Source organism: Anastrepha ludens, chromosome 3 (genome assembly GCF_028408465.1).
Source record: "Anastrepha ludens isolate Willacy chromosome 3, idAnaLude1.1, whole genome shotgun sequence".
Lineage (NCBI taxonomy): Eukaryota > Metazoa > Arthropoda > Insecta > Diptera > Tephritidae > Anastrepha > Anastrepha ludens.
Window position 1 is genome coordinate 2,673,143 of NC_071499.1, and position 250,204 is coordinate 2,923,346.

The 250,204-nt window shown below is 36.4% G+C and overlaps 8 protein-coding genes and 2 long non-coding RNA genes across 27 annotated transcripts; 6 read left to right on the forward strand and 4 right to left on the reverse strand.

Moving 5' to 3' along the window:
- Window positions 1-7,995: 7,995 nt before the first annotated feature.
- LOC128856824 (uncharacterized) lies at window positions 7,996-85,626 on the reverse strand. The gene is made up of 3 exons (XR_008453867.1): window positions 85,537-85,626; window positions 85,322-85,466; window positions 7,996-8,070 (listed from the first exon to the last, which is right to left on the reverse strand). It is a non-coding gene; the product is annotated as an uncharacterized LOC128856824 (long non-coding RNA).
- LOC128856822 (uncharacterized) lies at window positions 33,761-85,998 on the forward strand. Of its 5 annotated transcripts, none has more exons than XM_054092183.1 (5): window positions 37,693-37,906; window positions 39,352-39,721; window positions 77,230-77,324; window positions 77,437-81,370; window positions 85,957-85,998. In XM_054092183.1, exons 4-5 carry the CDS (start codon window positions 77,593-77,595, stop codon window positions 85,959-85,961), a joined length of 3,783 nt encoding a protein of 1,260 aa, XP_053948158.1. In that variant the 5' UTR covers window positions 37,693-37,906; window positions 39,352-39,721; window positions 77,230-77,324; window positions 77,437-77,592; the 3' UTR covers window positions 85,962-85,998. The 5 variants fall into 5 exon arrangements, with proteins under 5 accessions (XP_053948161.1, XP_053948158.1, XP_053948157.1 ...); XM_054092182.1 differs by having other exon boundaries at window positions 37,693-37,837; XM_054092184.1 differs by having other exon boundaries at window positions 37,693-37,837; window positions 39,380-39,721.
- On the forward strand, window positions 85,977-87,702 carry LOC128856382 (uncharacterized). Its single transcript, XM_054091679.1, has 2 exons — window positions 85,977-86,227; window positions 86,292-87,702. Exons 1-2 carry the CDS (start codon window positions 85,977-85,979, stop codon window positions 87,700-87,702), a joined length of 1,662 nt encoding a protein of 553 aa, XP_053947654.1.
- LOC128856823 (zinc finger protein 271) lies at window positions 87,541-90,326 on the reverse strand. Its single transcript, XM_054092187.1, has 3 exons — window positions 89,238-90,326; window positions 88,518-89,161; window positions 87,541-88,449 (listed from the first exon to the last, which is right to left on the reverse strand). The coding sequence occupies exons 1-2, from the start codon at window positions 90,144-90,146 to the stop codon at window positions 88,535-88,537; spliced, it is 1,536 nt and encodes a 511-aa protein (XP_053948162.1). The 5' UTR covers window positions 90,147-90,326; the 3' UTR covers window positions 87,541-88,449; window positions 88,518-88,534.
- Window positions 90,327-92,135: 1,809 nt separating this feature from the next.
- On the forward strand, window positions 92,136-93,868 carry LOC128856828 (mitochondrial import inner membrane translocase subunit TIM50-C). Its single transcript, XM_054092191.1, has 5 exons — window positions 92,136-92,481; window positions 92,536-92,680; window positions 92,768-93,296; window positions 93,385-93,508; window positions 93,570-93,868. The coding sequence occupies exons 1-5, from the start codon at window positions 92,271-92,273 to the stop codon at window positions 93,761-93,763; spliced, it is 1,203 nt and encodes a 400-aa protein (XP_053948166.1). The 5' UTR covers window positions 92,136-92,270; the 3' UTR covers window positions 93,764-93,868.
- A 3,926-nt stretch (window positions 93,869-97,794) lies between these two features.
- Window positions 97,795-148,188, reverse strand: LOC128856825 (tyrosine-protein phosphatase non-receptor type 9). 2 transcript variants are annotated; one of them, XM_054092189.1, is made up of 8 exons: window positions 147,917-148,188; window positions 132,642-132,872; window positions 132,336-132,566; window positions 101,399-102,342; window positions 101,177-101,328; window positions 99,872-100,101; window positions 98,589-98,796; window positions 97,795-98,515 (listed from the first exon to the last, which is right to left on the reverse strand). In XM_054092189.1, exons 1-8 carry the CDS (start codon window positions 147,938-147,940, stop codon window positions 98,289-98,291), a joined length of 2,247 nt encoding a protein of 748 aa, XP_053948164.1. In that variant the 5' UTR covers window positions 147,941-148,188; the 3' UTR covers window positions 97,795-98,288. The 2 variants fall into 2 exon arrangements, with proteins under 2 accessions (XP_053948164.1, XP_053948163.1); XM_054092188.1 differs by lacking the exon at window positions 147,917-148,188 and adding an exon at window positions 133,921-134,052.
- On the forward strand, window positions 134,341-137,224 carry LOC128856829 (uncharacterized). Its single transcript, XR_008453868.1, has 4 exons — window positions 134,341-134,508; window positions 134,572-134,724; window positions 136,431-136,582; window positions 136,642-137,224. It is a non-coding gene; the product is annotated as an uncharacterized LOC128856829 (long non-coding RNA).
- A 383-nt stretch (window positions 148,189-148,571) lies between the features above and the next one.
- LOC128856827 (sorting nexin-27) lies at window positions 148,572-159,244 on the forward strand. The gene is made up of 8 exons (XM_054092190.1): window positions 148,572-149,009; window positions 149,176-149,332; window positions 155,481-155,583; window positions 155,660-155,742; window positions 155,804-156,449; window positions 156,506-156,695; window positions 158,031-158,209; window positions 158,270-159,244. Exons 1-8 carry the CDS (start codon window positions 148,931-148,933, stop codon window positions 158,336-158,338), a joined length of 1,506 nt encoding a protein of 501 aa, XP_053948165.1. The 5' UTR covers window positions 148,572-148,930; the 3' UTR covers window positions 158,339-159,244.
- A 5,818-nt stretch (window positions 159,245-165,062) lies between these two features.
- Window positions 165,063-209,233, forward strand: LOC128856831 (myogenesis-regulating glycosidase). 11 transcript variants are annotated; one of them, XM_054092196.1, is made up of 7 exons: window positions 165,063-165,472; window positions 170,995-171,674; window positions 195,251-195,372; window positions 205,366-205,534; window positions 205,617-205,712; window positions 206,869-208,723; window positions 208,789-209,233. In XM_054092196.1, exons 2-7 carry the CDS (start codon window positions 171,132-171,134, stop codon window positions 208,923-208,925), a joined length of 2,922 nt encoding a protein of 973 aa, XP_053948171.1. In that variant the 5' UTR covers window positions 165,063-165,472; window positions 170,995-171,131; the 3' UTR covers window positions 208,926-209,233. The 11 variants fall into 11 exon arrangements, with proteins under 11 accessions (XP_053948171.1, XP_053948172.1, XP_053948173.1 ...); XM_054092197.1 differs by having other exon boundaries at window positions 171,001-171,674; XM_054092198.1 differs by having other exon boundaries at window positions 171,032-171,674.
- Window positions 209,234-211,366: 2,133 nt separating this feature from the next.
- On the reverse strand, window positions 211,367-241,667 carry LOC128856830 (A disintegrin and metalloproteinase with thrombospondin motifs 12). 3 transcript variants are annotated; one of them, XM_054092193.1, is made up of 18 exons: window positions 241,355-241,667; window positions 227,072-227,401; window positions 226,709-226,919; window positions 226,441-226,600; window positions 224,908-225,027; window positions 224,557-224,697; window positions 222,305-222,900; window positions 219,474-219,572; window positions 219,293-219,406; window positions 214,411-214,557; window positions 214,088-214,343; window positions 213,826-214,010; window positions 213,639-213,766; window positions 213,437-213,564; window positions 213,279-213,371; window positions 212,936-213,214; window positions 212,188-212,368; window positions 211,367-212,126 (listed from the first exon to the last, which is right to left on the reverse strand). In XM_054092193.1, exons 2-18 carry the CDS (start codon window positions 227,151-227,153, stop codon window positions 211,798-211,800), a joined length of 3,249 nt encoding a protein of 1,082 aa, XP_053948168.1. In that variant the 5' UTR covers window positions 227,154-227,401; window positions 241,355-241,667; the 3' UTR covers window positions 211,367-211,797. The 3 variants fall into 3 exon arrangements, with proteins under 3 accessions (XP_053948168.1, XP_053948169.1, XP_053948170.1); XM_054092194.1 differs by having other exon boundaries at window positions 241,284-241,667; XM_054092195.1 differs by lacking the exon at window positions 241,355-241,667 and adding an exon at window positions 240,584-241,242.
- Window positions 241,668-250,204: the final 8,537 nt, after the last annotated feature.

The window sequence follows — 250,204 nt, forward strand, 5'->3', positions numbered from 1 at the left end:
TACGGCACCCAATGGCCTACCTTTCGGATCATTCCCATGGCTTTTAAACGTTTGGAAATGGTTGATTGATCAACTCCCAAAGTTTTTGCAACCTCTTCTTGCGTTTGAGCCGGATCTTGATCGAGCAATTCCTCCAATTCGGTATCCATGAACTTTGGCGGCGCACCCTCGCGTTCTTCGTCTTCCAAGCCAAAATCACCACTTTTAAAGCGTGCAAACCACTTCTGGCACGTTCGCTCAGATAGAGCATGCTCACCATAAACTTCCACCAAGATACGATGACTTTCGGCTGCTTTTTTCTTCATATTAAAATAATGAAGAAGAATTCCCCGCAAAAACACATTATTTGGCACGAAATTCGACATTTTCAAGTGTGGTAAAAATATTGTTGTTTACGCTTCAAATAAAAAACTTATACTGACGTTTGTGCCTTACGACAGTAGCTCTCCAATGAATGTTTGGAAATGTGGATCGATGGAATAATAATCAAGTTACGCCATCTGTTGTAAAACTGCACGAACTTATTCATAGTCCTATTACATATATAATTATCGCGTACATCCTTTGGTGGGAGTTTCGCCGAGCTCCTTCTAAAATTTGCCGGGGGCGTCTAGAAGTTGTTCCACAAATGGAGGAACCTTCGGTTTATGCGTGGGACGACCCTATCGAAAAGCTGCTTTTCTATCTTTTCGCGTTTCAAACACACAGTGTGCTTCGAACCCAGGCCCTACTGAATGGTAATCCCGCACAAACCTTTCGGCTACAGCTACAGACATATTCGCATATATGCAATATATCGGGTGTTTTTAGCTGCATGAAAACTATCGATATCGATAACTATGGTTTGGCAGCTGAGAACGGGAAACTGTGTTGACATTTCTGTTCAGCAAGATTTGGCAAGTTATCATGAATCGTTCAACGCTTCCAATTTATGATACTTTGTGGAATTTACTCTGAATAAAATAAATCTGTTCGCGAAGTTCATAGACCGAAGTGTTGAAGAAGACGCCGTAATGTCGATTCATTGTCGTTCTCAACTTGTTGGCCTTTGTAAGCATCTTGGCTTGCATGCCTATAAAATACAGCTCGGGCAGTAATTGAAGCCAAATGATCAATTGAGTGGCATTTTTGCTGATTGGGCTCATTTATATTTATTATGCAGATTTATTGAAAAAAGTAGTCAAAAATTGGACACTGCTCGAAAGGACCGTGTAAGTCGTAGCCGGTGCGAACATATGCCAGATATTATATATATATATATATATAATTGGCGCGTACATTCTTTTTGGGTGTTTGGCCGAACTCCTCCTCCTATTTGTGGTGTGCGTCTTGATTTTGTTCAACAAATGGAGGGACCAGTTTCAAGCCGACTCCGAACGGCAGATATTTTTATGAGGAGCTTTTTCATGGCAGAAATACAATCGGAGGTTTGCCATTGCCTGCCGAGGAGCGACCGCTATTAGAAAAAATGTTTTTCTTAATTTTGGTGTTTCACCGAGATTCGAACCATTGACCATTTTTGTATGCCAGTCTTAGAAACACTCCTGAAATACTAACAAGGGAGAAATCCTGAAAAGCGAATTTTCCTTCAGAATTGAAGGATCAAATGACTTTAAAGGTACACCTGTCTTATCAAGGCTTCATAATAACTAACAGAGTATTCAGCACCAACACCGTCATTCACTTTTTGTAAATTTATATTATTTTTAAACCAATCATAAGGCAATAGTTGCCTGATTTGTCCGATCTTTCACGTGAAGAGGTCCAGAAAGCTCCCTCGGCATTATCTGAATATTTCAGACAGGAATTTTTGACAGCGGAAATGTTTTGTTCTATACTCTTCCTCCAAATATGATGTACACAGTGATGGTACCTATATAGGTATGTATCCTAAGGTCCCAAATTGGAACAAAGGGTCAGAACAAAATTTCTCTATTCGGGTCGGTTGTACGCCAAAGCTTTATTGTCAACTGTTGAGACATTTCACAATTTCGTGCGTTTCGAAATTTATATCTTAAATGTCTGTTCTGAATTTTGTTAGACATTAAATAAATAAATAAATAAATAAATTGGTTGAAGCGAACCGACCGTCCATGATGCTTTTTTGATGCGATTTTTGATGTCTTCACTTGAACCGCCTGATGCCTATGGTGACAACATACCATCCCCATTGATTGTGCCCGCATTTGTGTCCTACCAAGGTTCACAGGTCATTCCTCCTCTGTTTACGAACGAAGGAACCACCACCATTTTAGGCCTTTAAGAAAAGACTGGGTTTTTTGCACCAATGATTCTCATCAGTTTCTTGATATGCCTGACTGTTCCCGCTATGCTTGACCATAAAATTCGTTCTTCGTGCTTCGTTCAATTGGACGTTCCAAAGAACTGCAGTTCGTCAGCCAGTTCGTTGCCTTGGCCACCAAAGTTTTCCAGCAGCCACATAAATTTAAACTCATTCAACTTAGCAACGGATTTTAACCTCAACGTATATTCCGGGACTAATTTATAGAGGTACGGGCGAGTTCTAAAGCCTTTCGTCCCTATTAATCCGCAACGAAATTATTGTAATTTTTAAGCTCAAAAGAAAACTGTGATCAGAAATCTTTTATTTGATGGTTAAAATGACAGAATTTGCATACAAACACACATATATACTCTCCACATGCACACATGAGTGCTTACTCGAGTGCAAGATTTGATTTACATACTTCATCAACTCCAACTCTGCAATAAAAAATCAATTTTCAATTTTTTTAGTTGTTACTTTCTCTCTCTTTAACAATTAGTGCCCAAGCATTTCTCCCATAATAGGGCGTACTTATGTACTTATGTTTATATGCGTACATACACATCCTTCGAAATTTCATTCATGCCACATGTGAGTAAGTGCAGCTTCAGACATTTCATTCAATTTGGCTTCGGTATTTTTGTACCTGTTAACGCTGTTGATATTATTACTTACGATATGAATTTCTTTTTTTGTTCATGCAGTTACTTCCTTAGTACGATTTGCCCCGCGCATTTGAAACATAATCCGGCAGCGTTTCAGCACAAGACACAAAGCGAACCCCTGTGGCGCTGTAGACATTGGCGCCTGCAGCAACAATCCGATCACCGACCAACCGATGGTCCACTATAAGCACATGGCGTCTACAAACATTGCAAAAGCCCGCGACCCAGCAGGATTATGTCCACCCATTGCGTTTACCCCCGCGCTGCTTGTTGTCATATTCATAACTGGCAGCCGCGGTCGCTTGGTTGTTGTCCACTGTTTGGAACACCGACAGTTACGTTCTTACAGTTTAAATGAACCTGACGACAGGATGCAAATGATCAATGCACCGCTGCAAACTCCACCACGTACGGGCCCAATGCATTGACGATGCACATGTATCCAGCACGAATTAATGGGGCAGGGGCAGGGGTAGGGTGACGGGGAGGACAGGTTTACATGAGGTGCTTCGCCACATTTGTTTATTGCGAGTCAATTATAAATTAAGAGTACAAACAGGAGACACAAATGTGCGAATGTATTCGCGTGTGTGTTTGTATTTTATTGGCCAACGCGCCGACGATGCCTGGTGCATGGAGACAAAATGTTGGGCCCGAAAGGTGCAATTGTGCGCAGCTCAATTGCAACTACTCAGGCCCACATTGGTATTTGCGAAGGCGCTTAACCGCAATGACAACATCACATGGAGCGTCTTCACGCATATAAAAAGGGCCTGTATGTAAAGGGTGATCAGATTGGAGGTACTTTTTCCAATAGGGACATTTTATCATGGAAATACTTACGCCTGAACAACGCCTACAAATCATACTTACCATACCTACTACTTACCATACTATACATACCAACTTATGGTGGCTTAATGGCTACATCAACAAGCGAAATTACCGCATTTGAGCTGAAGAGCAACCCGAAGCCATTCAAGAACAGCCATTGCATCCATTTGGTGCGGCCTATGGGCTGGAGGAATCATCGGCCCACATTTCTTCAAAGACGAGGCCGGCGCCAATGCAACAGTGAATGGCGAACACTAACGCGCCGTGATAAACGACTTTTAATAACGAAAATTCAGGTTCGTAATCCCCACAACATTTGGTTCCAACAAGACGGCGGACGACGCTACTTGCCACAAAGCCCGTGAAGCAATGGATTTACTGCGTTGTCGTTTCGGTGATCAATTTATCTCTCGCCTCGGACCAGCGGATTGTCCACCAAGATCGTGTGATATTACACCTTTGGACTTTTATGTAAAGTCGAAATGTTTTGGGGATTAACCAGCTTCGACTGAGGCATTGGAAGCCAACATTACTAAAGTCCTTCACGAGATACCGACCGAAGTACTCCAGATAGTCATTCTAAATTGTTGTTTACGGATGGCCGAGTTACGGCCAACATTTGAAAGGAATTATCTATAAAAAATAAATGTCATGAATGATTCTACATAAAAATAATAAAGATTTCCCAATAATTTAGAATTTTACTGATTTTATTTCAATTTAAAATCCGGTACCTCTAAATTAATCACCCTTTATTATACACATACAAAAGTATATACATATATTCATGTGCACACAAACTGAGGGTGCACGAAAACATGGAGTGAGCTTCTAGAATCGCTTAAAATTATTACGTGTGTTCTTTGTGGCCACAAACGAAGAATTGGCTTCCTGTAGCTTTTAATTATTAGTTGACATCCCGAAAGGACTTACCTTCTTCTGCTTTCGACTATTTAAATATTTTCCAAATTTAACGATATCAACCAGTTCAAATTGGTATCATAAATATGTATACATTTACGAATTCCCACAGTAAATTTACTGTGTATGAGAGGATTTTTTTGTTTTAATAGAAAAATTAAAAAGTGTTGAACTTTTCTGGTTGCTTTCATTTAATTTTTGCGATTTAATAATTTGTGGTTGTATTAAGAATTGAATCGATGCAATTTAGTAAATAACAACTATAAGTGGGATGTCCATGGCGTCAGCATCGATCACATGGCATGCAAAGACTTGCCCTGGCGCTTGCGTTGCGCACGAGCACATGAAGTTGACGGAAACGCCATCAGGGGTAATAAATTTGCGATAATAATTTACGTCGTCGGGCTTCGCATGTCATGAACTTTTAGGACACACCACAAGCCAAACACACATACATTTACATACGTACCTTGTGGAAGTTCCGCTGTGGAACACCTTCATATGGTACATAAAATTTGCTGGAAATGACATGAATGAAAGCTCTAAAGTGGGTGTCCTTTACCTTCTCATCGCCGCCAATTGCTCAGCAGGGTTGGTCAAACGAAGCATGCAATTTAAAAAAAAAAATTTAATGTATTGAGTGTATGTGTACATGTACAAGTATTGGTGATTTCTATATCGGCTTCCAGTTGCATGACGCGACCACCGCTGCAATCGTATCGTATCGTCGCTCTCCTCCTAGCCTTTGCTAAGTGCAATGTGGCAGGGTTTGATGTTCGTGTGATATGGTCGTTTCAAGTTTGTATTGACGTGATTGACAAATTTGAGATCGAAGCCACACATTCGTAAGCGAACAGCATTCGACTCTCTTTTTACGAACTACCGTCGTTCATACATTTTTTATATAAAAGTATTTCAATACAAAAAATTAAGGAAACATATTTTGAGGTAAATTGCTCCAGAGTTCGGAAGATTCTAGAGCTTGATATGAACCTGCGGGCAGTGCAAATAATAGACCGGGCAATACAAATAACACATCGAATTTTCGTCCGAAGGTATTTTGACTGCGAATACTCAAACCTTCTTGCAGACGTAAGACAAAATCAATACGCAAACCTCAAATTGGAGTGTAAGATGATCCTAAAAATACCGTAAGATTCTATTCGCCACGCTTTAAACGTTCCAGCAGAGAATTGGTTCTGGGAAAGTAACTTAGTTAATAAATTCCCTCTTAGAGCCAAGAAGGCAAGAATTCGGATGCAATGTCTTTACAGAACTTTCTTAGTTTTTTTAGATAGTTTTTTGATATTATCAGCTACAGCTTTGGTAAATGCCCCATTGTTAAGCAGCGAACAAAGTCGTTGCTAAGATGCAACGACGAGGTTAAAGAGTTACGTTAAAATGGTGCCCGCTTGCGTTGCTTCACGAATCTCACTCCCGCGAATCTCGGATTTACTTATCATAACACAGCTTTAGATAAATTGTACGTCAAAAGAACCATGGCACACGTACAAAGAATGGCCAGTCTGTGCATCAGAACCACACCCACAGATGCACTAAATATTATTCTTAACATTTTACCAATAGAGCAGTACGGTAAGCAAACAGCTGCCAAAGCAACTCTCAGACTAAGAGAAATCGGCCTACTCAGAACGTACCAAAGAGGGCACTCCTCAATTTTAGAACAATTCCCCTGCATTCCCAGCACAACGGATTTCTGTAGGACCAAGGACATCAATTTCGATAAATCCTTTGTCACAGTATTTCCTTCCAAAGAGGAATGGGATAACGGGCTCATTGTCAAGATACATGACTTAAACATCTACACAGATGGCTCAAAACTAGACAACCAAGTAGGCGGAGGGGTCTACTCCGACAAACTCGGAGTATTCCAATCATTTCGCTTGCCTGATCATTGCAGTGTATTTCAGGCGGAAGTCACTGCCATAAAAGAGGGACTTAAAGAGATAAAAACGAGAGTATTATCCGCAAATGAAGTCTTCATTTACTCGGACAGTCAAGCAGCAATAAAAGCGCTGGAATCAAAAACACACTCGTCAAAAACAGTTCTAGAATGTTTTAAACTACTAGATGACGTATCTAAGTGCTACAAGGTGCACCTTATCTGGGTACCAGGCCACAGAAACATTGCAGGAAATTGTAAGGCGGATGAACTTGCAAGAACCGGTACAACGCTCGGTCTCGAACCGGATAAGGCGCTGATACCCATGCCCATAGCCACTTGTAAATTACTTATAGACAGGGAAACCATCAAAAAGGTAAATACAATCTGGCAAAACCTCACAACATGCGAACTAAGCAGACAGACATGGCCGAACTGGAACAGCGGTCGATCGAAGATCTTGCTACGATTCAACAGAGAATCTATAAGAAAAATGATAGGTGTTTTAACTGGTCATTGCTTAATAGGCAGCCACGCTAGAAGGTTAGGACTCCCTTACTTCGATTTCTGTAGAAGCTGTCTTAATACAGAAGAAGAGGAAACAGTCAGACACCTTTTATGTGAGTGTGAAAGCCTAGCTATGAGAAGGCTGCGCACTCTCGATACAGCATTTCTAACCGATGTAGCGGACATAGCCCATCTAAAACTAACGAAGCTCTGCTCGTTTATTAAAGCAACCGGATGGTTTGAAAAGGAACACGTAGAGTAAGGATAAGCTCCAGTGGTATCACAATGGACCTGCTGAAGGTCTAAGTGTATCTTGCGACAACCACCCTACCTACCTACCTACCTATCATAACACAGTTCAGTAGTGTTGTTGGCCATAGGTATATGCTTGTAGGTGCATTCTCAGAAGGCTTGCAATAGATAGGCTTGAAAGTTATATTATATGTATTAAGAGCATTTACTCGATTTTGTGAAAATCTAATGCCGATTATAAGAATTTCATGTTACGAAACTACTGAACATAATGAAGTATACTTAAAGTTAAACCAGTTGAAAACTTAAAGGTCCGTCTACATATAGCTTTCGTGTGGCATACATTGGCAGCTGACTATGAATACTTATATTTATATGAAGACGTTCACATAGCCAAAGTTGAGCAACTCTAATTTCTAGCCAACGGCTGAGCATAGATTTGAAGGCTGATTTTGGTTGAAACTGAAATCGAACCGAAGCAAAATCATTTATTTTGAAGGGCTCAATCAATCAAATTTATTGTCAGAAATTTTTTTTACAATAAAAATATTAAAAACGATATTTAAATTTTTTAGGCCATTTATTTAACTTCTTTTACATACAAAAATGAAAAAAAAAAAAATTTTAATTTTAGTAATTTTAAAATTGGCGCTGAAGTTGACCCTACCGGAAAATTTTGTCCATTTGGTTCATCTGTTTATCTGAAACACAAAAACCAAAAAAAATTATTAATCAGTATGACTGTAGCTATGTGCCGTACCAGAATAAAAAAATTTGAAAAAATGGCGCGGTTTAGAATTTGAGACTCTAAAAATCGGGGTTTTTTTCAGTTTTCAAAAAAAAAAAATGAAATAATTGAAATAAATACGAAATAATTGAAATAGTAATATGATACCAGTACGGGCGATAGCCATTGATGTTGTGAACAACATCTTAAAATTTCACACGATTCGGTTACATATTTTTTTTTGACAACACCTGGCCGAAAAAAGTCGTTTCGAGATAAATGAGTTTAAAGTTTGAGGTACAAGAGCGCGCGGACCGCTCTCTATCTAGTTAGTGGGCTGTAGAAGCTATATTATTCGGAATTTCCGCATAAAATATCACAGTATATTCTTAAGATTCTATATTTCTAAACGAAAAATCGATTTTTTGAAATTTCTATACCACCGGGTCCCCGTAAAGAAATGTTCAGCGAAAGCTCGACTTTTTTGCCGAAACCGAACTAAGCTTTTGTGGCCCAACATTACTGAAACCGAAGTTCGGGAGTTCTCTACTTATTTCCCGCAAGTTCATATTCAGCCCAATTCTGAACAAAAACGCTCCTTGAGAATTTTCCTTTTCCTCTTATCCCATTACTACTCTACTAACAAAAGTCAACTAGAGTTCCTACATAATTCAGGGAAATAACGGGAGGTTAACAACTAAAAAATGTGCTCAATACTTTGTACATACGTACACATGCACTTGTATACATACGTAATATTAGTAATAAGAACATGAATTTTTTAGTAAGAATATTTATATACATATGTATATTTTTTCATGAAAGAGTTGTATTGTTTTTATCATCTGGGTTGGGTTACTACTTTGCAGCTAATTCTACAGGAAGCTTCTTACTCTGTTTCTTAGCACTAAAGATGCTGGCCCAGGAATCAAAAGAGTTTTTTTCAAAAATGATTTAATTTTATTATATTTATTATTGTCTTACATTTTATTTTTATTTTTTATTTTTGTTTAGAATCTGCGTATACACATTCTAGCATATTGTACAACCGCTAACTCCGCAAACCAAAACTTAAAATATTTAAATTTTCATGCAACCGTTGGACCAACATGGAAGTCGATTGTACAACCATACTATAGTTAATACAACTTTTTCTCCCACATGCCCATGTTGATATAACGGTTGGAGCGAGAATACTTTGCAGAACAATCAGTTGATTCGTAAAAGGAAAACTGAAACAGAGATTTTGGCCATATTCAATAATACACAAAACATTTTTAAATGAAGATATTAAATAGAAGCTGTGAAAACATATTGCGAAATTTTCTTATAATAGTAAAATTGTGCAAGATACAACATGAAACCACAGACAGACAACATAAGTCTATTGTAAATTTTTACTGTTATGGTTACGCTCGGAGCGTTTTTGAACCTTTTTCCATTTGTATAAATTCGGGGCAGGTGACAACTGCACAATTACCTCATTACTTGTAACAACCAATCATAGCTTTAGGGTTTTCCAGCGTCGCCAGCCTGTATTTTCAATGTTCAATCCTTTGTTGTTTTCGCATTATCACTCGCCTACCTGCTAAAATTCGTACCCAAGAATAACTTCGCAAGTAGCGCACCGGCGATTCCAAGTCCATCACTTTGAACGAGCTCGAGGTCGAGATCCAAGAAGCTATCGCCGAAATAACACCGTACATAGTGGACCGAGCCGTCACAAATCGGACGAAACGTTTGAAGCACTACCAGCGAAGCCGAGGTGGCGCTTAAAATGGAGTGATATTGCCATGAATCCAACTTAAAAATAAAACCATAACCAATTCGTATTCCTTTCTTCCAGGCCATACCGTAGATGTGGAGTATTATGTTAGGTATGTGATAAAGCGCTGGTGATAGAGTGCTCTTCGCAAAAGCTTTCCAGTCAGGTGTGAATTTGTACAGCATCTCAGTGTTAGACCATCCAGCTTTTTTGCCGAACTTTGCTGGCCTTTATCTGTTGCCCTAGGTACAATCTGCAGTAAAAGAAGATAAACTGATTTCCCTGAAGCTGTAAAACACAAATTCCTGAAGGAGCTGACAGAAGAAGACTTTCAACACTCTTACGAAAAATGGAAGATTCGCATAGAAGGTTGTAGTCATAAGAGGAAGGATGTATAGCGAAGGTGATAATAAGCAAACTTGAATGAAGTTATAAGATAATAATAATAAGAGCCTGTCTTGTAGCTCGTTTGTGTATACCTTACCATGGGCAGCTAGCATATGAAGAATTCTGACAAAAGAAATAAAAACCTACGTCGTTATTTTTCAACCTTGTTTCTAGTCACCTATTTATTTATTGTGCACAAACAAGCAAAGCAAAAACAAAATCAAAGTTACGTAGGATGCTAAAAGTACACACCTCCCATTTCCAACCAGGCGCGACAGCTTTGCCAAAAGGGTGTACGAACTCTTTCTAAAATCACCTCGTATTGGTAAAACAGCTCGACTAAGACTCCAGTTGCCCACACTACCCATCCAAATGTTTAAAGAAAAACGTGATTTATATCCAGATTCCAATAGAGCTTGGCCCAAATATGCGTGTTGTCAATCAAGCTAATTTAAGGGCTGCACTCATTGTACATGACATGGATAGAGCAACCGCCCATGGAGGATTTTCCAAATAAGAGGAGCACTAATTCCCACCTCGGATAATTTCCTCGGAAAGCACCTATCGTATGGTGAGTAAAATAATTTAAGAACGCTTAAAACTCTTGTTGGAAGTTGGTACGTCTACTACTCTCGATGGTCTGTAAACTCTCTTGAGAGGTGATGAGAAGCTGTTGACAACGGATAGGTTTCTTCGAGTTCTACAAAAAAGGATTTCACAAAACATCGATCAACTTGATAAGACTATCCAATTAGCAAGGAGCCAAAAACGAATAATTTACCCTATCTTCAAAACCGTTCATTTACGGGCCAATTTTAATTAAGATTTTTTGGTGTTTTTTGCCCATGCTGTTACCTCATCACAATAAACCAATTCCCATTCGAAGTAGGTCCCTTTATTTGTGGGCAACATCGAAACACACACCACAAATAGGAAGAGCTGCTTTAATATTAAGCGTTCTTTTTTCAACACCCTGTACATTTCTTAATTGAGTTTCAGAGTCTATCTACTTATCTATCAGTGTGAAAATCTTTGACTAACAAAGTTACTAATAATTCCGTATTTCTAAGCAATAAATTTTGAAATGATTTAGAAATATAGTATATTAATTTTTGAGATTGAAATATATGCACCATGTGTGCGTGTATAAATACACATACATATACTGTGAATATATGAACCAAATTGCATGGTTTTCGCAAAATTCTGAAATCGGCGTTCACCACACATGGCAGTTTCTTTTAATTAAATGCAAATGGGGACCTCGATTGAAGCCAAAAACACAATCTGAAACAAAATTTTCCCACCACTTTAAGGCAGCATAAGTTTTAGTTACGTGCATACACGAATAAACATCCAAACGTACCTGTGTAAAAACGGTGCAGTGCCTGAGAATCATTCCTTTCAATTTCATTTTTTTCCTTAATTCCGTAATAAACCCCCAAACACTAAGCCAGAACGAACACGCCCCACTCAGCGAGCTATTCTTGCCGCATATTACAGAAGCCACAACTGTAATTGACCGCAAGTCAGGCCAAAACAGCCAATCAATCCGTAAAAGAACACAAAAAACACCAGCGTAACTTGCGCATTACAGCAACAACTCTTATCATTAACGGTCAAGCTGAGCACCAAACCCGGATTTGAGCACACACCCACCGCATCCCCAAGCAGCCCACATGTTCTTCTGCACTCACATACACACACACAAATGCATCACTTGACGTATTCCACGCAAGATTTTGTTATGGTGTGATAAATCCGATTCGGTTGATTCGCTTGTTTGATTCCATCTGAAGCCCAAGAATTTGCATTTCAGCAATAACAAAATAATCGATCGATACACCAGAGTATCGATCGAATATTCCGCTTCGGATCACAAATGAGGCACCGGCATTACAACTCAATTGTGTGGCAAGAACAATCACCAACACAGGTGGACTTTCGCCTGGCACTCACACATAACCGCATTCGCCTCAATAGATATGAGACAGCATTTACCTTGAAAAAGGTGGAGCTTTAAGTCCTCAAACCAGTGGTCAAATACACCCGATCGCTGGCACCGGCAATTGCAACAAACTTTCACACACACACACATAACTTTACGGTCCATTGCCAAATGGCGTAACTCCCTTTTTTATTGATTGTAATTATAAAACGAACAGCTTCTGGTCTTTATGCATTTGCGTATGTTGCAAGTTGTACACCCAGCGCCGATGCTTTTTTAAGACTGCGTTCATTGTGAATACGACTGCGACTGCGACTGCTGCACATCCCATAATCACTCAACATCGATTTTGGTTCAAAGGGGGCTCAAGTTGCAAGGTGGGACGCAGGCAATCAACTTTCTCAGGCTTTGCTTATGGGTGTACAAGCCGTAAATCCACACACACGCATGGTATCACATGTGTGTAAGTATTTGTGGTTGCTTACGGCTCCCGGTTCTGACGGCGATCTGCCAGAGCTGTGGTTGAATTGATTGTGATGACGTTGTTATGGCTATCGGAGTGTTATTAGGCAACTTACGCATTCGCTAGCAGGAACTGCATATTCACATTCGTTGGTGTTCGGTACTCATCATCTGCGCATCTGAACCCCGCTCAACGATGGTGTTTTCAAATGCCACTTTGCATGCCCTAAACTGGGCCTATAATGGCAAGAGACGATGAATATTGGTCGGAGAATTGGCAATGACCGATCGCCTTACCTGATCGACAGGCGTGCTACTGGTTCGCATGGGCTGCGCTCACCTACACGTGTGAATACACGGCTATCCTTTTTTGCTTCTGCGTAATTTGAATACAAATTACAGCTTTGACCACAAATTCGGTAGAAAAATCGTATGAACTGAATTTAAGTGAATTTGGAGTGTATGTGTAAACATGGGTAAGTATGTGTGAAAATATAGAGAATTTAACAACATCTACAAGCAAACATCAAAAATAAAAGTAATTTCTTTCATGCCTTGAAGAAACTTAATAGGTGTAGAACTGTGCCGTCCGTCGAATTTATTTAAATTTAGGTCGTTCTTTTAAAAAAGTTATTACGTATTTACGCTTCGTCCAGCGTATTTGCCATCGAGCGAAACAACTGGTGATCGAAAATAGCAACGTCTGGAGAGTGCGGCGAGTAAACTAAGTTTCTAAACATTTATTCACCCCTTTTGCGACATGGGGTCGAAGGTTATCATGCTGAATGATAACTCTATTGTTTCTCTATCTAAATACTGTGGCTATTCAGTGCTGAACTCAAATGCATTAATTGCGTCCAGTCAGGTCTCATCTGCTTTTGAGTGAGAGAGTAATTTGTTACCTAATTCATGCATTTTCACCACTGGGATTGAGGACTTGTGCACCGATGCATGGCCCTGGTGGAAGACATCTTTTTCTTAGTCAAATGCATTTATTTTCGCTTCAAAGCGGCGTCTAATCGTGTTTGATCGAATATGTAAAATATATGTAAGTATGAATGTATGTTGATGATTGTTTTATCCCTTTTATGTTAATCGATGTGAATTACTGTCATCATAATTGACTAGCCTCGACTTCGATTCACCACGATAACTCGACTGTCTCGACTATTTCTGGGTATCTGCTGATTTGGGATGAGTTTATGTGTGTTTCTTTCACTGTTGTGAAAAATTTGTAATATTCCGCTGTCAAATGGTTGCGTTTGTTGTCGATTGTCGAAGCGCATGAAACGAGGTGAAGAGTCCTTATCATATTTTTTAAGCTTTAGTTTGATCAGTGTGTTAGTTTTTCAATTTCACAAAAATTCGTAAAATTGTTAACTAGCATATGAGATAGTGTTTACATTATTCCATTTACTCGTATGTTTCACACGACATCCAAAGCACCACTATTTGGCAGCTCGTTAGAGTGCGTACTTTTGAAAGTTGACAAGCAAACTGTACGTTAGCTTAGGTTAAGTTACACTGGCTGGCCGGAACCACATAGTCTGAATTGGCCGTGGCATTCCCAATAATCGAGCTATGCGTGGAGGTTCTAGAGGTGAGCTTATCGGTTGTTTGTAGCCTCATAGCTGAGTTTGCAGTCCGCTTTTCCGCATGCAGACTAAAACAAACTGTAAGTAGAAGGAACTTTTTAAACCATCGTCGAAGAATAGGAGCATCATCATTCGAATCAGCAATTTTCTCAAATCTTTTAATTTGTCGGTTGAAGTTTTGCAAACAAACGTATGGTACTCAGTTGCCATCCCTCCGCCGTCGAAAGAGGTTTATGAGATAGAGGACCATGAGTACTCTTAAGCAAACCTTAGTCGTTCTAGTTGCTTTAGTCATATCACTTCAATATTTTTATTCAGTACAATGCAGTTACCGGTCGTCTTCGTCTAGCTCATTTAACGGTAGGTCCAGAAAACTTGCTGTTTCGACAGTAGTGTTTTGGCATATCTGGAGCTTTGTCCACTACGAATCACTAGATCCAGGCGACCATACAGCCGCCGCGTAATTAGAGCCGGCCGGCCAATTGTTTTAAATGTCCCCAGCAACATTTATTTATCCTTGTCCCAAGTACTGCCGTCTAGCGATTTGAGGGCCTTGTTGTGGTTTTGAAATTTAGTAGCAATTGCGGTTTTGTGGGCAGAAAATAAGAGCAAACTATCAAAGGTAACTTCCAACGCTTTGGGGTTGTTTCCTATCGGTTTCACCGACTTTAGCCTTGAGCTGTAGTTTGACCTCCTCTGTCCATCTGTAAACTAGTTTCCTTCTAAAAAAACAAAAAAAACGTACGTTAGTCGACAAATTTCAGGTTCATTATGCATTGCATCCAAGAATGATAGAAACGAGATTGCGCCCATAAGAGAGTGCGTGACGTCACATTACCTGAATTGTGCAATGTTGCCAACCATTTGCTCTTCACCATAAATTTAGTGCTTTTTTATACCCAAAATGCGAAAATTTTTAAGTTAGGTGTTTGTTTCTTTTTTTTTTTAATTTAAACTACCGAAACTGTAAGTGAAAAAAATAACTGTATTATTAAACAAAAGAAGGTTAAAAAAGGGCAATTGGACAAGATTTTAGTGCTAATGAAACTTTATTGATTCTTATAAAATTTGATATTTTGAAAAAGTAAATTTAATTTTTTACTCCGTTTAAGGTTATGCAAGAATATTAAATCTTCTTCGCTCAACTCTTCTGAACATTGAAAACCTTTTTACACATTATAAAAATTTACTGAATTCGAATTAAAACCATAGAGGTGTCATAGTATAAAAAAACAGACCAGATAATACTGAAGAAACCATAACGACCTTTTTGCAAAAGGGGTACCTTATCTTGTTGCATAACCTCAAATATAGCAAAAAAGTGTGCCAGAGAAAGATTTGACTACTCGAAGGAAAAGATGCAGGAGAACAAACTTGAAGAAAAATAACACACGAATAATAACAAACATCAACAATAATCGCAAGCGCCGACAATGTGACCAGATGATAAATAAAAAGTAAAGTTAATTAGAACTGAGTGAATTATTGAACTAATTTTTAAAAAATGTTTATTTAAAATCAATACTTAAAAAACTATCAATGACATGAGTTTCGGCTGAAGAATTTACGTTAGAAGCCATAAAAACAGCCGAGTTTCTAAGTGGGGACCAATTTAAGCAACATAAATGAAAATTGCCAAAGATACTGATGACTGCCACCAGCGATGATTGATGCTAATGACACCATCAAAGGGTGCAAAATATAAACAATCAGCACTAGTCGGCGGTATGTAGGATGCACACACAAACGGTTCCAGATGAGCTATAAACAGGTACACAAAACTGATCGATGAGTGTGTCAGAATTGACAATGTTACCAATGATGCCCGAAATTTTCTCCAAACAGCAATGAGAACACTACCTCCACCGGGATACCCAGATTTGACAGGGTCGCGGTCTTTACGGAAAACATCATACAAATTAAGGTCAAAAATTTCACAGTAGAAAAAGTTTTCATACAGCCAAGATTCAACGAATACAAAATTATCAAAGAAAGCACTTTTCAAATAAAACGGTTCATTCTTACTATGCCACCTAAATTATTGATTGAAAAACAATGAACGAGTTTGCAAAGCATTGAATACCTGGCTTCATGCATTTAATTGTTTAGACTACGAATGGTGGAGACCACTTCACGGTTGGTATCAAAAGTCTTTTATTAATTGAGTATTCAATTACATGAGCGTTATTAAGAAATGAGAAATGACAGAAAAATTATCAAACTGCGTTCATGCTAAAATGCACTCGTTCAATGCCAATTTTCACTTAAAATCGCAGTACACCAAAAATATTTCAAAAGATCAAAAGTCAGCGGAGGGCTCAGTGTTGTCATGCAACATTCAGTAGGTATAGCATAAAGTCACAACAACTCAATGTGTGGCAAACGGTCTTACGGATGCTTACTGCGACTTAGCCAGTGAATCAATGAGAGTAGAACTAAACGTGTCGATAATCCAATCCACATGTTTGCTCAACAGACAATTTGGGAATTTCCCTATTTCTATCCGATGTTTTCAACTGTTTACCATTCTAGACTGTCTAGACCTTAATACCCAATGGCGCCACTTTACCGATTTAAATTGCACCTGGTGTCTGGTGATGTCAATCCTGTACACATTTTGTTCTGGTTTTTACGGTAGTAAATGGAATTGTGGAGGTATGACCCGGATGTTAATCGTAGTGCTAATAACATCCATATGGGCAAAGATAGTGACATAGACGTGGGCATTATGTTTTTATGTATTGTGAGCTACTCATCTATGAAGGTGAAATTTCGAATTCAAGAAGTCCTAAGCTTCGATTTTTAAATTTTAGTCTGATTAAAATCTTAAAATTGTACATACAGTAACTCACATAAGTATTTTGCATGTGAAGATGATGAAATAAATGTTTAGCTTTTGTATTTTTTAATAGTCAATTTATTATTTTACACAAATTTTTAGTCAAAATGAACGAATTTGAAGTCCGTTTTTTATTAGAATCTTATTTTAGCTTGTGCAAGCCTTTTAGCATTTACGTTCAAATTTTTCAAATGAATATTTTTTCTTGTATTGGATATTAATTCTTTATGTATTGTTTATTTTTGTTTGTGGTACTTAAAAAAAAACTTTTTGTACCTCAATCGCGTGAATGAATCTTACATTTTATACAAACTGCCTGGGTTTCAGACGTAACGAACATCATTTGTTGGAAAATAGGTTCTCTCCGACATCGATCGCTGTAATACAGGAGATGTCGAATGTGATGATGGACGTCCACGACCACGGGACTGGAGAGAACCAAAGAAGCACATGGATTCAATGACTTCACTACGAAAGTCAGGCGGTTGAAAGCGTCTGTCTCCTTTATGTAGGCGGTGATATAAAATATACGCATTTCCCATTGCCATATCCAATATATGGTAAAATGTGCGATTTGTTTCCCTTCTGCTCCCCATACGGCCGTCCATCAAATCCACGCTGACCAGTTAGCGATTATGTTCTTTTATCTATCTGTGTTTCGAGACAAGAATTGTTGAATACCAACGGAAGGAGATACCAAACGCGCTGTTCTTTTATCGCGCCACAGAATATTAGAGATGTCAACACCGAAAGCTGCCACGCAAAGCATTTTTTGTAGCAAGTGCAGCATCAGAAGACACCTTGTAGTTTGGCACACGATTAACTCGCACAGTCCGCAAGCTGCAAAACTATAAACTGTAGTGTAAGAATTATCAAAATAGATATATGATTGACGTTGCCCAGAACATTTTGTGACAGTCTTACAACGACATTTGATGCAGTGCCAAGGATAGAAGTATTTATGACGTTATGCCCAGCGCCAGTATGGCGGAGAGGTCGAAGGAGACCAAACAAACGCTGGGTTGATGAGGTCCTAGTCGACTTGCGGAAAATGGGAATCAAAAACTGGAAAGGCGTAGCAGATGATCGATCATAGTGAAGAACTGTAGTTGTGGAGCCAATGGTCTGCACAAGACTTAGTCAATTTCAAACGCATATGAGAATCCGATCGAATTGCATATAAAGGAAAGTTTAAAATATTTCATTAAAGTGCATGATTCTGATTCTGACATAATTATTAAAGGTTGGCTCACTAGCGACATTCGATTTTGACACTCCCTTATAAAAGTTTGTAAGAAGGTGAAACGTGTCTTGATGTTGTTCCACAAATGGAAGGACCTACAGTTTTAAGCCGATTCTGGCAGATGGTTTTTTATGAGGAGCTTTTTCATGCTGGTACTGTGCTTTGTTAAGCCTCCTCTGGACACTTCATCCTTCCATGGTAAGGTGGGCTCATTGGAAACAAGTTCCGTCAATCCCAACTTTTTTATAATGAAGTATGCAATGTTGTCGGTCGCGTCGGGACTATTCAATTATTCTCCTTGTCGTTACTCTTTGGGAAATGCTACCTCTTTGCAAAACATGAAATCCTTCTAAATCCACACATCACAAAAAATAAAGCTTTGTAAATTCTCCACTCATCGATCTTGGATTATTTGACATAATCTATCTTATCCTGACTTAGGAGGTATGTATTCATACTACCATGGTCCGGTACGCGATTCAGCTCCATCTGTTACGAACCGCGTTTCAACATATTTTTGACGAGCATATAAATTCATTTGTCATTTGCCTCATTCAAACAAGTGAGGAATTACTAAACCCGTACATTTAGAAACTCATCTGTCCAGAACTATTTGAAACAATCAAAAAGCGTCCTCAATACTTTGAATTCTGCTGGCATTTCCTTGTGGCCTTGGAACATGAGCTCTTTCGCATGTAGACGCAAATGCTTGTTAATTCATTTGAATTACCAACAAAACCACCACTCGTTAGAACAGCAGGTTCGCCATCCTCAAATCCAAGATCGTTTCTTCTGGTTCTCAATCCTTAGTGGGACATAGAGCATCAAGAGGTGTATTCATAGTAAAAATACATAGTAAAAATACAGAAAATACTGAAAAAACAATAACGACATTTTTACAAAAAAAGAGGTTGTCTGTAAAGTCGGTTTACTGACGATAGTTTAACGTGACAACGTCATAAGAAAATATTGATGGAATGGTTGCAATTTTCAAAACAAAATTTTAATTTTATTTGTTTGATAGATATTTTGTATGGATATGGAGGAGGAGGTAAATGGAATTGCAATGGAATAGGTCAAGTTACATTTACGCAAACGAGAAAAATGACGAAACACTTATCAAATTCATGAAAGATATGTTCAATTTCGATTGTGCATCAGACGTTAATAAGTCAACAACACTAAAAGGCAACATCATCGATTTGCCTTTTTCAAGACACATTACACTCGAAACACCCCCTTTCATTTCCTACTTTTCCTATCATCGTCCTATTCTCAACAGAGAAATGGTTCATTACCATGCACACAGGAAGAAGGCATATGCAAATACAAATATGTGAATTTATATATGCACATATGCGCATATACATACATACATATGCTCACTCAAGTAGGAGAGAGCCAGATGTCGAACGTTGCCGAACGCGGGGGCCGATTGTGCTCTTTGTCGTTCGTTCCGCGCTCTCGCTTGCAGTTCAAGCACATTACCTTACATTTGCTTGCGTACGGAATAGATTCGTATATTTGATATGTCCATATGACTTGTATGCATCTTTACATATAGATTTGTTCTTTTTGAAAATTGCGCGAAATTGTATATGTATATGCATGTTTATATACATATATTAGTATACAACATATCTTATAAGGTATATGGTAAATATTACCATACATTTTTTCCTTCATATATAATAAAAAAATTAATAATAAAAGAGGTGGTCTGTAAAGTCGGTTTACTGACGATAGTTTAACGTGATAACGTCATAAGAAAATACTGATTGAATGGTTGCATTTTTCAAAAGAAAATTTTAATTTTATTTGTTTGATAGATATTTTGTATGGATATAGAGAATGAGTTAACATTAACATAACATAACATAACATAACATAACATAACATAACATAACAAATTACCACGTATTAAAGCACTTATCAACAGCTTTCATTTGATACCCATATTGTGCATACACAACCAAAGGTTACCCGGGTCCACGTTTTGATTTATATCTCGAGACCCCAGTCACGGAGCGGCATGAAAAATACTCTGTACTAAAGCATTCACCAACAGCTTTCATTTGATACCCATATTGTACATACACATCCGAAGGTTACCCGGGTCAACGTTTTGACCTATATCTCAAGACCCTATCCACCAATAGGTATTCAAACTATACGGAAATCATCTTCAATACCTACTTAACAATGTGTGTAAGTTTAATTCGGTTCAAAGACACGGCGGGTCCACGTTTTGGCATATATTTCGAGACCCTAGTCATCAATAGGTATGAAAATTACCCCGTATTAAAGCACTTATCAACCGCTTTCATTTGATATCCATATTGTATAAACACATTCTAGGGTCCACGTTTTGGTCTCTATCTCGAGACCCTAGTCACGGAGCGGATGGAAATACTCTGAACTAAAGAATTCACCAACAGCTTCCATTTAATACCCATATTGTACATACACATCCGAAGGTTACCCGGGTCCACGTTTTGACCTATATCTCGAGACCCTGTCTACCAATAGGTATCCAAACTATACGGAAACCATCTTCAATACCTCCTTAAAAATGTGTGGAAGTTTGGTTTAATTCGGTTCAAAGACACGGCGGGTCCACGTTTTGGCATATATTTCCAGACCCTAGTCATCAATAGGTATGAAAATTACCCCCTATTAAAGCACTTATCAACAGCTTTCATTTGATATCCATATTGTACAAACACATTCTAGGGTCCACGTTTTGGTCTCTATCTCGAGATCCTAGTCACGGAGCGGATGGAAAAACTCTGAACTAAATCATTCACCAACAGCTTCCATTTGATACCCATATCGTACATACACATCCGAAGGTTACCCGGGTCAACGTTTTGACCTATATCTCGAGACCCTATCCACCAATAGGTATTCAAACTATACGGAAATCATCTTCAATACCTACTTAACAATGTGTGTAAGTTTGGTTTAATTCGGTTCAAAGACCCGGCGGGTCCACGTTTTGGCATATATTTCGAGACCCTAGTCATCAATAGGTATGAAAATTACCCCGTATTAAAGCACTTATCAACAGCTTTCATTTGATATCCATATTGTACAAACACATTCTAGGGTCCACGTTTTGGTCTCTATCTCGAGACCCTAGTCACGGAGCGGATGGAAATACTCTGAACTAAAGCATTCACCAACAGCTTTCATTTGATACCCATATTGTACATACACGTCCGAAGGTTACCCGGGTCCACGTTTTGACCTATATCTCGAGACCCCAGTCACGGAGCGGCATGAAAAATACTCTGTACTAAAGCATTCACCAACAGCTTTCATTTGATACCCATATTGTACATACACGTCCGAAGGTTACCCGGGTCCACGTTTTGACCTATATCTTGAGACCCTATATACCAATAGGTATTCAAACTATACGGAAATACCTACTTAACAATGTGTGTAAGTTTGGTTTAATTCGGTTCAAAGACACGGCGGGTCCACGTTTTGGCATATATTTCGAGACCCTAGTCATCAATAGGTATGAAAATTACCCCGTATTAAAGCACTTATCAACAGCTTTCATTTGATATCCATATTGTATAAACACATTCTAGGGTCCACGTTTTGGTCTCTATCTCGAGACCCTAGTCACGGAACGGATGGAAATACTCTGAACTAAAGCATTCACCAACAGCTTCCATTTGATACCCATATTGTACATACACATCCGAAGGTTACCCGGGTCCACGTTTTGACCTATATCTCGAGACCATATCTACCAATAGGTACCCAAACTATACGGAAACCATCTTCAATACCTCCTTAACAATGTGTGGAAGTTTGGTTTAATTCGGTGCAAAGACACGGCGGGTCCACGTTTTGGCATATATTTCCAGACCCTAGTCATCAATAGGTATGAAAATTACCCCGTATTAAAGCACTTATCAACAGCTTTCATTTGATACCCATATTGTACATACACATCCGAAGGTTACCCGGGTCCACGTTTTGACCTATATCTCGAGCCCTATTTCCAAAATAAAATATAATCCATGTTACTCGTGATGTAGCTTTCGAATGGTGAAAGAATTTTTAAAATCGGTCCAGTAGTTTTTGAGCCTATTCATTACAACCAAACAAACAAAGTTTTCCTCTTTATAATATTAGTATAGATATGGTAAATATTACCATAAATTTTTTCCTTCATATATAATAAAAAAATAATAATAATATATTAACATTAAAACAACAGGTATTATTAACAAACTTGGTTTTATTTTAAATTCTTCAAGTGAATCAAATTAATAATAATCAATAAGAAGGCATATGCAAATACAAATACGTGAATTTATATATGTACATATGCGCATATACATACATACATATATACGCTCACTTAAGTAGGAGAGAGCAAGATGTCGAACGTTGCCGTTCGTTTGCTTTGTTCGTTCCGCGCTTTCGCTTGCAGTTCATTCAAGGTAACGACAAATGAGCAAGGTAACACTAATGAGCAAGGTAACTACAAATGAGCAAGGTAACACTAATAAGCAAGGTAACGACACATTTTTTCATGCGTGCAGCCGGCTAATTGGAATTATAAGACGTTATCACGTCAAAAAGTATCTTAACTTGTTACATAACCTCAAATATAGCAAAAAAGTCGTTCTCTTAACAAAAAACTCATAAATTAAATTGTACATAACCATAACACAAGTATTTAAAAACAAAAACCCATATTTAAACACAATTTGTCACGCATACTAAGTTCTTTTTGTGACCTCGATAGTCTAGCGTAAATGCACTAGTTGCCATCCCAGAGGTTGTAGGTTCAAATCCCACGTAAGCACGGTCCTCGCACTTTTCCAAATTTACCTACTTTGCCTCCTTCTAAGAAAAAAAACTCTCATTCCTCAACCCCAAAAACTTATCCTTCCCATCCTTACTCCCGCACAATGGTCAGCGCATTATGAGCATTTTGGCTGCTAAAAGAAGCAAAAACAAAGAAAAGCACACAGTTACACATTGCATCTGTGGCGCCAGCAAGAGGAAGCGGGCAATTGCGATAATAGAGCAAACACACCAAATTTAGCGAAGTCCTCAACCATCAGTGGGACCCTTCTGCCCGAAAAATGTGAAACACAGATGGCGCTCCAAGCAGTAAGAAGGCGTTCCCCCTACTTAGGACTGGTAGCGGCAGGCTAATCACCTACCCTGTCAGAAAGCAATAGATTAACGAGACCAACGCAAGACTGAGTCTTGTCGAGGCCCTATGCTCCCGAGAGAAGTAAACAAGGAAAAAAAAAACAAAAACTAAGTTCTTTAAGTAATTCAACAAAACTTTTGTATTTTATTTTCTTTAAATGGGCATTTTAGTGGATTTTTATATCCAAAGCTTGGCAACCATGCACTGAGATTTGACTGCTGGAAGAAGAAGAATGTGACCAGATATTAAAAAAAGTAAAGCTAAATAAAATTGAGTGAATTATTGAACATATTTGTAGCTTAATCTAAGCAACTTTTGTATCATAGTCTGTAAGGATTGTAATTCATAGACTTAAATAAATAAATAAATAAATAAATAATTTAAACAAAAAATGTATATTTTACAAAATTATAAACATTAAATTTTAAATATGTAGATCAGGTTAGAAAAATGTCATGAAGAAAGAACTAAAACTAAATACCAAAAAAAATGCTAAATCACGTTACGAAAATGGTAATCAAATTCGCTGAGAGCAAAGTAACGGTACCACGATAGGCGCCACCTCTTTATTCTTTCCATCATGGAATGAATCTAATTATGTAGTTTTATTGATGGAACTTATGGGCATTAATGAAATATGCACTTTTGAAAAAATGCATACATATTTTTGTTTGAATGACATCAATATCTTTTATTCACATAAAAAATAGTATTCCATTAATTAAAAAATTAAAAAGTTTTGAAATAAAAAAAGTTTACTGAAGGTGGGTGCCCGCCAAAGGGCACTGTTAACATATTGTACATACATATGTACATATGGATGCAGACTTAAAATTGCAATGTAACAAGGGGGTAACAGCAGGATCAGTTCTAGGCCCACTACTATGGAACCTATGTACGACGGTGTACTAAGACTAGATATGCCTCCAAGAACGAAAGTCATTGGATTCGCGGATGATATAGCGGTAGTAATAGTGGCAAAACACAACCAAGAAGTTTAGTGGAACGTCAGCGCATCAGTAAGTAGGAACAAGGCTTGGTTGACATCCATGAACCTGGATTTAGCTGACTACAAAACTGATGTGGTTCTAATGAGCAGCAGGAAGGTAGTAGAGTCCATGAAGGTAAAAGTTGGGACTGCAACTATCAATTCCAAACCTGCCATTAAGTACCCAGGGCTGATGATTGATAGTCATCTTAAACGCACCTAGAATACGCTGTGAAAAAGGCATCGAGTGTGCAGTCCAAAGCGACGCAAAAAAACTAATAGCCGTCTATCGGCTAAGCGCTTTGAGGACTATGTGCGGCCTCCGCACAATTTCTGGTGACGCATTGTTCGTCATTGCAGGACTAATTCCAGTTGATATTCTGGCTGAAGAAATGCAGAGATTATTTATGAGGCTATCTGAACTCGACCATAGAGTAAAGCGTAAAGAAATCGCTAAAGAAAGGCGTCGCTATATTGCCCACTGGAAGGACCGATGGAAGAGGTCGCCCAAGGGTAGATGGACGCATGAGCTAATACCCATCCCTGCAACGTGGTTAGAAAAGAACAACGGGGGAACAAACTACCACTTCAATTCCTTTCAGGGCACGGCATATTATCTACATAGATTTCGCCATGACAGTTCACTAAACTGCCAAATCTGCACGGAGAGGGAAGAAGATGTTGAACACGTCTTGTTTCAATGCCCACGCTATGCTTCCGAAACCTCGAAAATAAGGGAAAAATATAGCTGAAATCAGCTAATAACTGGAAGAGAATCTGCGCGCATGAAACGTCAATAATAATTAGGAACCTAGAGCTAACCAGCTCCCTTAGGTAATACCTTTTTAGCAGTTCCGCGGGGAGAGTGATAGATAGTGGCGAGGTGTTAAATACATAGGTGTACCCGTGAGGCTACAAGTCGCGCATACTGCTAGACCGGTATTGTAGTACTCCTGGGAGTTTCCTCTTTACGGGTGCCATCCTAGAAAAAAACTCAAACTTGAAATACGGTACTAAATATGTACACCGATTAGAGGGTCCTGCGCAAAACAGATGTGAATTAGTTGCTGTAATATTCAACTAAACCAATTTGCCCGTCACATTCATAAGGATGCCGTCTGCGGAGTCAAAACAGAACAGAATGTACATACCTATACATACACACACACAGGTGCATACGAAAATTACACACATGCAGTTAACAGTCAGTCTGCAACCACAAAATTAAACGCAATGAAAAAACACTTTGCTCTGAACTCAAAATTAGAAAACCTGCGCAAAAACAGCGATCGTGCACAATTTGGCATAAATTTCACAAATGAGCGGATATTTAGCTTGACACGCAAATGAGACAAGATCGAGGAGCAAAATGTGCATCTGTACAAACATACATACATATGTATGTCTCCATATACGCAGGTCCGTGCCCACTTCCACGCGGTAAACCCAGATTTTTTATTCGCCCATTAGTATTAGTGCACACGCATACATCCGTCTAGACGCAAAAGAAACTAATTAGCATTTATTCCAAAAAAGCACACACATACACACACACACGCAGAATATTAGGCAAGGCTGATATTGCTGACTTGCGTGATTATGTCCCGAAAACAACTCGTGTTTTTTTAATAATGGATGCTAAAACAGTACCAAATTCGGAATGCACATATGAATGTACCATATGTATGTATGTACAAATATAATATGAATGTAGATTCAGTAACTCTTCTACCCTAATATAATTAGTTTTTAAAAGTCACATACTTCATGAAATTTCAATTCAAATTCTGTTATTCGATTAAATAGACTTTGCTTTCGAGTGATTTCGCGAACAATTATTTATAAGCGATAATCTATATTTTTAAGAGACACCGCCCAGGTGAATGACTCCATCTACATTTAAATTCGTTTAATCTTCATTGCGTGCATCCTTAAAGTTTGAGGTAGTCTTATTGAATGAAATATTTATTTTGCAGACAGCTCTAATTGGTCACTTTGCAACTGGTATAATTCTACTGACTGATTTCGTCCATTAAATACCAGTTCATGAATTAGACGGCTTGCTAAGATGTTTGACTTTTCACTTGAGCGTATGGGTGTATACATGATATTTATTCAAGATACAAACCATACAAATAAAATTAGGACTGATTTGAAAATTATGACAAAAGTATAAAATTGATGTAAAGATGGGACACTAAACTTGTGGCAACAGCGCCTCTCCGGGTTACGTCCGAAAACGGTTCATTATAAAGAGGAAATGAGCAAAAAACATGTGAGGTGAATATTCATCTAAGAGACACTGGAGCCATCTATGCAATTGGCACAAAAACTGAAAGTTCCCACTAATTGGGAATACATAGTTCAGACAAGCACCGTTGTAAAATGTGCTAATTCTCTACTGCTAATGTCGCTCTCGCATTTAAAACTTCAATACAGTCCACACCTTAATATGTTTGTGCGTCGCTGTGTTTATTTAGATGTAAGCCGAAATTTATTTAGCAAAGACACAATCCGCTTGTATGCGTCCATTAGATATCCGCAGCGTCAACTTAGTTACTGTTTGGGACAGCGCGATTTTGAACCATTTATTTTTAGGCGGCAAAGTGGGAAATTTTTCAAAACGGCAAAATTCCCAGTCGATAAATAATTAAAGATGAGTAAGTAACCTGTTCTCGTAGACGATAAATTTTTCGATTAAAATTAACGAGTTGTTGTGTGCTGTAAAACAATTAGCCGAATTTACCGAACTGACGTTTAAAGCTCCATTTTAGCTCGAATAATGGATTTAAAGAGTTTTTGTAACCAAATGACATGATTAATCACTATTTTCACTTGGCCTTGAGGTGGTGACAACACACATTTCTTTTATTTTATTTGTTCTAATTTTTTTGATACCTTCAAGTCCAAATTATTAGTATTGAGTATTGAGTGCTGCCAACCCTTTGCTCTTCGCAATAAATTTAGTGCTTTTTTTTACCTAACATGCAAACATTTTTGAGTTTGGTGTTAGTTTTTTTTTAAATTGAAAACTACCAAAATTGTAAGTTAAAGAAAATTTGTGTAATTAAAAAAAGATCACTCTTACATTTAAAGCTTATGGTGAGAGGATTAAGTGCTATTGAAAATTTGTTAATTCTTATAAAATTTCATGCTTTGTAAGTGCAAATTTAGTTTTTTTGCTCCTTTTGAGGTTATGCACGAATATTGGATCCTCTTCGTTCAACTGCGTTAAACACTTAAAACCTTTTTATAAATTTTTAAAAGCCTTTGAATTTACTAAATACGAATTAAAGCCATAGAGGTGTATTCATAGTATAAAAAAACAGACCAGATAATACTGAAGAAACCATAACGACTGTTTTGCAAAAGGGGGACCTTATCTTGTTACATAACCTCAAATATAACAAAACAGTATTTTTCGGTCCTTTTTAAGAAATTCTCATAACATAAGTTTTAAATACAATACAATAATGGATTTTCAAAACTGTGTTTTTTACATATACAGCCGCATTGTACACAACCATAACATTTATTTAAAAAAACTCACACAGTAAAGAGAATTTGTCACGCATACAAAGTTCTCTAAGCAATTTAATAAAAATTTGGTGTATTCTTTTCTTTCAATTTCTGGGCACTTTAGCAAGACTGCAGTTGCGTGAGAAAGACGTGACTGCTCGAAGGAGAAGATGAAGAAGAACAAACTTGGAGAAAAATAACACACGAATAATAACCAACACCAACAATAATCGCAAGCGCCGACAATGTGACCAGATGATAAATAAAAAGTAAAGCTAATTAGAACTGAGTGAATTATTGAGCTACTTAAGGTGACGAATAACTGCAAACGACCATATTTTCCCTGGTTTTCATTAAAATTATTTAAAATGAAGAAGTCAATATATTTTTTTCAAAATTGGCATACAGTTTATTTATACATAAAAATAATATAATTTTTTTTTTAATCATTCAAAATGCGGATGTACATTCTGTAGCATCGGCGTCAGTGACCTGAATACAAAAAACCAAAATTTTTTTGTTTATTAATGTCATAATTTCGATATGAATTAAACAAAAATGGAAAAAAAATTGCGGAATAAAATGCTTCAAAAACACAAGAGAATTTTGGGGCGAATTATCCTACTATTTTTGCTTCGAAAAAGTTATTTTTTTGAAATATTTTCGAACTGTAAATTCACATAGAAAGTAATATCATAAAAAAGATGTGTGCAAAATTTCAGAGAGATCGGTTAATAACTTTTCGAGTTATCGTGTACGCCAATTCGAAAAATATAGTTTTGAGAAAAACGCGTCTAAAGTCGGCAACGTAACTATACCTCTCGCAGCGCTCGTTCTAAATTTTTTTTTAGCATATTCTTAAAGGATTATATTAACATTTTATTAACATTAACATTTTTTTTTTTCGAAATTTTACAGGTATCTGTCCCCTTAAAAAAAAGTATATTTCACATAATTTTGAAAAAAAGAACTAAAACCCCGAGGCTAGAGAACAAACAAATGCCACATCTAGTTAGAAAAATTGAAATCTGGTCACACTGACCGCCAATTGCACTACAGCAACGTCACGAAAATCAGCTGATATTTCATATTCGCTGAGAGCAAAGTAACGGTACCACGATAGACGCCATCTCATTATACTTTCCATCATGGACGCATATAACATTTGTATGTATAAGTGAATATTTTATAATAAAAGTTCTCAAAATGTTTTGTAATCCATGGAGCTATTGACTGTTGTCATCAATAAAAATCGTGAAAATATGTACAATAATTAATTACAGAAGTGGCTTAAAAAACCATTCGCCACATCTCTTCTTTCTTTACTTTCTTATTATTTATTTTATTTTATTATTTATTTTATTTATTATTATTTATTTATATTTTCTTATTATTTATTTTATTTATTATTATTTATGGAAGAAGACCAAAACATGTTAAACTGCCTTTTCATGTCTGATGAGGCCCATTTCGATTTAAACGGCAATGTGAACAAACAAAATTGTCGAATATGGAGTACTTCTAACCCACAGATACTCCACGAGACGGAATTGCATCCTCTTCGCGTGACAGTGTGGTGTGCGGTTTCTTCACGCTGTATTGTCGGGCCTTATTTTTTTGAAGAAAATGGTCACACCGTTACGGTTACTGGAGACCGTTATTTGAAAATGCTGAAAGAATTTTTCTATCCAGAACTACGCCGAAAGAGAATTCCTTTCAACTCTGTGTGGTTTCAACAAGATGGGGCAACGTCTCACATAGCCCAGACTGTTATGACAGAGTTGCGACGAAAATTTCCCAATAAACTGATTTCAAGAAACTCCGAATTTCGTTGGCCCCCCAGGTCGCCTGACCTTACTGCACCTGACTTTTTCTTGTGGGGTTTATGTAAACAAGAAGTTTAAAAAACAAAGCCAACAAATTTGGATGAACTAAAACAATCCATTCGGGCAACAATTGCGGCTATTCCTGGCGCAACTCTCAAAGCAGCAATGAACAACTTTTTACTAAGATGCCGCACTTATGTCAACGAGCATGGGGGGCATTTAAATTCAATTATTTTTAAAACTAGTTAAGCTACATTTAATAAAATTTAATGACCTTCAACTTGAAAAAAAATAAATGAATTCCATACACTAAAAAAAAAGTTATTTGAGTTTCTTAATGTAGCAAAATTCATCAGCCACCCTGTATTAATGTTCATTTTCTGTATGTTGCCACAAAGAATTGTTGATCAGATTTCACACCTTCCTTGTCCGTTGGCATTCCATTTCTCTCACTTCCTTCCTCTTATCATCTTCTTCCATACATACATAGTTGCCAACTTGGTGCTTAAGATTGGTGAAAAGGTTTTTAGAGGCGTGGTCAAGATCAGACGGTCAACTGGCTCTCAGTGAATTTGAAGGAATCAGCTGATTGGCTAACGTAACCGGGGTCATGACAGTGGTTTGTTCAGGAAAAACCTGAGATTGTGTCAGCGTCTCAGCTTATACTGCTTCGTTACCGCCTGAAGAACAACTGATTGAACGAGTGTGTGAATACTTACGAAATGAGCGGACAGAATTCTGCTGGCGAGTCCCCGATGATGTGATGGCCGAAGTACTAGCACAATTTTGTTTTTCACCATAGCCGATGGCCAAACCTGGTAATCTATCATCCCTGTGCTTTAAGCACTAGATTCAGTGCTTTTCGAAAATTAGTAATATTAGTGCCTTTTTCTGAACTCGAATGCAATCTCCATGCATTTCTCATAAATAGTTAAAAACATGAAATAATTTGAAATATTTAAAGCTGTACCAGCAGTGAATTCGCAAGAATCTACAAATTGAAATGCACTAAAATGGGTTCAAGTTAAGATGCATAAAGGCTTAGCATTTGAAAATGTGGCAAATCCAACTTTTACGCTCTTGTTATTGCCATACTCAAATGCAGAAGTAGATCGAGTTTTCAATGCAATGAATACTTTTAAAAGCAAGATTTGTAAACGTTTGCCCCTTCTTTCAGCAAATACCTTTTTGCTATACTTTATGCCTACAGGAACACTTAAGTCGCAGGCCCAATGTAGGCGGGCCTTGTTTGCTTGGCTTCGATAATTGTCAAAAATTAATAGAGCAACACTGAAATATATGGAATGAGACCACATGGCAGCTGTGCTTGGAGCGCTTGAAGTTCGGAGAAGTTTCAAATAGCTCAATGCTCTATCAGCAGCGCTTTTGACATCAGAAGTTGAACACCCCTGTCGTTCATTTATTTTGATTTGGTTTAGCTTCATTTCTGAATTTTAAGCGGAATAGAGAAATTGTTTTTTACATTTGCTTTTCAAAAAAGTTTGATGAAAATTTAATAAATGCTATTGAAAAACGTCATCTATGCTGTATGTACATATGTATCATTCTTGAATTGTTCCTCGTCTCTTGCAAGCTTGCGCAAAGCTGAAAGTGACCATCTGCCGATCTATGTAAATTTAACTCGAGCATCCAAAACTTTCGTCGTTGGCGGGGTTGGCGTATTATCTTATACAATATATTCTTAAAATTAGCAAAATGTTTGCAAAGCTTCTAGTTAACACAATGACTCAACACTTTTTCTCTGTTACCTTTTTCTTTTTATGAATCATCTAATTGTTATGACGGCGTTCAAAGCGCCCAAGTTTTCAAAGCCAGCATAAGAAGTACATCAAGCAAAGCCATCCTGAGTTGGTCCAGCACCTTTATTTTTGATCAGTCGAGCAATAGATGTGGCGTCATTATGATCGGGGAAATATTCAACAACAATGTTAACTCTATTTTAAGAGCTTCTTTCCTGAACTAAGTTTAAACGCTCAATTTTGCAAAATTAAACTCAGTTTGAAAATTCACTACAGTTAAACCAGCACGGGAAAGTTAAACAGCATGCAACCCTGTAATTACACTGTGCAACAAATTCAGGTTAGCAAAAATTAGGTCCATTCTGAGAGGGGGGGGTGAAAATAGAGGCGAAATTAGAAGACCCGTATCGCGCCGTTTTTTTATGTTAGTTCGAATTTTTTTTTAATCGGCCTTCGAAGTTCGAAATCGGAGCCGATTTTCGGTATATTGTTTCATAAGTACCACAAAAATTTTCGAAATCAATTTTTTCAAAAATTGTAATTATTGCACAGGTCTCTAGCAAGAATTTGGCTTTTACAGATTGAAAAAATATCAATTAGTCGACGAGTTATTGCCAAAAAACCATATAAACAATTTTGCTCCGATTTCGAACTTCGAAGGCCGATTAAAAAAAAATTCGAACTAACATAAAAAAACGGCGCGATACGGGTCTTCTAATTTCGCCTCTATTTTCACCCGCCACTCTCAGAATGGACCTAATTTTTGCTAACCAGAATTTGTTCCACAGTGTTATTATATTATACTACGCTTTTATGTTTTTATTAACCTATTTTGAACGAGCACAAAAATATATTAAAATATAAGTATGCATATATATTTTGGCTTTTTAGATTTATAATTAAGAAATATTTCTGAAAGCATTGCAATTACCCAATACCAAAATTATTTCAGCCCATAGGACAACTAGCATAAATAAAAGAATTTTGACTTTCCTTTGGTCTAAAAAACCATTGCAGTTGTGCCTTTTAAGATTCTTACCATAGGAGACACCTTTTTTCATGTAAATATTCACAACATTTGAACTTTGACCAATCTATTTGGCAATTTCGAAACATGGCTTCAAGAGTCCCTCTGAAGTCACAATATCGATTTGTCCTTTTTCGCGATCTGTCAATCCTTTCCGCTTTTCCATTTTATTAGAATTACGAAGTTTAAAAAAATCCCTTTTCACAGCTTTAATGTGTAAATTAAGTAGGTTAACTGAGCGCCTTTATTCAAGTGAACCAAAAAATCAAGCAACTGTTTATTTTCGAGAAAAGTAGACTCTTCACTTGAATTACCAGAAAACCTTGGATTACTAGATCAAATCCGGTTGCTTTAATAACCATTTTCTTCCGTAAAAATGATTGCCTCTAATCAGGTGAACCTGTACGTACTAAGTACGTAATCGTGCAAACATATCGCACCCTAAATACAAAAGGGTCACAACTCAAAATGTATCTTCTGCTCAAATATGAACGAGACGTTATCAAAAAAACGGTCCGCGGGTGACATATGGCAAAAATAAATTTTTTGTTTTTTGGTAGGACTGTTATAAGCTTACATGGCAAATTTCAGCGTGATATGTCACATAGTTTGTTTTCTGTGCTACTGTAAACAAGTCAAGCTCGAGTGTGGAAAATTTTGAGTTGTGACCCTTTTGTATTTAGGGTGCGATATGTGTGGCACGTTTGCTGTAAGAACGTCTTAATTTAAAAAACCAAAATGTCGAGAGAACCGGGTGCAAAATTGTATATTTATGATCACTCCCTAAGTAAGAATGAACTCATATTTTCAAGAAATTCTCTATTGTTAATTGACATCGCCATGAAACTTTTACGCAGCATAAAAGACGAGCTTCGGTCGTATCTGCATACTTTTCTAAAATAAATTTTGTTTTTATATTATGACACTCTTGTAGCAAATGAGTGCAAATATGTGGATGTATATGTAGAGTGCACTAGGTAGTCTGGCGCTTATTTCCTGCCTAATTCCAACTTTACATTCAACTCCCATTCGAAGCTAATATTACTTCTCCGATATAACTTCAGTGTACAGGTAAGATACGACCAACAATCTCGCGCATTCCATTCTAGACGCTCAACGCGACATGTTGGCTCTTTCGCTGTAGCTTAGCGCTTCAAGTTTGTGTCTCTCTGTTTGTGTTTGTTTATCACTCGGTTCATTCGTTATGATCGTCTCTTTTTTTTGACTTTGTTATCTTGTCAGTAGACCTGTGTGAGTTACGATGAATTCAAGTGAAGTTCGAGTATTGTACTTATGTATGAACGTACACCTATGTACACGAGTATATGAACATGTAGCGCGGCATCACCGATTTTAATTGCGAATTACTAAAAAGTACCGACAAAAAAATTATAAGTTTATTGTGAGCGCGATTGTTGTTGCTAACGTTGCTAAGCTGCTTTAAAAAGTGAATTACGGAAGCACTGCAATAGTACATAAATGTACATAGTGTGGATACTTATACGTACACACGTATGTATGTACGTCCATTTTTATGTGTGCAAGTATTACAATACATGTGTTTAATGACAAAGAAAATAAAGCGTTGTGAAGAATATAGAAAAAACGCGAGCACGACGAGATCCAATAAACCGGTTTCCTTTGGATTTCGGCTTGTTTTATGGTTTGTGTGGGAATTTGACCGCAAGCAAAGCTTTACAACTCCATCATCAAACATACAAAAACACCAGCGAACGACAAAATGAGAAAGCAGTGGGAAAGAAATGACCAAAAAGAATAAACTTCGACCGGGATAATAAAAACAAAAGTAGATCCAGAACTGTACAAACACACCTACTCGTTCATATGTACTTAAAGGTATCTAAGTAACGATCACAAAAGTGCGCTCTCACCAAACTTACCAATTGTGTGTTTTGGCCCGTATTGCCGCAATTTCGGTGCAAGTCACTTTGCCGCCAACACGTTAAGTCGGTGCCGCTGCCAATGTTTGTCGGCAAATATTCATTATAACAGCGCCATTCAGCATGTATGAGAACCAAAGCACTTTCAAGTTGTTTGTGTGAATGTTAGTGAATAAAGGTAATTAAACAATATGCATGACGTTTACTTCCTGTGATGATTTTGAAAATAGTGAAGTGTTACAAGCTCTTCTGATCAGCGAAAGTTGATGCAAATGGAGCGCATGCGGAGAATCAACTCAAAGCCACTCAAAGGTAAGTAAATTAACTTTTTTTTTATATACACATACATATTTATGTATTGTATGTATGTATGCGTGTACATATGCATGGTAGAAATGCATGAATGCGCGTAATCCAAACTTCCAAAAATTTCTTTGTAACATCTTGAGCGGCGATTATTGTCGATAAATTTTTACTTGAAGGCAAATAAAAAAAGTTGAAGGCCTGTTTTGATGTAATAATAATAATGTGTTGAAATGAACAAATTCAAAATCAGAGTTGTTCAAACCCACTTACATGTACATAGGTATGTCAGTTCGCTGAAAAAGTTCGTTTCAAAATGTTTACAAAGCTCCAGAAATCTCTCAATAAAATACAAGCAAATTAAATTACGAACAAACTTTTACTATCGCTATTCAAAATATCCTCCCTCTAACTTTCCACAACTATTCCAACGATGTTTCCATAGTTGGACGCTTCCCTGATATTCCTCCGAAGTTAACCCATTCTCCGCAACGCTTTCAGTTTTGTTGATCTCAAGTACGCCACCATGATGAGTTCCTTTGTGGTGTAACTTTATATTGGAATAAGAAAAAATTGCAAGGAGCAATTTTGAGGCATGGGGTAGATGGAGCAACGAAGAATTGTTTCTTTTTTTTTGCTGGAAACTCTGACACAATCGATGGGAGAGGGGCCGACACGTTGTCATGGTGCGATATCTACCCATTCTGGTGGGTTCGTGCAACACACAGAAAATGCATCACAGTAGCCGTTGAAAGCAGACTTAAATAAAGGCACTACCAAACTAGTCCACGCAGAAAATTCACCAGTTGAAAACTTAAAATTTCCTTCAGAAATTTGTTTGGGTCTTCCCTGTAGGGACAATTTTTGTGCGCATCCGTCCGTGGACATACGAAGGAAAATTTAAAAACCTAGAGACTCGTTGGGTGTAGGTGTATGCAACTGATTCAAAGGACCACAAAGACCCATGGCATTGCACAGGCTAACCAAGTACTACAATTTTTCGTGGTATAGTAAAGATTACCGCGCCGAAATCATTTTAATCAATTCAGGTATAACTGAAGTTATCAGATGTAAATGGTTTACAAATTCGACGATGCATTTCACATTTATTTGCATAACCGTCAACTTACGACTGGGATAGAAAATTTCCCCTTCCAGAATCGTTTCGAAACCATTCATCATTCGACCCACGATGGCTTCTTACTTTTCATTAAACTCAAAAGATGAAGAGATCAATATTAATCGAACACGATTTAACAACTGTTTTGTAAATGTGGAAAAACGGGCGGAAAAAATGTGGAGGAATGATTGCAAAATTTATAAACAAATTCACCTTTCAATTTGATTGCAGTACTTAATAAATCGAAATGGTAAAGTATTTGGGCAAAACTATGTACCCAGGATGTCGAAGACGCGATTATTATTATACTTATATATATATGGAAATCTGAGCACGATTCTTCAAACAGAAGTAGTTTATCATATATGTCTGGAGTTGATTTCTTTTATATGTAGGCGCATATCTGTCCATCTTAATCCATCAAAATATTAACATTTTTCGCAAAATCAAAAATCTTCTTAGAGCATCGGTCATTCCCATTTTTGTGCCAAATAAATGACACATGCTTCACTATTACCTTTTGAAAAAAAAGCAAATGAAGCAGTGCAATTGAGGAGGGCGAATTTGTGCTTTTGAAAACTTCGTCAAAAGATTCGTTTAAACCATTCAAAATCGGTGACCAGAAATATTTGATGACTCTGAACAGCAGGCATTAACGGACGAATATGATTTCCAAACTCAAAAACACTTTGCAGAGGCGTTTTATTACACCCGGAACTTTAGTTGTGCACCTATTACTTTCTGCCTCCTCGATTGATTGTTATCTTGCGCGATAAGTAGGCTTAGTAAGTGTAATGATCTTGAGAGCCATGTCGCCGGCGGCGTAGCTACTGGTAGGACCACGCAGTCGGTAAAATCGATGGTGAGGCAGCTCCAACGGGCACCCACCTTGCATTAAGTGGATCGCGATATAAACGTGTAATTAGGGGATTTATATTAGGCTGGCAATTACAATCCAATTAAAGCTACCAAACCTAAGCTCCTCCCAGAGTGAAAAGATATTATATATTATTTTCTTGAATTTATATTATTAATCATTCATATTTTACTCAAATTCGAGTGTAACATCCAACTTATATGTATTTATTGAATCCCAAAAGGCGACATCAACTCGAATACTCGACAAGAAGCCCCAGTCAACACACAACAAAAAAAAAATAAATTATTTTATGCATTGCAATTGCGAATGAAATGCGATTCACAGTTGGCTAAGTTTTAGTTTGAGTTGGACTAGCTCAGTTTTTCCCGGCAGGGTGCCTACTTCCATTCATATGCATGTATGCAAGTATCAATAAATGCAGACATCACAAGTTGCATGGCAGTCATAGCAAAGCTTAGAAAGTTCCAAGTTTTCTGGTCATAGTTCGTTAGTTAGCTCGTTTGCGCAAACGCTCGCGTCTTGCTTTTTCCCTTATCGAACACATTGCCGCTCCAACATTACCAAAGATTGGTAGTTCGTTCGCTGGAAGTTAGTGATTCATTCTATTGTACTTACAATCGGCTGTTGTTAATACCGCCACGCGCTCTCCACCGACCAGTACGAACAGTTCAGTTTAGTTACTTCCAATTGGGAACAGGCGTACGGCAGCTAGCCGCGCCGAACATTGGTGGTGGGTTCATTTCCAAAATGAACACACTTCGAACAAGCAAACATTAAACACATGCTCGACTCGAACGACTGATTGGCAGTTTCAGCAGTTTGAGCAGTTTCTGCAGTTGAATCAGTTTCAGTTGTTAATGAGACAGAACCTCAAACGGTTATAATTCACGTGCGAGCAGTTCCAAGATTTGGGCAAAGTAGTAGAGAACAGTGTATGGTGAAGGGCATATGAGGCAATATCCCATAAGAGCGCGTTGATTACTAACGGTAACGGCGCAATTACGTGTGCAACAAAACACAGATACGACACTCATACACACACACACACACACACATGTAGGTTTGAATTCATATATAAAAGTATTCGGTTCGGTTGCATACTCCTTTGTGAACAAAACCGGCAGATGTGCGTATGAATGAAAATATAGTAAAAGCAAAAGCTAAACAAAAAACAAAAACAAAAGGGTAAAAAGCAACAAATCAAGCAACGGCATACGCAAGAACGTGATGAGTAACAGTTCGTGAGCTCGTGAGCTACACGGTAAATGCAATTTGAACAAAAACAAAAAAGCTGCATACAAACTAACAAACAACATTAGTAGTGGCAGCAATCGCAGATTTTGTGGTATTGTGCAACCCAGCTGCCATTGAAGCGTTTAAGCGATTCGCTGGAAAAGCATAGACTGCGCTTAGTGACGCGCGTGTTTGAGTTTCTGACTTGATGTGGCGTCACCGCCTTCCCTCCGTGCCGCGCGATAAGTGAGCAAAAATACCGGTGAATTATTTTATTTTTATATATTGTAACTGCGAATGAAATGCATTACATGATAGGAAAAGTGCAAAACATGGAAAAAATACAATAGAAAACAGGCGAACACGACTTGAATTTTATTGAAAGCAAAAAAGAAATCGGAATTTGTTGGTGTGCACGCCATTGAGCTATGCAAATGTTAAATTTCTAAGCGTTTGTAAAGGCATATGGACTTATGAGCATACATACAAACATACATTCACACACGTGTGCATATGCACATATAAATGCACAGTGCCTCCTCGATAAACGCGACTTTCGATTACTGCGAAAACCCGATTTTGCGACACTTACAATTAACCTCTTTTAGCCTCTATAAATGCAACTTTCTAATTTGTTTAATCTTGAAAAAAAACACCCGCGGTTATGACGACATATCGGTTCTGGCCTCTATTGAGCGTGATTATCTAGAAGGCACTGTATGTACTTGTGTATGTAGGTATGAGTTCAGGTTACATAAACAATCTGATTTGTGTGCAATCTGTTGCGCATTGCAGTAGTTTGCATTTGCCACATCGTTAGTTTTGCAATAAGAACAAACACCAAGTGCCAGCCTATACAACAAATACACAAATAATCTAAGTGTGCGCGTAATATTGTTTTAATCGAAGCTGTCGGTTTTTTTCTGCGGTTAAAATTGATTTGTGAATTTTGCAAAACAAAAACAAACATCAACAACATATTTATGCATGCAAATATACATACATATAGACATATATATGTATGTATGCGTTATTGAAACGTATTAGATATGTATTTGCATATATTTTCATGCATAAAGGTTCAGATGTATACAGTGTAACCTCTCCCAAAGCGGACGAACATTTTTGCCTTTACCAAGTCTTCGGTAACGGAACAAATTACCCACTCCAAACGGATACCTCTCTTGGGCGGCCAAAGTTAACTGACAGTGAATGTCCCCCCAAGGAAGGTTCCTCTGTATATACAAATGTGTTAATTATTCACCTAGAGCTACATACATTCCAATTGCCAATAAGTGATAAAGGGAAAGGCAACAGACACAACCTCGATTGATAAAGACAAAGAACATTGCCCACAAATTAATTTCAAGTGCATTCATATTTGTACACTAGAAGTGAAATACACACATACATACTTGCCCATAGCTCACCTGAGTAAACGACTCTTTCGTTGAGCATCAAGCGCTAACTTTAGTAAAACACGTCACACGAACCATCAGTACAAACATTTGCGCTTATCAGACTCGTATCAGTGATTGTCCGCCAGCCCGCCTGCTCCCCTGCTCGTCTACTCGCCTGCTTCATTTGTGCTCCAGCAAAAACATACAATTCAATATCGTCAAGATCGTTATCGCCAAGGTAAATACGTATACATAGATACACACACTTACGTACGTACATATGTGCATGCGTGCATATGTATATAAAAACCTTTCCTATCACAGACAACTAATAAATTAAATGCAGCACACATTCAGCGCACTCATTTAGTATTTATCGGTGTGCGAATGCACTTATACTGTGTACATATGTACGCGGTTATATGATATATAATATATAATAATAAAAAATAAATAAAAATAAAATAATTATATACAAAGTATGTTTTAACTATTATATATACATATATATAATTGGCGCTTACGCTCTTTTTTGGGTATTTGGCTGAGTTCTTCTTCCTATTTGTGGCGTGCGTATTGATGTTGTTCCATAAATGGAGGGACATACAGTTTCAAGCCGACTACGAAAGGCAGATATTTTTAGTGATGAGCTTTTTCCTGGCAGAAATACTCTCGGAGGATTGCCATTGCCTGCCGAGGGGCGACCGCTATTAGAAAAAAACTTTTTCTTCATTTTGGTGTTTCACCGAGATTCGACAATACATTCTCTCTGAATTCCGAATGGTAGTCATGCACCAACCATTCGGCTACGGCAGCCGCAGTTTTTTTTTATAAATATTGGTTTGGGGGAAAAGAGCACTCATTATTTCTGCAAAAATAATTGCGTTATTGATTTAAAATTATTTTATGGTCGCTCTTTAGTTCCTGAGCGATGCTCCGACTACTAACACGGTCAATTTCACGGGCATTTTCGACATTGATCGGAATCGCCGAAACCAAAATTGCACATAATTAATTTCACAATTTCAGCGGCCTGACTAGCATTTTCGCCTTTATCAAAGAAGACTTGTAAAATGTACCGCATTTTATCTTTGTTGACTTCCATTGTTAACACCCTGTAACTCACAGCTGAATGGAACAAACAGCAAAAAATCGTTTAATCGATACTTTACGAGATATCGATCACCTCAGCCATCTACCGAGAAAATAATTGATTTCTTTTTCCCCAAACTAATATAAATGCATTATTGTAAGGCATTTACAGATTCTCGAACATAAAAAAACTCAAAGTTATCATTATTACTTATCGAAATAATAATAATAAAAAATTAAAAAATAATATAAATAAAAAATAATGAAAATAAAAAATGGTGTTACTGAGTAACCAAATAGAAATCTGCAGATAACTATTTTTGTTTGCATTAAGAAATAAAGATGTTTTTTCCACATACTCGTATAATGGTTGCCATTCCTGCGAGAACTACCTATGTAAAGGGTTTTCCAATAATAGGTGTTATCTATCGCTATCGAGAGATGGTTAACAATTTTTAATGGTCGGAATTGGATGGTATTGATCTGGACAACGTTTATTTTCAACAAGACGGCGCTACGCGCCACACAAGCAACGAAACCATTGATCTTTTACGGGAAACGTTTGCGGACCGTGTTATCTCTCGAAGAGGTGATCACAATTAGCCACCGAGATCTTGTGATTTACCACCTTGTGACTTTTTTTTGGGGCCACGTGAAAGAGAAGGGCTACGCCAACAGCCCAGGGTCGATTCAAACCTCAAAGATGGAATTCGTGAGGCTATCGAGGACATAGGGCAGCCACTTTGCAATTCGGTTATGGAAAATTTCATGAAAAGAATATTGTCCTGCAAGCGTGGTCGTGGTGGTCATTTGCCTGACGTTATTTTCCACTATTAACGGCATACCTTCCTCTTTATAATGAAATAAACATCCGATCATTTATATTCAAAAATAGCACTTGTCTTTGAATATCAAAATAACACCTCTTTTTGGAAAACCCTTTATATGGACATAATATTTAACGTTAAATTACATGTACAGCCATAGTCAAAAGTATTTACCCAAAGCTGAAATTTCACATAAGCGCTTGAATTGTTTTAATGGAAATATCCCGTTGTTGTCTTTGAATTGGCACAAGTTATCTTTACATACTCTAAATATTTCAACAACAACACCGTTTTGCAATACAGTTGTTTAACAACAACAAGCAAAAGCTTTCTAGTAAACATTGAGAATACTTTTTGTGTAAATACTTTTAACTATGGGTACATAATAAGCCACTAAATGCTATTTCTCATTTAAATTGATATTTTTTTCACACCAGCGTTAAATAAGCTAAATTCTTTAAAAATTTGAAAAACAAAAAAAATATTTTATTTTTTTCTGTATTTAAACGAAAAATTGGACGAGTGTGTGAATACATGTGAAATGATCGTGCAGAATTCGGCTGCCGAGTCCCATATAACGTGATAGCCAAAGTTGCTCTAACAACCTGGTAATCTGCCACCCTTGTAAACATGTCGGTCAGGTGCAGAATTTCCAGGTAACGTTCACGGAAACAATCTCAACAAATAAACAACGGTGTAGTCTCCTATAAATTGCGTTTAGTAGCGTTCAAATATTTCACATATCATGACAATTCATTCAATTTGACTGAAGATTAAGTTTGACTCATCTAATGTCTTATTTAATTATTATTACTGTGAAACCTTGTTTACGAATTTTCGATAAACCTAAACTTAATTAAATCTCAACTTTCTAAGCGTACCATGTGTTGTTCTATGCGACAAATGTGATTATTTAGGGAAACTTTACTTTTCATCCACTTCATATCGTTTTCAAATCCTCCGAATTTCCGTTTAGTAGGAATAACGACCGTGGTCAGGACCGAAATCTTAGGGTGCTGCACATATTTTTGGGATTAGACTATTTTTTTTTTAAAGAAAATCGCGAAAATGTCTTGAGTACTTTCTGTTACAAGCTTGGTACCTGATTTTCTTTTCTATTCTCTGTTCTCCCTCGTGCTAACAGACGTCTGTTAAGCGTATCAAGTGAAGCCAAGCTCTTCTCCACCTGAAGTTTCCAATATGTATATACGTGGTAGCCTCCTCTTCCCCGTCACCGCCAAGAGCTGCCACTTCGCATATTTTCAGAGCTGCAGTATATGTATCCATTCGCAAGACTTTGCCTAGCCATTGGAACCGCTGCATCTTTATTCGGCGCACTACGCCTATATCCCGTATGGTGCTCATCGTTGCTCATTTATGATATTTACCGTCCCCAAAGTGTAAAGGTCCGTAATTCTTCTTGAAGCATACAGTTTTGTGCAGAAATCTTAAATCACTTGTCAACACTCATCTTGAAAATAACAAATCCAATGGCACTTGTTTATGTACCCCTCCCTCCCTTTATAAGACTTCAGATACACTTTCAGTTCATTCTCGTTTATAACTTTACCAAATCGCCTTTTGGCACACTGACTTTCTCCGCTGCAGGCGATTCGAACCTTTTCTTGTTTATAGACATCTGTCAAAAGTAGAAAGTAATAGCTTAATAATACCGTTACTTAGACGAATAATTATTTTCGTGTACATACAGGCCCATTATTTCATCTGCAGAGTTTCAAGTTTTACATTCGTACATAGAAATACATGTGTGTGTGTGTGTGTGTACCTCTTCTCCACAGACCGAAATCTCCATTAGGGACGAAGACCGAAAAACTACACATCCACATCATTTAACTTTGCGGTTTGGCTAAGACAAAGTAGCCAACTTTAATGACTTCAAAATTATTAACATTTCTTCGAGTATTTGTGTATGAATGTATGTATGTGGCTAAGTATTGTACAAACCAAACATCGAGGTTGTGTTTTAATGCTAGTTAGTGTGTGCATGCGCACATTCGTTGACATAAGTATGCGCTACACATGTGTTTGTTTATCAGGTGAAACTGAAGCCGTATTTAATTTCATCCGCACAAATATATTTTCATTTGCATATACATACATATGTATGCATGTATGTAATTCCATGTACTCGCATTGCCAAAATTTCAACACAAAAATGTGCTTTGACGTTTTCGTTAATATATAAAAAAATAAATCGGTATAATTGATTGTCTTATTAACTGAAACTGAGTCAAGAGAAATCCATAAAAATCCGAACCTTACCTCAAAAAAAGTGTATATATTTACAGAGAACGCAAGCACGCAATACTTCGGACAGCAATAAAAACAAGCTGCTCAAATTCGGTATAAAAAACGGAAATGCCTTTCTTTGAAATATACGAAAAAGATACATGGCCCCGTCCCCTTTTGAGTAAATACATATATAAGTGTATGTATGTGTATTTTTAAAGCCACTTCACCAAACTTGAAATCTGACAGCATCCACCCCCACCTCCTATGTAGAGCAAATTTTGCTTACTGCTCGTATGCCTCTCAGTGCAATGAATAACCTTTGTAAATTTTCAGAATTCTTTTACAAACAAATTTTTGTATTTCACAAACCAATAATGAAAAAGTGCTCAAACTTGATATTGGAGAAAGTAATTATTACGAATTTTTTGCTTTTAAAAACACATTTCGAATCGATTAGAAAAAAATAATAAATAATACTTGTATGTATGTATGTATGAGTATAAGAATCCATAGCGAGCACTGTTGCTTGTTCAATCGTTGATCAATAAATAAGTACACATGCACATACTCGGCTCTACTCATATATGCAAAGGCGTGCTCAAAATTTCGATTAGAGGAGGCTAAAGTTCCCCAATGTAGTTGAATGTCATGAAATGCAACGAAGAATCTCTCTTTCCAACAAATGCTTTTTGGACTAAGTAGGCAATTGAGTAGTAAAGTCCTCTCTCGACGAACAACACTAACACTCTACAAGGTTCTCATCATGCCCGTCCTATCGTCTGGCGCAGAAGCTTTGACGAGGACAATATCCCTTGGAGTGGAGCGAGGCGTCCCTTGGAGTGTTTGAGAGAAAAATTCTGGGGAAGATTTTTGGACCTGTTCTCGTTCTGTACGAAGACATACACATAACGCAGCGAATAAAGATCAAGCGGCTTCGTTGACTGGGTCATGTCATCCTAATGGATACAATGCAGGGACATTTTGAGTATTTGGTCCTCTTCCTATTTGTGGTGTGCGTCTTGATGTTGTTCCACAAATGGAGGGACCTACTGTTTTAAGCTGGCATTATTCATTCAAAAAGTTGTTTTATGTATTTGCTTAAATTATCGGTTTGTAGTTTCAAGAGGTTATGAGAATGCATTTGTCAGAAAATAGTATTGCACTCGTGTATGATTAATGAAGGAATTCCCGAATATCTGTCTGCTTTTTGCTTTCAGCAATTGACTTTTGAACCGCTTTTTCGCTTTTTTTAGCAAACTTCTTAAAGCTGGTACGCCACTTAATCAATAGTGTTAGCTTCAGCCCATGCGAAAGCTTTATCAGCAATTGCAATAGCTTCACTTGCTTTTAAAGGTCAATAAAATTACCTCCGGGATAACAATTTGAAAAAAACTTTATGTATGATGGGCTTCTCTATATTTTTTCTGTTATATTTTTTTGGAAGTCAACACAAAGGAATGCCATCGTCTTCATTCCCTCTATTGCATTGAAGCATTTTAATAAAGGCTTCCACTGTCACATTTGCCAATAGCTGATTTCAGGCAAGCATTAAAGTGAAACAGCTTCTTTTAAAGTTAAAGATTCTAAAACCTGAGCAATGTCATCCTTCCCTGTAGCCACTAACAATAGATCTTCTTTGTAGTACAACTTAGTTATGCAAATCACTTTTTGATGCATAGGCTGAAACAAGGGTGTTACGTTTGGGGCATATACATAAATGACGCATATAGAGTCATCAACAGATTTAAGCTCATTTTTTGGCGATGGACTAGGCGCGTAGCCAATAGGATAGCTTTGGTTGGTAAGCCAAAAACTTGAGGACTTAATGACAATTCAAAGCGAAAAAATGCTCTACAAAATTGTAATTAATTGTAAATTCATTATAAGTTGCACCTATAAGAAACCCATTCGTGGAAGATGAGTTTCGGTAATCTGCTTGGATGTCATACGCCTTAAAAGAGCGTGGATTTTTGCACCACCAATTATGAATGGTTTGGCTTTGTGCTGTCCAGTCGCATTAAACACCCTTTTTTATTTCTGAACTACTTTTTTATTAAATAATAAAAAGGATTTTCAAAGATAGAAATCTTTTTTTTATCTTTACGCGTTCCATTGCTTGCTGCTGCCGTTTTCTAAATTCCCCTATAAGCAGTTCCCCACCCAAAATACGGGGAAACCAGATACCGGGTCATTCCGGTAGTATAGAACGGACTGTCGAGGGAACGCTCCATATCATCTCTGTTTGTATACTGCAGCTGTTTAGTTCACAAGTATCAAATATTATTGACGTACGACACCATTTGCGAAAATTATACATCTTCCGATAGGGGTGATTAATTTTGTGCCACCTTGTAGATGCAGGAAAATATATATTGACTTTTTTTGGCTGTCTTTCCAGAACCGCTTTTAGAGATTGGTTTACATGCGATCCTACAGGAAGCTTTTTCCGAAACAAACCGGTCTCGTCTGTACTATAAATTTGGTCCCTGCAAGGCATTAACTCATAAATAATATTCCTGAGCTTATTTTAAATGGTTCAATCGCTTGGATAATCGATGATAGCTTTTCGCCGGACAATCATTTGTTTCCTTAATACCAATGTACATTTTTATTGCCTTTGCGCCGCCGACTGGACAGTCTATGAAGCAGTTGTATAGGGCCTTCTCCATTGGTTAATAGTAACCTTTTATAAGAGTTTTGTCTTAGATGCTCCAATCGTCTGCCGAGATAAAATGTTTCTTCTGTTTTTATTTATTCCGGGAATTGCTCATTTAGCGATCAAATCAAACGTTAACCTCAAATAGCTTTTCTAGCAATCAACAGTAAAATTTCAATTAAGGGAAAAATACTCCTATTTCTAATAATTTTGTGTATTTTTTGTTGCTTTTAAGGGTTTGTTCGCAATTTAAAGGTTTTCGAGTAGTCCTTGTAAAAACGTCGGTTTGCATTCTATCAAAGTGTTTACTATAAAGGGAGTTCACTATGTTTAGACATGACCTTATTATATATTACTCAACGGCGCATCGTTGTTTCGAATACAGAAAAGTTAATTAAAATATGTAACAAGCAGCAAAAGCAATAAAATAATAATCAATAAGCTTCCAAACTCAAATCCATTTGCCCACGTACAATATGTGGCACAGATATTTACATACATATACATGTTTGTATATATAAAGGGTCTTTCAAAAGACGCGCCTATAGGTAGTTTTGAAACGAAACCTGTAAAAATTTGAATTATTTCAGGTTTCACTATTTCTATACAAAATATGGCTCTTAACAATTACATGTGAAAAATGGCATCATTTAAATGTCCACCATTAACATGTCTACACGCCAATCCGCCAACCAGTCGATTCATGAATGCCTAATTGTTGAGAGCTTCGAGATATCGATGTTGAAGGTTGTTCAGCAACACTTAGCGCTACAGCAGCAATATTCTCAGCAGAACGTGCCGTTTTTGATTTGTCAATCCTTTTTCCATCCTTAACAGAACCAGTTTCTCGAAATTTTTTCACAAACCTTTGCATTGTCGACTCACTCAGACGATTATTCCCAAAAGGTCTGTCTAGGAATTATTCACTACTAACATCTAGGCGTCACTTTTGAAAGACCCTAATATGTTATGTAAGTAGAAAGGTATGTTTGTATGCACACAAGTGATAAGTGCCTGTATATACTGTCTGTATGTATTACAAACATATGTTTGTCTGATATGACTTCCCATTTGCTCTAGCAAGCGATGAGCATTTAATAAAAATTTACTTTGGAAAAAGTATTACGGTGACCAGCTAAGCTACGGGCAAAGAGCCGACGGGTATGTGGCAGTTCAGAACGTTCGAAAACAATGTCAAGTTGCAATTATCAAAGTAACACATCGGCAAGTTAGAAATAATTAAAATACTCGCATATGCTCATACATTCCCACATACACATATTCGCACACATGCATACTGTCGAGGTGCACTTGTACACGCTCGGCCGTGTTTTCTTATTGGTGCATTTCTAGATCATTTGCAACCTACGCTGGGTCAATTGCGCCGTGCTACAGCTTTTCCAATAGTTCCACATAAACTGGAGCTTAATTCAGACTAGGGGTAATTTTACATTCGATAGTATCGTGCAAGCCAGATCCCCCCTTATTTTGTTATGCAGGAAGAAATTATGAACGACATTCACCAAGGTTATTTGAATAAGTTAGTAAAAATAAAAATTTGTTTAATTATTTGCATTATTGTATACATTTTTCCACCCGAATACTTTGTGTCCTAGGCTTAGTTTGCATACTTAGTACGCATTTGCGTATTTGCGTGCGTTGTGTGCTAGATATGTATGTGTGTATGTGCATGTTTCACAGTTTCACATCAATGCTTCGTATAATTCGATATGTGCCCCCTTACCGATGGCAGTGGGTGGAAGGTGCTAATGTGAGGCATGTATTACATATTCATATATGCATACATACAGACACACATATGTTAGTATATGTCTGCTTGTTAGACTTGCAAATGTTTTGACTAAAGTGATTGCAATATGGATACCCGTACTTACTTGCATACCCTGCAGGGAAAACACGAACTAGTGAAACAAAATTCTACTTCACAACTAATATAGTTTCATTTGGGCAAATGCCGGGCAATTGTGTGACTTTTTACATTTTTCGTCAAAAAAGATTTATTTATTATATATTATTCAATTCGAATTGAATTGTGTAAAAATTATGGTAAATAATAATTAATTAATTTCTTAAAATCACATTTTCTGTATTTGCGGCGATTTTCGAGAAAGTTAGCGCTTTAAAGCTGTGAAAAGAGATCGTTTTTAAGCATTCATTGCGTTTGGTGGAAAACTTCTTAATTCTAAAATAGGAAAGCAGAAAGGTTTAAGAGAACGTGAAAGAGGACAAATCGATATTTTGACCTCAAAAGGACTTTCAAATCGCCAAATTGCCAAAAAGATTCAACGCAGTCCAAATGTTGTGGATCTCTACGTGCAAAAACGTTCCTCCTATGATAAGAACTACAAAGGCAGAACTGCGATGGCTTTGAAACCGAAGAAAATCCGCAAAATCCTTAGGATATCATCAAATCCACCCCTTCCTGCAGAAAAAATTAAAGAAATGGCAAATGTTGCAGGCAGCAAATCTACTGTTCGAAGGACTATTCTCAAATCGTCACAACGGAAGCATAAAAAATTACAAAAAAACCAACTTTGAATAAATTTCGCCAAGAACGCCGCCTCGAATTTGCAAGGAACTACATAGTTTCGAGTTCTGATACAAATACTGATCCTAGTGAACGGAAAAAAGTAGTCTCTAGTGACGAAAAGGAGTTCAATCTAAATGAACCGCATGCATACAATTACTATTTTCTTGGCTTTGGAAAGGAGGAAAGGTACTTGAGTCGGCATCACAGCCGTGAAGCTGGTATTATGGTATGGGGAGTATAAAATGATAAAGCTCTGTTGAAATCATCTATTCTCGAGATTCGTGAAACGTCGTGATTAGAGATGTACACCAGAAGCTGACCTAAGCGCGCGATGAACACTTTTTACAGAGCGTCAATTTTCTTAAAGCAATTGTGCATTAAAAACATATATACCCTATGTTAAAGGTAAATTTCACCAACAGGGCACGTTTTATTCCAAATTAAAAACACTAAATCTTATTGTGTGATACATCGTAAGCAGCGCAGTAAGCATAAATAACTTGCAAAACTTATTAAAAACTATTATATAATGACTAATTCTATGAGAGATCTCTACTGTGTGTTCAAAAAAAAGGTGAATTTTCAAATTTCACGGACTACGTACATTCGACTTTCGATCATTATTTTTTTTTATATTAGTACACTCGTCTCTAAGATATGTTCACGATTTTAGCAATATAACGCGTTTAGTTTGTTTGTGAAGGGATAAATAAAGCAATCGAAAAAAATGGATCAAAGAAGTTGCATAAAATGTTGTATAAAAAATGGAATTAAGTGCCCAAAAACTCTTGAAATGTTGACAGTGGCATACGGTGAGAGTACTCAGAGTCAAAAACTTGTTTATACGTTTACAATTTTTTCACAAAAGGTCGAGAAGATGTAAAGGTCGACGCTCGCTCTTTACGCCCCAGCACATCAAGAACCGATGAAAATGTTGAGAATGTGAAGAAAATTGTTATGGAGAATCGTCGAATCAAAATTACAGAAGTTTGTGGGGAACGAAAAAAACGCCCGGAAAAAATTCATGGCTTTTGCATCATGATAATGCGCCTGCTCACTCACCTTTGCTTGTGAGAGATTATTTGGCCAAAAACAACACCCCCTGCCACTTTTTTCTGTTCCCAAGTTAGAAGAGACCCATGAAAGGATGGTGTTTTGCGACGATTGAGGAGATAAAAACCGAATCGCTGACAGAGCTCAAAGACATACCAAAACGTGAATATCAGAACTGCTTCGAGGATTGGAAAAAACGCAGGCACAAGTGTATTACATCTGAGGGGGACTACTTTGAAGGAGATAAAATGGGATTTGATGAATAAATAAATATTTTTTGAGAAAAATGAAAATTTACCTTATTTTTTGCACACACCTCGTACATGTACGTATGTATTGAAATATATGTCGGTATACTTAAGTGTTCACCGATGTATATAAGTCCCATAGTACACAAATATGTACATATGTATGTATGCATACGTTGGAAGATGTTGGTTGCATAACTGCAAAGCAGCTAGGCCACAACTGCCGCAGTGATGGGTTTTTTAGCTGTCCAGCCGTTGCGCTTGGCGCCGCTATTGTGCTAAATTTCTGTGCAGAAATTGATTTTCTGGCAGCAATGGCGAAGCTTCGACTCACTGGTGCACAAATGGGCAACTTGCCCGCTTCAGCATACATACATATTCATATGTGTGAGCATATGTAAGCAGGGGCTGGGCCAGCTGTGATTGTGATTTTGCGACTGCATTTGGCAGTGTTGGGGTCAGCGGCTTTTTGGCTGCACTGTCAACGCTCGTCTGAGAACGACTCTGAGTGTTCTGGCTTGTGACACAAATATACAACGATTCATTACGACTGTAAGCATAATTTCTGCACATTAGACAAATAAAGTGAGGCGCCGCCGATTCGGCTTAAGCTGCTCAATCAAATTATATGTGCGTATGTTTGTAGAGTGCATAAATATTTAACTATATTTACTTATATATACAGCCTAGTGTGTTTCTGCTGCTAAGGTGCACCATAAAAGCGTAAACATGTTTGTGCCATTATTGGGCATTTCCACTTATCAGATGAACTTTTTTCATCCGAGAGTCGGGAGCTCCGCGCCCGCATTGTCTTCTACCCCACGGAAGTTTGCTAAATTACATTCATTTGTATATGCATAAATCTATTTATGTGCACATACACACATACATACATACAGACATATGTAGTTGTCTGCATACATATGTGCATATGTGCGCGTGCACTATTGACTTGTTTTTAGCGAAAACAATGAGGTCATAATCGGCGTGAATTTAATTTGTGTGCCCCTGCAATGTCGTCGAGGTGGACACGATGAGGGCGAGTGAAATATAAAGGCAAAATAATTCGAGCTAGCAAGTAAATGGGTTGATTGACAATTACTTCATTTTCTGCCAAGTATGCAAATTAAGCAAACAAAAGACCCGTGAAAAAGTGCAAAAACTGTAATATTGACAAAAGACTCTAATTCATATTGCCCGACGCGCTTTGCCCAGTTCAGTTGCACTCCATTACACCACACACACGGCTACGTATGTGTTGTATTTGTGTACAAAAATACGTATGCACATACATGCACACACAAATAGTGCATTTGCCATAAGACTCGTCGCAGTCGACCGTTGGTAAGACGTTTCGGCATACCAGTGACAAATGAACAGACAGTCAGAAAGACGGACAGATGGTTCCCGTTTGCTTTGCAACCCCGTTTTCATTGATATCTCTTGTTTGCGCTTTACTCATATTACATTAATTTGCGTTACACTTAAAATTTTCGCAATAAGAATGGCAAGAAAATTAACAAACATCTTGAGTAAGAGCCACACACGTTCTTCTGTAAATATCCATATACATATGTCACGTGTATGTATGTACATATTGATATTCAGACTTTGACAAACATACATACATAATGCACACGTATGTATGTCAATACATATCTGCATATGTACGGATCCGCATCGACGTATGCATACCCATATATGAAGTTTTGCATTACAGCTCACCTTCAAACTCCATTACTTGGGTATATTTGAATGTAAGGATGGAGCAAATTTTCCTCGATTGTTGCTCGTATTGAACTCAAAAATCACTGTGCATAAAAGTTGCAAATTAATATCAGCAAAAAGCTGAATGGATTGTGAACTACGCAGGGTGTGTGTGCGCACATATACATACATAGATAAAAAAAAGACATGCGCGCATAAGAATATTGAAAAAAAAAATAACAAATTCACGAACCAGTTCAAATTACATAGTACTCGTATATCAGATCGAAAAGTTCTTAAACCTAATAGCAAAATCTATTGGATCCGAATCTATCGGCCGCCGTAGCCGAATGAGTTGGTGCGTGACTATCATTCGGGAGTGCGCGGGCTCGAATGGTTCAAATTTTGCATGAAGCAGCAGTTTTTTCTAATACCTGTCACCCTTCGGCAGTCAATGGCAAACTACCGAGTGTATTTCTGCCCTAAGAAGGCTCCTCATAAAATACTATTTGACATTCATGGTCGATTTAAAATTACTGGCCCTTCCATTTGTGAAATAACATCAAAGGCGCACGCCACAAATAGGAGGAGGTGCTCGGCCATAAGCGCGTATAAGCGCCAATTGTATATATATATAACACATGGGCTGACAAGTCCCATTCATTCATCAACGAAATTTCAATCAAGAACAACGCAATCATATCAGCGCCGCTCTAACATTTCAATACAACTTTTGTAGAACGATTTATCTGTTGCCTCAAAATATGTAGGTCTCATTATAGTCAGCGATAACCTGTTCATTCGAGCGAAATTTTTTTCTTCTTAACGGCGAGCATTTTTTTACTTCTGCGAACAGACAGTAGTCGCTGGAAGCCAAACTTGGCGAATACGGTGGATGTCGAGCAATTCGAAATTCAATTCAAGTAGTTTTGCCATTATTTTGATTGACTTGTGACACAGTGCGTTGTGCGACACCAACATTTAACAGAGCTTTCTCATAGTTAAATGCTCATGCAATATAAAGCCAACGTGTTCTTGTCTTACTTATATCTTTACAATGTCAGCTAACTCACGCAACTTCACTTTTCAGTAATTTAAAAGGGTTTTGCGATTTTTTGATGTTTTCTGGTGTTGTGCATAATCGGTGTCTCAACGACTACGTTTGAAGTCAGCAAACCTTCATTTTATTGTTGTTTCTGATGGAGAAGAGTCCCCATAACATTTTTCTAGCCATTTCTTCGCTTAAACGATATTGTGCCCCACCAGGAAATTCAAAAGTAGCGTCACTCCTAGCGCAATAACTCACGAACTAATAAAAAGAATACCATAAAATTTTAGCAGCTGTGTTTTTGACGTTAGTACTAACTGGAAAAGACGTGAATACAATAAAACTGGTGGCATCTTTTCAACTCGTGTGTTATATATAAAGCTGTTGCCGGTGGTGTGACTTCTCTTTGAAAAATTAAATCTAGCTTTAGACCCAACACCAAACGTATTCATTCTGAAGATATTAAATATTGTAATTGATATAAAAAATAATGAAAACTTATGAAAAAATATTTCTTAAGTGACCGAAGACTCGTATGACCCCAGATGGTCACTTGGTAAGTTCCCCAATGATGATATCAATAAGGTTATTAAATTTGAGGCGCACTTCAGGATCGAACTGTACGATAAATTAAACTGGAGTGTACTTGCATTTGAAAGGAAACTCCAAGAGTGTAACCTGCACTGATATGCATATGGCTTGAAATCACCACAGGGCATAGGCCCTGGAATATATGGCCTCAAAGCGGTCTGTGTCGATGGGTAGTGGCGGAATGTATGCCATCTGTTTTTGTGCAGAGATCAACTTAGACAGAAACTTCCGGAATGAGCAAATTGCCGTTCTGAGCGACAATCAGACGGCACTCAAGGTGTTGTCATCCTTTGAGGTTAGGTCAATTTATGACCACCATCTTCAGCAGAATATATAAGGTAGTTTTGAAAAGCTCGGAAGTAAAAGAGAATTATTTTTAAAACTTTAGAGTAGGCTTAAATTTTGAAATAATTTATTACAATTGTATAGCTATCGCTGCATAAAAAATGTATTCAAGGCTAATTGTAGCTTAAAATGAATAACAATTCCTCAGTTTCATCGGTAGTAGTTCTATTTACTTCATAGTTACGTTCATAGGGGCGTGACTATCATTCGGTAGTGCCCGAGCTCGAAATCCCGGTGCTCCGACCATAGAATTACAGATGAATTACAGATGCATAGAATTACAGATAAAATAGAAAAAATGTTGGAAGAAAAAAAAATATGCTCAGCACTCTTCCTGGTTGTTGTTTTCGTCGTCATTCGACAAGGTTTGGCATGAAGGCCTTATCAACAAATTCAACTCACTTCCACTTCAATACGGTGCCTTTATGAAAGTTTATATAACTGAACGCTATTTTCGCGTAAAACAAGGCAATGAGTATTCCTAATTAGAAAAAATAAATGCTTGCCTGCTGCATGGGAACATCCGTGGCCCCTTCTTTACCTTCTGTAAACGAACGATATATTATACCATTACCAACACCTTTGCTGACGACGCAGCAATCCTCGCAGCAGAAAAACCCACCGAAGAAGCGGCTGCTAAACTTCAAACCGCTAAGACGCAGTAGAAAAATGGACGAAAACTTGGTGAATAAAATCAAACAGTAACAAATCATTTCATTGAACTTTACTAATATAAAAGCAATAATGATACTACACGTTCCAATTCCATACGCAAACACAGCCAAATATCTTGGTATAGCCCTCGATGAAGGAGCATATAAAAATGAAACAAAACGAACTTAATTTGAAAATAATAAAAATGAACTGGCTAATTGGACGAAATTCAAAACTCTCCATGTATGACAAAATAATGATACACAATCAAATATCAAACCAGTATGGTCTTATGGCGCACAGATTTGAAGCTCTGCTAGTCAGAATAATATCAACATATTCCAACGACTTCAAAATAAAATTCTCAAAAATATTTTCAACACACCTTGGTAGGTTCGCAATACAGATATTCATGGTGGCCTCAACATTCCTACGGTGGCTGATGTTATTTAAAAACAAGCAGAAGTCCACTCTATGAGGCTCCAGAGGCACGTTAACGAGGAAGCCAGCAAACTTCTCAATACTGCAGTCTTAATCCGACGACTCCAGCGAAAAACCCATACGATCATATTGGTTGTTAATATAAAGAAGAGATTTTAAAATTCTCTTCATAAAAACCCCTCGAAATTGTTAAAATCGGTTTTCTTTAAACTAGTTGTGCAAACATTGTATACATTGTAAAAAAATTAATTAAAAAAAATGTTTGCTCAAGTCATCTAAACCTACCTATCAACCCTGAAACGTCAAATGACACCTCTCAACTTCCCTTACACCAATCGACGATGATTTTATCCAATAACGGCCCCTCATTTGCCCGATGTATAAGTCCCCAAAACCTCATGAAAACCCAACTATTTAAAAATGACAATACGCTTCAAAAAAAAAATTCTTTAATAGTTTTGTGTTTGATGAAGTCAGTTGTGTTCCAAAATTCAATACATTTCTCAGTACCCCTACGACCAAGGCCGGAAAAGTCGTAGCTCGTGGTCTAACAATTTTTTTGTCTATGAACCCAATGTATGGAATACAATAGCAAAGCATTGATTTCAACCATTCCGGAGGCCAATCGTCGAAAATGTTGATGAAACCATGAAAATCGAGAGGGTCGAACCACCATATGTGCACTAATTCCATTACCCAGGAATTAAAGGTTAGTCAGAAAACTTTTTGGAACCATTTGCAGAAGGATAATTATAATTATGTCATTTTGATTATCGAAATAAAGCGAAACGTTGAGAACTTTTTATTAGCCGAATATTTACATTTTATTGCACGTACTTTGTCCGCGACCATGAATGAAAAATGACAATACGCTTCAAAAAAAAAATTCTTTAATAGTTTTGTGTTTGATGAAGTCAGTTGTGTTCCAAAATTCAATACATTTCTCAGTACCCCTACGACCAAGGCCGGAAAAGTCGTAGCTCGTGGTCTAACAATTTTTTTGTCTATGAACCCAATGTATGGAATACAATAGCAAAGCATTGATTTCAACCATTCCGGAGGCCAATCGTCGAAAATGTTGATGAAACCATGAAAATCGAGAGGGTCGAACCACCATATGTGCACTAATTCCATTACCCAGGAATTAAAGGTTAGTCAGAAAACTTTTTGGAACCATTTGCAGAAGGATAATTATAATTATGTCATTTTGATTATCGAAATAAAGCGAAACGTTGAGAACTTTTTATTAGCCGAATATTTACATTTTATTGCACGTACTTTGTCCGCGACCATTTACAGACATATGTATGTGTAGCTGTGTGTTATGAATGTATATGTTTGAACAAGCATTCGCTTAAAAGGCCAATATCTTTGCTATTCAGCTGCATGAAACCTAAAAGTTTTGCTGAAAACCGCATCCATGTAAATTTTCAGTGGACCCAAACTTTATTTACGGACTAAGCGATACTTTTTTGAGCAGCAGTTTACCGTTGAGTGTTTGCACTCAAGGGTTCATTCACACTTTATGGACACGTTTATCTGCGGAATAATGGCGATAAAAGATTTGCAATCTGCGACATAAAACCACAGCACACATCACACACTCACATGTAATATAGGAGCATATAAAATATGCATGGAAAGCTTACATACATATGTATACATACGTGTATAAGTATGTATATATGGCACAACAATAAAAAGTCGCTTACGGCATGGAACCACAAAGCTTTCGTTTCCATTGGCGTTGTAAATTCTGAACCGGATGATACTTGGCTGCTACATTTTGGTCTTTCATTTCATTTGATCTTTTTTCCTTATGTTAAGCCAAATTGTACTCATTTTTTACCTTCATCTGTTTTGATTGTTGTATTTCCATTTGTTGAAATCCAAAAGTAAACAGAAAATAAAATTCGACAAAAGTGACTGTTAAATATTTGCAGGCGCTAATGAAAAAGTTAAATACCCTTAAATAGGCGTTTTTCTTGAATGCATCTCGTACTCGTAGTAAAAATTTGAATATCAGACTTCAAAATGGTACCAATCTAAAGAAGAGTGAGACAGTTATGATCCGGTCACTGGGATAGCAGCGCCTCCGTGGTGATTAAGATGCACAACCCAAACAATCGTATTTCCTTCCATCAAACCAGTGCAGTGATGCCATCTTCCTGCCAGTTAAAGACGGCTTGACGTGTAAGTGATAAGCAAACACAATGTTCCAACTGGACCTATTCACAATCGGTTGCGTTGCTACTTCGATTGCTGTGCTGAACGAAAAGCGCTCAATAAAAATTCACGAATCGAGCAGGAGTCAGCTTAAGTCAGTTCAAGAGTTCAAAAGCTGAGCAAATCTTCACGTAAAAACAGGCAGTCACAAGCCGCCCTGGATAACAGTTTGCTTTACAGCGCCTTATACATATTTACATACCTTTCTAAATCGAGAATCTACAAGATATTGTAGAAGTAAAGAATGGAAAAACGTCTAAATCATTCAAGTCTGGAAACAACGAGCCATCCAAAAGCTGCTAAGGTCAAGGTGGTGCTCAAGAATAGTACAATAGTTAAGCAGCATCACACGAGCGCATACTTACACACATCTGCATGTGTGTGTACGATCACTTCAGTTGGAGTTGAGCGCGTTGATGACGGTGAATATTTTTTGTAACATTTAACCAGGAAACGAACTCGCAGATGGAAACATTCACGGTCTGTGCTCATTTTTGCGTCTTAGTTTCTTTTTAATTAACAAAATGTGTAATGTATCTACTGTGTACATATATGTATGTATGGCTACTATATATGTATGTGTGTCTGTTGATATTTAAATCATTTTGGTAGGTACTTGACTGCAGGCATGGAGTTGACTGGAAACTTGACTTTTGTGCGTGTTGTTCGAAGTATCTTAATTTTTAGTTCATTGTAAAGAAATTACGATCTGCCTCTACATTTTTTTTTAATTTTATTTTACGCTTTTTGAATTCGTTTTGATGTTTGAATTGACCATCAGTCCACGTGAAATGTAAACTGAGGCAATTTTGAAGTGCCTTTTGTTTTACAAATAAGTTTGCATATAGATACCTACAAATTCCTATACATACAAATAGAGGAATCCGCACACTTACTTTGTACAGTTGCCGCCAAAATGTAAAGGCGAATAATTCCCAGACGGAACCTTGTTTATGTCATCTCTCTCGGCTGCCACGTCACGGGGGATTCGCCGACCAAATTCTGACCGATAATTTCACATGCATTCACACACTAGTCCCGAGAGTCGTTGTTCAGATAGCAATGAAGCAACATGAGCGAAGACTGCGTTGATTTTTGTTTTGTATATCACTAACACAATCTTAGTTTTTTCGTAAACAAACCGCTTCGTGGCGCCAGTTACGTCAGCCTCTCAGCTGATTCTATCAAATTCGCTGAGAGTCGATTTTTTATATCCTTGTTCACCCCGCTCGGGAGCATAAGACATCAACAAAACTCTTACATCGTACACGGTTCTGAGCTGTTGTTTTTTCTCCGTCCCATGTTAGGTCGGCATATGCTGGCTCGCGCAACTTCGAACGCCTTCTATAAATAATCTTTGACCGATCGCATCATCTGCTCCCTTGCGGGTTCCAGTCCAGTACCATTCTCGTGATGCTATCTAGTGAATTTCTAAAAACGTGATCTATCCATTGCCACTTTCTGCGTTTGGTTTGCCATAGGATGAGCTCCTCATTCGTTGATCTCCACAGCGCACTGTTGCTGATGGTGTTCGGCCAGAATATTCTACAGATCATGCGGAGGCATTTGTTGACGAAAGATTGTAGCCTTTGTGTGATGGTATTGGAGACCTGCCATGTTTCACTTCCGTACAACAATACTGACTTCACACATGAGCTGCATATTCGCAGTTTAGTGCGCCTGGAGATTTGCAAACTCGCCCATACTGTGTGCATTCGCCTGAACGCCGCCCTTGCTTAGTTTAGCCTGCAGTTGACATCTCCATATGCCCCGCCGTCTGTCGTGATGGTTCAGCCGAGGTAGCGGAAGAGCCACTCAACTGATTGATCTACTATGATGCAAAGAGTGTTGTCTTGGTCAACACAGCTTTGGTGGGGCGAAATCCAGCTTGTTCGTCCCTTAAAGAGCGATTCGAATAACGGTATGTTATTGGGCACACCTTCTCAATTCTTTTCACTACCTGTAATGCAGAGGTGCACGCGAATAGGATACTCACTCGTAAGGTAAACGTATGAACGCAAAGTAAAGCGATTCAGTTAAATTAAATAAAGCACGTTGTGTTACCATTGTTGTGACTTTTATTTAGCACTCCAGTGATCATGTTTTTCATTTATTTGGATAAAAACGTAACAATTTCGTATATATATAATATTTTTGCCATGCCGTAACAATTCTTACATGTACATACACATACTTATATACGTATAATCTGCGTACTGGTTTTCCGCTTATTGTTAATAATCTTCTACACAAAATGTGGCTTTAATGAATACTTGAAAGTATTGATGCAGACAAAGTACATTTGTACGGATTTCTGTGTAGGAAATCTAAGAGAATACTCGCATACTGTATATATGTACATGCCTGCTGTGCCCCCTTTACATTTGCGTAGATTTTATAAAAGAATTCAAAATTGCCGTGGCACTTAAGATTTTGATACTGATCGTTTTTAGCTCAATATATTTCACTGATGAAAGTAACAACACCATTTACGCAGTTTTTAGTTAAAAAGCATCCATTAAATTTCACAAATTACCTACATATATTTTATAGTGTATGTATATGTATTCGTAGTATTAATATGCTTTGTTTTTTATGTATGTCCATATGTATAAGAACATATGGGCATTTCTAGCCAAAGGATTTTCAAACAGTTGGTGGTATGGATCGAAGAGTTCTTTGCCTTTTTTATTCATATGATTTTGCAGCTTGTCTAAGATATATTCCTTTTCTACAGACCTCGAGATCTAATAACAGTTTTCCACTCATATGAGCACAATTTTGCACACAAATGAGCCATCGACTCACCATATGCATAGCAGTGTTATGTTGATATGCACGGAAATACAAATATTCATAGACGACCTGCTGAGCAACCTTGGATGAAGGAGGCAAATTTCTGGTTGGTGAAAGCAAACTAGACTGCAAGTGAACAGATTTACTTATACATCGCATGAAGAGACCAACATGGCATTAAATTAAAACAAAAAAATCCATAGTAATGGACATGTAAGTTAATGTTCCTTTGAAGTTCTTAACGCTTACCAATCGTAAATCGAGGTAAATCCAAAACTGAAGAAATTGGCAACAAAAACATAAGAACACCAAACTTTATGCAGCGAAGGCTAACCGATTTTTCTGCTTTCACTGTCAAACCATTTGGATAGTGGTGAATAATCCGAGTAACCAATGGTTACCACGTGACATTTCGAGACCAATTGTTGTCCTATGGCGTGTCTACTATGGTACATACATACCACCAACATACGTATGTCATATTGAATACACTTCCTTAATGAAATATTTATGCCAATGCGAATATTCCTGTTGCAATGATTTTACATTCTGATAATTTCCACAAATAAAAATTGAGCTGTTCATTTTAGTCTGTTCTCTATAGCTTATTTATGTGTACGTACATGTGAATTTACATATATTTATATTTATTGATGGACGTGATGTGAAAAAGCTTTTATTTCCCCCTAAAAAGTAATACATTTGGTCATTGCGTTAGGTCGCAACCTCCTCTCCATCTATTAGCCTGAAACGTTTGTTGACTTCGGGTAAACGCACTGGTATTGGCACCCATTACATGCTTTTTGGTTTCGATGCGTACTGCTTCTGTCATTCATCACTTCACCAAACTTTGTTTTACGTCTTACCACACATTTGGTAAACGGTGCAATGTTGCAGCATCCACGTTGGCCAACAAGGGCCAAATGATGCTAAAATTAAAGGTGTTTATTTTCTTTAACGTAAACAGCGACGAATAAAGAAAGCAAAAAAAAATAAACAAAGCAATATAACGCAAAGAGCCAATTAAGGGTGAATGGAAGCAAATGAAAAATTCTTTAATCATTTTACAATCAAACTACACATACATACATACATAAATGTATCCGAATTTCAGCTCACTTTATTCCACATATAAATGCACACAAGCATGCGATGAGATAAATTTGAAACAAAGCCTAATTATGCCGATTTCCAGACCTGTCTTCAAGCAACAAAGTGTGAAACTTTACAGACTAAACTAAATCGAGTGAGGCAGGTGTTTCGTGGTGGTAGAAACTCAGTTAATATTGTATAAAAGTACGTTCACATATGCAGTGATTAGCAATTCATCCACAAAAATTAGTCTACCTACAAAATTGACAATCAGCTGTCAAGACTGTTTTGAAATGTTTTAGGTTAGGTTGAAGCGGTTGTCCTAGGGGGCACACTCAGGCATAGCCCATTGTGATGCCGCGTGGGGAGCTTTCCCTATTTCTCGTAAAACCAGTGGGTGCTTTTCAAAAATTTTAGAATACCTCCTATTTCTGCAGAACTGAGATCTTCCAATTCGTTACAAAATTGTCTGCCTAGAATAGCAAATCTCCGTCTGAATAGAGCAGGACAATGGCACAGAAGGTGTAAGATTGTCTCTTCCTCTTCCTCATCAAGACAACTTCTACAGAAGTCATGTGCTTGCACACCCATCCTTTGGGCGTGCCTACCTATTAGACAATGTCCCGTTATAACTAAAATCAGTGTGCTAAGAATGTGCTTACTTTAGCTTAGCAAAGATTCTGTGCGTTTAGCAATGAGAGTCGGCCACAGTTGATGGGCGATTTTGCAGGTGGCTTCTTTACCCCATCTTTCGTTTGCTTTCCTTACGATTTCTTCAAGGATAAGTAGCTTACATGTTTGTAAGGGTGTGCCTATGTCATTGTCTATGTACTCATCGGTCAACTTGGTGCCGAGTCTCGCTAGTTCATCGGCTCTGTAGTTACCCTCAATGTCGCGATGGCCAGGAACCCATATTATCCTTAAGCGAAATGACATCACACTGTACCAGTGTCGCGGCTTTCATTATTGCCATCAGTTCAGCCGAAAACTGAAGGAGATCCCCAGATGCTCGGGCTTTGAGTCATCTGTGTATACATGGATAGACTCGCCCTGTCTTACATCGTCCCGTTCCCACTCTTCCCTTGAGGGTAGGAGGGTCGTGAACGTTGTAATGGCAAGTGTGGGCGGGAGTACATAGTCCACTAATCCGGGAATCTCCGAAGTGCCAGCCAGGATTTTGCCGTGACCGTAGCTCTTATTTGGCCACTTACTCAAGTTTATTGATGTTCACCCCTTTCTCAAGAGCATTCCACCATATTACAATACCATAGTAGAGAATAGGCCTAACCACTGCTGTGTACAGCCAGTGTATCATTCTGGGTTCCAATTCCCATTTCTTTCCAATTAGCCTTCCGCAGGAGTACAACGCCATCATAGATTTGCGTGCTCTGTCTGCGACTGTGAGCCCCCAATTTAGCCCCCAATTGAAGTGTTTTACTTCATAAGAATTGGTTTGTTCGAGTATTTTAGTGTTTTTGGTTTGTTTAATTATTATTAATGATATGAAGAAGAGGCAAAGAGAAGCAATAGTTAATTTAATTGCGCAATTTGCAGCTAGTAAAAATGCAGTCAGAGGAAGTCCGTAAACGACGTCTACTGAGGTTGCAAAAAGTTATGGCATGCGAAATTCGATATTACATTTTATAATAAGCAATAATAGGCCAAAGCGTCTATGAACACGCGCTGTTTTCTTTAATATGAAAGCATAAGTATATCTAACAAAAATTATATTAGAATTATGCCTACAAACATTTTTTCTTTGCTGCCGTGCATTTTATTCTTTGACGTCTCTCCTTACATTCGTATACCCTTACCACCTTGAGTGCAAACCATAAAGTTATCTTAAACTAGGTCCCGGGATATCGGAACATTGGAGGAAATGAAAAAGCGGGCGAACTAGCATTCTTGCAGAATCGGTATTCACACCACTGTGTGGAATGAAGAATGCGATTGCCTTCAAATATCTACAAATCGCGGAATGCGAATGGAGAGACCAGAGATCATGCAAAGTTAACAGAACGTTATGGCCCACCTACAACCACAATTAAACGACAATACTGACGAATAAAAAACGAAGGGATGCCTCACGGCGGTGATAACTGCCTTCTGGTCTATCGGGGAACAAGCAGCCAGAATGGGCATCCCTCACAACGCAAACTGTCACAGTTGTAGACAACCAGAGAAAAAGAAAACGATTTACCATTTCCTCTGTGAATGCCCTACCTTATGGACGGAGAGAATGTCAGCCCTTGGCAAATCACTGTTTGGACAAGTTGGTAGCGAGGATGTTGCAACGAAATGGTTCGGAAGCGCTTTTTGGATTCTGGACGAATCACCACTTTAAACAATTAGCCAACGTTGCATTCGTTACACAGAAAATACAGGGTTGTACGGAAAAAATTATCTACTTATATATAATCTAATATTATTTTATAATTTCGGAGTGCGGGAGAGAAATTTTGAATGAGTAATCTCGCTGGGCGGCCGCCGTAGCCGAATGGATTGGTGCGTGATTACCATTCGGAGTTCACAGAGAGGTCGTTGGTTCGAATCTCGGTGAAAGCAAAAGTAATAAAAACATTTTTCTTATAGCGGTCGCCCCTCGGCAGGCAATTGCAAACCTCCGAGTGTATTTCTGCCATGAAAAAGCTCCTCATAAAAATATCTGCCGTTCGGAGTCGGCTTGAAACTGTAGGTCCCTCCATTTGTGGAACAACACCAAGACGCACACACAAATAGGAGGAGGAGCTCGGCCTAACACCTAACAGAAGTGTACGCGCCAATTATTTATTATTTTTTTTATTCTCGCTTTTTAACTACGGAGTAGGAGTTAAGCTCGGAAAAGTAGGTAATCTAGTAATATGCGAAGCTATTATAATGAGGCCTTGAAGATGATTAGCCTCACGAATAATGTTCCGTTGTTTCGTAGAAGCTCAAAGTGAGTCGAAAGCTCATATCAAATACAAGTAATTTCTTAAGTACCAATTTTGCTTCACAGGAAACTTTAATCTTTTCATTTAATTGTTGTTGAAGAAGATAATGTGAATGATTACATACTTATTTAAATATTAAAATCCAGTAGTATGTATTACTGCCTCCGTAGCCGAATGGGTTGGTACGTGAATACAAATTCGAAATGCGGATTTGCTTTCTGACCTCTCGTAATTCTTCGTGACGTAATTTCAATGCTCAAAAAGGGTGTTCTCAATTGGACACCCTTTACAATATTACAATATTGTATGGTAAACCATTCAAACAATCACTATAAACTTTCATTCACATCAAAAAAAATCTCCCCAGTTCAACACAGTGAACGAGAACTCCAAGGGGTCACCTATAGTTTCAGGTCACAAATTTGTTTTCAAATTTTATGATTTTAGCTGGCTGATAAGCACAGAATTTGAATGCTGGGGAAAATAAGCGAAGCGAAGAGGAAATCATATTTTTCATACATAAATTTATACTCAGTGCATTAGTGAGGAGTGACTACTACTAAGCAAATTTATTCAAGGCATTCGAGTGATTAGACGGATACCACAAATTCTAAGAGAATTTCGACAAACTCCTATTAAAGGTGATGTTATCGGTAAAATATTTTCGGTATAGCCAGCAGAGCGGTCTTTGATTTCCCATTACTTCCTTTCGGTTGTTAAAACGCCAAAGTGATTCCGTATAATCCATAGGCATAGCTCAAGTCCCCTGCCGGCTCTCTGATACTTTATTCGATGGTTATTGATCAACTTTTCTTTTACTTTATTGACGCTTTCATCCGTTTTCGATGTCGTCGGCCTGCCACTACGTTCGTCATCCTCGATGGACGTACGATCTCTTCTGAAGCATTCATGCCACTCGTAAACGGCTGTTTTATTTAAAGTATCATTACCGAAACAGTTTTTCAACATTTCTAAGGTTTTTGCAACATTGAATGTATTTTTAACGCAAAATTTAATACAAACTCGTTGTAAACTCAAATCCGTTTCTAAAACTGCAAAAAATGAAAAACACGTGCAGAAGTAGATTTACTCAAGACGACGTAACTTTTACAATTGTCATGCAATGTCGATAACGGCGATTTTTGTATGAATATTCATCACAGATGTGGCAGCCTAACAAAAAAACAGATTAAAATCAGTTGACTTAGAGCGTCACCTGGCGGTTGTTCCGGGAATTTTTGAGCAGGGTGGTATTTAGTAGAAATGTATGTATGTATCAAGACGATTTAACCACAGACCAGCTGTGGCATGAAAAAATCGTGATCCAAAAATCTGTATCTAGCTTTGAAAACGGAATCTTTTAAAAAGCGAAAAAGAGAGTAAAAAATGAATTCGTCTCTTGAAAGATAAATCGAGAAAAATATTAGAAAAATTATTTTAATTCCCACACTCGAACATTTAACATAACATAAAATTGCATACATACATACACATATAAATATACACAGAATAATCGGTGAAATTATTTTTTATGCACTACTGAATTATACTTTTCCTCACATATAAATCGACCTGCCCTAGGGTGCATGCCACATTCACAAACAAGACTGCAAATGTATTAACGAAAATAAAATTTTTTTAATATTTTTGTAAATTTTGGTTTAATAGGTCATAGTGATTACATTGTGGCTATCGATTTATATGTATGTATGTATACTTGAGAGCTCCCATGCGTACATATGTGCACCAAATACTTTCATGAAACGACCAAAAACTAACGATCATTAATTAAATTCCATTTGAAGATCTCTGTGATTTTTGATGTGCATATGTACGTAGAAATATTCATATTTTTTTTGTGCTTGTGAGCATAGTATATACTATTTTGAATAATACATATGTATGTACATATATAATCGCATTTTTAGGCATGAAAACATACAAATGTACAATAACTAATGGGCGTTATTCATATCCGTCTATTGTGTGTAAAAACTTGCGTACGGATGTATGTAAGCACATGATTGTCTTCCCGGTATGAATGATCATTTTAATGACCGAAACGTAAGCTCCTATGTACAATAGGCAATCAGGTTAATATGCTGGCGCACTCTCAACTTATTTACACATATTGAAAAAAAAACCAGAACCCAAGGCATTTTGTGTGTCGTTGGCAATTTAAATTATTTATAAATTTTATAGTATAGATATATGTATATATGTATATATATATATGTATGTACTAACATATATGTATGTATTTGTCAAGCAGGAGATTTACTCTCAAAGCGCTTAGCAGATTTTCTTGTACATATAAACTGAGGGTTACTTTTAAGCTGACGGCTGATTCGTTAACAAGGAGAAAACAATTTAGAATTCATGCACATACACATATCCATATATATGTAAGTATATATGTATATAAATAGCGTATCTGATGGAAAGTGTGAAAGTAAGTAGCGTGCATGTATGTACATATGTATGTGTATCTCTCCAAACCTTTGATAAATTTTTGATTCTCAAATGAATATCTAAAATCGTTGTCGGATTGATCCTAGCCCTTGAAAATTCAGCGAAGCAAGATATAATTATTAATAATACTTAACAGTCACAAATAAAAAAAATACCATTAATTAACTTTCAAAATAAAGTATTATGTTATTAAACGCAGGCAAAATCAGAACACACAAAATTAATTTGATTTTTATGGTTATAGGTATACTAGGTTGTTCAATAAGTTTTGCTGTTCGATAAGCTATTAAGCTGCTACTAGCCTAATTTTTTTACTACGTTGGTACATGAAAGTATGTGAAGTTTCATCTCAATCTGTTATTTCATTAATTGTTTACAAGCCATCGATCGACGTGGAATGGAAAAAATCAAGAATCGTCCAGTGATTGAGTTTTTCATTTTGGAAGGCTTAAAAGCAAAGGAAATTTATGAACGAATATTGAAAGTGTATAAGGACTTTTCGAACTTAAACGTGGTCGTACAAGCCTTGAAGGCGATTAACGTTAAGGACGCCCAAAAATAGCAACTATACCAGAAATCGTAGAAAAAATACAGGATATCGTATCGGAAAATCGTCGAGTGACTGAAAGAAATTTAGTAGAAGCCCTAGGCATCTCATTGGACAGTGTACGCACGTATTGGGTTTCAGAAAGCAGTGTGCACAATGGGTGCCGCATTCGCTAGCACAAACACAATCGAAGCGCCTTTCTCAGCAATATTTAGAGCGTTTTCGAAAGGATAAAGTGGATTTTGTTAATCGATTCATCACTGCGGATGAGACTTGGGTCTATTACCACGATCCTAAATCAAAACAGGAGGCTAAAGAGTAGTATGAACCTGGTACGAGTTCGTATTCAGAAATTAGTCAAGAAGATGTTAACATTCTTTTTTCGGGATGCGGAAGAAATTTTGTTTGTGGATTACTTGGAAGCTGGTAAAACGATAAATTCTTAATATTATTGTAACCTTATATCTTTAGCTGAAGAAAAAGATTCGTGAAAAAAGACCCAGTTTGCAAAAGAAGAACATTCTTTTCCATCAGGACAATGGACCGTGTCACAAGAGCATTTTGACAATGGTTAAAATCCATCATATTTGGCCCCTATCCATCTGTTTCCAGACCTAAAAATATGCATGAGTGAAAAGCGTTTGGCATCAAATATTTTGCAGCCCTTCCACATTCTCACTATAGCGATGGAATTCATGAACTCGAATCTCGTTGGAGAGAGAGAGAACGTATGTTCCAATCTCGGTGAAACACCTAAACCGATAGAAAACAAGGGTTTTCTAATAGCGGTCGCCTCTCGACTGGCAATGGCAAACCTCCGACTGTATTTCTGCCATGAAAAAGCCCCTCATAAAAAATATCTGCCGTTCGGAGTCGACTTGAAACTGTACACCTCCATTTGTGGAACAACATCAAGACGCACGCCACAAATAGGAGGAGGATCTCGGCCAAACACCAAAACACTAAAAGGGTGTACGCGCCAAATATTATATCTTTATATGTACATATGTATATACTGAATGATAAAGAGTAACCACAAAATTGTGTTTTTCATATTGAACCGCAATACTTATTGAACACCCTAGTACATAGCACTCTTGGTCAGGCATGAAACCAATAACAGTTGAGTTCAGATCAGCTTAATTTTACTGCATCAGTGGAGAAACAGTATTGGGGATGTGAGTTACACCTTAGTTTTCAATTAATGTAAAAACATCTGAAATACAGCAATATTTTCTTTTGCAGCTGTCTGTCGTCATAACTGCGATCAAACCTGCATTGATGCAGTCATATCGTAAGTCGATGTGTTGACTTCTAGACCCGATCAGCCATAGCATACTAAATAATTCTCTCGAATTGCTTGTCTACTTTCCGCAACCCACGTCCCGCGAACAACACGAGCAACGCGTGTTTTTGCTCTTATAAATTGTGCTTTTAATTTTTATTTACCAAAACAAATTTGTAAATAACTGTCAATATTTTTACGTTCCAAAGCCAAGGAAAATTATTGTTCCTTAATTCCAAGTTTGTTTGGAGACTTAGAAATTACTTGATCTATTATTGTAAATAACAGCGCGTCTGTGTGTACATATGTAAGTATAATCTGTTATAAATATATTTGAGTTGAAACTTCGAACAGTGCCTTTACGCCAAATTATGCTTTCATTGCTGGAAAATTTCTACATCGAAATGCGTAAATGCAGCTGGGAAAACCCACCCCCAAATAATGAAGAAATATTCAAATGTACGTAGGTAGATATGTATACGTACATAAATGTATATGTATGCATATACGTACAATAAATATACTACATATTCGTACATGAGGGGAAATCTCCCCCAAAAACTGAACCGCGGCGTTTAATCCATGACTTACGAGTACTGGTCTATTCAGCATAGGAAGTAACGGCGTGGGTAGGCGTATACCCAGTAGTTAAAAAGACGGCCTCTATACTATGTCTGCTATATATGGTTGTTATTGTTCTAGCAGATGCTTACCGATACCTACTTAGAGCTGTAAAACTATCAGTCATCGTCGTGAATCGCACCTAACGGTAGGCCTAGAATGCGGGCTGTTTAGGCAAGATGCGAGCAAAAGTAAGGCGTGTTAGATGAGTAGGTTTAGTGGGAAGAGCTGGTTGGTGCAGAGAACCTTTGCACGTCGGGCATATGTTGTGTCTGAAAACAATTCTGGATGAGCAAAAGTTCAGCCTGCTACATTAGAACGTAATTTTGCCAAATTAAAACGTGTCCCAGCTGCATCTCTTCGTATGCGATGGAAGGTGATTGGGCACCAATAACGGCATTCAGGGCAAGAGGCGAGAGCTCGCAAAAGTGTAATGATGGACTACCAGGTTCGGCCATAAGCAATGATGAAAAATTTGTGAGAGTAACTTCGTCTGTTACGTGACCGGGCAAGGAGATTTACAAGGTTTCCGCTTTAACTATGGTGAAAAAAAATTGCGGTGGCAAAAAGTGTAGAGAAGTCAACGGGATAGGCGAGGAGTTTTTTGACACCTCGATTCTATCGTATTTTTATTCAAATGCACTTAGGGTTCGCGCTCAACAAATGAAAAATCAAAGAAAATTATTCACGTCAATGTCGAAAACACGCAATGAATGCCGCATACAAAAAGTTATCGTGTAAATGCACGAGGATTTTCGAAGACTTCTTTGAAAGAAAATGTACAAAAAACTCAGGGTGAAAGTCATCGAGTAAATTGATTCTAACTTCGGCTGCCACGTGACTAGGGGAGACTCACAAACAGAATTCTGCCCGCTCATTTCGCACTTCACACACTCGTCCAATCAGTTGTTGTTCAGATGGCAACGAAGCGACATGAGCGAAAACTGGGTTGTTTTTCATATAACACCAACACAACCTCAGTTTTTTTCATAAACAAACCGCTGTCATGACCCAGGTGACGTTAGCCTACCAACTGATTCTTTTAAATTGGCTGAGATCCGGTTAACGGTGTGATCTTGACCACACCTCTAAAAATATTTTCACCATGGCTTAATGCCTTCCTAGATATATTTCTTTTAAGTTGTAGTAGTCACCGTTTAAACCACAACAAATGCTTCAAATAACTACATTTGTCAACATACGAGTATGTGGCGAAGTCAATTGTTGTAGTCATAAGTAGGTGCTCAGGTTTCCATCAGCTTCTATTCATTAATCAAATTCGCAAATTAGCTACAGAATGGGCACAATAGTCCAATAGCATTAATAACCGATTTGCCAATAAGAACAGAATTTTTCAACTAAAACATTTTGAATCACTTTAGTGGCTAGATTTAGTTGATGTCGTATTGAAAAACTAGTCCTTTCTGCCATGCGATGTAACTAGTTATTCCATCGTACCTACCGAAGGGTGCAATGTGGGATGTTTGGTGAAATGAAATTCTATTTTCTATTGCCCTCGCATCAACCGATAGTGGGCGATAACGGTGCAAGGTTAAAGTTAATACTTATTTCTGTCTTAATGGCCAAGCAGTTGTCGACTGTCACCCTTGTCGCTGGCAAAGCGGCTTGCAATAACCACATTTCCGTTTGTGACGTTCAGTGCAGAGAACTCCGTCTGCATGTGTGCAAGTGTATGCAAGAGGGGTGTACACGAGCGCAACAATTTATTAGACAAACCGCTGTCGGCATTTACAACGCAATAAAGAAAATTCAGTCGAAATCAACAAAAGTAGACAATGCTATGGTGAAAGTTTATTGTCCTTTGTGGTCCAAATCTCAAATGCTCTAACTTGCAAATCCATTCAGTGGGGGTAGGAACTGCACAGACATGAGAAAGGTCTGCGTGGTTGAAGGTCGGTCGTATTATCAGCGCAAGCGCCACACAGTAGTCCAGAAAGAAACTTTTTCGAAAAAAAGATATAATTTTGTTTAATTTCTCGGTTGTACTTTGAAAGCAGATACCCAGATCTAAAATCGAGACGGCAGTAATAAAACAGATTTATTTAATTTTGGGTAGCAAAAACAAGTTCTAGCAAACAATAAATTTCTTACGAATACATTTAAAAAGCTACGCTAAACTAAACTAACTGAAAACACCAAGGATTTTCCCCACCGATTGACCACCGCATGTCTATCTGAAAGTGAGTGTGCCTTGCGGTACTTTACTTGGAATTGCAAACTAGGTACACATCCGAAGGCATTGGCAGTTCAATTGCGACAAACGTTGTCACCGCTCAACTGGACTGAAGCCTCCATTCACCCTAATGAGATATCTACCCTTAACTGAAACTTTCAATGGGGACTCGTACCTCCATAACCAAATTATTTTTTATTGTACTCGACATTCAATGCATTCGCAATAGGATATACCGCTGCATTAATAATATATATGTGTTTGTATGTGCATACATATGTAGTGACAAGGCAATAAAAGCTTCGTTTTTTTTTTATATTTGCAGTATTATACATTCCCATAAATCAAGCCAGAAAAAAATATCTTTGAAATAAAAACAAAGAATTCAGTCCACAGAGGCCCTAAATTTGTCTGGAGGTTTGTTATTTTATTTCCCCTTGTTGCAAAAATCTGAAATTCTTTCACACTTTTGGAAAAATTATTCAGCAGTACGTTTTCCATACCAATGAATTTTTTTAGAAGTATTACTCTTCTAAATGCTAATAAATGATTCCTAAAATTCTGACAGCATGTTTCTTTTTTACTGAAGATGAAAAAAATCGACTGTTTCGTGTAACTTATGTATTTCTACCATGAGTTTTTTTTTTCTTAAAAAACAACATTGGAGTGTAAGGTCTTCCATTTGAAGAAAAATTACTGAAGGAACTCACCGTAAACGCCGTTTAAAAATGTATGCCGCTATAAGTAGAACTGCTACATTTATTGAAATGCATTCGGAGTAAAGCTCAAATTTTAGAATTTATTATTTAATGTATTACAGATTAAAAAAAATTTCATGAAACCAAATGTGTTCAGGAGAATGTAAATACAGTTGTTGTAAACCATTTTCATCAAGCAAACTTGAATTTTACAAAAGTTAAAGAGTAGTCTGCAGACTTTAGTAACGAGTGGAGGTATGTAAATGTGTCTTAAGTACAATATTTCCCTCAAACCATTACAATTTGACTATTATTTGCTGTGCATTGTACTCCCATTGCTTTCGAAAGTCATAACAACATGTGCACACATTTATCAACACGTGGTATATACACACATACACACATATGTTGGTACATTTCGCCCATATGTCGAATTTTTATTATTATTAATGTCCCTAAATATGTAAATAACTGCATACGAGTCTATATGTATGAATGCATGGACACAAGTATGTACACAATTATGAATTGTTGGCTTTGTTGTTATTCGAAGTTATTGTAAAATTTTGGCAATTAATGAAATAATATATTTTTTTAATTTCAAACGATTTTTTGTTGCTGTCACTGAGCTTAATTGTAATAAAAGATATGTTTAAAGATATTCACTTAGGTACAATTTTTGTTTATGTAAGTATTATTAGGCGACCGCCGCAGCCGAATTAGTTGGTGCGTGACTACCTTTCGGGAGTAGGTAGGTTCAAATCCTCGCGTATGAAACACCAAAATGATAGAGCGTTTCTTTTCTAATAAATGGCAATGTCAAACCTCCACGTGTATGTCTGCCATGAAAAAGCTCTTCATAAAAATATCTGTCGTTCGGAGTCGGCTTAAGCAATTTTTTTTCTATAGTAAGATTCTTCAGCTAGTATTGGAAACCCATTATAAAAAATAGAAATAAAAATTGATTGCGAGGAATTCAATAATTTAATTCAAAACAGATGTGACCATAAAAGAGGTTTTGCAAAACCTAAACAACTTTTGATAATATTCCACATTCTCTTGTTTAATTACAAAAATTCGCTATCAAAAAGATTTCAACCCATTGCTTTCATTTCATTTCTTTTATTTAGTCTAAAACATAATAGTAGTGTTTCCACTTAGGCCACTTAGAGCTTTAGTTACTTCCTGTTCATCTTGATTGGCGCGATAACCGCTTACGCGATTTTGATTTTGGCCGCTTGAATTACTACAGATAGTTAAATAAATAAATAAAAAAGAGTTGAGAAATTCATAAAAGTCAATGTTTGACACCGAGAAGTTGGAGATCTCATTAAATTCTCTCAGTGCGCGGGCAATAGGAGCATTACACACACCATTCGTGTTAAGCAATTCAAGATGAAATGGGTAAGTGTTGCGTGGAGATCTAGTAGAGATATGAAAGTGCTCTGTAATAGGTATAAACAATACATTTCTCCTTTAATTACACAAAAAACACAAGACAGTGAGCGTATGCACCTTCTACTCTTTAAGATAATTAAAATCAAACGGAAATTATAGAAGGAGGTAGGATTTGGGAATTTTAACGAGCTGAGAGCATATTTAAAAAACCCCTTCTGTTCCACGTTCAATTCTCTAAATTTCAAATTGGTTAAATGTCATAACTTAACGTAAGTGGTTGTTCTACATAAAATTAATTGTTATGGCGGTCAATTCAAGTTTTACTTTTCTTAATACTGGTTTGCTTTTATTTAAATATTAATATGACTGTTTTTATGAATGCTCGCTAAAGGAAAGAAATAACGCACGAGGGCAGAAAACGTAAAATGGTTAGCGGAACATTTCTTTGAAGGGAAATTACGAAAACAAAGGAGTAGATTTCCGGTGAATAGCGAACAAATTAAACTCGCACAAAAGCAGCTAATACAATAACCACCAAATCTTGGGGATGATTACCTACACTGCCTCTGTCACCCAACTCGCAAGAATATACGACTTTTAATGACGTAGCCACTATGTTGCTTCAGAATTTACCTCATAAAAAGTAAGAAAAAAAGCTTGCATATTTTTCAACAGTGGCAAATCATAAACGAATTCTGTCAACTGGTTTGACAAGTCACTAGCAGTCACCAGCTATTTACACAAATGGCGAGGTATACAGTGTTACGCCGCCTCCACTTTTTCACTGCTATTAGCAAAAACTGATTCTATCAATTGATATTCCTTACCCGAGGTAAATAAGCAGCCCTTTTAATCACTCGAGTCCAAACTACGGCTTAGCGTATAATATTTTTTACTTTTTTCGAACTACTTGGCTTTTAACGTCTGTTCCTAGAAACAGATCGCGTAATCTTGAATATTTCTTCGAAAGATATATGCAATGTTACACACTTTGTAAACAAAATTGTTGATGCTCTTCTATTTTAATATTCGCAACCGTACTTTTGTGTTGCCTGTGCTATGTTTTCTCTTTGTATATGTAGTTTATTTGCTATGGCAAGCCATAAACAAAGTCAAACATCGCGAGCCATCGAAGCGAACAAACAAACCACGAACGTTACGACCTTTCACTTAGTCTTCTTTTGCCTTTTAATCGATTCCAATCTTCTCTGCCTCAGTATGTTTACTTTCTACCACAGTAAGTACAATAAGTGCGTCGTTTTTAGTTTAACGGTGTTTATTTGATTCAGATTGGCTGAAGTGTACCAGACCACAAAAACCAAAAGTTCCCCATAACCATCCACCGACCGAATTCCGTCTCTCTACTCACAAATGCATCCAAGCCCACATAACCACACATGAAATTACCGCTCGCAATCAGGTATAAGTTTTCCTTCTCCGTTTCTTTGTGTCTTCATAAAATCTTTAACCCCCTAGCTTTTGTATACATATGTATATGTATGTACGTATGTGCATACGTACGCTTTTCTAAACCTCAAGCACGGTTCATATGCATTTAAATAAATTTTTACTTCGACAAGGACTATTAAAATCTGTAACACCGCATTCAACAATAAAAACAGCGAGTCACACACACTCATACATATGGCTTGCCCATAGGTATGCTGCGCACTTGGCTAGATCAACCACAGCAGCCGCTAACGATATTACTCGTGTGTATGTACATACTTACATAAGTATATTTGTTCATAAATATTAATTTTTCATGTTCCAAAATAATTGTTTTGCTATGATAAAAAGATCTACGTTTATACAAATAAATTTATAAGCATATATGTACGTGTATACGAGTGTAATGATTTAATAGTAGCGTTCATAGCTTTTTGAAATCACTTACTTACTTCTACATGCTTTTGTTACGTCGCAAATCGGAATAAGAAAAGTAGTATATCACCCAGGTTGAGGGGTGAATTCTTTACTTTGTTTCTCAATGGCATGATCCAATATGTGCTTTTTTCATAGGCCTTCTCACCAGATATGGAGATAGAGGAGATCAAAGAGAATGCGACAAAGCAACTGAAGTCCATCCCTTCGTCGGCCTACCAGGGGTGCATGGAGGACTGGGTTAAACGTTGGCACATGTGTGTTGCTTCAGACGGGTCACATTTCGAAGGAGATAAAATAAATTTGCCTGAAATTTAATTCTGTTTTGTTTTATTTAAACATTCCCGGTACTTTCAGATCATAGAGTATATATACATATATAATTGGCGCGTACACCCTCATTGGGTGTTTGGCCGAGCTCCTCCTCCTATTTGTGGCGTGCGTCTTGATGTTGTTCCACAAATGGAGGGGCCTACGAAAAAAAATTAATGGTACTTGATTTTTTTTTTTAATTCTGATTAAAAATGTTGAAACTTTAATAAAAATTTGTAGAATTTTTTTGGGGTACTTGGTCTTTGTTATAGAATTATTTAAACAAAAAAACAAAAATAAGTAGATAATGGTGATAAAGTAATTTGTAAATAATTTTTTTCGAAATATCTCGAAGCTAGCGACAACTGTGATTAAACTTTTTTCAGAGTTTCTACCACATCTAAAACTTTTTTTAATCGATAGCTATAGATGCACCGTACAAACGAGACTGAAAGCGAATAGGTAAAAACTTTTAAAGAGGATAAATACGAATTTGAAAACCCATGACTCAATAAAAAAGACGCAAGAATTTCTAAGAGTTATGTCAGACTGTGCCTCTCTGTAACCTTTCTCTTCACTGACAGCTCCAAGATGGAATCGGGAGTCAAGGCAGGAGTTTTCTGTAAATCCGCCAATGTATCTATCTCCTTAAAATTTACGAATACTGGTGTTTTTCAGGCAGAAGTATCTGCATACATGCAAAATGCTTGGGGAACGAGGGAGCAAGAATGATATTCACATTTTCTCCGACAATCAAGCCGCGATCATCGCTCTGACTCTTGTAAGGAGGAGATCAAATCTTTTTGGTACACAGTTCACATTTCTATGAGCTGGGTTCCAGGACATAGGAACATAGAGGTAAATTAAATTGCTGATGAGCTTGCCAGAAAAGGGACTGAATTGGTCTTAGGGACCTCCTGTCCGGCAATCGGCATCCGCCCCGACTATTGTTAGAGAGGAATGGTACAACTTATTTCTAAGGAAAGCGCAGAAAAGATGGAGCTCCATTTCTTCATGTGATATTTCGAAAACCCAGTACAATAGATGGAGGACTCAGAAAGACGTGGGGACTCCACGCCATTCAATTTCCAAACTCGTAGCTGTGTTTACCGGTCATTAGTCGATCGGCATACACGCGGAAGAGTTAGGTTTACCATCTAACCCACATTGCAGAAGCTGTGGAGACCTTTCAGAAAAGGAGACTGTTGAGCACTTTCTCTGTAAATGTCCAGGTTTGGCAGCTAGGCGATTAAGGTCACTGGGTGCTCCTTATTGTGACAGCCTGGGGCTGTACGCCAACCTGAATCCCATTAATCTTCTTCATTACATCAACAGCTCTAACTGGCCGAGGATATCTGCCTGTTGAAGGTATCATAATGGTATCAAAACGGCGCTTTAGTGCTGTTATAAAATATTATAATATTTGAAGTACTAATTGCACCAACTCTGTGGAGGATCACCCTATTAAATTTTCAAGCCTTCGACCTTTTAGAGCTAAAAGTTAGACAACAGTAGCTACCAATTGTGAGTGTAAAATCTTTGTGCGATTTAGCGGCTTGTATCCATTGGCAAGAAACCCAAATATTTTTGTAGAAACTTCAGATCTGGCCAACAAAAACAAATCTGAAATCTGTTATTTCCTCTACAATATATTACTAAGTATTTTGTTTTAATTTTTTACACTTGATACTCGTACATACATACATATTCGTAAAACCAATAAATAAATTCCTTTTGTTCCAGATTTATTTTATTAAGTTACTTCAACCTCACAAAGAATTTACTGACTCTCTGTCGAATGCTTCTTCAAATTTCTTTCTAGCAAAAATTAGCAATCGAACAGTTTTTATAATGCCAGCATAAATACGGGCGAAAATGGATTGTGTACATTGGTAATTCGAACGGGGAGGAAAAAAGGTACTATTCAGTTCATCATCAAAACAAATATGTATGCATGTATAAAATATCCCTTAAAAGCCTATTCGTTTCTAAAACATGGAATTATTTACCTTTTCTTAATCATCTCCAGATTCATCAGACGAAATCAGCAGTGGATCTTATCAGAGCAAGCGGGACTCAATGCAAGTCAACATTTTAAATGGTGTAAACTACTTTCCACTACCCTATCTCCTATTCTCCTTAATCTTTGAGAATTATTTGTATTTTGCTGCTTCCTTACGAAAAAATGTCAGAAATAGTTAGAAATGATGTCAGCACCGAATCACTTTGCACCGTAATAGAAAATTTCCGCGAAAACAGTAGCACCAACCCTAAACACAACCTCAGTAGTAGCCTCATCCAAAGTTCTGATGATCAAAATAATGATTCAGAAAACCCATATGTTCCTTCCAAAGAAAATAGTATTAATTTAGCCAACAGTCTTGAAGTGAAAAAATCAAGTAAATACGACTGTGACCTGTCGGACAAATCTCTATATGATACTTGTGATACTTCCCAAGATGAATCGAATGTTTCAAGATCAGAATTGGTTAAGCCAATCACAAAACTAAAAAAATCAGTTTCTTTCGATCCACAAGACGAAAAAGTACGCAAATTCATTGCCGGCGAACCCATTGTTGATCAGAAGAATCCATTTAAACAACATTATTCCACTTGGGTGAACTCTGCTAAAAAGAAGAAAACACCGCCTCCGGTTCCAACCAAACGATCGACATTAAGTGTACGAAAAACTGTTACACAACAACTACGGGAAAGAGAGCGCGAAAAAGAAAAAGAAAGAGAACGACTAAAAAACGAAACGAATAATCGAAAGTCAAGCGCTGGCGTCAATCCAGCCTTGCCATCTCCCGACGAATTTGTCACTACTGAAGAAGTCCTCAACCAATCTAAATATGTCAAAACATACATAAAAAATCCCGATCCATATTTCGTTTATGATCCTACAATACTTGCTCGCCTTAAATTCGAGGAGTTACGTGACCTTGCGGACAAGAAACCCCCCAAAAAACTACGTTTGGCGAATCAAACCAGGGATCGAATCAAAGATTTAAAAAACAAGCCGTCAGCAGAAACATCACTTTCATATTCAAAACTTCCATTTAAGAAATGTTCAAAGCCAAATTATCCGGATCTCTCTGAAATCAAGATAAAAGTCGGCACCGACTTAGATGGTAATTTCTTTAACCCAGCCGAAGTTTCTAAAAACGCAAAAAAATTTGATGACAGAGTGAAAAAACTCCATATAAGCTCTGACGATGATTTGGATGAGATAGATTGTCCCTTAACTAAAAGCGAATCAAGTGACGAAGTGACCCCCAACTTAGTTAATAAAGAAATAAGTAGTAAAGCCGGAGGCAAAGAGGCCAACGCTAAAATTATGAATAATGAAAATAAATTTGAGCAGCCAGTTGAAGGCACATTTACCAATACAATTAAATCAAAAGAATTCCAGGACTACCTTGAGAAAAAAGGTCTTACTTTGATACCTAAAAAAATTCCAAATGGCGCACGATCCGTGTACGCAAATGGCATAGAAGTAGCTAAATCAAATCCTCGTATATCTTTTAAAAGTCCCGAAAGTGTACAGATCTCAGTAGATACTACAGATTCTGCGCGGAATATTAAAAAACCCTCAGTATTTCAACGCCTACTCTCGAATAGCATATTTGCTACCAGGCGTAAAACAACTCCCAAAGATATCGTTCCTGCCCCCAGGTCACTATACAACTATAATATGCATGTCAAAGAAAATAATGATAATTTGCATTCGTCCATGAAGCGAGTGGTTCTAGAGAGACAAAGCTTTCACGGACGACCGCATGCGAATAATTTGTTAAGTTCTGCAGAAACCGATTATCTGAAGCACCAAGACGAACGTTCACGGAAGAGTTTCGCAAGCGGTGATAACCTTTCACTCTCATTATCTAGTGTCTTGACCAACGCTGAACTCGCAAATTCCGCTGAACGAATCTTAAAGCCCACAAGACGAACACATTCCCGCGAGAAACTGGGCAATCCTCAACAAGCGAAACAATCACAGCAAAATAACATCATATTAAAACCAAAAGCACAGCGAATCCAGGCATCAAATAGTGCAACACATCTCACAGCAAAGGAGGTTGATGTTGAATCAGATGGAACGCTTAAACGAAGTGCTGCTGAACGCCAGAGTCTCATACCGAAACGAACAACCCACACATTGGACCGAAGACAGGTCTTCGGTCGCTCCACTTCTATGGACCGTAACGAAATATTAAAAAAGAAGCTCCTGCGAGAGCTTCAAAACCGCTCAAAAAGTGACAACGAAGCGTCGAAAATGTCAACACCCCTAACATCCAAGGAAAATATACGTGAACAATTTTCTACCTTAAATGGACCCAAGTTGACTTCAACTCCTATCAGAAATGCAAATAGTGATCCTGAAAATAAAACTTTTGTTCAAAACGTGAAGCCCTCAAATAAAGTATATGTCGACCAACAAGAATGGGAACGATTGAAGGCAATGAAGGAGCGCATGGATAAAGAGTTATACTTCCGAATGTTGCAAGAACAAAAACAACAGCGGGAGGCAGAAAATATTTACGAACGTCTCCAACCAACCCAACAAATATTTATGGCCCAATCCTCTAATGTATCACCACAACCAAGACCATTAGAGAATAATTTCATACGAGGTTCACCTCAAAGAAACACCTTTTCGGGTTTAACAAAGAATCGTCAAGCTAAGATTATTGATGGTAGAGCATTGATTCCTGCCGAATATCCTTTAACAATGCAGTCCATTTCCAACATTAACCATGCACATTTCGAATCAGCTCCTCGTAGTCAAAGTGTCTTGGACAATATGACTTTAGCATCCAGGCACAGTAAGAGTAACAGACGAGACTACGAAAGTGATGTTGGTACGCCAGTGGTTCTCCGACGAAAAGATAATAATCCATCCGAACAGTTTGAACATACAGAACAGCGCCGCATCGGGGGCATACTAACTCGAGACGAGATATTGCAAAAAGTCAAAGAATTCTGCAGGAAATCACTAAATAAAACGCCAACTATTCAACAACCACAAATACAAGAGATAAACAAGAAGCACATAGGTCCATCCGACTTGTCTCCGGTTTCTTATGCTTCCGTCGAAACAAATCAGCGTCCTGCATCGCGGATGTATGCAGCTCCACAAGTTCCACAACGCCTGCAGAGCTTACCTCAACAATTCATTCCCATAAATGCCACCCAAATAATAAGTGAAATAAATCCGAACACATCGTCGCCAATATACGCACATGTGGTGAAAAGAAGCAGTTTACTTTCGAATCACTCTGAAATTTACGATAGTCCACAAAAAACGAACTTAGTGCGACGAGACGCAGAAGCTCCAGCAATGTACGTTACCCGCGGAAGTTTGCCGGCTCCCCAATATGTGCTTGTTGAGGGTGATAAATTGGTCCCTGCAACGCAAGTGATTAGCTATTACCCGGGGCAGAATGACATCTATACACAGCCACACTATGTGCGACCATACAAGTTGCAACCAGTTCCGGGTGCTTATGGCTATATAAGCGTCCGTGAACCTCAACCGAGACAACAGTTGCTGCCTAGGCTGCACGATGGGCGAAGTACTCCTTTGATACTTGATCATTCAAGTCAACAGACGAGTCAAATATATTGGGCGCAACATAATCAACGGTTGCTACAACATGACGGGCTCCTGCCGGTTGAAATCAGCAGTCCCCGCTATACGCTCAAGCAATTACATCCTGTGCCCGCACCTAGAATGGAAATATCGAATCGTGCCAATATGAAAACGGTGCTCAACACGACTAACATTCAAAATCAAAAGTCAGCAACAATTGAACGTGGCTGCACACCGACCAATAGGCAGCATCAGATGCTGATTTCATCCGCCGAATCGGGTGGTTTTAACAATCAACATCCTTACGAATGGGAGAGTGGCTCGGAAGCGGGCGAGGTCCAACGCATATTGGAAAATCCAAGAAATAGTGGTGAGTTCAAAGCAAGTAATTTTTTGAGGAACCTCAAAAAGAAATTATCTCGTTTACTTTTTTGAAATTCGACCTAAGATATTCGTATGTATTATTTGCTGTATTTATAATTATTTAAAATTTTTTTTAAGGATTTTACATACGTAAGTTTTAAGCATTCTGTTCCCATATTTTTAAGTATGTCTGCATGTATTTACATATGTATATATGTATATAAAATAATGGTGCTTCGTCCGTTATTTGCCTTCGATTTAGTTTTATAGTCTATATGTGGATGTATGTGTACGTGTACAATTACTTTTGGCGGTTTATACGATGTTTTAGGTATTGACGCTTATTGTACCCTTTACGAAGTATTATGTGATTGTAAATAGGGCCATTATTATTAATATTTGTGTATGTATTTAACTATGTAAATAAAGTCGAATTTATAATTTTATATTCGATGCGTTTATTTCTTGGAAGTTCAAAAAAACAGTTACGAAGTTTTGCAATATGAATAGTAGTTTCAGCCAGCAAAACAAGACCAAAGGACATGCACAAACAAAAAGATCACTTCATTGGATTGGAGTACTATTGCATTTGGGCTTTAGAATACGAAATCAGGAGCTTTGCTGAAAGTTCGCCTAGAATGAATAGTTTTATAGATGCCTTTTACAGCAGTAACTCTCCCATCCGGAGTCAAACTAGTTGTCTGCCTGATACAAACATTGAGGGAAGGTTGCGTAACGCGTTTGTGTTGGAATTCGAACTACCTTCTTTCAATTCCTTTTTTGTTGTTGGTAAATGGAATCTTTTGATTCCATGGCGGAATCGTTGCGGAAGTCAAACGCCTTATTTAGATTTTCCCCAAACCATTATTCTCGTATTCAATACTTTCTACTAAATACTCCTACTAAAGTTAGAAGAAGAATTACAGACCAAACACAGACATTTACCAAATTTCTAACAAATCTCAATAATATCTGTGGGTACTACATTTAACTGTAGGCTGTGAAACAATCGAAATAACGACAAACCTGGAAACCATTCGAGAATTCTTACTGTAACCGGGCATACCATTCAGTTTTCCAAGCCGAAATGTCACCACCCCTTTAGATAAAAAAATCCATTTCAACAAAGTCTTTATTGTACAATGCATTACGCTTCAGTTTGGCATATGTACTTGGAGGAACACAAATACTATAGTTGTGTTCGTTAATAAAATTAGCCCCCACCAAACAGCAATCCATGAAAGCGAAAATTTTCTTCCAAAGAGAAGAAGCCAAAAGTTAACGAACGGAAATTTGCTATCACCTGCTAAAACCTGTAGAAAAACACATAGCAGCTGAGTTTTTTTACAAATCTTTGTGTTGTCCCAAAGGGATTACCATAAATAAACTTTATTAACTCACGTTTTTTCCTCATAAATTTTATATTCCATCCAATAGACCAACAAACTGTATTTTTTTATTTTTTTGAATTAATTGTACTGAATAAAGAAAATTGTGCTGAAGAAGAAGCTATTAAAACGGGGAAACACTCAGTATTTCTTCCCATTTATTTTTATTTTCTAAGTAGAAACTTCTTATCTGCTATTTATTTAAGGAAGATTCCTTACCTCTCAAAAATTATGGAATACAAGATTGCGCGGAGATGAAAATTCAGTTATATGATTTATGTTATATGATCTCTCTCACAAAATTGAATGGAAGATGTAAAAACAACGCAATTTTGTAAACAAAGCCGAAAATTTAATAAGGTTAATGTAAATAAAGGAAAGTATTGAAAAATGTGAGAGAGGGGGGCTATGCCGCCCTGATGAGCCCCGAAGAACCTTGGCGGTTCCAGTTGATTTACGGGAAGTAAAACTCGTGGAGACAAATTGTGCTTGACAATGCTTTATAAACTTTTACAACACAACAATAATCGCAGCTCACGGTATACAAGAAGTAGAAGGTGGCGCCTTCCGAAAACCGCTATCTTGTTTTTCGCGATTTTGACAACCGATGTCATCAATACTTCGAATAAACAAACAAATGGAATAGATGCTACTTGTTTATGAATATCAGTGAGTGGGTTGGTAATATAGTGATTTTCAAATTTAAAACAGGAATGGAAATGGCATCGTGGCAAAAAGTTTGTGTATGTGTGTGTGCATAATTTTTTGTTCTTGACGGCTTCTATTGCTTACTCTTCCTTTTCACAAACAAGTAATTTCTCTACCTTTTGTCAGTTTATTCGCAGCACTAACGTCATGGCAAAGTCGGAAGGCGTTGTCTTGTATTCTATCATTCTTGACTACGATTTAATATGAGCAATATCAAAGCAAATAGTTATTTATACGTGGACATTTTCTGATATATATCCGTATGTATGTCATGGAACAGACAAGACAAGAACAAATAAGCTCTCCTCCTTTTGTTTGTTTGTTTTGTATTGGAATGGGAACTGACGTCAAATTTGTCAGAATCGCGAAAATTCGCCACTTATTTAAATTTAAAAATCCCAATACAGTGGCAACTCTTGACTGTGAATGTTTTTTGACGCATTCGCTTTTATCCACATTCGTCAAGCTGTTGTAAGAATTTCGTATTTACGTGTTTTGTTTCTTGGTCTCATATCAGAAAATAATAAACGTTATTTGTATTTGTCAGTATTCTTTGCTTTTATCGTGATAGACTATAGAAGTGAATAACAAAACTCTTGTGAATCCTGGTAATTTTAGTGCTACAATTTGTGCCAAAATGCAAGGTCGGGCTGGAGGCCATATATCGTGTTTACATATACTACATAACTGTTGAAATTTGTGTGTGCTCCTATGCATGGATTCTACTCGCTTTGTCGTGCACGCATATGTAAACTTTTAGCTATAGCCTCGGAACATTCTCATAATTGGTCATTTAGCTGAAAAAGGTGGAAGAGTTGCGTATATTAATAAAAGGCTATCTATACTTCTCATTACTACTTTAATGAATTGTTGTGGAGCGGAGGAGGAGGGTTTGTGTCACCGCTCACCAACCCCATCGGCATGAGGAAAGACACAACATTCTAATTATTGAAGTCATAACCTCTTAGATTCCTTAGGGAACCCCTAGGAAAATAGCAATAAATTACGTTTTTTCATAACTGTATTTGTTTATTGTGGTGAAAGAAATGTATAACGCAATTGTTAACCCAGCAAACATTTAACTAAGGTTTTATATATCACAGTTTTATGAAAATATTACTTGATTAAAACATTTACATATATACATATGATAATATGTAAAAACAACACCAGGCGAAAATTTTGAATAAAAAATAGCCCGATTTATGAAAATGTAAAATTGAAATGAAGACTCATATTGAAAGGATTGAATGTATATACAAATCCTTTCTTTAATATTTTCTAAAATAGTGTTATAAAATTTTTCCATTTTAGTTAACTAGTATATTTCTTGTATTACTATAATACTCCTATATACGTAAAATACTCCTATTAATTCTTAATGACCATTTATAAATCGCAAGACTTATATATTAACTACATTTGTGGGCAAAAATTATTAAACCAGGTCCACGCACTTAGATATTATAGGCAAAACTTTCGTGATGGTAATGGAAGTCCAACCCCTATAAAATAATGTACGTCTATCTACACGTTCTATATATTATATTGTTTGTAATTGTTTGACCATTTGTTAATGACTTGATCTTTTCAAAATTACTTGATCAATAATGCGAGTATAATGCGTATCATAAGAAGTCAGGGCCTTGCAGTGAAAATTATTAATTGTGTAAAGTTTAGGAAAAAAGTAATATGCATGCATAAGAATATTAGGCAGGTCTATACCCCGAACTGAAAACGAATCTGGTATAAGTCAAAAATACCCGCAGTTCTACGCAGACACATGTTTTGAAAAAGTAATTGTATAAAAATTTAATTTTCTTTAAAACTTGCACAAAGTCTATTAAAGGTATTTTACTTACCTTTTTATTAAAGTTCTTAGTTTTATAAACGATTTAGTAGTAACGCATAATCAGCATAAAAAGTTATACCGAGCCTTATTTTTATTGTAGCGAAACGGTGCATATTCTTTACTTGTCCCGAAAGTTTTAGAAAGGCATTTAATTCCTTTAAATAAAAATATAGTGAATGCTTTGTGGGTAGTAAACGATAAACATTTACAACCATGCCATTTTACCTAAGAGAATATTTGTGTTTCTTTCCGGATTTCTCTGCGTTTAAGTTTAAATGCTTTGTCTTCGAAAATAGAAAATCACACACATCAATTTTTACTGCATTGAAATATTTACAATAAAAACATTGGTGCCTATGTTAACTTACACATGTGTGCGTATAAAATTACATACATATGCAGCACATGCAACTGCCCAAAGAGACAAAGGAATGCATGTTTTCTTATACAGCTTGAGCTGTTTTGGCCATTTCTTGAAATAGTTTCAAAAGAAAGAGCTTATTGCGGAGTAACAATATAAAGCTCACGTGCAGAGTAAGAGAATCGGTACTATTGTAAACACAGCAGGTCTAGATAATTTAAGAAATATTAACAACTAGCAAAGTGCAAAAACAATTCTAAGTAATAACTTATTTCTTTTTGCAGACTGAAATAATTTCGACAACATGAATAAATCAGCAGAGGGCATCTCACAAAAGGCCACGTCAGCACCACACACTGACGACGAGTCAATAACAACCAGTACTGAATCGGATTCATTAGAAACATGGACACTAGTAAACGATAAAAATAAGAATAGAGCAAATACATCGCAGATTGAAGATAACCATTCAGCTACAAATAATAGAGTTGAAATATTAACTAACTTGAACGACCTTTTAACAAATGACAACAAGGAGAAACATGAGAGTGCTGAGTACGTAACCGTGTTTGTAATACGTACATATATCGCTTTTTTTTACTCAATTATTTAATTACAGTTCCCGAACTGATGACGACTCCATCGTTGATGACGGTTCGGAAGGTATCTCAATTATTAGTGAGAGCGAAAGTGCCGGGCGTGCTTCACCTCTTGCAATGGCGGAAAATTTTAATAGCGTAGACTTCAACATTTGCTCCAATCCGGAAGAGGTTTATCCTGCCTCAATGCTTCGATTGCCTATCCACATACCGCAACCTCAATATGCACTGCCCTCCACCATCCACCATGCTGATGAAAATGCAGTTAGACAGCGACGTATCCGACGTTCTAGTTCAAGTGCAACTTCAGAACGAAAAGTTGTAAAGTCGATAAATGGTGACACTGTGGAAGCAAAACGAGTATATCCATTGGTACGCCGAAGTTTAAAAGGGGTTTTTTACATTTGCATTACCCTGGCCATATTAGCTTTCATTGGAAAATTGCGCAATCCTGATTGGCAATCATTTTTCGATAAAAAGAATTTGTCTGTATTAGAGCAAAAGTTGACAGATTTGGAATTACAAAATAATTTAATGCGTGCCGAAATTGACATTTTATCCAAGCAGGTGAACTATTTGAGTAGTTTGAATCAAAATGGTGGTCGGATGAATAGGGAAAATGTTGTGAGAGGACCAAAGTCTCAGCAGCGATTTTTCAAACAAACCGGTGAATGGATAATGAAACAAAAAGGAATAGATCTCGTGGACAAACCAGAGGATGACCTAAAGAAATCATTTAAATGTCCAGATGGAAAATTTGTAGAGATTGCAAGCATGTGTGAAGAAAACGAAGGGCAAAACATAAAAAATATGGATGATATTTTAAAAGTGGTCGACGAAATTATGGAAGAACAAATAGTCGAAGATTTGTCATCATCAAAGGAAGAAATTGGCGCTGAACGCAAAGGACATGGAGCTGATTATAAAAATAAACACAAATATGTGAACATAGGAAGTAAAAATTCGAAGGAAAGTGGGCATCACAGTTCCGAGAACAAATATGAGACACAAAAACACTGGAAACGGCACAATCATCTACATCGTGATAGCGATGATGACTTTAGTGAGGAAGATGAGGATTTCGATGACTCTCTGGAAGATTTTGGCAAAAAGAAATTTACTTCCAAAGAGAGTTACAACAAACACGAACATATACGCTCCAACGGCGATAAGTACAAAGGTGTTCATCCAAATGACAATTTCAAAGATCGTCACTCTAATGACCGATCCAAGGAGCGACGCTTTAATGGGAATTCCAAAGAGAATCTCTACGTTGCCTCCGACGAGCAATCGCGTAAAAGTGGTGAATGGCATGGAAAATTAATGCAACAACGAGAAAACGCCAGACGCCAGAATGAGTATCAGCAACGTAATAAAAACTGGTTCATCGAGCGTGGCGACAACCGCGAAAAAATGCGTCACAGAAGATGAGTGCACCACAACAGAGTTTGATATTTAACCACGGATTTACGCCGCATATTAATCACTATTCTTAAATCTACAATTTTCAATTGCTTCATTATTATCGATTTTCTTATTAATTCAAATATGCTTTGGTTTATAATCCGTTATGTATCCATGTTAACATCAGTGAAATGAAATGTGGTCAAAAATTGTTTTGTGATAAATTGTATTACTTTGTTTTTAAATTGTAATAATGTATCCTCACACACTCCCTATTTTTACCCTAGATTAATTAATGTATTATTTATGTGTTATGTAATATATATATAAATATAAACGACATGTAGAGTGTTATATATCCTCGAACTTATGTAAATTAAGAAGTTATGTTATTACTGCGATGAGTTTACTTTAACAAAACCTTGTATAAAAATAAAATATTCACTTATAAGCATAGAGATGTATTTCTTTTTCCACCCAAGTTGGAAGCATGACGGAGAGAATAATAACATCCTTGAGAATAATATCTTGAGTTGGAAGGAAGTGTCGGCAGATGATGCAGTTCTCATAATAAATCGGAATAAACTTTAATTCGCCATTTCATATGCATGCCCAGCGTACTTGAAACACGGATTCGAAGAATTTTACGATCGCCCACGCGTCCAAACTACCAGAACGATAAGAATTTATTTTCAACATTTTCATTTCAACCGAAAATCGTGTGGTCAGGTCCGTTGAACTGGTTGCATATAACCGAAGTTGAGTTCGGATATTCTGCATTGATTTCAAAGAAAAATTAATTTATACTCTCAAATAGTTGCTTATTAAGAAATATATATTACTTTTAACATTAAACATTTCAATACAATTCCACGACATTTGATTTACACACTTTATGATCGACAATTAGCTCTGGTTCAGAATCATGTGTATGTCGATGGGATATCAATGATGAGCGTCGCTTGAAACACTTGCTGCAGATTTCACACTGAAAGGGCCGCTCGCCTGTATGCACCATCGTATGCCTTTTCATTTGTTCAGATGTTGGAAAGCCACGTTTGCAATGTGGACATTCGTACGGTCGCTCACCCGAGTGACACCGTTTATGCGCAATCAGGTTGCTCGAATATCGAAATTCACGACCACATACATCGCAAGCGTGCGGTTTCTCACCAGTGTGGACCAACATGTGCTTTTTATAGCCGGATTTTTGTGTCATGGATTTTCCGCAGATATCGCACTGGAATGGTCGCTCTCCCGTATGTGACAACATGTGTGTCCGTAAAGAGGATGACTGACGGTATGACTTACCGCATAGTTCACATGTATTGGGGTTGTTTGGGTCGTGAATAACTATGTGCCCTTCGTAGGCGTTCCGTGTCTTAAAACCTTCGCCACAAAGACTGCATAAATAAGGTGTTGCATCGGAATGCAATTGCATATGGTATTTGAATGAGTTTTGATTACTCAATTGTTTTCCACAAACCTAAAAGAATAAAAAAAAAATTTGTATATATTTCGTGTACTTACATATATGTATGATTTAAATGTTTCCATTTTACCTTGCATTGCAAATCTGGGTTCGGCGGCTTTGGCTGACTGTTCTTTTTTCGAATTTTTGTTGGTTGTTTTAATTTCAAATCGCCAGTACCGTCCCAATCACCATCCTGATCATCACTTTTGACAGTGACCATTCGGGGCCTTTTCAAATTTGTATTCATTTCTTGGTCTTCCGCAATGTCGGATAGTGTGAATTCGCCTTGTGTAATTTCTTCTAATTTTACTTCGTACATCTCATCGTATTCTTTATCTCTACCTTCCTCCTCCACATCCGTTTGGTATACATCTTCCGATTCTGTAACTTCATGCACCACCACTTCTTCCTCTTCACAATTTTGCTCATCGTGATTTATTGTGTTTTGCGAATGTGCCTCTGAGATTGTTGCTTCGTCCCCATCCACGAAACTTTCTAACACAGTTAAAGCAACATATTCCATGCTATCCACTGATCGTTTGAATTGTGCAGCTGCTGCTAACTCATGCAATTGATCTACATCATCAACTTCGGTCCCTTCGTCAGCATCGAGGTGGTGTTCTTCAACAACTGAGTCTGCAGATTCTGTCTCAATATCCTCAATAACACTTTCACCGCCACCACCACTGCCACTCAGACCAACATCGTATACAAGTTCTGTGAACTGTCTTCGCAGCACTTCATCTGTCTCCAATACCATTTTTTTAAACGCGAAAGTTTTGGCAACATTTTGCACGCAACGTGTGCAGATATTTGTCGGATAACCTTCTACCTCTTCATTCGAAAACTCCATATTTGTGATGAAGCCCAACATAGACGCTAATGTTCGTACCTCACCCATAAAAATTCCCTGCTTGTGCAACGATTTGTGCTCTACACATTCGCTAAGGCAGGCGCGACAAATCACCACTTCTTCTTCGGGAGTATCAGAAACCATATTGAAAATCGTAACAACGTAAAATAGTTCTTATTCCGAAAGGAATATAAATTTATGTAAACAAATCCAGGAATATTTTTTCTGAAATAGTACAAAACGCTTTTTCCACGCTTTGACGTTTTACGGTGCGTTCAGTGGCGCAAACAATATTTATACCTCGCGTATATTTGGTCTGTCACAATGGAACTGCTGCGGCAATGAATTTCACTGTGCGTGATGTTGCCACAACGAAAGTATTGTCGCAAATAAACAAAAGAAAGCCAGTTTCTTATCATGGAAGCAAATATTATATTTCGTTTTATATAAAATATTTTTTTTTGGTGGTTGGTGAGAATTTGGATTTTGAACACAAATTTTGAATTTACTTCGGAACAAAAAAAAATTTCAATTTTCACCTATCCTTTTTCTATATTCCTTCGAGCTTTTGTCGAGAAACTCATGTGCGTTTGAATTGAATAAATTCCATTTATTTTTTGGATTTTGCATCATTCACTATCAAAGATTCAGATTCTGTACAATTTAGAAACATTGCAACTGTTTATATTTATTATATATATATTACTGGTGCTGCCATAATGCAACACTGGCGTTTTATTTATTTAAAAATTTATTACGTAAAGTCACGATAATTTAACAACACTCTCAGCTGGTCTTCAAAAATCGCCCACAACTGTGATCATGTGATTCCAATAGGCTCTTTTCTGTAACATGGTTGCATAAAACTGATAAAATTTCATAAAAAATTGTAGCAAAACGTTTAAAAAATGTCCTACAAATTAAGATATTTCGCTATAAAACACATTATTATTGCTAAGAAATCTATTTAAAATATTTACATATTAATGTAAATTTTCCAACTCAAAGAAATTATTATGTCTTATTTTTTTTGTCGATATTCTATTGCTTTTAATGCTATCTTAGGTGCCTTCATATAGGTGCCTGTCAAAAATAATGATTTATTCCACAGCAAAGAAGGTATTTATATATACTAAAGTATGATTATTATCTAGAATTATTAGAAATTTTATATGGGAGTTGTAATACCTTCACATATAAGTAGATGATCTACTTTTTCGCGCTTAACTCAAAATCCGTAATTAAAAAGCGCGATTTCCCATACAAAATTTCTCTCTCAAAATCTGATATTATAAAATAATCCTAGATAATAACGATACTTATTGACATACAACCCTGTGTTTTCTGTGTTATCGATAATTATTATTACGAATGTAAGGAGAAACATCACAATAAAAACTAAATGAAATGGATGCCGGCAAAGCAAACAGGTCTGTAAACATAATTCTAATACTTTTATTGATAAATATTATTAATTAAGGATTCATTTTACAGAAAAAACGTCTATCCATAAACGTTTTGTCCTCTTATTACTTACTATAAAATGTAATATCGAATTTCGAATGCGTATTACTGCCACAATTTTTTGCAACCTCAGTAAACGTTACATACGGATTTCCTCCAACGATTTATTATTAGCAGCCAATTGCGCAATTATATACGCTATTCCTTTTCTTTGACTCTTCTTTATATCGTTAATAATAATTAAACAAACCAAAAACACCGAAATATTCCACCAAAATAGTTTCTATGAAGAAAAACCTCTCAAAGCAATATTGACAGCTGATTGTAGATTTTGCAGGTAATCTGCCATATGTGAACGGGTAGATTAATTTTGTGGATTTATTGGTAATCAATGCATACCTGAACGTACTATAAATATTCATATTAATTGTTAATAAGTAATTATAAAAAAACATTATAAGCAAAAGCTTCGTGAAGAATGCAAAGCCAACCCGTCAGTTGTATTCGATCAGCACCCTTCAAAAGTAAGGGGCAGTTTAATCATTTATAATTGATAGTTGTCAGAAATTATCAGTTACGCGAACATAATTATTTCGAAACTCATTTTGTAACGAACCGTGAACACCTCAAATGCAAACTAATATAACTGTGGCAACTCACCTTTATTTGTCAGCTGTCGGAAAATTTCAAATAGGCTACACGAGATTCAAGGCTTCAATTTATGTTCTTTAGCCGGTGTGATGAAATAAAAAGTGTGTCTGAAGCGAAATTAATCAATAAAAACAGTGAGAGCAAGTGGAAGGCATGGCAATGGCGCAGAGAGGAGTCCTTGGAGTAATTAAAAAAATAGGGTCCAACCCAAGAGTTTTACTCCAGTGTGTTGGAGTACAAAATCGACGCGCGTTGAGTAACCACCTATGGAGTGGAAGACGACACTTTTCCGCCGCAATTACAGTGTTTAGACAAAAGTCTGTATGTCAACAATGCGAACGCTTCTATACCACTGAAAGCACAAGTTAGTTCAGTGTGTAATAACAATATTATTACTTAATTAATTTGAGTGTTTTAGAAAAGGCAGCAAATCCGGAGATTTTGTCAAAGCTGTTTCCCCAAACAGCACTCAATGTTGACGAGGAAACTGAACGCGAACGAAAACGCAAAGAAGAGGAGGAGGCGAAAGAAAATGAGAAGGCATGGAAGCGAATGAAAATCGGGTGTGTGTCCCAACCACTTGCGTAACATATTGCATGCCATTTACATTCTATAGTCACTGTACAATTGTACCAATATCAATTTTGTAGCTTTGGAGTTTTTGCTGGAAGCGGCATTGCGTTTGCCATATGGGCGGTGTATGAGTTTGGCAAGCCGGAGGTAGATGCAGAAGGCCAAGATATTGAAGATGAGTTTAGCAAAAATCCCGTTGTGCAACAGTACATACAGCGCATGTGGAAGTCAATGAACTACTATCAAAAAATGATTCAAGAACCATCACGCGATAAACTTTTGCCAGATCCATTAAAACCACCGTACATACAACCTCCATATACATTGGTGCTGGAAATGAAAGATGTTCTGGTCCATCCTGATTGGACCTATCAAACTGGTTGGCGGTTTAAGAAACGTCCTGGGGTTGATCTTTTCCTACAGGAATGTGCTAAGCATTTTGAAATCGTAGTTTTTACCGCAGAACAGGGGATGACTGTGTTTCCGATCTTGGATGCGCTTGACCCAAATGGATATATTATGTATCGTCTTGTGCGTGATGCAACGCATTTCGTTGATGGGCATCATGTCAAAAATTTGGATAATTTGAACAGAGATTTAAAAAAGGTATTACTAATGCTAAGTATTTACAAACACAATTACATACATAGACTCCGAAGAAATGTGATTAAAATATGTATATCTCAATGCATAGGTCATTGTTGTGGATTGGGATCAAAATGCAACTAAGATGCATCCTGATAATACATTCAATATTACACGATGGTTGGGCAATGATGACGATACACAACTGCTGGATTTGATTTCATTTTTGAAAAGTAAGTTACATTTTTCTTTACTAAGCTCCAATATTCAGCTTATTTTTGATTTTATTTTTAGCGTTGGCAGCTGCTGAAGTCGAGGATGTGCGCGATGTACTGCATCACTATCGCCAATTTGATGACCCTATCGTTAAATTTAGAGAAAACCAACGGCTTTTGTTAGAGCAAATGCAAGAAAGAGAACGTGAAGAACTAGCCAAGTCAAAGCCAATGGTGAAAAAATGGACCCCAAGCTTCCTTGGACGGTCATAATAAGCGGCATATGGTTGTACTATAATACAATCCCTCCTACCACATGCTTTGTAATAACTACTTATTTGCATAGTTTTTATTCATTAAAATGAAAAGTTTTCTTTATTTTACGGTGTTTCCATTCCTCATTTCCAATAAAGATACAAACGTTTGCCATAAATTTTGTTTTACTTCAATCAATAAAAATATCTAATTTTGTATCAAGGAGTGCACTGATAGCTAAGTTCCATTTACCGCTTACTCCTATGTTAGCTTAAAATCTGAGGCTTTGCGAAATTAACGACTAAAAACTGCTTTCAAATTATTTATTCTTTTTCTTTTCACTAAAGTACATTCATTGACTTTGTCCAATATTTGTCTCCAGTTGTCGAAGGCTGCTACTTTGAAATAATATTTTGCAGCGAGGGAAATCAAAATCAAATCTCAGTTCGGCACGCGAAAGTACCGCGCGCGACACTAACCACCTATGTATGCACGTCTCCCCTTAAACTTATACAACTTACAACTCCCTTTGGGACCACGCCACCGAAACAGCACGTTTCTTTCTTTTCTTCGTTCCCACGACAGTCGGTTCTACGTTACCGGAACGACCCGGATTTATATCCGACCAAGGGCTGTCACTTCAGCACATTTCCCCATATACAGTGGCTCAATAAAGAACTCGGACAAACCTTAGTTAAAACTTTGTATAAAAAACACTGCTAAAATAAAGGCAATTTGAAACAATATTTTTCGATTTCTAAATGCTTTATTTATATAATTTAAGAAATAACAAAAACATAAGATAAGTCGTGTGCACTTCTTTTACAATAACAAAAAACTTTCAAAATGAGGAGAATTCACGCCAAAAAAGAACTCGGACATGGAAATTAATTTTACTTTAAAAGCCAATAAAAATAAAAATTAATATTTTGTGGAAAACCCATTGGATTTAATAGCAGCATTTAGTCGTTTCGGCATTGACTCCACCAAATTTCTGCAAACGGAAGGATCAATTTTAGCCCATTCGTCCTTAAGAGCAGCTTCGAGGTCCTTTTTGTTTGAAATTTTGTGATTTTTGAGTTTATTCTCCAAATGCGCCTATAAATGCTCAATGACGTTTATATCAGGGGACTGTGGTGGAGTTTCGAGCACTTTCGGGCAGTTATACATCAACCACAAGCGAACATCAAGCGCCTTATGCTTGGGGTCATTGTCTTGGTAAAAATAAAATTGTTCCTTCATACCCAATTTTTCAGCACTTTGAATTAAATTTCTTTTTAAAATTGAAAAATATTGCTTGTGATCCATTATGTCATCAACAAAACAAAGATTTCCGGGTCCGGAGGCGAACATACATCCCCAAACCATCACTGAACCGCCACCGTGTTTAACAGTGGCACGCAGGTTTTTCTCTTTCAGCTCCTCATTTGGCTTCCTCCATACATACGACTGCCCATCTGATCTGAATATGTTGTATTTGCTTTCGTCGCAAAATATCACATCTTTCCAGAATTCAATGTCCTTATTTTTATAGGTTTTTGCGAAATTAATTCGTTTGTTTTTATTTTCCTTACTAATGTAGGGTTTTTTTCTTGCGACTCTGCCATTGAGGTTGTTTTTTCTTAGAACTAATCGCAAAGTTTCTGGATTGCAGTCAATTTCAAGATGTTCTTTAACTTGTGTTGTAAGTTTTGGAGCACTTAAATGAGGATTTGCTCTGACTTGGTTTACTATCCACCGCTCGTTAGCGTCCGTAAAAAGCTTTGGCCGTCCTGATTTCACTTTGTTTTCTACAGATTTTGTTTCTTTAAAGCGTTTTATGGTGTCACATACAGTTGTTCGCGGTCGAACAAAAGAAGTGCACACGACTTATCTTATGTTTTTGTTATTTCTTAAATTATATAAATAAAGCATTTAGAAATCGAAATATATTGTTTCAAATTGCCTTTATTTTAGCAGTGTTTTTTATACAAAGTTTTAACTAAGGTTTGTCCGAGTTCTTTATTGAGCCACTGTATGTATATATGGAGAATTTTCATGCTGGTACAACAACAACGGCACGTTTCTTGGGCTACCGTTAGATAAGATTGACGGTGACGACCGGTGATTTCAGGGTGCGCGGCAGGGCTTGACAAACTGATACAAAAAAAAACAAATTCCAAAAAAAATTAAGTTCCACGAATTGAGACGAGATGTATTCAGTATATTTAGGCGTATTCATGTATTTTCTGGTTCGTACGAATTCTGTCGTAGTTATATAATGTGAAAATTCGATGTTTATAAAATGATGTGCGTTCCGCAAGCCAGCTGTTAGTCCAAAGAACTCTGTTTCAAACTCTACTTCATGATTGCAACATTAAAATCGCAAACCACTGCCCATTTTGCTACCTCTAAGTAGTATTTCCTGAAAGCCATATATTGGTCGTAAGTAGCGTAAACTGCAGGACTCTGTATTTGTAAGGAAAAATCAAGTCTTACACTACAAAGTGATTGGTGCCGGCCTGAAACCTTTATCTCATCATCACCCTTTATTAAGTGCTTGGCTGTGCTTCTCCTCCAATTTGTGGTGCGCATCTTGGGGTTATTCTACAAATGGAGGGACCCCTACTGTTTTACGCCGACTCCAAACGGCATGACTTTCAGCGATTTTTTCGTCGAAGGAATACATTCAGAGTTTTGTCATAGTCTGCCGTAGCGCGACCGTTTCGTGTAATTTGACGTTTATGAACAGTTTGCCGTGAACCACTCGACTATTATAACCACAAATCGTAAAATTACACCCCAAAATCGAAATGAAAAATTGCGTATTTACATATTTTCGATAATTTTGTTTCTGCATGTATTTGTCGGTTTAAAATATGTTAAATAAATTGTCTATGATAATTATGCACCACCGTAAAAAGTTCAACATATGAATATATTTATGCAGCTTCCTTCTGTGGGAATGTGACTGACATCGCGTAAATGTTTGTGGGTCAAAATCCATAAATACATGCATATGTATGTACGTGTGTATGTACACATACAGTGCATAAGAGATTTTATGTTTATTCGTACATGAGGATAATTTGATGCTATTTTATTTAGTAGTGTATGAGTTATATAATTTCTAGATCAACTAAACTAAATACAATATCATTAGAATGTACATCTATTGGTTAACTCCACTTTTTCTGCTCTCTTGTGAAACATGTCAAAGCGTATGGAAAACGCCGGCACAGTAAGATGAGCGTTTGCACTTATATTTTCTTATGGATTTCGAAGCAAATTAAATGCCTAGAAATATTTAATGTTTTCATACATACATATTCTACATATACTATATTGAGTGCGTCGAGTCACAGATGAAATCGCAAGCTTTAACAAACCGTTAAAAAAAGAAATAGATTCGAAAGTTTTTTATATTAGTCGCTAGTTGGTTTTTGAATGTGTGTTTAACTAAATGTTTTTAAGCATGAATAAATTTTGATTAATGGGACCATTTTTTAATACATTTTTTGTGAGTTGGCATTGAAATCTGTTGGTAGGAAAAATTTTGTTCCATTTGCTTTTTGTTTTTTTGTTAGTTTTTGGGCTCTTTGGGACGGTTTACCAAGTATCATTGTCGCTTTCAATTTTATTATCATTGCATTATTTATTGTATACTTTTTAAATTACTCAACAGCCTCCTCATATTTTTGGTTAGACGATAAAGCTTATTTCGCCTTTTTCTCTTCTTCAGCTGTTTAGCTGTTGTTCTGTTTTAGTTTTTTGCCGTTTCGTTGTACTTTGCAACATCACCAAATTGTTTAAATGAGCCAGATGTACTCATAGTATACAAATTACAAAAGAAAATGTTTTCAATTTCTTCTCCCCTTTGTTCGAATTCTTTTTGTAGTACCAATTTCAGTTAGTGCTTATTAAGCGAGCTTTTACGCACCTCGCTAATTTTTTTTAATCGACGAACTAATTTTAGTAGCAAAGATGTAAAAAGACCAGATACATGTTGAAGAGAGGTTTAGTATACACAGACCAATCATGGAGTAGAACTCTAAAAGACTATGTAAATGTAGGTTTTTACGGATTTTTAAAATTTATTATTTAAAATTAATTTATACATCTAAGCCAATTATATTTATGTTTTCCGTATAACCTTGCCACATTTTACTATTGTTTAATTCATATATATATATTGTATTTTATGCATTATTAAATTTAAACACTAATTATCGCATGTTTCTGTGAAACTAAAGTAAAAATTTAAATAAAGGTTTTATCTGCGTACATTAATGATTTCACTTCTCTAAGATGAAACGAAATGAAACAACAAAACATCTAATAAAGTGAATACATTTACTTTAAAATAATAGCGCTACATTCCTTAGAAAGCTTCGCCTTCTGCAACAGTTTCGATTTCTGTCTCGGTTTTTGTTTCGGATCCGCTTTCAGCTTTGACGTCAGCTACATTACTATTTCCTACAATGCGTCTCTGCCATTCACAATGAAGAAACGCGTTCAAACATATATTCTCCTTGCTGTGATAGCTCAACTATCTACTTGGATTTTACTCTGAATCCTCGTCCCGATCGTCGAACCCCGTTAAATCTACTGATTTCAACATTCCTCGCGACACTGCGTACTCAATTAGGGCCAGGTGGCAAAACACATATTGATCGGGCATTTGTATAGAGTAGGCACGCTGTGAACGAATTTTTTCCACAGTCCCACGAATGTCGGCAGTACCAACATCTTCCAAGCGCGATATGCATATATCCAATGTTATAAAAGTACCTGAGGAGTTGGTAAAATACATTTATAGTTTACAGAATTCCTTAGATGAGTGTCGAGTGAGTTTCGGTTTTACCTGTTCGACCAATGCCCGCACTACAGTGTACCACAATTGGTGGTCCTCGTGGGTGCCCAGCCCAAGTGTCGCCCAACGCTTTCACCATGGCCACCTGCTTTTCTCGCACTTTTTGAAGAAAATTCAACATGGCCATCGCAGAACTGGGCACACCATAATCGGGCCAACTTGTGAATTGCCAATGTGAAACGTTTCTAATTTCGTCAGTCTGAAATGAATAGAAAAATTGGCTTTAGGTTCAAATATGTCAAAAAGCACCAACGGAGTTGTTTAGAGTGAATTTGATTATTATGCAGAGCTTTTATCAAAGAAAGAAATGTTCAAACAAATGTTCTTCGTGAAGCTTTTGACTCTCGTATATGCATTTTAGCCTAGACAGACGGTGGCATTATTCGGTATTAACGACTTAATTCGGAATTATTAGAAGAATTATTACATGCGATGAAAGGTCCCGGGCCTAACACATAGATGTATTAGTTTTATTGCATTCACCTCTTTTTCAGTTAGTACTAACCTTATAAATACGGCTGTTAAAATTTCGTGATATTCTATTCATTAGTTCGTGAGTTATTGTGCTAAGAGTGACGCTATTTTTCAAAATAATGGATCAAAAAGAATTTCGTGTTTTAATTTTAATCTGATTCTTGATGGTAAAAATACCGTTCAGGTGAAGCAATGGCTTGAAAAGTGTTATGGGGACCCGCTTCATCAGAAACAAAAATAATCGACTCTATATTACATAAACATTTGACTATGAGAAAGTTCGATTCAAAGTGGGTGCCGCGTTTGCTCACTGTTTTGTTTCATTGTCACAAGTTAATCAAAACAATGGAAAAACGACATGAATTGAACTCAAAAGGAGCTTTCAAAATTCCGCATCTTAGCGAGAATAGTCTCAGAAAAAAATAAACAATGATTGACTAGATAAATGTAAGCTAAAAATGCCAAAATTTTATTTCATAATAAATATTTCATAGAGCGCTGCTGCACTGAAAATTGAGCAAAACATGTTAGAGGCAGCCAATCCTCTCGAAATGAAAATTATATCGCATCGGGGTAGGAAATAATTTAAATAGTTTTAGCAGACTCGTCGGAGAAATATTTGTGAAAGGCTAAAATTAAGCATTACGAGAAGGTTCGCAGATGTCACTCTACGGATTTGAAGTTTACGTTCGCGTCGTTTTTTAGTAATGAAACTTTCGTAGGGTTTCAAAAATAGTTTATGGAAAGAATAATGGATGGAGTTGTTTGGTTATATAATAGTTAATTTGCCTTCCACTTACCTTAAGATTTTTCAATTCTAATGATGCTACAGTATATTCTTCATTTATTTCTATACTAAGTGTTCGCACATGGAAGCTTCCAAATTCTAAGGAACTATTCTCAGTCGGTTCCCAGTATTGGCCACATTTGACGCGTCCACGCTCCATAACACGTGTTGTCATCACAACAACTAAACAATGTTGTTCCCAGATCATACGCCAAAAATCTTGGGACGTTTTTGGTAAGGGACCTGTAAACAAAAAAAAAAAACGAAAAAAATATTTAAATTAGCAAAGAAAACATTGGAACTCCCTCGCGGTTAAAGCCTTACTTAAATCTAGTAAAACCGAAAAAACTCTTTCCCCTCAAATACTACAGTAATAAATTTCATATGCAAACTAAGCACAATAAACCGATGGAGAGGCAGATCTATATATATGTGTCTGCAGCGACAGCCAAGCTGCGCTCATGACCTTAGACAGCCCCCCAACCACATCAAGGGTAGTCGAGTCTTTTAAATCCAGGCTGAATTATGTCGGTAGACACTGTGCGTCTGCCCCGCCTTCGCTCGAATCAGGTTTGAGGTCTTTGGCACTGATGTGTTAAGAAGCGACCATCTTGGCTCCTTGGCACCACAAGATCTACTCAGATTTCTTCGGAGACCGGGTAAATTTAAAGAAAATTAAAAGGGAATCTGAGTGTAGTACAATGGACTTAATTAGCACAATAAAATATTTTGCAGAAAATTTTAACTACTTTCATATTAACAATATTTTGCTTTGGTTCAGCATATCGCCCAATAACGGCATACATTTCATTTGCAGTTTTATGGCTTCAGCATACAAAGAAAAAAATCAATAAAATTTGCATTGCAGCGAAGAATGCATGAAGAAGAAAAACGCAAACGTTCTTATTCGAATTACTATAATATATTTGAAATTTCGGAAGTGTTAATTCATCCAATTTGCATTTCATTATGCGATATATAATTTACTATTGAGATACTACTAACGGCTATCACAACATCACCGAAAAGAAACTCTTATGTTTCCAATAAGAGTTATGTATTAAATTCGGGTTTTGTGTTAGAACCCAGGGAATACTCCTCGAGCAATGCTCAAATATACAAATTGTCGTCATGCCATTGATACCGTTTCGAGTCATCCGAATATATCGGAAGAATTTAAATGTATTTGCAAAACTGAAGCTCAATTATTTTATGGTTAAATTGGCATTATTTTCTTATTTTTCGCAACGAGCCCTTCCCAAGGTTCATTCAGAACTGTCAGGTTTCAATATTCATTTATTTGTCTTTACCCACTTACCTTGTGTAGAAATATAGGCATTTTTTTGTTTGTATCCATCGACGAAATTCGCGTTTATGTAGTCGTCACCGTCATCCCTGGACAACACCACTCTACTGTGATCGTAACAAAGAACATCTGTATAGCGATTTTTAGTCAAGTTATTCCGTAATCTGCAATTGATTTAAAAATATGGTTTTATTGGTATCCCAGCACATTTTTCATTTAAAATATTTAACTAGCCTTGCATGCACGAAGGTCCCTTCGGGCGCTCGATTTCGTATTTCTGCATATTCCTTCACCAGGCCTCTCCGGCCCTGCTCTTTTACCATTTGAACAATTTGTTCAATTGTTTTTGGGTCTCCCTCCTGCCCAGCCAGGCTGTCGTCATCACTAAACCCCGAAGAAGCACTACTTGGCGGGTTTTCCGACCACAACTCACTTAGGCCGGATGAGCCGTTCGAGCTGGCGTTGCTGGAGACTGCTGCCGAAACAATCACACCGTTCACCAAAGCCGTGGTTCCTTGGGCTCCACTTGCATCTAAGCCGTTCAGCACTGGAACACCAACTGTTGCCGCCGCCGTCGCTACCACCACTGACTCTGAACCACTTTTGTTACACGCTGGCAACGATGACGTTGAATTACAGTTACCCTGTTTTAAGCCGGATGCCGGTGAAGCAATAACACCACACAGACCGTTTATTGTGATGTTCTCGTTGGGCTCCTCGCTACCCAATAACCGACGGCTGTAATCGTCGCTCGTTAACGTGGCTGTCGTCGTATTTGTGTTGCTGTTGCTGTTACTGTTACTGTTGATGTGGATGTTGCTATTGTCACCACCAATAGCGACCGAATTGCTCACAATGTTGCTAATATTAGTTGTGTTGATGTTGTTGCTTCGATTAAATGCCGCTTGCTCAATATTGGCGAGCAGTTCGTCTTCACGATTCGTCATCGATTTGCGGCACTGTAGCAACCATGTGGCGTGATCGATTTCCAACGCTCCGCCAAGGTGCAGGGGCAATGCTTTCAGCGGCACGTGAAGTCCCAACGTTGGCACAGACACAGTGAAGACACGTTCACGCAATTTCTCGCGCACGAACAAGCGTAGAATCTTGAACGGCGCCTTGAACCATAAAGGTGCCGTAACAATTAGTACTTTTTTTAACCGCGCCGGATAGCCACCCTGTAAAGAAGAAGAATAAAAACAAAAATACAGTTAAACATAAATAATCATAAATCGAAAGTTTGTATGGGCATATCTAATGAGATTCAATAAAGCCTTGTATAGTCTTTAATAGGTATTTGGCCGAGCTCCTCCTCCAATTTCAGGTGTGCGTCTTGATGTTGTTCCACAAATGAAGGGACCTACAGCTTTATGCTACCTCCGAACGGCAGGTGGTTTTTTATAAGGAGATTTTTCATGAGAAAGACAAGCAGGAAAGAAAGTAAATAAGGATTGCCATTGCCTGCCGAGGCGACCGCTGTGAGAAAAAAAGCATTTTCCACCAAATCCTTGGGCATAGCTTAAAAACGAAGCATCTAAAAACTCAGAACTATCCATACACGTCAAATATAAATATTTTAGTGATTGGCTTGAGTAAATTAGAACAAATCAGATGTTGTTGACTGCACCCCAGCGACTTTAAATTAAAGACAATTAGTTCTATTAAAATCCTATCTATAAAAACTAAGATTTTTCATCGCTGGGCTGTTTTCTTATAGTTCCACTGAAATATGTGATGCCTATGAGCTATCTGAAAAATTGCTGAACTTGTGATTCGCGATGTTCAAAAAATGCTGAAAATATGATAAAAGTAAGGGCACTACGCATACATACGAGTACAATATGCGTATTGCAGTGCTCAATGTAGTTATCACAACCCATAATTAGGTGTTGGAATTAGATTATATCGCATATATGTAAAAACCATAATGGTAAGTTCCCATACTCGTATATGCCCATCACATGCGTAGTTATACTTTTTTATACGAGGTGTGTTCAAAAAATAAGGTGACGGTTTCAAATTTCGCGGGCTAAATACATTCGATTTTCGATTATTATTTTTTTTATGTTAGCACACTCACCTCGAAGACATGTTCACGGTTTTAGCAATTTAGCATATTTAGTTTGTTTGTGAGAGGCATAAATAAGGCAAGAGTTTTGCGTGCTCCGTTATTTTCTGCTATCTCCTTATTTTTTGAACACACCTCGTACTTTCGATGTGCTACATACAAACATATGTTAACTCCACACTACATATATCTGCATGTATATGGGTTTAATTAATTCTCTCCTATTTGTTTTCGTTTCATAACTCATTTTGATGTGGCATTTCATGTTTAGAAGTAATGTTGAGAATTTTGTTTATGTCGATTAAGAATCGTATGAAGACCAACCCGTCGACCAAATTTCCAAGTCGTCAAACGCAGTCCAAATGAGTCAGGCCGATTATCTGAGCTGATTCCCCCGGCAAAAGTTATCAACGTTGGTTCTCATCCATAAATGTGTCTCTCATAATGCGAATCATGTCAAAGCAATGGGGTCTCGAGAGCTTCGTGGGGATTACGATAAATCAAAAATCCGGAAATGCTCCTGAGTCTAACAAGTGTGCAGTTTTCAAAAATTTTAGAAGATCCATTGATTTGCACAGAACTAAGGTCTTTCAATCCATTAAAGAATTGTATTCCTAAAATGCAAATATACGTCTGGATACAGCAGAACAATGGCACAAAAGGTCTCTTCCTTATCTAGACAACTTCTGCAGAAGCCATGTGTTTGTTCGCTCATCTTCAGGGTGTCCCTGCCGATTAGGCAATACCCCGTTATAACCTAAATTCAGTGTGCTAAGACTATGCTTATCTGGGCTTAGCAGAGATTCTGTGCGTTTAGCTTGAGGGTCGGTCACAATTTTCGTGCCATTCTGCATATGGTTTCATTACGCCATCTTTGATTCGCTGTTCTTACAACTCCTTCAAGCTTACATGTTTGTAAAGATATGCCTATGTCATTGTCTATGTACTCATCGGTCAATTTAATGCCGAGTTTCGCTAGTTCATCGGCTCTGCAGTTATCCTTAATGTCACAACGGCCTGGAACTCATGTTACGGGCTTAATGTGGGTTTATTTATAAATTTATAAATTTTCTCACTCATTTTCCCCCCTGACTGGGTATAATGACTTCAACAAATGATTTTTACTAGCAGAAATTTTCGCGATCATACCGTTCTCATTTTCTTGGTAAGTATTGCAACATCCTACTATAAGTTTTTATAAAACGTTAAGTAAGGGATCATTAGTAGCATTGCTTAAAAGAACCATAAGACCGTTCAACTCCAACATTTGCCAACTATTTACATACGTGAGTATGCCGACCCGAATATAAAAAAATAAGAAAACATTTGTGTGCCCTTTTTGTGGCATATTGTTGCTGTTGTTGTAACATCATAAATATCGCCCATATCGCCGGAGTATGCTGCTGGAGTGACAATCCCTTGCCGGATTTGAAATCCGGATCGTTCCGGTAACGTAGACCGACTGTCGTGGAAACGACCAAGAGCTTAATCATCATCATTAAGAGTTTAATTATCAATCGATGGCTTAAATCTGGTGGCTCCTTGCGTGAACCGATTTATTTTTTTAAAATATGATAAACAGAAATTATAGTATATTCTAAGGCGCAAGTATTGCACGAGTACAACCATTTAAAATAAACTATCTTTGCTTCTTTGCAAGCTCTAGAACTACTAAAGTTAACAGCGGCAGGTTTCTGAACGGGACAGCCCAACGGCTAAATATTCATTTAATTTTATTATTTTTTATTACACCATAGGTATACATATTTAGAGGCGAATTCCATGGCAGAGAATTTAGCCAGTAATGATACCATAATAAAGAAGGTAAATTTTGGGGTTGTTGGTAACAAATTCTAAACTTCGAAATTTAAGACAAAATCCGAAAGCCACTAAACCTTTTTCGATTGAGGTATGTTTGTGGTTTCAAGAACATTTTATTCTAGCTACAGCTTACCTTTTTCCATTTCCTATTCCAAATGCAGAAAGTAAAAAAAAAAAATGTTTTCACGACTTTTGATCAGTTTCTGGAACTTTGAACCATCCTAGGCCATAGTTAGTAAGAAGACTGCACACTTTTAGAAAAGAAGGCCGCTTCAGAGGATTCTATGTAGATTCCATTCATCATCACACTGCATTGTATTACGAAAAATTAGTAAATTTTCTAAATCTTTTTATTTATTTTCGATAAGAGAACAATCAGCTAACATGGCTTTGCGTAGATTTCAATGGATATGGGCTATGGGTCGCGATTGCGGACAGTCTGCGTTGATGTATTTTCATTTAAATGATAACTTTGCTGACTGCCCATCATGTCTAAGCGGCTTTGTCATTTAACGGGGTACTTTAATCGATTATGTCGATTTAAAAATCGTGGGAAAATTCACCAGTGGTGCCCTGCCTTGAGGTTTATAAATAGATACTCGGAGGTTTTAGAACCATTACCTTTCTTTCGCTCCTTAGTACTGGCCAAATTTTCCCTGCTGAATCAATCCAATACAAAACACCTCAAGGAAAATACTCTCCTTTTTTATTCTCCCAATTTTCTGCATACTTTAAATATTTTATGAATATGTACATACATACACGTATTTTACACGTACGTTCGAGAAACGAAACACAAAAGGAAATCCGGAAAACACTTACGAATAGATTTATAAACTGTTAAGGCAGGAAAGCCAAACTTTGTGAGAATATTTCATGTTGATGACGGGCAAATAATAATCAACTAATAAGTGGTAATATTCGATGACTGCTTCAAACAGAAAATGCCATTGCTCAATGGTGCATATGTATTTACCTACTCGAATATCTATACACACATACCCATGCATACATGTATTAGTGGTACGTGTTTTTTAAAAATTGCATGACTACTACGTCATTTCGGTAAGAAAAAATTTTCAAAGAACCTTGGGGCGAAAGAAATTTAAAGCTTGAAGACGAACTAGGCTAAAACAAAATTTTATTAGAGAATAACACCGCTACAGCACGTATGCACATGCATATGTATGTATCTAAGTAGATCTGGGCACCTGATTAATTCAAAAACAAATTCACGACAAAAGTTCTGAACATCAGATTTGTGAAAAGTTGTCCACGGCTGTGATTTCTACGTGTTTTCCAGCAAATCTCTAATGGAAAATTTGTATGTACAAATGAAGGTATTTACGCGCATTCGAGCTGATTTTGTTGATAATTTTAAAAACAAAATTTGGAAGAGTGACTAAAGTGTTTGCTAAAAAACAGTCATGCGCGTAACGGGTGACCAAATTTCTTTCAATGGAATGTTTCGGCAACTGTCGAGATACACCTAATATACATATACAATATATATAGAGTAGAATGGGGTAAGATAGGTCATTTTTTTTTTGAAGAGCTCTTGCTACGGTGTTTTTGCATTGATTTTGAAAAATAAGCAAGATTTTGAAAGGTTATTTATCTGCTAACATTTTGGTTATACTGACTTATGTTTGGCTAAATATTTTGGAAGCTGCATTCAATAAGACAAAGGGTATTTTTTTCGATATTTTCAAAATCGGGGGGCACGATAGGTCACTATATGTGAGGGGAAAAGAACAATGTACATGGCTTGGAAATTAACGTTTTAACCTTTATTTATAGAGTACGAACACTGCACATGTTATAAAAGTTAGGAATTTTTCTTTAATTCATCACGCAAGCACGTAATGTTTCGAACGGAATTTTAAATTGTTTAGAGGCTGATCGAACACTAGCGCGATCTCGGACTGCCGCGACTGCGTTTTTTACGTCCTCTTCACTTCGTTTCGGCGTTTTTCGCACATAATTACGCACCATTTTGCTGCAAAAACAATTAAAATTTATTTTATTCCATTAAAAGTAGTGACCTACAATGCCCCCAGACGGCTGACCTATAGTGCCCCCAAGCACATGTTTTATGTTAGTGTCGATATTTTTTTAAAAAACAAAAATATCAAAAAACTGACACATTATTCGTGTTCAGCATTATTTTCTACGTAAAATAAAACTCACCTGACAAATATTTACATACATTAAATGCACTGCACCGTAGAATAAAAAAAATGCTATGTCGGAGAAAAGCTCACAAAAAACTAAACGACGCCAGAACTAGGATAACTAATCAATGGTGACGGCCGAAATGACAGTCGCGAACGTTGTTCCCCACCACGTATTCAATTCACATAAGACGAGTGATCTCTGCAAAAACAGTGCGACGAAAACCCCATCTACCTATTGTGCCCCCATACCTATCTTACCCCATTCTACTCTAAATGATCCAGTTACTCAAATAGAAAAATATCAAAAAAAAAGTACATGAACGCAAAACCAGTAACAATTTGCAAGCTTTACGAACAGCTGATTAAACTGTTGGCGGGAAAAATCACAAAAATTAAGCAAATAAAATGCAAAATTACGAGCTTAGCATCAAGTGATTTAATTTTGTCCACAGTAATTTGTTCCATTTCATCGTCGTTGTCAGATGACGAACATTAACAATTCAATTGTTGCGGCAATCACAGCTTTCTTCCCATATTCCTTGCTTCCTTCCATACTCTATTGAATTAGTTAATAACCAAGAAGTACAGACATAAAACACAAATAATACCTTCAAGGCTTTCGATTTGTATTTAGGCTGTGGTTCAGAAGTGCGCAGCTTTACATCATTGACCGATTCCTATTTAGTATATGACTTCAAATAAACTTCATAAATTTTGTCTAAATTATAATTACTTACACTCCCCATGTTAATCAATTTTTTTATTTAAATTTAGAACTTTGGCTCGATTCGCAAATTTTAATTCGTGTTTATTTTTATTTTGCGGCCAGCTGTTTTTCTCACTTGCAAATTCTTACAAATAAAAATTTATTCACTAAAAACTTGCAACTTCCCCTCAAAATGAAATGTGATTTTGCTCTCTCACTTTCCCTACTTTGCAAGCTTTTCCGATCCATGAACACTAAAACTTGATCATTTGTAAGAATTGCTACAAATTATTTGCTTCATGAACAGACCTAGGTATTTATGATATCCAACCGTCAGAAAATTCAGTATTCATTGTTTGCCATTTCATCTTGCTTTCCGGGTATTTGGAATAAATTATATAATTTGAATAACGCTGCGATCGATTTACTGAAGAAGAAACTTATCAATTGGTCATCGGGATCATGCGGATTAGATAACACCTATCGATAATTTTCTACGAAGGTGAGGGTGAGGTTGAGTGCACTAGGCAGGGCTAGTTACTGGGGCGGCAACTCTTGCTCGAGGAAACCCAAGTCATTTCGGTTCGTAGAACCAGCTGCCACGGCAAGGTAAAAACAAGAATTATCTTGATATCCCAAGTCGTTGCTGCATTATTCTTATTTGGTCACCCTTCATAAAGAAAAACACATATTTGCAGAGTTTGTCTATACCAAACAATGGATATCAATAAACACGTGTATATTGGTTCAGATGGTCTCAAGTTTACAAAGCCACAAACGCCACGCAGCTCCAAGGCAATCTTTTTTTAGTATTTGGCGTTTTGGAGGAAGGAAGTTTGAGAAAAACAGAACGATTCATGTCCCAACATGGCGTATACACAACAAAACAAATGTATGTAAAGTGTGTATGCATTTCGTGCCAAGCGCTGTTACGACGCAATGAAACCACTTGTTTCGAAATTTCATATTGATTTGATTTTCTTCTGACGCCCACTTGTACACATAACCATCTTAAACAATTCATTCACTCCAACAAAACAACTGGCTTATACATATGCATATGTACATGTACGTATGTATGTATACATTTATGTTAAGATTGACCGAAAGTCGAAGTCAAAGAGAGATGAGAAAGAGGGTGAATACGAGACAATTTTGCTTTAATACGGCTGTAAAAGGCAAAGAATTAACCGCAAGTAAGATCTGTATTCTTGCCTTTCTAATTTAAAACAGTTTCAATGTTCTATATCTGACAGCAGTATTTGTGAATGAATATGCAGAGCTGCATTTGATATTTATTTAAATAATTACGAATGCGATATTAATGGCAAATGCCAAGAATAATAATTCGAATTGCAAAGGATTCGCACATATAAATACATAAATTACAACAGTGGCAACAATGATGGCAATGGCAGCTGTCATTTGTCAACTGTGGAGACTTTGAGCATAAAGACAAATTTTGTCTTGAGAATTTACGTATAAAATTACCAAAATCTACTATTATTTTGAGTCAATTAATTTCATATGGAGGTTATGAGAAAATCTTTGAATTGCAATTTTGCTTACACAACTACTAACATTTTATTTCGCACTAACAGGTTAATTAATCACGGATTGAATATCAAATATGACCATCTCCTAATGCTTGTTTTGTCATCACTCTGCCCGATTACTGCATTAAATCTGGAATAGACGCATTTGTGTACGTAAAATACATACATACGCATAGATTTTTCCACCGTCAGTCCGCTTCTCTCATCCAAATTTCAATGGAAATGCTGGCTGCGTCGTATTTTCTTATTGGCTTTATCTATTGTGTACATATGCATGTACGTTTGTGTAGGACAATTGTTCTCATTATATTTGAATAGCAATAGTAAATTAGTTAATTATTTTCAATTCAACTTAAATACACTTTTCTTGGCTATATTGTCGAATAGCTGCGCAGGCATATATGTACATATACTTAGTCGATTTTTCGCCAGCCAATAGTTAAAAATATCTCACTTTGCACAATTCAATTATCACATACCTACGTATGCATGTGTATTTATCATAAACACAATTTTACAATACAGTATACTATAAACATTTTATTGGGAAAAGTTCGCAACTATTTCGATTAATTTCACAGAATTTAATTTTCAGAAGAAACTGTTATCCAAGAAGAAGTACGTCTGTTTCGAAATTTTGCATTATTCCTTTTAGTACCTGTTTTGTCTGATTTTTCACAATAATCCACTACCATACACATACTAAGCAAACACAACCCCAAAAACGTTAACATTTCTCTCAGCATACGAGTACATCGATACATTGCGCGAGCGCCTAAAAGAGGCCAACTTCGAAAAATTCGTACACGTACAAATAGATGGCATCTGAGGGTTAAAACTGAAGCGTCAGTAACCGTGGATGCATTTTGGGGGTTGTTAGGTCATTTTGCTTCGTTGCGCTGCTTGCGCATTCTTCGCGCTGCAGATACAGTTGCCTCAGTTGCAATGTTTTCAGTTTTGCTTTGTCGCAAAGTCACAGGCGAAATTGGATTACTCGGTGGTTTTCGCTTTTTTTCAGCGAAACGAAAGTGAGCAAAAATATGCATTCGGTCACTCGATTTGCAGGATGGCTATGTATTTTTTTGTAACCACTATTGATATAATGCAAACAAATAATAATTGCACGAATAGGATGAAGGAAGTCAGAATTATAAAGAGCTTTCTGCCTTAATATGAAATACACAAGCAGATACATAAATATGCATGTTTGTATGTATTTGTATTGCATTTCAATGGAGGGTGGTCGTGGTTTCTTAAACAAATATGGTTTTTACTTCTTCCGGTTACTTTTTAATTTGTTAAAATTCGTCATAGGCAATCTCTATGTATGTAAATGCCACTTGGCGGAAACCAAGAGTTTTAGTGGTTCTCAACAACCAAGTGCGTGCATGTGTACACATTAGGATTGTAAGGCACGCTTTAATGAATTTGTTTGACTGTTATTGCAATAAAACCCAAATACTATTCGAAAACTTACCAGAAGAGGGATATGAAGTTCAACGCGTATGCAGTTAGATATATATTTTTGTATTCTTTTCTTTTATAACACGGTTCGGTCAGTAAGATATATAACAGTAGCTTCAGCCTTGACCCTACAATATTTAATTTATCGGTGTAGCAAACTTTTATACTGCTGGGTTTTTATTGTTATTGCTATTGCACTTATTATGACACCAAAATGTATATGCAAATACAATTTTCATATCTTCAGATCTAACACAGATTTAATTTAAAACCGATAACTTGAAACATTTTTCACGTAAATTTAAAATCCAAATACAGAAACGTAAAATTCTACGTCTCAACAAAATGACAACTACAAGTAGGTTTGTTTGTACATTTTTTTTTTCTGCTTGGTTGATTTTAAGTATTTTTACTTTGTCATCGACATTTTCTTGTTCAGTGTCATCCGACTGAGTTTTGCGAAATTATGTAAAGCAACTCACAAATGTTAATCTTACAGATGCGTTAAGCACAAACCGAACATTCACACAATTTATTTATTTATTGTATATATATGTATATGCACTATATGTACATCAATTTTTGTACCCGGGTAATCTGTGTTAAACGAAGTTAAGCGAACGACTAGAACAAGTACACTAAATAGCGAATTACTTAATAAACTAAGAGATAGTCCGAAAGTATCGAGGTGAACGCTTGTACATTCATATGTATGTGTATGTATGTAAATTATAATGAGAAAGCAACCGAAATGACAATAACAACTACACTTTTAGACAGCTTTGGCGGCAGAAGCAACAAATGAAAAGTGAATTTAATATGACGCACGCGCACACGTAATCTGCTTGTTGTTGTTATTATTATCATCGAAATCGCCCTCCACACGCACACACACAAATATGTATAATCACCCACCGTTCGAAACTTTGCATATTTGAGCAATAACATATAAACTAATGCATTACTACATATGTATGTGTATACAGTGGAGAGCAAAATTGTGTAGATGTTTGTAATCCGGACACTTCTAAGGGCTGTTTTCTTAAAGTCTGAATAAACGTTTAATCAAAACATAATCGGTGGATGACTAAAAAAAGTAATTCCTCGACAACTGGTTTCCAACATCTCTCAGTGAACTTCTCATACATTTTATATTATATTTACATTGAAAATGTAGTTTTCTAAATATGTAGACTTTATGATTGTCAAGTCGAAGGTATGTTCGACTTTGTAGCAAGGAATTCAAAGGAATTTTCTTTGGGATCCACGCTATATGGGTTCATATTTAAGAATTGAGAGAACGCGGAAACGTTTCACAAGATTTGTCATTCATTCCCTTCGTTAGCCTCGTAGTTTAGTGTTTGGCCGAGCTCCTAATCCTATTTGTGGTGCGTTTTTATGTTTTTCCACAAATGGAGGGGCCTACAGTTTTAAGCCGACTCACTCCGAACGACAGATATTTTTTATGAGGATCTTCCTTATGCCATTGCTCCCTAGGGGGCACCGCTTTAAGAAAAAACTTTTCTATCATTTGGTATTGCATACATGGAAATGCGAACCTACGTACTTCCGAATGGTAGTCACGCACTAATTCATTCGGCTACAGCGATCGCCTTGTAGTTTGCCTACATATAAAAGTAGTTGTCTTTCGTTAGCATTGCCAATATTAGAAATGCGAAGAAAAATTTAATATGTAATGTTTATAAGAGACATAGCCACGAATCATACCATATACCACTTCTCACTTCAGCAATATTTTCCATGTATCTTATTACGATTTCAATTTTAGAGGTGATGAACCGCTTACACCCTGCATAAGACAGTCTAAACAATTTTGTAAAAGGACATATTCTCTAACTCACGAGAGACTTGTAAGTCAAAACTTAATCTGGCCGTTCAATTTTTGAATTGTCACTAATGTATCTTACGGTATTGTTTACCATATATTATATTAAAGGATTAGCTTTAGTAACCATTTTGAGTTATATTTTAATTGGTAAACCAACAAATAAATAAATAAATAAGATAATAAAATTTATTTTGCATTCATTTTACAAGTTTATAAGTGAATATTGTTTTTAGGAGTTAGAAAGATTTTTATTTTATTTACTTTGTTCATTTCAGTGGAATATTTAAGGTCACTGCTATTGCAGGACTTTCTACAGATTTCATTAAAATGTCTATTCGCTTTCCTTTCGCCTCCTTTCGGGAAACTGCGTCGCTCCTCTTCTTTTGATAAATAATATCGTTTAATCAGTGCTATCGAAAATTTTTTTAATCCGCGGTCAAGAAATTTTTATGCCGATTTCGCTTTCCATATTTCATTGAAATTAAATTAAGATATAATATGAGGAAAAACAAAACAAAAAAAAAAAGGCAAATGCACATCTGAAAACACAAACCGGCACGATAAATTGCAAACAATAATTGTTTGTAAATTGCAATTGAATTTGAGACAATAATAATTTTCTAAAATATTCACAACGTCAACTAATCAGACCGTTAACAATGAAATTGCCATTCAAGACATCATACGGTTAAGTAAACACTGTTAAGGGCAATATAAATCAAACGTTGAATCTGTAAAGTTGTTTTTTCCCCTTGTGGCTTGTTAAATTTTAAACAAAACGGTTTATAATGCAAAACGGTACATGACAAATTCTATGAAAAAATTAATAAAACAAAAAGAAAAATTGTATATTCAGTTTTCCACTACGCCACATTGCGTAAGCTTTTTTGACTTTCATTTTCTATACACATTTTCACGATTTTATAGATCGGAGCGCCTATCTTGAAGAATAAGTCATATTTAAACACGTACTTTAAATCGCAAAAGAGTGCTGACGAGTTGAACCTTACTTCAATCCGTTTGGGAATTTATTGTCAATCTTCTTACATTGACAGTTCTTATACATTTATAAGTGCACGCATACATATATTATATCTACTTCGTTTTGCTCGCCACTGTACTTATATGATATCTATCTACTTTTATGATACATACAGGTATGAAAGCGCGCATACACACACATGCGTAAGTGCTGTGATCACCAAAAAAGCTTGGGAGAGATTACCTTTACAAGTCTATCATTTTAATAAGACTGGAGTGTAACCGACCAATGTTGATGAGCACGTCTTCGCTCACGACTCGTCAACTGCTTTAGCAACCTATACAAATTGACTCTTTTACAACCTAAACTAAATATTGTACGAGTATAATGCGTAATTTTGTCTGTGGGTGTAAATATGTATATGAATACGTGCACGCATTTCATACAGGGTAGCCCAATAAGATTGCACGCAGACATTTAAAACGGCACCTTAAGGTGTTCTTACGAGTGCTTTGTGAATGGTTGATTAATGATAAAAAGTAAAAATATTGAAACTGAAAGACTGTGGATTAGTAATAGGAAGAACTAATAAAAACTGCAAGTAAAAGCTCAATTTATTCGAGCACCGGAAAATGTGCCCTGTGTTTTCAATTACAATGTTCGAGACATTGAGTAAACTGCATTGAACATTCCAAGTTGGATCAAATGTTCAATAAAAGATAAAACGGCTCTTTTATGCATTGCTTTTAAACTTTTAAATACATAAAGCTCAGATGCAGAACTTACGTTTTAGTTTTTGTTTATATTTATAATTTATAAATGTATAAAAACAAAATTTATTGTGGTACACTTGTTAGACAGTTAACAAAGGCAGGGCTCCACTTATGTAAATTCGTCGTATTTATATGCACACAACTCTGTCGGATATAATAGTGAGATACATATACACAAAAAAACAATATAGCTTTTCAACATTTTTACTTAATTTACATTTTTTTAATTTAAATAACTTTTTTGTAAAAGTATAGTTCATTCTATAATGAGACCACACTTTTCACAAGATTTAGAAAAATGCGACGATTTTTTTATAAAAATTTCAAAATGTTGAATCAGACGGTCGATTCTACCTTATCGGGACACACGAATTTTGTTACAACAACAACACAAAGTAATTTTATAGCTCATCAAGCTTGCACTAAAATTATACATGTATGTATGTCGTGCCTTCCATTTTTGATATGCAGCGCTTCGCTAGTGCTATACTATTCTGCACTTCACTTCGTTTTTTTTCCATAGCCACTCCTTTTCAGCTTTTCATTAGCTTCTTTGACATATCTCTAAGATGTCCATCCATATTTTCCAATTTTTGGTTGTTTTTTTAAAAAACAAGTACATTAAAAAAAGGAAAATAGTCGAAACTGGTAAAAATCTTGAGGTGCTATAGATTTTTCGCCAGCTCTAATAAGAAAGCTTTAAGCAATTAATACAAAACGTAGTGCGCAATAGAATAATGGTAACTCGATAAGAAACAATTACTAAATATTTTTTGACATGCATACATACATTCATAGTGCATATATATTTTGTGGAATTCAAAAATTTTAATACAGTTGTTTTTAAAATTAAGAAAATCCATTTTTGTTCTTGCACTGGTACAACCATGACTGCCAGTTTGCGATTGAGCCAGTCGCTGGTTGATGTGCAACAATTTAACCAACTATTCTTGCAAGACTTACTTCTCTAATAAAGTCTGCGTTCACCTATGCAAATATTCTTTGGATTAGAAAAAGTTCAAAACAATAAATATTTCACAAATTTTTTTTAATGAGTTTTATTTAGTTCACTTAAACGTAACTATCACACATATTTCGCTACCAATAACAAAATCAAATTTAAAATGAGATCACATAAAATTAAAAAGGCCATTCAAACCAAACGGAAAAAGTTTGCGTTCACTTCAATAATCTATATATATAAAAAGAAGTTACATTTCCTTGGTAATCTTATAACTCAAGAACGGGCTCACCTATCCAAACCAAATTTTTAGGCTTTGTTTGGACTATTCCGTAGATGGTTTTTGTTTTAAAATTTTAAGAATCGGATACCAGGGTCGCGAGAAATAGGCCAAAACGTGAACCCAGGTAACCCTAGGATGTGTTTGTACAATATGGGTAGCAAATGGAAGCTGTTGATGATTCTATAGTATAGAGTATTTTTGATGCCGCTCCGTGACTAGGGTCTCGAGATATCGCCCAAAATGTGGACCCCGATAACTTAAGGATGTGTTCGTACAATATGGGTAGCAAATGGGAGCTGTTGATGATTGCTATAGTATAGAGTATTTTTAATGCCCCTCCGTAACTAGGGTCTCGAGATATAGACCAAAACGTGGACCTGGATAACCCTAGGATGTGTTTGTACAATATGGGTAGCAAATGGAAGCTGCTGATGATTCTATAGTATAGAGTATTTTTGATGCCGCTCCGTGACTAGGGTCTCGAGATATCTCCCAAAATGTGGACACCGATAACTTAAGGATGTGTTCGTACAATATGGGTAGCAAATGGGAGCTGTTGATGATTGCTATAGTATAGAGTATTTTTCATACCGTTCCGTGACTAGGGTCTCGAGATATAATCCAAAACATGGACCCAGGTAACCCTAGGATGTGTTTGTACAATATGGGTAGCAAACGGAAGCTGCTGATGATTCTATAGTATAGAGTATTTTTGATGCCGCTCCGTGACTAGGGTCTCGAGATATCTCCCAAAATGTGGACACCGATTACTTAAGGATGTGTTCGTACAATATGGGTAGCAAATGGGAGCTGTTGATGATTTCTATAGTATAGAGTATTTTTCATACCGTTCCGTGACTAGGGTCTCGAGATATAATCCATAACGTGGAACCGGGTAACCCTAGGATGTGTTTGTACAATATGGGTAGCAAATGGAAGCTGCTGATGATTCTATAGTATAGAGTATTTTTGATGCCGCTCCGTGGCTAGGGTCTAGAGATATCGCCCAAAATGTGGACCTCGATAACTTAAGGATGTGTTCGTACAATATGGGTAGTAAATGGAAGCTGTTGATGATTTCTATAGTATAGAGTATTTTTCATACCGTTCCGTGACTAGGGTCTCGGGATATAATCCAAAACGTGGACCTGGGTAACCCTAGGATGTGTTTGTACAATATGGGTAGCAAATGGAAGCTGCTGATGATTCTATAGTATAGAGTATTTTTGATGCCGCTCCGTGGCTAGGGTCTCGAGATATCTCCCAAAATGTGGACCCCGATAACTTAAGGATGTGTTCGTACAATATGGGTAGCAAATGGAAGCTGTTGATGATTTCTATGGTATAGAGTATTTTTCATACCGTTCCGTGACTAGGGTCTCGAGATATAATCCAAAACGTGGACCCGGGTAACCCGAGGATGTGTTTGTACAATATGGGTAGCAAATGCAAGCTGCTGATGATTCTATAGTATAGAGTATTTTTAATGCCCCTCTGTAACTAGGGTCTCGAGATATAGACCAAAACGTGGACCTGGATAACCCTAGGATGTGTTTGAACCACATGAGTATCCATTTCAGCAAAAATGTAAAGCACTTATGGATTTAATTGTGAAATTATATGTATTTGTGCAGGTGCGTTGCCATATGTACTCCATCGAATGGCAGAAAAGGGGATTGCCGCACGCACATATGTATACTAATTTGGCTGGTACATAAAATAACTCCGGATCAAATCGATAGCCTTATACCAGCTGAAATTCCTAACAACACTGCTGATCCTGGGTTATTTCAAGTTGTCGTTGTATATTACATTTCCTTGGTAATCTTATAACTCAAGAACCGCCGAACCGATTGACACAAAAAATTTTAGAGTTCTTTTCTATCTATGAGGAGGTGGTTTGTGTGAAGTTTGATTGAAATCGGTGCAGCCGTTCCTGAGTTATGATATTTTATGTGAGTAATGGTTTCCTCTCATACGAAATGCCTGTATGGGAAAAACAATAACAAATACACAGCCGCTTATGAGCGTTTCTGTTGTACTGTTGTGGTTGTAAGTGTATTATGTTAATATTAATTTTGGGCGAAAATATAATTAAAACTGGAGCATTCAAGGAACTGGAAAAACCTTTTTAACTTTATTTATTTTAGCATAATTTATTTAGCCTAAAAAATTGAAATGGAAATTAAAGAATCAAAGTTTAATTACAAGTTTTTATCGGCTCTTTCACCTTACCTGTATATAGGTGACCACCACAATCAAATTTTAAAAAAGTACAGAAAAGGCTATTGTGACATCTTTAGAAAGTATGTTGAATGAAAAAAATCAACTAATTCAACTGTTTAAACATTTTACGAGTTCTATAAAGAAAACTTAATATGAAAAATTTCTTGCGATATAAAAAAAACATTTTATGTATGGTGGTGCGAAGCCCACTGGGTGATGCTAGTAATAAAATAAAAGGCTTAAGATCATAGAAATGTTTTAAAATTAATAGCTAGTTGGATATCCACCCCTTTTTATGACTTCTAGAAGGCGTATTTTCATTGATCCAACTAGTTTGGCTGTTATTTCTGGACTTATGGCTTCCCATTCCTCTTTAAGCGCGTTCTTGAGCATTTCCTTGCTAGTTATTGTACGCTCTCGTATTTTTTTTTCTAAAACGTCCCATAAGTGCTCAATGGGGTTAACGTCAGGTGATTGTGGGGGTGTGCAAAGTTGTTTTGGAACATTATACAACAACCACAACCTAACAATCTCTGCTGTGTGTTTCGGGTCGTTGTCCTGTTGGAAAACAAATCTTTCACCGAGTCCCAGTTTGATTGCACTTTCTCTCAAATTCGTTTTTAAAATATCGAGATAATCATGTCTGTTCATTATCGACTCAATAAACTGTATATTTCCAACGCCCGAACTAGCCATACACCCCCATATCATGGCACCTCCTCCCCCATGCTTTACCGTAGGTACCAGATTTTGCTTTCCAAGTGCCGTTCCGTTTTTCCTCCAAATAATTTTACGACCTTTTATCCCGAAAATGCAAAACTTGCTCTCATCTGAAAAAATCACACTATTCCAAAACTCAGGTGGCTTGTTTACGTATTCTTTGGCGAAAGCCATCCGCTTAAGTCGATTTACTCGCGATATGAAGGGTTTTTTTCGGGCCACTCTGCCGTGAAATCCGATTCTTTTTAGAATTTTTCTTACTGTATCTGGATGTACTTTCTTTTGGTATTTTACTTCTATGTCTTTTGAAATTTGGCTTGCTGTTAGTCGTGGATTAGACTTCACAAGAATAGTTATGTTGCGTTCTTCTCTTTCCGTCAGTTTTTTTGGACGCCCAGAACGAGGCTTAGACTCCAAACAATTTGTTTGCTTGAAGTTGTTTATCACTCTTTGGACCGAGGAGTATTGCCTCCTAACAATTTTCGCGATTTGCCGATAGCTCTTACTATTTTGCCACAAACTTACAATGATTTTCCTTTCACCGATATCTATTTCTTTTCGCCTTTGGTCCATAGTAACAAAAAATGTATTTCTAATATCAATTTTTCCCTCTTTAGATTTGTTCTTAACCGCGTCAACTACATGAATGATTTAAAATTAAATTTAGCGTAATTGCCATGCAAATAATCGTCACTATTCGAAATGAACGCACACTTTTTCTGCTCAGCCTATTTAAGTAACTGTACTACAATCCCGTTATCTGAACACGACGCAGCTCAAACTCCAAAAAATTTTGTTCATACCCTCTACGAATAATTTTCTTTGAAATAAGTGAAAAGAAATAACTGAGAGTTTTAAGATAAACACGTTAAATTATTTTAATACTTTATAACAGTGTGTGAACGCAGACTTTTTCTACCATGTGTATATCCTTAAAATGAACGGAGAGCATTTATTTTAAAACATTTGGACGATCTTGCCAATACAGATATAGAAAGGTACATGCGTACATACTATATGTTTTCGCTTAACCAACACTGTTGCATATTAACTAAATTAAATGATCATGAAAAGTTTCAGATTTGTAAGTAATGTAACGAAATTATTGCAAATCGACCCATTTGAAACATAAAAGGGACCAGACGAATTCGCAAGTGGGTGCTTTAAGTATTTGTTCGCGCAGTGAAAAACATTATTGGCATTTCACAAGGTGCCTTATTTGTCGTGTAATCATATCGTTTAACGACAGTTATGAAAATTTAGTTGTTTCGTGGAGAAAACAATTCTGAAACATATTTTATTCCGTGTTAATTTATTTTCCCATTTTGTTCATACTCGGCTCCCCGTATTTGCTCACTGATTGTAAAAATTAGGAAATAACCAGCTACGTTTCTGTGAAGCAGCCAGTCCTAACGACTAATTATGACAAAATTACTATTTTTGGTGTCAATCTTTTCGTCTTAATTTTTCTAGCACTCTTGTGAAGTAGATAATAGCAAGCCAGTGATTCCGCAGGAATAGGTTGTGAAGGGAGGGATAAAAGCTTCGCACCCAGAAGTTCAATGGTTACCCGTTACAAAAATTAAAACAATAAAAACACATAAACATATCGTCAGCCATATAAATATGAAGTTGTTTGTCAGAATGAGGAACAGTCATTAAAGTCACCGATATTTATTATTTATAAATTTGGAAAGTTCGCAATTGGGCACATACTCGTACACTACGATATGCCACTTGTTTATTTTCTTAAAAAGTAATTTGTTTACATACACACATACGTTTGCGGTATTTACATAAATACAAGACCGTATATAATTATGTCTAATGATAAAAAATATTTATTTTTTGCAACGAGCGAGCAGAGAGAGAGAGAGAGAGAGATGGAGAGCGCAAACTCCACTTTATGTAGCATTGTTGTTGAAATTCTCTAGTTTTTTGAACTTGGCAGCAGTATATCTCTATGACGCACATCTACCTGTTGTTCCCCACTCCCCTCGCAACACTCCGATCGCTATATAAAAGATTTGGAATTTTCGTTCAGGTATGTACGTATGTGTATGTGAATGCGATTGTAAGGGGATAAACAAAAGTTCGCTACATCATTTTGAATGAAATATTTTTGCATCAAGCACTTTTTAGAAAAATTATTTATAGCCTTCAATCCTAAGTTTATTGCATTAATATTACTACTATTTTCATGACTACATATGATAAATATGTGTGGAGCCGATTGGTGGTGGTAATATGTGCATATGTACTTTCATTGTCATTACAAAGAGCCCAAAACACGTATTCAACTATTAAACGAATACATTCCCCTATTTATAACAACCTCATAATCAACAATTGTATAAGAACCTCTACCTCTACCAGTCTGCCTATCGAGTTTAATTTGTTCAACGGCATCTCGAATGTACTCAATCACAAGCTCTAAAGCTGGCGGAAACGACTATGTGGGTATGTAAAAATGTATAATAAAAAAGAACTATTTCGCCTTATTGAGAAAAGCTAGGAAATGAGCTATTCAAAAAGTTTTACCGACAACGGTTGTGCACCCATGTGTATGCGCATACATATGTGGACATACATACTCGTTGATGTGTTTATGTGGCAACGCCTTCACTACCAGTAGGTTTCTTGGCTACTTAAGGTATGTGCAAAGAAATTTCGCGCTTAAATAAAATCACACCTGAATGAACTACGTACAAAGTGCTCACATTCAAGCATGTAAAGGCGTATATAGTACATATGTATGTATGAATGTGAATAGGTATATGTACGGTACACATAATATTTTTTATTTATTTTTACTACTAGATATTATTGGGATGTGTATGATGTATGTCGCATATGTACGTATGTACGCATTTACTTAAGCACATTAAGAGGGAAAATAAGATTAAAACTTTCTTAAGTTTTTGTAAGATTTTTTCCCCCTGGCCCCAAGGGGAAGGCTTGATCCATTGGTAATATCATTGGCGTTTGGAAACGGATGACATGAGGGATAAAGAGAACAAATACATGAATAATATTTAAATTCTTCTTGGCAACAAATACAAGGTGTGACAATTAAGTTCAATTTGGTTACAACCCAGAAACCGGCTACACTCTTTTCGAAAGAGAAGAACTTCTCTAACTCCAGTCGTAGTTTAATATCGTTAGCACGTTTGGTTTTTACTTTATGCATGTTTTCTGAAAATTGATCTGCAAAAATTTGATGTCCCGCATTCAGAGCGACGACAGAAGAGATTTGGTGAGTTGAGCAGTTAACTGAGATTAGGATATTTGGGTGATTCGCACTCACCTATAACGACTGGAAGCTGTAACCGCTGTTAACTTCGGAAAATGCCTAAAGGTGATTTCAATAGTGAGAGCAAACGTGGAATCGCCTTGGAGCGTTAAGTGGAGATTATAAAATTTCATTCGTAACTTAATTTGCTTATGCTTTATTGAATCTTCCCAAACGTTCAAATATATTTGTAGTCCAGTTGCCCGAATATAGTGTTAATATATGTGTGCATTCAGAAAACAACGAACATTGCCCATGAAGTTCAACAAAGTTTTCCTGGCATTGGAAGCCTACAACCGAGTCGTTTTCTGAGAGTGATTGTCAAATTATTCATGATATTCAATATTGAATGTAGTGGAACGAAAACCAATTTTGGACGACTTTCGCAAAATTCGACCCATAGCAAAGTACGACCATCATTGTATTTGAAAAGCCAGCGAAATACGTAGGCACGAGATGGCGCTTCATTACCAAAAGTCTAAGCGAGTTTTTTTTTAATATGATGAATGTGTCAACAGTACAAATATCACACGTATGTATGATAAAAGTTTCTCAATATAAAACAGGCCATAAAACACAAAAAACAATAACACTTATGTAATGGTTTCGATCATACCTTTCTCAACATCAGGACTGTAGGGCTCAGTTTATCAGTCAGTCAGTCTATTACAAGCTATTACCATTTTTTACATCAAAAATGTTTGCGACTTCGGGGTTCCGAACATGCAACTACACAACAAAAGATATTCAACTATTTTGTTTTTATATTAGGCCCATATTGCTTGGCGTAAAGGGTTTCCTACAAGGATGCCTTTGCGATTTTTCCACCATACAAACGATCCGTCCTATTGTACGTATGTACGTATATGGTATTGTATTCATAAGTGGATTCATCTGAAGGCACACGTTTTCTATTTCTGAATTGTTGTTATGCGTAGGCAGCTTTTCATTTTTAACATAACTATAAGCGTAAACACATGTTAAACAGGGAACATACGCTTGTATTCATGCATGTACCTGGAGGTCCAAATAAAGCTATTTTGTGCGTTTTTGAATCATATGTTAATGTGGTACTTGATTGACAGTAAATATCGTACCCAGCCGGAATGAAATGAGTCACTTTACGCTTGACAAATTTTGAGAAATTCGGAAACCTATTTCCATATTGAGTGCTGTGGTGAGCCGCATAAGTTGGTTACGATTGTGAAAATTTCTGTTCATAATGCCATTTTCACTTTCTATGGATGTGAGTCAAATAGTCGATATTTTGCACATTAAGTTTGGTAACCGTGCCATCCACCGACTTGTCAATATCAATTAGCCATCTCGGTGAATAGCGGTTTACTTGAATGACCGTTCTTTTAAGATGTTGCTTAAGACTGACGTTATGTTCATAATCCAAAAGCGATCAAAATCATTAAAGTGAATATCCTACGTGCTGGTCTGCAGATTGAACCACAACAAGAGTTTGAAATTTCTTTCGATAGGATGCGCTACTGCGGATCAAGCGGAGACAATCCCATCAATTAAATCATATTTCATAAACAATATGCCTAATTAAGCTAAAGGGTGATCAATTTCGAGGTATCGGAGTTTACATTGAAATTAAACAACCAACATTCAAATTGATTGGGCAATCTTTATTATTTTTTGCAGAGCCATTCATGACAATTATATTTTTAACCCTCAACCGCATATAACGCCAAATATGGCTTTTACCTTTGATTGTGTTGTATTTTTATAAAAACGGGACTTAATCAAAAGAGAATAATAATTATCACATTCTATGCTTTGTTTTCTTCTCATACGCAAAACTAAATATTGTCAACAAGTGTTTTAGCTATTGTACCTTTTCCGTTATCTTTTTTTGAGTGCTTCAAGTGTGAGAACAAAAGCAAATTTTGAAGTGATTTATGTGCACTATTGCATAAAAAATAAAAGCAAGACTACAGCAAAAAATATATATTTGTATAGAAAGTGAAGTTATTTTTTGAATAAAAATATAATTTATATGAAAAGTAAGTATCTTGTGTTTGATTTTTTGTAAAAACTGACGAAGCCATATATGGCGTTTCATGCACTAAGGTAAATAATGAACTAACATATGTGTATACATATTTCTGTTTTGTTTTTTGATAAATCGCAATGGAATTTCCTAGAAATGAATGTACGATCATTTTATGGTAACTTAAAGTATGTTTATGAAGTTAATAGAGGTGATCAAAGTGATGATGACTACATATCTGATACCGACGAAGAAGACTTTATAAATAAACCGCCAGAACAGGAGCATATTTATGTACCAGAGACTGATGATACCGATGACTCAGATGACTATAACAAGCCTTCTACATCAAATGCAAAATCTGCTAAAAAGCCTAGAGCTCCAATTTGGAAAGAAATTTGTTTGCCTCCTTATTCCAGTGAAAATTTTCCATTTCAAGGAGATTCAAACCTTCCTGACTTTATTGAGGAACTGGAGACACCAGCAGATATGTTTAATTTTATTTTCAATGACGATTTGATTAACTTTATTGTAGAACAATCGAATTTAATTGCATTACAAATGGATATAAATAAGCCTGCCAATATTACTCGGAACGAGATTGATCAGTTTATAGGTGAGTTCAAGTAAAAAAGTTAAAAAAATTACTTATAAAAATTATTTCAGGCATAACAATATACATGTCTTTGATAAAACTACCATCATCCAGACATTATTGGAACACATTCATTGGCCAAGAATTTGTACGTAACGCAATGACATGTAACAGATGGGAAAACATCAAACGATTTTTACACTTCAATAATAATGAAAATATAAGATCACCTGGTGAACTCGGGTTTGATAAGCTCTTTAAGATTCGACCATTGTTAGACAAAATTCGTGCTCGATTGTTGCTTGTACCCAAAGAAGAACATTTAGTGGTTGATGAACAAATAATTTCCACAAAGTGCCGCCATCACCTCAAACAGTACCATCCAGCTAAACCCCACAAATGGGGATTCAAAAATTTTGTCTTGAGCGGAGTTTCAGGTTTCAGTTACGATTTTTATATATTTGCCGGAGCTCAAAGCGATATATTCCCGGAAGGAGCACCAAATATAGGAGTAAGTGGAAATGTTGTAACGAGACTAGCAGCTACAATACCAAAAGGAAAAAACTATCAACTATTTTTTGATAATTGGTTTAACAGTCCGAAGCTTCAGGTGTATCTAATGAAAAATGGTATATTACCTTTAGGCACAGTAAGGTTAAATCGTGTAACAAATTGTAAGAAGCCAACCGAAAAAGAAATGAAAAAGTTAGGCCGTGGAAGTATGGTTGAAAAAGTAGCAGATATTGATGGAGTTGAACTTGGTCTCGTCACTTGGTTTGACAACAAAGTGGTAAATATTCTTTCAACCTATGTCGGATGTCACCCTATGTCAACGAAAAAACGGTACTGTAAAAGAGAGAAGAAGTATATTGAAATCAATTCTCCTAGGGCAGTTGGTGTATATAATTATTATATGGGTGGCGTTGATTTACTGGATTCTTTACTAGGCCTTATAGAATACAACTGAGGACAAAAAAATGGTATAAAAAGATTTTTTTTTCATATGATTGATATGCGCGTTGTCAATGCTTGGATTTTGTGGCGTCGAAAGTCAAAAGAATATATGCCATTGTTTGACTTCAAGCTTGCAATAGCTGAACATCTTTGCAAAGTTGGTAAATTGAAAAAACGAGGACGACCTATATCCACACCCTCAAACTCTCCATCGGCAAGTAGAGAAAATATACCTACCAGCAGTAAAAGAAGAAAGCGACAGGATTTCCCCTTGAGTTCTGTGCGGACGGACGGAATAGGCCATTTCCCGAAATGGATGAAAAACCGACAACTTTGTCAAAATGATTGCTCTTTTCGCTCATACACTTTTTGCGAAAAGTGCAACGTGTTCTTGTGCTACAACGACAAAAGGAACTGTTTTACAAGTTTCCACACCCAATAAATTTTTTTCCCAAAAATAACCCTAAACGCATATAAGGCCATATATGGCTTCATTTTTTCTTCCAAACCGCCAAGTGAATTTTTTAATTTTTGTTAAATACGCAATAAATTACCCTCAATCAACATAAATTTACGGTGTTTTATTTATTTTCATTATTTTAAACATGCCCACGCAGTAGAGGGTTAAAGATAACCATTTCAAATGTTAGCCGCAACTGCGCCGTTATTCGGCCATCCGTAAACACTAATTTTGAATGACTCGCTAGAGGACTTCGGTATGTATCTAGTGAATAATTGAAGCTGGGTTATCCACAAAGCTTTAAAGAAATATGGGCCTCCAGCCCATAGCCTGCACCAAACGATTGTGTTCAATGGATGTAATGATTGTTCTTAAATGGCTTCGGGTTGCTCTTCAGCCCAAATACGGTAATTTCACTTATTGATCTAGCTATTAAGCCGAAAATGGGACTCATCCTGCACACCATAAGTTGGCCTGAGCGCGCGATGAATACTTTTCACTTTGTTCATTTTATTTCATTTTAAAACTATCAGTATTGTTGGACCACCCTTTAACTGATGTAATTGCAATAAATTCAAATACTCATATGCGACTTTTCACAACAAATTTTTATCTGCTTTCAAAAGCGATATGGGGCGACATTAGGTATTGCAATTTTGTTATCTGGTGCGAGGTTATAAAATCAGGGAAAACTGTTACAGGTCAACCTTGTCGACACGAATTAATTGAAAATATATGTACATCCCAGATTGTCAAAAGAGGTCAGGCAATCCAAAGGGTTTATCCTAATGCTAATTGCACAATCATATCAGGCAAAGCCTGCTTAGTAAATGGTAGAGGCGCTTAGCTAGAAAGACTGCCCGATGAGGTTTACTCTCATTTCAGCAACGTGACATGTAATTGCAGTGTACGATTTCACATCTTACAATAAAGTGAAACAATTATTCTATGACGTGTTGCACTTTTAAGGTGAACAATTGGCCTGGCGAAACGATTGCAAATATGCACCTAGCAATGGTCAGTACTTTAAATGAAATATTTTTTTTTTCATTAAAAAAATTAGCATCATAGGCACATTTGAATGTACACCAGTTCGATTCAGAAACTATGCACTTGTTGTTGTAGCAGCTTAGAACATTAACCCGAACTTTTTGGAAATGATGATTTCGGTCTGCTTCTAAAAGGCTTGAAACGGCAACACCATTCGACAACCTAGTTCTATTTATCGATTGGCTGTGAATCTTATCAAGAAAAACAAAGTAAAATAAAAGCCACAACGCACAAAAACATGAATGAATTCCATGATTCAATTATTAAAGGTTTGCTCACTAGTGACATTCGAATTTTGACACTCCCTTACAAAAGGTTGTATTTAAGAAGGTGCATAAAAAGGAAAAAATTAAATCCTTTTTGGTAAAAATGGTAGCAAAATAGTATTTTGTTACTTAAATGGAAACAAACTGCGAACGGTTTAAAAAATAAATTTTAATTAATATTTGAATGTAAATAATGGTATAGATAGAAGTGATTAGCGGAAATTGCCAAGTCTAATATTAAAACAAGAAATTATTTCACATAATCCAAGATTTTATTTTGTGAATTAATTTTTAAATTTAAAACCAATCGCAACGTTTCGCCAATATGAAACTATTTTGTTAAAAATAAATAAATAATTGGCACGTACAATTCTGTTAGGTGTTTCGCCGAGATCCTCCTCCTATTTGTAGCGCGCGTTCCACAATTGGAAGCCGATTCCGGTAGATGCTTTTTATGAGAAGCTCTTTCATACTGGTACTGTGCTTTTCTAAACCTCCTCTGGACACTTCATCCATCCATAGGAAGGTGGGCTCATTGGAAACAAGTTCTGCCAACATTTTTATAATGAGATCTGCAATGTAATCGATTGCGTCGAGACTATCCAATTATTCTCACTGTCTTAACTCTTTGGGAAATGCTAGCTCTTTGCAAAACATGAATTCCTTCTAAATCAACACATCACAAGAAATAAAGCTTTGTAAATTCTCCACTCATCGATCTTGGATTACGTCGAATACTCTATCATGTCCTGACTAAAGCGATATGTATTCCATGTCATACTACCATAGTCCTGAACATACCGATGAAAACTCTTGAGCGAGTTGTTGCTCGTAAGGAGTCCATTTTGAAAAAGAAATGTTTTTTCTACAAATTTTACTTTTCCTCCACTTTTAGTCAAAATTTCTAGAGCTAGCAACCCAGTGTCTTGCTAAGGGAGCCGATTTGTCAAGAGGGAATGAGAAAGCTGCTTACTGAGCAAACCTTTTATTATTGAATCATGAATGAATTCATAGAAATATTTACGTACATATATAAGTATTTCCTTTGAATTTGCCTTCATTAAGAAAGTACTCGATTTTTTTTTATTATGCGCGTACGAGCAAAAAATAGATATACATAATATATAAATATATACAGCCTTGGCCAAAAGTATTGGACACCCCTCAAAAATACAACCAATTTTATATGGCTACCAAAGGGACCACCACAATGTATGACTAATCTTTAGCACAAAATTATCAAGCGGATATAAATAATTTCTTTTTATCGAAATGCCTAAAAAAGTGAACTTTGTTACGACAAAAGAGTGAGAATCCAAGTTTTAAGTGGGTAAGGGAAGTTTCAGGTTGAAATTGCCAATTTGGTGGGATGTTCGCCGTGCGCAGTCCAATGTGCTATTAAGCGATTCGCAGAGACAAAATCCCACCATAATAAATCGTTGTAGTCAAATGGGTTGGGGTTGATACGTGATTACCATTCGAAATCCAGAATTTCGTAGGTTCGAATCTCGGTAAAAGACCAAAATGATGGAAAAGTCTTTTCTAATAGTGGCCGCCCCTCGGCAGGCAAATACGGGAAGACCGAAAACTTATTGTATGAGCAAGTCTCACAAGGCTCTTTCAAAAATCCTCTTCTACTCTTGCAGCAGCCTTGTTCGAAGAAATATGAAAATCCGTTAGTTACCGAACAGCTAGAAGAGGGTTTTTAGAAGCAGGTTTAAAAGAATGCAAAAGTCGAAAGAAGCCGTGCCTTTCAGAAAAAAATCGGGAAACGAGTTTAGAATGGGATCGAAGGAAGATTGGTCGAATGTTCTGTGGTCTGATGAATCGAGCTTCGAGGGGGTTTAGTTTACATCATTAAAAAATATTAATAACCATAGCTGCTTACACAAATCTTATAAAACGATTTTTTCCTTACCCATGTACAGGTATTTGGAACACCTGGTGTGACGTTCGTGAGGTGACGGGTTCCCGAGGAATACCATCTATATTGTGTGGGGCTGAACCTGTATAGCTGCTGATGGTGTCGGCGAAATGTTCATTTGCGGGAGTCGCATGGCCAGTCAAAAGTACATAAAGGTACTAGAAACTGTACTTTAGCCTTCGTTAACGCGCATTTTCGGCGACACTAATTTGGTTGGAGTTCAATTCCAACAAGTCAGAGAGGTCCCAATCAGCGACTACGATGCATTTGTTTTGAGACAAAAACATTGTTTTGTTAGATTGGCCAGCACAGTCTCCAAATTTAAACGCCACAGAGCTGCGGGTCCATGTGGGCTATTTTAAAACGACGCGTAACAGCATAACATCGCAAACAGCCCTGAAAAAATGGTTTAATTCACGAGTGGAGCGCGATAAGCGAAATGTGCAAAGATTCTACGCAGCATGCCCCAGAGGATTGTTTATGTTATCAAATCAAAGGGTGGGCCTACGAAATATTAAAACTAATTCCTTTTATTTGTACGGATTTATTAATAAAAAATCATTACTTCACTTTTTAAAACGAAAAATTCAGTGAATAATGAGATTTTGACCAAGGCTGTATATAAATTTTCTCCCCGCGAGGGAGCAAAGGGGGCAGGAGAGCAAAAATACATATAATACAATAAAAAAATTTAAAATCGTTAAATCGTTTTTTTTTTTCTTTCTTATTAAGTTATTTGAAATGTGTTTTTTTTTTAACAACATAGATCGATTAAAAAACTGGCAACAGCGGCGAATAACTGGTATAAGCTAGTTTAAATCATTATTATGATTATTGAATTTCAAATATTATTCCTTTTGTGTGTGGGCTTTCCATTACTACCACGAAAAGTTTGCTTATAATGTTTAAGTCAGTCCGTTATAGGTATGAAATTATAATACTTTTTTTGATGAAGTAAGCTTTTCATTAATCATGTAAATTTAAAAAATATGGCGTATGGCGCAGAAACGTGGACTATGACAACATCCGATGAAGCGACGCTTGGGGTGTTTGAGAGAAAGACTCTGCGCAAGATTTTTGGACCTTTGCACGTTGGCAACGGGGAATATCGCAGGCGTTCCATCGCCTGAGCTGTATAAGCTTTACGACGACATAGACATAGCGCAGCGATTCAAGATCCCGCGGCTACGCTAGCTGGTTCATGTCGTCCGAATGGATACAAACGCTCCGGCTCTGAAAGTATTCGATGCGGTTGTTGTTGTTGTAGCAGTATCTTCGCCCTGTCAGTGTAGTGTAATTACCGGTCGTCTTCGTCTAGCTCATCTAACGGTAGGCCCAGGAAACTGGCTGTTTCGACGGGTTGGGTCCAGAGGGAGAGAGGTGTTAGATGAGTGGGTTTGATGGGGCATGTGAAAAGGTGGTTAGTGTCGTGCGGGGTGCCTTCACATGTTTTTTTTTATATTCGATGCGGTACCAGCTGGTGGTAGTAGAGGAATAGGAAGGCCTCCTCTGCGTTGGAAAGATCAGGTGGAGAAGGACTTGGCTTCACTTGGTATGTCCAATTGGCGCCGGTTAGCACGAGAAAGAAACTACTGGCACGCTTTTTTAAACTCGGCCAAAATCGCGTAAGCGGTTATCGCGCCAATTAAGAAGAAGAAGAAATATAAAAAAAAAAACTTTTCTATTTTCATTCGAAGTTGTCACTATTTGCTTCAAACGATTAAGCCTATTCAGCTTTTGCAGCACGCACGGTTTCCATGGATATTGTCGTCGCTGCTCGAAACAACGATTGTTTGAGACTCTCCGAATTCTGTGAGGCCTTCGACAGGCCATGTTCTCCAATTCTGACCACAAACTGTAGTCCAGTGGATTCAGATCTGGACTTCCAGACGGTCAATCTTCCACGGAACATTGTTTTTTAGCCACTGCTGGGTGATTTTTGCCTTATGAGCTGGAGCGGAATCTTGCTGAAAAATCCATCGCTCTCCGTTGAAGAGAGTTCTGCTCAACTACAGCACCACGCCTTCAAAGATATCCTCCCGGTACACTTTTGCCCCGGTCTTAACCCCCTTTTAGCAAAAATAAGATGTAATGCCTTTACAAGACACTCCCCACCAAACCATTACGGAGCCTGGGTGGAGGCCACGCTGAACCCTTGGAACAACAATTTTTGCGTGTAGAAGTTTTAGCATAGATTTTGAGTTTCGCTTATTAAAAACTTCGTCAATAGTGAAAATTTTCTCATCAGTGAAAAGAACATTTTCATGGCCGTTGACCGCGAGACACCGAAGAAACGGCTTGTATCTTTCATCATTATCAAGTGCGTTTTCTAAAAAATTGTTACAAATAGTTACAATTTCGCATGAAAAATTGCGCGATTTCGATTTTTTTACACTTATCAATTTTACGATAAAACAACATTTTCATAAATATTATGAATTACATAACCTTAGTTAATTATTTGCTGGGTTAATAAATAATTGCGTTATACATTTTTCTTCGACGATATTTCAGTACAATAAGCAAATATGGCCGTGAAAAAAAAACGTAATTTTATGCTTTGCCGAGGGTTCTATAGGAGCGCTAAGAAGTTGGGACTTTCATATTTAAAATGGTGGGTCCCTTGCTATTTCTAATGGGTTTGATTTGCGGTGCCACATCCCTTACTACTCACCCACCATTGAAATACACTGTGGTAGTAATGGAAAGTTGAGTCCTTTTTTTAATAACTGGTTGCCATTGTAAATGGTAATAAGTGACAGTCTTGCAAAATTTGGGATATGCTCGCAAGTTATCCTAGTTAGGAACTTAAATATATTTTATTGTTGGACTTTTATCACTGTAATTCCAAGTTCATATTCACCAAGGCACCTAAAGCATAGAGGTCGAGACGTTGCCTTCAGTGTAACATAATTAATTTAATTGAGGTCACAGTACGGAGTTTTAAATTATGTTTGAATACAGCGACTAAGTTAAATAAATAATTAATTTAAAGGTTTAATTTCATTTTTTTTTTTGTATTTATCATTCGACTCTTACCTTGAGCAATGTTAATATTTTTTGTGACAGGTCATAGTCAAAATTTGAGTATTTGGACCCACTCATATCGTATATGAAGATGAGACCCGCCTTTTGCGTTTCTGTATCCTGCAGCGCAGAGTCAAGTTGATATACAATTCCCTGTAACGTTATGGTGTGAGTAACACTTAGGGGGCTGTGTTTGCTCGCGGTGAAAAGGGCAATAGCAGCACCAGTAGTATCACGTGTAGGCTGCAATTACAAGCGATTTCAATTAGTTGTTATTGAAAAAAACGTTCGTTATAATTTATAAAAATTACTACTAACCAATATTGTGAACTTCCCAGTCTGTAGCTCTGAATACAATGGCTCCACATCAGGATTTATGTTGTAAAGACCTTCTCGAATCCGGATCTGCTCATGTTGTTCGTAAAGAGATACAGCTCTGTGCACATCGAATTTACGAGCATACAGAAACTTTACCGCTGTGGTGAGCGATATATTACGTCTAACACTCGATGACGACCCATTGCAGAGATCAATGAATTGTTTAACAGCCTGAAAATAAAAACATATTGCAAATGACTTTACTTTAGTAAATTGCGAACTAGTTCTCCATTTTCATCAGCTTTTATATTATTTTACAGTTTTTTTCTTATATTATATTTTTGGGCAAGAATTAAATAGATTCTTTTAGATGGTTACAATGAAATTCCGAATCTCTAAAAAATGTCACCTTTTAATTAATTATGACTTCACAAAAAAGCAAAGATGGCAGAAATCAAAAGAGTTTGTACCAAAAGTAGACGAATGGTAATTGAAACTTTATTTCTAAAAGTTTTGTAGGTTGTTTGTAGGTATGCATGTATGTGCATACATGAATATGCGCATAGATGTGTTACGACACACAAAAGCAACACTTGTGCTATGTGTGCATGTTTATGACTACATGAAAGAGCTCGAGGTGCTTAAGAAAGAATTCAAAGAAATCTTAAAAAGCAGAATAAACTGAAAAGAGGTAACAAAATCTTATTTATCAAATTCAAAAGAGCTTTGCAATAACTCTGAAACATATGTACATCATTGTATATGTAGTCATTTCCACACAATGGCCACGTCTTCAAAACTACATCACACAGGGCTAGCCAAACACAATTTCATGCACTTCTACCGCAACAAAAAACATTCAATTCCGTTCGAAGACGGCCTCAAAATACACAATTTTAAGGTACACGATTTAACAAACTTTCGAGAAATTAAATATACGAAATTGTAAAATGTTGATTTGAGAAGTTGTTTGCAAAACATTTTATTATTTTTCAGCGTTATTTTTTTGCATTATGTGTGAACAAAATTACATACTTTACGATATCTCTGTTTTCTAACTTCAAAAGCATCCGGTGCATTATCAACATAAAATGGTCACGTTCCTTGAATGTCTTCCAAATGTAGACCGACGAAAATGAAAGTTAAGTATAGCTTTTTCTTGAAGAGGATTTCTTAATGAGTTCAATTAGATGATCAGGGTCGTCACTACAAATTCACTTTTAAATTAATACTAAGAACACAAAATACCAGTCGAATTAAATATGCTAATGTGGTATACCTGTAGACTCTGCTCATGACTGATGTTATTTATAATCAAATACACCATTTTTGTTAATCTTTCGTCCACCAGAATTCAACTATCAGACCACTTTACCCATTTGGATGGAAATTTGTATAGTTTATCAGAAACCGGCAGCTTCATGACTGAAGCCGAATGCCACAACAACTTGTGGTTAAGCTCATTGACAGTCGCTCATGTAAAAAGCTATAAACAAATTCACATGCATACATATGGCGTATTCCGAGAAGATAAACACACAACAGCCATTTCCAGTGTATTGGCTTGATAAAATCTGAGTGTTGCTGGCAAGGCGGTGGCGACGCCCGAAGTTGATATTATTGTACTCTTCGATTGTTGCTGTAAATAGCTTCCCATTGAGTCACAATTCGCAGTAGCCACGTAACGGCATCATGCCAGAGCTTTTCCCGCAAAAAGGTGAAATAGCTAAATGTTTCTTGAAATATTGTTGTATGCACATAGTAGTTACGCCAGCGAAAGCAACAGGATGAATATATTTCTACTACACTCTAAAATCCTGCGATAATTTTAATCAATTGCCTTTGAATTTCATAATGAGCGATACATGTATGTATGTATAGCACACAAGTGACAATTTTAATAAAACAAGTTTTTATAATTTGTTTACAGAAACATTTTACAATGAAAATATAAACAGAGCAACTGAAACAGTTCAAAATACCATCTCTCTTAACTTTAACGGGTCCCCGTAAATGCTGTAGAAATAGGCAAGAACACAGCCCAACAAAGGGGGGAAGAGGTTCACTCAACAGTTTTAAGAAAGTAAGTATTCAAAGCAAAAGTAACATGCAATAAACAAAATATGTCTTAATAAATTTATATTATTTAAAAAAATTTCTTGTGGATGAGTTGAAGAATCAAGCAAAAAGTAGTCGCCCGCGGTAGTCGAATTGCTTTGAGCGTAATTTCCACTCGCAAACATAAATATATAAAAAAGAAGGGGATAAGGCAGGCAAACCGAGTGCAGTTCTGGCGTGTTCCGGAGGAGGCATAAAATTACAACCCTGAGTCTAAAGTATTTTTACAAAATAATTGTCTTGGAGTAGGGGTCGCCTTTTTACATTTTTCGCCACATCCTGAGCATTTACACACGGACCGTATAGAGTATGATGTATAGATGTTTTGTATCGAGGAGAACACTTTTTTGTTTCAAAGTTCAGTGACCTCAAACCCATTCACCTAACACCCCTCTCCCTCTGGATCCAACCCGTCGAAAAAACACGTTTCGTGGACCTATCGTTAGATGAGTTAGACAATGGCAACCGGTGTCTAAACCGCACTGGCACTTCCTAGTGAACTAGACTCCCCTTGGTTGGTCGGTATATAATAGGTATGCTTTTCTATGAATAGCAGTCCTTTTCCCTGCGCTCTTAGAAAACATTCTCTACATCCTGTAAAAATTAATTTACCTTTTCGGTAGCAAGGCCAATTATCTACAGGCAAAGACAGACACTAACGGAAGAAGTTTAAAGAATCACTCAAGTAATTGCGCTTAGGTATGGGCAAGTCTTTCCGATGCCATATAGAATCACTACTGGTCAGGCCAATCTTCATAGAAAAGCATGTACGGAAGTTTACATTGCAAAGCATTTAGTAACTGAGCAAGACTTCAGTAATTAAAAAAAATCTAAACATGAATGAAAGAGAAAAAGTTGATGTGTAGTTACAAATTACTTTTACCGCTAAGCCTTTATCACTTTTTGCCAGGTAGAGAGGTATAAATACACATATATACATAGATACATAAGTATTAGAAAAAGACAAGCACATTGATACTGTTCGAGTCGTGTTTGTGTGTATATTACATTTTGCTACTTTTAACTCACACCCGTTAAGTCAAGAGTTAGCTTCTTATGCGCAACTGGTCAACTGTTATTTTCTGCAGTCGGTCAACAGTCAAAACTGTGTTCAGATCAAAAACGTTGAGGTAATACTCCGATAGCTAAACAAACTTAATATAAGAAACCATACTTAACGTGTGCACATATGGATGTATGTACCTATGAGTGTATGTATGGATGCAGGTACGTATGTAAATACATATACCTAGGCATTTTTTTGCAATAACCGAAAATTAATTCATCATTCGCCCCGGTGATCAGGTGTTGCTCGTTTTTAGTGTAAATGCACTATGTGCATTATTGGCGGCCGCCGTAGCGGTGTGGGTTCCTGCGTGACTACCATTCGGTAGCGCCAGGGTTCGAAACCTCGGTCATGAAACACCGAATGATAGAAAAAGTTGTTCTAATAGCGGTCGCCCGTCAGTTTGCAATGAAAAACCTCCGAGAGCCTTTCAACCATGAAAAAGCTCCCCATAAAAACCATCTATCTTTCGAAGGCGGCATAAAACTGTAGGTCCCTCCAGACACCAATCACAATTTGGAATAGGTTGTAAGCACCGCTTATACATATATACTATATAAATATGTGTAATATTAATTTTTATTTAATACAATTAATACAAACAGTTGCTGACTTAGGGAGCAGTAACACTTAAAAGCAACTCACTAATGAAAGAAGTTATGCCTCACAAAAATATACAACACCTGTAACTCTTGCTGCTTTAATAGCTCCATGAGATCGTCAGAAATCAGAGCTAGAATGCGGACGTCACAGAAGGGTTTGCTTAAAATTATTGGAATTTTAAAACATCCCAAATTAATTGAAATGCAATTTTAGTTGTAGACGAACCTTTACTATATAAAAGAATACCTTGCGATGGCAATTGCTGCTTCTTGTACTCGTATCTTCGATCATTATTAACTTTGAAGGCAAGCAGCATAACTCGTGCGATAGTTAATTTCTGCAGATATACACTTTTTTCAACTGACCACAATAATCAAATGTCATATCATTTCACTACCGATCTATTTTCTAAAATACGTACTTAAGTATTTAGACAAAACGAAATGCTCAACTGTCTGCAGAAGCGGAAGATACTGTCGTTGCGAAACACGGACCATGAGCCTATCACAAACAAGATCGCTTACTATGAACGAGAACAACAAACCAGCTACTGAAATGATAGGGAAATGTGTGTTGCCAATACTTACATCGCTAACCATGGACAGATTATGTGCATGGTTGTATTCAGTTGCAGAAACTACAAGTGGTCCGGAGCGTGACATGAGTGCTTTTGTGATGGCATTGGAGGCTCTTAACTCTCTTCTTGAACAATTATTAACAAGTAGCATGGCTGTGCACGAGGTTACCAGATGAGCAGTTTCCATTCACTAAAATTGTAATTTATTGCTCGGAAATACTTTCCATGTTTTTTTGTTTTTTTTTTTTAATTTCCCGAATACCTAAAAAATGAATACGAAGTTACCGAGATGGTAAGCCTGATAAATTTGCAGAACAACAAATTGGAAAATGGAGCTAAATCTTGAAGTTAAAATTCTGTTTGTTTTGGCATTTTGTTGTTTTTTTTCGCTCTAAAAAGTAAATCAGAAAGTTTGCCGAATGCCGAATTGCAATTTTACCGAAACGGCCCGAAAACCCCATAATCATTTTACTAAGCAAGTAAAGAGGAGATGTTTCTGAGTTACAATCTACACTATAACTATAATTTTCATTTTATTGTTATTTTTTTTATATAGGATTTATTATGTAAGAATAGCTCAATCCTTGTAAAAATGGTCTATGGTTGTATGTTTGCCTTAAATAAATAAATGTAAATAAAATTTGTTTAATAAATATGACCACCTAGAATGAAATTGAAAATGCTTTACTGTTTTATTCAATTTCCAGTATTGCCGAGATTTTGCAACGAATTGGCACCGCTGACACAGAGAAAGCGAAGAGTACTCGTGAGATTTTATCATCTATGCACATCTCAGGCATATACATGCATACATATATACATAAAAATAATATTAGGCGACTGAAGCTTAATTGAATGCGAAGCTATGAGAGAAAGTATACCCGAGTTTTTGATTGTAGCCTCCCTGTAGGCAAAACGAAGCGATGAACTTCTACAAGTGCATACATAGGTAAGATGAAAGAAAAAGAAGAAAAGAAATACAAAGAAAACACTTTTTTGTTCAAAATTAGCTTTATTCATCAACGCAATTTTCAACAAGAAAAACGCAATTTTCAACTAGAAAAACGCAAACATTCCAACGCTGCTCTAAAATTTCAGTACCACTTTTGTAGAACGATTTATCTTTTGTATCAAAATAGGTCTATTTCAGCGATCCCCACAAGCATTTTTTAGGTCTGCGAACAGCCAGTAGTCGCTGGGAGCCACATCTGAGGAATACGGTGGATTTGGTAGTAATTCAAAGTTCAACTCTTTTAGTTTTGCCATTGTTTTGAATCATCAACACGTCTTACTTTTGGGCAACAGTGAACAAAAGCGGCACCCACTTTGAACAGAGCTTCCCCTGTTGCTGTCGACTTTCAAAGCAATAGGCCGACCGGTTCTGAACTATGCCTGTCTGGTCGCCCGGAACCAGTGATACGCAGTGGACGAAGCTTCAGACCTGCCAGAATACTGCCATTAGGACCGCGACAGGATGTCTCCTGATGTCCCCTATCCAACATTTACATGACGAAGCGCACATGCTCCCGGTTAAGGAGCACAACAAAATGCTCGGCAAGCAGTTTCTGCTTGGGTGTCACCGTAGGCCTCACCCATGCAGACACCTGCTCGAGCCTGAGCCACCTCCCAGGCACATCAGGAGACACTTCCTCAACTACGTGGACGAGATCCAGGACAAAACGGGCAGACCACTCCAGGATCAGACAGTATACAGACAGGCAATTAACGACATTCATCGGGAGACCCTTACCACCTTCTTAAGCTCCCGACCCCCGAATGCCGTTATCGGAGTCCAACCACCACCTATCGCAGACGAAGACCTCCAGCTTCCTCGAGAGTCCCGCGTAATCTTGGCACAATTACGTTCTGGATATTGTAGCAGGTTAAACTCCTACCTATCCAGAATCGACCCCGACATACTAAACATATGTCCAGCATGTGAAGGTACCCCGCACGACACTAACCACCTCTTCACATGCCCCATCAAACCTACTCATCTAACACCCCTCTCCCTCTGGACCCAACCCGTCGAAACTGCCAGTTTCCTGGGCCTACCGTTAGATGAGCTAGACGAAGACGACCGGTAATTACACTACACTGACAGGGCGAAGATACTGCTACAACAACAACAACAACAACAACAGAGCTTCCCCATAGTCAAATACTCATGAAATATAAAGCCAACGCGTTCTTTTGATGTCTTTACGATGTCAGCTAACTCGCGCAACTTTCGATTATTTAAAACGATTTGGTGGATTTATTTTATATTTTCTGGTGTTACCGCCTCTTTTGGACGTCCACGGCGTTATGCATTATCGGTGTCTCTACGACTACGTTTGAAATCAGAAAACCATAGTTTTATTTATTTTTTTTTTTTGATAGAGCGGAGTCCCATAACACTTTTCGAGCTATTGCTTCACTTGAACGATATTTTTTCCATCCGGAAGCAGTGGAAAATTAATCCACAAAATTATTTTTGTTCCATTGTTTTGAAAATAACAAAAGTAGCGTCACTCTTAGCACAATAACTCAAGAACTAATGCCATCTATGTCTTAGGCCCGGGACTTTTCAGTAATTGTGTTACGTCAATCATATTTAACAATTATGAACTAAACATCTGCAGTAGTGCGTAATGGTCAAATTAAAAAGATTTCCCTCACTCCATATCATTTTTTTATTCAGTAAAAAATGACTAATTTTGGGTTCCTTGTATACATTAACACCATCACACTTTGTTTACTTTTACCTCTAGATCGAGTATTTATTTGAATTAAAAAAAAAATTTTTTTTAATATAAATAGATGCGCAACTAAGTTCTCGCCGTTTTTTTGTTTTTTTGATGAAAATACAACTTTATTCTGAAAAAATGGTTAGAAGTGGTTTTTTTTTTCGAATAAAAGAAAAATCAACACTTCCCGCAAATGACGATTATTCGGCACAAAATTAGACATTTTCACAAAACCAAAAGTATCATATATGATACAAAAAAAAATCACAAATTGGTTTATGACGTTTGGGTTATGTTACAATCGACTAGCACACACTGCTGGCGGCATCTATTGACAAACAGTGGGAATTTAGTTGCGCACCCAATTAAAAAAAAAAACCTCGGAGAAGAATTCGTTGTACCGAGAACCTTAATATGATTTTCGTGAAAATATTTTTCAAGTACTTATCTTAATTAAGCAATGAGTAGTATGTTAGGACTCAATTATGGACATCTTACTTATTTGACACCTAAAGCCAACAAATTTGACTTTGTAGCATAGTGTTACACAATTATTTTACTACATCTATTCTGTATGACATGGACTTGAGTTTTTACAAAGCGTGGACAATACGATCTACAATACAATCCAAATGGACTACAGCATCTTATGGCTAAATATGCCCTCAGGCATTATTATACAATTATATTTCTGAACATTCATTTTGTAAAGCCAGTTTGATAAACGAAAGAAGAAACATTCTTATTTGAATAAAAGTCGCATAACAATGCATTTATACAAAACCTAGAGGCATAAAGTTAACGCCCTCATGTCAAGTATACAACACTGGTATTCAGTACTTAAATAACAACATTTATGCAGACACCACAAGAAATTCACTTACAAAAAATAAAAATAAAATACTATACTAAAGTTAATAATAATAAAAATAATTTAAATAATAATATTTAGTACCATAGACAACTAAATAAAACTGAGTTGATAGTAAATAAATCAACAAAATTGGATTGGAAATAACAGCTTTCTCCTATTATATAAGTTTTAAATATTATATATTTAAGTTTTCTGTTAACCCAGATCTATCTTAAAGATGGTTTATGTCACTTCACCAAAAACAATGGAAGCTTTAAATTATAATTAAATGGTGTGTTGTCCAATAGCCAGGAAAAGTTTAGTTCTTATTGGTTTCGAGGCCACAGCCTCTCTAGTCAATGCATTCGTTAGCTCGAATATGAATATGATTGCGCGTCCCTAATAAGTTGAACCTTTCAATACATTCCAAGACTATTGAGGACTAAAACTCAAAGAGAGAAAGGCTCTGAATGCAGACTAATAGCAGCTCAAAATGGTCATCCGCTATTTCGGAGGTTTATTTTCAGATTATTCTTTGCACATAAACAGACATAGGCAGGCATACTGATCCGCCTGAAAGATGCTTGGGATCTGCACTGACAGATTCTTTAGGTCAAATGTCCCAGTGCATGTGCCTTCGATGTTGTTGTTGTGGACTAGTACAGAGCACAATCTGGGATATTCTTCTCAAAAGTAGATATGTTCCAGTTTGCTGTTGTTGTTGTTGTTTTTAACAGCATAGGTAGCCCTGTCAGTGTAAGTATATCCTCGGTCGTCTTCGTCTAGCTCATCTAAGGGTAGGCCCAGGAAACATGCTGTTTCGACAGGTTGGGTCCAGAGGGAGAGAGGGGTTAGATGAGTCGGTTTGAGGGGGCATGTGAAGAGGTGGTTAGTGTCGTGCGGGGTACCTTCACATGCCGGACATGTGTTTGGTATGTCGGGGTCGACTCTGGATATGTAGGAGTTTAACCTGCTACAATATCCAGAACGTAATTGTGCCAATGTTACACGAGTCTCACGGGGAAGCTGGAGCTCTTCATTTGCGATAGGTGGTGGTTGGACTCCAATTACGGCATCCACAGGACGGGAGTTCATGAAGGTGGTAACGGTCTCCCGGTGAATGTCGTTTATTGACTGTCTAAATACTGTCCGGTCCAGTAGGTTTCGGTCAGTTTTGTTCTGGAGTTCGTCAGCGTAGTCTAGGAGGGGTCTCCTGACGTGCCTGGGAGGCGGCTCAGGCTCAAGCAGGTGTCTGCAGGGGTGAAACCTGCGGTAACATCCCAGCATGAACTGCTTGCTGAGCAGTTTGTTGTGCTCCGCTACAGGGAGCATTTGTGCCTCGTTGTGAAGATGTTGGATGGGTGACATCAGGAGGCACCCGGTCGCTGTCCGAATGGCGGTATTTTGACATGTCTGTAGCTTTGTCCACTGCGAATCACTAGTTCCAGGCGACCAGACAGGCGCAGCATAGTTTAGAACCGGCCGGCCAATTGCCTTAAATGTCGAAAGTAACAGTTCTTTGTCTTTGCCCCAAGTGATGCCGGCCAGCGATTTGAGGACCTTGTTGCGATTTTGGACTTTTGTGGCAATTGCGGTTGTATGCGCAGAGAAGGAGAGCAAGCTGTCAAAGGTTACACCCAAAATTTTGGGGTTATTTACAGTCGGAATTGGTGTGTCGTCGACTTTTACCTTAAGGGACAGCTTGACCTCCTTTGTCCAGGTGGTGAAAAGGGTCGCCATGGACTTGGTGGGAGAAAGTTGGAGATTCCTCGCAGTGAAAAAGCGAGAAAGTTTGCCTTATTGTCCGGTTCAATTCTAAACCTATTTTTCAAAATTCCAAACCTTTCATTCTCCATTTTACCTCTGGCTATAATTACATCATATGTATATCCTTGACAGCGGATTAGAAATCAGCAGATGTAGTCAATCATCAACGACTACTGCAGGCACCCTTTTTCGTGTTTAATTGTACTCGTATTATGCTCTCCACCGCTGCGATCTCAACTACCCGGTATCGTGCGATAGACACACTGCCTTATGTGAAGCGATGTCAATAGTACATCGCCAAATAATTAGACAAAAACAGTGCTATATAACCTCTATGAACCCAACAGGGTCGCTAACAGCTAAAAATCGAGAACATCATTCCCTCATCACAGTGAAACTTGGGAAGCTTAGTGTAATAGTAAGGGGTTGCAATTGCAGCAAAATGTTGGTGAAATAATATAAAAATAATTGAAAGAAATCTATTTAGGCATTTTACGTAACCATTTGAAACGAAGTGTGGAAAAACTTGGACTTACTTATTCAGAAAATCTAAAAAAAATTTTATTCAAATTACACCAAGCTAATAATCCCAAGCACAGGTCTTACATATGCAGGCCTTGGTTGATATATAATTGCTCTAAAGTGATAGATAATCCTGCTCAATGCCCAGATATCAACTCCATTATCAAATATCAAACTTTATGTCCGCAATTGAAAAATAAAGTAACAAAAATATTCCCTACATTCAAAAACAACTTGATAAATGCAACAAAGAGGCAAGAAAAGATTCTACAGGAATATGACCTAAAAAACTAATTTGATCAATGCGCAGGAGGTTACAATCGGCAATGAATGTTGCAGGTGGTGACACGAAATCTATACTAATATTATAAAGAGGAAAACTTTGTTTGTTTGTAATGAATAGGCTCAAAAACTACTAGACCGATTTTAAAAATTCTTTCACCATTCGAAAGCTACATCATCCACGAGTAACATGGATTATATTTTATTTTGGAAATAGGGCTCGAGATATAGGTCAAAACGTGGACCCGGGTAACCTTCGGATGTGTATGTACAATATGGGTATCAAATGGAAGCTGTTGCTGAATGCTTTAGTCCAGAGTATTTTTCACGCCGCTCCGTGACTAGGGTCTCGAGATAGAGACCAAAACGTGGACCCTAGAATGTGTTTGTACAATATGGATATCAAATTGAAGCTGTTGGTGAATGCTTTAGTACAGAGTATTTTTCATGCCGCTCCGTGACTGGGGTCTCGAGATATAGGTCAAAACGTGGGCCCGGGTAACCTTCGGACGTGTATGTACAATATGGGTATCAAATGAAAGCTGTTGATAAGTGCTTTAATACGGGGTAATTTTCATACCTATTGATGACTAGGGTCTGGAAATATATGCCAAAACGTGGACCCGCCGTGTCTTTGCACCGAATTAAACCAAACTTACGCACATTGTTAAGTAAGTATTGAAAATGGGTTTCGTAAAGTTTGGTTGTAATTCGGAGCACTGGCAACGGGTACAGCGTTCTTTTGAACCAGCCATAATGTCGCTTACTTTTTTAACGCTTGGGGCGGAACTGAACTGTCAAATTGACAGTGTGAGTTACAATGTGTCAATATTTCTTTCTGATTTGGATGCCATAAGGAAAAAACGTAAGTGCAACATGTAAAAATTGTTTGTGAATTTTTTTGGAGTGGATTTTGGAACAGTGAATAATTTCTTACGAAATTTGAGAATTTAATGTGAAATCCGAATGAAATTATGTGTTCGTGGAAAAAAATTTTTTTTTCGTTTTTTTTTTTTTTTGAAAAATATAAATGGATAATGGTTAAAAAAGCTCCAATGCTTAATAAAACATATAAATTGAAACGAAAAATTCATGGATGATCAGGAAAAAAGACGATTGTTTATTCATATGCGTTGATTTGGAATTTAAAAACAATCTTCTCTTTTCCTGATTTTCAATATATATTTTATAGTTACTCAAAAACAAATAGAAAAACAAAAAATATTGTTTATGCCAAAGCGCTTGAATAAAGAATAAAGAAATAAATAATATAAAAATCATATATTTTCTGTTCTAAACCATATCTATTCTATTTTAGTGTGCCCAGCGAAGGGGGCCGGGTTTGCTAGTATTAACATAAAAATAGTCATGTACATTTATTTAATGTTGTTGTTGTTGTAGCAGTATCTTCGCCCTGTCAGTGTAGTGTAATTACCGGTCGTCTTCGTCTAGCTCATCTAACGGTAGGCCCAGGAAACTGGCAGTTTCGACGGGTTGGGTCCAGAGAGAGAGGGGTGTTAGATGGGTGGGTTTGATGGGTCATGTGAAAAGGTGGTTAGTGTCGTACGGGGTGCCTTCACATGCTGGACATATGTTTAGTATGTCGGGGTCGATTCTGGATAGGTAGGAGTTTAACCTGCTACAGTATCCAGAACGTAATTGTGCCAAGGTTACACGAGTCTCACGGGGAAGCTGGAGCTCTTCGTCTGCGATAGGTGGTGGTTGGACTCCGATAACGGCATTCGGGGGTCGGGAGCTTAAGAAGGTGGTAAGGGTCTCCCGATGGATGTCGTTAATGGCCTGTCTGTATACTGTCTGATCCTGGAGTGGTCTGCCCGTTTTGTCCTGGATCTCGTCCACGTAGTTGAGGAAGTGTCTCCTGATGTGCCTGGGAGGTGGCTCAGGCTCGAGCAGGTGTCTGCATGGGTGAGGCCTACGGTGACACCCTATCAGAAACTGCTTGCCGAGCATTTTGTTGTGCTCCTTAACAGGGAGCATGTTAGCCTCGTCGTGTAAGTGTTGAATTGGGTACATCAGGAGACATCCTGTCGCGGTCCTAATGGCAGTATTTTGGCAGGTCTGGAGCTTCGTCCACTGCGTATCACTGGTTCCAGGCAACCAGACAGGCGCGGCATAGTTGAGAACCGGCCGGCCTATTGCTTGGAAAGTCGACAGCAACATTTCTTTGTCTTTGCCCCAAGTGCTGCCGGCGAGCGACTTGAGTACCTTGTTGCGATTCTGTACTCTCGCTGAAATAGCGGTTGTGTGCGCTGAGAAGGAGAGCAAGCTGTCGAAGGTGACTCCCAGAATTCTGGGGTTATTAACCGTCGGTATTGGGGTATCATCGACGTACACCTGAAGTGGCAGCTTGACCTCCTTTGTCCAGGTGGTAAAAAGCGTCGCCGTGGATTTAGTGGGAGAAAGTTTTAAGTTTCTCGCAGTGAAGAAGCGAGAAAGCGGGCGAAGTAGTCGTTTACTTTAGAGCAAAGGCCATCAATGTCATTGCCCGACGCCATTATCGTGCAGTCGTCGGCGTATGAGACCAGTGAGACTCCCTCTGGTGGCTGGGGGAGTTTCGATATATAGATATTAAAAAGCAAGGGTGAAAGGACACCACCCTGCGGTAATCCTTGCTTTATTTTTCTCTGTTTGGAAGCTTGGTCTCGAAATATCACCGATGAGTGACGACCACTCAGGTAGTTCGCGGTCCACCTCTTCAGCCCTGGCGGGAGTGTCGTCTGTAAAATGTCATCTAGTAGCGTGGCGTGGCTGACTGTATCGAAAGCCTTTTGTAGGTCCAACGCTACTAGGACAGTTCTCTCGCAGGGGCGGTTTTGGTTTAGTCCGCGGTTTACCTGGGTGTTTATGACGGTGAGTGCCGTGGTGGTGCTGTGCACTCTACGGAAACCATGCTCGTGTGGGGCTGGAGTCAGGTGTTCTGTGAGGAGTGGGAGTAGAAGGGCTTCAAATGTCTTCACTACTGGGGAAAGGAGAGTTATCGGACGATAAGACTCCCCTTGGTTGGCGGTACAGTATACTAGCCGTGTCTAGTGTACCGTATTTTACATTTATTTAATCTTTTATTTTGTTTATATGTGAAAGAAATTTTAAGACAGCGCCGAATATAACATCTTTTTTTTTAAAATCATTTTAAATAAATAATTAATTATCTTGTTTTTTCATATATGGCGGAAAAATAGGATAAGTTGGTTTTGTTATTCTATAAAAATAAATAAAGAAATTCGGGCATTACTTTCGTAATCCATTTGAAAAAATTTTCATTGTCAAATATTTTCATATGAAAAAAACTATGTAAATATCAGCGGTTTATAGTTATGGCACCATTAAGGTAAGACAACAAGTACCGTTGTGCCTAAGGCCACGGTTATGGTTATGACGTTGTGGGTTGACACCTCTAATTTAACCTTTAAAATTACAGAAAATGTTAAGTCTGGTTCGGTTTAATATAATGCAAACATCGACAATTTTAGGCAAATTATAATGATTTATTTAATCAAGCTTGGTGGAGATGTTAGGGAGTGATTCAGGAACAACATTTATAACTCAATATTCTGGAAATAATAGTTTTCCAAATATTTGCCTTATATAAAAGCTATTATATTATTTTAACTTGTATTCGAAATATTTCTATGAAAATTAAAAGCAAATGCATTTAGCAATATCATCACTTTCCAATTTTAAACGAGAATAGCAATTCATTGGAAGCGATAACAGCATTGTGATGCCGGATGCCTGCAAGCTAAAATAAAAATATGAACAGAAATGGAGTACATATTTCAGTTCAGTATTGATGATGGGGATGGGGGTTATTGTGCCTCCTTACTACACACACACACACACATGACGTTTAAATGTTTGGTTTAATGGTTTTAACGTGGAAAGTACTTATACGCAAAAATCTAAAATCGGTAATTATCTAGTATACAGCCGGAGGGCCAAAATTTATCAAAATGTTTCGATGTGGGTACCAAAAACCGCGATTAAGTTAAGTCAATTTAAGTTGTTTTACCAAACCACCAAAGATATGTATGAATCTTAGCATCCATATGTATGTCATATATACATATGTTTTTCAAGCAGAACTTTATAAACACTTCAGCTGTTTTATTTGCAGAAAAAACTTGCGAACGTAAATCAGAGCACGCAGAGAACGTTTTCAGAGTATACGTTAAGTATACCTCAACCAGCCTCAACGTTCTCTGCTCTGCGTTTACTGAAATAAACAAAAATGAAAACAAAATATAGAGGAAGTGGAACACAAAAATTTAGCAAACATGCACACACAAACATGAGTACATATGTAAACATACAATGTATATACACGTGCATTGCAACAATAATGCATAATTCAATTGATGAACTACGAGAATAACTCATAACTTGTAGAATGAAAGGTGCGGAAGTAATTGAACCCTAATTCCCTTACATGTTTTCTATTACAGTGTATAATGCAATGAATTGCAATATTAGCTCCCGTCAACGATTTATCTTAAAATAGCAACTAAACCACTGTGTCGTTCAATGTTATGTGCTGGAATTTCGAACTTCGTAACTCGGCATTTTAATCAGATAGAACACTTTAATATCATATTTTGTACAGATTAAGCACTTCAAAAAATTCCCTGAATCATCATATGACGTGATTACTTTAAAGTGTAACACAATTCACTTCTTTGAATATATCTTAATATCTGCATTCACGTATTCAAATGCAATTCGACCATAGATTTTACTTACAAACTCTTGATCATCCGACGCCATTTTGAACTAGTGTAATTCTGACGTGACTCCAGTTCTTTCAATTCTCGCTTTGCCGTCCAAACAGGGTTGCTCACAGAAGAATTCCGGAAACTTGTACTAATACTTATACTACTAGTCATTAAATTGGCTACTCAATTACAATATTATTTTCTGAGATGCACATCTTAAAAATATATGAGCATAGCTCTGCGCGTTTGTACAAAACAATCCGCACTTTACACAAAACTATTCGGACGAGAAAGCTTGTAAAAGAAATGTCAGAGAACGTACGTTCTCTGGATACAATCATAAAGAATTAGCAAAGAAAGCGAAAATGAACAAAAACATTGAATTGTCTTAATCTATTACATTATGGTAGTGGTGCCACTGCGTAAAATATCCTCAGTTAATTCAAAAATTTTAACATAGTGAGCAGAATATTGTGAGTTTATGTAGATTCTTCATATGTATTTTAATATCAATAAAATGTTTGTATGTTTACTTAAAAAAGCTCACCTAAATTTCCTGTATTGCAAAATGAGATACAAAACGCTGCTGCAACAACAAAACTTGAACGATAAGCATCCTTATATTTTGTATTTCTCACAAAAGTCCGGCATGGACGGCTCTATCGGCTTAGGTGGCATCCACTTAAGGAATTACTCGGTTTTATTTTATCTAATATTTTCGTTCGGATCTGAAAGTAAAGTGAAAAACATTTTTTCAGTAATTAATACTTGTGAGAAGTGCTTATACTAATGTAAATCGTGTAAAAAATTCTTTAAGAAAATGATTTACACAGAATAATATCTAAAGTTGTCAAAGTTTGTGTTATACTTAATTTCACACAGCAAATAAGGACGTGGCTAACAAGAAGATATAAAAACGAAACTACACAAATTAAAGGAACTTTCTCAAATAAGAGGAACACCAAAGACACGTCAAGAGTTTTTTCATAAATAAACGCAAATAAAAAAGTAAAAATTGTATCGGTGTCTTTAAGGATTTAATATGAGCGGCGCTGGAGTTGGTGGTGACTCTGCAGAGCAAAGTGGTCCGCGAGTGGTACATATATATAAAACGGAAACAGGTAATTGGGGGGCTGAAATACTCGGATTATAACTATATATAATTCTTTGATGCTACAACTATTCAGTTTTAATTGTGGAAAAGAAATTTAGCCTTAACATTCTTTCAAACGTATACTGACCAGAAAAGCACCTGAAAGTAATTATCGATTTTTTTTTCAATTTCAGGCTTTGGTTTCAATGTGCGTGGACAAGTTTCTGAGGGTGGGCAACTTCGTTCAATAAACGGGGAATTATATGCTCCTCTACAACATGTGAGTGCCGTTCTCGAAAATGGCGCTGCAGAAAAGGCAGGAATAAAAAAAGGAGATCGCATTCTAGAGGTGTAAGTAGGAATGCACATATATTTTTATGTATGTATGTCCAGACATGTTTTCAACCATCACTGTATGTATATAACACATACATTCGGTCTTACTATGAATATCTAACCATAAATGTTTACCGTTGACCTATGGCCAATTATAACCTTAGCAATAGATGGGTGTAAATTATATGCAAACCCAGCAACCTGTTTTAATACGCCCCTTCGCTTATTGGGATTTGATCGCTTATTAATCCGCTCGAATGTTAGCACAGGGTTGTATTGTGTTTTAGGCAAAAAACAACGAAACAGCTGTAGAATATGTGGAAGAATTGATAAATAAGAACGGGGATTAGATGAGCTAATCTAATAAAAAAGTGTATATGCAGTGCATTTATACGCCTAAATAGTAACTACTTAAATTGCAATACAGCTTATACGTAAAATTACACAAATAATTTGCATTTGATGCGTAAAATACATACAAAAACTCGCAGCCAGTAATGAAGGCATAAATTTGAACAGTAATTAAAATATTAGATCATTCATTGCATTTTTTAGGGTGTCTCCTATTGCTACATTAAGAAGCCATAGGGAACAAGCAGTATAGAAAATGATTTAAAAACATCCATGTTAAGTTTATATATAATTAAATTATCTCGTGGCTGGTTGCCATACATACATACATATAATGTACGTATGTTCTATATGTACATGTGTTCATATATTATATATATGTATATATGTATGCATACATGCATATATGTATGTATGTAGGTACATAAATGAATGAATGTATGAATATAAGTTATCAGGCTTGTGCATTAAGTAAAATGTACATTTGTAAATATGTAACTGTCCAGTTGTAAGTTTCATGTCTATCTTCTCTCTATTTACATACATATATATGTACATATATGCATGCGGTATATAATGCTATTACACATTTTTTTGTACCTATTGACATGTTTTCCTTACGATGCCAGCATAGCATATTTCAAAGTAAAACACTTCTTAAAATAAATATTAAATCAATACATTTCTACGTCGTACATACCATCTTGACAAAGAGTTGAGCTTGTTTTTCTAACGTTATGAGCATTAGTTTTCTTGCTAATTTTTTGATTTGTATCGCTATATCTTGTTTAAAATTAGGTAATCGTTATCGATGGTCATCTGGCAATAATGGAGCATTGGACTCAAAATGCAAAAATGTGCAATTCTTAATATTTGTATATATGTACAGCCTTAACTACAAATATACAGTATCACACGCCTGGTCGTATATACTCACTGTTCAAAGTTGAAATAGAATTTTGAACAGAACTGCGATTTAATTAATTTTCGAAGAAAACATATTTATCGATTACGCAGAGACCACTCTATTTATTCTCATTAATAAATTATATTTATGTATATTCAACATTTTTATTCTAGGGAACGAAAATAAACAAAATCATAGAATTCATGTCCAGAGGAATGATTGCCCAACATAGAATGTTCCTAAAATATAGAAAACTCCCTGAACAGTTTTAGTGGCTATCCCTTAGCCTTTATTATAGCATTTAAAAGTCCTGGCGTAGATTCTACCGTTCTACAGTTTAGGGCAGTTGTAGATGAACCACATCTTGGCAATCATGCAGGTGTGCTTTGAGACATTGTCCTGATAGAAAGCAAAATTGTGAAATGTACCCAACCGCTCGGCACTTTGCCTAACATTAGCTTTAAGGGATGCTTGATATAGTAAATTTTACAATCATTCTATTGGCAACTACCTATGTACAGAGGGTTATGAAAGTGAAGCAAAATGCATCCCACGCTTTTAACTCTAATTTGAATTACTCTATTTGTATCTTAATTTTTGTTATAATTCTGTTCTGAGGTAGTTAATTATGACTGATCGTTCGATTTGCTATTACTTCATTATAGGTCTCTTTGTCATTAAAATTTATTTTCTACTTTTTAGTTCGATTAGCAATAAAAGCGTGTTTTTTAGTTTTTTTAAACTATTTTTTATTTTCTACTTTTTAGTTCGATTAGCAAAAAAGCGTGTTTTTTAGTTTCTTTAAACTATTTTTTGTTTATTATGAATGGAAATTATTGTTATCATTGCAGTCAGTGAATAAATGATTCGATATATTCGTGTTATATTTAATTCCTTTCTTATCGACTGTGAGTCTAAAGCCATGCAGTTATCGGCCGTGATAAAGAAGTAATCGGGATGAAGAACTTATTTCGTGGAGGGAGCCTGAGTAACTGATTTACAAGAATAAAAAAAGATTTTTTCATTTTACAACCAAATTCACCTTACTTTTTGCCCACAGGTAAAAAAAGAAAATATTAATCCTGGCAATCCTAATAAGGATAATGGAAAACTTTTATCAAATTATTGCATTGTCATCGGTCCTTGATAGGTGTGCAAAATTTCAAGTCGATCAGATGTTTAGAAGCCAGTGAAAATTAAGCTCAAAGATTCCGTTACATACATACATACATACATACATACATACATACAACCCGACCTAATAAAAGTGTGTTAATAATCAAAACATTTCTATAATGAAATGTTTAATGGCATGTTTACAAATACAAAATATACTCATGTATGTGAAAATGTATATGCATATATGTACATACATTTAAGAATGCATCTAGATCAATCAAATATATTATATGCACGTTTGTATGTATATATCAAAAAAATCCCTGTAGAAAATAGAGCTTTGCATTTTGGGTTTTTATTTATTTGATTTATTTATTTGAAGAAGTCAAGAAAACATAATTTCAGACTGACTACTAAAACTAAAGAATAATGAAAATATATGCAAATTCAAAGACAAACTGGTATCTAATTTAAATATACAGGCTTACCTCTGACTAACTAAAGATAGAGTTCATTAGTACGGAAAATTCTTTCTTAGCAAATGAGAAATCTAGCACGTTAGAATTGGAGATCTCATTAAAATCACCAAGGCGCGTTCAATAGGAGCACTGCGAGCATCATTCGCATTGAACTTATTTAAATAGAAGGGAAGAGCGTTACAAAGAATTCTGGGAGGTGTAAGAAAATGTTTACGTTGAACAGAAAGGGGCAGTCAATCTCGCCTTTAATAACATTGAGAATTAAGGAGAGAGAAAGATCGATCTTTTACTTTCTAAGGACTTCAGATCGATCAAAAACAAACGTGATATGTAACATGGGATCACAAAAGAGATAGGATCAGAAAATTTTACTGATCTGAGTATATATTCCTTTCGATTAAAAATGTATGGTATGCCCTCCAAATAAAGGAGAGCTTATTGCCTAAATGACGTTTCGTGAAAAAAAAAATTTAATCGAGGAAATATATCCACTCAGCAAACTATTTTACGAATTTATGTTGTAATGTCGTAACATTATCATAATATAGGTATGCACCTATTTGCTGCTAAAGCGATGGTGCTTGCCCGTATTTAAATCCGGGTCCTTCTAATATCGCAAAGAGCCGACTGTCGGGGGGAATGGACACATGGCGTCATGTTCATTTTCCAATGAGTTATTTTTTATAATGTCCTTTTTTCTTTAAACTGTGCCTTAAACTTCATTATTTACTAAAATAGTTTTAAATTCCGTGGTATGAGAGGTGGGTCGAGAAAAACGTGTATTAATTATTGAAATACATACTTTGGAAGAATATTGTGAGCAAGTCTTTTATTTTTGAAGTCAAAATTTATCTAGCGTATTTTCTACGAGTTATTTATATTAACCCTCTAATGGCTGAAGTGATCGTCAGAGAAAATATAATTCTTAGAAATTAGAATTAGAATTCTACACGCTTGAAATTACATACATTCAGACGATTACTTCCACCAAAAAAATTATTCTTAAAGATCGGCCATCGAAAAAAAATGTTAACTATGATGCAAGTAGAAAGTTGTTTATTATTATTTTATTGGAAATATTGTATTCTTTTATATTTAAATCAATTCTATAACCAGAAACAACATTTTTTTATTAAAAGATAGAAATTCAGGTTTAACATTAAAACAGCTGCGGCCAAATAAGTAACGCATTCTGACCAAGTTTATAAAAAAAATCAAAGAAAAAATTCATTGACAAAGATGTAACTAATATTTATTTCCCAAATTTTTAATTAGGGTATCTCAACGGCGAGGTATTGAGTCCACTAATTGCTCACATCGCTGCTTCGGAATCTTCATAAATCCCCCCACCGATTTTCTTATAAGATTGAGGTCGGGGGACTGAGCTCGTCATTCCATAACCTCAATTTTACTTGTGCGAAACCAATCTTTAGCTTTCCGACTCGTGTGTAAAGGCTCATTATCCTGCTGATAGACCCATTTTATTGGGCCTGCATTCTTTCGACATAAATATTGTTGCCCATTATGCCATAAATTTTGTGTATGAGGCCTACGCTACAATATGAGAAACATTCCCCATACCATTATTTTTCAGACCCTATATTTAATGGTTTGTGTATTGTGGCTGATTTTCGGTGCCAGGTTGACGTCTAACACATTGCCGTGAACCCGTGCTGCCATTCAAACCTATTTTAGACTCGTCAGTCCATAAAATTTCACGCCACATGTCAGCTGTCCAGCTAGTAATTTCCTAACCTTTTACCTTATGTTTTTGTTTCTGGAGGAGTTTTTTTCGTGGGTGCGAGCTGCTTATCCAGCTTTCCGTAGTCTCCTACGTACTGTCATGTCAGAAACATTTAAGTTCACCTTTTTTTTAATTTGTATGGCTGGATAGGGAAGTTTCTCGTTTTCCTCCTTTTTCCGGCTTTCCCACAAATTTGATTACATTTGAAATAATTATTGCTCAACATGGAAGAATATTTTGTATTTCTGTGTAAGATCTTCTATCTGCTCTCAATTTCAGAATCTGCTTTCGTTGTTCTGTGGTGCAGTGTTTGGCTCGTCCCACCATTTGACACTCACCAAAATAAAAAAAACGTAAATAAATGTAAAAAACGTCATTTCGTCTAAATCTGTGCAAAATTCTATTAATATTCCTCCTTGTATAACCTTAAAATACTGAAGGCACTGCTATGTTAATGTTATAGCTCCTGGTGACGCTCAAGCATGCATGTTCTGCAGCTTATATGTGTGCGTGTCGGGTGCTTGACGCTAATATCTAAAATTTTTGATTTTCATCATGCAAAAGCCGACAACAAGTATGTGTGACACAAAGCAAGTACGAGTGTCACCCGACACGCACACATATAAGCCTGCTTGACATGCATGCTTGAGCGTCACCAGGGGCTATTAGACTTAAAACCGTAACGACGCCAATAAAGAACCGTTATTTACGTAGTTGCCAGATTTATTTAGATAACCTCTACAATCAGTATTCCCTTAACCCTTCGTAGATATTTGTCATGGGAATTTTCTTTTGCATGATTTATGGGGAAAAGTGAGTGACTTGAAAATACTTTTTAAAAGGAACTGCTATTTTCATGTTAACAGCTGTACATTGTATATTATATAATATACATAAATATATCTTGCAAGTACTTTCGGTGTCTTAGAATTTGTACTTAACTTTAACCCAATTAATTTTCATATTTGAAGTGGCTATACTTTTCGAGGATGTGCAGATAACGACCTCTTTTAAGTGGAACTCAAACATAAAATTCATTCCACACATTAATACAAAATAATAAATGTTTCTAGTCTTCGAGTGTTGCATTTTTTTTTTTTTAAGAATATAATATGTTGCAACGGTGTATGTGCTTTTTATAAATTACCATTTAGATTTCGAGTGAGTGCTATTCGTGCATTTAATGCGTTAATAGCGTTGATCCTTCCTTCCGAATTTTTTCATTATAATTTTTTTTTTAATTATGTTGCCTTTTAATTATGCGCAATTTAGTGGATCTGCTTGGAGGAGATCAACAAGGGGTATAGAGCATAGGTTTGTAGAAGGAAAAAAAAAACATGGAAGGATGACAGTATAAAGTAAGAAATTAATATGAAATGATTGGAAATAAGTTTTTGAATGTTTAAAAGTAATTTCGAAGGACTCATAAGTTATGCATATAAAATTAAAATTTTTCGCCTTAATGAGTATAGAGAGTTAAGGATTTTAAATTTTAAACATAATATTGCTTTTATTGGTAAGCTAATCTTTGTAAATAATATTGTCTTCATATCTTAATTTCAGGAATGGTGTTAGCGTAGAAGGAGCTACTCACAAGCAAGTCGTAGACTTGATCAAGTCGGGTGGAGATTGTCTAACGCTAACTGTAATTTCAGTAACACAGCAAGTAAGTAAGAGTCGATCGGTACATATGAACACACGCTATTAATTATATTTTATTGTCAATTATTTTGAACCAAAAGGAGGCGGAAAGGCTTGAACCTCAGGAAGATCAGACCGGTTATTCATATATTGACTATTCGGATAAACGATCGTTGCCTATTAGGTAACGTAATGTTCATATATTCTCATAGCTTTATGTCTTTGACCGATTTACGCATCTTCAGTATACCAGACTACAGCATTGTGAACCGCAATGGAGAGCGTTACATCGTGTTTAATATCCATATGGCTGGGCGTCAACTGTGTTCTCGTCGTTATCGCGAATTTTCCAATCTTCATTCAATATTAAGAAAGGAATTTTCTGGATTTAATTTTCCTAAACTGCCTGGAAAGTGGCCATTTCAATTGAGCGAGCAGCAGTTAGATACACGCCGGCGTGGTCTTGAACAGTACTTGGAGAAAGTTTGCGCCGTGCGCGTCATCGCCGAAAGCGACGCGGTGCAAGATTTTCTCACTGACTCAGAGGACGATATATCCGCTTCTCCAGTGGATATAAAAGTAATGCTGCCCGATCATGAAGTATCGACGGTCTCGGCCAGAAAATCTGCCACCGCGCAGGTGGTGTGGGAACTTTTGGTTCAGCGCGCCAATCTTACTTCGTACACACAGCAATATTTTTATCTCTTTGAGATTGTCGAATATAACTTCGAGAGAAAGTTGCAGCCACACGAGATTCCACACCAACTGTATGTTCAAAACTACAGTACCGCCTCCAGCACTTGCTTGTGTGTGCGCCGGTGGCTATTCTCAGTGAGTAGGGAACTTGGCTTACCCGATGGCGAACAAGCAGCAAAGTTTATTTTCTACCAGGTATCTAAATCTAAAACTGCTGCAAGTTAATTAATGCTAACTTAGAGTTTTTGCAGGCGGTCGATGAAGTCAATCGCGGATATATTCGTGCTGAAGGTCGACTTTACGAATTGAAAGCCTTACAGGATGCAAAGAAAGCATCAGAATATTTGGCATTGGCGCGCACGCTCCCCGGATATGGCGATGTCGTATTTCCGCATTGTTCCTGTGATAGTCGTAAGGAAGGACATGTAGTACCAGCTGTAGGTAAGTAAATAATACATTTTCTATATGAATTAATGTAATAATGCATTATAAAATATGTTTCAACTAAAACAAATTAAAAATAATTATCGTATTATTAACAATATTTAGAAATATGCCCAAGCAATTTTGTGATCTCGTAGAAACAGTAAGCTAATAACGAAAAAATAATAACTTATGCTGTATCCATCGTATTTCGTATCGACACTGGGTAGTATTTATTATCTTGGGCTCATCATTTGTGCTAAATTTGAGTAATTTTGCTTCATTTATAACTAAGTTACAAGCTTTCTTCTTGACTAAACCGATTTTTCTAGTTCCCATTTTAGTATATGTATATATACATATATACGAGGTGTGTTTTAAAAGTATCACGATTTTTTTTTTTTTTTTTTTTTTTCAAAAATGATTTGTTCATTCATTAATGTCTATTTTGTTCCCTTCAAAGTAATCCCCATGAGATACGCACTAGAGCCAACGTTTTTTCCAATCCTCGAAGCACTTAAAAAAATCATTTTTTTTATCTTGTTCAGCTCCTCCTTCGATGCCGTCTTTATCTCGTCAATCGTAGCGTAGCGTCGTCCTTTCATAGGCCTCTTCAGTTTCGGGAACAAGAAAATGTCACAGGGGGCCCGATCTGGGGAATACGGTGGCTGTGGCATCATTAGTGTGTTGTTTTTGGCCAAAAAGTCGCGCACAAGCAACGATGTGTGAGCAGGGGCGTTACCATGATGCAAAAGCCAATTTTTTTTCTTCCACAAATCCACGATACTTTTTGAACACACCTTGTATATACGTATATGTCAATGTCTATCTCTATTCCTTTATGCTGTTACATACAACCGTTACATGAATTAAATTATAATATTTTATGCATAAGTGCGTGGACATAGTAAACTTAGATAATAACTTACCGCTTAAACAGAATTGCAGCAGACAGCAGGTAAAGGATTGACGAAAACCCGCTGTCAAAATTAGAACACATTTAAGGTTTTTTGCCATCTGTTATTTTTACGGCGGCAAAATAATTAGATTCATTTCTATTTTCTCCAACGGGTTGAAGACTCAGGGTTGGTTTTCTGATTACTTGACAATTTAGTTTCTACAGGCGGACTTCGATTTGCATAGAAACATTGCAAATTATCAAATTAAAAAAAATAGTTCTTTTGTTGCAATAAGCGTCAACGAGTTGCTGCATAAATATTGCAAACTGCTTATTTGTGAGGATACGAAGCATTGATTTAGGTATTGCGGAGGATTTCTCTATTTTATTTTCGAAGAATTGTGTATTATTATAGAGCAGAGTACTTACTTCAAATTTAATTTGTTTTTCAACAGGTATAACAAGTTTTCGTTTGCATGCTTGTCGGGAAGATGGTTCGCTTGAGGCGCAAGTAGTCGAGCTAACCTGGGAAAGTATAACTCGCTGGGAAAGTGACGAAGAGTCAATGTCATTCTGCTTTCAATACAATCGTCCGGATAAGCCGGCGCGTTGGGTGAAAGTATACACGCCATATGTAAGTAAAGATTTAACTATTTTTTATTGATAATAGTCAAACAAAAATCCAATATTTCAGCATTCATTTTTAGCCGATTGTTTTGAACGAATAATTGAAGAACGCAAGTGGGAAGATACCGGCGATTAACAAAAGAACGTCCATAACGCTTGAGCGTGGGCTTCACTTTATTATAGTTTTAAAATATTTTAAGGGCTTCACATAACTCATCAAATAATTATCAACTTCATTCCCCTACATTTTTATATACTACTCATTATTATATCTTTCCAGAACTATCTGAACGCTGTAGCATTATTTTCTACCCTTATCATTTTTCTCTTCTCACCCACTCTAAGTGAAATATTGCTTGTACTTAGGTATAGAGAGTCCTGAAACGTCACTGTAACTCGTTGTTGAAATTGAAGGGATATCTATAAATTCCAACATATTATATATTATATATAAACATTTTTAAATTTTGTTGTACACTCTCAAGTACTATACAAATCGATCAACTCAACACACCATAATATAATATTTATAATTCTAAAATATTGAACAAATTATCAGAAGTGTTGAATCACAAAAAGTTAACGAACATTACACGCATGAATTAATACTTACCTACGTGCATATATCATTTTATAAATCAGAAACAGTGGTTTTTGTAATTAAGTAAAAACAACTGCATACAAGCATACATATAACTGATTAAAAATATTCATACAATGCACCATAAACACAGTGAAAATTGACATCTGCGCACCAAGAACAAATTCAATTGCTTATAGCGTCACTACATTAAACTAATCTAAGATGTTTAAAGAAATTAATGTTAAAATTGTTGTCAATTTCTAAGAATCAAGCTTAGGTACTGCGTAGTAATTAAAAAAAAATAACTCATTAGTAGCGCAAGTAGGGGATATCTAAGTGAAGCCAGAATGATGATCGATTGAGTGAAAAATCAAATAACAGCAAATTCTATTCTTAAGATTGCCTATTAAACTGTTTATAAATAAAAAAGTCTCTAAAACGCGTTAAAAATAGTTATAATCAAGTGTCACAAAGAGATAGGAAAGCCAGAAACAAATGCCGTAGAATTATAGTTTGGCGTTGCTGACAAGCAGAGTAATAAATCAATAATTGTAGCAACTCAAGTGAAATCTATTTGTAGAGAACTTTAAACTTCAAATAAATTAACTTTAAATCGTAAAACGAACAAACATAAACACATACAGATATTTAATTAATATGTTTTGCAATCTTTTTTGTTTGTTAAGAATTTCGCAATTTGGTTTAGTGATTTTTCTTAAATTTAGAATGTTTGTATAATGTTCTTTACGAAGTGGAATTGTGGCCATTACATTGTTAATTATTATTTTATAGTAACATGCTCGTTCCAACACTGACATTCCTTAAGAATTAAAGTTATTTTTTGACGTCAGTCAAGTGCATATGAAAATAAGCGAACTAATTCTGCATTTACTGAATAAGCTATTTATTAAATAGTAATAATAACAATCGGGTAATAAATATCTGATGATTAAATACAACATTATTTTTCCTATTCATTTTCGACGATGCAGTGCAGCTGATGCTTCTAAACTCAAATACACAACACGGATTAATTTGATTTAAGTAAAAAAAATACCTGTGCTATTTTAATTATTACCACACTTCCATTAATCTTAAATGGAGAGCATATTTATAGGCAAACAGTTTCTCGGAATAATTTATGAAAATTACATATTCGATACTGACACTCTTCAAAATTCAGGTTCCAATGTAAACATGTTAAATATCACATAATAACATCCTGAAAGTAGTTCATTTACTTTCATTTTCATCCAAGTTATTGAACTTTACTTTTGAATAATCAAAATTGTTACTTAAATCTAAGGGAACTTAATCATTTTCAGGGAATTTGCGAATTTCATCTCCAAAGAAGTGTTCATCTTTTTTGAATTAACAAAAAATTATCGAGCCAAATGTTGATGCTTTTAAGTATACAGAAATTTAAGGGTAATATGTTTTTCCGCCTCAAACGTATTAGTTGCCGTCATTAGCTATGCACAGCCATCGTCTCTTATTGCGCACCTAACTTTTTTGTTCGAATAAATTTACAGGCTAGTAAATTCATGCTCGTAGTAAATTCAGTGTCCTCTGGCACCCTGCTATGGTATATAATAGATTTGGATAGATTTAATTTATCAAATGGCTATCGAATATCTACCTATATGCAAGTATCAAAAAAAAAATCGAATTTGATTTGATCTACCTTCAGCTCAAATATGAACGAGCAACTTTGGCGTGGTTTTTTGGGTTGATGTACGGCCCTCTTTGAACGATTTGTACCACTGGAAAACACGTGCACGCGATAGAGCAGAGTCCCCATAGGTTGTCTGCAACATTTTTTAAGGCGTCTGAAGCCGAAATTTTGTTGGAATAACAAAATTTCAAACAAATTCTTTGTTCAACTTGAATTTCCATCGTTAAATTCGAAGAACACAACTCGAGCTTGACTTGTTTACAGTAGCACAGAAAACAAACTATGTGACATATCACGCTGAAATTTGCCATGTAAGCTTATAACAGTCCTACAAAAAAACAAAAAATTTATTTTTGCCATATGTCATCCGCGGACCGTTTTATTGATAACGTCTCGTTCATATTTGAGCAGAAGGTATTTTTGAAATCCATTTCCATAAAAATTTAAATGTATTGCAAAAAAAAGTAATGGCTTTGTCTTTTTGTTTGTAAATTTGTTAGTGTCAAGGCTTAGATCTCTTTCGTAAATAAAAAATGAAATTTAGTATAACGCTTTTTTATTGAGTTGAATTCAGAACATATGCACGTACATTTTGCTCCACTATCAGCTTGCAGCTGCTGTCGCATAGATGCATTCCCATTTTATTATTTTATGCATTTGTAAATTATCATTATAAACATTTAGCAACCATTATAATGTGATTATTTAAAATAATTTTATTATATGTTAAAATAATAGCAAACGCTTCAACCCAATGAATTTCATCTATTTAAATTTATATTGTATTAGATTTAAAAACATAAATAAATTAAATATTGCAAAAATAACAAGTTTCGATTTAATACTTTTTTTAATAACTAATGAAAAGTAATAGTGCGATAAAAGTATTAGAAGAAAGTAAGGAATAGAATGATTATGGAAAAATAAAAATAAAAAACGCTTTGAAAAAATAGCCTTAACTGGATTTCGGTACAGTACTCGGTCAATTCAATGATTTGTTTCCTTAAAAATGCATAAAAAATGTCTTAGGCAAACTGAGGTTTACACGGTGGTTTTTTTCTAAAAGTAATCTCGGTGAAACACCAAAATGTAGACAATTTTTTTTAATAGCGGTCACCCCTCGGTAGGTAATGGCAAACATCCGAGTGTATTTCTGTCATGAAAAAGCACCTCATAAAAAATATCTGCCATTCGGAGTCGGCTTAAAACTATAGGTCCTTCCATTTATGGAACAACATCAAGACACAGGCCACAAATAGGAGGAGGAGCTCGGCCAAACACCTAACAGAAATGGTTATAGGTTAATAGGTTCGACATAACCTTATACAAGTATGTAATATTAAGAACACTGGCGCGGACTCATAATAGCCATGAATGAACTAACTCCAGACAATTTAATCTTAAAATGTTTTCGCAGGTGTATTGCATTTACTGGATAATTTTTGAAGTGAGAGATTCGAAATGCTTGCCTATTTGGCAGTGATTGATTGAGATAAAAAGACGATGTATGTGGCACATATATGTATATGTATGTACATAAAAATCATACTTTAATTGCCCCTTGCGTGGTATCACTCACCGGACACTCACCGTCAGCCAGCTTTTGCCCGTACAAGAGAGGTGTCCATTCAAAAGAAGGTAACTTCTTCCGATACATAAGATTTGATGTAGAAAAAAATGTCGGCTCAAGGGAGGTGTGCCGCTAATAGAGGTGTCCGTTATGAAAGGTTACATGAATTTATGGTGATGAAGTATATTTGGAAATCCATTGCAACAGATTTCCACGCAAACTAACACAAGGCATCTTAAATAAAAATGGTTTGGCTTGAGTATTTGAATGACATGGAATGAAGTTCGGATTGAAGTTTGAAGAAAACATCACCGCTACAGGCTGGTAAGATCGCTGTGTCGCTTCTTAGCAAAATGAAAGGTCTGAACATGGCAAAGCAAAAATCGCAGTCAAGCGCGACGCAAATTTACAAACACTTTGACTACTCAAAAGCTAGCTGATATTACAACAATTTTCAAAGCAAGATGTGGTTTACTAAAGCTAAATGCTCTGAAAATTTGGACCCTTCGCAATTTAAATGAAGAAGAAGACATGCACCACTTCTTAAGAAGATGTTCGGTACTGAAGGAAATCAAAACAAGATACCTAAACGCAGGGAAGCTATATGGATTAGAAATAAAAGATACACTTAACGGCCACAATTGGAAAAGACTAATTTATATAATATACTCAGCATTACGCTATCGAGAATTTCTTATTGCAGAGTTTAATTATTAATTAATCTGTGAATCTTGCGCGTTTCCAATATCAAAATGAAGCTAATTCCGTAGTCATTTTCACAGATACTTGAGGTCTGCTCACAATTTTTTCATATTTTTCTTAATTATCGTGTGAAAATCTTTCAATTTGCAATTAATGCCATCAGGGCCTCTTATGCAGCTATACCGATTTATTACCTAAGCTTAAGCAAATAACGTGAAGAGGTGTTGATAATTAAAGTGATAAGAGCCAATTCGCTGTTGAACAAATAATATTTTAAGTCAAATACAAATTAGCACATCGTTTAAGCTTCTCTTATTAAAGTTAATTAGTAAAATCAATAATACCTCAAAGCGTTTCTGCCGCCTTACACTGTATTTGTGCATGTGTGTGTGTGTGTGTGTGTTTGTGTGTGTATACTTTAGCCCGACGATGATAAAGATTAGTAGTCCAATAAAAATGAAAAACAAACATTCATAAGCATGTGTATCTGTTCATATTCACGCATAATTAACACGTTGACTGCCGAGCGAAATTTGCTGGTTATCACACAGCGCCGCAAGTGTGCATCACATATTTATATTTGAATTGTCATACATTATATATATATATCCTGTTATATGTTTTCAATTTTAAAATCAAACGACAGAAAATATAATTGACGCAATATTACACCAAAAACAATGCGCCGGCACCCATTGCCCGGCGCGGCGCCAATGAATAGCCATGCGCCGGGCAATGGGTGCCGGCGCGGCAGTCAACGTGTTAAGCAGAATACACGATATTGAAATCCATAGAGAAAAAATCGGCGCAGTCTGATACAAAGGCCAGCTGTACCGTACCCTTTAGTGACTACTTCTAAACTAGTTCAAAAAGGATACAGAGTTGATAGTTTTGATTGGATTTTAAAATAACGTTGTTTCTACTGTGCAGTAACGAATGTTGATGTGAATGTTTATTTAGTGCGATTCTGCCTTTTCCAAATTGGATAAAGAAACAAAGCGAATGGGTCTGGTGGTGAACGAGGGCAAATTGAAGTACCTCCTGTCATCAAACAAACAGTCGGCGCACTCGCGTATTGGTCACGTCACTGTAGTCAGTTATGATTTCGAGATTGTAAGAAATTTCGTTTATTTAGGAACACCAATAACAATGTCAGCTCTGAAGTCCTCTCTCAACGAACAAAACTAACACTCTACAAGGCTCTCATCATGACCGTCCTATCGTATGGCGTAGGAGCTCGGACGATGACAATAAACGATGAGGCGTCGCTTGTAGTGATTAAGAGAAAGATTCTGTGGAAGGTTTTCGGACCTTTGCACGTTGGTGATGGCGCGTATCATTGGCGATGGAACAATGAGCTTTACGGCGACATAGGCATTGTGCCGGAAATAAAGATCCCGTGGTTTGGCTTGCTGGTACCAGCTGGTGGTAACAGAGGAATTGGAGGGTCTCCTCTAACTTGGAAAGAACAGATAGAGATGGACATGGTTTCACTTGGTGTTTCCAACTGGCGCGCTTTGCTAAGAAGAATAATGGATCAAAGCTAGCGCAAAACAGGTCTAAGATATAGGAAAGATACAGTTAAAGTGTGATTCTGCTTTCAAAAAGTTATCGAACACTTGTCTTGAAACGGTGCCTCATTTACTGCTGGTGGAGACGCAGGTTGGGTTTACCTGTCGTACGCGTAATGTTACCTCAGATACTTTCAAACGCCTGCGTAACGCCGAGACTCCTAGGCAAGTTCCTCGGATGAGATATCGTTTCTGCACTAAAATATCACAACGTGTTTTACTGGCGGAGCCCAAATAATGATTACGAATGAAGTCATGTGTCATACTAAAAATATTAGAGTGATAAGAGGGGTGCATAAGGTAAGGAATAGCAAATATTATCTCAAACAGATCTTAACTATGCCAATTATCAACGACCCATGAAATTTGTATTTGCCTTAGTACGAAGGTTTGTATGTATGTACGCATCCACATATGCCATAAGTCTGGCTGTCCGCCCGCTGATAATTAGCGAATAGCGAATGAATTGCCAAACATTTGGGGCTAATAAGTGAGTTGTGAAGACGAGAGGAGGATACTCCTTCGCCTACCAATGTTAATTACACTTTGAATTCTCACCACAGGTCGAATACACACGCACGAATGTGTAGTTGCTATTACCGGTAGTTATGCGCGGGTTATAAGAGACTTTATCGCAGTTTTCGTGTTGAGCTCAAGTGTTTATTTACGTTTGCACTTGTGTGTTGGTGAGCCGGGGCGTCAAGAATACGCTCGCGATCGCTCTGCTGTTAGGTCTGCGCTTTTGGCGTTGATTCAAACAACTACAGTGTTTTCGAATTTTACACCGAGCGCACACATAACACGAATAGCGCAGCGCGGAAATAATAACATCCTAGTTTTTCGGTGAAATATTTAGTGTTAGCGTTGAATTAAGTAATATTTACTATGTATGAGAAGCATAATAAATCAAATATCTGGTGTTTATAAAAAAATATATTTTTAAATAATGGACAACAAAAAAATATTTAAGTATTACTAATAAATGTGCGACATAAAAAATGAATATACTCAGTGGTATTTACATAATTCCTCAACCCCAAGTGTAAAAAATTATTGGACGGCGATTAGTGTACATAAAAAATTATAAAAATTTCTAAACATTCGCACCAAATTCAAATCAGATAAAGAAACATATAATTTCCAACTAGCCAGTGCCATAAAATCTACTCGTACGGCAAGAAGAATTCGATCAGTCAATTTACTATGAACATATGGGCATTTTCACGGTAACGGACGCGACATTTGTACGCTTTTAAGTGCGTCCAAAACAATGAAGACAAAGTAAAAGTTTATATATATTGATAATGTTTTAAAGGGCTGAGGGAGTGCTAGATTTTAATATATACGGGAAAGATCTTTTACAAATAAGTACGTAGTTATAAGCAATTATAAAGTGATACGGACGCGACAAAAAATAGAAGTTTTTTTGAGGCGCATTCAGAAATATACAAAATTCAGCAAATTAAGGATTTTTTTATATATACAATATATATGTTAATAAATGCGAACAGATGACTGTTATTCGTAGGTTTATGAAATATGATAATTTTCTCTTCGTTTTTTTTAATTGAGTATAGAAGAAATACGGACGCGACAAAATTTTCCATGAGCTAGGAAATAGAATTTTTTTCATTATAACACTTCAATTTTATTGAAAATAAAAACTCAAGTAATATTACAGTAAAAACGACTTAAAAAATTTAAAAGAAGAAAGTTATTAGTTTTTAGGATGGTCTATTTTAATTATTTTCTTTAATGAATAGGCCGTCCGAGCAACTTTAATACATTTACTGTCGAAATATGAAAACCAATGCATACTTTTAACTCCTTTGATATTTGGAACATTTTGCCATAACTCTGACAGTTGATTAGAAAAACTATCAATTTGTGTTCCAGAGATATACAAAATTTTAACTCCATCAGTGTTGTTCTTAGCACATTCATAGAAGCATAAGGCATCACCGAGAATGATATTCTTGCTTTAACGATTTGCCAGAATTTTCGTTTAACTACGGCACCTATTCCGTCTACAGCACCTTTGCCATGTGAAGTGAAAAAATTCCAATCTAAGATTCTTCTTTCATTTTCTCTCTATATTTCGTTGTTATTGCTTTACTTGTTTCTTTTGCCGTTTTTGCCATCTATAAAATTTTTAACTTGTGCAATCTCTACGGCTTTATTTAAAATTTAAGGTTCGCGGTAACGGACGCGACAAATTTCAAACACCAATAAATTTTATTAATCGTTTTTGTCGAGAGTCAATGGCTACTTTTCTTAAGTGCAATAAGTTATTTGCTTAAAGTCTGAAAGCAATTTATATTTCAACACTTTTTGCACTAATGAGAACAATAAATGCTATTTTTCGGTAACGGACGCGACATACGAATATAAGCAGAAGTAATAAAAAAAAACTACCGTTTTTCGATCTCCACTAAGTCTCTTTGCTTGTTAAACATTATGTTACTATCAGTAGAAGATTTTTAAATTATAAAAACATCATAGTATTGCTTTGAATAAGGGAATATTACAAGGAAAAAAGTTGGTATATTTGGTCAAAAGAGCTAGATTTTTGTAAATTTTGTATATTCGTTGTATATTTCGGCTCAAAATTAAAAGAAAAGAAAAATTCTTTTATATTTATAAAGTAAACACATTTGAGATTTATTATTCATCAACAAAAAGTTTTCAGGAAAAGTTTGAGTTTTGCACTCGTGGTTGACCTTTTTGTGAAAATGCCCATATGTATGTATGTATGCACATACACCCTTCGTTTTAACAACGATTTTTATTAAGATTTGGACTAAGCTTGAGATATGTCAAAACCGTTTATATATGTGCGTTTCCCATACAAGCGATAACTCGAGTTGAAATTGGGATTGTCCCCGAAATAAATGACCAATTGGGTGAAATCATCCAATGACTTCGTCTACTACTCACCACATAATGAACATTGAAGTAATCGCACACTTTTGTTTATATAATAATATAGGAATGATGGTGATATCTACAAACCGTGTCTCATTAGATGAAAATGGAAGACATTTTTTTGCTTTGGAGGCACATTAGACGCCCTATTCTCCACAAGAAATTAAAGGAAAACATATATATATATATATGTACATACATATAGGCACATTAAATATAAAACTTTGAAGCAGTTTATCTCGAATTTTTGATTTTTTGAGTTATGCCAAAACGTTCGTTTGAACGATATGTATTAAAATATTTTGGAAACTGAACGATGGATCAGCGAAATGAAACACAGAATTCAGCGGGAAATCATCTGGAACCTTCACATCGATATATTTTTCAATGGGACCCTGCTTATGCTGTTTTTGGCCCCTTTCTCATATAACCAACCCAATACACACATGCATATGCATTATAGTGCAAGAATATGCAAATACTTTGACAAGCAAAAAAATAATGTAATAAGGGGTATTTCAAAAGCCACATTTACAAATATAACAGTAAAAATTTAGATTCTTTCAGGGATTCATTATTTTTATTTAAAATATGGCTCCTAATAATTATATGTGAAAAATTATATCATTTAAAATCCACCACGAGTCGTCTACAGGTGAAATCTGCCAAACAATCGTTACACGAATGTCTAATTGTTGAGAATTGTCGGCAACACCTTGAGCTACAGCAGCAATATTCTCAACAGAGCGTCCAGTTTTTAGTCTGCAACTCTGTTTTCTATACTCGACAGAACCAGTTTCTTGAATTTTTTCACCAAAAAGAGTCAGGAATTTTACGATATGTTTTGCTTAAATATCGATCATTTTCGTAATAAGTTTCGAAATATTTTCACCCGTTATTCTATCGTATAAAATTTGACATCTGTCTACTTGTCACACGTCAAAGATAACATAAAAAATCTACTGTCTAGGAGTTACTCACTACTGACGTCTAGGCGTCGCTTTTGCAAGACTCTTTATTTACAATGCCCACTCTAGCTTTTTCAGTTGTAGTTTGGTTCCGATAGTTTTTCTTTTTAGGTGCTGTTTCGTGGCACTAATAGTCTCGAAAGATTTATCTTTCATATTCACATCAATTTGAACCCAATAAGGCAACATATCCTAAATTTTTATCTCTAACTACGCTACGCTGGCCCTAATTAAAAAAATAGCTCTGAAAACTTATTCATATTTTTCATTAATGAAAATGTTACAGAAACCCATCGAAGCATAAAATTTCATGTTTCATAATTCATTTCATAATTCACCTGTCCATTCTGTGGCGCAACTTCCGCAAATGCAAAGTATCGTACTTTGAAAATATTTTATTTGAATTTATTCCACGGAACAGTTCAAATAAAAATACATTTTAAAAAGCTAAAACACCCACCTGACTGTAATTACTAGCGGCGTCGCATAGGTATTATCTGCTTTCAAAAAGACACAATAATGGGCCATAAGGGGAAAAACTGCATGCATATTACATTCATATGTATGTATGTATGTATGTATGTACCTGCTATTTATATACATGCAATTCATGGAGTTAATTTGCATTGATGCGCCTCTAACGACTCTTTTTATAGAATTCAAAGCTGAGTTCGGGAGCTAATTTTACATTAATAATGTAAAGCTGTTTCACAATTAGAAATTACACTGATACACAGTCAAAATAATCTAAGAACCGCAATTAGTTTGCTGCGGGTGATTTTATCGCCTTTTAGACTTAAACAAAAATCAAAAAACACAAAAGAAAGATTTTAAATTATGAACTGACTGTATAATCATTAAGTGCTTAATATCTTAGCTAATCCATACAAAATACAAATAGTTTTGGACATACAACAGAGTGAATTCTCATAAAGGGTGTGCGTTTAGCGTAGTTTTATCGAACTGTGACTTATTTCGGTTTTTATATTTTACCGAGAAATCAGGTAATGCAGCAATGTCAATGCAATGGCTAAAGCCAGAAGTATGCAGCAGTGCATGTGAAGAGTGCTGACGACTTTGTCGCTCTCCAGTACAGTTTGTTATATTTTTGTACTCTATCGACTTTGCCGACGGAGCAAATTTGATTGCGCCGTCGGCCTTGTGACGCAACAGTGCTTAAATTCCTCTTGCTTTTAATTTTTTTATGATGCTTTTAAATGCAAGCTTCTGGCAGGACCTATGTATGTACACATGCATATGCAAGCAGATCAACATTCCCATTAACGCAAGCAGATATCGAATGCATACCGAGGAGTTTTGGGTGGTATGGCATTAAGGCTCAGAATGCCAAACTCCATCATATCTTAAAGTTGATTAAAGTATACCCTGTTTAAATCGCAGTGACCATCTACTCTATACATATTTATGTATGTACTATCACATACTATCCACATCCCTCTACATATATGTAGATGCACGTATATGTGTATGTACTTACCCTGCAGGGAAAAATATTAGATGCCAGTTTACATTTCAGCCCAACCAGCTCGTTTTTCATCTTTTTTTCATGTCCTATGAAATTTCAATTGTCCGACCAAACATCAGAAAAATACCAGTTAAAACACCAACTCATACTAACCAAAAAATTCTAGTCCACTATGTTTCTAAAATAACCAGTGTTAGGCCAGTCAAATATAAAAAAACATCCATTCCCACGTTGGAAAATAATTTAATTTATATTAAAAGTGTGCACAGAATTTATTTGTTCTTGAAATGACAGGAAACTTCTTCAGGTACAGTAATTGGTTAAATAATGAGAAATTGGTTCAAACTTACACCGCTTCCCTAGAATGAGTACGTCGAACATATATCCCTCACTCTCAGTTTTGAGGACGGAACTAGACGAGGAACTAACTCTGGAAGCACAGTCTATAGGGGAAGTGTCGATCTCCCACAGGATTGTCAAAATAATGCTGCGAACTTGCAACACGAAAATAACCAACTTTATTTTATTACTCCCAAGGAAGGAATGTAAAATATTGGTTGGGGTACTGACGGGACATTGTTTCACTCTCTATCACGCATCTACAATGGCCAGAACGCCGCGTGTAACTTATGCCTGAGATCGGTATATTTTAATTTCCGAAGGATATTGCTGACAAATGTTTAAACTGTTTATTAAAACTCGCCAAGACATGTATCACGAAATATGTTTAACACGACTCCAACAACACTGTTAACACTACGGACCCTTGTGGTCTATGCGAGATCTATTCAGTTCAGTAAAAAAAAATGAAACAAACTCATTAAAAGAACTATTAGAGTATTCACTTTAGAGACATAAACAAAATTAATGCCAGTAAAATTTTGGACTCATATTTTGTGTCCGGTTGTTGCGAGGATTTGTCTGCGAAATACTTTTTAGAAAACCGTTTTTTTATGAATTTAATTGCATAGAAATTTGTATGCTCCTTGAGGCTCTTCCTTCCGTGGGCTCCGTCTACGTTGTAAAAATAAAAAGTAACCTCAAATGATGTTCGTAAGCTTTCTTATCTAAAAAGAAATCAACTTAATGACAGACAAAGTAGACAAGGTGATCATTTTACTACTGGTATTATTTTCTAGTCAATGACGAACTAGTTGATTTCATCCACTCAGTCCTACTATTTGAAGTAGAATGTCTCCATACTAGTTTGTCTATTCCTGGAGGGTGCATACATGCGTACATATGTACATACACGTGTAATTCTTATAAAATATACAATTTTGTGTTATTGAATTTGTAATGGAAATGGAAGCAACAGTGATACACATACATGCACACGTACCATATAGATATGTACATAGTTGTATGTAAAGGTAATTCGTGAATTCAAAGCATGAAATCGAATTAATTAGCATACCAATTAACTAAATAAACCGAGTTGCTTTTAAAATGAGTGATAAAGTAAGAAAACAAGATGAACAAAGTCAAACAAACGAGGAACAACGAGAGCCACTGTTAACAAACGACCCGCGTCCACGGTCATCGAGCACTGAAAGTGAAAGCAGTATTCCATATACGGATAGACTCAATGATACCAATACCAGCTCCACTATCAGTAGAGCTTCCAGCACCAATGGCAATGCTAGTAGAGAGCAACTGCCCGAGGGCAACACCAAACATGTGCCTTTGGTTGTACACCGCCTTGATGTCCAGGTACCGATTGTCATAGAGGTGCACGAAAAGGACAACCGACATGAGACTGACCGCACGGAACCGACGCAGTTTCAAAGCAGCGAGCGTTCGGCGAGTGGCGCAGAATCGCCTGAAATTTTAGCCAACGTTGAGCCGGCTGGTAGAAATTTGCGACGTAACTCAATATCATTACCGATGGGCATCGATGCTGTCGATCTGGAGGCTTTGCGCCTAAAGTATCAAATGCAGGATCAGGATGCACTCAGCGAGGAGGAAAAAAGCGACAGCCATGGCGAAAGTGTGAGTACATATATTACATATTTACATAATCATGTACATAAAGTCAGTAATATAATCGACTAAATGTGGATATGAAAAAAACTCAGAACTTTTGCCACGAAAAAAGTCAAACTAAGCAATCATTTTACTTTTGATATTTTTTAATATAAACAACTCATCTTTGCCCATTTATGCACCTATTTCTGTATAATTTATTGCTTGAATTAATGAATGAATTTGAAGAGGTCGAGCCAAGGAGCACCAGGAGATTTGGTGGCTCCTAAAACACTCAGGCTAAAAAGCCCATTGTATTTAAAGCTCTGGAAAGGGGGTAGATAGTCAAGGAGGGAGGGAGAAAAGTATCAGAGAAAGAGATAGGAAAGAATAGAGACAGAGATAGAGATAGTTAGTCCTGTGAGAATTTTCCAGATTCTTTGGCAAATCTGTAAATATCCTCCAGTTTTAGAGAACGAATATTACTCATTCCCATGACATCGGAACCCGTAGTCGCGCTCTAGCAAAGGCAGGACACTCACAGAGAAAGTGCTCAGTGCTATCCGCCTCCTCCAAGCATGACAGGCATACCGGGTCCTCGATGATTCCAATGGTGGTCATATGCTGACCCCATGGGTTGTGTCCTGTAATGATGCCGACCATCAACCGAATGTCTTTCCTTCTAAGTTTTAGTAGAAAGTTTGACAGTTTTCTGTTCGGACTTGTCACAAAACACTTTGCAGTTCTGTTATGTAGATTGCCTACATAATCGTTGATCCAATTCTTGATTCCTGCGGGACTGATTCCGATTATTGGCTCTGGCCCCTGTGGGGGCACCGCTGATCCACGGTTGGCCAATTCGTCGGCAATTTCGTTTCCTTGAACACCGGAGTGTCCCGGAACCCATATAAGTACAAACCTGTTTTGTCTTGCGACAGAATTAATTATTGCTTAGTATACTTAAATTAATAAGGGCCTTTAATTCTCAGTTTCCACAGGAGACGAGAGTTGAAAGTGTCGGTAGCGGAGGAAGCATTAGTATTAGTAAGTCCGCGTTCATAAAGGTAAACGTTTGTGGCTTCAACTCGTTACATGTGATGCTCGCGCTCTGTCAACACCGTTTGTGTTTGTCAATGTTGTTGTTGGCTATAGACTAAAAACTAACAATTTCAAGGTGTGTAAACACGACGGGCAACACCAAAAGAGAATTCGCAATGTTGAAGCAACAAAAGTCTCCCTGTATGAACGCGGTCTAATGAAACCCTCTTGAAATGGAGTTGGCAGCATTGAAAATAGTGAGTTATACCAGTTTTATGAGGTATGTTAATCGAAAAATTGTAACCAAATAGTTCGGCAGTTCAGTTTAAAACATCACCGCTGGAAAAAATTCAAGAATATCAAAATATAGCTGAAAGAGCGCTACAACATATGTGTGTATGTATGTTGAAAAGGTTTTGCGATCTTACTTTTATTGTTCGTATGTGTTAACGGAAATTTTGCCATGCATTTTATTTGCCTTGAAATGTTGCCAGCAACATCGATTGCCAAATGAGAAGAAACGTTGAAATGAAAATTGAAGAAATGTAAACAAACAAATTTATGGGCAGCAGAGACAATTTGCGAATTTTGATAAGACAATTGTTTTTAAAAATACAAATATAACTAATTGTATTATCTTTAACAGGTTGTGCTATATGTACTACTACCCACCTCCTCGTTGGCCATTTGTGAGAATTTCGCAGCCAACATATTCGCCGTGCTACGCAGCATTTGCTCCACAAGTGACTCCAAGTGCTGTAAAAAAAGCTCAAACTTGGTGTTCCGAGCCATCTTTGCTTTTCCTAACTCCTCAATACTTTTCAATTGCTCCACAATTTTCTCTGCTGAAGATTGCAGAACAGCAGTAGAGTTATTGGGGCACTTTGCCAATGTATCAGGTGTCGCCGGGTGGAAATAGAACAGGAAGAATGTTCATCAAGTTGTTTATGTTAAAAGGTATCGAAACTTATACTAAATCTTACATACCTACAGCCGGGGTAATCGAAACTTTGGTCGAAGCTGATGACTGCTCCTAGACTGCCCATGCTTGGAAATGTTCTATAATATTCTAATTAACACAAAAAAATATATAAACAAGATTTACTTACACTCTTGGTGAAGACATTTCGCTATAAAATGTCAAGAACTCGGAGTATTTAAACTTAAAACTTTTCTAAACTTGCCGCTCAATTTTAAATGGCATCTAGGGTTGCCACAATGGGTCCTTTGAGTCCGTTGCGGCAACGCACTTGACTGACGTGACGTGTAAGACGTACCGTGGTGCCACAATGAAAGTATTGCCGCATATAAACAAAAAGGGGCAGATGTTCTTTTCGTGAACGCAAATACCATATTTCGTTAGTAAAAACAGGTTTTTGTTGGTTGTGAAATATCTCATAAAATTAATGCTTATTGAAGCGAAAGAAGGTTTTAATAGAATTTATGGTAGTCGTAGACGGTGAGTACGACCGTAACTTCGAGATCTGGACGCACATTCCTTTTGCACGACAACTTGGTTAAGCCTTGCGTTTTCTCTACTCTTTTAAGATTTTATCAAAAAGTTAAGGGTGCATTTGAATTGACTAAAATCATTTAAATTCCATTTATTTTCTGAATTTATTGTAATAAAAAACACCATCGATAAAAATGGCGTGCGGCACATATGTGGCGCCTTCGACTCAAATACACACAGGGTCTCTTCTTTTCGCCAAAAGTTAGCAAGTGGCGAATAGATGAAGCAACTCGTACAAATGAACGTATATTGGCAACGCGGGAATAGAGCTACCTTAAATTACTTGTGTTTGTAAGACCCCATTTACACGATGTCTCCACTGGAAGGGAAACATTTTGTTCGGGGGTGAAGGACGGCCGCGGAAGAGAGAAGGGAATTTGTCTCCTGTACTGGCGACACGCTTTGTGCTTCTTATTCGTATTTCCAATCCTAAAGCAATTTTTGACAGTTGCTTCATTCGTTTTCTTCTTTCGTGGAAGAAAGTTCTAAGTTATGTGTTGGTTTTCAAGCAAACGGAAGATAACAACGATGACAAACATACAAACGCTGCTTGGGAAATGCACAATTATTTTTGCTAGTAAAGTAGTATAATTTAAAATAGTTATGGGACATGTTTATGTTGATTTCTAATTTTTCCCTGCATTTCTAGATACTCAGTTTAATTTTAAGTTAATTATTTACATATGAAGTATTTTTAATTTAATTTTTTTTATTCAAGTATAAGAATTTATAAATATATTTCAATAAAAAAACCAACAAATTATTTATTATTTAACCAGTTTGCATTTTTCATTCATATATTTAAGAAACTGTTGTCGAACGCTCTCTGCTTTACATGTAAGCGCGTGCTAGAATACATCCGAATCAGACGATGCTAAAGTATTAAATGTCAAAATGTCGCCGAAAACATTTCTGCCCGTGTGCCCGCGAATGAGACATGAAAAGAGAATTTCCAGTGTTTCCCTTCCAGTGGAGACATCGTGTAAATGGGGTCTAAGACGGTCTAATATACATAACCATACTCGCTAGCGGCGAATTTTACTCGATAACTTCGCATGCAAAGAAGAGTAGAAGAGGCCTATAATCTATTTTGCTGTCAGTCAAATTAGTTGCCGCAACGAACGGAACCATTGTGACCAGCCTAATACGCATTTACACTAAATGTGAGAAAATGTTGCTGGCTCACAAGGTGAATAGAGTACTAATATACCTTGCCGTGAGATACATACGAAACTTCACGCATATTTCACGGCAATGTAATTTGTATGGATTTTTACAGCCATTTCACGTGAAATGCGATTTAGTACTATGCTTTGCACTCGAACTTTAAAGACCCTCTACAAAAAGCAATAAATACAAAACAAATTAATATTTTACGGAAAAGTAGTTTGCTGGACAAAAACTAAGCTTTCGACTTAAAACTTTGACTGACCAACTGTCAGCAATGGACTCTTATTATTTAAGATATTTAAACAAAATTTAGAATGTGATGTAAACTTACTTACTTCATCCGAGGCTTTGTTGTTGGTCTTCACTTGAATCGGTGTTTTTATGTAGCGGGTCGCAAACCCTGCGCACAACCATATATCCTGGGCTGCTTCGTCTTCTCACTTTAACTCTCTCTCAAACGGATGTTTGGAAGCTACCCAGAGGATACTTGAAGTCGTCAGCTGCCTGGACCGTATGCAGAAGAATCGTTCTGATCACTCCCAAGTGAATGGCGATCAGGAACTTTCCCCACTTGCGTGGACTTCTACACACGGAACCATCCTCCTGTCATATAATGTAAACACTTACAAATATAAAATTATAATTTATACTTTTATATTTACACCAAACTCTCTTTTTACACGGTCTTTTATTGTATGATTTTCAAATAACACAGTTAGGTAACACAATATGAACTTTTTAAAACTCGCCAAATCCGACTGTGCATTAAAATTTCAACGTACCATAATTTTTAGATTTCCTTTGGCTGGATAACAAGGGGACGCAAAATTAATAATCCAATGTTGATTGTGAATCATTTTTTTTACTGAATAAAATAAATAATTTTTAGTGATCTTTACTTGACCTCTGCGTGCTCCATTTTCTTGTCTTGTATGTTTGTATGGTGCAGCTGTCTAGTGATTGACGTACGCCATTTGCAACAGTTATAAGTTTTCCCATAGAGTGATTCATTTTGTGCCAGCTTGTATAAACACCTCGAGGAAAGACAAAAAAGTCGCTAATAACAATAATTTGAATAAAACGGGTGGGCTGGTTATATCTGACATATCTACTAGCATTTTGGTTCAGTCCGTAATAAAAGTGTAGCAAAATTTATTTTTATTCCTAATCTCAATTTTAATGTTTATCTATTTCTTTTGCATGGTTTTTTGAAAAACTGTCTTGAGTTTACGTGAATAAAAAGAGTTGGGTGTATGTGTGCAATGTTTATTATAATTTGATGTCATAAACAATTTTTTAAATACCTAATTTACAAATTGGCATTTGCTTGAAGGTTTAATATTATACTTAGACTTTTGACGGGTGCGACAAATATTTATTATCCCTCGTTCTTTTTATATTTCCCTTTCTTCAACTAAATTCAACTTTTATGATCAACGGTAATTATAAGCTTCACAACCTGTTATGTATATGTGTAGGTGTATGCGCACGTACTTACGTATTTTCAAATGCGTGTTCTTTAAGGTGTCGTCAGAATTGGCAACGAAGTGCTTTCCGATTACTTGTCAAACTGGAAAATTTCGGAAAGTGATTGCAAGAAGTAAAGTATTTTTTCCCCCTTTTTATTTCCTCTCGACACAGCTCAAATCTTTCTGTAGCTCTTTTAGAAATTAATTTGCGTCTATGTGGTCATTCATAAATTAAGAGAGTGAAAATAAATTCCTATAAATTGCTGACAAAAAACAGAACTATTTCCAAGTATCTAAAATATAAATTGCATTAATCAAAGAGCAGCAACTTCAAAATCTTAGATCTTAAAATCTCAGAAGTTACCTTTTATTAAAAAGTATCCATTTTATTTTAATAACATCCTGCTTAACCAGTGTAACAAATATCAGGTCAGTCTATATGTTCGTGCGTTCTTTAAAGGTGGTTTTAAAATTAATAAACAAGATGTTTAAAGTATTTATTAAACAATAATATATTTTCCTTCATTATTTACAATGTCTTCCCAACGTTTGGAGAAAATTTTTAATTCCCTGCTCAAAAAATTGTTTCTCCTTGGAGCAAAAATACGCTTCGATATCCCTTTTTATAACTTCTTTTGAGGAGTAGTTTTTGTTACTCATATGGGATTGAAGTCTACAGGTGATAATCACAAAGTGCAATATCCGGAGAGTATGGTGGATGAGGCATTAGCTCTCATCCGAGCTCGATCAGCTTGCCTAATGTTTGCCTTGCGGTATGAGGTCTTTCGTTGTCGTGGTGAAACAAAACTTTGCGTCTATTCACTAAAGACGGTAAATTTTTGTTAAGTTCCTCATTCAGGTTTGATAGCTGATGGGAATAATAATCAGGTTCCAGAAGTTCATAATAAATAATACCGACCACATCCCACCAAATAGACAGGAGAATATTCTTGGGGTGAAGGCCATCTCTGGGGGTCGGTTCTGGTGTTTCATCTTTATCTAATCATTGGCGTTTGCGAACAGGATTACTGTAAAGGACCCATTTTTCATCACCAGTAAAGATACGGTTAAAAAAACTTTCATTTTCAAGCCGTTGCAGCAGCTGAGAACACACACTCACTCTCTGCTGAAGGTTGGCGACGGAAAGTATATGCGGAATCCATTTTCCCAGCTTTGAAACCTTTCCCAACTGAACCAGGTGCCTGTGAACTGTTCCATGCGATGAACTTAACCTCTGAGCTATCATATCGACTGCCAAATTTGGCTCAGCTTCCACGAGTTCGAGCAAGGCGTCGGAGATAAAGACTTCAGGACGACCAACGCGCGTGGCATCCTCCACGTCGCAGTTACCACTTCGGAATTTTGAAAACCACTTTTGCGCAGTCCTTACACTCACGATATCCTCTCCGTGAACAGAGTTTATTTCTGCAGCAGCAGTTGTTGCATTTTTACCACTTTAATAAAAAAAAAAAAATATGCCTCTAATACGCGTTCGAAGATTCCATTTTATTTTTTAACAACATGTGCTTCTATCCGCGATTAAAATCACTTGTTGAGTGCACAATATATCAAAGAAAATATATATAGTTCCGTTACATTCCGCGAATAATTTTTTGTATGCAAAAATCGTACAAAAGTGAAAATATGTTATTAATATAAATATCAGCTGTTTTGTATTTACATAAGAGAGCAAATTTGCTAAATTTCTGAGCTATAATTGAAAATTTTATAAAATTTATTGATCAAAAGAAAAATGTGCTGTTATTTATTTCCTTCCCCTGACCTGAGACTAAAGCAATGGCACATCAAAAAAGTATGTTTTCTGTAGAAAGCTAAAGAACACAATTTATAATATTATTATTATTTATTATTTATTTATTTTACCTATGTGCACACACTTCTTACAGACTAATTTCAGCGATAAGTAAAATAACTATCGAACATGATTTAAATATCTAAAAAATAGAATATAAAGTAATACACTTTTCGGAGAAGAAAAGTCTAGCTGGATAGAACCCGAGATTGAATTAAATTCACTTAAAGCCCGAACAAGAGGAAAATTACGCGAATACTCCGTTTTACATTTAGCACCATAAAAAGCTAAAGAGCTACGTAGATTACGCTGTAATATATTGAAATTAATTCTTTCCAAGAGAAATGAGCAGTCACTACTGCCGTTGATGATATTATAAACACCTCAAAGCGAGGGGACTGATTTTCTTACATCCAAAAATTTTAAGTTAATGAAAAGCAAACGAAACGAGTAATTAAGAAAATTTTGTGTAAGTATCCCGTTCAATTATGTTTATGTAGATTTTACGACTCGGTCTCCAAATGAAAGTAAATGAACAATAAAATCATAATAAATAAAATGAAAGCAGCATATTCCAAATTGGATCGCACGAAAGACGTATGTACATATTATATATAATAATTTAAGACTAAAGGGTCACCCTAAAACCATGTAAGCTTTCGAAATAATATGACTATTGAATAAAAAGTTACTCGAAAAAATAACGCCAAGATCTTTAAATTCATTCAAACTTTCCAACAAAGAATAAGAAATGTTATAAGGCGTCGGCAAGGCATTAAACCACTTTTTGATGTTTAAAAAAAGCTGAAAGTTTAAGATCAGTAATGCAATTGGGGTTGTATGTCAGAAGATTCTACATTTTATGTACTTATTGCAGAATGCATTGTTTATTGCATTGTTTTAAAAGCATCAAACACTTTTAATAATTTCTAGCACATTTGTCCATTTTTTGTCTCGTCCTGCGATAAGTTTAGGGTTTCTTCTGCAATTACTGGAGCGGAGACAAATCTAATTCTATGCGAGTAGTTTGGCAGAACTTTCTACAAGAATAACAAGCAAGTCGAAAAAACATGCCAATTGATTTGTTTTCTAATACGTGTAAGTGCAGTGTAAATTACGTAAGGTTCCGTTTTTAAATTGCTTGTAGAACGGATGAGATGGGCTTTCTTAAGGGGTTATATACCTTGTGTTTTTCAAAAAAATCAAAATAAATTTTATTTCTTTATCGTAAAGTACAATCCCTTGAGAACATTTTCCAAAAATTTCATAGAGATCTGAGCAATAGATCGAAAGTTACAGCGTTTTAAATTGTGCGTCGTCACGTCCTGAGCGTACGGCCTCATGCGGCGCTTGAAACTTTAAACGCGATTATCTCAAAAACGTGTTTTTTCCAAAAATGCTTTGGCGGTGGACGCGATTGCAAAAAAAGTATTCAACCGATTTTTATAATTTTTTTTTTAAATTGTTCGTAATTGATGTCGCCTCTTAGTGAACGATCAACTTTTTATGTATAAATTTTTATTTTGCAGATATGAATTTTTTAATGCCAATTTTAGGACTGTAGAAGTGGAGTTTTTTAAAAACATGTTCCTATTTTCACAAAAATCAAAATATTTAATATATTGATCGTTCACTAAGAAGATATAACCCTATACTAATGAAATCTTTTCGATTTTTTGATTTCAGTTGACTTGGTGGACTTGAATCGCGTCCACCGCAAGCCTCTTCCAAAAAAAGGGTCTTGGGGGAAAACGCCATAACTCCGCCATTTTTAAATATTTTTACACAAACAAAGCCTTTTTTTTCTTTAAACATTGTAATATCCAATAATAAAAACTTTTATACAATAAAATTATTGCTACATATCTTTAAAAAAAACCCAACTTTCGCTAATTTCACCGGACCACAAGGTATATAACCCCTTAAGCTAAAGAGGTAAACATTTCTAGTCGAAAAATGATAGCACCTTAAAAACGTAAAATCGTCACAATAAAGAAGCGATATAAAAAACAAGAGTACAATTTGATAAAATTATGAAAACTACAATGAATTTTGTGCTCATAAAAATGTCAACGGCTTTAGCGTACTTACACGCGCAGATGCAAATATAGAAATATTTGCCGAAAAAAATGCTAAGCTAACATTTTAAACTGTTTTTTGCAGTTTGACCGCACCGAAATAACAGTTTTTCTTTGAGTTAAACTCCTTGGCTTTATTGTTCCATTATTTATATGAATGCACGGCACTAACACCAAGGTGGTGTATCCGTTTTCTGCTTCGTGCAAGACATTTACAAATAATGTATTGAATGAATTTTCAGTGCCAATTTTACAGAATCGACCAGTTTTGTTTAAGTGGTATTTCAGGTTACAGTGGCCTATAAAGTAACCAGCTATTAGTCTTTAGTCTACTCTGCTGAGTGAAAATAGCTCATCAGAAATTCTTGTGGCCGGCGTTAAGGATTGCTTCACTTGTCACTGACCGATAGAATGTCACCAGTGTTCAATGAATTTCTTCTCTTCCCACCTCCTGAGAAATTCGTTAATGTTGTCTGTATGCAGCAGGAATCTGCATAAACCCCCATTTAGTTTAAGTTATAGAAAATACTTTGTATTATTCCTACAGGCATTCTTTCTTTGTTATACCTACAGGCATTCCTTCTAAAATAACAGTAGAAACATCCGATCTCTGTAACCGTACCAAAAATTAGCATGTACATACATATAATATTGTTATCATATTTGTTTTTCCATCTGTATTTTTCGTTAAGCTAACAGTGCCTGCTTTGCAGATTTGATACTATAAATAAGGTTGCGAAAATACATTGCACCCTCTTCTACTTGGTGCGTGAACAAATCCACACATTGTTTTTCACTCGGAAAAAATAATTAACAGGATTAAGAAAATACTTAATTCCTCAAAACATTGGTGACCCCGACGTGATCGAATAAATCATAATATACATATATAATTATTCGATTAACCGTATCGTTTTAGAATTTTCGTATCCCAAGTAGAAGTAATTTCGGTACGCATATTTGTACGCACATAGTTTAAAACATATGTACATTTTCGTCGCGGCCGTGAGTGTTTGTATACCCATTTACACAAGTACAGCTATCGAAGGCAAAACAGGTTGTTTTTCGCTTAAAATAAAGACATTTGGTGTTTTTTCTATTAACTGTTAACGATTAGTACAAACATAAAGACAATTAGTGCAGTGAAAAGTAAATAGAACTCAACAAAAGAAAATATATTTATAAAATGCCGAAAGAGTGTAAATCGTCTGGTGAGAATCCTGGTGTGGCAGGTGAAATCGCTTTCTACAAAAAGGAAGGCAATGCGTTTCAACGCCAGCTAGATAATCTCAATAGCTTCCTTACGAACGAGCAGCTAAAAAACTTAGATGAGGCCGAACTTTCTGCGCGACTTAAACATGCTGAGCGTTTGCAGGCAAACTTCGAAAATGCACGATCAACACTTAGGCGATTGGACCGCAAGGAATTCGAGTCTGATGCTGACGAAAATTTCTCCAAAGTGTATATTGAGGTAGAGGCAAAAATTAATCGTTGGCTGAATACAAAACATAAGTCATCTGGCGCGCACTCTTCAACACTACGACAATTCTCTTGGGACGACATTACGCCGCAGCAGTTACAACGACGATCCAGGCTACCTGAGCTCAAAATTCCAGTTTTTAGTGGCTCCTATCTCGACTGGCCCTCGTTTTTCAGCACGTTTACTTCAGCAATAGACAAAGACGTGGAGATGTCCAAATTAGAAAAAATGCAGTACTTGATCACCAGCCTCAGTGATGCAGCTTTAGACACTGTGCGCTCACTCGAGCCCAGTGAAGAAAATTATGACAAAGCTTTAGATTTATTAAAAGTACGTTTTGATAATAAATTACTTCATTTCCAGGCACACATAAAGGCAATTTTCGGGCTACAAGGTATGGAAATGGGCGCATCAGATGGGTTACGAAAATTAAGCGATCAAGTAAATGCACATCTTCGAGCGCTGCAAACTTTAGCAACTACTGAAGAGATATATAATGGTTTACTCATACACCTCATCACAAGCAAACTGGATAGACAAACGCACGAAAAATTGGAAGAGAATTTATCTGCACACAAATTACCTACATGGATTGACATGTCAACGTTTTTGGAAAGAAGATGCCGCATGATGGAGAATTTGGAAAACGCTATGGTCATACAGGCACCTAGCAAACAGGTGAAAAATATTGTATCCCAAGCAAAATCAAAAGCAAGCGTACTCGTTACTGTAGGTGGTGGCAAGCCCACTCCACTCTGTATTTTTTGTGATTCCAAAGAGCATTTCATTACTGGTTGCACTTCGTTTTTGAATCTCTCTCCAAATTTGCGTTATAAGGAAGCAAAAAAATTTCATTTGTGCTTAAATTGCCTACGCAAGGGTCACACTATCAAGCAATGCAAAGCTGGCAATTGCAGGTATTGCCAAGCAAAACATAACACTTTACTGCATTTAAATGGCAAGCAAGATAGTGTACCAAAATCTATTGTGGCATCTCCTGTAACAAATAGCCAGGTTACAACATCGCAATCAGCCCTATTAACATCATTAGTTGCAAGTCCCAAACCTTTAGCCTCGAAAAATGTGTCTACCAATTGTGTGCTGTTAGCAACGGCCATCATTTTAGTAAAAAATCGTGCAGGCACATTAATTCCCTGTCGCGCTATTTTAGACTCTGCGTCTCAATTAAATTTCATTACATGCCGGTTAGCAAATCAACTTCAACTTCGGTCTCATCACTCACCAGTTTCAGTATCTGGCATTGGAGAATCGAGTCTCAATGCAGACAGATGCGTCGACATATTTGCCCAAGCGCAAGATGGTCGGTTTTCGACATCGTTCACAGCTTTAATAACACAAAGAATAACAGAATATCAGCCGAATTTTGATATCAGCATTGAGGGCTGGAACATACCAAACAACATTAACTTAGCTGACCCATCATTCTTCAAAGCAAACCGTATTGATGTTTTGATCGGTGCGGAATTATTCTACGACTTAATTTGCGTTGGACAATTTAGAATTGCTGATCACCTACCAACACTGCAAAAAACTAAGTTGGGCTGGGTAGTTTCTGGAGGCGTATCACATATCAGTAATAAATTAATAACTCTTTCGGCATTCAGAAATTTAACACCGCCACATGATAGTGCTGATACACTTTCAAACATTGTTAAACGCTTTTGGGAGGTCGAAAATGGTTTCGATTCTACTCCAGCATTATCAGAAGAGGACGCTTTTTGTGAGCAGCATTTCATACAAAATTTTCTTCGTTTGCCTTCAGGGGACTACTCAGTTAGACTGCCACCTAAATCCGATCTTGATGCTCTTGGTGAATCGCATTATCTTGCTTTACGTAGATTCAGGGCGCTAGAAAAAAAACTCCAAAAGGATCAATCCACAAAACTTTTATATTCGGCATTTATGCAGGAGTATAAGGATCTTGGTCATATGTCGCTGGCATCATTTCAAGCAGACAAACCAGTTTACTACTTACCGCATCACTGCGTTAAAAAGCAAGACAGTACCACTACAAAACTGCGCGTGGTTTTTGATGGGTCCGCTAAAACTACTTCAGGGTATTCGCTAAACGATTTGTTGCTACCAGGGCCAATCATTCAGCCAAAACTTTTTAACATCTTGCTTCGCTTTAGACTTTTCAAAGTTGCACTACTTGGCGACATATGTAAAATGTATCGCTGCATTAAAATGAGTAGCCCTGATGACCAGTTGCGGTGCATTCTTTGGCGCGATGACCCATCTGAGCAAGTCAAGACATACAAGTTAAACACGGTCACATATGGAACGAGGCCTGCTGCTTTCCTAGCTATTCGAGCTATGCATCAGCTTACATTTGATGAGGAGGAATCATTTCCAGTCGGCGCTAAAATCATTCGAAGAGATTTTTACGTGGATGATTTGATATCTGGTGGCGATTCAATCGAGGAGGTCATACAAATGAAGCAAGAGATCAGACAGCTACTTCTACGAGGAGGCTTTCCAATTCGAAAATGGTGTTCTAATGAAGTTGATGTTTTGAAAGATGAAGACGAAAGTGATTGCGAAAAATTCATAAAGTTTCATGATGGTACAGATGTGACAAAGGCACTTGGCCTTGTGTGGGAACGTATCTCAGACAACTTTCTATTCAGTTTCACACCAATCTTGAATTCGCAGAAAATTACAAAGCGATCTATTCTTTCAGTCATAGCGCGGTTCTACGATCCACTTGGCTTAATATGCCCAGTTATCACAAAGCTGAAGATCTTCATGCAAGCCTTATGGAAGGAAAAACTGGTTTGGGACGAAAGCCTGCCGCAATCGCTACAGTCCATTTGGTTGGACTTGTGTGGTCAACTTTCATTCGTTAGCAATCTTCATTTTCCACGATACGTGCTTGCACTGCAAGCCCGCGTCCAAATTCATGCCTTTTGTGATGCCAGTTTATCCGCTTATGGTGCTTGTGTTTACACACGCGTTGAAAATCACGGCGTCAACAAAATACATCTTCTATGTTCCAAGTCCAAAGTTGCACCTTTGAAGTCGATCACGGTTCCGAAACTCGAGTTGTCTGCTGCGTTGTTGTTAGCGGAATTGGTTTCAAATATTTTGGAAAATAGCCAACTATCATATGAGTGCCATTGTTGGTCGGATTCAATGGTTGTATTGTCGTGGCTACGATCTGCTCCCAGTAATTTTAACACATTTGTATCAAATCGCGTAGCTAAAATACAATCGCTTACATCAGGTATGACCTGGCATCACGTTCCAACCGAACTGAATCCTGCGGATATTCTTTCGCGCGGCTGCACTCCAAAAGAGCTTCTAAATAACACTCTTTGGGCTAATGGACCTTCATTCCTCCAATTTGATTCAGCGCATTGGCCAAGCAATATGGATTTCTTATCTAATCTTCCAGAAAGACGGCGCCATGTTTTAATTGCTGCAACTCAAATCGATGAAACTTACGGGTGCAAGTTCCAAAATTCATTCAGCAAGTTACAGCGTGTGTTTGCGTACGTTTACAAATTTTGCCACATTAAATCAAAACGAACTTTACCATCAGCTGGATTTCTCACAGTCGACGACATTAAAGGTGGTACACTGCTGCTAATCAGGAATATCCAGCAAGTGCACTTCGCATCAGAATACAAAATACTGAAAGAAAACAAACAGTTGTCTTCCTGCAACCATTTACTGTCACTCAATCCATTTATCGACGACTTTGGTTCATTACGCGTTGGAGGGCGCCTCTATAATTCGAATTTAGAATTCGAGGCAAAACACCCACTTTTGCTACCTAAGCAGCATCCAGTCACTTCCACACTCATTGAATTCTATCATCGTAAACTATTGCATGCAGGACCGCAGAGCTTATTAGCATCAATTCGTCAGCAGTTTTGGCCTATTGGTGGGCGCAAAACAGTTTCAAAAATCATTAATAAATGCTTGAGGTGCTTCCGCCTTAAGCCCAGGGTACTGCAGCAAATTATGGGTCAACTTCCTACAGACCGTGTGAGACCATCTAGACCTTTTAATACAACAGGTGTTGACTATTGTGGACCACTCCAGTACAAATGTGAGGTGCGCAACCGGCCACCCGTGAAATGCTACGTATGTATCTTTGTTTGTTTTTCAACGAAAGCATGTCATCTTGAGCTTGTCCAAGATTTATCGACGTCATCGTTCATTGCTGCACTCAAACGATTTATCAGCATTAGAGGCAAGCCAAGCACTATTTGGTCTGATAACGCTACAAATTTTCTTGGGGCAAAAAATGAGCTAGAAGAGCTGCGAAAACTATTCGCCGATCAAAATCACAATAGAGCAGTAGCTGAAGCTTGCATTGAAAATCAAATAGATTGGAAATTTATTCCTCCCCGCTCGCCCCATTTTGGCGGCTAATGGGAAGCTGCGGTCAAGTCCGCAAAACTTCATTTTTATCGCACCGTTGGCGTCTCTATTTTAACCTTCGATGAGCTTCGCACTCTCATTTGTGAAATTTCTGCTATTTTAAATTCTCGTCCCCTTTGTCCAATTACAGAAAATCCAGACGATCTTGATGTGCTTACACCAGCGCACTTTCTCATTGGTGGGTCATTTACAGCCATAGAAGAACCAATTGTTACGCATCTAAATATGAACCGTCTAAGCCGGTGGCAGCGAATTTGTCAGATGCAGCAAATCTTTTGGCAAAGGTGGAGCACTGCGTATCTATCATTACTGCAAGAGAGGTGTAAGTGGCGAAATCCCATGGCAAACATACAACAAGGTGCTATGGTGCTTTTAAAGGATGACAATCAACCGCCTTTAAAATGGAGTCTGGGTCGGGTTGAACACACCTTCAGTGGCGCTGACGGATATGTTAGAGCAGCGATCATTAAAACAGCAAATGGGCCAGTAAAACGAGCTATAACTAAGATTGCAGCACTTCCGGTTGAAACAGATTTGGTTGAAAGCCTACACCTTCCAACGGGGGGAGTATGTATGCAGCAGGAATCTGCATAAACCCCCATTTAGTTTAAGTTATAGAAAATACTTTGTATTATTCCTACAGGCATTCTTTCTTTGTTATACCTACAGGCATTCCTTCTAAAATAACAGTAGAAACATCCGATCTCTGTAACCGTACCAAAAATTAGCATGTACATACATATAATATTGTTATCATATTTGTTTTTCCATCTGTATTTTTCGTTAAGCTAACAGTGCCTGCTTTGCAGATTTGATACTATAAATAAGGTTGCGAAAATACATTGCACCCTCTTCTACTTGGTGCGTGAACAAATCCACACATTGTTTTTCACTCGGAAAAAATAATTAACAGGATTAAGAAAATACTTAATTCCTCAAAACATTGTCTTTTGTAAGTCCATAGAAAGGCTCAGAACCAATTAGAGGCATGTGTGCCCCATTTTTAGGTATTTCATTTCCCTCATGCCCCTTGTGTCCAGGAACCGAACCTAATAATACTGTAGTGACTTTCAAAGCCGACCTACCATTTAGAAGGACGGTATCGGCCATAGCTATAGCATCCCCCTAGAGCATTTTTTGCTATTGCTGATTTTGTAAAAACAATAAGATCAGAAATAAAAAGTTGGTGCATTTTAATTTTTGTTTACCATATATAGGGTGGGCCATGTAAAATTTGCTTTTTGAATCGGCTATAAAAAAAAAAAAACTAATCCAATATTTTTTCAAACTTTTTTTTATTTTGAAGATTGAACATTGTCATTTATAAATGAAAAATAATATCGTTCAAATGACTGCCACGACTGGCTTTACAGTAGACCATTCGATCAACCCAATTTTTAAGCACATTTTCGATTTTTTGGGCTCCAATTTCATGAATGGCAACTTCGATTTCGTATTTTACATCATCAATCGTCTCTGGATGGTTCGCATAGTATTTGTCCTTAACGGCTGCCCACAAAAAATAGTCCAACAGGCTTAAATCACAGCTCCGAGGCGGCCAATTGATATCGGAATTTCGGCTGATTATTCGGTTTTCAAAAACGGTAGCCAAAAGTTCGAGTGTAACTTTGGCAGTGTGACAAGTTGCACCGTCCTGTTGAAACCAAATGTCGTCCATGTCATCCTCTTCAATTTTTGGAAACCAACACTCGTTGAGCATGTCACGGTAACGCTCGCCATTTACTGTAACCGCGGAAGAAGAAGAAGACTCACCACTTTGGAAATAGGTTTTCAATATTTCCCAATTTTGTTCAAGCATATGGCGTCCCATTTCGTAAATGACAATCCTTGAAGTAAATTATGAACACATTTGACATGTCATTTGTGTTACCACCTCAAAAAAATAGTTAGTTCAAAAAGCAAACGCTATATGGTCCACCCTGTATATTCAATTTCAATAAAAGTGCTCATCGAAATTATTCACAGCTTTTCGAAATTTATTTTTCACAGATCTCCATTTTCTAGTGTATTTTAACTATTTTTAAACGTTTCTAGAGCGCTATCGAACTCATTGTAGTAAATTGTAAGCAAACAACGCTAAAAAAGAAATTCGATCTTAAAAGACGTAATATAATTTTTTCTGTTTCTTTGTAAATTTTTTTATTTGTCCATTTGTTGAGTCATAACTTCTTTTTTTTTGTATGTAAATGTAATTTTCCCTTTTCACTTGCATTTGCATTTTCATTTTTAGCTGGATCGCTTCAGCTTTGTGTGATGTTCACATATTTTGATTGTCATGTGATCTTTATTAATCAAATTGGCATCATCATTTGCTTATGATAATTTGCTTAACAATTGACGGCTTTGAGTTTTGCTCATAACGGCTATAAGTTCATGCACATATTTACGTACATAATACCTGCAAATTATCGAGGCTATTGACACATTTATACACGATTACAATGTTTGCATACAAATAGTCCTCATTAGCATTGAATACCTATTGACGTGTATGATGTGGTACAAAATGTATCAGTGAAGCAGGCAGTGGGGGTCGGTCGTCCGAAACATATAAGAAGGAATATAGGTAAGATTAAAGTTAATATCCTAACTTGGCTGGTTATCACAGTCTCAGATCAGACTCCGGCTGCCAAGTTACCTATTCAAAAGTACATTTATACAAACTTTAGCAAATATGTGCATTTGTGAATTTAAGGTTTAAGCCTAAAAATATGCCTGAATTTATTGGAGGCGACCATCGCTCTACCAACACGATCGAACTTGGATGCCAGCAGAAAATCTTAGTGCCAAGTATTAAATTTGATCAAACCAACGCACTTCGGGTGAATTAGGACTAGTTCCACTACTACTATTTTGCATTCCCTCTCTTTACTGCTAAAGCAATTACGAGTATAATTACGTGAATACTTAAACTAAATTTCCTAATTAATAACAAAGACGTCACTCTTTCCTTTTCAAAAGCGCTCGTTTTGAGGTCGATCGCAGCGTTGTATTGTGGGCAATGTTTTTTCTTCAGTTTCATAAATTAATTTATTTCTACTGAAATTGGTAAATTTAAACTTCTTTGTTGTCTTTTATTTTGATGAATATAATAATTAAGGAAATAATCAAGCCCTTCATAATAAAGTACCAAGCCTCCTCAACTGCGGCCCACGAATCATCAACATTTCTAAAATTTATGTTAGCGAATTTGACCTTAACGTTATTCCACAAATTTTCTGTTGGATTGAGATCAGGGCTTTGCGCCGGGTTATCCAGTACATTAATTTTTTCTCTTATGAGCCATTGCTTCACTGTCTTTGCAGTATGCTTTTGATCATTGTCCTGCATAAATGTCCAATTTAATGGCATAAACTCAAACACAAATGGCTCCATTTTATTCTGGAGTATATCCAGATACTGAAATCATCCATTTTACCAACCACGCGACCAATCGGCCTAACACCATGCCAGAAAAAAGCTCCCCAAACCATGATGTTTCCGCCGCCGTGTTTAATCGTCTTTTTTGTGAACCTAGGATTTAGCGCTTGATTTTTTGGACGACGTACAATAGTTTCCCATCTGGTCCCATCTTATTTATTTTGGTTTTGTCGGTCCAAAGTACATTTTTCAAAACTGAATAGATTTGTCTTTGTGGGCTTTTGCAAAGGAAAGTCGGTGTTTGATATGTCTTTTTGAGAGGACTTGTTTTTTCTGCTTCGTTAAGTCACCTTCCTACAAGCTTTCTGGACACCTGTAGACCAGAATCTTAGTTTATTGCAAGCATTATAACTAAATATTATAACTAAATTAAGAGCAATATAAACCATTTTCCGGGAGCACGTCATCATTTCAGCTATTTCTGCATAGCTTTTCCCGTTTTGACTCATACGGTATATATTTAATTCGGCCATCCGTAAACACTAATTTTGAATGACGCGCTGGAGGACTTCGGTAGGTATCTCGTGAATAACTTTTGTAGTGTTGGCTTCCAATACCTCAATCGAAGGTGGTTTATCCACAAAGCATTTCGACTTTACATACCCACACAAATAAAAGTCCGAAGGTGTGATATCTTTGAAGATGATTCCTCCAGCCCATAGACCGCACCAAACGGTTGTGTTCAATGGATGTAATGGCTGTTCTGGAATTGCTTCGGGTTGCTCTTCAGCCCAAATACGGTAAGTTTGCTTGTTGTAGTAGCCATTAAGCCAATATGAGCCTCATCACTGTACACCATAAGTTGGCCTGAGCGCGCGATGAACACTTTTCACAGAGCGTGGATTTCGTAATACAATTGTACGATTTGTAAACGATGTTGAGGGGTAAGTCTTTCTGATGAAATGTCAATGAATACTGGAACAGATTATGTAATTAGTTTGACAGTAGTCACTCGTGATCTGTCAAAAATCTCTATGGAAAAAAGTACTTTCAATCTGATCACCCTTTATATGTGGGAGAAATGCAACCGCACAATTTAAGAAATAACGAGGATTTTAGAATTAACCCTTTACTGCATGACCTCTTTATTACGTTGAAAAAAGATTGTTTCGCAATGGAAATAGATTTATTTACCTGTTAATAAGACATATCAACCCTTAACGGCTGAGAACTTATTTTATAATACTCGCCCATAAGACGACAGAAAATTAGATGAAATTCTAAAACGTTTATAAGGATGAAAACGTAAACTAAACATTTAAACTGATTTATTTAGATATGAGTTCAATATATTTATTTGATTTATAATTTTATATGATCAAAAACCAGGGATGTACAAAGTTGCAATATTTGTTAAAGAAAACTACAGGGATGATAAATAAATGAAATGAAAACTGAATTATTTTCATGTCCCGGTATTGAGGCCTTTCGTTTTATGTCGCATAAGTATGATACTATGACCCCGTAGCTGGGCCTTTCGGCCGTTAAGGGTTAAAAGAAAAATGATGAAAAAGTTTTAAAATTTGGTTTTTTTTACGTAACCATATATAAAAACTAGTTGTAAAGTATAGAAAGCAATTGGAAATCGGGCAAATTAACAAATGAATAAGAGAAACAATATAATGTAATATTCATTCATTAAATTTGAGTTTTTATTGTTTTAAGTTAAGCAGAAACAACTCCATTCATTGCAATGTATGCGATCGAGCTGTGCACCTAAAGTGCGCCAATTTACGAACTGGTTATTATACATGTTCTCACTGCGAATCATCAGATTGATGGCATTGCATTTTTTATACACTTTTTTATAACAATTGTCTTTTCTTTTTTATTTTTCATCTTAATAAAGAACTAACAACTAAAATAAGTCATTTTTATTGATTTAAGCCATGGTGTCTCACAACTCCCCACATTTTTGTATTTTGTATTATATTTTATATGATTATATACAATTTTAATTTTAAGGAAAATTGTAGTTTTGTTAAATAGGCCATACCAATAGCTTCCAGTATTCATTGACTAAAGATTCCATCGTTGACATATGCAGAATATTAAGATTTTGAGTAATACGGGTCCAAAAACAAAACCCGTCTCAAAACTCCCCATTCTCCCTTAATAATAAATAAATAAAGTAGTTTAAAGTTTCTATAAAATTTTTAGAATATTTTGAGTAATTTATCTAGCAGTGATCACTTCATATGTGGTACCAATTGTTAAATAGATTTCTGTACTCAACACACATACATATTGTTTGATATATACAAGTGCATATATGCAAATACGTCGAATACATCCATCGGCAATTGATTTTTATCATTATATTTATGCTTCAGTTGAAAACTGCTCGATATGAAAACTGCTAGTTTTAAGAGGAGAGTCCCGCACATTTATTTTATTTCGCACCATTTTATGATCTTGGGCACATCTTCTGAATTCTTTTCACCATGTTTATATATAATTTACCCGTGTTTAATATATATTACAAGTGCCTTTTTCAAGGCAGAAATGCACTGGAAGCGTTGACATTGTTAGCCCAGCGGTGACCGCTTTAGAAAAAAACTGTTTCCATTATTTGATGCTTCTTTCGCACAGAGGCATCGATCTCGATGAAACAACAAAAACGAGTCCGACCTAATACGAGTATGTACACATGCACGTGTTGTATACAAATGGATTGAATTCACTATTGCTGATTTGAAATATACTCGTATACATATGTAAGTTTATAAGGTGTATAAGTATCATACATATGTATATATATAATAGCAATGACGCTATAAATCCTGTGCACATCAATAGCTTATCATCAAAATATATTTTCTTTTAATGGAGTAAAAAATATATATGTAGCACCCACAGGGTTGGAGTTTGGGATCGTTGTATTCGACACAAAAGCAAATATGGGCGGCCTTAGATTCGGAGAACTTCTTAAGCGAATCAGATAAAAACAGAGGTGTCTACACCGTACAGGCAGACCTTGATGAACTGATACAACAACAATAACAACGACAAAATGTATGTTTATTCTTCGGGTACAATGCATGATATTCCTTGAACAAGACATTTACGTGTATTTTATACCAACCGTTGCACGTAAATATGCATAAATCCACGAACGCAAGAAACAAACAAATTTGTCAACTCTTGTTGAAATCTAATGTGATTTTTTAATCAATGAAAAATGGATTGAATTTTGATTAATTTTGATTTTAAAGACTAGCAAATGACAGAGTTCAGTGACACAGTAAAATATGTAATTTATTGTACAGTTCAAAGTTTTCGATTATCAGATTTTATAAAGTCCATTTTGGATCTATTATATCTAACCCTAAGCCAAACCCGCAAAATGAGGGTGAAAATATATGCTTTTAAAAAACTCTAGAAACATTAGGCAAAGCTATGTAAGTTAATTTTAAATGGTTAGATATATTTGAGCCTCTATGGTTGTGGTCCTTTTATGGTTCAAAGTTTCCATCGCCTTGGTCCCTTGAGTATCAACCTGATTGTCCCTTAGTGGTTACGGCCCTGAGCACGCATTTGTCAGTTTTCGCAACAATTCAGTTTGTATGGCGCTCTCTTCACGCACACTTTCGAACCTATTAATTACAAATATTGTAATTAAATTCACACTCACTGGCTTTCTAAACTCAGCTTTTAATTTCAACATCAGTTGATTAAAAGCAGTATATCAAGAATGTTGCTGGTTTTAGCGGAAAGTTCAATTCAATTAAGCCATCGCTATTTAAAAGTGAAAGAGAGTAATTAAATTATAGTCACATATACATACAGCTTGTCACATAAATCTTTTCACATGAAAATATTTGACAAAGAAAAATGTTTGACGTGGATTTCGAAAGTAATGCACAAATTTATTTATTTATTTTTATATTTAACTTGTACGCCATTTGTGATAAAAGGAGAATTATTTACTTAAAGTGATTTGGGAAAAAATCAATTCAAAAAAAAAAAAAGATTGATTAAAAAGAGAAACCATTAAATTTCTAAAACATATATGCAAGTTAAAATTGAATTGAAAGGAATTAACAATATATAAAACATTTTCGAAGTATTAGTTGGATTTTTCACATAGAAAGTAATTTTTTAATTGCATTTGAAAGAACTGTTGGGTCGCAGAAAGGTCCAAATCCAAAAAGTTTGCGAGATAATTAAAGTCAGACCACGTTCTAACGAGTGACGCATTAGCTCTATATAAAGCAAACGCGAAAATTTTTGAAACGAGTAAAGTTTCTGCGAGGAACATTAAACTGTATTCTGTCTAGAAGAACCGGACAGTCAATTTCGCCATTAACGAGATCATGATACTGCCTCAAGAGTGCCTCTGTCACTTAATAGGAAAAGACTAATCAATCGACAGCGGGAATTGTATGTTTCGCGTTTGAGAAATTGAATGAAATGCGAGTGCGAAACGAAAACTTTTTTGAACCCTTTGCACTCGGTTTATATGGAATTCATGATAGGGCCTCCAAATAAAATCAGTGTAATATAATTTGAGCTAAACAGACGCAGAGAATAAAATCTTTAGCGGATATGGGCAGTGTAGTGCGAAGAGTGACGTCTTACAAAATGTACAAAATACTACAATGATGTACACTTGAGGTGTCTATAAACTCTTTCGAAGAAGCCCGTCGATAATTACTGCGCTGTCCCTCTTTATTAAATAAGATCGAATGCATTGCATCGAAAGACGAATGAAAACCAGAACGCCAATTTAGTTACTAAAAGCGTATGCGAGATTTGATCGAAGGCTTCAGAGAAGTCTGTGTAGATCGCGTCAATTTAGAACCCACTCTGAAAGCCCGCGTGGCAATCTAATTGCCGCTTGTGTAAGTTGGAGTCACTGATATCAGTTTCCAGTCATTGATAAATACTCCTTTAGCCAAGGATTTATTAAAAAATAGTTTTAAAGGTTGCACCATAAAGTCACAATTTTTAAGCAACGTTACAGAAAGACCATCGACATAAGCTTGAGAAGAGTTTTTAATCTTTAACAACCCTCAATGACCTCATCATCCGAAAAAACAGTGAACTGAAGTCAGCAGTAGAAAACAATTTCCTCGCGAACATTATATATTATATATATAATAAATACTCATTTATATGTGCATATTTGTTTATATTTATGCTAAAATGAAGAGTTCATGGAATTATGTCTTTATTCATTTCATAGATAAACGAGGATAGTTGTGGTTCTACTACCCTAACTGTGCCCGAAAGGAGTATCTCATCAATAAACCAGAAGGATGAAGAAAGCGACGATGAAGAATGTAGTAGCAGTTATCGAAAATACCGGTATGTGTTATGAATTTATTTGTGTATACGATGTATGAAAGTATTTATTTTGAATGTCACTGTATGCCAGTCCGCATTATTAGATGGATTCAGCATCAAAGTATAGTACTAAGATGGAATTTCTTTAAATTGGGTTATTCGTAACGCAAACAAGAAAAAGCGGTCAAGGTAAAGTAGAATTTTCCCTACGGATATTCAACATGCAAACCTTCGAGTGCATTTCCGCCATGTAAAAGCTTTATGTAAAAAATCTGGCATTTGTCGGTGTTCAACGTTTATGTAGGTAGATACCGTAGAAAAAGCTCGGCATTCAGGTTGATAAACTATTTTTTTTTTTTTTATTCGTCTTAGTCTTAATTTCTGTTTCGTACTGTACTTCTGGATTACGCCTTTTATGGGATCAATTTTTAGGTGGCGGTGTAAGTCTTCATTTGTTATATACATGGGCGCATTTACGATAGTCCTTAAGATTTTTGATTGAAGTCGTGGAATTATTTGTATATTATTGGCATGCTGCCCCCCATAGTTCTATGCCATATCTCCAGATGGGTGTTATCATGGTCTTAGATATTAGTAGTTTTTTGTATACTGACAGTTTTGAGTCCTTGTTGAGTACCCAATACAGTTGTCTGCGTTTACTTGGATTCCCCATTTTGCAAGCCAAGTCAACATTGTGTCAATTAGATTTTGTTACTTCGATGAAGTAACATTTATATTCCTATCAGACGTAATTAATACTGTGTCGTCGGCGAAGATAGCTGTCGTCAAGAGAAAAAGCTCGACATTCAGGTTGATAAACTTAACTGTTTATTACTTACAACATAATATGCACACATACATATGTATGTATGTAGTTGAAATAGATATGCAGTAAACAGCAAAAAAATAGAAACACTAAGCATTAGTTAATTCTGGTTTCTTAACAAAAATTTTACTACAAGTAACACTAGGAGGGAAAAATAAATTTATTTTAATATTTTTGCGTTTAACAAAGAATTTTTGAACACATGCTGAAACAACTTACTTCATTCACTTCAGTCTTATCTGTATAGTCTAATATTAGTATAATCTACACTCTGCGAAATTGAATTAAAGGAGTCTGGGAGTTAATTTCCCTGCGAAATTCCACTAAAGTCAGCCAGAAACAGCTGCAAATGAGTAAGCTGAGTATAAAATCCATTAACTACACGTAACTTTAAAGCATTGATTTCACTTAGTTCTTAAACATTTCAATACGCCATAAATTCTTACAAAAAGTCGTCATGGCAAAAGGAAAAGCGCTTACACGTGAAAAAATGGCTCAGGTCTACGACTACAAGGTCTCTGGCATGACTAACAGACAAATTGCCATTAAATTGAATCGCTCATACTCAGCAATAGATAATATCGCAAAACTTAAGGAAAGTAAACACAAACAGTTAAACAATTATAACCAAAAGTTATTTGCGCAACAAACTTCCGCTATTATTCGGGGTGGTCTAAAAAAATAAATGCAACGGATAGAAACTTATCAGTGTGCAAACGCCGCGTTCAACAAATTTTAACCGTAGTAATCGACTAGTTTTGAAGCCAGGTAACTTGAAACATTCCCATGGCAGCCGGTTCTACGTTACCGGAATGACTCGGGTTTTTCTCGACCAAGGGCTGCCGCCCCAGTAAACTAGCCCTGTCTAGTGTACCCTACCTCACTAGTTTTGAAAAAAATTAAGTCAAAACCCACGTTGATGGAGTCACGCAACTTTAGAGAGAAAAAAAAGTTGACTTCGATGATCCTGACGGTTTTACTATTACTATTAGCATGATTTGAAGGATCCCAAGTGTTTTTCTACCAAGCGAAACTTCGGAGGTAGTTCCTTGATGGTTTGGACAGGTTTAAGTTACTCACCACTACACCGCGTGCAAAATTTTCGGACGTATGAATCAAATACACATAATTTGCTGGGTGAAGCCTTGATTAAACTTATGGGGAGTTGTCAGACACTAACGCCACATTTAAGCAAGTATATATGCCCCAAGCGCCACCCGAAGTTGGCTTCACAAAAAATAAACAAGTACTACATAGAGTGGTCATCAGCATCCCTGGGCTGTTTTTCTCACTTGCAAATTCTTACAAATAAAAATGTGTACAGTAAAAACTTGCAACTTCCCCTCAAAACGAAATGTCATTTTGCTCTTTCACAGTCCTCTACTTTGCAAGTTTTTTGGTTACATGAACACCAAAACTTGATAATTGATAAGAATTGTTACAAACTATTTGCTTCATGAACAGACCTAATGCCAATGTTTGTAAAAAAATGTGAAATATTAAATTTTAAAACATTAATAGGTCATTTAAAAGATGACGAGATAATTTTTTTAAGCATATTCTTATCAGGAAAGTAGTGGAAATAATCTGCGAATTGTTAGAGGGCGGCTAAGGAATATGAGTAATCTGCTTTGTTTGCTACAAAATGCATTGATTGATTTCGGAGATTTATTTTTGTTCTGATAATAACATACGGCGGCCGCGGGGTCCGAATGGGTTGGTGCGTGAATGTCACTCGGAAGTGCACGGGTTCGAATTCCCGGGCACCAAACACCAATTCATATAAAAAGTCAGCGGTCGCTCCTCGCAAACAATTGCAATGTATATATTTTTGGCATGAAAAAAGTTTCTCATAAAAAGGAGGTGCGTTACGAGTCCTCCACCTAAGGATAGGTAAAAACATTATGTATTTCTATAAATTTCAAATCGCAGTCGAATGACATTTGAGCTACGGGCATAAGTCCGTTCACCGAAAATTGCGGTTACACCAAATCGCAGCATATATTACGACTATATGTGAAGACCTGAGGTCAAATCATCACATCCGTGAAATGTTCAACAACTATACGAAAGAAAATTACGTGATACGTCAATCGTATATGCTGAATCGCAGTCCAAAATAAGGATTGCAAACGAATCGTAACTTATTTTCACTTCACAATAGTTTTCAAGTTCCACAATGCTTTGGGTCGTATTTTTAGGTTACAATAACGACAATGTCAAAACTGTTGTAAAATATAACTATTGATCCGGCTTTGCTTCTATATATGATTTCTAGTGAAATTGATGAAGATGGAAAACCAGTGCGGAAGCAGCTAACAGAAAAGAGCAATCCTTCGGCACTCCCAAACACAGCGTAAATATGTGAATGGTTAGTTATTCCAGCTCAGATTCCTGAAACGGCCAAATAACAAGAGATCAAATAAGATATTCCTTATTGAATTTTTCAAGAAACTGAAAATATGTGGACACATATTGTATGTATATGTGTATTCTTGTAAATAGTTTTTAAAATATTTTTTAAGTCAAATGGAAAGCCTTTGTACCATTCTCAAAGTGAAATAAAAGGTCCAGCACTTATGCAATTTTTCTCGCATAAAATGTTTCGTCAGTTATAAATACTTCAATACTAAATAATAAAAAATTAAATAAAATAATATCTAAAACAAATTATAAACTCAAAAATCTTCCACTGAAAACTTAAATTCATAATTTCAGTCTTTGTTGGCCATCATATACTCCACCATGACATCTTTTTGGGTGGTGTTGAGTTTATTAAAATTCCTTATATATTCCTCGATCATACAGATATGTCGTAGAACGAAATATGCATTTTTCAGTGACGAGTGGTACGTTCGCTGATGATGGTGACCCCTGACTTGAAGGTACAGTCTTACATGCATACATATGTATTTGTACATATATATATATATGTATATGCCCTGCAGAAAAGACCACTCACACCCACCTGCTGTGCTTCTATTGAAATTAATATCACTACTGAGTACTTCACCTTCCTTTTTTCTGAACCAACTAATGAGTTTTACAAGACGATGTTTTAGGAAGTGTCGATAATTCAGAATTGGGGTTAAGTTCGAAAAATTAAGTAAACCTTTAAGAATAAAACATTTATTGCACTCCCAAAACCTAAAACTATGTATAAAACACCGTAAAGTGAGAGAGGAGCGTTCGTTTACTTTTGTTTCTCTGCTTTGACACTGTTCCACTTGAAAGACAGATCTCGCTTTCGCTATTCAAAACAAGAGTAGCGAAGGAGTTCGCTATTGGCAAATTCGCAGTAGTTTTGAGCCAAAAATATGTTTCCCTAGTTAAGATTTTCCCTGCTGGGTACATACTCATATACGTAACGTATATGTATGCACTCATGCTGAAATTACAATAAATCACGAGAATTTGAGCGTACTTTTGGCTTTAGGAGTACTTTTGAATGCAAGTGGATTAATAAAAGTTGCTATCTTTATATAGTAAGAAATAATCTGTACCCACTAAGGCAGAGCATTTATCTTATTTAGAGGAGATACCCACGATGTAGAGAATATATTCTTGGGAGATACCGACATTCAGTGCGCGGCTGAATTCAGAAGCGATAAGAACATACATAAATCTCCGCCCCAGTTATCTGATAAAGCGCGAAATATTAAACAGGTATATAATTTGCATTTATTTATTACTAATTGAATATGAAATATTAATATATTCATTGTGGAGAGGAATATTTAATGCAAAGAAACGATCGAGAAATAAGTTTAACCGTTTAAAAACCGGCTTGTGCGCAACTTGTGTTTAAACATACTTCAAATAAGTACATACATACACATTTACAATTTTAGAATTGATTTGCTCCAAAGAGATATGTACGTGCTGACCCATACATATGTACATATATTTGTTATTATTAGTTAAACAGTAAAAATAAAACGGCAAAGACGAAGTATTATGAATGGATGAGTGAAGCTCATCCTCAGTATCAAACTGAGCCACAGGTGGCTGTTTTTCTCCATTTTTCATGGCCGCATACAGAAGCCAGCGACTCTCCATCCCTTTCGTTTTGTTCGCAAGATTTGCTGTGCAAACGCCTACATCAAACAGCTATGCTAATTAATATGAGGAATATAGAAATCATTGTCCGAGTGGTTCGTGTGAGAGATCATGAGAGGGTCCAACAATACGTTGAGAGGTCTGCTAGTGTCAATAAAGAACGACGATTCACATACAAGTGTACAAGTAGCGAGTACGGCCTTAATTCGGTTAGAATTAATAGCTGATTGCCGATTGCTACTGTAAATTTTTAATATAATTAATATTCATATACGTTCATTATACATGCATTTATACATACTACAACACATACATATGTATGTATGAGTATATAACTATTTATACTGCGTGGGCAAAATCTGTCGCAGTGAAATAAAATCGCCGACCAAATTGATTTCAATGTGTTATTTACTTAAATAATTGTAATTGACGTCTGAGCTTTTTTTTATTTTTTAACATTTTTCCATAACTGGTTTTGAGCTTGTAATAAATGTAATATTTGGTTTTATAACTTCACATCTTATTTACCAGAAATAAAAAAATCTAAATTTTAATTTCTGTGACACAAATGTATGTATGTACACTTACATAGTAACCGTATATTATATTGTATATGTATATATAATTGGCGCGTACACCCTATTTGGATGTTTGGCCGAGCTCCTCCTCCTATTTGTGGTGTGCGTCTTAATGTTGTTCCACAAATGGAGGGACCTACAGTTTCAAGCCGACTCCGAACGGCAGATATTTTTATGAGGAGCTTTTTCATGGCAGAAATACACTCGGAGGTTTGCCATTGCCTGCCGAGGGGCGACTGCTATTAGAAAAATGTTTTTCTTAATTTTTGGTGTTTCACCGAGATTCGAACCTACGTTCTCTCTGTGAATTCCAAATGGTAGTCACGCACCAATCCATTCGGCTACGGCGGCCACCGTATGTTTACAGTAGTGTAAAAACTGGTACTTTCACTCTGCATACTTACATATGTACGAGTACATACTCAAAGATGTAGGGGTTGGCAAAGTGAAAACAGTAAAAACGTGAAATTAAAAAAAAACGCATATATCTTCCCCTTATATCGCTTGACAGCAGCCGATTCTCAGAACCCAATCACTGAAAGTTTCGGTTTCTATTTCGCGAATAAGGTAAGAAATTTTTAAAGTAAAGTTTTAAGATTTGGGCAATCGAATAGAAAACCACTTCGATTATGATGCATTTACGAACCCAATAAAATAGCTTTATTATTATTATTAGCGGAAATGTAGCTTGCATTTTTAATACTAAAATTTAATGCGAAACATAAAACTAACAATGTAGAAAATGTTATTATTTAAATTTAAATGAAAATGAAATCTAATATCATTAAAATAAATTTAGAGATAAATACCATATAGGAATAGGCAGAATAGTCAGGAACATACAGTCTGTGTCAGAAAAAATAACCTGTATTTTTCTTGTAACTTCGAGATATATTTCGTTCTGGTTTTTGCTGCATAATAGTCCCACTGAAGGGCTACGGCGCCAGTGATAGCTCAGGTTAGTGTCGTTCGAAATTTTCCCGTAAACGCAACCTAACAAAAATGAGTGAGAAGTACGCGAAGCGTTTCGAGGTGGTATTTTTGTGGAAACAAGAAAATGGTGTCACAGTAATGGACTGGCCTTCCCGAGTTGAAATTTGTGGGGAATTATGAACACACGATTTACAGCAACTCGTGCGCAAAATCTGGTCCTCTTTGTCGACGAGCTACGCAGAAAAGCTTCAAAGCATGCCGAGAAGATGTCAGGCTACACTCGACAACGATGGAGACCACACAGCTTATTGAGTAATTGCGACTCGTAGTTTTGTACATTCTTTTATGTAAAAAAAATTTTAAATATACATATATCTTTTATACTTCATGAATAATCGCGGTTCTTTTTTTCTGACACAGACTGTACAAAATGAGAATTAATGGTAGACATTAGAGAGACAGATATGGGCATTTCTCCAATGTCGAATGCGACATTCGTACGCATTCAAAGTGAAAAAAAACATATACCAAAACATTATTTTATTTTGACAAAAGGCGAAAGCTATAGCACTTGATTAGCACTATGATTGGTGTTAAGCTTGATTTTGGGAAATTGTTCGTTTTCAAGATAATTACAAAAAATCAAGCCATTCGCATGCGACAAAAACAGAAGTCGCTTTCGAAGCAAAAAAGTCAAACACTTTTTTCAGCGAAACCTGAAGAAATATATTAATGCGACTAATTTTTAAATGTTATGCATTGATGTATCTTAATAATGTTTTTTATTTTATTCGAAAATATTAAGTAGTTTATTTTTTATTTAATTTTAATCACTGTCGCACGCGACATGTCGCATGCGACATTTTGTTCCATCATACTTTTTATGTTTATTTTTTTACTTTTTATGTAATTAGACATGCAAAAGATGATTATAAATGATTTTTAATATATTCAATATATTTATTTTCACAACCAAAGTTATAAACTTAACAAAATATCTTCAATTAAGAAAAACAAAAATAAGTATATTATATTAATCTTATATACTATATACTGTTCGGCACTTCTTACAGTTACTTGCATTCAATATTCATTCTGAATATCGCAGCAAACTGCTTTAAGAAATGTTTCAAAATCTCTGGGAAAAGATGGAATACTTTTCGAGCAGCTTTCCAAAAGAAAGCCGAAATTTGCATGATACATGCAAACACACATATTGTGCGGCATTTTATTCACTAACTGGACATGGCGAGGTCGCATTTTAAAAAAAGTTGATTTGCCTACCTCTACTGGAAAATTTTTTTTTAAACAACTCATATGATTCAGACACCGTCATTAACATAAAGCGCTTAGCTACTAATTTGCCTTCAACACCATTATAAGTGTCTTTCTTTCCCGAAGCTTGCATACTAATATTATCATTCTGATAAAAAGCATTGATGGCATTAATTAGGCTTTCTGCCACGGTTCTGCTGGATTGGTTAACGTTTTTCCTTTCTTCTTCAAACTGCTTATATTTTTTTACCAGGACTTCAAGAACTTTTAGCCTTCTGTGCATGTCTTTTGGTATCCCTTTCTCCACTTTTTTAACAGCTTTCGTCAAGGTTTGTCTACATTCGTAAGATGCGTTTTGGCTTTGACGTGCATATGACATTCCATTTTCTAAGAGTTTTTGGCGCCTCTCTCGTTGTCGTATGCGATTATATTTCCTTTTTTCTTGAATTATATCTTCTTTGCCTTCAGTTAGTGCTCTCCTCGTCTGTCTAGCTTTCCGCATTCTTTCCTTGTTTCTTAATTTATAGTTTTGTAATTTTGTTTCATCATCCTTTAACCTTTCTCTCCACCGTTTACAGTTCGCCTTATTTTTCTCGCCGCCGATTTTACTCATCTACATTCAAAAATTTTATATTTTGTATTTACATATACTAATAAAGATATTTTCGAAGAAAATTTATTTTGAATCTGTACATTTTACACTTACGATGTCGCACGCTACAAGCTTTAAATAAGTAATATAAAAAGAGCAAAGCGCTGATTATTTTCCAGCAAAGTTTTGTTTATTTAATTAGCAATAAAAATATCTATTTGCTACTAATATTTGATGCAAATTGTACAAATACCTTCGACTCACTGATAACAAATGTTCTTTTTCAATGTCGCACGCGACATCGAGTTATACGGTAAATCAAAGAAAAAATTTACCGTAATTGGCAATCGCATCGTTCCTTTTACATTTTTCTTACATTCTCTTCTTTATAAACCGAGATTTAAAAAAGCAAATATCACGGCATAATATTCCTCATCAAGATCATTAATCAAAACAAAACATGCAACAGAAATGTTTAAAACAGAACTTTTGCACTGGTTCGACTTTGCTTTCGAATATTTCAAAATGTGGTATGTACAAATGTAAAATTTGTTTACATTAGTTACATTTGATAGATTCCCTGTAAAAATATGTTAAAACAACATAATTTAATAGATTTTGAATTTTTTGGCTTCGGTTGACATTTCTGTGGAAATGGCGATATGCAGAGTTAAATCATAATCTCATTCATAATAGGGAAATAAAGTAATAGTGTATTACCCCTTTCTAGTTACTCTTACCGATCACAGCCTCGACAGATTCAGTTATTGAATTCCAAATGGAAGAGTCGATGGATCAGGTTTGGTTGGCAATTAGATTTTTTCAGGTTTTTGTTATAAAAGAATTAAACTAAGGCCTTTATGCACAGCGACCAGATTGATCTATTGTGCGCCCGTAAATGCTTAATTGTAATTATTTAGTATTGCGAGGAATCGAACCAGCTCTTTAGGAGGAAGCATTTTCAAGTCTGCATACTCTAGTATGTAGGTACAAGCACAGGATTCTGTGTCTCCTCTGGCTTGATACTTCACAATTTGTGAGCAAGTGTTCCATGAACTCCTCTACATCAAAGCAGAACCTGCATAAACATGTGCTAGATAGTCCTATTGTATCGAAATGTGTATTGCAGGCAAAGTGGCCTGTAAGTACTCCACAGAGTAATCTAAGGCCCTTTTTATATAGGGTTAGAGCAGATTTTACTCTGTTGCTATTAAAATTTAGGAACTTTTTGGAGTGATTTGGAGCCATTTGCGCCGTTCCAGTATTCCCCGGTTTTTATTTGGATCCATTTTTTGGTTTCCTGTTTTAGGTTGATTTTGTTAACGCCGAATATTCTTATGGAATAATCCCCTTTTGCTTAGCATGACGAATGCTTTAGGACATCCTTTCTACTATCGCATAGAGGTAAATATAATAAATATATACATACACTTGTTATTGTTATGAAATAGTCCGCAGAAACGATGAAAATAAAATAATTTGAAAAGCTTTCAAATTTCTATTACAATTTCCCCCCGGTACCTTTACCTATCAGCTCGCACAGAATTTTAATCCGAGGCAGTAGAATTATAAACCAAACTCAACCGTTGTGAACAACAAGGAATGTAAAATATCAGTTTTAAATACTTTACACAAAGTTTTAAAAGCAAAAGGCCTTCCTGTTCTTAAATTTTTTATAATTAATTTTATAAATCTGTATTTCTGAATGTATCGTTGAATTCACGTTACTAAGCAATACATCTTCAATGCAGTGATCCATTTCGAAGTCGTCGCCGGGCCTCGATTGCACCTCTACCCGCACTACGCCTCAATAGCAAAGAGATGATTGCCAGTGACTTCGATACCCACAGCTTGGCTAGCAACCAGGCATCGATAACAAGCATCAATTCATTAGCGAGTTTACTGCGAGAAAAAATGAATGTAAGTAGTTGCTAAAGTCTCTTTATTTTAGTTTATGTTTTCAAAATACGCATCAACTAAATAATTATCTTTATTATTCAAGGCATTCCCCCAAATGATACGGAAAAAGAAACGAGAAACTAAGGACTACAAAATCAAGATTTTCGTCACGATACTATTTTTTATCATCGTCTTCCTGGTAAGAGTGTACCGTTATAAACAATACGTGTTTGTCTCGGTATAATTTTTTAAAGAGTGTCCCATGAAGGCCTCATATTTTTGAAATATGAAAAGATTCGCAGGGTTTATTTGAAGATACCTGCTGTATTTATTGTAACACGGAGTATTCGTATTGGTTCATTCGCTAATATTTTTCCCGACAGTTTGGCAACGCATTTGACTCAATTTTATCTTCGAATTTCGTCAAGTCGCATGGCCTTGTTGGCCAATTCAAATCGCCATATTGCCAAATAACGATATTTTCGAACCTTCTCACTCACCATTTTGATAATAGGTTACGAGTAAAAAATGACGCGGGGTGTCCAATTTCTTTTATTGAAATAAATTTTAGCGATGTCTGTAATATCTTGAACAAGCGATATTCGCATATATCAGCCTGTGAGTACTAAATAATGAGAAAATTGCCGATGAATTGGCCAACTGCGGATCAGCGGTTTCCTCACAGGAGCTAGAGCCAATAATCGGAAATTGGTTTACAGGAATCATGAATTGGATCAGCGACTATGTATGTAAGTTATATAAAAAGCAATGATCCGGTCTAGAACGCTGTAGAACTGCAAAGTGTTTTTTAACAAGCCCGAACAGAAAACGGTCGAACTTTCTTCTAGAACTTGGTACCGTTCGGTTGATGATCGGTATTATTACTGGACATAACCCATGGTGGTCATGACCACCATTGGAATCATTAAGGACCCGTCTTGCTTAGAGGAGCCGAATAGTACTGAGCATTTTCTCTGTGAGTGTTCCGCTTTTGATATGAGTAAAATTCGTTCTCTCAAACTGGCGGATATTTTTAGCCTGAGGTATTTGGGAGTTACTATTCTTTCTGTACTTCTTGTCTCACCTTTTCCAAATTTAAATTTCAATATGTAATTAAATAGTCTGGACAAAGGGCTAAGTCAAGTGATAATGTCCATCCGAAGCTGTTGGATTTATCAGGCTATAGACATAACATATTCTTGGTAATAGGAAATATTTTGGAAAATTCGAGTTTGTTAGTCTAAATAGAGTTATTGTATATTCTCTTATTCGTGAAAGTTATTAAGCCTTCGGCATGGTCGAAGACAGCTCTCATCTTGCTTAATATATTTTAATTTACCTGCACTTCTTTGTAGATTGGATATGCTTACATCACGTATCATCGAGAGATCTTAACGCGGTCGTATTTTGAAAAAATCAAATTCAGTTCACTGGACCGTACTTTCAGTATTTTAAGTCACGAAGACAAGGAAATGATAAAAGGAAAGTTGGGTATCTCCATTGGTTCGGACAGCATCCCATTTTATTGCCTGGAAGACCAGCGGAAAAATGATGGCAGCGTTTGTCTAGAATGGAACGGCATAGCTCGACTGTACATGAGTTTTCAAAACATGAATGTATTCCGTTGCTATAATATACAGTGGCAAGCACTTGGTTCGGGCATTTATCCAACGGATTGCTATGAGTTGAAGCGGGATAACGGGCTTTGGTTTGGCGGTGGTTTTACCAAGGGCATGGAATGGTCCCTAAGTTCGGCAAACTTTGATTATGCACCATTTGGTAGTGGTGACGCAAAAGTTCATCAGTTTGGCAACGGGGTAAAACGCTATTTCATCAATTCAATCGGTGTGGCAATGCAGGTCGACGATCATACCCCATTGCACATTTCTGTCAACCAAACGGAGAATAGATTTTGTCTACGAGCACGCAACGATAATTTCACATTCGTCAACCACCTAACAGAGTATCCAGAGCTGTCGTATAAAATTTGCACTACCGAAGACATGCGCAGCCTTCATATGCTTATGACCCAACAGAGCCTGTGGGATGGGCTGAAAGAGTCTGATATTTACACCTTACATACGTTAATAGAGGAGCCAGTCTGGAAAATACCGTTCCAAAGCGAGGTGGCATCGATAAACGAAACAACCATATACAACTACTCGGAAGATGTAATCGCAATGGGTTTCATGAGATTAGGACATATTTTAGTAAATGAATTTTGGCAGAAAAACATCGGTGATTTCATTGTTGATCAAGAGCGCTTTCCCACTCTAAAAGACACCATTGAAGTACTGCACCGGCGAGGCTTCAAAGTTGTTTTCACAATACAACCATTCATCAGCACGGATAGCCCAAACTTCAAAGATGCCGTCAAAAACAAATTACTCATCTACGAACGACATTCGGAGCGCAGCATTCCGGCCCTTACACGCTACAAAAGCTCATCAAGTGCCGGCGTATTGGACATTACGAACAATGCTTCTATACCATGGTTAAGGGAGCGGCTGGAAAAGTTGAAGGAGGACTATCAAGTGGACAGTTTTTATCTAGACCTGGGCACGGGCTACAATTTACCGCATTACTATCAATGCCGAATGACTCTTAATAACCCCGATATGTATTCAAAAATCTTCACTAGCAGCATGGAAAGTGTTGGTTTTATTGGTGTCTCCAGCGCAAGTGTTGTGCCAAAACCACCCGCTTTCCTAAGTACTCCTCCGATAAATTCTTCCTGGGAGGGATTACGCGAATTGCTGACGATTGTTTTAAACTATGGTGTCAATGGGTATCCCTTCGTGCTACCAGGCGCTATTGGAGGCGACTATTACGTTAACCGGACACTGAAAAAGATGGTATCTTTTTACTCGTTAGGTCAGCCGGAACTTGCCGAACAGAACCTTTTCTTACGCTGGATGCAATTGATGACCTTTATGCCGTCTATGCAATTTAGTCATCTACCGTCTGAATATAAAAGTGATTACATAACCGACCACGCTAAAGAGTTAATGGCTATACGACAGAAAATTGTAATACCTATATTAAAAAAATATTTAAGCGAGTCAATGAACGAAGGTCTGCCATTAGTACGACCCCTTTGGATGTTAGATCCTCATGATCCGGCTTGTTTAGTTGTTAACGATGAATTTTCAGTGGGCGAAGAATTGATAGTAGCACCGATTTTGGAAAATAATTCGGAGGAACGGGAAGGTATTATTAATAATATTTCTTTAAATTTATTCCAAATGTTGTTAATCCATTATTTTAACCGATAGTTTACTTACCACAAGGCGTATGGAAAGATGGCATAGATGGCTCTCTACGGAAAGGTAGCCGCTGGATGCACAATTACAAAGTGACCAAAGACAAAATTGCGCATTTTATCAAAATGCCGGACAACACACGATTTTAGTGGTGGGCACATCAATGCGAACGCTTCCCAAAGCATTGCTCCCGCATGTGATGTGGAGTTTTATTAACAATTAGATAATTAACAATACAATTACTATACATACTTACATACAAACATACTTACATTACAAAATTACCACACAAACGTAAATAATTATTATAACTGAAACACATACCGTTAGCTTAGTGTGAAGTGATGTTAAGTTCATTTCTTCCCAAATTTGTCATTGCTAAAAACTAGAAAATCAGTAGTTTTTCCTAACTTCTTGAACTGAAATAAAGCCTATTAACCTCTGAGTTATGCAGATATATCGGGTGCTTTTTAAGAGCTTGAGAACTTGAAATGATAATACAAACCAGAAATATTGTTGGAATGAATTTTTCTTATTATAATCTGGTAGATAATTTCATGATATTTATTTTTTAAATGTGATTTCCGGCATACGTTCGCCGCGGTTACGAGTTACACAGTCCATTCGATCAGTCCAATCGATCCAATTCACTACTTTACATTTTCCAATAAATCTAAATTACAAATCTAAATAAGCCCTATCAGCAAAACTACGACGCAAACGATGTTCATTTGGGTTCAATTCTGGCTGTATTTAATAGGCACGAAAGCCGTTTTTTTAAAGGAGTCGACCTTCGACGGATTATGACAAACCTCCGAGTATATTTCTGCCATGAAAAAGCTCGTCATAAAAAATATTTGCCGTTCGGAGTCGGCTTAAAGCTGTAGGTCGCTAGATTTGTGGAAAAACCTCAAGACGCGCACCAGAAATAGTAGGAGTAGCTTGGCTAAACACCTAATAAAGGGGTTAAGCGTCAATTATATATATATATATATATATAAGCCAAGATCCTTATAAAATTTTCCGCTTAGTCGATGAGCAAAGGCCAACAAGTTGGGAACGACGAAGAATCGACATTTCGGTGTCGACTTGGCTTTACTGACTTCGCAAACAGATTTATTTGTTTTAAAGTAAATTTCCACAATTTATAATTTGGTAGCATTAAAAGGCATTAAAGCATTAAACGATCCATGGTGACTTGACAAGCCTTACTGAACAGAAATGTCAACACAGTTTGCTCAAATTCTCAGCTGTCAAACCATAGTTATCGATATCGACAGTTCTCATGCAGCAAAAAAAACACCCGATACTAGATAGCAATGTGCGTCGTAAATCCACGGAGAAGCTTGGCCCAACAACTAAAAAGGATGACGCTCCAATGATATATGTATATGAAGAGATATATATAGGGTTTTCAAATAAGAGGTGTTATTTTGATATTCTAAGAAAAATACTATTTTTTAATATAAATGATCGGATGTTTATTTCATTATAAAGAGCAAGGTATGCCGTTAATAGTGGAAAATAACATCAGGCAAATGACCACCACGACTACGCTTACAGGACAATATCCTTTTCATGAAATTTTCCATAACCGAATTGCAAAGTGACTGCCCTATGTCCTCGATAGCCTCACGATTTCCATCTTTGAGGTCTTGAATCGACCATGGGCTGTTGGCGTAGACCTGTTCTTACACGTGGCCCCAAAGAAAAAAGTCACAAGATTTTAAATCACAGGGTCTCGGTGGCCAATTGTGATCACCTATTCGAGAGATAACACGGCCGGAAACTTTTCCCGTAAAAGATCAATGGTTTCGTTGCTTGTGCTTCGGCGCTACGTCCCCCCGTCTTGTTGTAAATAAACGTTGTCCAGATCGATATCATCCAATTCGGCCATAAAAAATCGTTAATCATCTCTCGATAGAGATAAATAACACCTGTTATTGAAAACCCTTTACATATGCATATATTTTTATTTTTGAACTGTCCTATATATTACTTGTGCGCCATGGACCGCAAATTTGTATCCTGAGCCTGCCTCCTTCCCTAGAGTTTCTGAGCCACAAGGCTCAATCACTTTTTAAAGAAGCGAAGTTGTGAAATATATTTCAATGCAAACGATGTATTATTTTTGATAGAGGGTCTTTCAAAAGTGGCGCCTAGATGTGAGTAGTGAATAATTCCTCGAGGGTACCTTTTATTTATGGCATCTTTCAAATTCGTTAAGTAGACAGATGTAATATTTTACACGATAAAACAAAGCGTTCAAATTATTGAATCTTATTTGAAAATGGTCGCTCTTTAAGCACAACATAACGTAAAATTTGTGTGAATGACAAATTTGAATGAGTCGGCCATTCAAAGGTTGGTGAAAAAATTCAAGAAACTGGTTCTGTGGAGGATAGAAAAAGGGCTGGCAGACCTGCACGTTCTAAAGCGAATAGTGTTGCTGCAGCGCAAAGTGTTGCTGAACAACTTTCAACAAGGATATCTCGACGTTCTCAGCAATTAAGCATTTATGAATCGACTGTTTGGCGGATTCTACCAGTAGTCGTGCTCACTTCATTTTAAAACAACAAACATCTAGATGTGTCATGCTGAAAAGATTTTTAATGGTGTGGCAGCTGAAAGACCCTTTACAAAATGGAGTGAACTCGTTTTAACTCTAAGCTTCCGAAAAATGTACATACACAAATATAGTCTAACAATTGTAAGAGTAAGAATAAATTGTAAATTGTAGGAATAATTTATGTCTTTAATATACATACACGTATAAATATACATACACATATATGGGAATTTATACTATTTTGATTCTGTGCAAAGTATTGCAGCGTAGGCTTAGCTTCACTATTATTTAAGTACAATGTTCTTATTGACTAAGATTACAGCGATTTATTAAAAATATAATATATGTACAATTGTTTGATCAATAGAAACCAGCATAAATAACTACATTACATCATCTGAGCATTTCATTTGTTTGGAAGAAGGAAACGAATTTTCCTTTTAACAAATGATTTAGAGGTTTTGCACTCGCAAAATAAAATTATCCATTTTCTCGCTTACCTTACATGTAGGCAAATTATGACTACAGGGTTCTATGTCGGGTGGTTTAAGCGCATCATTGCAGCGGTCGTCTTGGACCACAACTTCGTTTTCATCGAGACACATGACTGTGCGCCGCCTCACGGGCAACACTCCCTCTGACCATTTGCAGGTAACTGGACAGTATTGCCACGGACCCGCCCACCAGTGTTCTGGACATTGGTGTCTATTACAAGCTCGTATGCGTCGCTTTGGTCGTTTGTTCTGTGCAAAAGTCCAACACAACTCGCCAGCGTTTGTCACTTAACAGAATTGTATAAAAATTCAAACAAAGCCACTCTCATGAAACAGTATTTTACTTACATTCACCGTCTTCATAGCAGTTTGCTATCCGATATTGGACTCCTCCGCCACAGCTGCTGGTGCACTGTGTCCAGTCACCCAACTTCCAAAAGTACTTTTTCCCTTTGGTGTTATTAAGTGCAGGCAAAGTAAATTCATAGTGAATACTTGCAGCATTCAGTACGTCGCCGCGAACTATTATCTGGCAATTGATAAACTTTCATTTATTGCGATGAACACATGGGGACATGCACTTGCATGTGTAAGTGCGTTATGAAAAAAATGTGTAGTAAAACTAGAAAAACTGTTTTAGTCAAAATAAATAAATATAAAGTACATATATTATAACTTTTTTAAAGAAGTGGATTAGACGCTCAAAACCGCAAATACGAACTTTACACGATATGCAAGGTGGCGCAAAATTAATCACTCTATCCGATTTATAATTTGTGCAAATGGCGTCGTACGTCAATCATATTTGCCCCTAGTAAATCAGACACCCGCAGTATACAAACCGACAACAGTTATTTTAAACCGAAATTGATGATTAATTTTGCGCCACCTTGTAATACTTCGAAAAACACTATGAAGAAGATACAAAAAAAAAACTAAAAAAAGTAAAAATAAAAAATAAAGCCAAATAATATCTTGGTAGATTTCACCGGTAAAATAAAAAAAAAAATTAAAGAAAATCAGACAAAAAAAATAAAATAAAATGTAGAAGAAAATTAAAACAAATATTATCAAATAAAATAAATATGAAACTCACATGCACCGTTATAGCATCTTCAATTGGTTGAGGTATTTTGATGCTCTCCTGTTCGTCTATCCGATCATATAAGCTCTCTGTGCCTGCGATATTAAATTCTCCTGGCATTGATATAAGGCCATCACCATTTAGGTAAAAATAGCTGCTATTCGCCCGGGATATGGCGAGGAAATTATGAGAATTTCTTGATTCTTTTATCATAATATGGCGGGCCTTAGCAGGAATAGTGACTACGTCCACGTAGCCATCGGTTACATTTAAACTTTCCTCAAATTGTTCCTGAAACATTTCTTGGCAATTGTAATACATCAATTATTTATTATCGTTTGCAATATTTACTTACCTTCACAGACTTACATTGATCATTATTGCCTCCGCACACTCCGCACTGATCTTCTTGCACATCAGAATCTACAGCCCAATCACATCCAACTTTCTAAAACAATATTTCAGTGTAGCGTTTTAATTGGTTCAACAAGAAAGACACTACAACAGTCTCACCTTGCAAATTCCATCGATGCACATATCGTTGGTGCCAACGCGGCAGGGCGTCCCATCTTTCACCACTTCTCCCCAGTTCGCTATGATCGTATCGTCGACATCTGTACATAACAATTTGCAGGGATTTTCTGGAAGTCCCAAATTAAGTATTTATCCATTGCGGAAAAGGGAGTATGGATTTTTCTGCATCTTAGTAACTTACTTTTATCGAAAAATGGTAACCATTTGTAGGTTGCTCCCTGATAGCACACATTGTCATACTTGGAACATTGTTTTGCACGAAAACTCACTTCTCCCAATGGACACGGTTCATGATTGCATATTTTATACCTGCAAATATTATTGAGACATATAATCTAGAAAGTCATTCCAAGTAATTGTGTGTGTACCTTTTCCTTTCACCAATGCAGAAGAGACCCCCATTTGCCGGAACCGGATTGTTGCACTCCCGTTTCTGTGTAGACACGCCGCCACCACAAGCTCTCGAACATTCACTCCACTCGGACCACTCACCCCAACTGCCATTGACAGGATGAGCTTGCTCATGAGGTACACATTCGCCTTTCTGGCACCACTGCAATATGCAAAAGTCGCACGTAAATCATAACTGTCTAAATAGTAACTTTACTATATTGGCCATTAAAAATCAACCTTTCCATCACCACAACTAGTACCCGGTGCCGTCGGCCGCATGTTTGTTACACACTCGCCATTCACTCTACACCACAATGCTGAGCAGATTTCAGTCATAGATGTACACGACGACGCATTGACGTCGGAGTCGGTAAGATTGAACTGCAAACGGCATTGTCGTTCGGCATCGAAAAGCACTCCCGGAGGTAGAGCAGGGTAAACATACTCCTTTACAGGAGTAGGTGTGTCATCTAGACAGTTGCCGAGACCTTGGCTGCGAGACAATGAAAAAGTTGATTGCATTAATGGATTGTTAGAGAATCTGTCAATTGGACACTTACTCGAGGAATTGTGTAATATATTTGCGGCTACAGTTCGACCAGCAAACTTGTAAGGTGTCAGCACCAAAAGTCGGAGTCATTATGTGAACGATTGACCCTATTCGAGGATGGCATCCGATTTTCGCTGTATCGTGAAACATGCCGAAACTAAGATACAAATAAAAGGAACGGAAAAGTGCTATGTTACAAAAGTATTTATGTAAAATCACGAACTGTGTATGGCTAAAATGAAAGTATATATAAGTAGTATATTTTTATTTACAAAGGTAGAATTTTCTAAAATTTTGCTTCCAAGATATAGCAACATCATATAATTCCATTACACGTTAGATAAATATAATTCTACCAAAATTCTTCTGCCAAACCTAACTGTAGCTAAACTCGGCCCTCTAAGAAACTTTATAGCTTTATTTTTTGTGAAAGCATTAGTCGTGTTCGATAACACAAAAATTATTAATAGTTATTTCTAATTTTTACAAGTAGGCCTACAAAAATGATCCCTCACAAAAACATATAATCTAAATCTGGAGAAGAAGCGGGATGTGAAGCAAGTTGGAACCCTATTTCCGTTATTTTTGGGACCACAATTGCTGAGGCGTGAGCTGAGGCCCGATCTGGCTAAAACCTGGCGTATGTTCTTCCAAGTGATGCTACTAACTAAACATAACCTCGATACGCTTCATTCAGTAGTGCCATATCTCTGACCTTCAAACGACCCTTGTAAGTTAAGCAACCGTAGCACTCTCACTCTTGAAAATATGCATGCAGTATGTACATATGTGCTTCATTGTCTCGAAAGGGTGATCAGATTGGAGGTTTTTTTGACAGATCACGCGTGACTACTTACAAACTAAATGCATGAATTTTTTCAGTATTCGTTGAAATTTCATCATGGAAAGACTTACGCCTCAACAACTTTTACAAATCGTACAATTGTATAACGAAAACCGACGCTCTGTCACACCTTTGGACTTTTATTTGTGGGGGTATGTAAAGTCTAATAATTTGTGGATTAACCAGCTTCGGTTGAGGCATTGGAAGCCAACATTACTGAAGTTATTCATGAGAAACCGACCGTGTCATTCAAAATTGGTGTTTACGGATGGCCGAACTACGACGCAGTTGCGGTTAACATTTGAAAGTATTATATTTAAAAAAAAAAATATCATGAATGGCTCTGCACAATTTGAATTTTCGTTGTTTTATTTCTATTTAAATCCGATGCCTCCGAGCGATACCTCTACATTGATCACCCTTTATATACCCTGATAATAATTGTCCAGCGTATACATCCTTAAAAGACGTTTAGGCAACGTTGCTTCCCCAATTTGCCCAGTTGTGAATCTACTCCGAAGGATGGATGGTGAGAAGCTTTTCCACGACAAAAATCTACTGAATGGTTTTCCATTACCTCCCGTAGAGAGACTATGCATTAATGTTGTTAATTAAACGCTTACAGCCTGTTTTTGGCCGAGCTCCTCTTCCTAAGGGGGGATGTGGGTCTTGATATTTTCCACAAATGGAAGGACTTACAGTTTTAGGCCGCCTCCAAACGGCAGATCGCTTTTTATGAGGAACTTTTTTTTTCATGGCAGAAATGTACTCGGGGGTTGGCCATTGTCTGCTATTAGAAAAAACTTTATTCCCGGAGTTTCGACCTGTGCACTTCCGGGTGGTAGTTACATAACAACCTGGCTACAGCACGGCCCTATTAGTTATTTACATACATAACTTCGTTCAAGTCATAATATCTTCAATTTTAGCCAAAGAGAAACCATAGTGCAGTTAAGCGATGATCACTCACCAATTAATGTCCTCTTGTCGGACAATTGTAGCACTGTTTGAACAAAGGTCAATGAGTTTTTTTGTGTTAGCAAGCCCGAACTGGTATACTTACATTTCTGTGTTGCTACAATTAGCCAAGTCTGAGTGTGTTTAAACACAATAAAAAAATGCAAATTCAACTGCGTTTATGATTTGATTTTAACCATACACACTATTCTCCTATGCTTATAAAACTAAAACTTTTCCGTGTACCCGTTCTAAGTACTTTGTCAATCACATTATACCCAACGCCACAAGTCCACAAGTAGTCCAACAATCGCTGAATAGCAGCGCACGGTTGGGTGATTAAGTCATTCAGTGTTGAGTCAGTCAGAACACGGTAGACTGTGTGGCACTTGAAAGTGCTCAACATACATACATACATTCATATATACAAACTATATATGGCATTAGTTATGCATAAAAGCAAAAACATTAAACAGACTGTAGAAAAAAACTGCAAATAGCGTACAAATCTATTGAATAGATGCAGATATACATACATATATGTATGTGTATGCTATTAGTTTCGTAGCTATGTAGATAGAACAACAATTCAATATGGCAAATGTGAGCAAGTGAAAACTATTAGCTATGCCAATATCAGCGGCGCTTGTTGATCCCGAGATCTTTTTAGTGACGTCGTGAGAAGCAGTGAAAATGGAGGATCTGTGAGGATTTGTTGTTTCACAATCCAAGCGTCGTCAGAGTCGAGTATTCACTGGATGTGAGACCTGGATATTCGAGTACGACCCTGCTATCAGCAGTTCGAGAATGGTGAGTAGCGGAAGATAAAATCGATCATGTTTAAATCGCGGCTAAGGAACATTTCGATGTGGGCGTACCAGAGCGCCTATAGGTATGCGTTTTCTGTGTGTGTACCGAACTAGCCGAGCACGACACCCCTTCATTCATTGTGCAAGATATTCCAACATTACCTCATCTACCCTATAGCCCCGACATCGCCACATGCCACTTTTTCTCATTTCTCAAGATGAAATCGCATCTTAAAGAAACTCATCATGGAAGCGGAAAGTAAGTTATGAAAGCAGAAACGGCGAGGTTGAACATTTTAATTTCGGCGGCTTACCAAAGTTTTACTCTCCATTTTTTATAAATTTACTCGTATCAACTCGCACTTCGATGTTGGCAATTGACCAGCAAAAAGACAATAATATACAATAATTTTTATTTAAAAACTTCCCTACATTTTAACATGAAAAAAATTTATAAATTATAGTGCAGCTGATCCCGGAATTTTCGGTATTTAAAAACATTACAACTCGAGATTGAAAGTACTAGAATTAGTATATATAGTTGGCTTTAAGCCAACGTATTTGTTGACGTTAAAAACTTACATCTGAACATTTAATTGGGGATTTAACTCGGATTAAGCTGTTTTTCTAATTTGGCAGTTACTCATCAGTCTTAAGTAAATGGTTTAAATTTTAAATATTTTGTAAATAAGTGAGGGATTTAATGATCGCTGCATTTAATATAATACAAGCTAAAAAATATATGCGAGGGGTCTTTCAAAACTGACGCCTAGATGTTAGTGGGTAATAATTCCTTGAGGGTACACGTTAAAATTATTAAAATTTATTATGGAAATGGTCGATATTTAAGAACAACATATTGCGTTGTTGGAAATAATCGTCCGAATGAGTCGACAATTCAAAGCTCTACAAAACTGCCGCATCTGGGGAGAGGTAAGCCCTCGTGTAATTCAAAAAACATTATTGCACTGTTTGGTGTGGTTTTTGGGCTGGTGGAATAATTGGAATTTCTAAAGGAATAGGCACAGATGATCTTTATTTTCAACACGATGGAGCCAATTAGATGAAAAACTTACACAACACAATTATTGCCATCTAACGCATGGGCTGAAAAGTCCCGGGCCTAACACAGCTGTTAAAATTTCGTGATTTTCTATTCATTAATTTGTGAGTTATTGCGCTAAGAGTGAAACTACTTTTGTTATTCTCAAAACAATGGATTAAAAAAATTTCGTGTTTTAATTTTTCATGCTTCTTGATGGAAAAAATATCGTTCAGGTGAAGCAATGGCTTGAAAAGTGTTATGGGGACTCCGCTTCATCAGAAACAAACAAAAACGATGGTTTACTGACTTCAAAGGTGGTCGTAGAGACACCGATGATGTACAACGTAGTGGACGTCCAAATGAGGCGTTAACACCAAAACAAATCCACAAAATCGTTTTGATTGATCCAAAAGTGAAATTGCTTAAGTTAGCTGACATCGTAAAGATATCAAAGGAACGCGTTGACTCTATATTGCATAAATATTTGACATGAGAAAGCTCTGTTCAAAGTGGGTGCCGCGTTTGCTCATTGTTTTGTTTTATGAAGACAACGCCACAAGTCAATCAAAACATTGACAAAACTATTTGAATTGAATTTCGAATTGCTCTACATCCACCGTATTCGCCAAGTTTGGCTTCCAGCGAAATCATTCTACAAAAATGGTATCGAAATCTTAAAGTGGCGCTGGAATGATTGCTTTGTTCTTGTTGGAAATTGCGTTGATGACTAAATCTAATATTGAACAAAAAAGCCCAGGACTTTTCAGCCCATTAAGTGTCACATTTCCTGCTCGATTAAAATCACCTGATTGTGACATAAACTGGTCACCTATAGTATATCATGCGGTCCAAACTCCACTAGACTCCCTTTTGTGGGATTTTTTGAAAAGTAGAGTCTATAGAATAAGCCAACAACGAATCCAGAGCTGAAACATAACATTCGGATCGAGATTGCTGAACTCAATGCGATAATGTGTGAGCGCGTCCTTAAAGATCTTAATTCTCGTATGACAGCCTGTAGACGGTGGCTTATTGTGGACATTTAAATGATGTAATTTTTCACATATAATTACTAAAAGTCGTGATTTGAATACATATAATGAAGCTTGAAAGAATCTAAAATTTCATATATTTCATTTTGTAAAAACATCCAGGCGCGTCGTTTGAAAGACCCTTTACATTGGATATTGAGCGGCATATTACAATGTGCTTAAAATAAAAACAAACATACACTTACTTGTGTCCCAGTTCGTGTGCGATTGTATGTGACAACATGATACCGTTGTCCTCGTTGACACTACAAGATTGTTTCGGTTTACACATGCCACCCACATTGGCCAAGCCCAGAGTCCTGCAAAGACATAAAGTTTTTCTAAAAACTCAAAAGAGTATTCAAGTGAAGTGAAAGTTTCTCTTACATGCAATTGTTGCCGCAGATGTTCGTTCTTGTAATAAGAATTGCAACATCGTGGTGATATGGATCGGTTTCATTAGCTGTATTCAGTTTGTGCTGCCAGCTGTTGGATCGACGAAATATAGTGAAAAAGAGATGAGATTATGTTTAAAAAAAATATAACAAATGGTTTTAGGTGTTTCTCATGGATCGTAAAAATTTTCCAGAGGCATGCATTTCAAAAGGTGTAGGGTAACAAATTACAAGAATGTCGATCTATTTTATTTCTCTATTATCTCAACAACATTTAGAAACAGAGCGGGAAATCTTCTTCTACCAAATCCACAACGGACTCAAATCTCAAGCTCCTCGGCACAAATTTCAACGGATAAGATGAATAGTCGACTACTGAGATATTGTACTTTGCTGTAAATCTCTTGACAAACCAGATGGAATGAATCGATCTAATTGGTTCTGCAAATAAGTAGTGACAATGAACATTTTTCCGGCGAAACGAAAAAATAAAGTCACTAATGAGAACGAAAGCCATGGCTATACTGATTTCTTTGCAGAGCCGATGAGAGGTACCTCATTCGAAAAATAGGTATTCACGCTAAACAGTTGGCGGTTGTTAGCAGCGAGATCCAGTTATTTAAGAACTGAATCTCGTATTAAATGTAATAAGTTCTTTGCAATGTATTTATGGAACCGATTGAGCAGAGATAAATATATTTCTTAAAAACTCTTTCAACTCTGCCTACCATATCTAACTTATTTGAATAATTAATTGTTGTTGCATATGTATGTATTACATATGCGGCCACCGTAGCCGAATGGGTCGATACGTGACTACCATCCGGAAGTGCACAGGCTCGAGTCTCTGTGCATGAAACGCCAAATGATACAATACAAAAAGTTATTTCTAAGCGGCAGGCAATGGCAAACTTCTTAGCGGATTTCTGCCATGAAAAAGTTCCTTTTAAAAATCATCTGTTCTTAGTCGACACTGATACTTATACTAGGTGACTCAATAAGTTTTGCGACTCAGTAAGAAAAACACAATTTTATGGTTTGAAATACACTTTATTATCCAGTATATCAATACACTTGTTCCAACGAGATAACGAGATTTGTGAATTCCATCCCTGAAGTGAGAATCTGGAAGGGCTACAAAATACGCTTCCACAACTATTATGACCTCATCCTTTGATGAAAACCCGTTCCATACATAGATTTTTTTAGATCTGGAACAGGCCTAATCTGGTGGATGCTTCACAATTCGAACTTTAATTCATGAATTTTAGCCACTGTACAAATACTCTTGTGACACGGTGCATTGGCCTGATGGAAAAGAATTTTTTTCTGTTGCAAACTTTTTCACGCATTTTTTCCTTGATTAGGTCTAAAAGGTTGCAATAATATTCCGAATTTCTTGTTTTACCAGTTTGCAAGTACTCGACAAACAAAATTCCTTTCGCATTCCAAAAAACTGATGCTAATACCTTCTTGGCCGATTTCTGGACACGTACTCGTTTCGCAGCCGAAAACGCTCTAAATGTTGCTGAGAAAGTCGCATTCGAATGTGTTTTTGTTCCATTGTTAGCGATTGCGGCACCCATTGTGCACAAAGCTTCAGTCAAAATATTGCTTACACCACCGAGGGCTTCTACGAGTACTAAATCTCTTGTAGTCAGACAACGATTTCCCAATATCGTATTGGGATTGTATTTTTGTATTTTTTACCATTTCTGGTGATGTTACTGTTTGTAGACGTTCTTGATCTGGATCGTCTTCAAAAATTTAGATTCCTTCAGGTTCCATTATTCAAAACACGGCTCTTAACAATGATATGGAGGATATGAGGAAATGTTTAAATGTCCACCATGAAAACGTCTACAACTAAAATACGCCAAACAGTCGAGACTCCGAGGTTGTTCAGCAACACTTTACGCTACAGCAGTAATATTCTCGATAGAATGTGCCGTTTTTGGTCTCCCAGTCCTTTTTCTATCCTCGACAAAACCAGTTTCTTAAAATTTTTTCACCAACCTTTGAATTGTCGACTCATTCGGATTATTATTTTCACCAAAAAAAACACGAATTCTGCGTTATGTTGTTCTTAAAGATCGACCATTTTTATATTAAGTTTCGATAATTTTAACGCGTTGACTTATCATGTAAGTATCCATGCCGAAAATTGTACATCTGCCTACTTGTAAAAGTAAAATGTCTAAGATGTCATAAAAAGATACCGTCTAGGAATTATCACTACTGACATGTAGGCGTCACTTCTGAAAGACACTTCATATGATATGATGAGCATTGAATGCGGTACACCAGCGCCCTAAGTAAAATAACTCCGTATAAGCAATATCTCACAAAATTCCAAACACAACATAACCATCATCAAGCATCAGACAGCTAATCAGCGGATGGATGGGCGTGCAAATATCTACAAACGGCGCGACTATCCTGCAGCTAACAACGTCTAGACTAAAAATTACATGAACCTTATTTCATAAACTCAATCGCAGAACAAAATAAGTATACAACAACAACATTGCTGGCGATCACAAAAAGTGAAAAAACTAAATAGGTGGGGGAAAATTTAACACAAAAAACATGCAACCTGGCGCCTGCAAACTAAGAAGTGAGAAACTGCATGCAAATTTGTGTGCCTGTAAACAACGTAACGCATAACAGTTACAACAACACCAATGGTAACCGCACTTATAAATATATATATTACATGCATATCTACGCACATACACACATAAGTACACAAACACAGCGGTTAACTGGCACACAAGCACACAGGCACAGCGTCGCTAAAGCAACCGCCATGCAATAACTCACCTACAAAATGTGTCCAAATTCTTTTGGGCATTTTGCGTCAGATTAAGATCCGGATGCGCTTCTTGCTCTTCCAGCAAAACTATCTTCACGACGACGATCTCGATTAAATTGCCAATGCTGGGATCCTTGTACAGCGCCGATACCATATTCATTATGGTAAGTAAATATGTCTCCAATTTACTATGGAAAGCAACCATTGTTGCATCTGCCACTATTAACGCTTCCACATGACGTGGGCTGCTAATTGAACGTTTCGTGCGTTTTCTGTTTTTCATTTTCATAATTTGCCGGTCGTCGTCATTGTTATTCTTAATGTTGCCAATGTTAACGTTTACTGTATCGGTGCTGCTTTCCATACTGAAGTTAGGGGTTAAACTGAAATCAGTGTTGTTATCGACGATAACAGCTTTAATCTCATCTGATGCAGTCTCATATTTAAATTTAGTTTGTGGTAAATGTTGTGTCTGTTGAAGGTATTTCCTGTTACGTCGCTTTTGCATCCTTTGTAATAAGTTTTGATGTTGATGTCGGTGCTGATGATGGTGCTTTCCGCGCTGATGCTGTCGCCGCAATTTTCTACCGCCTTGAATTCTAACCTTAACGAATGTATTTTGTAAACAAATTAAAATCTGCTCCTACGCTTATGTTGCTGTTAGAAATTTATGAACTTATTATTAGAACGAGAACACAACGATCCAACTTCTATGACAAATCCATCACTCGTTGAGTTCGTTGGGTATAGTTTTCGAGTTGTCGCCAAATAAAAGATTTTGGTTAAATCAAAAAGGGCGATCAACGAAATTGCTAATATCTGGCGAATTCATTAATTAATAATTGGCAACACATATAATTATAAAATAAAATACTATTTAAAAAATGTACGTTGACTTATTTTTTTATTTGTAAATACTTAATCCATACACAGCACGAAAATATTATGAGACCAAAAGCGTTTGCTTTTAATTTTAAAGAGTACAATTTGGTTTTAGAAACAAAAAATATGCCGCGCGGAAAAGCTTTAACTGAATTTGAGCTGGGCCAAATTTTAGCATAGAGAGAGAAGCCTTACAATGCGAGAGATTGCTTCAAAACTGAAAAGAAGCAAAACTGTGATTTTGCATTGCTTCCATTCGAAAGAAAAGTGCGAATGTACCAAGAGAAGTTGGTAGAAAATCAAAACTTAGCGCTAGAGCTGTTCGGGAAATCAAACGTTTAGCTATAAATAAATAATTAAATCAAATAGCCCTACTGAAATCAAACACTCTCTCAATTTGGAATTTACTACCCGTCGAATGCAGCAATTTTTGCAAGCGGATTCTAGTCTAGAATACAGGTATGTAAAACAAGTAGGTACCTAAGCCTAAGTTAACCAGACGAGGCAAACAGGTCAGATTGATATTTACAGAAAAGTACAAATTTTGTGAAGATGAAGTGGGAAGAGTAAACACAAAATTCAATTTGGACCAGATGGTTCCCAAACGTATTTTCATGATAAACGGAGAGAGTTATGGTTTGGGCAGCCATTAGTGTCAAAGACAAAACGCCAAAATGTTTCATATCCACAAAAATGATTAGTGCCAAGTATGTAGAACTTCTAGACGATCTGATCGAAAATGTATGGGCAATACTTTCTCAATCAGTTTTCGAAAGTTTGATAGCGTTGAGCCTTATATACATATATATATAATTGGCGAGTACACTCTTCTTGGGTGTTTGGCCGAGCTCCTCCTCCAAAACAAATTACTAAGTTCCAAATTATAAACTAACCACAAGAATTATATTTGTTTATTTTAAATACAAGAGCGTTGGTCTTACACTTTTTTCGTTCTATAGATTTTACTTTTCTTAATAATTATTTTAAGTTTAGTGAAATGTTTGCTTATTTCTGGATATTTTTAAAATACTCATCATTAAACGTTTAAATATGAAAGACATAAATTGTTAGCCCTACTCTGATAATAAAAATATAAGAAATTTATTTGGTCTTATAATTTTTTCGTGCAGTGTAGTTGTAGCAATTTCATTGACCTTTTTGAATTTGGTGGGGATTTTACATAAGAATCGGATATTGGCGTTCTTACACATTTTTTTAGTAGTGTAACTGACTCTAAGCGCAAATTTTAGTTGGATTTCTTTATGGATGGAATTAGCTTTAAGTCTTTAAATTCTCAAATAAAAGTATTATACTTCTACGCCTTTCGATGTAGAATTAAAAAATATTTAACTCTATTTGTATATTTTATGTTTCATACTTTTCCCTGCGCTTGCCATTCCAGCCGCGTCTCCGTGTGTATTTTCGGCTCCTTAGTTCCACAATTGCTGACCAGCGCTTCTCGTGGTTTTTGTTTTTGTCTGTGTTTCCCACCGTCAGGCGATCTATTGTTATCCTGATTCTGAAAATATAATTACAAATTGAATGAATGTGATAAGTCAAAGGTTTGCCACCAAATTAAAATATCCCACTATGCATAAATAAAAAAAAAACAAAGCTGTTTCAATATTGGTTTTCATAATAAACTTTCTGTAATCAGCAAAGGCACCTTATTTTCAATAGATTATAGGTTTTAAAAATTGGTGGCTCAGCTAATTATTTTGATATTTACCTTAAGTTTCAGAGACGATTTGTGAAATAATACGTGCGGGTGTCCATTAACTGTGTCAGCGTTATTGTACTTTGAGGGCTCAATGTAGTACTCATGATTTTTGGTTTTTATATGGCCAACCTAGTATTGAAATACTTTATTTTTAAACAATTATTTAGAACAATATATAATTAAATTAACATTTTTGAGCATAAAAACTATAAACAGAAATTTTAGTCACAATCGTACGTAATCGTATAGCGAACTAATATTATAATAAAAAAAATACTTATAATAAATAAAAAACAATAGTATTTTCAGATTATACGAGTGTTGCACTCATTTATTTTAGCTCAGAATCCGATACGCATTGGTTCTAAGCTCAGTCGGATCAAAAAACAATTAAATTTGGAACGGTCTTGCGATCAGTGACGACAAAAGCAATACAAACAAGCCAGTTTGCGCTTGTATTGGAGGAGTGAAAATATTTTTACTGAAAAAATGACATGAGCACTGCAATGCAGCGTTGCTAATGTCGAAAATGTCGATAAAATCAAAGAAATAATCGAAGTTGGCCGGCATGTAAGTAGTCGTAACATCGTCCAGGAGTTTAATACCGACTATGAAACAGTTTTAAGCCAATTGTGAAAAATAAAAAATAAAAAAATGGATTTCTTTTTCCTCAAACGAATATAAGGTCTCACGAGCATTTAAAAATAAAAAAAAATGTTTTTGCAGTTAGTATTCAACCACATTCCGCTAAGCAGCCGATAAGTCGCCAATTTTACAAATTTGTCAGAAACAAACTTTATAAAACCCAAAGTGCCGCAAAATAAGTTTACCTTTCATGTAAAATTATTGCTATGGAATTAGAGAGTAACACAACAAAAGATTCAAGACGCAAACTTGAATGAGCAACAAACGGTTAAAATGAGATTATTTAAAAAATACCACCGAACCTAATATTACAATAGTATGCATTCAAGGTCAGAGGGTCAGACCATCGATTCTACGTTACCAGAACGACCTGGATTTATATAGGGCCGAGGGCTGTCGCTCCAATAGCATTTCCTAAATATTTATGGAGATTGATTATGCTGTTACAGCAACGACTACCGGATGCAAACAAGGGTGCTAGATTTCAAGGCTTGCTCTTTAACTATGGTGAAAGAGAAAATTGTGAGAGAACTTTGGCTGCCACGTATCTTTGTGATTCCGAATTCTGCACGATCATTTTACATGTATTCACACATCCGACCAATCAGTCGTTGCTCAGATAGCAACGAAGTGTCATTGGTTAGTCTTTTTCGTATATCACTAACACAACACATCCCAGTGTTTTTGTAAACACCCCCCAAATGACATCAGTCCATCAGCTGATTCTGTTAAATTCTCTCAGAGCGGAATAACGGTATGTTAAAGAGCTCAGCTTTAAAATATTTTCTCCATGGGATGCAAACGAGTAATTTACGATCAAATCCTTTTAAACTATATGCTATTTTCTAGTTCATTATCGATATCAATCTGGTTTCTTTCTTTTCAAACGAAACTCACCAATCCTTCGCAAGTTGATATCGCCACATTCGATTCTGAATGTCCACGTACTTTGCCGTGAAAATGACAGTCAGTGCTTCTTATTTCCCTTTTACGAGTCCGAATATCACGTCGATGTCTCTCGATTACAAAGTTCGGTGCCATGAAATAAGTGTGCGGTCTACATAATGAATGATAATTCCACAAATGTAATATTATGTAAGTTTACTGTTGACAATTAAAACTGTCAAACAGGTAATGTTAAGAAATCAATTATATGAGTTCTCACTCTAATTCGAGATGTATAGTTTCATTATCCATATCCAGTCTGTAGTGAACTTTACCAACTCTTTTGGCCACACTTCGACGATGTCGGCTATGTTCATGACGATAATTCTGATCGTGTCGAAACTTCAAGTCGTGAGTTAAAAATACGCCACGTTCATTTACTCGCTTTGGTATAATTAGCGTGCCTGATTTGAGCTCATCAGAGTGCAATCCTAATCACAGAAATAAATTTAAATAGTAAGACATCGCTGGTATTCCTAACAGGTGCAGTTTACAAAATAATAAATTTAGGTAAGATTAAATCATATTTAAATAAATATTACTGCCAGGCAAAACATTTACGGAAGCAAACATTTTTACTTACCATACAATATATCCGCTGCAGAAGTGCCATAAATACATAACCATTGCACAATGGAGGGTAGAATGTAGGCAAACAGCTCCATTCCAACTGCACAAATCTATTAATACCAGTTCAATACTTTCATCCCAGCGGATAGCTAAAATTGTCACTGTCACAGTTGTCTCTCTCTTCTCTCCTTTTTCTTTAGTTTAATAGGGAATTCACTTTAACCGTTATCAATGAGATTTTGAACTTCGTCATTTAACTTAAACATGGCAATATTGACATTCTTAAATATCTCACATGCATATGTTTGTATGTATTTATATTTTGAACTCACTGAAGAAACAACTGAAATAAACCAAAACGATATCATTTTTATTTACAGCGGCAGCCGTGGCCGCGACCAAGACTATCATTCGATTTCCCCAAAGAACGATGCACAAAATCGGTCAAAATTGGCCCGACTGGGGATTGTAAAAGATCATCATTTTCTGACAGCTTTGACCTCGCTGAATCGAAAAATGACACTTAGAATGTTGTAAACCCTGGGGAAAGTGTTGAAAAACCACCCTCATCCCTTAATCTCAAAATATGAATATAAACTGTAAAACATTTTAATACAAAAATAGCACGAGTTTTATTCTCATATATTATTTAATTTTATAAGCAATTATAAGTAAAAAGATGTAAAATCAGATACACCCTTATCAGTTTTAAAAAACCACCCCTTTGCACCCTTACATTGAGTGAAGTAATTATCTATTGTTTTAATCATTTTTTTCATCCCAAGATTATTGTCATTAATAATATTTTTTCTCTCAAGCGAGCTGATAATTACCCCATAGAATTTTAATACCCCCTGGTATTTTTGAAACCACCCCTATTATATCCTTCTTACAAAATACAATCAAAAGTGTCCAAAAAGCCGAAAGTTGTTTCTTTTTCTAATCCATATAATCTTTGTCCTATATGAATGTTAAAAAGACTCTAGTAAACTTCAAAATCCCCACACTAAAAAAACTCACCCCCTTTACACCCCTTATATAAAAATAAATCATTAAAATTCCCAAAAAAGCGTAAGAAATCTATTCTTTTTTGCTTTCGTTACTTGCTTCTTGGCAAGATGATCACGTCTAATTCATCCTCCGAAGCTGTAAATTAGATGTAGCGTATTCATTCTTCTTCTTCTTGTGATTCATCTGACGTATCTGATTCATCAGACTGTTTTACTGTTTACTGTTTTATCAGTATATAAGTTTTGACTATTACTTATTTTTTAAGGGATGTAAAAAAGGTTGTTTTTTAAGCCATCAGGTGCTCCTTAAATTGATTAGAATGTTTTTGAAATAAGGTCAAGAAGCAAGTAACGAAAGCAAAAAAGAATAGATTTCTTACGCTTTTTTGGGAATTTTAATGATTTATTTTTATATAAGGGGTGTAAAGGGGGTGAGTTTTTTTAGTGTGGGGATTTTGAAGTTTACTAGAGTCTTTTTAACATTCATATAGGACAAAGATTATATGGATTAGAAAAAGAAACAACTTTCGGCTTTTTGGACACTTTTGATTGTATTTTGTAAGAAGGATATAATAGGGGTGGTTTCAAAAATACCAGGGGGTATTAAAATTCTATGGGGTAATTATCAGCTCGCTTGAGAGAAAAAATATTATTAATGACAATAATCTTGGGATGAAAAAAATGATTAAAACAATAGATAATTACTTCACTCAATGTAAGGGTGCAAAGGGGTGGTTTTTTAAAACTGATAAGGGTGTATCTGATTTTACATCTTTTTACTTATAATTGCTTATAAAATTAAATAATATATGAGAATAAAACTCGTGCTATTTTTGTATTAAAATGTTTTACAGTTTATATTCATATTTTGAGATTAAGGGATGAGGGTGGTTTTTCAACACTTTCCCCAGGGTTTACAACATTCTAAGTGCCATTTTTCGATTCAGCGAGGTCAAAGCTATCAGAAAATGATGATCTTTTACAATCCCCAGTCGGGCCAATTTTGACCGATTTTGTGCATCGTTCTTTGATGCAGGCCCAGACCTCTTCCCAACTAAGCAATAAAAATTAACATGCAAAACCTCGAAATACTCTTGGAATAACACTAGACTTACCAGCTGTTTGATTAATATTAATGGGCCAATAATTCTTAAATTAATGATTTAAATAATTAAAAAATTAAAAATTCGATACATTTTTATATCACCCCAACAAAAAATTTAATATTATAATCGGCCTGGACAATTGACGCAGCTCCTGGAGAAGACGGATTCCTTCCTATATTATTAAAAAACTGTGCTAAATCGTTAACCCCACCATTAACAATTAGATTTAATAAATCTCTGAATTCTGGTAAATTTTTACATAATTGGAAAAAATGTATCATCACACCCATGCATAAGTCTGGAAGCACGTCGGATGTCCAAAATTATCGCCCGATCTGAAAAATCTCTGGTATACCTAAACTCTTTGAAAAACTAGTTCACGACTTGGTTCTCTTCCGAATTTCAGATCTCACATCGCCTTTCAGCACGGCTTTGTTAAGGAAAGATCTACTCTTACATATTTAAGTTTATTGCAAGTATTGTGTCAAAACAATTTGTATGTTTTGTATAGGTCAACAAAGCGATGTCTTATTCGCCGTCTTTTCGAAAGCGTTCGATAGAGTCAGCCAAAGCATCCTACTTAAAAAGCTGGGTTCAATTGGTCTTCGCTTACTAAAGCTTAAATATAAAATCCGATGCCATCTAAGTTACCTCAGGTGTAGCTCAAAGTAGTCATCTCGGGCCACTATTGTCACGTTTTTGTGGCATCGCATTGTTTGATGTCTGCAGATGGTTTGAAAATTTACAGTTGTATAGAGAGCGACTGTGGTGTGCATTTTTTTATTTTTTTACAAATGGAGGGACTTACAGTTTTAAGTCGACTCCGAACGGCAGATATTTTTTATGAGGACCTTTTTCTTGACAGAAATATACTCCGAGATTTGCCATTGCCTCCCTAGGGGACACCGCTTTTAGGAAAAACCTTTTCTATCATTTGGTGTTTCACACATGGACATTCGAACCTATGCACCTCCGATTGGTAGTCACGCACTAATTCATTCGGCTACAGCGGCCGCCTTGTAGTTTGCCTACATATAAAAGCAGTTGTCTTCCCTTAGCATTGCCAATATTAGAAGTGCGAAGAAAAACTTAATCTGTATTGTTTATAAGAGGCATAGCCACGAATCATATCAAATGCCACCTCCTACTGAAGCTAACGCTTTTCAATTGTCCTTCTCGTAACCTTAGACTCAGCAATATTTTCTATGTATCTTATTACAAGATCAATTTTAGTCGTAATGAACAGCTTACACCCTGTATAAGGTAGTCTAAGCAATTTTGTAAAAAGGTAGACATATTCTCTAACTCACGAGAGACTTTTAAGTCAAAAATTAATTTGGCGGTACAATTTCTGAATTGTGACTATCGCATCTTACCGTATGGATTACCATACATTATTGTATATTTAAGCTTTAGTATTATTAATCTATTTAAGTTGTAATTGGTGAAAGCATAAATAAATAAAGGTTCATTAGTTTAATTCATTTTGCCATTTTCAGAGCCTACTGATAAAATGAAGCAAAGGGCCGCCACACGCCCTGCATCAGAATCATGGTTTTCCCTCGGATTCATATATTTGATGCCGAAAAAATGTTGCAGTGCTTATCAATTGTTGTAGTTGTTACAATGCATTTTCATCACATAAAAATTTGCACCAATCTTTTTAACTGGTACTGGCATAAGTTTGAACGACCAAAAATATATGTAAATATATGTACATCTAAAATAATATAAAGTTCATAAAACCGAATCTTTAGTTATAGCTACAAGAGTTTTGATATCATTACGGAAAGAAAATGTCACTTGCAGTAAGAATTTCGTATTTAAATTTCCAGATAAGCCGTTTTGACTGGTTTGGCAAATCTAGTGATAATAGTAATTCAATTTAAAGGTGGCAGTAGTGAAAATTTAAATTTACGTTGTGACTGAAACCAACATCCTTGTCGCGAAAAAATGCCATAAATTTATGGACTGGTGATAATAATTTTGTGTATATAAATATTTTCCTTTCAATTACGGGGAATGCTGTCGGTTCGTTCCGGTAACCTAGAGCCGACTGCAGCTGAAGCGCTTTGTAATCTGGCACGGCTATATTTTAACAGAAATTTCGAAACTGGAATACTTCGCAATCTGTATACTTGAAGTTATAAGTTTTATTCTTTAATAAACTCCATATTAAAATTTAAAGCCGATTCCAGCAAAAAATTTCGATAGCCGCCAATTGAATGTTTGACCAGCTAAAATTGAGAGGGATATAAAATATAAGATACTAGTTCAAATATCGCAGATTCGGTGTTATCGTCCCGAACATAAAACAAGAAAAATTAGAGCTTTTTATCAGAATGGCATTCCACTTTTTGTTTATCATTTTTTCTTCAACTACAACGCAAACTTTTTATGCCTTTTTGTTTCCGTTTTATTTTACTTTTATATATTTTTGTCACTATCAAATGATCACTAAGCACTCATAAGCTAGAATTTCCTAATATCAATAACAATTTAAACAAACGAAGGTAATAAGATTTTAAGCATATCTACGGCGAAAAAATCGGATGTGCTCTTACCAACACCTCTATAGATTCGCCTTGACATTTTAGTTATAACAGTTTAGAATAGTAAGTTTTTAGGAACTACAAACGATTATATTAATAGAAGAATAGGTTTGTCTACTGAAAGACTCGAGTGGTATTAGCAAGCGGTAAGAAAATTTATAATTAAGCTCTTTACACAAAATCGAATTGTCGACTCGATTGACGACATGTCATAAGTGCATGTGTATGTATATACTCACTGATATGCAATTAATACATAATCTATAGGAAAACATATCATGGCAATACATAAAATTTACTGTTGCCTATAAAAGACAACTTCCATCTGGGTAATTATTATATTCGTCTCCGGCAACAGATCATTTGTTCATCTTTCATATTCCAATTTCAATTGCTTGGCGCCAAGATGTTGTTGATGCATTGCAATCACAATGCGCCACAACAACTTGACATCAACGACAGAAACAACGAAACCCCATAATTGAAAGGCAACAATTTTAGCTACTGCAAGTAGCAGACGAAATAATATAAAAACTTATAGCAACACCCGTAATAACAAAGGTTTTCAAACAATTGATTGTATCAATTACCATTGAAATTGAGTGATTCTTATCCAGCGAGCGGCTCTTCAACGAACCGGCGACACGCTGTTGACGGTTCCCGACAAACGGGAGACGCTGCCGATGTCTGCTTGTACATTGCAAGTCTAAGAATTTTAAAACATTATTGCATACGTCTATATGACAGTCATTCAATCAGGCAGCGAGGCAGCGAGGCAGTCAAGCAGGCAGGCCATTCAAGCAACTCATTGACTACAAAGCAGCATACAGCGACCTATACGATAATGGAAAACTATGGCGCCTTGTAGTCATGATGATGGTAGTAATACAGTGACAGTCAAACCAAAATTTACATTACAAAAGAGTTTAACCTAGTAAATACCAGAATAACTTTAAAAGGAGAGTAAAAGTGATATTTTAATGACTATGTCTTGAATCCTAAAGAAATCAAAAAGATACTCATCCTCTAAGCTCAACCTTTAAATAAATATAGAAAACACCGTTATGCAAGCTCTAATGACCTCTATATTATAAGCAAAAATATACTTTTTCTTTAAAATATTTTATAAACAAAAACAATAATTGCGTAAATAAAAAAAAATAACTTTTTAGTCCAATTTTGGTGTTTTACTTGTACAAGTTTATATATATGTATAAGTGTGAAAGTTTGTTTGTTTGCAGTTTATATTTTATACATGAAACTTTAGTGGGTTATAAGGGTTAAGTACGTCTGGGAAGGTTTATGAGTTTATTTAACTCACTGTTGTCGCTGTGATCGGTCGAGATATTACAAAAACACGTTTTTATGGTTCGATTCAGTTTATATCCGAGGTTTGTGTGAACCTCTTTAAAATAAATGCATTTCGAAAAACACAAACTCATAATTTAAGGAGAAGATGTGGACAAGATATTAAAAAAGTTTTTATGGACCGATTTTTAATTACCCAAAAGAAGTATGTTTAGAAAATATATATCCCAGTTTGTTTAAACTCACTAGGTAGCGCTGAAGTAGAGACGTTTATAAGAATATCTTAGTAGTCACGTTGACCAAAGCTCAAGATTTTTGGTTTGTAAGGAAGTACATGGTGTCCGTTGGCAGAATTACGAATTTAAAGCTAGATTAGGTTAGGTTATACTGGCTGGCCGAAGCCACGCAGAGACCATTTTGGTCCATAGCGATACCGGGTCGGAGTCTTATTTTTAGCTAAAATATGCATCGCTCGAGATGCGCGTACTATTCGCGAATTTTAGGAGTCGCTGAAGCTCCAGTCCAGGGATACATTATAGCCTTTCAAAACTGAGAGCGCCCAAGTCGCATAGTATAATTTTCGAGATAGCCGGCTCATTACATTTCCTACAACCATCATTTAAAGCTAAAGAAAGAAAGAATTACTGACGAGAACAGTATAAGTATATTTCAATAACTTCAAAGAAGAAAAGTGCGGATTTTTTTGTTGACTATTACGTCGGACACACTCTTGGAAACTGGCAACCGTAATCTGTATTACTCGCTGTGGAAGTGATGTCGGGATACCATTAACCTCGCGAACTACATTTGGCTTTACTGCTCAGTTGGTCGCTGGGTTTGTTTTATAGACTTTATTTTTGCGGTTTCCTCACTGTGTAGTTTCTGTTGATGTTTTAGTAGAGTGTTGCTTAACTGCAAAAAGTTTGAGCTCTCTCGGATTTATGCCGTGCCGGCTGAATAATGGGGTGCAATACCTCCTGTACCAGGGCATAACAACTTCTTTAAATAACTTTGGGCACTGCCTGAATTATAACATCCGGAAGTTCACCCATTTCGATTTCCAGGTTATGATTATTGAAATTTTATAAATTACAAGAATCAATAACGTAAAAGTGAATTTAGTTATTTAAAAACGAATACCATTTCAGTTATACTGATTATTATTTATGCACTCACACTAAACTAAAATTTAACATATTTTACTCCAGGGATTTAGTAGGAAAGCAGGTTTACTAAGTCTGGTGAATTGCGCAAAACGAAAGACAATGGTCGAGCCTACATCCTTTATTTGGTGTGCGGCCACACTTTTCCTCCAATGTGTACTGCACTACAAATGGAAGGACCTACAGTATTAAGAGCTTATGCATTAATAATAATATACATTCGAGCATGCAAGAGTAGCTTTGTTTAGAAGCAAACCTCGCAGTGCAAGCAACCCGCCGTTTAGAGTCGACTTAAAGCCATAAGTGATTTAGTTTGTAGAAGAGCACCAAAACGTATACTACAAATTGCATTTATGTAAAAACAAATCTACAATCTACTTCAAACGATATCTACAAGGAAAACCTCCAGAATTCAGAAGCATACAATTTCGGAATTAATACTAATTTGGTGAATGCAAATCAGTCCGGCAACGACTAGTATTTCACCAATTTAAATGAGACAAAAAGCGCAATCTAGTAAAAAATTTGCGACCAAGTCACGCGTGATTGAGTGGGAAGAAGTTTGCCTAAAAAGTGGAAGATTTTCATGTGTACTAAATAGAACTAAACTTCAAGCGGAGATAAATTTTTATTGGTACTGAAAGCTCTTGGTTTCTAATGAAAATGAAAAGCAACGTCATAAGCAACTAAGCATTGTACTTTCCTGCAGGGTTGATGATCTAAGAGCAGCAAAAACTCGGAATATTTACCCACAATATCTGAACGTAATAAATACAAATAAATCGCTAATAAACGTCATTTTAAGTAGGCAATAAATTCAAAAATTTCAGATTTTCGCTGAGAATCGGAATGGTAGATAAGCGAGAGATTTAACAATCGAACATTTACACTTACCACCTGTCGGATATGGATCTCACTCTAAACGTTTGACGCCAACGTTCGCTTTTGTCAGCCCCCGCATATTCAAAATGTTGCTATCATTGTTTTCGGATATGATTACTCATGGCGGAGCAGCAAGCAGTTGCTTCTTCAAATTTGGTGCTTTACATTGCGCACCAACGAAACGAGAATTAATGGATTATTAAATCACATGCATTCTGCTTCGCTAAGTCCAAATTATCTCTACTTGTTTACACCTAGTCATTTTTCATAAACATACATACTTACGCATGTATGTGTGTAGATTGATGCGATTACTTTGAAAATATTGTATACTCAAATATGCATTTATCTTAATTTGCCTATTGGCAAACGAAATCCCCTGTAAGCGCAAATTTTTCCTGGACTAACATTTTTTTACACCTTCGCTTGTGTAGTGGGAATGCTAAGCTTAATTACATATTTAGACGTTCAGAACAATGGTGTGGACTTTCAGTGAACTTGTAGATATACATATATAGCACATATACAGTGTAAACTCTCCTAACGGGCAACTCTTTTAGCCAGACATCTCCCTTGGTCGGACAGTTTTTTCTATACCAAATCTAGCAACGGAAGAAGTTGCTCTCTTTCGAGTGAACACCTCTCCTCGACGGACAAAAACTGACTGACGGTGAGTGTCCGCCCAAGAGAGGTTTCACTATATATGTAACAGAGATGCAAAGGTAAACCCGTAGAGTATGACAACACAACCTCTTTCCATAAACTTTTGTTATATTCAAAATTAAAAACTCATGTTTGACTGTTGTTGTTGCTCGAAAGCTACCACCTTCAATAGATAAGCCTTGGCCTTAACAATAAGCGTCTAAGTCGACATAAGAATGATTTTCATTCTGACATTTTTATAAAAATAACAAATGTAACGAAATGTGATTTCAACTTGACATGTCGTGTTAAATTATTTCGTCAAAAAGTGGCATTAAATACTATGAGACTTAAGGCATGAACGGAAATGAGAATAATACGAAAAGAAAAGAGTGCTAATATCTTCCCAAATGAATATATTTAGCCCATGGAGAAAGCATTGTAATGTGAGCTAATACGCACGAATCGAATTTGGATGTGAAACAGATTGATTATGACGCTCTACGAATATTATCTTGAGGGTGACATCACTCTTATTTGTTAGTAAAGTAGCGCCTCGCTAGCAGTGATTAATTGAGGACTTGAATCAATCTTATGAACGGTTGCGACTTATTGCAGGTCATTAAATAAAAATTTAGTTCCATAGATCGATAGTCCTGGCAGCTAGTACCTAATTATTTGAGCTTTTTTTTCAAATACTAATTCTGAATATAAAATATAAATATAAATATATGTTTAATTTTACCAAAAAAGAGCTGACCACAACAGTAGTACGATTTAAAGTACGTAAAATATTCTGTGCTACAATTTATTTCCGAATTTACCTGTACAGTTGCCACGTGCTGAAAAGTTAACAACTCGTGTCTATTCATTCATCAAAATGGAATTGGTAATTTTTTTTATCCACTACATTTCGATCTACTGTTCACTTTTTCGCTACGGGTTTAGCCATCGTTATTTAGGCAGCCAATCATTCATTCATGCGCGCAATAGATTTTGTGAATGAAACGTGAAGCACCAAGCGACACTATGAATGCAAACAGCCGTGTGCGTATACATTTGGCGACGTAGCTATAGCCATACTTACGTATTATCATATTAATATGTATATATGTATATACAATTTTGTGTATGTAGGCGGCTTTTGATTTTTTGTGCTTATGAGATCAAGCGCGTGTTATATCGATATTACGTTGTCGAGCCTCAGGAAAATCTATACACACACGGGAATGCATACATTTGTGTGTATGTATGTGCATACAAATTTGTTATCCAGTCGCAGAGGGTATATACACTAGTCCAAGATAATTGTTTGATTCATCTTCGGTGGCTAAACAAACAGCCAACGATAGAAAAAAGTGGAAAACATTGACTTGGCACTGTGCGCCGCATAATCGGCGCTTAAGCCAACAATAATAATAATATCACTCATCTGTACATTATTTTGGATGACAGGAATTATTACTTGGTAATATAATATGGCAATACATTTACCAACTGATTGTTTGTCCAACGAATTACAAGCTTTGAACAACGCGGCAAAAGACGGTTACTTTACACAGAAATTTTAAAGGTAGCCTAGTTTTAACCTAATCGCAATGAATTGCAGTTCTCAAAAATCCTCACTGGTATTCTTTAACACAAAAGAAAAATATCACTTTTACATTAAAAATGTATTATGAATAAAATGTACTATAGTAATTAATCTTTTATTTAAACAAAGTTCTCTCGGAAAGCTTTTTTTCTTAAGGTAATTATTTTTTATTATCCCAAAATTGTTTGCCTTGTTGTATTACTCAGAATTTTTTATATAAGAAGTGTAGAACTATTATCAGGCATATCTGCAAAGCCAGCTGTCCAAATCCAAGTAAGCACATCTTTTAGGCATAACCAAAGTAGCATTCAAAAATCGTGTATTTCCATAATCAATGCAGAGAGAAATTTTCGCAGGAGGTTTTGCTCCTAAAATTCTGTTCAGTGATGTTGCAGGTTCAGGTTTAGTGCAGTCAGTGCTAAAAATGGTATTCATAAAAGACAGTCGAACTAGCCAAACTAGCTAAAATCATTTATTGAGACTTTGGACAAACGCCAAAATATTGCGGATTGTCTTAATTATAATTTTTTTTTTTCATTGCCTTAAAGAAAATAACCGTTAGAAGCCGATTATACTTGCCCCAGTCAATATTAACTACCAACCACAATTTACGAAATAAGTTAGCAACGAATAAACCAATTTACTGAACGACCTGGCAGACTCGTATGAAGTAATCTCGGGAGTTAAACAAGGCGATGCGCTGTCATCCTTTGTTTTCAACATAATGGTGAACGATGTAATTTGTCATTTGGATTCTCAGAAGGACGTCTTCAACAGCAGTATACAAATATGTGCGTGCGCAAGAGATGTTACAACACTAAAAAAAGCATTCAATGATCTAGAAAATAAGGCCCTGCAAGTTGTTTAATTTAAATATCTTGGAGTTGTGCTTAGCGCCAATGACGACACAACAATCGCCATAAAAGAGAGGCTACAAGCAGCAAATAGGGCGCACTTCGCATATGTAAAGCTATTCAAGTCCAAACTCCTTACAAGGGTAAAACATCATATAATACATAAAAGCCCACGGAATACGCTGTCTTGGACACTTAAAAAGAATGCCAGAACAAAGACCACCAAAGGAGCCTGCAAGACACAACCGTATGGAAGCGAACTAAGGGCAGACCAAAGAAAATATGGGTAGATGCTGTTATCGACGATCCTCAAAGAGATGAACATGAAAAACTGGTGGCGCTTAGTAGCGGCTCGAGAAATCTAGATCCGGAAGCAGTGGTCCACGCAGGACTGTCATGCTAAGGAAGAAGAAGAACCACTATTAACTTTCATACACGAGTGCACGAGTATTTCAAACTCATTGTATGTCACTTCTTTGTAAATATATTCTTCCATAAAATATATACTTGTAATGCAGCTAAAATTTTAAACCCAATAAATATATTAATGGGAAATAAAACAGTTATTTGACAAAATTAATAAATCAGTTGGTAGTACAACGTCTGTTTATTACAACACAAAAAATATTTGCCGAACGGCAGATATTTTTATGAGCAGCTTTTTCATGGCCGAAATACACTCGGAGGTTTGCCATTGCCACCAACCCATTCGGCTACGGCGGCCGCCTTTACTGCACTTTTACGGTTTTATTAAAAATATATTAAAATTACAGATTAATTTAGTGTAATCGCCCAAGACACTATATTTTTCAACTTCATTTGTAATCTATTTAGAATCATTGTTATTCAAATTGTTATTTTGCACACGGTTTCCCCGCACTTACGCCCAATAATGTGTTGAAGTGGCAGAAGTTGATACCAGCAAGATCTCGGAGACACATTTCATTGTTCCAAAATTTAATTACCGAAGATCAGCTCGATTTCTGTTAGATTGTGCAACTAATTACCCGACACTGTGGACTGGACTCGACAGATTTATCTACAAGCCACAAGTCTATTAAGGCCATTATTAATTCTTACGGCTGGTATAAACTTAAATTTGTGCTTAGTTGCTTCAAGTAAAGTGGAGGAAACTGCTTTAATAAAATACTACTAAAGAAAAAGTATTTGGTTGGAATAGGTATGTATTTATTAGGATTTATTATTATTTTAGGATATTATTATTTGGTTTTTTAACATTTTAAGACACCGGCAAATACCGGCTTAACATTTTTCAAAGAGGTGATTAGCAAGGCTTTCACCACACATACATATGTACATATATACATACGCACTTAGCCCTGATGGAAAGTCAAGTACAGAATTACACTCGACTTTTGTTTAAGGAAATTGTAAGAGCAGCGAACGAAAAATGGCGTAATGAAACCACCTGCAGAATCACTCGACAATTTTGGCTAACTGTCAAAGCTAAACGCACAGAATCTCGGCTAAGCCAAAATAATCATAGTCTTAACACACTGATTTCCATCGTATCGGGGTACTACCTAATAGGCAGACATGCAAACTTCTGCAGAAACTGTATAGATGAGGAAGAGGTGATCTCGCACCTCCGATGCCATTTTCTTGCTCTATCAAGACGTAGATTTACCATTTGAGGTAGGCAATTTTTTAATGAATTGAAAGATCTCTGTACTATCTAAATATAAATATTAAAATTACAAAAAAATGAAGTCGGTAGCCAACGGCAGTTTTTTCAAACGTTATAGGCACACATTTCCGGACTAAATTCAAAAAAGCGTCAGAAACCGACTGGTGAACTTCTGATGGTATGACCATAGTATTATGACGACCAAGGCTATGCTCTGCAAACGAAATTGTTCCACCTAGGCTGATCGGAGTCCTGAGTCTACTACTGATCTACAACATTTTGGAAAAGTGCAGTTAAGGGGCACCTGCCTAAAACTGATCCAAAAGAGTCGATACATTTAACCCATCCAATCCTTTTAGTTCCTTTATTCAGCATACAGAGGCGGAAAACTGCGGCGTTTACTCCACAGTACATTTTGCTTACAACTCTTTTCTTCTTTCTGCGTATTTCTCCTGCGCTCGTACGTCAACAAAAATAATTCTCATTATACCACCTATTCAAGCTTCTAAGTTGAAAGTCTCGTAAGATTATGTACTTCTTAATTATCCGTCATTCTTCTTTCAGCCAAAAACTAAATTCATTCATTGTTCAATTGTAATAGAAAAAGAAGTCGCTTAGGCGGAGAGATGCTACTTAAGAAAAAAAATTATACACGCTTATAAAATTAGCAAACGAACCCTAGGAGTATAATATTCGTGACTGAACAATTAAGGGGGAAATATTAGTATTAGATAACTAAGATAATTCCTTTCTAAGTATCACATACCGATATTTTGGACTGCACGAGGCCGTGGGCGCCACGCAAAATGTTGTAGTTAGCCTTGAAGCCAATATTTAACAATACATGCAATTGTTTATCATCCCTAAATGCATACATCTGCGTACACTACTACATCATTTATGATAACTGCAATTGCTATTTGACAACCACTGACTTTATAAGTGCAACTTCATACAACAACAATGTGTAATCCATAGAAAGATCAAATTGTTGACCGATTAATAGAATATCACTTTTAGTTTTTATTGAGTTTGAGAAAGTAACAACATATTTCAATAACAATTGGGAACTGTTCTTGGTGCAGCTATTAATTGCCACAAGCGCATCCCAATCTAAAATTCGATGTCACACATTTTCGATTTCCTGTTGAAGGCCCAACACTTTTGTATTGGGAATGTTTGGTAAATTTTAAATATTTGGGATTACCACAATATTTGTCACACAAATTCTCACAAGCTATAATATTTATATGCACATGTACATACATACATACACACATATGGTACATGCTTGTAGAGATATGCATATTTCCATACATATGTACACATTTATTTTTATCCATGTGTCTCCAGATTTGCATTAGCACATATTTTTCATTCAAAAGGAATTGACCATCACAGGGTATTTGCAATTTTCGAAAGGGATTCAAAAATAATAAACCATACATATGTACATACAAACATACATATGAGCTCTAGCATCTGGCATAGATTTGAATGTCGTGATTATACCGATGCATTTAGTGTTTTCGCTTACAATCGCTGTTGTTTGTTTCCTGGAATTGTTCGTGTTTGCCTGTTCCATTGGAATGCAATTTAAGGTGCTATCCTTTAAAGCTAATTTTCACAACTCTCCTATTGCATTCAAATGTATTTGTTTTTAGATTTGCTTAAAAGTGAAGTGGTATACAGCTTTCCTAACTGTGTTTCAAAATGCACTCCTATTTTATTAGCAAATCGACGGTCACTGTCACTGTCACTGCCACCGCCACTCTCACTGTCACTGTCACAATGTCGTACAAGTTTAAGCGCGATGTTTTCGGCCCGGTTTCCAAAATTCTACTGAGTGAAAATAGACAGAAGTGCCTGATTTAAAGCATTCAATCGTTCAATCGAAAAACATACGTATTGTTACTCAATATTTAAATGAACACACATACAAACAAGCGATCGAGAAAACAAGCGATCAAGACCGATGGCACAATCGTGTGACCAGACCATCCGTTGCTCTGCTCCCAACGATCAAGCAAATGCAATTTGCCGGGTGCTTTGCTGCTTTATCCACCAAGTTCCAAAGAGCACAAATGATACAAGTGCCGTGCTCGTGTTTCATGGCGCCTTATACTTTTCCATATACACGTATATATGTGTGTGTATGTACATACTTGCATACATTTTCATACATACAAATATATATACACATGTTTATGCACAACACCCATACTTATTCCCAACAACACAGCGCTTCAATTCGTATCAACACCATTACCCTGTAGTAAAAACTGAAACTGGTTCATAAAGAAGACTAGTCCTATATACATATGTATAGGGTGAATCAAGGGTGATACAGGTCTTTGACAGCAATTTTTTTCTTATATGCTAATGAACTTATTTTTCTTCAGACAATTGGCAGTGCAGGTTTTGGCAAACTTGTGCATGGAGCGATATTCAGTTGTGCAACGCTTAACAGTAATCCAAACGTTTTATGAAATTTTCATTCTGCAAGAAGTGCATTTCGCGTTAACAAGCAAATCTTCTGCAAATTCAAATGCCATTAAAAAACACTATAAACCCACAACGAGTCGCTGTTTGGTTTGGACCATATATGGTTTCAAAAGGGCGGCGGCACTTTCCACCCAACGCATGCAACAACGGCCGTATTGGGAATGTAGATCTCTCTCTCTCATAGCTTCACAGTCTGTGGTGGACCATAGCTTCATCAACAATCCTCCTCCAATTCAGTCTCTCTCTTACCTCATTTCTCCAATTACTACGTTTCTACGTAATCAAACCATCTCTTTCTTGGTCGCCCTCTCTTTCTTCCTCCAATTGGACGCAAAGGAAACACACTTTTTTGGATTCTTTCGTTGGGCATTCTTATGATGTGGCCAATCCAACTAATCTGCTGCGCTTTAATAAAACGTATTACATTTCCACCACCAATAAGGTTTTCATTTTCATTGTTATAACGGATGCGATACGTGCCATTTTCAAGCCGAATAGGACCGTAGATTTTTCTCATTATGGATCTTTCAAATCGCAATAGCTGGTTTACATCATTAGCTTTCAGGGTCCAAATTTCAGCCCCATAAGTAAGAACCGGATGTATCAAAGTTTTATACATCTTGATTTTCTGCATTCGTGATAAAACCTTTGATCTGAACAGTAGGTCTTATTAGCAGATTTATTTATTTCATCTATAGCAGATTTAATTCTTTCATCTATTGAATGAAGATCCCAGGATGTATTATCTCACGAAACAACGATGTCAAATGGGCGCCGAGTTCTTATAATTCGACACCAATAAACTTCTTTCTCTACAGCTACGTGATGAAAAGTGTTCCTTTATGGTAGATATCCTGAACCTCAAACTGCAAGGAAAGGGGAATCCACCCCTTGTTTTGGTAGGATAATTCGTTTGTTTTGAAGAAAAATTCATTTTTTTTTTGGCAGAACATATTAGAGCAGTAGATTATTTTATTTTTAATCTCTAAAGTATTATCGCGATAAAACCAGTGCAATCATTGACACGAATTACTTCAGCACAGTTATAGAAAAACTTAAGTCTGAATTTGCTGACAGATTTGAGCAATTCCAAACCAACAAAACAACTCTAACAAATATTCAAATTAATCAACACAAATGGTAGCAAAATCCACATCGAGTCATTTGGAATTGATACTGGATCTCTAGAAATGCAATTGATCGATTTAAAAAGTAAAGCTTTGTGGAGTGGAAAGTTTACAGAGTTGAAAAACAAGTTGGAAGAGTTCGAGATCCAGAAATGACGGGATTCGACGCATGGAATAGTCTTGCAGATGGCTACAGTGAGGTGAAGAAGCTGGCATTTGGAGTGCTGACTATCTTCGTGCGAACAAGCATTCTTTTGCATGAATACAATTAAAAGTAAAGTAAAAACCAACTAACAAATGCAAATTTAGAGCCGTGTTTGAAACTTAAAACAACACATTATGAGCCAAATTTTTCCAAACTTTCTTAACCCATACATAGCCATCGCTCGCGTTCAATTTGTTTGCTCAAGTCTTTGTTATTGAAGTGCAAGTTAGTGTTGCCGGTACTTTTTTTATTTCAAGTAAATTTGTATTTTAAGTAATTTTTTCACTTAAATAGTAAGTAATTATCTAATAGTGCCATGTATAATTATCTAATTTGTTGCGTAAAGCGCTACTTATATTATAAATAAATAGATATTTTTTTATTAAAAAGCTTTATTTTTGCGAGTACTATTTATTGTTGAAAATAAAAAAATGTGTGGCCTTTTAAAACCTTTAAAAATTTGTAAATTGTAATTTTTGACTCTTCCGACCCCTGGACTATGCCAATAAGCCCGATTTGACTCCAAAGCTGAAGAACGAGCTATAAATGATATTCAATCCGAGCTATTTCAAAAAGTTTTGGCCATAGACTAAAAACCTTGATAAAATAAAAAAAAATATCGACAATTTAATTATAAAATAATGTCTGCAGTCTTATCGAAACACCGTGTAATTCTGACAACTACCAAATTTAATAGGAAATTCTTGATACAGCGTTAGACGGTACCTACGTCTTTGTTTCCATACCTAAGTTAAGGCGATCGTGAGCCTCTTGCTCTTGCCTTTTACAGATGCAATAGAGGCGGTAAATATCATAGTTAAAAGAGTGATCTAGTTCCGCCTCCAAAGGAGCTACTCCTCTTCCTCTGGAAAAACTATCCGTTTTACTACAGAGTATACATACACATATGTATGTATTTATAAGTATACTGTACTTATGTACACTATTGGCATGTTCTCCTACGGCGGTGTATGATTTTACTCTACTCGCTGCGGTTGAATAAGCGCCACTTTGTTAGGGCTTTACAGCCGTGCTCAACTTTTATTCTCACTGCTTCGATGCGGGACTCGACTGATTGGACCATATTCTGTTATTTACGATTTGTTTTATATACACTCTGGAAGAGAGATATACGTATGCATATACTTGACCATAAACGAGAGTAATACGAGTACAGTGAAGCTTTGGTAAATATATTTCAAGATGTTCGAAATATTTTACTTTTGGCACAACTTTGAAATTACTTATGAGAAATACATAACTTCATCACTTTGTCAACATTTGAAAAAGTTTATCGTTCATTTGTAAGCTCATTCGTAAACACGGCCTTTTTGGTGTCGAACCTTGTCTTGTCTTCGTGGATTTCTTTTTAACTCAATGATAAAACCAAAGAGTTATTTTAGAAATATTTCCTTGAACGTAATTCGTAAACAATATTTCTATAGATACATAATTATAAACCTTTGAGGTGTAGTCATACACTATCACAAAAGGAACGGGAAAATTGGACTCCTCAGTTTGAAAGAAGAAATTCGTCACAAAAGGGCTAATCTGAAGGAAGAAGTATTCAAAAAGTCGACCCATATAGTTGAACCATTACATTTAGCTCCATAATAACGTGACAATACATAATAAACAATAAATAAAATAATAATAATAATAGATCGCATATCCGACTAATTGAGTCGCCAAGATGAGGTTATAAGGCCCTAAATTATTATATTGCTACGTTTTTGTCAAATAAAACGTCTCTCTATAATTCCTTTGAAGTAGATCACTTCATCGGATAAAAGACGCAAACTAATGGCAACACAACTTGCTTACTCTATTTAATTTCACTTTATATTACTTTGTAGGCTCACACGTTCAACTTATAAATGAATATATTGTGTGTAGGCACCTCTGTTTATATACTTAACAACTAATTGTAGTTTATAGATGTGGCAACTCCTATTTTCTGGCAACTTCTGTCTTGTCATCCAACATTTATGTTTTTTTAGTACTCAAAACGTCGGGTAGTGTTGCCAGAAGTTTCATGAGTGTTCAAGATTCATGAGTGTTCAAGATTCGTCACAATATATGAATGATTGGGCTCTCCTATAAGTAGACTAAGAAAGAAAAACAAACGGGATTGCTATTTTTCTTCTTCATTAGCGCAGTAGCAGCTTTAGCGACCTTGGCCGAGTTCCACGAAGACGTCCATCGTGCTAACTGATGACAATCAAAGACACTACATGCAGCCAATTCGTTCTCCATTTGATATTTCCAACAAGGAGCGTACGTTCCCGCTTCTCTGCTACAAGCGCCAGGTACTGCACGGAATAATTTTAGGTCTAACCTTGCCAATCGACCCACTGTGTTTTTATTCGCTTTCTATGTCTGCATCGATGTAAAGTTCATCGTTTGATCATCTGTCATACCCGCTGTCGACAAAGCGCAAACGTACTTCTACACAATCTTTTTCTTCAACTCTCCAAGCTCAGACTAATCAGAGATTGTCATTATGATTTCTGTCCATCAAGAGAGGGCTTTACTCCCCAATTGTTTACATGGTCAAAATTACTGTTGGCATTATTCATGGTATTAATGTTGATTCCCAAGCAAAGTCCCGTGCTATATCAAGCAGTAACGTAGGTCTCAGCTCGCGAATGCGCTCAGTGTTTCTTTGATGATAAGAGGTACTTCATCTTGTAATGATGTCAATATCGTCGGCGTACCCCAGCTATTTTACACTCTTATAAAATATAGTACCTTATAAAAGGTAACTTGTCATGATTTAATTATAGAAGGTTAGGTAAGTAATTACAAGGGCGCTTTGACACTCCCTTATTTTAGGGCTGCATTTACGAAGGATGGAGAAAAAGGGAAAAATGTTTTCCCCTTTTTGCCTAAACGTAGTAAAAAAGTACGTAAACTATTAAATTAGTCCTGTAATTAGAGAAAAACTAAGTCTATTGGTTATTTAAACTACATTAACAAAACAACTAAAAATTATTTTTTTTCTTTTAAAGCAATTATATTTATTTAGAATATTTTCGATGTTTATCTAACAACACAACACCACGCAGAACTATGTTTTGTTACTTAAGTATGTGTTTTAAGTTAGTAAATAGTTGTAAAACAAATATTAGTTAGATATGAAACGAGAAGAAGTAAAAACATGGAGTCTCTAACGGAGTATTTTCATTACATTAAAAAGGAAATGCTGCTAGTAAACAAAATAAGCTTTTATGTAGACTTGCGAGTATATTTTTTATTACAAGTTTAGTAGTTTATAGTTTAAAGTTTGTTTACCTTAATATACTTGGCCCTAATATTGGTAAGTGTTGGGAAAATGTATTCATGTGGTCTAAAACAAATATTCCATATATTGCTAATATAATTCATAAATTTACGTTAATCACATGCAATGAGAAAAATTGCGGAAAGTAGCTCATGTGGGTATTGGAACGCTGCACTGATTCGAGCAGATGTAGGGGCATTGAACTTGCGCAGAAAACCTGTAAACCAGAAGTCTTAAAAATTGTTAAGTTCAAATATATAACTACGACTTACGTCCCTTGTAGACGGAAAGTGCGAGGACTTGATCGTAGATTTACGTACAGCGTACTGTTCTAGACCCGGTCTGGTATAGGCGGAGACAGCCAATTCGGAAGCCAAGTCGATTTCAGTGGCACCAACACCAGACACATAAGGGAGCCGATTTGTCAAGAGGGAGCGAGAAAGCTGCTTACTTTCCTAATCTTCTATAATTGAATCATGACTAAAAGTAACATTCAGGATTATAAATATTTATTTCAGCAATTGCGCTTTGAAAAATCTCTTTACAGATTGGTCAATGCTTTACAGTCAAGTTGAATAAAGGGCTGTTTACATACCTCTCAAAAACATCGATCCTTCGCGCCCTTATATACCCACATATGGCGGGATAGTTATTGTCTGTACATGCACCACATTCAATATTGATTTGTCTGTGACCAAGGCGATTATCGCGGCGTGCAGCTGAAGCATTTTTAAGGAAAAGTGGTGCGAATGTAAAATTCACGGATGAGTCTTCTTTGTGGGCGGATAGTTACATACTTCGGTTCTGATGTACTGGTGATAATCGAAAACTTCACTGTTTCTCCGAAAAAGGATTTGAACGTTTATTTATTTTTACCGCAAATTTAGATGCAGTTTTGATAAATAAAATTTACCAATAAGTATTATTACGGTCAGCTGCGAAGATGGTTGGAAGAACTATGCATTGAATGTTACAAGAAGACAACGATCCCAAGCATCGAAGCGGAAGCTGTGTAGAGAGGAAACAACAAAATGGGACTGAAATGTTTAGTTGGCTTTCAGGGTCGCCTGATGCCAACCCTACGAAAAAGTTTGGGCAGCAGTTAAGAAAAAAACTCAAAAGAAATCAAATGCACGGTCAACCAGTTATCAATGCAAATGTGGAACCGATTACCTCAACTTGCGCAGAAATTAACACAAAGTATAACTCCAGGATGTGAAGCCACTATAACTAATGGTGGTGACCTTACATTTTATTGAATATGTTGGGTTTAATAAATATTATTCACCCATGCAATGCAGTTTATTAGAATCGAATTTTTCAAATAGTTTTTAAGTTATGGCGGTCACGATTCTATTAGACAGACTGTATGCACAGTATACACGAAAAATTAGTAGTTAATTAATTGGAGTATATCCGTTAGATTTTATGTTAAGTAAGTTTTTCCAAAATTGAAATACTCATGTTTCATAGTCAATTGAAAAAAAGAGGTTGTCTGTAAAGTCGGTTTACTGACGATAGTTTAACGTGACAACGTCATAAGAAAATATTGATGGAATGGTTGCAATTTTCAAAACAAAATTTTAATTTTATTTGTTTGATAGATATTTTGGATGGATATAGAGGAGGAGGTAAATGGAATTGCAATGGAATAGGTCAAGTTAAATTTACACAAACGTGAAAAATGACGATCAAACATTTATCAAATTCATGAAAGATATCTTCAATTTCGATTGTGCATCAGACGTTAATAAGTCAACAACACTAAGAGGCACCATCATCGATTTGCCTTTTTCAAGACACTTTACACTCGAAACACTCCCTTTCATTTCCTACTTTTTCTATCATCGTCCTATTCTCAACAGAGAAATGGTTCATTACCATGCACACAGCAAGAAGGCATATGCAAATACAAGCATGTGAATTTATATACCTACATATGCGCATATACATACATATATATGCTCACTCAAGTAGGACAGAGCCAGATGTCGAACGTTGCCGAACGCGGGGGCCCGATTGTGCTCTTTGTCGTTCGTTCCGCGCTCTCGCTTGCAGTTTAAGCACATTAGCTTACATTTGCTTGCGTACGGAATAGATTCGTATATTTGATATGTCCATATGACTTGTATGCATCTTCACATATAGATTTGTTCTTTTTGAAAATTGCGCGAAATTGTATATGTATATGCATGTTTATATACATATATTAGTATACAACATATCTTATAAGGTATATGGTAAATATAATATACCATACATTTTTTCCTTCATATATAATAAAAAAATTAATAATAATAACATTAAAACAACAGGTATTATTAACAAACTTGGTTTTATTTTAAATTCTTCAAGTAAATCAAATTAATAATAATCAATAAGAAGGCATATGCAAATACAAATACGTGAATTTATATATGTACATGTTCGCATATACATACATATATGCGCTCACTTAAGTAGGAGAGAGCAAGATGTCGAACGTTGCCGTTCGTTTGCTTTGTTCGTTCCGCGCTTTCGCTTCCAGTTCATTCAATGTAACGGCAATGAGCAAGGTAACGACAAATGAGCAAGGTAACGACAAAGGAGCAAGGTAACGACAAATGAGCAAGGTAACACTAATGAGCAAGGTAACGACAAATGAGCAAGGTAACGACACATTTTTTCGTGCCAGCAGCCGGCTAAATCGAATTATAAGACGTTATCACGTCAAAAAGTTTCATGACTAAAAGGGCGTTTTAAGTTTGAAATGAGCTGAGCGTGATTTTAAAAGGAAGTTTTAAGTTGATAGTTCGCTGTTTAAATTAAAAGTTTTAAAATAATCTCAAAAAATTTAAATTAAGTTAAAAAACTTGTTTCGCAATCTAAGAAAATTGCGATTTGCGACGATGTTATCGCGTTACGATGCATTTCGATAAATCAATAAATTGTTATTTAATAGAAATAGAAATATAAATATAAAAGAAACTCGAGGAGTGCACCCTGCACTGGCACATAGATGGCTCGAAGACCCCAGAAGGCATAGGTGTTGAAATTTACATTCCCAGAACCAAGCGCTCTGTGCCGATGGTCAGTTTTCCAAGCATCTTCCAAGCAGAGATGTATTCAATTTGTCTATGTGCAGATATAAACTTAGACAGAAATTTCCGGAATGACCGAATTGCCATACTGAGGGGCAGTCAGTCGGCATTCATGGCCCTATCGTCCTGTGAGATCAAATACTCACTGGTCCTTGAGTTTATCGAGAATCTTAATCTACTAGGAACG

What these genes read in the sequence shown, in the direction of transcription:
- LOC128856382 (XM_054091679.1), top strand. Translation starts at nt 85,977, where the DNA reads ATGAATAAATCAGCAGAGGGCATCTCACAAAAGGCCACGTCAGCACCA. An exon ending in GAGAAACATGAGAGTGCTGA is followed by an intron (nt 86,228 to 86,291) that starts GTACGTAACCGT and finishes ATTTAATTACAG; the next exon opens with TTCCCGAACTGATGACGACT.
- LOC128856823 (XM_054092187.1), bottom strand. Translation starts at nt 90,146, where the DNA reads ATGGTTTCTGATACTCCCGAAGAAGAAGTGGTGATTTGTCGCGCCTGC. An exon ending in ACCCAGATTTGCAATGCAAG is followed by an intron (nt 89,162 to 89,237) that starts GTAAAATGGAAA and finishes TTATTCTTTTAG; the next exon opens with GTTTGTGGAAAACAATTGAG.
- LOC128856825 (XM_054092188.1), bottom strand. Translation starts at nt 133,968, where the DNA reads ATGGTGTATTTGATTATAAATAACATCAGTCATGAGCAGAGTCTACAG. An exon ending in AAATATTAACATTGCTCAAG is followed by an intron (nt 102,343 to 132,335) that starts GTAAGAGTCGAA and finishes TCTTCTTTACAG; the next exon opens with GGTGGCTATCCGGCGCGGTT. An exon ending in GGGACCTTCGTGCATGCAAG is followed by an intron (nt 101,329 to 101,398) that starts GCTAGTTAAATA and finishes AATCAATTGCAG; the next exon opens with ATTACGGAATAACTTGACTA.
- LOC128856831 (XM_054092196.1), top strand. Translation starts at nt 171,132, where the DNA reads ATGAGTGATAAAGTAAGAAAACAAGATGAACAAAGTCAAACAAACGAG. An exon ending in GCGACAGCCATGGCGAAAGT is followed by an intron (nt 171,675 to 195,250) that starts GTGAGTACATAT and finishes TTCATTTCATAG; the next exon opens with ATAAACGAGGATAGTTGTGG. An exon ending in TACTGCGAGAAAAAATGAAT is followed by an intron (nt 205,535 to 205,616) that starts GTAAGTAGTTGC and finishes TTATTATTCAAG; the next exon opens with GCATTCCCCCAAATGATACG.
- LOC128856830 (XM_054092193.1), bottom strand. Translation starts at nt 227,153, where the DNA reads ATGGAGCTGTTTGCCTACATTCTACCCTCCATTGTGCAATGGTTATGT. An exon ending in AATCGTCTCTGAAACTTAAG is followed by an intron (nt 224,698 to 224,907) that starts GTAAATATCAAA and finishes TTATATTTTCAG; the next exon opens with AATCAGGATAACAATAGATC. An exon ending in AATTTGGACACATTTTGTAG is followed by an intron (nt 219,573 to 222,304) that starts GTGAGTTATTGC and finishes TCGATCCAACAG; the next exon opens with CTGGCAGCACAAACTGAATA.
- LOC128856822 (XM_054092186.1), top strand. Translation starts at nt 77,593, where the DNA reads ATGTCAGAAATAGTTAGAAATGATGTCAGCACCGAATCACTTTGCACC.
- LOC128856827 (XM_054092190.1), top strand. Translation starts at nt 148,931, where the DNA reads ATGAGCGGCGCTGGAGTTGGTGGTGACTCTGCAGAGCAAAGTGGTCCG. An exon ending in TATATATAAAACGGAAACAG is followed by an intron (nt 149,010 to 149,175) that starts GTAATTGGGGGG and finishes TTTCAATTTCAG; the next exon opens with GCTTTGGTTTCAATGTGCGT. An exon ending in ACATGTAGTACCAGCTGTAG is followed by an intron (nt 156,696 to 158,030) that starts GTAAGTAAATAA and finishes GTTTTTCAACAG; the next exon opens with GTATAACAAGTTTTCGTTTG.
- LOC128856828 (XM_054092191.1), top strand. Translation starts at nt 92,271, where the DNA reads ATGGCAATGGCGCAGAGAGGAGTCCTTGGAGTAATTAAAAAAATAGGG. An exon ending in TGGAAGCGAATGAAAATCGG is followed by an intron (nt 92,681 to 92,767) that starts GTGTGTGTCCCA and finishes TCAATTTTGTAG; the next exon opens with CTTTGGAGTTTTTGCTGGAA. An exon ending in TGAACAGAGATTTAAAAAAG is followed by an intron (nt 93,297 to 93,384) that starts GTATTACTAATG and finishes CTCAATGCATAG; the next exon opens with GTCATTGTTGTGGATTGGGA.